This window comes from Micrasema longulum, unplaced genomic scaffold (genome assembly GCF_059751315.1).
Source record: "Micrasema longulum isolate JH-2025_06_02 unplaced genomic scaffold, ASM5975131v1 h1tg000260l, whole genome shotgun sequence".
In the NCBI taxonomy this organism is placed as follows: Eukaryota; Metazoa; Arthropoda; class Insecta; order Trichoptera; family Brachycentridae; genus Micrasema; species Micrasema longulum.
The window spans coordinates 2036187-2324544 of record NW_028277464.1 but is presented as its reverse complement, the minus strand read 5'-3'; the positions used below and the strand labels follow the sequence as shown (position 1 = coordinate 2324544).

General features: G+C 34.7%; 6 protein-coding genes and 4 long non-coding RNA genes across 13 annotated transcripts; 6 read left to right on the top strand and 4 right to left on the bottom strand.

Moving 5' to 3' along the window:
• Positions 1 to 157535: 157535 nt before the first annotated feature.
• LOC148283161 (uncharacterized) lies at positions 157536 to 168376 on the top strand. The gene is made up of 3 exons (XR_015821934.1): positions 157536 to 157635; positions 159533 to 159841; positions 166142 to 168376. It is a non-coding gene; the product is annotated as an uncharacterized LOC148283161 (long non-coding RNA).
• Positions 168377 to 171250: 2874 nt separating this feature from the next.
• On the top strand, positions 171251 to 174777 carry LOC148283160 (uncharacterized). 2 transcript variants are annotated; one of them, XR_015821933.1, is made up of 2 exons: positions 171251 to 171508; positions 171983 to 174777. It is a non-coding gene; the product is annotated as an uncharacterized LOC148283160 (long non-coding RNA). The 2 variants fall into 2 exon arrangements; XR_015821932.1 differs by having other exon boundaries at positions 171251 to 171576.
• Positions 174778 to 174823: 46 nt separating this feature from the next.
• On the bottom strand, positions 174824 to 178149 carry LOC148283159 (uncharacterized). 2 transcript variants are annotated; one of them, XR_015821930.1, is made up of 3 exons: positions 177591 to 178149; positions 176111 to 176231; positions 174824 to 175085 (listed from the first exon to the last, which is right to left on the bottom strand). It is a non-coding gene; the product is annotated as an uncharacterized LOC148283159 (long non-coding RNA). The 2 variants fall into 2 exon arrangements; XR_015821931.1 differs by having other exon boundaries at positions 176090 to 176231; positions 177591 to 177960.
• Positions 178150 to 180536: 2387 nt separating this feature from the next.
• Positions 180537 to 181995, top strand: LOC148283158 (uncharacterized). The gene is made up of 2 exons (XR_015821929.1): positions 180537 to 180702; positions 180999 to 181995. It is a non-coding gene; the product is annotated as an uncharacterized LOC148283158 (long non-coding RNA).
• A 681-nt stretch (positions 181996 to 182676) lies between these two features.
• Mys45A (SDA1 domain containing protein Mys45A) lies at positions 182677 to 185015 on the bottom strand. The gene has a single exon (XM_088223984.1). The coding sequence runs from the start codon at positions 184871 to 184873 to the stop codon at positions 182741 to 182743; it is 2133 nt and encodes a 710-aa protein (XP_088080110.1). The 5' UTR covers positions 184874 to 185015; the 3' UTR covers positions 182677 to 182740.
• Positions 185016 to 198317: 13302 nt separating this feature from the next.
• On the top strand, positions 198318 to 219112 carry ClC-b (chloride channel protein 7). Its single transcript, XM_088223982.1, has 15 exons — positions 198318 to 198756; positions 200439 to 200540; positions 203412 to 203610; positions 204073 to 204182; positions 205276 to 205419; positions 205907 to 206084; positions 209364 to 209513; positions 210020 to 210161; positions 210589 to 210727; positions 211857 to 212120; positions 213480 to 213659; positions 214532 to 214741; positions 216097 to 216267; positions 216624 to 216785; positions 218733 to 219112. The coding sequence occupies exons 1-15, from the start codon at positions 198643 to 198645 to the stop codon at positions 218832 to 218834; spliced, it is 2367 nt and encodes a 788-aa protein (XP_088080108.1). The 5' UTR covers positions 198318 to 198642; the 3' UTR covers positions 218835 to 219112.
• A 7534-nt stretch (positions 219113 to 226646) lies between these two features.
• Positions 226647 to 255473, top strand: GATAd (GATA zinc finger-domain containing protein GATAd). 2 transcript variants are annotated; one of them, XM_088223980.1, is made up of 10 exons: positions 226647 to 226966; positions 235197 to 235349; positions 246182 to 246943; positions 247023 to 247125; positions 248237 to 248364; positions 249545 to 249682; positions 250308 to 250455; positions 251875 to 252003; positions 254353 to 254507; positions 255232 to 255473. In XM_088223980.1, exons 1-10 carry the CDS (start codon positions 226814 to 226816, stop codon positions 255325 to 255327), a joined length of 1965 nt encoding a protein of 654 aa, XP_088080106.1. In that variant the 5' UTR covers positions 226647 to 226813; the 3' UTR covers positions 255328 to 255473. The 2 variants fall into 2 exon arrangements, with proteins under 2 accessions (XP_088080106.1, XP_088080105.1); XM_088223979.1 differs by having other exon boundaries at positions 226658 to 226966; positions 250305 to 250455.
• On the bottom strand, positions 239201 to 243701 carry LOC148283155 (podocan-like). The gene is made up of 8 exons (XM_088223981.1): positions 243599 to 243701; positions 243265 to 243469; positions 242573 to 242755; positions 242087 to 242310; positions 241807 to 242005; positions 241399 to 241577; positions 241157 to 241326; positions 239201 to 239627 (listed from the first exon to the last, which is right to left on the bottom strand). Exons 1-8 carry the CDS (start codon positions 243617 to 243619, stop codon positions 239348 to 239350), a joined length of 1461 nt encoding a protein of 486 aa, XP_088080107.1. The 5' UTR covers positions 243620 to 243701; the 3' UTR covers positions 239201 to 239347.
• A 4643-nt stretch (positions 255474 to 260116) lies between the features above and the next one.
• On the bottom strand, positions 260117 to 276725 carry LOC148283153 (WD repeat-containing protein 3). Its single transcript, XM_088223978.1, has 15 exons — positions 276386 to 276725; positions 274864 to 275067; positions 273701 to 273898; positions 272601 to 272774; positions 272326 to 272522; positions 269324 to 269562; positions 268709 to 268829; positions 268438 to 268633; positions 265912 to 266139; positions 265503 to 265772; positions 263765 to 263929; positions 263379 to 263444; positions 262772 to 262929; positions 262073 to 262295; positions 260117 to 260305 (listed from the first exon to the last, which is right to left on the bottom strand). The coding sequence occupies exons 1-15, from the start codon at positions 276554 to 276556 to the stop codon at positions 260141 to 260143; spliced, it is 2775 nt and encodes a 924-aa protein (XP_088080104.1). The 5' UTR covers positions 276557 to 276725; the 3' UTR covers positions 260117 to 260140.
• Positions 276726 to 276844: 119 nt separating this feature from the next.
• LOC148283152 (phosphoribosyl pyrophosphate synthase-associated protein 2) lies at positions 276845 to 287827 on the top strand. Its single transcript, XM_088223977.1, has 7 exons — positions 276845 to 276984; positions 277352 to 277465; positions 277568 to 277687; positions 278042 to 278330; positions 283036 to 283205; positions 283698 to 283803; positions 287248 to 287827. The coding sequence occupies exons 2-7, from the start codon at positions 277389 to 277391 to the stop codon at positions 287551 to 287553; spliced, it is 1068 nt and encodes a 355-aa protein (XP_088080103.1). The 5' UTR covers positions 276845 to 276984; positions 277352 to 277388; the 3' UTR covers positions 287554 to 287827.
• Positions 287828 to 288358: the final 531 nt, after the last annotated feature.

Sequence of the window (288358 nt, the reverse complement as noted above, 5' to 3'; positions counted from 1 at the left end):
AGGCAAGTTGTCGTCTCTATAACAAAAAAAATATCTTCACGGTGGTTAGTTGTCAGTTCACATATTATATCTGTACGAGATGATATGAGAGACATTTGGCCTGTTATAGTTTTATCGTATATTTCTCAATCTTGAAAAGTAGCATGGATGATTGGCCTCGAGAGGGGAGACTACACTTACGGAGAAATGGAGTCAATGTTTAAAGCGTAGAAATGAAATTGACTCCATATTTATGTTTAATTTACTAAATGGCTTAATTGATGTACCATCGTTACTGGAACAAGGGGCATTCGATGTTCCAATCCGCCGGTTGCGAAATAATAATTTGCTGTTCCTCGATCAACACAGCACAAACCATAGCTCGCATGCACCAATATCCCGATTGTGTCGTGTTGTAAACTCGAGACAAGATCTGGACTATTTTGGTGTAAGTCTTTATACTCGATTTATAGTAGATTTAAAAAATCACTAAGATAAACCGGATCTTGTCTTGATGTAGTATTTTTTTTTTGTCCCAGCTTCAATTTTATGTGGTTGTATTTATTTAATAGGTGCCTGTATTTATTATAAGAAATTGTATTAACCATGGTTAGAATGGACTGCATAAGTCCGTCAAATAAATAAATAAATCTTAGGTTTATGATTTTTTTCTATGTTTGCATTAAATTTTTTTGTGTCGTGTGGTATATAAATGTGTTTAGTATTTTACTTTCATAATTTTATTTTTTATACTTTGTTAAACCTGTTGAAATAAAAGACAAGTAAATTTCAATGAACTCTTACCAAGAAATATTAACAATAAGTTTAAAAATCTTATTAGAATATGCTTATATTGTGTACATTTTTTAATTATCGTGTAGCTCACATTGGCTAGTTTACGCGTTTACATTTGATGTTATTGGATGTTGTTTGAGTTTTTCGTATCTATCTATAAGCAGAGTTCTTGGGCCAAGAGTTTTTAATGAAGGCCGGGGTGGCCGAGTATTCGGAGGCTGAAAAGTAACGGGTGGCAATTCTGGCTCAATTGGTTTCAACGCTTCTTCTATTGGCAGAGGACGTATGGTTTTGAATGTAGGCCTGGGTGGAAACGTTCTAGGAGGTTGTAGTGTAAAAGGTGGAAATTCTGGTTGAATTGGTTTCAACACTTCTTCTATTGGCAGAGGACGTATGGTTTTGAATGTAGGCCTGGGTGGAAATGTTCTAGGAGGTTGTAGTGTAAAAGGTGGCAATTCTGGCTGAATTGGTTTCAACGCTTCTTCTATTGGCAGAGGACGTAAAGTTTTGAATGTAGGCCTAGGAGGAAACGTTCTAGAAGGTTGTAGTGTAAAAGGTGGCAATTCTGGCTGAATTGGTTTCAACGCTTCTTCTATTGGCAGAGGACGTAAAGTTTTGAATGTAGGCCTAGGAGGAAACGTCCTAGGAGGTTGTAGTGTAAAAGGTGGCAATTCTGGTTGAATTGGTTTCAACGCTTCTTCTATTGGCAGAGGACGTATGGTTCTGAATGTAGGCCTGGGAGGAAATGTTCTAGGAGGTTGTAGTGTAAAAGGTGGCAATTCTGGTTGAATTGGTTTCAACGCTTCTTCTATTGGCAGAGGACGTAAAGTTTTGAATGTAGGCCTAGGAGGAAACGTTCTAGAAGGTTGTAGTGTAAAAGGTGGCAATTCTGGTTGAATTGGTTTCAACGCTTTTTCTATTGGCAGAGGACGTAAAGTTTTGAATGTAGGCCTGGGAGGAAACGTTCTAGGAGGTTGTAGTGTAAAATGTGGCAATTCTGGCTGAATTGGTTTCAACGCTTCTTCTATTGGCAGAGGACGTAAAGTTTTGAATGTAGGCCTAGGAGGAAACGTCCTAGGAGGTTGTAGTGTAAAACGTGGCAATTCTGGTTGAATTGGTTTCAACGCTTCTTCTATTGGCAGAGGACGTATGGTTCTGAATGTAGGCCTAGGAGGAAACGTTCTAGAAGGTTGTAGTGTAAAAGGTGGCAATTCTGGTAGAATTGATTTCAACGCTTCTTCTATTGGCAGAGGACGTATGGTTCTGAATGTAGGCCTGGGAGGAAATGTTCTAGGAGGTTGTAGTGTAAAAGGTGGCAATTCTGGTTGAATTGGTTTCAACGCTTCTTCTATTGGCAGAGGACGTAAAGTTTTGAATGTAGGCCTGGGAGGAAACGTTCTAGGAGGTTGTAGTGTAAAATGTGGCAATTCGGGTTGAATTGGTTTCAACGCTTCTTCTATTGGCAGAGGACGTAAAGTTTTGAATGTAGGCCTAGGAGGAAACGATCTAGAAGGTTGTAGTGTAAAAGGTGGCAATTCTGGTTGAATTGGTTTCAACGCTTCTTCTATTGGCAGAGGACGTAAAGTTTTGAATGTAGGCCTGGGTGGAAATGTTCTAGGAGGTTGTAGTGTAAAAGGTGGTAATTCTGGCTGAATTGGTTTCAACGCTTCTTCTATTGGCAGAGGACGTAAAGTTTTGAATGTAGGCCTGGGAGGAAACGTTCTAGGAGGTTGTAGTGTAAAATGTGGCAATTCGGGTTGAATTGGTTTCAACGCTTCTTCTATTGGCAGAGGACGTAAAGTTTTGAATGTAGGCCTGGGAGGAAACGTTCTAGGAGGTTGTAGTGTAAAATGTGGCAATTCGGGTTCAATTGGTTTCAAAGCTTCTTCTATTGGCAGAGGACGTAAAGTTTTGAATGTAGGCCTGGGTGGAAATGTTCTAGGAGGTTGTAGTGTAAAAGGTGGTAATTCTGGCTGAATTGGTTTCAACGCTTCTTCTATTGGCAGAGGACGTAAAGTTTTGAATGTAGGCCTGGGAGGAAACGTTCTAGGAGGTTGTAGTGTAAAATGTGGCAATTCGGGTTGAATTGGTTTCAACGCTTCTTCTATTGGCAGAGGACGTAAAGTTTTGAATGTAGGCCTAGGAGGAAACGTTCTTGAAGGTTGTAGTGTAAAAGGTGGCAATTCTGGTTGAATTGGTTTCAAAGCTTCTTCTATTGGCAGAGGACGTAAAGTTTTGAATGTAGGCCTGGGTGGAAATGTTCTAGGAGGTTGTAGTGTAAAAGGTGGTAATTCTGGTTGAATTGGTTTCAACGCTTCTTCTATTAGCAGAGGACGTAAAGTTTTGAATGTAGGCCTAGGAGGAAACGTTTTAGGAGGTTGTAGTGTAAAAGGTGGCAATTCTGGTTGAATTGGTTTCAACGCTTCTTCTATTGGCAGAGGACGTATGGTTCTGAATGTTGGCCTGGGAGGAAACGTTCTAGGAGGTTGTAGTGTAAAAGGTGGCAATTCTGGTTCAATTGATTTCAACGCTTCTTCTGCTGGCAGAGGTAGGCGAGTTTTTGTAGGTTGAAAAGTAATAGGAAGAAAATTAGGTTTTATTACGTTGACTACTTCTTCGCAGGGAAGAGGTTCCGGGTAAAGGGTTTTTATCGTAGGCAAAGGAGGTACAGTTTTTGTTGGTACAAAAGTTAATAAAGGCAATGTGCGAATAGTTTTAATTGTAGTAGTAGATGAACTTGGAGGCATTGTTACTATTTCCTCAAACGGCAGTAACTTCGGACGAAGGGTACTGAACGTTGAACGGGTTGGATCTGTCTGAGGTGGTTGAATCGTGGCAGGTGGCAAATTGGGTGGAATTTTTTTACTTTCTTCAAACGGTGGAAGTGGGTGCGAGTGTACAGTCACAGCTTCTTCAGTCGTAAGAGTAAGATCAGTTTGAATATTAGTATGCAAACATATAGGGCCATGCAAAATAGTTGGCGTAGAGGAATATGTTAAAGTATCTAGCACGGTTGTCGAGTCTGGGCGAGCTGGTCTAATTGTATGAGATGGTCTAGTTGTTCTAGTTGATCTGGACTTTCGAGTTGGTCTCGATCGTCTGGTTGATCGAGGTCGGGAAGTTCGTTTTGAAAGTCGGGTACGCCAATGTAGATAAGTCGGACGACGAGTTCTTTTTGATGGCCGTTTGAAACTACCATCGGATTCACGTGGAATTTCCGACCCATCGACCTCCAAGGATTTTGCAAATACTTCTGGTGATGCATTTTCGTCTTCTCTTGAATCAGACGAAGATATTTTTGAAATCGGTTGCTCAGATCTGGTCCGCCAGTTTGAATCAATTGCATGCTTAGCTAAAACAAGACGTCGCTTATTAAAAAATCACAAATAATTTTATGATAATTTTATAACCTCGATGCGAAGTAGACTCGAGAGTGGCTCGATGATTTGGGAGCTACATGAACTGAAGAAAGTCTTTTATGATAGAGAAAATCCGAAAGGAGATATCTCTACATGAGAGAGTGCGGGTATTATCATCGGCTCTGCCCGGCCGAGTTTCTCCAAGGTATGCTCGGCTACAACAGTTTAGAGACTAGAAGGAATGTGTATTCGACTACACATTTTTATCGATTGCTGCGCGGTATGATAATTCTGAGATTATGATGAACAGTGGTTTGCATGTTCCTGATAATTACCTAAGACAGCGCAGCATAGATTGCTTCATATTACGATATACAGGAGCACCCTGCCGTTGGAAGGGCTATCGCTATGCTGAACAACATCGCTCTGAATGTTGATCTGTTTCATGTATCCGAAGGGGTTTTCTGGAGCAGGACTCTTTTACTATTTTGACAAGAGTCTTTTTATGTATTTTTGTCTTTTTATAATATGTACAAATTAAATTTGATTTTGCAATATATGCATAATTTAAAATTAATTAAATTAATTGAATTAGCCCCGTAAACTAGCTAATGACAGGTCTCTAATCAAATCTAATCTATATACAATTCTCTAAAATTTCTCCACCTCTGCTGTAATATGTTAACTTCAACGATTCATTTTATTCACGTCTTCGTCTCAGTTAAAACGTTAAATTAATTGAGTGGGTACTTACAAAATGAACCGTAGAATTGTGAATTGACAATAAAAAATAAAAACACAATTTTAAATAAGTTTTTCATTGTTTAACATTGAAAAATAATGTATGCCTATCGTGAGAAAGCCGTTTCGCTATAGTGGATAAGTTTTATAGCTTTGATGGGTTTTTATCGACATAAAAGTCGATAAAACCACACTGGGCGATAAGAAAAATATACCAAAGAATTTGTTTTTCTGTAATATTTCTACGCCAAAATTCTGCGAAAACTGACAAGACCTCTAAGCGGGATTCTTAAAAGGTTAACACAGTAGAAATATGGGATTTTCTGTTGAGTTTATTTAATTAAATAATATTTCCATTTATCATTGTATTTGGTGATTGCAATATACTATAACGTTGAGAGGAAGGAATTAATGAAGACAATAAATACTTTAAAAATTTGCATGTATAATATAATTTTTAAAAAAACATACGAATTGTACAAAAAGTATTTAACATACTTATTAGCTTTAATCTTGATATTATAACTTAATAATTAACTTAAATTTACCCGGAGACGAAGACGTAGTGAATGATATTTCGGGTTCTCGAGCAGCCAGGGCACCAGCGGCGAGCGGGTGTTGCACAATCTGGAGGCTGCTGAGATCCGGACGGAGATCTGGGGTGGATGGCTTCTCGGGGAAATTTTGCGTCTTCTGACTTGAGGGTTAGCACGGCGTGGGTGCTGGCTGCGAAGGTGGCAGTGTTGAGTCCTACGCGGCTGGTAGGCGAGATGACTTAGACGTGGCGGCGGACGGCCACGTATTTCGACCTGGCAGACTGGCCAGGGAAGTCCGGAGACTGAGAGCAAGCCGAACGGCTGAGTGCTTGATGCTAAGTGTCTTCTTTGGCGGCGTGTACAGATTATATATGTTTTTTATGGCCACGCCTTTCAGCGTGGCGCTCGTCTGGATCTTCCGATAAGGGATGTAAGATCCAGGGTAGGTACCACCCTATTGATAAAGGTGACGCCCATATTTCAGCAGTGTTGTCGGTTCCAGAACGAGATTTCATAATTCTACTATGTTTAATTTCAATTATATAATATTAAAACTCAATATCATCTTCTTAATCTATAATCTTAACTTTATAATTTTACTACTTACAACATTAAAATAATCAAGACATGGTATTGTAATTTACAATATCCTAAGTACTTAATTACAATTTTATTTTAATATTTTTATGATTTGAACAAATTAATTATATTACAAACAAGCTTGAAAAATATTTACAAAAATTATCGTCGATGGTAACTAAATGATAATGTAAAGTTCTAAGACAATAATACTGGGCGCTCTTTCTTAACTAGATATTCAGAACACAAGATCCTTTAAAAATAAAATCCAAGATTCTCAATTCGCCAATCACTTAATTGAAAATAATCATAAAATTCATATCTCAAATAAACCAATTCCATTACACGTTGAAAGCAAAGGGCGTATACTTAATATACTTGAACAATTGGAAATTAATAAATATCTAAATAATCCTAATTTTAAAATAATAAATGAACAAACCAACCAAATATCTTCACCACTATTAAACATATTTAAATATACTGTTATTCTTCACTTTGTTCCTTTTTGTACACGCTTATATGACGCGTAATTGATAGATGAATCATGTTACAATTGCATTTATATATTTTGATAAGAAATTCTTAAAAATAGAATATTGTATAATAATACATTTATGTTTATATAAATTTCCTCATAATATTTCAATCATGTTTTAAAATTAAAATGAACAGCAACCTATTATAATATTATTGATATTTTTTCGACAACAATTATCTAAATTTACAAAACTATAAAGCTTCATTAATTATCTCACAATACATACTTGTATGTCAATAAATACTTACTTTGTTATATTTTCCCCGAAATTCAAATATAAATACCTAAATTCCCCATTACCTATTAAACACTTAGCCTCGCCCTTAACCATTGGTTTTTCCCTCAATTATGATTAATGTACATGCTATAGTTCATAATATTATTTTTATTTTCTACTTAAGTACCTTGAATTATGTAACTATATAAGGACATTCAATCCAAATAATCTTCACATTCGTTTGAAAATGCCCCAATAAGGCGAAACAATTGTCACGAAGTTTATATTTATATTTGTAAAAATAAAATAAAGTGTTCAGTAGACTCAAATCAGTGTTTGATTTCTAATTATAATACAATAATATTAACAACATTATTTTATTTGTGTATACAAATTTTAAACAAAATCGATAAAATAAAATTAATTGAAGTCAGCAAAAATGGAATCATAATACCAGATAAAACAGAGCAATGTCACTGAGCTGAATGTTATGTAAGGCAGAAAAGTATTTTACTAATTGATAATTATAAATAAATTTATCAATTATGTATTTACGATATTATATCAAATAATAATTACTAGTGGTCGGCCCGCTGTCACTTACGAGATGAGATACGGGTTCGATTCCCGATACCGGAAGAGCAGTAATTAATTTATGAATGCGGTACATGCATTTTATTCTTGCTAGTCCCTAGACTTTCGGAAAACCGAAGCGCTGGAAGGATCATCTTGCCATCATATAATTTTTATTTTTTTATTTTATTTTATTAGGTAATTCAACAAAGATACATACTAGAAAACATACAATTTAAAGCATTTGTCATGTTAAAACATGCATATATATCTTCAATTATAGAACTACACAAAATAGATTTATACGTTAAGTTGTAATACATACTTTTAAGTATTTTTGTTTATACAGGATACAATGCAATAAAAAATAAGTTGTACGTGTGTACTTATTGAATAAGATTTATAAGAGATTATTCGCAAAAGCTGAGAGTGTATCATGAAAAATGTCAATTTTATTGTTTCGGAGGTATATATTATATTCCCGACACATGCGGGCCATAGGTGTGTGGTATGTAGCATTTTTTGAAAACAAAGGCAGTTTAAATATTTCCCGATGTCTGAGTGTTCTCAATCCTCCATTTATTTGTATTTTATTTAGAAGGTTAGTATCTACTTTGTAGTTTAATATTTTATACAGAAATTTTATATCGAAAACAACGCGGCGTTTTATCAGAGAATTAAAATGAAAAAGAGTTAGAAGTTGCTCGTAATTTGAATTTGAACGTGGGTTAGAAATTCGGAACTTATACAAAAGGTTCTTTAAGAACTTTTTTTGAACAGATTCTATTGAATTTACATGGTTTTGATATTGCGGACTCCACACGCACGAGGCATACTCAAGATTACTGCGAATTATACTCATATATAGACATATGACAGTTTCCGGTTTTTTAAAGGGTTTGGTTACTCTCTTTAGGAACCCCAGTAGCTTAAGTGACATACGAGTTATGTAATCTATATGATGTTTAAAATTTAATTTTTGTTAAAATAAACCCCGAGATCCTTAAAAATGTTAACTCTACTTAATATTTTATCACCAAGAGAGTAGTAAAAAAATATTGGGTTAATTTTACGAGTAAAACTGATAGAGTAGCACTTTTTAATGTTCAATTGCATATCGTTTTTATGGCACCAACTCAATAAAGTTTGCAAATCAGTCTGCAATTTAACACATTCCCCCACTCTATCAGTTTTATTAAATATTTTCAGGTCATCAGCATACAAGAGAGACATATATTTTAATTTATTTGACAGGTCGTTAATAAAAATTAGAAATAACAATGGACCTAGGTGAGGCCCTTGGGGAACTCCGGAAGTCGGAGAATAGGGCAGTGACTCATAACCTCCAACCATTACAACTTGACACCTATTTGATATATATGACTGAATACAACGCAGCAGGTCACCATGGATACCAATATTTTCAAGTTTTGTTCTGAGAATGCGATGATTAACTTTATCAAACGCCTTGCTAAAGTCCATATAAATTGCGTCGACTTGTCCCCTGGAACCTACAGTGCTATGCAAAAAGTCCACATATTCCAGTAAGTTTGTGGTGCTTGATTTTTTACTCACAAATACATGTTGTTGGGAGCTAAGTACTTGTTTTAATTGACAGTAGATATATGGATACGTAATAGACTCAAATTTTTTACTAAAACAAGATAAAATGCATATTGGACGATAGTTACAAATGTCGGATTTATCACCGTCTTTATAGATAGGGGGTAACATTTGCTATTTTCCAGAGTTCTGGAAAGACTCCACTTTTTAAAGATTTGTCAAAAATTATATTTAATGGTTTTATTAAGCTCGAACCACACATTTTAACGAATAATGGTGGAATGCCATCATGTCCAAGTCCTTTTTTAACGTCTAAATTTTTCATTTCTCCCATTATATCTGACTCTGTGAAGTAAATACCAGTTAATGAAAACACATTCAATGTACTTGAATCTGATGGGTCATTACTATTATGCGGACTGTTTGACCGAGAAAATACGGAGCTAAAGAAGTCGGAAAATAGTTTAAAAATTTCATGACTATCAGTAGCTTGTTTGTTATTAAAGTGCATAGAAGCGAACGGAATATATGTCGACCGCATTAAGTACCCTATGCATCTTTCTGTTCGCAGATAATCCGGGCAAAGTTTCTCACGTTCCGGAGAGAGGAAGTTTTACATTTTACGATGGGGTAGGATTAAGTCCGGTCCCTTGGAAGAATTTTGGGGTTTACTTCGTTGTACAGAGTCGTGTTTTATTAACGGTTATGTGCAAAAATCCAAGTATTTTACCGTGGCGGGTTGCAAGGAATTTGCTTAAGCTTTCAAAATTTACCAAAACGCACGTGTATGATTATTATCATTGTCGGCATTCTTAGTTTAAGACCCAATTTCATTAGTTACTTATTTTTGCCAAAGGTTTTATTTGTAAACACCGCTGTAGTGTTTTTACATACATCAAAGTAAAGGAACAAGGGAACCTTAAACAAACAATAGACAAGAGTAAAGAGTTACAGGGGTTATGATGGGAAGATAAAGACGTCATACCTTTACCTTGACGGTATAGTTAAAGATAAAATCTCTTTAGTGATTAAGAAGATACACCACCGACCCCACCCTTTCAAGTTTTGGGTAGATACATCGATATGAAACAGTGACCTAGCTTCAGTATGACATCATAGTTGAAGATAAAATCCTTACGACCGATTAAGAAGATACACTACCGATACCCCCTTCATCAAGTTTTGATGTAAGTACATCGGTTTGTACCGAAGGATCTAGAACCCGCCGATACGTTTATCTACGCATTTGAAGTGACAAAATGTTGTTCCACCGAGCAATTTTTCTTTTCATAACGATTAATTTAAAAAATTTATCGTTCTGAGGTTGGTACTTTTTTACTTAAAAGCCTATTAAAAATATGAGAGAGAAATAAGTCGATTTTGAAGATGAATTAAATTCTGCCAAATTATCAGTTTTGAAAACGAGCGGCTAGATGCAAAAAATAATGTCACTAGATTCTGCCCTGTTAACATATTTTAAGAGTATCTAGGCGTAAGAAAGTTGCCACTATAAAAAAAATAATTGGTTATTATATTTTTTCCATATGTTTTGCTATCTTTCTGAGCATGCTAATCGAGAGTCGGCTTTGAAATCGCTCAGTAAATAAATACAGACAATCTTTTAGCATAATGTATTGGTAATTCTCAAAAGTCGTAAAAAAATCGTGTTCAAGTGCGTATTTTTAGATTAAATTTGGATTTATTGGAGTTATAATCGCTTTGAAGTGGGCACTTTTCCATAACAGAAGCATATTTAAAATGAAAACTATTTTAAATGTTAATGACGTAAGGAATGCGGACTAAAATTTCAAGGTCATTCATTGGTTCGATTCGATCATATGATGTCGAGATGACAAGTGGGTAGAACATACCGAGGTAGATAGAGATAGTACAGAAGTTAAGTTTGCACAAAGGTGCATCAAAGGCGCACCTTTGTGCAAACAAAGGTGTCTTTTTAGATATTGGATGCGGTTATGATAATAAAGCTGACACTTAAGCGGTAACTTTCTATAGCAAGATAGCGGTACGAATATGATTTGTTGTTGTTAGTTTATAGTGCGGATCACAGAAGAAAACATTTGTTTGAAGAAAAAAATACAGCTGTCAGTTTTATTTAAATATGGAATTTGTGAATTGTTGCAATGCGGTAAGTACTTTCGAGGTTGCTCAAGTTCCTACTTCTCAAGGAAAAGCCGACAACCAAAACATATAAATGGCAGTAAACATTCGCGCGTAACCAGTAACATTGATTGTTACTATATCTTAATCTCATAAAGTACAATCCTCAACATCACAATTCGACTCCGATAATAAAGGCTGCAATGCAATTCAAAGCGTCAGAAAAAAATGTGAACTCTCTTGTCGAATAGGTGCGAAGGTTTTCACGGTCACTGTTATCAATATTATGTATCTTTTTTTGGGTGATACCGTGTATGTTGGATTTGATCCGACGTTCCGACTGAAGAAACAAAATATTGCAACAACGTTTGGGACTGTGAGAAAAATAAAAGACCATTTAGTAAACCCAAAAGATAAAAATCCTCTGGAAACTGAAGCCGTGTGCAAACTAAGTTGCCAAGGATGTGGTAAAGTGTATATTGGACAAACAGGGCGCACAGCAAAGAAGAGAATTGACGAACACAAAAGAGCGTGTAAACTTGGGCACCCAGACAAATCCGCAATAGCGGAAAACTTTATAGACACAGGACATTTTTTCGCCTTTGAACCAAAAATTCTACATAAACCTAGTAATTATAGTGCACGAATAATAAAAGAGGCAATTGAAATACACAGACATCCAAATAATATAAACAAAGACGACGGGCTTAAATTAAATTCAGCATGGTTTCCAGCACTACATATGACAAAAACGAATAAAAATGTGCCTACTGCCGACTGCGACACTGTACAAATTACTAATACATAAACATAATTATTCTTTCCTACAAAACTAGAAATGTGCCTATTGCTGACTGTGACACGGTACAAATTACTAGTACATAAACATATACATTTCTCTATAAAACACACAGTTTTCCCCGAAGATGGCTCCTACAATGGTAGCCGAAACGTCGGATCAAATCCAACATACACGGTATCACCCAAAAAAGATACATAATATTGATCTCTTGTCGAACGTCATAATAACCCAGAAAAACTCATTAGACATTTTGATGGCCGTGAAAATATGAAAGAATTAACCAGGAGTAATATTTTTTTTGTTCATGCTGTTTTGTTACTAAAATAATTTATCTGGGTATCGTGGTTTCAATCACGATTTTATTGTAAAAAAATCATGATTTATATAATATAGGTATAAACAGTCATACTTTTAATGATTGGATAACTCTAAAGAATTTGTTGCAAAAATTACAGGGCTTATAACCTGTCATTGGCTAGGTGGTTGGTCAATGAAAGCACCCACCCTTTTCCCGAAACTGCTCATAAATACTTGTATTTTTCTTTTTTGGCGTAGCTACTGGTAAAGCTATTGGTGGAGCTATTGATGGAGAAGTCGGTGAGTGGTTAAGTGTATCTGGAAGTGGAGCTTTTGGTGGAGCACTTGGTAGAGATGCCGGTGCGTTTGTTGGTGGAACAGTTGATAAAGCTATTGGTGAAAGAGTTGACGGAGCTGTTGGTGGAGCAGTTGGTGAATAAGAAGGAGAAACAGATGGTGGAAGAGTTGGAGCGGACAGTTTTAGATATGGCGGCACAGTTGGTAGTAGAACAAGTGAAGGCGTTGGTGGAACAATTGGAGGCAAGGTTGAAAAACAGGGGGTAACGTCGCTGGCATGGTGCGTGTAGTTTTTCGATTCGGTTTTAAAATTTGTAGATTTAGGGGACAGATAATTTTTTCTATTGGATACAGGATACCAGGTAAAATTTTCGACAGTAAGACAGACTGGGGAGCACCAACCAACCAGCCAATGACATATCATAAGCCCTGTAAATGCCAACAACAAAAGCATCTACCGCTTTCCCAAAATTGTCCATAAAGACTTGTGTCTTTCTTCAATTTCACATATTCACTATCAATTTAAAAAAAAACTAATTAAGCGAAAAATTTCTTGACAATCAAAGCGCGCAAATAACAAAACAAAGAATCTTTAAAAGCTTTCATTGTACCCCTCACTGCAGTATTGTCAATTCGTGATCAATCAAATACACATGGTCAGTACAATCATCCTTTCCTAATTTCGCAGTTTGACAGTGAAGGTAGTTTAAGTTTCAAATTGAGACTGGGGCCGCATGCTCCGGATCCCGCTTTGGAAAAGAAGAAGAACGTGGTAATACAAACAGATCAAACGACGACACAAAACCCAAATACATATAGGAAACATCAGAAGAATTTGCCCTTTACTATATGAACTCAAGCAACAGAAGTAAAATAATATGTTTACCAAGGCACATTTGTACATCAAACTATCAAGACACTACTGGCAAAGTCCTAACACAGATCCTAACATGATTCCTATCGAACTAAGGTGCTTGTCTTGTCCTAATACCAACAGTAGGAACAATCCTGTGCAAAAATTCTAATCGTCCTAACAATCTCTCAGACCTTGGAGCAGACGAAACGGGTCCTAGAGCATGGTCAGCGCGCTGTTCTTTTGGGTTAGTCCACTATTTAGATTTGTAATTGTAAATGCTTAGACTTCCATTTTCCCTTCTCAAAAATGTTTTCCCTATCTGTTGCAACAAATTTAGCTCTTTGCTCCGCTCTGCCAGCTCTTCCCAGATTTCTTGGACCACTGCTACTGACTTCATCGGCGCAGTCGCGCTCCCCTTTCCGACTTTGCATTTTGATTCTGTTTAGGAGGGTGGCTTTCCGTTTACGTCGGGAAGTCTGACTGTGGCAGACGCGGGTGTCGAACCAGTGCAAATCGTACGTGATGTTTCCATGACTGATTTAAGCTGTGAGCATCTCGATAAAGACTTCATAATACATGCAAAAGGTACATTTTTAGACTTGAGAAATATGACCACATTTCGTAGGAAACTAAAATGGCTCAAAATTAGACAGCGGAGAGACTATCACTCCCTCTCACTTCTGCACACTGTACTTCATAGTCCTAACGCTATTTTATACCTTAGTCAACGCTTATCAGTCCATGGTTTACCTCTTCGTACTAATACTGAAAGCACCCTCTTAATACCCATCCAAAATTTCTCTTTCTTCTCAAACTCGTACAGTGGCCATGCGGCTCCACTGTGGAATCATCTCCCATCCACTAAGATGTGACCACAGTACCTCTGTTTAAAATCATGTCTAAAGAAACATCTCCTTCTACCACTACTACTACCATCTCACCATTTCCCCGTAGGGGTAGGCAGAGAGAATAAACCGCCACATACGTCTATCCTGACATACATTTCTAGCTTCTTGCACATCCATACATCTTGTCATACATGCCTTTCGGTTTTGCCTGCTTTTGACATGACCAGACTTAACATTTTGGTTTATCTGATCATGCCACGTCTTCCTCGGTCGTCCTCGTTTCACGTTACCGTTCATTTTCACCATATATACTTGTTTTATCATTCTTTCGTCGTCAATTTGTTCTACATGACCAAACCATCTCAGTAACCCTTTCTTAGTCTTATCATTATACTTGACTCAGATTTAGACTCTCGTTTGATTTCATCATTCATAACCTTGTCATACATTTATTTCCCACACATTCGTCAAAGAGATCGCATTTCGACCGCGTTAACTCGGCTTTTATCCTTCCTCTGCCAGTTCCATTCATAAATCCTGGGACTAAAACTCCGTTTAGCGTCGATGGACATATTTTTATTAGCAATTACTGTGCTTAGTGCGCCGTTCATTTTGCTGCCCGCATTTGCATCTCCTTTCTCTTCCTTAATCTCTTCTCCTTTCCTCTTTCCTCTTTTTTCTATTTTGCCATAGTGTAATAGTATTGATTTAAGGTCATTAATTATTTTAACTCATTCAGAAGAAGCCGGACTGTTGACAGACATCAACATGCCTTCCGTTCCACTTTGAGAGTGTTGAAAATTTTGTGTCCTATTTTTATTTATTTCAACAATTACCGTTACTATTTTTACCATGCATGACATTACCTCACGTGATCAATACTGTTACGATATCTTTTAGGTACTCAAACGGACTTCTCCATCACGCCCTTGGCTGCATTCGCTCTATGCTGAAAATGGGACATATTTCATAGCTTTAGAACTGGCACCTGACGCGTAACACTGATCATCTTATTTTCTGTTCGTGGTGGACCAATGCAGTGCTCTATTTACCATAAAATGTGGAAAAGAAGCAACAAAAAATGAAATAAATAGTAGTATTAATCATAATATGTAATTGATGTAATAAAAATAACAAAAATAATCATAGCTTGTACAATAAACAATGAAAAATTTCCAAATTCAAAATTACGTATTGTAAATAAATATAATTGGATAATTCAAATAGCGCTGTTTTTGTGAAAATCACCTGAAGGATGCTGTACAATTAATAAATATCCCAGCAGATCTTGTACAGAGCGCAGACTCGTTTGATATTCTGGTGCTTCGTTTCCAATTAGGATCAATTCAAATAATAATAGATAAGAGCTTGATTATAGCACGTCTTGCAGCTACAGAGCGCATGGACAGTAAGAAATCAAATTTTTAAGATTGACAAAGAAAATTTGTGTATTTATGAAATTTAAAAAAAAAAAAATATATATATTATAAATAAAAAGGAGCAAGATACCAACACGTCTTGCAGCTACTAAGCGCGTGGAAAGTTGGAATTCTAGACCGCATTTACAAAATTGAGTTGTTTTATAGTTGATAACATTTACATATGGAAGCTAGATTACTTATTGTTGCGCAAAAGTGCATGGACGAGTGGAACTGAAATAATATCAATAAATTTTCAAAAAATAAACAAAAAATTGAGCATAGTAGGAAATTTGTCAAGTTTTCATGCCAAGAAGTAAGCTATAAAAGACTTAATAAATAAAACACTTTTTCAACATTATGGTTAGTAAAATAAAAAAAGATGTCTGAATAGTAGCTTTTGTAGAAAGTAGGTAGATACTGCCGCCATGTGGCCTATGATTGCTTGATAATTCCTGGAAGATGGTTGATGCACCTGTGTAGTTAAAGAGGGATGATGCCAATTGTTCCAACGAACGACTTTGTAACCATTTTGGTCCGCATTATTTCGTTTTGGTTATAAATACTTTATGTATATTATAAATTTGTTTTAATTTACATAAATAACTAATTCGATATTGCCGATGTTTGAAAAGACAAGTAAATGAAATGTGCATATTGCCGGTGACAACGTACGGACTATAAACCATGTCTGTAACACCAAAAAGTAGTCAGAAATTAAAATGCACGCAACGATCCATGGAAAGACAGATGCTCGGTGTATGTCTAAGAGACAGAGTAAGAATTGAAGAAAAAAGGCGCTAAATCAAAGTCGTGGATATCATGGATCGTGCGGTGAAATTGAAATGGCAGTGGGCAGGACACTTGGCGAGACAAAATGATGGCAGGCGGACACCCAGAATAATAAAGTGGAGACCATGGGCAAACAAAAGAAGTGTTAGAAGGCCACAGAAAAGATGGGTCGACGACATTGCCTCTATTGCTGGTAAAACGTGGATGATGAAAGCGGGTGATAGGAAGGAATGGAGACGTTTGGAAGAGGCCGCCATCCAGCAGTGGATTGAATAAGGCTGCAGAAGAAGAATTAATTCGATAAAATTTAGCGTTTCGGCTGCGTCAGAGTTCGACAAGTTACAAGAGATAGGCAACATTTGATAATGCGGTGTACTATGCAAAACGAGGTGAGCGTGAGAATATGGTGATGATAATGATGTTTGGCTTGATGTGTTTAGTTTTATTAGCGAAGATTAGTAAGTAGATCCACCAAGCTTTTAATTAATCCATAACGGGACGTTAGTTGGTCAGTTTGTGAGTTGTTAAGGTTGCCTGGTAGTGGGGCTACTGACGAAGCTATTGGTGGAGCTATTGGTTGAGCTATTGGTGGAGCGATTCGCGGAGCTATTGGCGGAGGTATTGGTGGAGCTGTTGGTGGAGCTACTGGCGGAGCTATTGACGGAGAATTTGGTGAGTAGTTAGGTGTATCTGATGGTGAAACAGTTGGTGGCGCTGTTGGTGGAGCAGTTGGTGAATTAGTAGGAGGAACAGTTGGCGGAAGAGTTGGAGGGAGTGGTTTTATATATGGCGGAGCAGTTGGTAGAAGAGCAGGCGACGGCGTTGGTGGAGCAATTGGAGGCAAGGTTGGAGAAACAGGAGGTGACGTCACTGGCATGGTGCGTGTAGTTGTCCTGGGCGTGGTGGATGTGGTCTTTAGATTTGACTTTAAAATTGGAAGATTTAGGGGCCAGAGAATTCTTTCTACTGGAGACAGGATACCAGGTAAAATTTCTGACAGTAAGACAGACTGGGGAGGACCTGATTGAAAAAAATATTAATAATACTTAAATTAGACAATGTGATATTTTGACAAATTACAACAGAGTTCGAGAACATTTTTGAGAAAAGAATATGGAAGTCTAGGCATTAACAGGGCTTATGACCTGTCATTGGCTGGTTTAAGTAGCCACTTTACACAATGTGTAACATTCGCCAATTTGCCTATTTCTGAGCATCCGTATTTCTTCAATTCTTCCATCTGTAGATTTTAGTGGCGTTAAAGAGCTGAAACCTTGATTGTTGTGAAGAGATTGATCTATCAAATTTCACGTTGAAATCCAGACTTCTGTCTACAAACATTGGACAAACTCAAAATATTGTATTAAAACCAAGTGGTCCAAGAAGATGTTTGAAAAAAAGATAATTGTTTTCAGGCGTTGCTTTGCCTAGTATGTGAAATAATTCAGTCAAATGAATCTCTTTACAACAATAAAAGTTTCAGCTCTTTAACTTACTAAAATCAACAGGTGGAAGAATCGAAGAAACATGGATGTACAAATAAAGGCAAATTGGTGAATGCTACGCAGTGTGTAAAGTGGCCACTTAAACCAGCCAATGACAGGTCGGAAGCCCTGTAAATGCCGAAACTTCCATATTCTCTTCTAAAAAATATTGTCCCTCTGTCGCAACAAATTTAGAATATTTGTAAAAGTGAACATATTCAGCCCTTCCAATCGGCCAATAAATCCCTCTTTAGGGGGTGGTATTGATTCAAAATACCACACCCGGTTTTAAATTTAAAAAATAAAACACCCCCATCGTAATGTGGGGCGAATATACTAACTAACTAACTAACTAACCATCACGCCATTTCCCCGGAGGGGTAGGCAGAGAGGATAGAACGCCACACCACTCTGTCCTGGCACACTTCCTTTGCTTCCTTCACATTCATACATCTTCTCATGCACGCACGTCGATTATTCCGACTTTTCACATGACCACTTTCAAGAATTTGTTGTACTTGATCATGCCATGTCTTTCTCGGCCTTCCTCGACTTCTACAACCAGACACATTCGCATCATAAATCTTTTTAGCCGTTCTTTCATCATTCATTCGCTCCACATGACCGAACCATCGCAAAAGACCTTTCTTAATTTTGTCGATAATGCTTAACTCAGCCTTGCATTCTGCTCTAATTTCGACATTAGGGCACCTATCATACATTGTTTTTCCGCACATTCGCCCGAGGGATCGCATTTCAACAGCATTCAGTCTACTTTCGTCCCTTTTTTTCCAGCTCCATGCTTCGCTTCCATACATTAGGGTTGGTGCCAGAACTCCATTATGAACTGCTAATTTAGCCTCTTGCGATAGACACCTATTTGCTACGACAGACTTTAAGGCACCATTAACTCTGTTACCGGCACTAACCCTCCTTTCAATATCCTTGTCCATATTTCCATCTCTAGTAACACACTACCCAGATATACAAATATAATGATTTGGGGCGAATATAATGATTTTAAAAACGATTTTCAATTTTAAATAAATAAAATTGTTGAAAAAACATACCATTTTGTGACGCGACAGTACTGTAGGCAAAAAAACAGAAAATTACAATTTTTAATATTTGCTTCATATTTTTAATTGTACAATTTCTATAATTCTTTATAATATGATGTTACATGTAAGTCCAAGTTTTTATTTTGTGTAACAAATTTTTGATCTTCCGCAATATTTATATCGACATTTTATTCATTTTTCTTAACATCATATCAGTTTTTAGAATACAATATATTTTTTTGTCACGATTTCGACAGAATCGTGAAAGATCAAAAATATGCATAAATGAAAGACGCAGTACTGATATATCTAATCTTTAGGAATAAATTCTGTATATTTGAACATCTATATTCCTCAACATTATTTTTGGTACGTGTACTTGTACAAATCTGGATTTTCTCCCAAGGGGGAGTAGGTATATATTTTTATTTATATCCCTACAGAGATGAGGTAGAATTTTTTTCAAATTCAGGATTATGGATATTCGAGCGTTTACAGGGCTTATAACCTGTCATTGGCTGGGTTTAAGTGGCCACTTTAAGTACCACAACATTACATTATTTTTTGGTATGTGTATTTTTGTACATACACAAATCTGGATTTCTCCCGAGGGGGAGTAGGTATATATTTTTTTATCAATATTCCTACAGAGATGAGGTATCAATACATAATAATACTTCAATATCAATACATAGATGGTGCTCCAACACGCTAGTGAATGCTTTCTCATTTAATAAGATATATACAAGAATCAAAATGGTACCAGTGTCGATATTCGCTAATAAGCGGAATGGGCAATGTTGTAAAAAACGTAAAGTGGCCACTCAACCCAGCTAACGACAGGTCATAAGCCATGTAAACGCTCGAATATCGATAATCCTGAATTTGAAAAAATTCTACCTCATCTCTGTAGGAATATTGATAAAAAAATACTACAACATTCCCCATTCTGCTTATTAGGGAATATCCACACCAGGTAACATTTTTGATTTTTGTATTTATGTTACGGATTGAGAAACCACCCACAAGCGAGTTGGAGCGCCATCTATGTATTGATATTGAAATACTTAACTTCTAAGCGAGTTGCGTCGCTTATGGATGGATTCTCAATTCGTAACATAAATCAAAAATGTTACCTGGTGTGGATATTCGCTAATAAGCGGAATGGGGAATGTTGTAGTACTTAAAGTGGCCACTTAACCCAGCCAATGACAGGTCATAAGCCCTGTAAACGCTCGAATATCCAAAATCCTGAATTTGAAAAAAATTCTAACTCATATCTGTAGGGATATAAATAAAAATATCTATATTCCTTCAATTCTTTCATCTGTTGATATTTGTGAAGATAAAGAGCTTAAACCTTTATGCGTCAAATCAAAGTCAACAATGCTTTGAGTTTTTTACAACGTAGGCGTACGGCGTTCTATCATCTCTGCCTACTTTGTGTAATTAGCACATCGTGATGGTAAGACATAAATAAAACACGTTTTAAGAAATCTATCTTAATAAGCTTATGCTAAAAATAAATAAGTTATATAGCGTTATATCCACTTTTCCTACCATTCGAAGAAAGCTGGGATACTAAAAAAAACGTGTTTTAGGTATAAAACCATGGCATTCTATCCTTCCTACTTACTTCTCCAGGTAAAATGTGTTCTATTTATTAAGTCAAGAAACACATATTTTTGAAATATTTGTAATGTTAGTATGAAAATGTATTGATTTTTTTTTAACTTTCATCGTAAAAATATTTTTTTAGTTTTAAAAAATATGTATGGAGTCTTTATTCAATAAAACACAAATGTTATTACAATATGAATATATCACAAAAATAAAACATAAAGTATTTTAACATATTTGTCCCGATAAACTAAAATACTCGTATATAAACGAGGAAATAAAATTGGGAAAAAAAATGTTTCCCTAAAATGAAGAAGTTTGACGTTCTATCCATTTTGTCTACCTTTTCAAGAAACATTAAATTGGGTATCAAATATTTTCGAAAAAAAAATATCTCTAAAGAAACCGGAAATAAATAGGTTTGAATGTGTTTATAAATAAAATAAAAAAAGATTGTAAAATCTCGATAAATGGCGTTCATTACATTACATTTTTTTTATTTTTTTTTATTTCATTTTATTTATTTTTTTTGCACCACAACAGGCCGGAGGCCTAATTACAGTGGTGAATTACATCACAGAGCACCCAGGCTTGAGAAAAATCACATTTTAATTTTTGTGTTCTCACCGGGAATCGAACCCGGAACCTTCCGTGCGTGAGTCAAGCGTCTTGACCACTATACCACGGAGGCCGCAGGCCGGAGGTCAATCCTCTCTGCCTACCCCTTAGAGTAGTCTGCGTAGTGGTGTACCGATAAGTCATTTTATCTTTTCAGCCAAAGTATTCGACATCCACCCTTTCACGATTTGTACCTTTTTACTTGAATGCGTTTTGAACGAAATATTTAAGCAAAAGAATCCTCCGTTTTTGGTTAAAAGTAATCCATTGATTAAATGTTCGGCGAAGAAGTGCTGTGGCGAACAAGTCGCTGACGGTGAATTGTTTCTGCGAACAAAAGCCCGCGAACAAATGTCTTGCGAACAACTGTTGGCGAACAAATTTCCGGACACGCTCGACATTGACAATCAAATGCGACATCGTAACTTGAGCTGTCAAACTTCCTTCTTGTAAAACGCTCGGCATTCATGTTTGAATGACGAGCAGATATTTTTGTCGTATTTTAACTTAAAATTTATAACACTGATCAATAAAAGGCGTACCAATTTAATAAATGTGCAACAAATATAACTGTATTTATTTTTAATCCTTTATCAAATGAAGTTTCATTAGAAACATGATTTAAAAATGATTTCATCACTCGTCAATGTCAAAATACGTATTTTTTTATTATTTTTTTATTTAAATCTTAAAATAGGGCACACATATCATACATATTGTTATGTGTGTTCTAATAATAACATTGCAAATATATTTAATTTATAAATTGTTTATCACATATGTCTTGACCATTATTTTAAATTTTGATATGTTTTTTTCTTCATAAATATTTTTTTCCATTTCGTAATACTTTTTAATTGCTTTAAATAAAATTGAATTTTGTGACTTTGCCTTTTTCCTAAATGGAAGTCTAATTTTGTTCTTTTCTCTAGTATTGTGATTGTGTTCATGCTGGTTCCGATCAATTTTTTTCCAAAATTCTGTTTTTTTATTAGAGTTTATAATTTTATGAACAAATATCATTGTATTGTAAAATATTCTTTGTTTATATGTTAATAATTTCATTTCATTTACCATCGACTTTACCCTCGTATATCTGTTTTTTTTCAAAATGATTCTAAAGGCTTTATTTTGTAATACAGTTAGTTTATCTATGTTTTCTTTGTTTGATAAAAATAAAATGCTACTACAGTAGTTAACGTGTGGTTCAATAATTGCTTTGTAAATAGTTTTGCAGGAGTCCTTATCAATAAATCTTCTGATCCTTCCCAAAATTGATATTTTTTTTGCAATCTTATTTATTACCATCTTAGCGTTTTGGTGAAATGTAAGTTTTGAATCCAACATTACACCTAAATATTTAATTTCAGTGACTTCATTAAGTTTTTCATTTTCTATTACAATTGATGGTGTAATTTCTATTCTTTTGTTTCCTATATTCATATATTTAGTTTTGTTAACATTTAATTTTAATTTATTAATTTTTAGCCACAGTGATACACTATTAAGATCATGATTTAGTCTGTCCATAATTGTTTTATAATTTTCTCCCGATATATATATTAAGGCATCGTCTGCAAAGAGTCTTTGAGATATATATTATACAATACGTGCTTAAAATCCATTAAATTTGTTTGTTTATTTATTATATATACGGCCTAAGCCAATTACAACAGTTACACGAAGAAACATAAATGCAAGAAACTGAATTAAAAGAACATAAAACTATGTGGCAAAGACAAACAAGGACAACACAATAATGCTATACAATATATTCATAGAAACGAAAGACATAAGACTTCGAACTAAACCATACCAATCCAACTTCATTCAACACTGTTTTAGTCGCGAAGAGATCTACGAAAAGCCGGAAGATCTATCCCAAAGAATTCCAAGTCGTGTGACGAATTGACTAATCTACACATTCTGGACATTGGGGCATAAAAAGAAAAGTTGCTCTTAGAAGATTTAATAAATAGCAGATTTTGACATCTGGTGACACGGTTGGGAACATGAAAAAAAACTGATTGCAACAGAGATGAATTTATTGTCTTATATTTCACTTAAAGATTCTTCTTATCGTTTCTTTGAATCCCTTAAATTAAATATGTGTATATTTATGTTTTTCCTTTTTTTTAAAAAAATGTTATTACTATTTTATTTTATTTTTACATCTAAGCATGTTTTTTATTCTTTATTTCAATTCTTAATTTTTAATTACTCTTGCAAATTTTCTTCGTTTTTAATATTATTTCCATTTGTAAATACTCACTACAAACTACAAACTTTGAAATATCTTTTTTTCACTTAAATTTTAATTTTTAAACAACTTTCATTTATGTTTTTCTTTTTCCTTCTCCTTTTTATACTGTCATAATTAACCTTACTTATATTTGCTTTATAATATGGAAACTACACTGGTCCATTAGAATTAAGTCTAATTGTGTAAAATATTAAACTTTGTAACTGTACTATATGTTTCCTGAATAAAAGAAAATAAAATAAAAAATTAAAAAAAAAAAAACACTTATAGCATTGAGTATTTTGAAAATGCATAAAAGGTCCATCTCAGTTCTACGTCTCTCCAATGAAGACAGATTAGGCAAATAATAATTATAAATGTTGCAGTGTCTCAGTAAAACATTTTTTTTTCCAAAATGTTTAATTTACAAAATATTCAACGGAAGAAATTTGACAAGAAACAATAAAAGTTTACGTGTGACAGGAGATCCATAGCGTCCATCATAATCCATCTAATTTGTTGGGGTTGTGACCGATTGGTCACTTGCGAGCGGCACGAACACGAGGGAAAGCACCAATCTGGAGCTTAACACTGGTGGTTGGTGGAAACAAAGTTTATCAACAAAATAAACGCGTGATGTACGACACGAGGTCTTAATGTGGCGGATAGTCAAAGGATTCTGAGGTGGGAAGTGAACAGTGGTTGTAGGTACAAAGGATGTAGAAGTTGTGACAGTGCTTGAACAATGCATACCCACATGATTCACAACCAGAGAGGAAAAGCATTTTTGAGAAGGAAAGACTGGCCGCTTTAAGTGACCACTTTACGATTAAAAATAGTTTTCAGGCGTTGCCTACTAGCTAAATTGGTTCAGCCGGATGAATCTCACCCACATGAAAAAGGTTTCAGCTCTTTAACTTCACAAAAGTCAACAGATGGAAGAGTTGAGGAAATGATGATGTTTAAACAGAGGCAGAATGGTGAATGTTACACATTGTGTTAAGTGGCCACTTAAACCATCCAATGACAGGTCATAAGCCCTGTAAATGCCTAGACTTTCATATTACCTTGTCTTCAATGTTCTTCATCTCTGTTGTAATATGTTAAGTTATTATTTTGTTTAAATGCTCTTATTAATGCTCGGCAATCGCGATGGGAATCTTCCCCTTCAGGGAAGGTCACCTGTCTTTTTTTTCCTTCAATCTATCAGCGTTTAGAATCTTCTTGGGTTATCCCCGATCACTGGACTACGCAGTTTTTATCAGGTCATGGTAAATTTAATGAAAAATTATTTGTTTTTAATATTATTGACTCCCCTTCGTGCTGCTGCGGATATCCTAACCAATCTTCTGAACACATCCTGTGGTCTTGTCTCTTTCCCCTTCTTTATGATTACCGAATGGAGCTTCTCGCTACTATCCGTGGCCGTGTTATGGGTCCTGTCAGATATACAGATCTGGTGGCGTCTAAAAAGAATTTCAAGGCTTTTAAAATATTTTGTAATCATTTCGGCGAATTGATCATGTCCAATCAATTTAATCCCAGTCAGTGAAGAATTCACTTCCCTCTCTTCTCAATCCAATGAAGTACATATTATGTACTTCTGGATTACTTTCTTTCAGCACAAAGATGCTAAGGCTACCAGATTTCAGAGAGCTCCTTCGGGCAGCTTTTCTCGTTTGACCACGAGCAAATTTTTCGTGTATGTGGGCACCGCCAAGGAGACTTATGTCCTCAGATGCGGTGGGCAAGCTGTTATTATTTTGATAATTTTGTTAAAAAGCTAATCTTAGGCATGTTTCACATTTTGTAAAATGTTTCCCTCGGCACGGGACACCCCAGTGAGGAAACATTATTCTGTATAAAAAAAGAATACAAACAATGTAAAAGTAAAAATAAATAAATAAATAAATATTGATACCTTTGAGTTGGATATTTACATTTAGATGACTCTTTTGGCTAAAAACCATAAGTTTAGTTTTGTTTCCATTGATATTTAAACCAAAACGTTAGATGCCTACACTTATATTATCTTCTCTAAAATGTTCTTCATCTCTGTTGTAATATTACATAGTAATGCCAATAAAAATATATTGTTAAAACGTATTTATTTATAAGCTAATTTTAATAATAATAATCATGGTTTATAAACAAAATGACAATTTCATTATTTACTACATGTTTTAGTTAATAAATTTCTCTGGATTATGTCTAGTTTGCCTAACTAGGTATCACCTGGAAATAAAAATTAAAACATTATTTCAAATAAGTAATATGTGTATTCAACAATGTTTTGAGTATGTCCAAATGTTTGCAGACCGGCTGGATTTCCTCCCTACGGGGTATTCTGTGTAAAGTGGCCACTTAAACCAGCCAACAATAGGTCATAATCCCTGTAAATGCCTAGACCTCCATATTCCCTTCTCTTAAATGTTCTTCATCTCTGTTGTAGTATGTTAATATAAACAGCTCCCCAGGGAGTCGAACCCAGTCCTTGTCTACAAAAATTTGGACAAACTCAAAATATTGTTAATTAAAAAAAACTATAACTCGTATCTTTCTTCTTTGGCGTAGCTACTGGTGAAGCTATTGGTGGAGCTATTGAAGGAGAAGTCGGTGAGTTGTTAAGTGTATCTGAAAGTGGAGCTTTTGGTGGAGCACTTGGTAGAGATGCCGGTGCGTTTGTTGGTGGAACAGTTGATGAAGCTATCGGTGAAAGAGTTGGTGGAGCTGTTGGTGGAGCGGTTGGTGAATAAGAAGAAGAAACATATGGTGGAAGAGTTGGAGCGGACGGTTTTAGATATGGCGGCACAGTTGGTAGTAGAACAAGTGAAGGCGTTGGTGGAGCAATTGGAGGCAAGGTTGGAAAAACAGGGGGTAACGTCGCTGGCATGGTGCGCGTAGTTTTTCGATTCGATTTTAAAATTTGTAGAATTACCCCTATTTCTTTCTATTGGAGACAGGATACCAGGTAAAAATTTCGACAGTAAGACAGACTGGGGAGCACCAACCAACCAGCCAATGACATATCATAAGCCCTGTAAATGCCAACAACAAAAGCATCTACCGCTTTCCCAAAATTGTCCATAAAGACTTGTGTCTTTCTTCAATTTCGCATATTCACTATCAATTTAAAGAAATACTAATTAAGCGAAAAATTAACATTTCTTGACAATCAAACCGAGCAAATAACAAAACAAAGAATCTTTAAAAGCTTTCATTGTACCCCTCACTGCAGTATTGTCAATTCGTGATCAATCAAATACACATGGTCAGTACAATCATCCTTTCCTAATTTCGCAGTTTGACAGTGAAGGTATACAGTTTTAGTTCCAAATTGAGACCACGGCCGCATGCTCCAGATCCCGCCTCGAAAAGGAAAAATAATGTAGTAATACAAACAAATCAAACGACGACACAATGTTTTCCTCATTTTTCAACAAATTTATAAATAACTCCCCAGGGAGGAAATCCAGCCTGTCTCCAAACATTTGTACTACCTGGTAAAAGAAAAAGTAAAAAAAAAGTCAAATTGTTTTCAGGCGTTGCCTAGTAGGTGAATTGGTTCAGCCAGATGAATCTCACCCACACCAAAAGGTTTCAGCTCTTTTACTTCACAAAAGTCAGCAGATGGAAGAGTTGAGGAAGTGTGGACGTTTAAACATAGGCAGAATGGTGAATATTACACATTGTGTAAAGTGAACACTTAAACCAGCCAATGACAGGTCATAAGCCCTGTAAATGCCTAGACTTCCATATTCCTGTCCCAAAAATGTTTACCCTCTCAGTTAGTAGTGGGTAAGAAGGCGGGACATGCGCGGACGAAGGTCGTACTAATGTTGGATCTAGAATAGTTTGTTGTTCATCATAGCTATGAGAAATGAGTTCGATGTTCATTTGTTAATAGCTTTTTAAAAATTGCGACAAGCCCACACACAACCTTCCACCTGCGCAGTTGTGCGCAAACTGGAGTAATATTCACTGCGCTCCGTCTAATTCTGAAATAAGTTCCTGCTTAAGTCTGTCGGTTTCTATGAGGCGGTCGCCCAGTGCTGAATTGACTCGTCCGCGCATGCGCAAATTAAGGAAGCAGTTCTAACAAACCAATCAAAGTTAATTTTTTATGGTGACTGTTTTATAACAAATTAAACAATAAAATCGGTCGACTGTTATTACTATCACGCCTATGATATGACCACATTTCTGATTACCGTAGGCAATTGAAATGGCTCAAAATTAGACAGCAGAAAGAATATCATAATTTATAGTCCTAATGCTCCTATATAACTCAGTCAACGCTAATCAGTTCATGGTTTACCTCTTCGTACCAATTCTCAAAGCACCCATCAAAAATTTATCTTTCTTCTCTAACTCCATGGCCATGCGGCTCGACTGTGGAATCATCTCCCATCCACTAAGATGTGACTACAGTATCTCTGTTTGAAATCACGTCTGAAGAAATATCTCTTTCTACTATTACAACTACTACCATCACACCATTTCCCGGAGGGGTAGGCGAAGAGGATAGACCGCCAAACACGTCTATTCTGGCATTCATTTCTAGCTTTTTCACAATCATACCTCTCTTCATACATGCCCTTCTGTTCTGCCTGCTTTTGATTACGACCAGACTGAAGATTTTGGTTTATCTGATCATGCCATGTCTTTCTTGGTCATCCTCGTCCCGCGTTTCCGTTCGTTCTCGCCATTTATATGTGGAGAGCATCGAACTCAAGTCAACGACACACCATAGCACGCGTAAGTGAAATCGATACACGCAACGCCCGCCTCGATCCAAGCGAGTGGCACTGACCTGAGTGCCGACAACGCGAATTCGATTGTTCGTCAGTCCAACGCCCTGAAAGACATTACCTTCCTTCCGTCGTAGTGGGAAATCAGGAACAAAGGAATCCAGCGTAAAAAAGGAGGACCCGTTCTATGGACCACTACACATCTCTTCAGTACTCTCTTACGGACGTTACTATGTCCGTCGTCATATTTTATCAAATATTTAATTTGTAATGTAATGTTAAAATAAATATTTATATCAACGTCTGGCGCTGTTTTTTCTATCTACGCTCTGACTGGTGTAGAGGTTCCTCAAAACGCCACCCGCAAACCTCTACATATACATGTTTAACCATCTTGCCGTCATCTATTCGTTCTACATAACCAAACCATCTCAGATACCTTTTCTCAATCTTATTTTATTTATACTATATTATTTTATTTATTTGGATAACCAACAGCTATAATTATCTGATAAATATATAACAAAACAAATAAGCCAATAACAGGTTTTCACAAGTAGCATCACAGTAAGTTAAAAAAGATTCTCGAACATAAAATGAATAGTAATTTAATGTAAATTTAAAAGAAAAGAAAAATACTACGAATTATTTCAAAAGCAAACGCCGTACGTCATTAAGATTATTTGCAAATAAATCTATGTTAAATGATTTATTTATTCTTATCAACTATATCTGACTCAGATTTACACTTGCGCCTGATTTCATCATTTGTAACCCTGTCACACATTTTTCTAAGATATTGCATTTCGACCGCGTTTACTCGGCTTTTAACCTTCCTCTACCAGTTCCAAGTTTCACTTCCATATATAAGTGTTAGGACTAAAACTCCATTGTGTTCTGCCAGTTTAGCTGCGGTTGACACGATGGTATTATTATGTCATATTAAATGTAACTTTCTCAATCACAAAATTGATTTTTAGTTTATTTCAAAGCACTTAATTCAAATGAATGTGTTCTTCGTAGGCACATTTTTTACCCATGTGCCTAGTACCGAGTGACTGCTACCTAATAGAAAATCTCACCGCACGCCACTGATAAAGACTATATTATTGCACAATAATTTAGCATAATAATTCAATTGCAACAAAAGATAATTACCAACATATTACAACAGAGATAAATAACATTTTAAAGAAGGGGATGTAGAAGTCTAGGCATCCACAGGGCTTATGACCTGTCATTGCCTGGTTTAAATGGCCGCTTTACACACTGTGTAACATTCACCATTCTGACAATATTTCAAAATCTATATTCCTTCGATTCTTCCATCTGTTGACGTTTGTGAAGTTAAATAGCTAAAACCTTTATTGTTGCGGGTGAGATTCAAATGATTGAATTATTTCACCCACAGACTAGGCAACGCCCGAAAATTTTTATACTTCTTCTTGGACCCGGTAGATTTATCAACAATGTTTTGAGTTTGTCCAAATTTTTGTAGACACACAGTTGTAGTACACAGTGTGCAAAGTGGCCACTTAAACCAGCCAATGACAGGTCACAAGCCCTGTGGATGCCTAGACTTCTACATTCCCTTCTCTAAAGTATACTTCATCTCTGTTGTAATATGTCTTCGTAGTATAGTGTTATTTTTTTAGTTTATTTTTATTTTGTTAATCTTTGTTTTTAATTTTTGTATAAAATTGTAAGATTCAATATGTCCATGTATTTGTAATTTTCTCAAACTGAACGGTTTGGGTAGGTAGGAAAAAATTGCCTTAAGGCAATATACCCGCCCTTCTATGTATATATATTGTATATGTATATAAAGTGTTGAATAAATAAATATAAAATATGTTGGTATTAAAAGCTCCCTAGGGGGTTGAATCCAGTCTTTGTCTAACTCAAAACATTGTTAAAAGATAATTAAATTAACCACTTCGACTAAATCACCTTTCCTAACCTAACCTAACCTAACCGGTGTAGAGCGCAGTCATGATGGCAGTCTGTATGTATATCTTTTGGCGATGTTCTTATATTTTCTGAAGCAAAATATTTTACAAAACAGATATTATCTTCATTAACAGAGCAACGTGCGATCGGTTGCATCTGTTCGGTGTCAGAATACAGTTTGGTAATTTGGAAGGATTTGCTGGATGAGAATTAATTATCATTATTATCTGCAGACCCTGGTTGGTTTTGAGCATTAGCAAGCGGAAGAAATGAAGGCAAATTTAAGTTTTGAGCTATGTTAGAAAGATTTGGCAAATCCGACAGTTTGGGCAGAGCAGGCACCGTGAGATTTGGCAAGTTTGGCAATCGGGGCAGAGGTAACTTGAGAAATGGAGGCATGTTAATATTCTGTGGCAAGTCGGGCAACTGTACCAGCGAAGGCAATTCTAGACCTCGAGGCAGAGGCGGCAAGATCTGGTTTTGAGGCAAATTTGGCCATTGTGACATTGGAGGAATGTTTAAATTTTGAGGGTTTAGTTGAGATAACATTTTAAGAACATTTTCAGGAGGTTCTAATTTGAGAGGCGGTCCAATGAGAGAAGGGATAATGATTGAGTTTTGGTGATTTGAAGACGGATTTTTCTCATTTGATGATGGATATTGGTTTATCATTTGTGGATTATTCGATGGTGGGTTCTGGTTATTTGACTGTGGATTTTGATTATTTGCTGGTCGATGTTGAATATTAGATGGTGGATTCTGGTTGTTTGAAGATGGATTCTGGTTGTTATGTGGTAGATTTTGGTCATTTGAAGGGGAATTTTGATTGTGTGTAGGTAGACTCTGGTTATTTAAAGGTGTGTTCTGGTTGTTTGAAGGTAGATTTTGGTTATTTGAGGACAAATTCTGGTTGTTTGACGGTGGAATTTGGTGTGAATTTTGGTTATTTGATGGTAGATTTAAAGGCTGGTTCTGGTTACTTGAAGGTGGGCTTAGATTGTTTGAAGGTGGATCATGGTTTTGTGAATGAAAAGATTTTGAATTTGGTGAATCGTATTTTAAGGAAGTAACTGCAGATTTATTCACGGCTTTTATACCCTTAGATTTATCGTTTTCTGTTAGGTTTTGAGTAATTTCAAGCACTACATTACGATTCATCAACAGATCCAAGAATACGTCTTCTTCGTCTCGGTCTGATGAAGAATCCTTCACTTTGTGATCACTCGTATCATTTGCCGACAAGAGGTCCGATCTTTTTTGGTGAGCATGCAGGTCTTCGTTTAAATCGTTGGAGACCAAAAAAAAATCATCATCATCGTTCGCAGAAACTGTAAAAAAATATTGCTAATGTTAAATTTGATCTGAGTATGGACGAAGAATTCAGTTTTGTATGTTAAATGTAATTAGATCCATGGACGACAATATTAGAATTTGGTGATTGGCGTGCCCGCCTACCATGTTTGAGATCCTAAAACCTAAGTTTGAATGTGAAATTTTATTTTTACACTACAATATTTCATTGCTCTTAAGCATAAGATTGATCACTTTACCTTCCTAATTCAAAATGAGTAACAATAGAGAACTTATGCACAACTAGATAGATGATGAAGATGTCACACATTTGAAGCTTAAACTTGCAAAATTAGTCACGAGACCAAATCAATTCAGATTTCTGATCAAATGAAAGAAGATTTCTGACAAAATTAATTAAGATTTTTAACTAAATTGTTTTAGATTTCTGACTAAGTTGATTTAGATTTCTAACCAAATCAATCCAGATTTCTGAACAAAGTGATATAGAATTTCGACCAAATTAATTTAGATTTCAATGCCAATTGATTTTTAACATTTTTTTTTTGCACCACAACAGGCCAGGAGGCCTAATTACAGTGGTGAATTACATCACAGAGCACCCAGGCTTGAGAAAAATCACATTTTAATTTTTGTGTTCTCACCGGGAATCGAACCCGGAACCTTCCGTGCGTGAGTCAAGCGTCTTGACCACTACACCACGGAGGCCGCCGATTTATATGTGGGGTTCATAGTCCATGATCGATGACAAACTTGCTAAATAATTTCACCTGAAATTATAAGGCAACGACCAAAGACGCAAGTCAGCGTTTTCTATTCGATGCCCTAGTTCTTGTATGTTCAAAATACAATTTTTAACAACATTGACTTATAAATGCCAATATGTTCATTTTCTTAGTACGCTTCCATGTAGCTAAAGAATGGTTATTTTTTCCGTTATTAAATATTATTTTCAGCATTTTTTTAGTGTCAATCTTTACTTACTGATTTTACTTATTTGAATTTAAAAACAAATAAAATGTCTCTAGTAAAATTTGCAAAATGATCCATTGAGCATACAAAAATTAGGGCAGCGCATTGAATTCAATTCATCACATTCTGTGCAACACAAGATGGACGTTCTGCAGTACGTTTACATCGTTCCTAGCATGGAGATATGAATAACAAAGGAACGTGGCCCACAAAAAGAGAACACAACGCCCAGTCAGGCCATCAAGTCCGCAACGTAGAAACTTAGTTCCAGCATGTGTTGTATTTTGCTGTATCTCATTTGACATGTAATTAAACAGCAACTCTGTGGGTTCCTTTAATCTCTTACTGGGGTAAGAGTTCTAACTCTCGACTACCCGAATCCTGCATATATTTCTGATCAAATGGATTCAGAATCAAATTGATTAGAATTTCTGACCAAATTGATTTAACTTTCATTTCATTTATTCGAATTGGGTAAATGAGTTGATTTATCATATCTAATAATTAAAATACTCACGCCCTGTGGTAGAAAATATCATAAACAATACTGTCACAATAACGGCTAGTAATAATCTTCGTGAAATTTTCATTGTTTTCTGAATTGACACATACAAACGAATAGCTGAAGCTAAGAAACTTCTACAATAATTTTAGGTTTAAGGTTATTCCGTGAATACAAAGCAATATAATGTTGACATGAGTCCATATATTGACTTAAGTGTCAATATTTGGGTATGAAATTTATCTCTTTCTTGTGGTATTCAGAAAATTATGTTAAATTTAATGCGTTCAAGTTTTTATAACCCACGATGTTCCATTGTACGACAAAAGAGCAGAATTGATTTATTTAAACACTTTACATACTTACACAATTTCTTCCTACGTACCCAGACCATTTAATTTGTGAAAATAAGTAATGTACATTCAGATATACCATAAGATCAAAAATAAACGGGAATTTCTAATTTGAAATGCCAGCGTTGCACCAATCGCTATTATTTTTTGTAGCTACGTTAACATCATTGTTTTTTGACAATCTTGGTTTAAAATCTTCTCCTTATATTGCTTTTCAAATTTTAAAGATTACTGGCTATACTTGTTATACCTTATTTATTTTTTCGGGCTATGTATAGCGTGTGAGCTCGCCAATATATGACAGTAAAAATTTTATTGTCTTTGAATTTCCTAGAGTTCTAACCATCGAAAAAAAAAGAAGATTGCAAATCAAATCAACAGACAATAGTAATTTGATGTGTATTATTTTAATATATTGTTTATAACAGAAAAATACATAGAGAAATATGCATTTTTATTTTTTGTAATAAAAACAGTCCAGTAAATTCGAATAAATAAAAATACGCTTTATATTAACAATATTAATTAAAATGCAAAAATAACATTGAATACTTGAAAAATAAATATTATTGAGTGTTACAAACATAATTTAAAAAACGGATAGCGATTAAAAGTAAATACTATCTTTAGTTTAATTCTTATAGCGATAAATACATAAACATTATAAAACAGGAATTATACAAATACAAAAATAATATTGTAACTAGGCGGCTACCTACACGGTTAAATTTCGAAACACCACGCAATTTTTTATCTCGGCTACGCTATGTAAAATGAACAAAAATATTTAAATTAATAATTTCATCACGTCATGAAGTCGCCCCTGGGTAGCGCCTGCTAACGTCAATCAACAAAAACATCCTCATTTTAATTACAATATTTCGGCTACGCCATGAATCTCTTTTTTAAAATAATTTCTCACGTCACAAAGTCGCCCCTGGGTAGCGCCTGCTAACGTTAATCAACAAAAACATCCTCGTTTTTATAACAGTATTTCGGCTACGCCATGAATTTCTTATAAAAAATGTCAAAACGTCACAAAGCCACTCTCTGAGTGTCGCTACTGACATCATTTACAAAAACATAATTATTTGTGCTTTTTACAGGTACGCAACATTTTTTTTAAATACACCTACCTAACCGATAAAATACTATTAGTAATCAAACCAAGGTGTGCTTTAAAGTTCCGTATGGCCAAATAATATTATTTATTATTAGAATATTATTGACATGTAGTTCAAGCATTGCTGCATTCACGTTGCTTTACTTCTGAGAGCTCAACTGCTATGTTTTTCTATGGTTATGTTTACTGTCATCTGTCATGTATTGGCGAGCTCACAGGCTATACTTACGCCATTTTTTCTTTTTTCTCTGCTGCATTGGCATGTTTTTATACTTTTAAACTACTTTTAATTACTTATATTATATATGTAAATTAAATCAATTTATTGCTGCCTTTACTATAATGTGTCATTAATTTTGAAGATGTTTTTTAAATTGACCTAAATTTATTGTCTTATATTTCACTTAAAGATTCTTCTCATCGTTTCTTTGAATCCCTTAAAATAAATATGTGTATATTTATGTTTTTCCTTTTTTTTAAAAAATGTTATTACTATTTTATTTTATTTTTACATCTGAGCATGTTTTTCATTCTTTCTTTCAATTCTTAATTTTTAATTACTCTTAGAAATTTTCTTCATTTTTAATATTATTTCCATTTGTAAATACTCACTACAAACTACAAACTTTAAAATATCTTTTTGCACTTAAATTTTAATTTTTAAATAACTTTCATTTTTATACTTTCATAATTAACCTTACATATAATTGCTTTATAATATGGAAACTTCACTGGTCCATTAGAATTAAGTCTAATTGTGTAAAATATTAAACTTTGTAACTGTACTGTATGTTTCCTGAATAAAAGAAAAAAAGAAAAAAATCTATCAAAGTTTGACGGCGATCGGATGTTCAATATTTTGTCAGCGTCTGTTTGAGTGAGCCGAAAAATTTTGTGGCGATTTTTACAATGGATTAAAAATTGAAACAACGAGCCAGCCTCAAATTTTGTGTTGCTGATGAGTTTTCTTTATTCAAAATTTTCGTGTGCCGAACATGTTGAATAAAGACTTTGGCGAATCGTCTTTGTCGAAAACACGGGCATACGAATTGTATCGGACAACGCGGCCTGTGACGCGGCGAACAAGCGCCGAGCATTAAACATCGACCCAAAGCCGAGCGGCCCTTTTGCGGGCTCCCAGTTGGAGATGACAGCTGCACGGGGAAAATCGTCGGAATGAGCGCGGAGAGGCGGTCGAACGACCGAAGCTTCCCGAGTGGTCGCCAAGGCGACGAATGGCGCTCGGACGAGAGTGTGCGATACAAGTATTTATTATATGTCGGGTTTTCATGCTTATTTTAGGATAGGAGTCTTGATTCGTAATCTAACTACCTGCCCCTTAAATTAAGACGGTGAATTATGTCACTCACAGGGGCAGAAGTTAGAATATCGAGACCCTAGCCACATATTATATGTATCGGATTGCGTGGAATCAGACCCTGTCCAATCACATTGAAACTTGTGTCACCATTTTTATCAGTATGTAGGATATTTTCCCGTATCATCTGTACATTAATTAAGATATGGAAAAGAGGCCTATAACTTAACTTAACCTAGACTTCATTATTTACATTTAAGTCAAGATTGAAATGTCACTATCGAAATATTTAAATTGTTCCTTTATCCTTCTTCTTTCTTTCCCACCCCCTCTCCTCTCTTCATAGTACAGTGTTATTTTAATATATATTTTTATTTTTGTTAATCTTTGCTTTTAATTTTTGTATAAAACTGTAAGATTCAATATGTCCATGTATTTATAATTTTCTCAAACCGAACGGTTTGGGTAGGTAGGAAGAAATTGCCTTAAGGCAATATGACCGCCCTTATATGTGTATATTTATTGTATATGTATATGAAGTGTCAAATAAGAATAAATAAATACTTCATAAGTATGAAGGTAAAAATAAAATATAAAATTGTCTAGCCAATGAGAGAGCGCGCTACGATATGAGCCGGGAAAGTCCGACCCCTTCTCGCTCTCCCTTGCGGCCTATAAAATAAAACGCCCATGTTTTTTGTAAATAAAAGTGTGTATTAATCAAGACTGCGCGTTTTATTGAATCTACGCCCTCTCCGCCTTTGACGTCGCCGCCTGCTCCTTTGGAGAATATTGCCGCAGACCCATCCTGAAGAAAGCTATCTCTGTTCTAGATGTGCGACAGCTATTTGTCAAGGAAGCACTTATTACTTCCATACTCTTTTACTTTTATTTGCTCTTTATATATATTGATAATTTTTATGTTTTTCTTATTACGTATTTTTGTATAAATTAATTTAGTACGTACTATTATTTGGCATATGATTTATTGCTCCCATTCCTTATATTTCTTACTATAATTGAGTGAGTTTATAGAAAACATAACTCAATTATCATTTCAATTATGCTTTTATATATGTATATTCTTTTTCTGTTGATTTAAATCATGCTCTTATTTTGTGTTATTTTTTTTAATACTACTATATTTTACTATTATTTTGTTGATTTTAATGATACCACTATTTTGTATATTTGATTATGTGTTAAAAATTATTTCTGATTATCTTTTTTGCATTGTATTCTTTGGAATTTGATTATTTATTACATTTACCTTTTTTTCTCGATTGTGATTCTATGTCATTATAATTTGATCTAATTAATTTTACTATGTATTTTTATTGTTATTTATTGTGGCTTGACACGGGCATAGCCTAAAAAGCCTTAATAAGTTCATAAATATTTAATTTTGTAATTTTGAATAAATAAATAAATCTCACCCGAGATGGCCGGTTAAATAGCAGCTGCAGAATCACCCCTATCCACAGTTCAACTGTATGCACGGCGAGGTGTTGTGTATACAAATGGTGTAAGAGGTTCGAAGACGGTCGTGAATGCTTAGATGATGATAAATATCCTGGACGTCCAAAAACATCAGGTACCGAAGACAACATCGATTCGGCAAAGCAAATCGTGTTGAAAAATCGATATGTATCAATCCGAGCTTTCTGTGTTATTAAGCATCTCATCATTGAGATGGTTTGGCATGAAACGCATCACTGTCCCCCTCGTCTCAAAAACACTGAAGGAATGTGGAAGGGCAATTCGTGGATTTTACATCACGATAATACGCCGTCTCATACACGGTTGATTGTTTCGGAGTTTTTGGCTAAAAATTCTACTGATGTCATCAGCCAAGCACCGTATTCTCTAGACCAGGCACCGTCTGACTTTTTCTTTTCCCGAGACTAAAATTGCTATTACGAGGAACGCGCATTGAGACGATTCACGCCATAAAAGATTTGCTGCGAAAGCTGAAGGCCATTCCTTTGCAGGCCTATGAAAAGTACAATGATAATTGGATTAAGCGGATCAATGTATCGTTGCAAATGGCAAGTATTTTAAAGCTGGTAATAAAGAAATTTATTGAAAATAAAACTTTTGCGTTTTGTTTTGTCAAATTCCCGTTTATTTTTTATCACAATGGTATTTCCTGGAGCAAACTTTGAGCCTCTCTAGTCTGTCATGCTTAAGCGTTGTAGCCTAGCCGGTGGCGATTGGTTTTATGAATGGAGGATCGCGGGTTCGAGAATGCATATTCGGTTTAACAAATGTTTAGCTGCACTTAATTATACCTTGATAAAGAAGTTTGTGTATCCTTTAAACCGGTCAAGAGAAAAATAAAAATAAGCGTTTAAAAAAAAGTTGTTTATTATTTATTTTGCTGTACATTTTCTTTTGAAACTGCACACAACAATGTAACACGTCAATAAAAGACTTATAAAAACATCTTAAACCAAGAAAATCGTGAGCAATAAATGTGCATTGTAAAATAATAAAATATGCTGTTGAAGTTTAAGTTCTATTTTTTTTAATGAACGTTTTGATTCAATATTTCTACACGAATTAAAAAAAAAAAATACTTAACGACAAACGATCATAACCAGCTGCTATTCCTTGAGGTGATTTTCACAAAAAAGGTGCTACATAAATTGTAATAAATATCTAATAAATATGGCAAAAAGACACTGTAATATAGAATACCATTTTCCATGCCTATGATTTCAGGAGAATGCAGAATGCTGGCTACGAGCTCACTCAGATACTTGCGGGTCATGGTGGATGCATGAGCTACCTGCATCGCTTCAAGCTCTCCGAGATCGACAGCTGCCCATGCGACGATAAAACTCCTCAATATATCCCTCGCCTATTGATGCATTGTCCTCTTTTCAGCTTTCAAAGACAACAGCTGGAGGCGCGATGCAGAAGCCTGGGTGAAGATCTATGCGACATCCCATCGGTGATAGGTAATAAAGAACTCACGCGAGAGGTAGTATCATACAAGGTCAATATAGTGCAGGCAATTTGTAAAATAAACCAAAGTAGGGAACAAAATGCCGAACACTCCTCTAGTGAAACGGCAGGCCTGTTGACTGCTGCCAATAGGCCGGCATCTCCTGAAGAGTTTTAAGTGGTTTCCTCTCCACGTGAGCAAATGCTGAGAAGTTCCTGATTGGCCCACATTACTGTATCTCTCCTGATCCCAACAGTTTAGATAAATTTAAAGAAATTTAATTGTAGAAAAATCCACTTTTGAAATATAAACCTTGTATATTATTAGCAAGGTAAATAATAAAGCAACTCCCATATAAAAAAAGAATACCTAACATATTAAACTTGTTACCAATAAATATTAAATTAGTGAGTTATAATTAGGAGGAGAACTCTCGCCTTCCACACAGTAGCCAGGCTCTTCGTAGACCTGGGGGGCGAGAACTATTCACGGGGACCCGTCACAATAGATATTCACAGGTTGCAGCGACCCTGGATCTTGCATAGCACTGACCCCTACATCTAAGAATAAGAACAAGGGGGTTCGTGGGAATCGAACAGGGATGTGTTATGTCACCATGGCTATTCAACGTGTATATCGATAACTGTACTGAAGAACTGAAAGGCTTAAGAATCGGTGCAAAAATGGGTGATTTAACTGTCAATCGTCGTTTGTATTTTATTTATTTATTTATTTTAAAGAAACAAACAGTCGACAATGATATAATAACATTAAAAAAAACTACAGTTTAAAGACAGACCAGCGAAGTTTCTAAATAAAAATCATACATATTATTAAATAGTGTTACAACAAAAGGATGTGTTTATGTGTATTTGTATGAGAGTAAGTGTAGATGTGTGTTTATGTGTATTAGAGTGGGAGTAAGTGTTCAGGAGTGTGCATCATTAAATAGTAAGTGGGATCGTATCGCAGCTAGGAATAATAAGTCTTAATTTATTTTTAAATAAATTAAGGGGTATGTAAAATATATCAGTAGATGAAAAAAAAACATTAAAGTTAGAGCAAGAACGATAGAAGAAAGAGTGTTGTGCATAACTAGTGCTACAGACTGGCAGATGGAATAAATACCTATTTCATGTCACGCGAAAGGGGACATTAAGATTAATTTTGGAGAATAGGTTAAAAGAGTGTACTTCATTATTTAATAATTTATGTAAATAGCGTAATTCAGATATAGTGCGTCTATTTTCAAGGGTAAAAAATCCATTTTGTTTGGCAGATTGGCTGTAAGTACAAAGAGTTTTATTGTTTTTATAATGTAGGTATTTTAAAAAATTTCGTTGAAAATTTTTAATCCTTTCTATGTTTGTTATGTGTTGTGGGCTCCACACGGCGGATGCAAACTCCAAATTACTGCGTACAAAAGTGTTGTATAAAGTTTAAAATGTATTTGGTTTTTTAAAAGGTTTGGAAATTCTAAAAATGAAGCCCAGCATTTGGTAAGCTTTTTCAACAATGGAATTTATATGCGACCCGAACAGCAATCTATTATCAAGAATAACTCCCAAGTCTCTAACCTCGCTACACCGTGATATGGAATTATCTTTGATCGTATAATTGTGCGTAAAAAAAAATGTACTTTTAGTAAATGTCATTGAATAACATTTATTTGAGGTATTAATGTACATTTGATTTTTATTACAGTGATCAAATAGACAATCAAGATCTTCTTGAATATTTACACAGTGAGATATATCATTGACAGTGGCAAAGATCTTGGCATCGTCGGCAAAAAGTAGAAATTGAGAAAATTTAAAGCACTGATTTATATCTTTGATATAGAGAGAAAATAAAATGGGACCTAAATGAGAACCCTGCGGAACACCAGAGCTGCAGTATTATGCTGATGATGCCGTGTTTCTTGCTAACAAAGGGGAACTGCAATTCTTGGCAACAAAGGTCTACGGTGTATGCGAGGGAAGACATTTGCTGATGAATGTCGATAAATCGAATGTGATGGTTTTTGAACGAAATGAAAGCACGACTAAACGTGAAATAACTGTAAATGAGGTTATACTAAAACAAGTAGAGAAATTTGTGTATCTGGGAAGTATGTTTACTAGGGATGGAATGGATGAGAAAGATATTGGAAAAGGGTGAGTGCCGGGAAAGGAGTGAACGGTGCACTTAAATCAACCTTGGCAAATAAATGTTAGTCGTAAGTGGCAAAATTAGCAGTTCGCAATGAAGTCCTGGTCCCGACCCTGATGTATGGGAGCGAAGGATGGACTCGGAAAAACAGGGATGAAAGAAGGCTGAATGCTGTCGGAATGCGAGCTCTCAGGCGAATGTGTGGTAAAACTATGTACGATAGATGGCTAAATGTCGAGATCCGTACATTATGTTAAGGCTGAGGTAAGCATTATCGACGAAATCAAAAACTGGTTTGGACGTGTAGAGCGAATGGACAGCAAAAAATATTAACGACGCGAATTTTGATGGATGCAGAAATACAGGAAGACCGAGAAAAACATGACATGACCAAATCCAACAAATACTCGAAGATGGACATGTTAAATTAGGAATAATCTGTAAAAACATGAGATTTATAAATGTAGAGGTAGCGAGATCTGGATGTAAAGATAGAGCGATGTGGCGTTTTATCCCCTCTGCCTACCCTTAAGGAAAAACGGCGTGATGGTTTGTTTGTTTGTTTGTTTTGTTTGTTTGTTTGTTTGTTTGTTTGTTTGTTTGTTTGTTTGTTTGTTTGTTGGTTTTTGGGTTCATGATAGAAGCCGTGCAACCTCACCAGCCCCCTATACCAGTGGTTGGCAAACTCATTAGTCAAAAGAGCCAAAGATCAGCGGATTCTCAGATTCGCAGATGATATAGTGGTCATAAGTAAAGACATGGATAAACTAGGCGAAATGATTATGGAACTACACGAGGCTTCAAAATCAACCGTAGGTAGCATAGTGACGGTAATGTTTCGTGTTATTTATTAATTCATTCTTCTTCTTCTTCTTCTGGTGCCTTGCCGGGTCCCCCCGACGTTGGCGATCACTATAGCGAAAGCATATGTATCTGTCCTGCGCTAATTTTACCTTTCGCAGCCAGGACGATTGCTTATTGATGTACTCGCCGTGGTGATTCCTGGGAAAGGATGACCAGAGTGGTTTCCCGTTGCTTTCTCTGGTGGATTTTCTGTCGGGGTTACCTTCCCTTAGCTGGTTGGTTTTGGCTTTGAGGCGCCAAACACTCGCCTTTCACCCTCTCGTTATCTGCTGCGATCACACCGTTATGAGTGTAATCCCATTGCCCAGGGTTTGCGAAGTGGACGCTAACGAGTTCGAATAGTCAGTAGCGTTGCCGGTGGAATGCAACTGGGCGTTTGCAGCATTTTATAGAATCACATCCTCCAGCAAGATGTGACTCACTGTGACCCTACTGACAGTTCGAACCCCATTATTTAATTTATAAATTATCCGCACACACTTTTACAGTTTTATTATTCATTTGATTGCCCAAACCAACACGTTTAAGAAATTAAAATTAAAATAATCTAAGGCAATCAAGACATTATATTGTCACGAAAATCAATATACAGACTTATTTTTAAAATTGTCTACCGATACAAATTCAATAGAGTTGCATCAGCTATGAAAATTAGAAGTCTAGGAAAAAAAGATACGGAGAGATGGAGCATAACGCTTATATTGGCCATCTTTCTAATATTTGGGGCTTCGGGAAAATATATACGTAAGTAAATATTTCAATTTCTGATACACAAAGGCGCTGTTTTGGAGTCGATCGCACATTGCTCTGTAAATTATTCCCGGAATCAACTAGTATTATCGACATAAAAGTACCTGTTCGAAATACTCGGCGGTAATGGTGGGAACGATCGAATTAAAATAATCGAAATATTCGGTTATTAAAAAGATCGAGACATTTCGAAATGCTTACAACTAATCGAGTTCACTCGTACTAATCGGAAAAATAATCGAGATATCTCGAGTGAATTCATTCGAAATGGTTTTCCGAGACAATCGAGATATGAATTCGGACTTGACATTTCGAGACAATCGAAATGTGATTTCGGACTCGACATTCCGAGACAATCGAAATGTGATTTCGGACTTGACATTCCGAGACAATCAAAATATGATTTCGGACTTGAAATTTCGAGACAATCGAAATATGATTTTGGACTTGAGATTTCGAGACAATCGAAATGTGGATTCGGACTTGACATTTCGAGACAATCGAAATGTGATTTCGGACTTGACATTCCGAGACAATCGAAATATGATTTCGGACTTGACATTCCGAGACAATCAAAATATGATTTCGGACTTGAAATTTCGAGACAATCGAAATATGATTTTGGACTTGAGATTTCGAGACAATCGAAATGTGATTTTGGACTTGAGATTTCGAGACAATCGAAATATGGATTCGGACGTGACATTCCGAGACAATCGAAATATAATTTCTGACATGACATTTCAAAAGCAATGGTAATTAATTTTAATGATTTTTTGGAAGTGCAAAATATCATTCGTGTTCAATAAAATTCAAGTATGTAATGTTAAATAAATTGTTGTCGTGTTTATAATATAAAAGGACTAACCTGAGCTGATGAAGATGTAGGTAAACATTCACAAATTTTAACATTTTTGTCTGTCGTATCATCAGCATTATGATTTTAATTTTGATTATATTTTGAAATGACTCTGCGTGTGACGTATTAAGTTCACGTCTGTTAGTTTATTTCCCGGAAATAGGATAACTATCATCATCATTCCCTTTCCACACCTAATGGTGCATAGGGCACTGTATTGGTAAACCAGCGTATTTTGATCATTTTGTGTTACATGAAGGTCAGATGATCAGTCTTACGCTTCGGATACCAGTCCAGGGACTATGAAATATTTTAGTGTGAAAACACCCTCATTATTATTATTTTATTTGGGAAATCAACAGTTCTACATACATATTTTTAGTAAACAAACAGATATAGTGTATAAACTCAAAACTAATAACAGATTTCCACATAGTATACAAAGTTAGTAAAGAAAATATATTACATATCAAGTAAATACATACAATTTATACATTTTAAAATGTTATTTTCATGTACTCAATAATCAAAGATTTTTTAAATATTTATTTTACGAACATTAAGGTACTGTAAATTGGGCGGTATTAGGACAAGAATGCTTGAAGAGAGGATAAGGAGGGGAAGGCAGATGTACATATTTGTTATTATAATGTCTACTAAGTTACATAATGCATTTTTAGTGTAAATTTTAAATCTGACAGAGTAAAAAAGTCACACGCAAAAAAGCATTTTTAACATACGACGTTTTACTTATTGGTACATGAAACGGGTGGTACCGTCCACAATTCCTGGCTGGCACATGAATTGTTATTAAACCAAGCAACCACCATAAATAAATATTTCAAATCAACCATATCGGGAATCGAACCCGAGACCTCTTGCATGGTAGGCAAACGCGCTGACCATTGCACCACGAGGCCGACTTATAACTATCACAATGTATATTATTGGTTGATTTTGGCGAACTTTCTTTCAACAATTTAAAGAAGTTTACAATTCATTGTTCTAATTTTCACCGTGCGTAATAAAACATGTTTTATATCAAATTTCCCGTAGGGCTGAACTTCATCATTATTATTTTGAAGTACTTTGTTATTACACATGTATTTTTTTACCATCCCATTTTTTTTGCCGTTTTCTTACATTTCAAGGTAAAAAAAATCGATTGATTCGATGTTTGAATTCGATTATTTGCATGTCTCGAATGATTGTATTTCAATTATTCCCATCATTACTCGGCAGCTAACGTTGTATTGTTTAATCTCCTGGCAGTCATAATTATTATTACAATTCTCCAATACCAGACTACACCGGCTAGGTAACGAGTATGGTGAAGTTGATATATTTCGTATGTCTTTATATAATTACTAGCGGACCCGGCAGACGTTGTCCTGCCCGAACGTTGGCTTGCGTGCTATTATCTTGGAAAAATACTTTTCATCTATTTATTTATTTATTTATTTGACACTTTATATACATATACAATAAATATACATATAAGGGTGGGCATATTGCCTTAAGGCAATTTCTTCCTACCTACCCAAACCGTTCAGTTTGAGAAAATTATAAATACATGGACATATTGAATCTTACAATTTTATACAAAAATTAAAAGCAAAGATTAACAAAAATAAATATGAAAAAAATATAACACTATACTATGAAGAGAGGAGAGGGGATGGGAAGGAAAGAAGAAGGATAAAGGAATAATTTAAATATTTAGATAGTGACATTTCAATCTTGACTTAAATGTAAATAAAGAAGGAGGGTCTCTAACATTAGTGGGTAGATTATTCCACAATCGAGCGGCTACTACTGTGAAAGAGGAGGCAAAAAAATTAGAGCGATGACAGGGTATTAAATGGGTTCTCTCGTTACTAGAACGAAGAGATAGTCCGTGTTGTGAAAGAGGTTGGATAAGCTCTCTCAGATAAACAGGCGAAGTGGAATTATTAAAAATTTTGTGAAGAAGTGATAGAATGTAAATGTTTCTTCTATGCCTGATACTGAGCCAGTGTAGTTGCGTGCGATACTCGGTTATGTGGTCAAATTTTCGAATAGGTACTTGTTTGTGATCAAATTCCAAAACTAAAAATTGTTGATATTAAAAAAATGTTGAATTTAAGTAGGTACTTGTTTATGGTTGAATAGGGAAATATCACATACTACGAATACCGATAAAAATATGTGAAATGGTTTTATAAAAAATAATTATATTTTTATAATCAATATGGATATTGTAGAAATATGTTTTCATTCTTAATTTTTAAAATAAAAATGTTGAAAAATACGCCTTTACAAAAACGCCAAAAACGGTCGTGACGTCACAAACCGCGTTCGTTTTCAATGCCTGTCATTTTTGCATACTGTTTGTACGGGTTGTCATTGTCGCGTGCGTTTTATAAAGGATTTTGACGCTGTGAATTATGTATTAAGTTATAACTGTAAATTATAATTACCCCACAGTGATAAAGAAATCATTAAAAATAATGGAAGACGGAATTTCAAAAGCCCAATTGGATAATTTGCCGAAAGATGATGGGATTATTTTAGCGTCTTTTTTTGCTACAAATATGCAGTGTAATAGTGCGAAAATTCAAGGAATCAAGGCGGCAAGGTAAGTAATTGTTATAAATATTTGTAGATTTAATGTTTGGGCTATGTATAGCGTGTGAGCTTGCTAATATATGACAGTAAAAATTTTATTGTCTTTGAATTTCTTAGAGTTTTAACCATCGAAAAAAAAGAAGATTGCAAATCAAATCAACAGACAATGGAAATGTGATGTGTATTATTTTAATAGATTGTTTATAACAGAAAAATACATAGAGAAATATGCATTTTTATTTTTTGTAATAAAAACAGTCTAGTAAATTCGAATAAATAAAAATACGCTTTATATTAACAATATTAATTAAAATGCAAAAATAACATTGAATACTAGAAAAATAAATATTTTTTAGTGTTAAAAACATAATTTAAAAAACGGATAGCGATTAAAAGTAAAAACTATCTTTAGTTTAATTCTTATAGCGATAAATACATAAACATTATAAAACAGGAGTTATACAAATACAAAAATAATATTGTAACGAGGCGGTTAAATTTCGAAACACCACGCAATTTCTTATCTCGGCTACGCTATGTAAAATGAAAAAAAATATTTAAATGAATAATTTCATCACATCATGAAGTCGCCCCTGGGTAGCGCCTGCTTACGTCAATCAACAAAAACATCCTCGTTTTAATTACAATATTTCGGCTACGCCATGAATCTCTTTTTTAAAATGATTTCTCACGTCACAAAGTCGCCCCTGGGTAGCACCTGCTAACGTCAATCAACAAAAACATCCTCGTTTTTATAACAGTATTTCGGCTACGCCATGAATTTCTTATAAAAAAATGTCAAAACGTCACAAAGCCACTCTCTGAGTGTCGCTACTGACATCATTTACAAAAACATAATTATTTGTGCTTTTTTCAGGTAGGCAACATTTTTTTTTAATACACCTACCTAACCGATAAAATACTATTAGTAATTAAACCAAGGTGTGTTTTGAAGTTCCGTATGGCCAAATAATATTATTTATTATAATATTATATATTATTGACATGTAGTTCAAGCATTGCTGCATTCACGTTGCTTTACTTCTGAGAGCTCAACTGCTATGTTTTTCTATGGTTATGTTTACTGTCATCTGTCATGTATTGGCGAGCTCACAGGCTATATAAGTATAGCCTGTGAGCTCGCCTATTTATCAATTATATGTGTTGATGTTTGACATGAATCATTTAAATAGTATCTTAAACATTCCCCGAATACAAGTGTCATTCTAACCTCGTTTTGTGTTAGAAAACCAGTTGGCATTATAAATTGGTGATATATTAAACACCCTTACTCTTAAAAGACTGTGGTAAATAATCCCTTTGCGCGCGGTGATGTAACATCGTGTTACCACTGGTAAAAGACGGAATATTCTAAAGTTCAGACATTTGAAAAAAATGGAAAACATAGAGACTACTGATTAATAACTCCTTTTCCATAATTTATGGGAATAATTTAATCCTGTTATAGCAAAATAAATTGAAAGTCACAAATACGCCGCTCAGGTTACGCGCGTGCGTCCCCCATCATTGTCATTAACCGACTGAAGACTAAATCTGTTTTAGATGACACCTACCGCAGAACAGCGTCTCAGTTTTCCTAGTTATGACTTCTATCTTCGTGCTCTGTCTTGTATAAGGTATCTGTATATATGTGTTGCTGAATTAGCGGACATTCATGCTTCGCGTAGCAAGGTTAAATATTTTTTGTATTTACATATAGCATAGTGATACAAATTTTACTTTCCAAATCGGGTGTGAAAACGTCCATTTAAAGATTGCAAAAAATACGAGTTCATCATTTAAAAAAATAAGAGAGAAATATCAAATCTTGTGTCCTATGTCGACTAGTGTGACATCACAGCCACACAAGAGTCAGTTAAATTTATTTCAACAGAGAGGGAAAAAATTTTGAGAAGGGAATATGGAAGTCTAGGCATTTACAGGGCTTATGACCTGTCATTGGCTGGTTTAAGTGGCCACTCTACACACTGTGTAACATTCACCATTCTGCCCAAGTTTGAACATCCACATTTAATCAACTCTTCCATCTGTTGACTTTTGTGAAGTAAAAGAGCTGAAACCTTTATCACGCGGGTGAGATTCATCCGGCTGAACCAAATCACCTACTAGGCAACGCCTGGAAACAATTTTTCAATTTTTATACTTCTTCTTTTACCAGGTAGTAATTCAACAATGTTTGATTATGTCCAAATGCTTGCAGACTGGCTGGATTTCCTCCCTAGGGAGTTGTTCGTATTTAAATTCATTTCAAAAGAGATTTTCATTTCAAATTTGTTTCCAGGCGTTGCCTAGTAGGTGATTTGGTTCAGCCGGATGAATCTCACCCACGTGATAAAGGTTTCAGCTCTTTTACTTCACAAAAGTCAACAGATGGAAGAGTTGAGGAAATGTGGATGTTCAAACAGGGGCAGAATGGTGAATGTTACACAGTGTGTAAAGTGGCCACTTAAACCAGCCAATGACAGATCATAAGCCCTGTAAATGCCTAGACTTCCATATTACCTTCTCGAAAGCTTCTTCCCTCTCTTTTGAAATGAATTTAAAGTCAGTAAAAATACTCATTTATTTTCAGGAGGTGGCAAGCACGCCGTTGTTCTTTTGTCATGGCTTCATCGTCGAAGTAAGGAACCAGGAACCAGGAACCAGGAACCAGGAACACGAGGGTGAGTGCCGGGAACAGAGTGAACTGTGAGCTTAAATTAACCTCGGCAAATAAATGTTTGCCACAAGAGGCAAACTTATCAGTTCACAACGGAGTCCCGGTCCCGACTCTGATGTATGGGAGCGTAGAGTAGGCTGAAATGCGATCTCTCAGGCGAATGTGCACTGAAACGATGCACGATAGACGCACGAATGTCGATATCCGTACATTATGTAATGCTGTGGTAGGCGTTATCGACAAAATTAAGAAAGGAGATGTGCGTTGGTTTGGACATGTGGAGCGAATGGACAGCGAAAGAACGGCTAAAAATATTTACAATGTGAATGTTAACAATATTTTGAGTTTGTCCAAATTTTTGTAGACAAGGACTGGATTCAACTCCCTGGGGAGCTGTTTATATTAACATATTACAACAGAGATGAAGAACATTTAAGAGAAGGCAATATAGAAGTCTAGGCATCTACAGGGCTTTTGACCTGTCAATGGCTGGTTTAAGTGGCCACTTTACACACTGTGTAACATTCACCATTCTGCCCATATTTGAACATCTATATTCCTTAAATTCTTTCATCTGTTGACATTTGTGAAGTTAAAGAGCTGAAACCTTTATTTATGCGGGTGAGATTCATCTAATTGAATTATTTCACCTACATACTAGACTAGGCAACGCCTGAAAATATTATTTTTTCAATTTCTAAATGCCTTCTCTTAAATGTTCTTCATCTCTGTTGTAATATGTTAATATAAACAGCTCCCCAGGGAGTTGAATCCAGTCCTTGTCTACAAAAATTTGGACAAACTCAAAATATTGTTGATAAATTACCTGGTCCATGAAGAAGTATAGAAATTGAAAAAATAATATTTTCAAGCGTTGCCTAGTCCAGTATGTAGGTGAAATAATTCAATTAGATGAATCTCACCCGCATAAATAAAGGTTTCAGCTCTTTAACTTCACAAACGTCAACAGACGAAAGAGTTGAAGGAATATAGATGTTCAAATATGGGCAGAACGGCGAATGTTACACAGTGTGTAAAGTGGCCACTTAAACCAGCCATTGACAGGTCATAAGCCCTGTAGATGCCTGGACTTATATATTACCTTCTCTTAAATGTTCTTCATCTCTGTTGTAATATGTTAATGTGAATGCTGATGGATGCAGAAATAAAGGAAGCCGAGAAAGACACGGCATGACTAAATTTAACAAATACTTGAAGATAGACATGCCAAAAGTCATCCATGCAATAAATAATATGATGTTATGAACTATAAATACTTATTTTATTTATTTATTTCTTTATTTATTTATTCACACTCTTTATCAAAATACAATTCCATATTCACTTTGCCCAGCTAACAAGGGTACATACCCCGTAGAACTTACGTAGAACTGTTCTGTTTCCCAAATAAATTTAATTTAAAAAATATTGTCAACGTACCCTATGTTTCTTCTTTTTTATGTATTCTGATTGTTTGTAATATTGTCCCTTTTTTACATAACAAATAAAAGCTGGTTTTGTCAGCATTGAATTCGAATTGATTTTGTAACTACTTATTTCATTTCTCTTTTACTTGCAATCAATCACAATCGGCTGCGATGGCGGTTGTTACCTCTTGAAATATCTGAGCGTGGTCCATTTGGTCGAACTCCATGGCAACAAATGCTAAGTCAAGTTTGCTGTAATGGTCGACGTGGAGTAAAAGATTCAGTTTGGATATCAATTTTTTATTTCAAGAATATGATATGGTCATAACTCAAATTGTACTTGTTGGTAGTAAACAAATGTATTCAAAAGTGATGGTACAGAAATTCCATTCATGACTTCAGTCAAAAACTTAGGTATCATCATTCATAAGCATTTAGAGTGGCACGATCAGGTAAACGAAGTTAGTCGTAAACTTTATAGCAGTTTGCACTCACTTAAAAGATTACAGAATTTCTTGCCAATTAATGTTAAGCAAACATTAGTCCAGAGCTTACTTCTTCTACTCCTTGACTACGCGGATGTATGTTATTCAGATGCTAACTCTGAATTGCTTGATAAGTTAGAACGATTGCAGAATATTTGTATTCGTTATATTTTTAATCTTCGCAAATTTGACCACATAACCGAGTATCGCACGCAACTACACTGGCTCAGCATCAGGCATAGAAGAAACATTCACATTCTATCACTTCTTCACAATATCCCACTTCGCCTGTTTATCTGAGAGAGCTCATCTAACCTCTTTCACAACACGGACTATCTCTTCGTTCTAGTAACGAGAGAACCCTTTTAATACCCTGTCATCGCTCTAATTTTTTTGCCTCCTCTTTCACAGTAGTAGCCGCTCGATTGTGGAATAATCTACCCACTCATGTTAGTTTCTTTATTTACATTTAAGTCAAGATTGAAATGTCACTATCTAAATATTTAAATTTGTTCCTTTATCCCTCTTCTTTCCTTCCCATCCCCTCTCTTCTCTTAATAGTATAGGGTTATTTTAATTTATATATTTATTTTTGTTAATCTTTGCTTTTAAGTTTTGTATAAAATTGTAAGATTCAATATGTCCATGTATTTATAATTTTCTCAAACTGAACGGTTTGGGTAGGTAGGAAGAAATTGCCTTAAGGCAATATGCCCGCCCTTATATGTATATTTATTGTATATGTATATAAAGTGTCAAATAAATAAATAATAAATAACATGTATTATGTACTGTTTTTTTTTTACGCCCAAGGGGCATTTACAAAAAAACATACGAGGAAGAAGTCCAGCAGTGCTAGATCTGGACTGTAGGGGGGGTGAGGCGACCCTGTGCTTGGTCAGAAACTCCCTCACCAACAGCGTGGTGTGGCATGGCGCGCTCGTGGTGAATCTTTCGAGAATCGGCGATGTCTGGCCTCATGGGGAAGACGTGTCTGCGCAACCTGTCAAGCACGTCCACGTAAAAAATGGCATTCACAGTCTATCCAGGGGATACGAACTCCCTGTGAGCCATACCGCGACGGTCAAAAAAGAAGATTAGCATGGATTTGACCCTTGACTTGCTCATTCTGGCTTTCTTTGGACGCGGGGAGTTGTTGGTGTGCCACTCGGTGCTCTGGTGTTTGGTCTCCGGGTCGTCACTGGTTATCACATTGTCAAGGAAATTTGGGTTTTCTTGGACACAGTTTCGAATTTCCTGGGAAATTTGCTCACGATTCACTTTTTCTTCATCATCTAGGACTTTTGGCACACTCACGTTATTCTCCAAATACTTTTCCAACTGTAATAAATAGAAACCCTTAAATGAATAGCAATATATTATTTATACACTTGAATAAATATCATTACAATACCGATATGATCCGAGACTCATTGGATAAATAAAAATACTCGCTATGAACGAGGAAAAGCGATAGCGTAGCAAGAAAATAAATTTTAGGTTATACGAAATGTCAGAATTTCCGTGATCAATGACAAACTAAATACGTATAAAAACAAACGAATACTTTAAATAATACTTACATTAAAGTGATTTTCACAGCAATAGATAACGGATTTGGAAGTAAACATCCTATTTTTCTTTATATCTCTCTTCATAGCAAAGCACTATTTTCTTCTGTGATGCATTATTTGATGCATCTTTGGGCACATTTAAAAACATTTTTTCTGGCGTTGTCTTCAAAGTAATCCTGCATTTGGGTACTATACAGTATTAAAAGCCCTTTATTCCAGATATAATACAGAAAAAATAGTTGTAAAATCACTAATATATGTAAATAAACTCAGATGAAATAATACACAACAGTTTCTGCATACAAAAATGACAGAACGTCAAACTTAAATGCGGCTTGTGACGTATGACGGGCGTGGCCTATGAAATAAAGTGTTTTCGCGGGAATTCAAAATGATGAATTTAAAAATATTTTTTATGCTACTAATAAGTGCAAAAAAAATATTTTTTGACTTTAAAGTATTTCATTTACCCTTATTAATTCATAATTATAAAAAAAAAGTGATATTTCCCTATTCGTAATTCGAATATGGCATTCTTTTTGCAAACGTCAAACTCCGGTCGTCTCACCAACAAAGGGGTGTACTTTTGTAGGAATACGATTTTTAAAAATGTATTGAATTTAATATTTTTTTGTGTTACCAAAAATCCACTAAATATTAAAAAATGGGTAGAAATTATAAGGAATTTAAGGAAAGAATCTGATTGAAATCCACAAAAAACAAATGCTGTTGGTAAACATTCAAATACAAACTTTTTTAAACACAAAAATACAACATCTTTCCATTTTTTGCAAATGCATTCTCCTCAAATGCAACCCACCCTGGTAGATCGATGAATAAAACATTTATGCTCCTAACTTTTTTTTTACACATTCTATTGAAGATTTTAATATCTACGAACTCGCACGGCGCAAAGATCTATATTTCTCTGAAAACCACACGTAAATCGGTTAAGCCATTTATGAGGAGTGCGGTGACATCACACCCACAGAGGAATTATATATATAAAGATAGGTTAAGTATTCAAAAGGTTTTAAATTAATTCATAAAAAAATCTTAATATTGTTCTTTATTTACAATTTTTTTCTCTCATGTATCTCTATAACAATATATAAACTTATGTGTATGTATATAATGTATACATGCATGTATGTATGTATATGTGTGTGTGTGTGTATATGCATATGCATGTGTATGTATGTGTGTATGTTTTAATCTTAATGTCCCTTTTCGCGTGACAAGAAATAAGTATTTATTCCAGCTGCCAGTCTGTAGCACTAACTACGCACAACACTCTTTCCTCTATCGTTCTTGCTCTAACTATAATGTTTTATTTTATCTATTGATATATTTAACACGCCCCTTAATTTATTTAATAATAAATTAAGACTGATTCTTTCTGGCTGTGATGCGATCCCACTTGCTATTTAATGATGCTCACACTTACACACACCTGAATACTTACTTCCACATACACACAAACACACCAATACACTTACTCTCATGCAAATACACATAAACACATCCTTTTGTTGTAACACAATTTATTAAACAACTTAACATCAACATTATTATGTATAAAAAAAAGAATACAAACAATGTAAAAGTATAAATAAATAAATTTAATAATATGTCTGATTTTTATTTAGAAACTTCGCTGGTCTATCTTTAAACTGAATTAAAAAAAAAAAGATAATATATCATTGTCGACTATTTGTTTCTTTAAAATAAATAAATTAATATATAAATTTATTAAATAATTTTCCATGTACCCATATACCGATGTTGGTCTTTTTAAGTTTTTCGTACGTTATCTTTAATTTTAGCTGCACTTGAATGTATTTCTAATAAATGTATAAGCCCGTAGGGCGTTAAAATTAATAAATAAATAAAGAGTAACCCACCGTTGGTGATAGTACATTCCTCCATAGAAAATGAAATGCGTAAATTGCAAAGCGTGGCTCTCAACGCCTTCTTCCCTTAGTGCCATGTCAGGTATTCTCAACGTTGGCAATCACTCTGGCAAAAGTTTCCCTGTCCTATGCTGCCCGGAAAATTTGCTCCACGATCCTGAAGCCAGTCCAGACTCGTATATTTTGCAGCCAGGACATCTGTCTTCTTCCAGCCCCTCTGTGATTCTCAATCTTGCCTTTCAGAATTAAATGAAGCAAGGGGTACTTTTCTCCACGCATTATATGCCCCAGATATTAAATTTTACGAGCTTTCATGGTGGTAAAGAGTTCTCTCTTCGTTCTAGCCCGACTTAAGACTTCTGAGTTTGTTATTAGGTCTGTCCAAGATATCTTAAGCATTCTGCGATGCAACCACATCTCAAAAGCCTCCAGCCTATTCATAGTGTGCACTTTCAGAGTCCAAGTCTCACAGCCATACAACAATACAGACCACACATAACATTTTACCAATCTTTGCCTTATTTTCAAGTTGAGATTAGCATTGCAGAAGAGGGATATCATTTTATTAAAAGCAGTTCTTGCTGTCTCAATCCTGCATTTATTTTCTATACCTGGGTTGAGGGCCTTCCACCTAAACCTTTTCTTAGAAGATCGGAGTAAAAATTATTTCTGAAAGCTTATTCTTCTTCTTCTCGGCTATGATCAATTAATTTGGTATCAGCTAAAAACTAACTCCTGAGACTTTAGTTTCAGCTGTTCTTCCCTCACCTTGGTGGTCTTCCGGGCAGACGGCAAACGGCCGGGATTTTGTGAGCAATGGTATGGGGGATTTTGGAGCTGTCCATTAATGGAATTATTGACGTAATTTTCATGATCTATTTACTATTCCCTGGGTATCGCAATTCCGTCTAACCTCTTGACTCTGGATTCTGCCTCTTTTGGGTTTCCCTGCGATTGTCTTTAGTGCTTTCATCTCTGACGTTCTGAGCAATTATTTTGTTTTTCTATTTAGTTTTTCTATTTAGTTTTTCTACTTGGTTTTTCGTATTTTTTATTTTTTTTCTATCTGTCCTTGCCTCAATTGTATACAACATGATCGGTCTGACACACGTTTTGTATTTGCGAATTATGTTTCCAATAATCATGTGTTCATTGTACTTTACGACATTTCTTAGACATCCAGATGTTTACTGACTGAGATGGATATGTTCTCATCATCACTATGGAAGCATCATCTGCATAGCATGTTATATATATAATATCCCTTTTTATTCTTAAATCGTTTTTTATACATATTTATTCTGCTTTAGTAAGAAAAGGTTTTTGGCGTGTATATTATTGTGCTATATTTAGTTATAAAAGTGCTAAATTTGCTTTGTTTCTTTGTTGTTCTCAAAATGTGTTATCTTTAAATGTTGATATTATTTATGTTGTTGTAACTCCTGAGGATGTAATTCAACGTATTATACTTGTAAAATACTTTGTGTTATATGATTTATAAACAAATGAAAAAATACAAAACATTCACCCCAAACTGTTGTAAAGACCACAAGTGATAATTCAAGGGCATTGTGCCTTGTCCAAGAACGACATCGCCACAGCTTGTTAAAACCTCTATGGTGGTTTTGTATATCTAATTATTTAAAATACAACTATTGGTATTGTGTTATTTGTTCTTCTGGTGCGGTGTTGAGTCACCCAACGTTAGCGATTGATGCAACGAGAGCATCTGTCTTGCACTACTTGGAACAGGTAGGTTCTCACAGAAGAGCACGTAACACACCGAGCAGCAGATCATAATTATATCACTATCCTTATTTGATGGGACATTGTCCAAGCTCTGCATCTGAATGCAGAACACCTCAATCATCTGTCAGTCTTACGCTTTCAGTGTTTCTGTGTAATAAAATACAGAACCTCAAGCTTGGCAGATAAATGCATTAACCACTACACTGAACCTGTGAACGTTTTCTATTTTTTTTTATCTTTAACCAACAGCCCGTCCTCCGCTACCTAACTGTCCTTCACTAACGCAAACTACTCCTTCTCCGCCAACAAAACCACCTACTGCTCCGCCAACACCACCACCCACAAGAACACCGGAGTTTGATCTACCCACAGCCTCCCAAACTCCGCCGACGAGACGAACGATAACACCATCTCCTTCTCCGCCAACAAAATCAACTACTGCTCAGCCAACACCACCACCCACAAGAACACCGGAGATTGATCTACCTACAGCCTCCCAAACTCCGCCGACGAGACGAACGATAACACCATCTCCTTCTCCGCCAACAAAACCAACTACTGCTCAGCCAACACCACCACCCACAAGAACACCGGAAATTGATCTACCTACAGACTCCCAAACTCCGCCGACGAGACCTCCTACTGCTCCGTCAACACCACCACCTACAAGAACACCGGAGATTGATCTACCTACAGACTCCCAAACTCCACCGACGAGACCAACGATAACACCATCTCCTTCTCCGCCAACAAAACCAACTACTGCTCCGTCAACACCACCACCCACAAGAACACCGGAGATTGATCTACCTACAGACTCCCAAACTCCGCCGACGAGACGAACGATAACACCATCTCCTTCTCCGCCAACAAAACCAACTACTGCTCAGCCAACACCACCACCCACAAGAACACCGGAGATTGATCTACCTACAGCCTCCCAAACTCCGCCGACGAGACGAACGATAACACCATCTCCTTCTCCGCCAACAAAACCAACTACTGCTCAGCCAACACCACCACCCACAAGAACACCGGAGATTGATCTACCTACAGCCTCCCAAACTCCGCCGACGAGACCAACGATAACACCACCTACTGCTCCGCCAGCACCACCACCCACAAGAACACCGGAGATTGATCTACCTACAGCCTCCAAAACTTCGCCGACGAGACCAACGATAACACCATCTCCTTCTCCGCCAACAAAAACAACAACTGCTCAGCCAACACCACCACCCACAAGAACACCGGAGATTGATCTACCTACAGCCTCCCAAACTCCGCCGACGAGACCAACGATAACACCACCTACTGCTCCGCCAGCACCACCACCCACAAGAACACCGGAGATTGATCTACCTACAGCCTCCAAAACTTCGCCGACGAGACCAACGATAACACCATCTCCTTCTCCGCCAACAAAAACAACAACTGCTCAGCCAACACCACCACCCACAAGAACACCGGAGATTGATCTACCTACAGCCTCCCAAACTCCGCCGACGAGACCAACGATAATACCATCTCCTTCTCCGCCAACAAAACCAACTACTGCTCAGCCAACACCACCACCCACAAGAACACCGGAGATTGATCTACCTACAGCCTCCCAAACTCCGCCGACGAGACGAACGATAACACCATCTCCTTCTCCGCCAACAAAACCAACTACTGCTCAGCCAACACCAACTCCCACAAGAACACCGGAGATTGATCTACCTACAGCCTCCCAAACTCCGCCGACGAGACGAACGATAACACCATCTCCTTCTCCGCCAACAAAACCAACTACTGCTCAGCCAACACCACCACCCACAAGAACACCGGAGATTGATCTACCTACAGCCTCCCAAACTCCGCCGACGAGACGAGCGATAACACCATCTCCTTCTCCGCCAACAAAACCAACTACTGCTCAGCCAACACCACCACCCACAAGAACACCGGAGATTGATCTACCTACAGCCTCCCAAACTCCGCCGACGAGACGAACGATAACACCATCTCCTTCTCCGCCAACAAAACCAACTACTGCTCAGCCAACACCACCACCCACAAGAACACCGGAGATTGATCTTCCTACAGCTTCCCAAACTCCGCCAACGAGACGAACGATAACACCATCTCCTTCTCCGCCAACAAAACCAACTACTGCTCAGCCAACACCACCACCTACAAGAACACCGGAGATTGATCTACCTACAGACTCTCAAACTCCGCCGACGAGACCACCTACTGCTCCGTCAACACCACCACCCACAAGAACACCGGAGATTGATCTACCTACAGACTCCCAAACTCCGCCGACGAGACCTCCTACTGCTCCGTCAACACCACCACCCACAAGAACACCGGAGATTGATCTACCTACAGACTCCCAAACTCCGCCGACGAGACGAACGATAACACCATCTCCTTCTCCGCCAACAAAACCAACTACTGCTCAGCCAACACCACCACCCACAAGAACACCGGAGATTGATCTACCTACAGCCTCCCAAACTCCGCCGACGAGACGAGCGATAACACCATCTCCTTCTCCGCCAACAAAACCAACTACTGCTCAGCCAACACCACCACCCACAAGAACACCGGAGATCGATCTACCTACAGACTCCCAAACTCCGCCGACGAGACGAACGATAACACCATCTCCTTCTCCGCCAACAAAACCAACTACTGCTCAGCCAACACCACCACCCACAAGAACACCGGAGATTGATCTTCCTACAGCTTCCCAAACTCCGCCAACGAGACGAACGATAACACCATCTCCTTCTCCGCCAACAAAACCAACTACTGCTCAGCCAACACCACCACCTACAAGAACACCGGAGATTGATCTACCTACAGACTCTCAAACTCCGCCGACGAGACCACCTACTGCTCCGTCAACACCACCACCCACAAGAACACCGGAGATTGATCTACCTACAGACTCCCAAACTCCGCCGACGAGACGAACGATAACACCATCTCCTTCTCCGCCAACAAAACCAACTACTGCTCAGCCAACACCACCACCTACAAGAACACCGGAGATTGATCTACCTACAGCCTCCCAAACTCCGCCGACGAGACCAACGATAACACCACCTACTGCTCCGCCAGCACCACCACCCACAAGAACACCGGAGATTGATCTACCTACAGACTCCCAAACTCCGCCGACGAGACGAACGATAACACCATCTCCTTCTCCGCCAACAAAATCAACTACTGCTCAGCCAACACCACCACCCACAAGAACACCGGAGATTGATCTACCTACAGCCTCCCAAACTCCGCCGACGAGACGAACGATAACACCATCTCCTTCTCCGCCAACAAAACCAACTACTGCTCAGCCAACACCACCACCCACAAGAACACCGGAAATTGATCTACCTACAGACTCCCAAACTCCGCCGACGAGACCTCCTACTGCTCCGTCAACACCACCACCTACAAGAACACCGGAGATTGATCTACCTACAGACTCCCAAACTCCACCGACGAGACCAACGATAACACCATCTCCTTCTCCGCCAACAAAACCAACTACTGCTCCGTCAACACCACCACCCACAAGAACACCGGAGATTGATCTACCTACAGACTCCCAAACTCCGCCGACGAGACGAACGATAACACCATCTCCTTCTCCGCCAACAAAACCAACTACTGCTCAGCCAACACCACCACCCACAAGAACACCGGAGATTGATCTACCTACAGCCTCCCAAACTCCGCCGACGAGACGAACGATAACACCATCTCCTTCTCCGCCAACAAAACCAACTACTGCTCAGCCAACACCACCACCCACAAGAACACCGGAGATTGATCTACCTACAGCCTCCCAAACTCCGCCGACGAGACCAACGATAACACCACCTACTGCTCCGCCAGCACCACCACCCACAAGAACACCGGAGATTGATCTACCTACAGCCTCCAAAACTTCGCCGACGAGACCAACGATAACACCATCTCCTTCTCCGCCAACAAAAACAACAACTGCTCAGCCAACACCACCACCCACAAGAACACCGGAGATTGATCTACCTACAGCCTCCCAAACTCCGCCGACGAGACCAACGATAACACCACCTACTGCTCCGCCAGCACCACCACCCACAAGAACACCGGAGATTGATCTACCTACAGCCTCCAAAACTTCGCCGACGAGACCAACGATAACACCATCTCCTTCTCCGCCAACAAAAACAACAACTGCTCAGCCAACACCACCACCCACAAGAACACCGGAGATTGATCTACCTACAGCCTCCCAAACTCCGCCGACGAGACCAACGATAATACCATCTCCTTCTCCGCCAACAAAACCAACTACTGCTCAGCCAACACCACCACCCACAAGAACACCGGAGATTGATCTACCTACAGCCTCCCAAACTCCGCCGACGAGACGAACGATAACACCATCTCCTTCTCCGCCAACAAAACCAACTACTGCTCAGCCAACACCAACTCCCACAAGAACACCGGAGATTGATCTACCTACAGCCTCCCAAACTCCGCCGACGAGACGAACGATAACACCATCTCCTTCTCCGCCAACAAAACCAACTACTGCTCAGCCAACACCACCACCCACAAGAACACCGGAGATTGATCTACCTACAGCCTCCCAAACTCCGCCGACGAGACGAGCGATAACACCATCTCCTTCTCCGCCAACAAAACCAACTACTGCTCAGCCAACACCACCACCCACAAGAACACCGGAGATTGATCTACCTACAGCCTCCCAAACTCCGCCGACGAGACGAACGATAACACCATCTCCTTCTCCGCCAACAAAACCAACTACTGCTCAGCCAACACCACCACCCACAAGAACACCGGAGATTGATCTTCCTACAGCTTCCCAAACTCCGCCAACGAGACGAACGATAACACCATCTCCTTCTCCGCCAACAAAACCAACTACTGCTCAGCCAACACCACCACCTACAAGAACACCGGAGATTGATCTACCTACAGACTCTCAAACTCCGCCGACGAGACCACCTACTGCTCCGTCAACACCACCACCCACAAGAACACCGGAGATTGATCTACCTACAGACTCCCAAACTCCGCCGACGAGACCTCCTACTGCTCCGTCAACACCACCACCCACAAGAACACCGGAGATTGATCTACCTACAGACTCCCAAACTCCGCCGACGAGACGAACGATAACACCATCTCCTTCTCCGCCAACAAAACCAACTACTGCTCAGCCAACACCACCACCCACAAGAACACCGGAGATTGATCTACCTACAGCCTCCCAAACTCCGCCGACGAGACGAGCGATAACACCATCTCCTTCTCCGCCAACAAAACCAACTACTGCTCAGCCAACACCACCACCCACAAGAACACCGGAGATCGATCTACCTACAGACTCCCAAACTCCGCCGACGAGACGAACGATAACACCATCTCCTTCTCCGCCAACAAAACCAACTACTGCTCAGCCAACACCACCACCCACAAGAACACCGGAGATTGATCTTCCTACAGCTTCCCAAACTCCGCCAACGAGACGAACGATAACACCATCTCCTTCTCCGCCAACAAAACCAACTACTGCTCAGCCAACACCACCACCTACAAGAACACCGGAGATTGATCTACCTACAGACTCTCAAACTCCGCCGACGAGACCACCTACTGCTCCGTCAACACCACCACCCACAAGAACACCGGAGATTGATCTACCTACAGACTCCCAAACTCCGCCGACGAGACGAACGATAACACCATCTCCTTCTCCGCCAACAAAACCAACTACTGCTCAGCCAACACCACCACCTACAAGAACACCGGAGATTGATCTACCTACAGCCTCCCAAACTCCGCCGACGAGACCAACGATAACACCACCTACTGCTCCGCCAGCACCACCACCCACAAGAACACCGGAGATTGATCTACCTACAGACTCCCAAACTCCGCCGACGAGACTAACGATAACACCATCTCCTTCTCCGCCAACAAAACCAACTACTGCTCAGCCAACACCACCACCTACAAGAACACCGGAGATTGATCTACCTACAGACTCCCAAACTCCGCCGACGAGACCACCTACTGCTCCGTCAACACCACCACCCACAAGAACACCGGAGATTGATCTACCTACAGACTCCCAAACTCCGCCGACGAGACTAACGATAACACCATCTCCTTCTCCGCCAACAAAACCAACTACTGCTCAGCCAACACCACCACCTACAAGAACACCGGAGATTGATCTACCTACAGACTCCCAAACTCCGCCGACGAGACCACCTACTGCTCCGTCAACACCACCACCCACAAGAACACCGGAGATTGATCTACCTACAGACTCCCAAACTCCGCCGACGAGACCAACGATAACACCATCTCCTTCTCCGCCAACAAAACCAACTACTGCTCAGCCAACACCACCACCTACAAGAACACCGGAGATTGATCTACCTACAGACTCCCAAACTCCGCCGACGAGACCACCGATAACACCATCTACTACTCCGCCAACAATACCACTTACAACACCACCTTCTGTACCGACATCAACTCCACTTACTACTCTACCAACAAAATCACCTACTAAACGAAGCATTTGTTGGAAAAGAGTTTGAAGATGTATGATTTCTTACCCATTTTATAAATAAAAGAGTAAATCAATTCAAAAATAAGTATAAAAAAGTACAAGTATTGATTTAAGCTAATTTATGTATCTAATCTTTCTAATCTTATTTATTGTCTCTTGAGAACGCTTTGAACGACATAAATATCAAAAATTGTTGCGACAGAGGTGGAACTTGGTGAAAAGACGGCTTCGTGGTGTAATTAATGGTCAGCGCGTTTGCCTACCATGCAAGAGGTTTCGGGTTCGATTCCCGACATGGTTGATATGAAATATTTATTAAGAGTGTTTTCACACCAGAATATTACATAGTCCCTGGACTGGTGCCTACAGAGTAAGACTGATCATCTTACCTTCATGCAACAAAAATGATCAAGATGCTCCGCGATTGGTGTAACATTGCAGTGCCCTTTGCCCCATTAGGTGTGGAAAGAGAATGCTGATGAAGACGATAAGAGACGAAAAATATTTTTGAGATGGGAATATCGAAGTCTAGGCATTTACAGTGCTTATGACATGTCATTGGCTGGTTTAAGTGGCCACTTTACACACTGCGTAACAGTCACCATTGTGCATTTCCACAAATCTTCCATCTGTTGACTTCGTGAAGCGAAAGAGCTGAAACCTTTATCACGCGGGTGAGGTTCATCCGGCTGAACCAAATCACCTACTAGGCAACGCCTGAAAACAATTGTCCAATTTTTATACTTCTTCTTTTACCAGGTGGTAATTTCAACAATGTTTGAGTTTGTCCAAATGATTGCAAGCTGGCTGGGTGTAGTACGGATTGGTTTAGCTGGATGAATCTCACAAGAGTTGAGGAAATTTATTTGTTTATTTATTTATTTGATAACGGACACTGTCCATGTATACAATTTAAAAAAAAAAGAAAAGACGCATTCACAAACATAAGGGACATCGAGACAAGATCTGGACTATTTATTTAGTGCTCGTTTAAACCGCTGTAAACTTAAACCAAACAAGTCCAGATGATCTTGTCTCGAGTTGACAATACGACAAAGACGGGTCATTGGAGAATTAAGGCCATAGTTTGTTCTAGCTGATCGATGAACAGTACTTCATTGTTTCTCAATCTACGAGTCGGAATATTAAATGTTACTTGTCCCAGTAATGATGGAACATGGATTATACCATTTAGTATGCCGAACATATATATGGAGTCAATATTAGTTCTACGTTTTTGTAGACTAGAAATATTTAAAATTGACTCTATTTCAACATTCACCATTCTGCCTATATTTGAACATCTATATTCCTTCTTTTTTTTTTTTTTTTGCGATGGTTCGGTCATGTGGAGCGAATGAATGATGAAAGAACGGCTAAAAAGATTTATGATGCGAATGTGTCTGGTTGTAGAAGTCGAGGAAGGCCGAGAAAGACATGGCATGATCAAGTACAACATTCTTGAAAGTGGTCATGTGAAAAGTCGGAATAATCGACGTGCGTGCATGAGAAGATATATGAATGTGAAGGAAGCAAAGGAAGTGTGCCAGGACAGAGTGGTGTGGCGTTCAATCCTCTCTGCCTACCCCTCTGGGGAAATGGCGTGATGGTTAGTTAGTTAGTTAGTTAGTTATATTCCTTCAATTCTTTCATCTGTTGATGTTTGTGAAGTTAAAGAGCTGAAACCTTTATTTATGCGGGTGAGATTCATCTAATTGAATTATTTTACTATTTTATGAATTTATGTTACACAGTGTGCAAAGTGGCCACTTAAACCAGCCATTGACAGGTCATAAGCCCTGTAGATGCCTGGACTTCTATATTACCTTCTCTTAAATGTTCTTCATCTCTGTTGTAATATGTTAATATAAACAGCCCCCCAGTCCTTGTCTACAAAAATTTGGACAAACTCAAAATATTGTCAATCACTTATATGATATTTGAGGAAAATAATTATATTCTGTGTTTTCTCGCTATTATACCCGATCCAGTGATTACGAAGATATTGATGTACTTCCGTAATGAATAACTAATTGAATACTTTAGCTTTAATAAAATAACTCTTATCTTGTGTGGTCCCTATATCACTGGAAAACCCCGTAATTAAGAATATAAACAAATAAGTAAAGAGCCATAAAACATAAAATAAAAATAATTTACCATGGTACCTAATGATCGCAATTAGGACGTTTAAATGTTAAAAATATCATTTGTTAATTTATTATTATGGGTACCTACAGTAATAGGAATATTAAAATATTTTAGCCGTTCATTAGGTAGTAATTATTACTCAATTATTATTATACAAACTCTATTCTACAAACTATTCTACAAACAAAACGTAATTGTGGTAAACGAGGCATATCAGCTCGATATTGATCCAAAAATACTTCAGAAAAAGCTTCTTCGATTTTGAGCTCTTCATAAGTCATATCACTTAGAAGTTGATCGTTGTTGTCTTAATCACTTTCGGAATAGGTTGAGCTGCTAAAGCTCCGAGTTTTTTGGCGAGGTACTATTATTTCTATATTTATTTATTCATTTATTCACACTCTTTATCAAAATACAATTCCATGTTCACTTTGCCCAGCTAACAAGGGTACATACCCCGTTCCAAGCTAGGCAATTACATTTTAATATATTATAAAAGTTAACAAATTAATATAGAGCACAGACAAACAAAATATAAACTTATTCGGATACACATTTTGATTCATATACATACACACACACATATATACACACATATATATAAATATACACATATATACACATGTATATACACACACACGTACATACACCCATGCGCATACATACACATACATACATTCATAAAAACATAGACAATTTATTTATGTGAAACTTCATGGTTGTCATCTATAAATATATATTTTTAAAATTATTCCTTATTTTTTATTTTTGACATCCAGTAAAAATCTCCAATCCGTGGCATGCATCAACTTTTCTGACTCCCTACGACCAATGTCACGAAAGAGCGAGGTCAACACCTTCCGTAACTTGACAACACTCCCGTCTTTCCACGATTCTGGCAAAAGGTTATGGACCTTTTTGCCTACGCAATAGTGTTGTCTCGATGCCAGAACAGTGTTGACCCCTTCACTTAGTATTTATTTTTTATTTTATTTATTTTATTTTATTTAGAAAACATACAGTCATACAAAATCAGTATTGAAAACAACAATTTTTTAACATAAAAAGACCAATTAAGTTTTCATAAATTAAAAAGATACAAACATTAAATGTGACAAAAAATAAAAAATAAATAAGAATTTTAAGTGAAAAAAAGATAATTGTTGACATTTGCGTTTTCCATGGAGGTAATAAATTAAAATAAATAAAAATACCGAATGTACACTCCGAGCCATCCACGCACACACATGAACGCATATATAAAACATACACAAACATATACATTACATGCGGCACATATGCATAGCATAAACCACTCAAGATGTACATTCAGCAACTATCCCAAATAATCGACCCCATGAAGAAATTTTCTGTACAAATGCAACGTGCAGTTAAAAATGTCTACATCAATACTGAGTCCGTTATAATTTCTACAGGTGCGTCTAATGAATGAATTCGAGGTATAATTGTTTTTACAAGTTGGTACATAAAAAAGGGAATTTAATCTAGTATAGCGAAGAGGACAACGGAAACCAATATTTTGTAAAAGATACGGCGAATCAACTATGTTATTGAGAATTTTGAAAAGAAAAATTAAATTCAGATCCCTATTAGAGTATCTTGTATTATGGTTGTGGTTGACGCTCGGGTAAATGTCTCTATTTATGTGTGTAACCACTGCCGTTCTCAATATACACTGTTGAATAATATTCAGTGCTCTGAATTCTTTGAAGAGCAAGTCACTTGGATAACGAAATGTTTTTTTTTAAATGACTCGGATTAAAGATTTCTGTGCAATTGCTACAGGTTCGAGGGCGGTTTTTGTGCAAGCTCCCCAACCAATATCATTTTCACTATCCGTAATCATTTTGAATGATATATTTTGTAAATTTATTCACAATAAAAAGGACGCTTTGTAGAGTTAACTTGTCAGTTAGAGTAACAAATAAGATTAAAAATATATATAAATGTAAAAAATATGTAATTTACCACAGCTGTTTGTAATTTCGGCAACTGTTGTCTATCTTGCTCAACCCATTATGCGTGAACTAACTATTAGTGAAACAGATTATTTTTTTTGGAAGTGATATCAATTTGTGAGACAGTTTTACAAAAACATTATTTTTTTCAATAAAAATTATATTATAACATCTACAAAGAAATAATATCACTTCTTAGTACATTTACCAGTTACCTTTAAGTTTCAATCTAAATAACTCAAAATACTGTTGATTAAAATAACTTGCATAAAAAGTGTATTTAGGAATTACCTAGGAGGTGAAATAATTTATCCAGATGAAACTCTCCGATATCAATAAAGGTTTCAACTCTTTTAGTTTGCAAAAGTCAACAGATAGAAGAGTTGAGGTAATGTAAAAATAATCATGAATGTGGATGTGTAAACTTTCGCAGAGTGGTAAATATTGCGCATTATGTAAAGTGGTCATTTTAACCGGCCAATGACAGATCATAAGTCCTGTAAATGCCTAAACTTCCATACTCCCTTAGCAAAAATGTTTCCCTCTCTGTTGCAACAAATTTCAAGAAATATTTTACTCAATTTTTGTTTAGCATGAATTGATGGAAGAGGTAGGTTTGATAATATATAACGGAGCACTTTGCCCCGCAATCAACAAAAAAACTATCATAATTATGAAGTTTCAATAATAACTATTAAAACAATGCGCCTTGAGATTGCTGTACGAGATTAGTTTTGTTTGTTTTTATTTTCAATTAAGAAAGGGTTTGCAACCGCTGTACGAAAATGTGATGCGAGCGGCACGAGTTGTCTATCTTGCTCACTCCATTGGGCTTGAATTAGATATTTATAAAATGGAAGAATTTTCTTGAAATGGCTATTAATTTTTAAAACAGTATTGTGTTTGGAAAACAACGTTTTCGATAAAATATTTTTTTTAAATGTATAAATAATAGGATTTCTGATTAGATTCTTGAAAAACTGCGTAACAGCCTAAGGGTTAAACATCGGCGTGATTTTGAATGTTATAGAGGGTAAAGTGGCCACATAAACCAGCCAATGACAGGTCGCAAGTACTGTGAATGCCGAGCTTTCATACATTGGCAGTGCATTTCTTTACATTTGTCAACTTGTAACTTGTATATTAAGTTCAATAATATCATAACAATATGACAGGTCCGACGTGATAAACGGGCAATAGTATGACAGATGTCAGCCCACGCATCGGAACCAGGAACGCTAAATTCACCTAACATTATACGCACGTTATAGGATACTAAATCAACTAAATTCCTACTAATACCATGTCATTACGCATGTTCAAAGTGACATTGCAAACGCACTTTAAACTTCAAATATGCGCATGCGTTGGCAATGCCCGGAGTATGTATATTATCTTCTCCTTCTAACGCACGATTCGCCGGTATAAAGCGTTGTCTATCTCGCTCAAATGACGATCTTAGGAGAAATTACATATTTCATACAAATTCAGTGTAAAGAATTGTGCAAAACAGAACATGCACTGGGACGATTGCGCATGCGTAGACAAGATGTGAAAATCGTCCGCTAGAGTCAATCTCGCTAGATCTTTTGGCGCTAGTATAGAATATTGTGATGTTTACGTGTATAACATTGCAACGAATGCCTGTTTTTTTGTAGCCATCTATAACATATTTTTACTATCAATAAAATCACTCATTTATTTGCATATATTTTTACTTGGCAGTGCACTGCACTTATGTACATACTAAGGAACCGCCTCTGCTTTCATATTACCTTCTTAAAAATGTTTTCCCTCTCTGTTGCAACAAATTTAGATCTGAGTAACTCCCTAAGGAAGAAATCCAGCCAGTCTGCAAACATTTTTGACTCTCAATGAGAAAAAAACGAAAATCACAAACTTCAAAATCCGAAATAATTTAAACCAGCAGCCACAGAATTAAGAATAGTCCAGAAACCGCATACGCACATCAAACAGAAGGCGACTCAACTACTCATTACTGAGTAGGTTTACGTTTCGACCCGTTAGATTCTTTGTAGACGTCGCTCAGTACGCAACTCCTGATTTGAATTCAACTATCTCGTGTTGTGTCCTTTTAAAGTGAAGAAATACTGCTAGGATCTTAAAGAAACAGGATGCAATCACATTTCATGTGCAATTAGCCAATGAATGTGTAAATAACAAATGCATTACTTAAAAATTTAATTATTTTTCCATCTGTCAGATTGTCGAAAAAACAAAATGGGAATTTCGTTAGTGTTGCCAGGGTAGTAAATTTTTTTACCCTACTCTTCTCATCTAATGAGCGAATTAATGAAAATTGAATCTCGAATCAAACAACTCTGTGGTGGACGTTTGACCGACATTATCTTCAAAACATCAAATATTATTTAACATGATATAAAAATATCCGTTTCATGTCTTCATGTCAACTACCACAGCCAAAAATCATTGTGCTTACATAGGACGGAAGCTTTTCAATAATTTACCACAAAATCTACGTCATGAAGTAAATTACGGAAAATTTAAGGATAAATTAAAGAAAAGCTTCATGACAAAATTAACATTAACTGTATTTTGAAAATGGAGATGTATGTTTAATATGTGCCTGTGTTAATAAATTTATAAATTTTGTGTTTTTATTTAATATTTTTAGTGTTATATTTTCTCAATTTTTTAAAATTGTTATAATTTTTTATTTATTTTATTATTATTTTGTTTTGCATTTTTTGTTTCTTTTTTATGTTATTTTGTAAACTTGCCAAACACAATAGCCAGACTTTTTTTTGGCAAGTTCAACCTTACGTGTCCCACTTTTTTACTGAATGAATTGTTAATTCAGATAGTGTTTTTCTGGGTTATTATGCCGTGTTTGTGGGCTTTGTATTGCCGACGTTTCGGAGCACATTGCAGTGTCCATCTTCAGGGCTGAATGTATGAGTGTAGTTTTTAGTGTGTTTAATTGTGAGGAATTTGTACCGTGTCGCAGTCGGGCAATGTATGTGGTTAAGTGTGTGGAGTTTGTACCGTGGGCTTTGGAAGCACCGGGTACCATGAGGTTCGTAGTCGTAACCCATCATCCCTGTTTATGTTATTAGGATGCTTGTATATTTCTATGGCTTCCTTTATTAAACGGGCTTGATGATTTTTGGGCTTTCCAAGGACATTTGGCTCAAATGAGAAATTATGCCCTGTTTCTATGTAGTGCTCTGCAAGAGCTGATTTATCCGGGTAGCCCAACTTGCATGCACTCTTGCGCTCTTTTATTCTTGTCATTATGTTTCTGGCAGTCTGCCCTATGTAGACTGTTTCACAGCTTTTGCAATTTAATTTATATACTCCATCTGTTTCAAGTGGGTCCCGATCTTTTACTGATTTTAGTAAGTTTCTTACTTTTGAGGTCGTACCGAACACTGTCCTTATGTCCCGTTTCTTAAGCGTTTTTGCAATTCTATCCGTGACATTTTTGACATAGGGAAGGAACGCTATACAAACTCCACACACTTAACCACATACATTGCCCGACTGCGACACGGTACAAATTCCTCACAATTAAACACACTAAAAACTACACTCATACATTCAGCCCTGAAGATGGACACTGCAATGTGCTCCGAAATGTCGGCAATACAAAGCCCACAAACACGGCATAATAACCCAGAAAAACACTATCTGTATTCTGAAGGCCGTGAAAACCTACGAACCTTGAATTGTTAATTGTTTATTTATGCTAATAAAGGTTTTTATTTGAAAAATAAAAAAAATGTCTAATATATTTTTTTAATATTTTAGGTTCAAAGTTCATTAATTCAATGACTCTTATTAAATGACCCTTTACTTATCTACGCTGTTGTGTCAATCAATGTTTCCGCGTGCACAATAAAATTTTAGAGAAATTAACAGATTGCTTTTTGTTACCTTACATTTGTGTTACGGTTATACTCTTCGCGATCTGGTAATATTACCCGGTGACTTCAAGTATGCGCGCGGCGAAAGTGTGTTTAGACACACTTTCACCGGGGCGTTTTGACACACAAATTCAAATTTAAATATGAACAACTCCCTCGGGAGGAAATCCAGCCAGTCTGCAAGCATTTGGACATAATCAAACATATTTTAATGTACTTATATTTTACAACATTATTTTTGGTACGTGTACTTGTACAAATCTGGATTTTCTCCCAAGGGGGAGTAGGTATATATTTTTATTTATATCCCTACAGAGATGAGGTAGAATTTTTTTTTCAAATTCAGGATTATGGATATTCGAGCGTTTACAGGGCTTATGACCTGTCATTGGCTGGGTTAAGTGGCCACTCTATGGATATTCGCTAATTAGCGGAATGGGGAATGTTGTAGTACTTAAAGTGGCCACTTAACCCAGCCAATGACAGGTCATAAGCCCTGTAAACGCTCGAATATCCATAATCCTGAATTTAAAAAAAATTCTACCTCATCTCTGTAGGGATATAAATAAAAATACTTATATTATTAAAATCTTTTCCGGTTCTAAGTACAAATCATAATAATTTTAAAACTTTGTTAGATCTTTTAATAATGTGCTCTTTAAATAATAATTTCAATACAATTAAACAGGAATAATCAATCGGTCAGTGAAGTGTACATTGACGGCTCTTGGAGAAAATGGATTTAACAAATGACTCTACACGAAGCGTAATAACTATGGAAATGAACGTGGATCTTATCTGTCACGATGGCGTTGCGGCGTGGTGGAACATACAGCTACACACAGCCTGGGCGGAGGTAGCGGCCCGCGTCACCGGAGCTGGTGAGGGGTCCGTACACGAGCTGCCAAGGGCTGGACGCACTCGGGGTCCAGCGGCGAGCCGCGGTGCCAGGTCAAGCGAGCTGCTCGAGGGGATCGGGGAGCGTGCGCGGTCAACCGCGCGCAACCGGTCCTCTTAAACGTAGCGTGCTCTGGCCAAACGTGGCGTGGTACGGCCTAACCATGCCGTGATGCGGCCTGGCCAAGACCATGCAGGGTCATCCAACCGTGTGCAGGGTCATCATTCTGCAATCGTTCCAACTTATCGAGTAATTCAGAGTTAGCATCTGGATAACATACATCCGCATAGTCAAGGAGTGGAAGAAGTAAGCTCTGGACTAATATTATACACTATTTATACAAAGATATAACGTATACAAATATTCTGCAATCGTTCTAACTTATCAAGCAATTCAGAGTTAGCATCTGGATAACATACATCCGCATAGTCAAGGAGTGGAAGAAGTAAGCTCTGGACTAATATTATACACTATTTATACAAAGATATAACGTATACAAATATTCTGCAATCGTTCTAACTTATCAAGCAATTCAGAGTTAGCATCTGGATAACATACATCCGCATAGTCAAGGAGTGGAAGAAGTAAGCTCTGGACTAATATTATACACTATCTAAATAAAGATATAACGTACACAAATATTCTGCAATCGTTCTAACTTATCAAGTAATTCAGAGTTAGCATCTGTATAACATACATCCGCATAGTCAAGGAGTGGAAGAAGTAAGCTCTAGACTAATATTATACACTATTTATACAAAGATATAACGTATACAAACATTCTGCAATCGTTCCAACTTATCAAGTAATTCAGAGTTAGCATCTGGATAACATACATCCGCATAGTCAAGGAGTGGAAGAAGTAAGCTCTGGACTAATATTATACACTATCTAAATAAAGATATAACGTATACAAACATTCTGCAATCGTTCCAACTTATCAAGTAATTCAGAGTTAGCATCTGTATAACATACATCCGCATAGTCAAGGAGTGGAAGAAGTAAGCTCTAGACTAATATTATACACTATTTATACAAAGATATAACGTATACAAACATTCTGCAATCGTTCCAACTTATCAAGTAATTCAGAGTTAGCATCTGGATAACATACATCCGCATAGTCAAGGAGTGGAAGAAGTAAGCTCTGGACTAATATTATACACTATCTAAATAAAGATATAACGTACACAAATATTCTGCAATCGTTCTAACTTATCAAGTAATTCAGAGTTAGCATCTGGATAACATACATCCGCATAGTCAAGGAGTGGAAGAAGTAAGATCTGGACTAATATTATACACTATCCATATAAAGATATAACGTATGCAAACATTCTACAATCGTTCCAACTTATCAAGTAATTCAGAGTTAGCATCTGTATAACATACATCCGCATAGTCAAGGAGTGGAAGAAGTAAGCTCTGGACTAATATTATACACTATTTATACAAAGATATAACGTATACAAACATTCTGCAATCGTTCCAACTTATCAAGTAATTCAGAGTTAGCATCTGGATAACATACATCCGCATAGTCAAGGAGTGGAAGAAGTAAGCTCTGGACTAATATTATACACTATTTATACAAAGATATAACGTATACAAATATTCTGCAATCGTTCTAACTTATCAAGCAATTCAGAGTTAGCATCTGGATAACATACATCCGCATAGTCAAGGAGTGGAAGAAGTAAGCTCTGGACTAATATTATACACTATCTAAATAAAGATATAACGTACACAAATATTCTGCAATCGTTCTAACTTATCAAGTAATTCAGAGTTAGCATCTGGATAACATACATCCGCATAGTCAAGGAGTGGAAGAAGTAAGATCTGGACTAATATTATACACTATTTATACAAAGATATAACGTATACAAACATTCTGCAATCGTTCCAACTTATCAAGTAATTCAGAGTTAGCATCTGGATAACATACATCCGCATAGTCAAGGAGTGGAAGAAGTAAGCTCTGGACTAATATTATACACTATTTATACAAAGATATAACGTATACAAACATTCTGCAATCGTTCCAACTTATCAAGTAATTCAGAGTTAGCATCTGGATAACATACATCCGCATAGTCAAGGAGTGGAAGAAGTAAGCTCTGGACTAATATTATACACTATTTATACAAAGATATAACGTATACAAACATTCTGCAATCGTTCCAACTTATCGAGTAATTCAGAGTTAGCATCTGGATAACATACATCCGCATAGTCAAGGAGTGGAAGAAGTAAGCTCTGGACTAATATTATACACTATCTAAATAAAGATATAACGTACACAAATATTCTGCAATCGTTCTAACTTATCAAGCAATTCAGAGTTAGCATCTGGATAACATACATCCGCATAGTCAAGGAGTGGAAGAAGTAAGCTCTGGACTAATGTTATACACTATCTAAATAAAGATATAACGTATACAAACATTCTGCAATCGTTCCAACTTATCAAGTAATTCAGAGTTAGCATCTGGATAACATACATCCGCATAGTCAAGGAGTGGAAGAAGTAAGCTCTGGACTAATATTATACACTATCTAAATAAAGATATAACGTACACAAATATTCTGCAATCGTTCTAACTTATCAAGCAATTCAGAGTTAGCATCTGGATAACATACATCCGCATAGTCAAGGAGTGGAAGAAGTAAGCTCTGGACTAATGTTATACACTATCTAAATAAAGATATAACGTATACAAACATTCTGCAATCGTTCCAACTTATCAAGTAATTCAGAGTTAGCATCTGGATAACATACATCCGCATAGTCAAGGAGTGGAAGAAGTAAGCTCTGGACTAATATTATACACTATCTAAATAAAGATATAACGTACACAAATATTCTGCAATCGTTCTAACTTATCAAGCAATTCAGAGTTAGCATCTGGATAACATACATCCGCATAGTCAAGGAGTGGAAGAAGTAAGATCTGGACTAATATTATACACTATCTATATAAAGATATAACGTATGCAAACATTCTACAATCGTTCCAACTTATCAAGTAATTCAGAGTTAGCATCTGTATAACATACATCCGCATAGTCAAGGAGTGGAAGAAGTAAGCTCTAGACTAATATTATACACTATTTATACAAAGATATAACGTATACAAACATTCTGCAATCGTTCCAACTTATCAAGTAATTCAGAGTTAGCATCTGGATAACATACATCCGCATAGTCAAGGAGTGGAAGAAGTAAGCTCTGGACTAATATTATACACTATTTATACAAAGATATAACGTATACAAACATTCTGCAATCGTTCCAACTTATCAAGTAATTCAGAGTTAGCATCTGGATAACATACATCCGCATAGTCGAGGAGTGGAAGAAGTAAGCTTTGGACTAATATTATACACTATCTAAATAAAGATATAACGTATACAAATATTCTGCAATCGTTCTAACTTATCAAGCAATTCAGAGTTAGCATCTGGATAACATACATCCGCATAGTCAAGGAGTGGAAGAAGTAAGCTCTGGACTAATATTATACACTATTTATACAAAGATATAACGTATACGAACATTCTGCAATCGTTCCAACTTATCAAGTAATTCAGAGTTAGTATCTGGATAACATACATCCGCATAGTCAAGGAGTGGAAGAATTAAGCTCTGGACTAATGTTTGCTTAACATTAATTGGCATGAAATTCTGTAATATTTTAAGTGAGTGCAAACTGCTATAATGTTTACGACTAACTTCGTTAACCTGATCGTGTCACCCTAAATGCTTAAGAATGATAATACCTAATTTTTTGACTGAAGTCATCAATGAAATTTCTGTACCATCTATTTTGAAAATAGGAAGTATAGACAAATTCACTTGAGAATACATTTTTTTTACTTTAAAAATAAATAGTTTGCCAGTCGATATCAAGGATTCTACTATTTACTGAATCAAAGTCTGCTCTATAAATAAATATTTAGTTAGCGGCGCAGGCTTTAGGTAAGTTAGTTCAATAATCTAATAATATGCGACCAATATAAAAATAGATTTACCGAGGCTGATATTTTTTGTGACACTGTATGTATATTTAGGTCAACAACCATGGAAATTTTGAGAGAAGCTGATATTTAACTTTATTATTTTACACATAGTTTTTCATTTTGTTTCTTTAATATTTGCTATATTTTACATAATTTAAATTATTGTATTAAGTGCCAACCATTTTTTTGGTGTGTGCATGAGCGTCCTGCACTAATTTACAAAGAAATTGTCAATATTTGTGTACATACTGTTTATTTGCCCAATAAAATAAATTAATAAGCTGAGCATTAATAAAAAGGGTCTTTAGCAATGTCTTCTAAGTTTTTGATTGGATTTTTCACCTCCCAACTGGGGTTCTAGCCAGTGTGGACATTAGAAATGATTAAATATAAGATTCACCCACGTTTTTAAAAAAAAACATAAAATTGCACTTTACATACTCCGTAAAATTCATATAAGCGATTATGCGCAGCTTACCTTTATATTTGACTAACCATAATGATGTTTTACTGTAACTTTATTTACAGAAAAACAAATAAATAATCACTATTTATTTTAAATCATTTCCACCGTATGTATTTTTATCCTAATATAAATATTAATATTAATAAAGCGCGCCCAGCGCCCGCGGTGAGTCAAGAAACTAGCCGATTATTCCAGCTTATTTTTTCATACAAATAAGTACACTATAATTTGAATGTCTTTCTCTTAGATTAAACTTGCAGATTACACAAATTATTTGAAGATTTTTGATTTGGTAAACAGTGTTTCAAAAATTATTTCGGAAGTGCTGTTTTTCTTTGAGATGGTACTTTTGACATAAGACCATAATTACTTTCATGCGTCATATTGCAGGACATATGGCGCTCGATGCGGTCGTTTTTACCACTTATAATTTCTAGAACAATTTGGCCAGTTGACATTTCAATTAAGTACCTAATATCGACTGAATTCAGTGGTATTATTTCTTTGTTTTTTATGAGTTATGTATTGTAAGTTACGTCGTTTGAGTTGATTTCGTGAATGAGAGATGTTGTATCATACAGAACCACAGAAAAATATTAATTTATTGTAGTGTGTGCAATTTATCTTATTTTCATATTAATTTAAAACATATACCCAGAGAGCAGTGAAACTTGGTACAAACCTGATTTAAGATTGATGGAAGGTTGAAAAGGAAAATTTGACGCGACAAGTTTTTATCAAAAGTTGCTGGAATATTGTTATGACAAATTTGAAGAGACAAGTTTTGACAAAACTTGCTGGAATCTTGTTATGTTAAGAATGGTATTTCAAAATCCGAAAGTCATATAGTGATGATCAACACATTGCCATATGCATAAAAATATAGAGAGAATTCCTTTTTTATTTTTTTATATATAAACTGTTATATTTAATCCCAGGACTTTTCAACAATACCGATTTTTTTTGGCACCACAACAAACCGTGAGGCCCAATTACAGTGGTGAACTACAGCACGGTACGCCCAGCCTCAAGAAAATCACTTTTAATTTTTGTGTTCTCAACAGGAATCGAACCCAGAACCTTCCATGTGTGAGCCAAATGTCTTTACCACTACACCACGGAGGCCCCCGAATCAAATTGGTGCATGACAAATATCCAAAAAAATGGTTAATTCGAACAACATTCAGATTGGCAATGATACAGTGCTTTATTTATTTAGTTTTTTATTGCTTAGTTCTTGGCATGAACACTTGACAAACTTACTATGCTCTATTTTTTATAAATTTATTGATATCATTCTAACTTTGCTGGAATTCCACTCGTCCATGCGCTTTGTAGCTGCACGATGATTGGTTATCTAGCTTTCATATACCAACTTAAAAATACCTAAATTTTATAAATGGGGTCAAGAATTCCAATCGTCTATGCGCTTAGTAGCTGCAAGACGTGTTGTAATCTTACTCCTTTTTATCATTCATATTATTTATATTTTTTTTTAGTATCATTAATACACTAAATTTATTTGTCAATTTTTAAAATGTGTAAATGGGGGCTAAATTTCTAACTGTCTATGCGCTCTGTAGCTGCAAGACGTCCTGTAATCTAGCTCCTATCTGTTATATTTTTTTATTGATCTTAATTGAAACATACATAACATACAACCTACCCTACCTGACCTCTACGACTGAACTGTACAAAAAAACACACCAGTTTGACATAAACTACTTGACTAAAATTGAGACCTTAAAAATTGTGCACAAAATAACACTGGGAAACATACAAGACGACGACATAATATTAGTCAAAAATGCTGACACACACAAATATAACACCAGACAACAAAAACACTATCATGTTGAAAAAGCAAAGACAAACACAGGACAGTCAAAAATACTACATAATGGACTTAAACACTACAACGACCTACCTTACTACTTGAAAACTTTTAATGGAGACAAATTTAAAATCAATCTGAAAAAGCACATGATGACTGAACTAACTAGACTAGACGAGACATAAAATGACTCGACAATATTAAATTTCTAATGTAACCCTAACGGGTTTTTTAAAATTGTAAATAAATATAAAAAAAAAAAAAAAAAAAAAACGTGGAACTAGAATCCCAACCGTCCATGCGCTCTGTAGCTGCAAGACGTACTGGGATATTTATTAATTGTACAGCGCCCTTGAGGTGATTTTCACAAAAATGGCGCTATATAAATTATCCAGCTTTATATATATTTCAAAGTCATAGAAAAATGATATATTTCACCGTTTTTGTCCGTGGGCTTCATGTTTCATGTTGTTTTTGATGCGCGGTTCTTTCATTACGCATTTGTCATTGGACGCTTTTCCGGCGATTTTAAAACTTTTAATACTGTCGAAGTGTTAATTAACAGTTCAAAGGATGAACTATTGATATGCCACTGAGGAAAAAACATTAAAAATGAGTTTTTGTTGCACTGTCACTCGACAAAACCGTCTTGTCAAGAGCTCTTTACAAGTAAGTATGATATTAATTTATCATCCACTGCATAAAGCCTACAATAGTTTAAACTGATTAATTATTAAATTTCACAAACATTATACTATTATTGAATTCAATTGATTGAATTATGTTTTATTTACAGAACGAAAAGGCTGTTGATAATATATTGATATAATAAACCAATACTTTAACCCCAGAGGCTCTTATACTCCACAAAAGTTAACAAATGGAAGAGTTGAGGAAATGAAGATGTTTGACCCTTACGCTGCTACGCAGTTTTTCAAGAATCTAATCAGAAATCTTATTATTAATACATTTAAAAAATATTTTATCGAATACGTTGTTTTCCAAACACACTACTGTTTTAAAAATTAATAGCCATTTCAAGAAAAATCTTCCATTTCATAAATATCTAATTCAAGCCCAGTGGAGTGAGCAAGATAGAAAACTCGTGCCGCCCACAACACATTCTCGTACAGCGGTTGTGAACCCTTTCTTAATCGAAAATAAAAACAAACAAAAATGATCTCGCACAGCAATCTCAAGGCGCATTGTTTTAATACTAAGTATTGAAACGACAGTATTATGATGGTTTTTTTGTTGATTGCGGGGCAAAGTGCCCTTATTATCAAACCTACCACTTCCATCAATGCATGCTAAACAAAATTTGAGTAAAATATATCTTGGATGATTCATATGAACAAGTGACGTCGTTCAAAGTAGTTCGTTTTTATTAAAATATTTTATATTATTTTTTATTAATTTTCAAGAAACTTTGCTGTACAATTTTATGTTCGAACTTTTAGCGCGCAGAAGAAAACATTTTTTGTATTAAATTTTCCGTAGGGCTGAAATAGGTACGAAACTGAATAATAACCCGTCGAAAAAGTAATTTTTATGTTTTGAAAATGTTTTATACCACTGACGGTTAAGTGCAACAAGCAGTTCCCGAATTCATGTACCCTTTTGGGGATTATGACGTCAGCATCAGTCTAGTTAGAACTTTATGATAGGGATTAACAACAACGATATATCGTTGTTTAGCAGTCTAAGGGTTAAACATAGGCAGAACGCTTAATGTTACACAGTTTGTAAAGTGGCCACTTCAACCAGCCAATGACAGTACATAAGCCCAGTAAATACCTAGACTTCCATATTTCCCTCCCAAAATGTTATATTTGTTGCAACAAATTTTGATTTGAATATCGGATACTTTTTGCCATGAGAAATCCCGCTAGTCGAAAAGCTACTAAGTCATAAAACGGTTTTATTTATTTGTTTCCGAGTTGAGAGACAAAAGAATGCACCGGACTCTGATCTCCAGTCAATTGACATGAATTATTTGTCATCACATCATCTGACTTTCTTGGCAAAAATAGCCCGTAATTTTTATTATTTATTCAAAATAAATATACTGAGTAATAATAACGAGATATTTTATTTTAAGAAGCTTCGTATTTTTTTCCTTTTTTTTTTGTTTTTTTTTTCTCTATTATTTTTTTTTTTTGGATTGTTTGTTTTTTTTTGCTAAATAAATCCAAACTTGCATGATGTTTGTTTTTTTTTGTAAAAAACAAACTGGATGATAACTAGGAAGTTTGCTTTAAACTTGCCTCAAGTTTACAGAGTTGCAATCTCAATCTTGGGTCAAGCTTAAACTCTTGATACTTCAAACTTGATACAAGCTTGAGGCAATTTTAAATTGCTATCTGGGTAAGTACTGAAAATAGATGTAACTATTATTGTGAAATTAAAAACTACTTTAATGAAAAAGTTTGAAATAAACAATGCGGAAGAAAGTATAAATATATTATGTAGCAACAATAAATACAAAATTAATAGTAAACAAATGGTACTTTTTTATAGCTTACCTGTAAATAAAATCACCATTTGCCGCTGCCATTTTGCTTGGAACATCCAAATTCCTTCAGTTCTACCATCTGTTGATTTCAGTCAAGTCAAAGAGCCGAAACCTTTATTGTTGTGAAGAGATTCATCTGGTCGGATTATTTCACATACTCGGCAACGCCTGAAAAAAAAATCCAAGTTTTAAACATCTTGGACCAGTTGGTTTTATTACAATATTTTGAGCTTTTTTTAAAAAGAAATATTAGCGTTCATATTTGCTCAAATGTTTTGATTTTTGGGGCCCTTTTCAAAGAGTTTTAAATAACATGCGGTTCGCGAGCCGCGGTTTGCCGACCACTGCACTAGACTTATCACTGTATAATTTTAAAGGAAAAATTATTATGTATGCTGACGACATTGGACTATTCTATAAAAATCAAACAGACGTATTGACAAACAATGACATAAACGAAGACATTATTATGTTGACTAAATGGACAAACACAAACATACGTACACTTATGAAAAAAAATGTAATATTATCCATTTTGAATCTAGAAAAAAATGTCATTAAGTAGATGCTTACATAAATAATGAACGACTAACTGAAATTGAACATATTAAATACTTAGAAAAAAAACATTTAAGTTTGTAAGTGAAAATTCTTGATGGAAGTTCATTGTAATTTATTATATAAATAAAAGACGAGTGATACTTTAATCCACAAATTTGGTATATCCAGTGACCGGTTTCATCGCTTTCGCGACATCTTCGAGACTGGTATCTTTATTAAAAAGTTAAATGTATTTATACAGAACAGAGGTAAGGATACACAATTCAAAGTTATATGTAAGTAAATTAAATAAAGTTATTTTTATCTTAAGGATCATTATCAACAAATTTTCTATGGGTTAACTAATGAATGGATATAATGCTATTTTAATGAGTTTAAGTATTTTATTTTATTTTTGGTGTCTCATCCTTCGTGAGTGTGGTTTTGTAAATAATGATTTCTGAAAAACAAAGGGTAAAAAGTCATTAGTAAAATTATATTACAATGGGTAAAGTAATGGAGAATGCACATGTGTTATCTGTTCATTAGATAATTCTATGTCATATAAATACATTTACCTTTTTAATAAAGATACCAGTCTCGAAGATGTCGCGAAAGCGATGAAACCGGTCACTGGATATTCCAAATTTGTGGATTAAAGTATCACTCGTGTTTTATTTATATAATAAATTAAATACTTAGGACTTACAATAGACAGACAATTGACTTGGACAATTCATATCAACAATTTAATTAGCAAAATGGCGACTTTATCGAGTCTTTTTTTTTAAATCATAAACTTTGTTCCAATAAAGGAAAAAAAATGTATGAAGCCTATGTAAAAACTAAAATATGTTATATGCAACTACTATGGGGAACAGGATATCAAAATGACATAAACAGACTACAAAGACAGCAAAATAAAATATTAAAGTTAGTATATGACCTTCCCTATCTAATAGCAACTAAAGAACTTTTTAAACAAACTAAACAATTAAATGTAATTGAACTCTTTAAACTAGAATCTTTAAAATGTATTAAATTAGCCACTGATGTAATTGTAGACGAAGAATTAAAACTTGAAAAAAACTGTAGTAAACATGAACACAATACGAGAATATCAGAAAAATATCATATCCAAACTTTTAAAACGAGAAACGGACAATCGAGACTAATAAACCATGGACTGAAATTATACAATAAACTACCAGACAAAACTAAACAAAAGACTCAGACAACCTTTACAAAAGATGTTAAAAATATTAATATTAACAGTAGAATGTGAATTTTAAAAGTAAAAATATTTTAACAAATTACAACAGGGATGGAGAATACCTTAAATAAGGGAATATGGAAGTCAAGGCATTTACAGGGCTTATGACCCGTCATTGGCTGGCTTAAGTGGCCACTTTACACATGAACATTTGGACAAACTCTAATATTGTAATGAAACCAACTGGTCCAAGAAGAAGTTTAAAAATTGAAAAATTGTTTTCAGGCGTTGCCTAGTATGGGAAATAATTCAGTCAGATGAATCTCTTCACAACAATAAAGGTTTCAGCTCATTGACTTCACTAAAATCAACAGATTTAAGAATTGAAGAAATATGGATGTTCAAACATGGGCAAAATGGTGAATGTTACACAGTGTGTAAAGTGGCCCCTTAAACCAGCCAATGACAGGTCATAAGCCCTGTAAATGCCTTGACTTCCATATTCCCTTATTTAAGGTATTCTCCATCCCTGTTGCAATTTGTTAATCTTTATGACCCCCGAGGGGATGAAATCCAGTCTTTTGTCTATGAACATTTGGACAAACTCAAATATTGTAATAAAAATATTTTGTTAAATGTACGTAACCTGTAAGGGTTTATCAATGAAATTTAAATTAAAAAAATTAAAAATTAAATAAAAAATACCATAGGTAGCCACTGACTGAAAAACAGCATAGTGACGGTAATGTTTTGCGTTATTTATTAATTCATTATTTAATTTATAAATGGTCCGCAAACACCTTTACAATTTTATTGTTAATTTAATTGCCCAGACACGTTTAAGAAATATACATTAAAATAATGCAACGCAATCAAGACACGACAGTTAATATCCAGCCTTATTTTTAAAATTGTCTACCGATACAATTTCAATAGGGTTGCATCAGCCATGAAGATTGGAAGTATAGGAAAAGAGGATATGGAGAGATGGGGCATAACGCTTATATTGGCCATCTTTCTGATATTTGGGGCTTCGGGAAAATATATACGTAAGTTTTGCAAACGATCGCACATTGCTCTGTAAATTATTTCCGGAATTAACTAGTGTTAGCGACATTGAAGCACCTGTTCGATATATTTATTTAACTTTTTTTATTTATTTAACTTTTTGTACATAATGTAATTTGTACATTGGCGGGCTGATTGCCAAATGGCATTTTTTTCCAACCAACCAATAAAGTAAAAGTTTTATATTTATAATTCAAGTTGCAGAACATATTCAATAGAAAAAAAAATAAAAAGGTCAAGATATATAAAAATAGAAATAAATGTATTTGTTTATAAATTAACTTAAATCAAAACTATTACTCAATGGGAAAAAGAAAATAAGAGGAAAAAGGAAAGGAGGAGAGATTAAGGAAGAGAAAGGAGATGTTTCTTCAGACGTGATTTAAACAGAGATAGTGTACTTACATCTCTGATGGTGGATGGGAGATGATTCCACAGTCGAACCGCATGGACACTATATGAGTTAGAGAAGAAAGAGGAATTGTGGATGGGTATTAAAAGAGTGCTTTGAGAATTAGAACGAAGAGGTAAACCGTGAACTGATAAGCGTTGAAATTTTTCACGCAGGTATATAGGAGCGTTAGGACTATGAAGTACATTGAACAGAAGTGAGAGGGAGTGGTAGTATCTCCGCTGTCTAATTTTGAGCCATATACTCGGCAGCTAACGTTATTTTTATAATTGATTTGATTTGATTTATTTTTGCACCACAACAGGCCAGGATGCCCAATTACAGTGGTGAATTACATCACAGAACAACCAGGCTTGAGAAAAATCACATTTTAATTTTTGTGTTCTCACCGGGAATCGAACCCGGAACCTTCCGTGCGTGAGTCAAGCGTCTTGACTACTACACCACGGAGGCCGCCAGATTTATTCCATCTGCCAGTCCGTAGCGCTAACTATGCACAACACCCTTTCCTCTATCGTTCTTGCTCTAAATATAATACTTTCTTTACATCTATTGATATATTTTACATGCCCCTTAATTTATTTAAAAATAAATGAAGACTTATTATTTCTGGCTGCGATACGATCCCACTTACTATTTGATGATGCACACACCTGAATACATACTCCCACACTAATACACATAAACACACATCTACACTTACTCTCATACAAATACACATAAACACATTCTTTTGTTGTGACACAATTTAATAATATGTAGGATTTTCATTTAGAAACTTCGCTGGTCTGTCTTTAAACTGTATTTTTTTTAAAGTTATTATATCATTGTCGACTTTTTTTTCTTTAAAATAAATAAATAAATATGTTAATTTATTGAACATTTTTCTATGTACCAATATTCCGATGTTGATATCTTTTAGTTTTTCTTATGTTATCTTTAATTTTAACCTAAATGTACATACTTATGTTTCACTGCTGCGCTTGAATGTATTTCTAATAAATGTTAAAGCCCGTAGGGCGTTTAAATAAATAAATAAATAAATAAATAAAGAGTACCCTACATACTCGGACGGCGGACTTCAAAAATATTAATACCATCAAAACTCTTTATTGCTCACTAGTTCGACCCCATCTAGAATACGCTTCTCCTATTTGGTCTCCATTCTACAGGACTCATATTGACCATATCGAGTCTGTCCAACACCGTTTTCTAAGAAAAGTGGCATAGTTTCTGATTTTGAAATAGAGCAATCTCTTAATATGTCTTCATAGGAGAGACGTAGAACTGAGATGGACCTTATATGCATTTTCAAAATACTTAATGCTTTAAGTGATGTCCCATCTCTGTTGCAATCAAATTCTTTTCATGTTCCCAACCGCGTCACCAGAAGTCAAAATCTGCTATTTATAAAATCTTCTAAGAGCAACTTTGATTTTTATGCCCCAATGTCCAGAATGTGTAGATTAGTCAATTCATCACACGACTTGGAATTTTTTGGGATAGATCTTCCGGCTTTTCGTAGATCTCTTCGCGACTAAACAGTGTGGGATGAAGTTGGATTGGCATGGTTTAGCTCAAAGTTTTAGGTGTTTCGTTTTTTTGAATATATTGTATACAATTATTGTTTTGCCCTTGTTTGTCTTTGCTAAATAGTTTTATGTTCTTTTTGTTCAGTTTCTTGCATTTATGTTTCTTTATGGTAACTGTTGTTATTGGTTTAGGCCGTATATATAATAAATAAATACTGTTGGTGGTACATTCATCCATAGAAAATGAAATGCGTTAATTGCAAAGCGTGGCTCTCAAAGCCTTCTACCTAAACCTTTTCTTGGAAGATCGCAGTGAAAATTATTTCTGAAAGCTTATTCTTCTTCTTCTCGGTTATGATCGATTAATTTGGTATCAGCTAAAAACTAACTCCTGAGACTTTGAGTTTCAGCTGTTCTTCCCTCTCCTTGGTGGTCTTCCGGGCAGATGGCAAACGGCCGGGATTTCGTGGGCAATGGAGTATAGGGGATTTTGGAGCTGTCGATTAATGGAATTATTGACGAAATCTCTCCATAATCTATTTACTATGCACTGGGTATCGCAATTCCGTCTAACTTCTTGACTCTGGATTCTGCCTCTTTGGGGTTTCCCAGCGATACCAATAATCATGTGTTCATTGTACCATACGACATTTCTTAGGCATCCAGATGTTTACCAACTGAGATGGATATGTTCTCATCATCACTATGGCTGCATCATCTGCATGGCATGTGATGTAATGACCTTATCTCCCTTAGTAGATTCACTAACTTTTTTTATTCTTAAAAACGTTTTTATACATATTTATTCGGCTTGTGTAAGAAAAGGTTTTTGTGCCTTATTTATATATATTGTCGTGCTATATTTAGTTATAAAGGTGCTAAACTTGCTTTGTTTCTTTGTTGTTCTCAATATGTGTTATTTTTAAAATGTTAATATTATTTATGTCCCGAATTGAATTGTTGTAACTCCTAAGAATGTAATTCAACGTATTATACTTGCAAAATACTTTGAGTTAAATGATTTATAAATAAAATAAAACAAAAGAAAAAAAAATACTCCCCAAAATATTTTTTAAAACCTCATCGCCACAGATTTTTAAAACCTCTATAGTGGTTTTATATATCTAATTAATGAAAATACAACTATTGGTATTGTGTTATTTGTTCTCCTGGTGCGGTGTCGAGTCACCCGGCGTTGGCGATTGTTGCGACGAGAGCATTTGTCTTGCACTACTTGGAACAGGTAGGTTCTCACAGAAGAGCACGTAACACACCGTGCAGCAGATCATAATTATATCACTATACGTATTCGATTGGGCATTGTCCAAGCTCTGCATCTGAATGCAGAACACCTCAATCGTCTGTCAGTCTTACGTTTTAAGTGCTTCTGTGTAAAAAATACAGAACCTCAAGCTTAGCAGATGAATGCATTAACCACAACACTGAACCTGTGAACGTTTTCTAATTTTTCTTATCCTTAACCAACAGCTCGTCCTCCGCCACCGGACTGTCCTTCACTAACGCAAACTACTCTTCGTGTGATCGGAAAACAACAGGCTCCTGCTTCTGTTCCACTAAAAACAACATCAACCGCAACTCCCATCTCACTATACACAAGAACAACGACAACATCCCCAGTGGTATCGAGACCAGGACCACCGCTTGGCGCACAAGTAGAGCTGCCTATTCAACTTACAGGAGCGACGAATACGCTAGTCACTCCACCTACTATTGCGCCAGCAAAACCACCCACTGCTCCGCCAACAACACCACCTACTGCTTCGCCAACAATACCACCAACAAAACCACCTACTGCTCCGCCAACAATACCACCAGCAACACCATCTACTATTTTACCAACAAAACCACCTACTATTTTACCAACAAAACCACCTAGTGCTTCGCCAACAATACCACCAACAATTCCACCTACTTCTCCGCCAACAAAACCACCTACTGCTCCGCCAACAATACCACCAGCAACACTACCTACTATTTCACCAACAAAACCACCTACTGCTTTGCCAACAATACCACCAACAATTCCACCTACTTTTCCGCCAACAAAACCACCTACTACTCCGCCAACAATACAACCAACAACACCACCTACTATTTCACCAACAAAACCACCTACTGCTTCACCAACAATACCACCAACAATTCCACCCACTTCTCCGCCAACAAAACCACCTACTGCTCCGCCAACAATACCACCAACAACACCACCTACTATTTCACCAACGAAACCACCTACTGCTTCGCCAACAATACCACCAACAATTCCAGCCACTTCTCCACCAACAACACCACCTACTACTTCACCAATAACATCACCTGCTACTCCGCCAACAAAACTACCAACAACACCACCTACTGCTCCACCAACAACACCACCAACCACTTCACCAACAACACCACTAACAACACCACCTACTATTCCGCCAACAAAAGCACCTACGATTCCACCATCAGCACCACCTACTACTCCACCAACAATAAAACCTCCTTCTCCGCCAACAAAACCACCAACAACACTACCTACTGTTCCTCCAACAACACCACATACTACCCCACTAACAAAAGCACCTACTGTTCCACCATCAGCACCACCCACTACTCCACCAACAACACCACCAACTCCACCAACAACTCTACCTACTGTTCCACCAACATCACCACTTACACCACCTACTACTCTACCAACAAAACCACCTACTGTTCCACCATCAGCACCACCCACTACTCCACCAACAACACCACCTATTACTCCACCAACAACACTACCTTCTACTTCGCCAACAAAACCACCAACAACTCTGCCTACTGTTCCGCCAACATCACCACTTACACCACCTACTACTCTACCAACAAAACCACCTACTGCTCCGCCAACAGCACCACCTACTACGCAACCAACAACACCACCTTCTTCTCCGCCAACAAAACCACCAACAACACTACCTACTGTTCCACCAACATCACCACTTACACCACCTACTACTCTACCAACAAAACCGCCTACTGCTCCGCCAACAGCACCACCTACTACGCAACCAACAACAGCACCTTCTTCTCCACCAACAAAACCACCAACAACACCACCTACTACTCCACCAACAACACCACCTTCTTCTCCACCAAAAACACCACCAACTACTCAAACAACAACACCACCTTCTACTTCTCCAACAAAAGCCCCAACTACTCCACCAACAACACCACCTATTACTCCACCAACAACACTACCTTCTACTTTGCCAACAAAACCACCAACAACTCTACCTACTGTTCTACCAACATCACCACTTACACCACCTACTACTTCACCAACAAAACCACCTACTGCTCCGCCAACAGCACCACCTACTACGCAACCAACAACACCACCTTTTACTTCGCCAACAAAACCACCTTCAGTTTCACCAAGTGGACAACCAACCAAATCGAGTCCACCAGGAGAAGATCCTTCGAAACCAGACCCATCGAAACCCGACTCATCGAAACCCGACCCCTCAAAACCCGACCCATCGAAACCCGACCCATCAGAACCCGACCCATCGAAACCAGACCCGTCAAATCCAGACCCCTCTAAACCTGACCCATCGAATCCAGACCCATCTAAACCAGACCCATCGAAACCCGATAATTCAGGCGGATCGAGTGTAACCGTTGTTGTAATTGAGAAAGACACCTCGCCAAAAGAGCCTCAACCGCCAAAGCCACCAAAACCACCTGTACCACCGGTGCCACCGAAACCCCCTGTGCCACCGAAACCCCCAGTGCCTCCCAAACCCCCGGTGCCGCCCAAACCCCCAGTGCCTCCCAAACCCCCGGTGCCGCCCAAACCCCCGGTGCCGCCCAAACTCCCGGTGCCAATACCAAAACCGAAAGTAAGCATTTGTTGGAAAAGAGTTGGAAGATTTATGATTCCTTACCCATGTTACAAATAAAAGAGTAAATCAATTTTAAAATAAGTATTAAAAAGTACAAGTATTGATTAAAGGTAATTTATGTACAAATATTGGTATTTCTGGTTTTGTGAATCTAATCTTTCGTAATTTTTTTTCTCTTACGAACGCTTTGAACGACATAAATATCAGAAATTGGAATTGGAAGAGATGGAACTCGGCGAAAAGACGGCCTCGTGGTTTAATTAATGGTCAGCGCGTTTGCCTACCATGCAAGAGGTCTCGGGTTCGATTCCTGACATGGTTAATATGGAATATTAATTAAAAAGAGTGTTTACCCACCAGAATATTACATAGTCCCTGGACTGGTACCTGAAGCGTACGTAGCGAAGGAAATATGGAAGTCTAGGCATCTACAGGGCTGGGCTTACGACCTGTCATTGGCTGACACTGTGTAACATTCACCATTGTGCCTATGTTTAAACATCCACATTTCCGCAAATCTTCCATCTGTTGACTTTGTGTAGTAAAATAGCTGAAACCTTTATCACGCGGGTGAGATTCATCCGGCTGAACCAATTCACCCACCAGGCAACGCCTGAAAACAATTTTCGATTTTTTATACTTCTTCTTTTACCAGGTAGTTAATTCAACAATGTCGGAGTATGTCAAAATGATTGCAAGCTGGCTGGATGTCGTATGAATTGGTTTAGCTGGATGAATCTCACAAGAGTTGAGGAAATGTGGATGTTTAAACATCGGCGTAATTTTAAATGTTATAGAGGGTAAAGTGGCCACATAAACCAGCCAATGACAGGTCACAAGTCCTGAGCTTCCATATTACCTTCATTAACATGTTTTCAACAATTAAGATCTGAACTCTGACTTCTGACTGACTAGTTCTCCCTATGGAAGAAGTCCAGCCAGTCTGCAAACATTTTTGAATCTTAACGAGAAAAAACCAAAATCACAAACTTCTAAATCCGAAATAATTTAAACCAGCAGCCATTAGGGACAATAAAGATCCATCAGTGTCTTATCATGGACAGTGATTTCGCTCCTGATTCCTCAACATGCGACTGTACTATTTTGGAGACAGTTAGAACCATTAATTGCCTCGGTTTAACATTAGATGATTCTTTGAGATGGAATAATCATAGTTTATTAACAAAAATAACAATTACTTTATCTACTACATACACACTTAGGTGATAGATTTCTCTGGATCATGTCTAGTCTGCCTAACTACAGCCTAGGTACAACCTGTTTTAAGGCAGACATTTTTATGCAAAATAAACAATAACAACTACTAGTTTAATTTATTATTTAGGAATGTATTTTGAGTAAATTTGCCGATTTTTCTCGACCTAAACCCAGTAACAATTTTTTTAGAAGATTGTTAAATTGAATCCGGGTCATGGTTTTGCAATCGTTGGGTAACATATTGAATATTTTGGGGCCCAGAAACCCGAAATTTCTTTTCCCGAATTCAAAGTTTGTGGTAGACCCCAGGACCCATCCTCTCGTTTGACTTCTGGTAGTGTGGGAATGTTCCTTTTGGGATTTGATAGAATAATTTACTTTCACAAATATAATGATTCTAAAAATATATAATTGCAACAGAGATGAACAACATTTCATAAAAGGTAATACAGGCATCTACAGGGCTTATGACCTGTCATTGGCTGGTTTAAGTGGCCACTTTACACACTGTGTAACATTCACCATTCTGCCCATATTTGAACATCTACATTATTTTAATTCTTTCATCTGTAGTTGTTAATATGTTAATGTATTTTTTATTTATTTTATTTATTTTTTTTATTTTATTTTATTTTATTTTATTTTATTTTATTTTATTTTATTTTATTTTATTTTATTTTATTTTATTTTATTTTATTTTGTTTTATTTTGTTTTATTTTGTTTTATTTTATTTTACTATTTTTTTATTTTTTTTATTTAATTTTATTTTATTTTGTTTTGTTTTGTTTTATTTTATTTTATTATTTTTTTTATTTATTATTTTTTTTTTTTATATTATTTTATTTTATTTTATTTGGGAAATCAACAGTTCTACATACATATTTTTAGTAAACAAACAGATGTAGTGTATAAACTCAGAACTAATAACAGATTTCCACATAGTATACAAATTTAGTAAAGAAAATATATTACATATCAAATAAATACATGTAATTTATACATTTAAAAATGTTATTTTCACGTACTCGGTAATCAAAGAATTTTTAAATATTTATTTTAAGAACATTAAGTTACTGTAAATTGGGCGGGATAAGGACAAGAATGCTTGAAGAGAGGATACGGAGGGGAGGGGAGATGTACATATTAATTATTATAATGTCTACTAAGTTATATAATGCATTTTTAGTGTAAATTTAATATATTTTTTATATTAAGCTCCCGGGGAGTTGAATCCAGTCCTTGTCTACAAAAATTTGGACAAACTCAAAATATTGTTGATATATAATTGCCTTATATCTAAGATCTCAAATTCCTCAAAAAGCTTGGGATGCTGGAGTACCTAATGGGCTTTTTAAAAATTATTTTAATAATTGATTTTTGAGCAGATTCGAGAGGTTTTTATATCGATTTATTAGTGCCTCCCCATCCTATTATGCCATAAGTAATAATTGAGTTACATAAAATAAAATATAGTTGTTTGAGTTTAATTAGGGATAAGATGTTACGTATCGACTTGAAGATATGGAAAAATTTTATAATTTTTTGTGTTATATATTCTATGTGTTCTGGTGGTTCTGTCCATTTAAAATATTTATCAATAATATTTTTTTCGCTTTTATTTATTCTCTATGTCAATGACATATTTTGTCAAGATTTAAACTCAAAAATAATATCATGTATCTCCCTCAATAATACGGTTGTTTTAGTTGAGGGAGTTAACTGTAACTCGGTAAATGTAGTAGCTAATGACGTTATAAATTAATTGAAATTATGGTTTAACAAAAATATATTATCTTTAAATACGGAAAATACAAAAATCATCCCATTTATAATTAACAAAACAAATTTAGATTCAGTAGTAAAAATAATTATTCAACAAAGCAATTGCAACAAAACTAACTGCGATCTTAAATGTTCAGTACTTGATGCAACAGATAAAATTAAATATCTCGGTGTATACATAGACCAAAACTTAAAATGGAAAGACCATATCAGTGAACTAGTTAAACGAATTAGAAAATGTTAATACATATTTATTAGATTAAGGAATATTTAAAAAATCAATCATTTAAAAATAGCTTATTACTCAATTGTACAATCTTTGTTACAATATGGTATTGTAGGATGGGGTGGTGCATATGCCAATATTTTAAACCCTCTTAAAATAGTACAAAGATTAATAATTAAGGTAATTTTAAAGAAACTATTTAAAATATTTAAGGTTCATACAGTAGACACTCTTTATAAAATAAATTCTATTATACAAATATATCGAAAAGAAAAAAGAAAAGTATTTGAAATGAATAAGTCACTCAGATACCAACATAATATCAAAATTCCTAAATTCCAAACAAGTCATGTTCAAAATAGCTTTGTCTTCAAAGGTGTAAAAAATTATAATAATCTTCCTAATGATCTAAAAACTATTAAAAATAATATATCAATAAATAAAAAGATTTGAACTCGTGTAAAAACAACATTAAATTTTAATTAGTATGAATTTATTGTTGTTTTATGTTTATTCTTTATATATTCTATGTTTTTATTTTGCTTTTCATGTACTCGTATCAAAATTATATAAACTCTTATAAATAAACAACTAAAACAGTGTAAGTCACTCTCTAAGCACAAGAGTTAGTCTCTATTTTTGGAGAGTTACAGTGATAAAATTTACTAGATGTGTAAAAGTAGTTATGTTTAGAATTTTACAAAAACTTGTACTTTTTATGAAATTTATGAATAAAAAAATAAAAAAATGATTCCCAAATATTTTATATGGTGTACTGATTCAAATATTTCAGAGCGTATTTTTAATGGAAGGTTTTGTTTAGGCTGTCCCACTGGTTTTACTAAATATTATTTATTTTGTTTTGTCAATATTTAAAGTCAAAAGATTTTCATCCAGCCACATTTTTATTATATTGACACCGTTTTGAGCCGCAGAATAAGTTTAATTCTATTTGTCACAAATAAAGATTACAGCAGTGTTAACTGCAAATGCAATTATGTCACATGTTTTTATGTGTGTCAGACATAAATCATTAATATACAAAATAAACGAAATCAGTCCCAAAATACGACCCTGTGGTACACCAAAATCAATGTGTTTTTCTTCGCTAGTAATATTATCTATTTTTACACGCTGTGTTCTACCACATAAATAGCTTTTAACCCAATTTAGTAAATTTCCTTGCAAACCTATTATTAAAAGACGTTTCAACATAATTTTATGTGATATCACGTCGAAAGCTTTTGCTAAATCTAAAAAGTTGAAAGAAATTTTTTGCCGGAGTCTACATATTTAGAAATAAGATCTGTTATACCAGAGGTTGCCGTATATGTACCTATTCCTTTTTGAAATCCGTACTGATTTGCTAATATAATATTATTGATGTCTATGTATCCTCAAATTATTTTTTAAACTATTTTTTCTATAATTTTAGAGATTGTGTTAAGTAATGATATTGGTCGATAGTTGGCAATATCTACTCTGTCTCCTTTTTTATGAATGGGAATTACAATAGCTTTTTTTAAGGAAGAAGGGAATGTGCCAGAACTAATGCTAAGGTTAAAAATATAAAAGAAAGGCTGTGTAATAGTTAATTTTAAATGCTTAAGCAGAACAGAACCAATACTATCAGGATCTGATAATGTATGTTTTTTGTCAACAATGATTCAGATTCTTTTCTGTTTTGGAGAATATCTGTAGCCAATTTAGCGCCAATCGTTGAAAAATAATCACTAGCGTGGTTTGCAATTTCTTGACAATCCGAAAACGTTATTAAAGAGTCCCGATCTTTCGATTGCCGTATTGATGAGTCTTTTTTGAGATAAGTATTGGATACTTTTTTTATAACTTCAAATACCCCTTTAGAAGTGCAATCTGGTGAGTCGATGATGTTTTTAAAGTAGTTTACTTTTACACAGTTTATGACTGTTGTACAAACATTGCCATATTTTTTGTAGAATGTTATTAGAACGATATTTATTTATTCATATTTTTTGCTTACAAACTATAATTAATAATTAAAATAATGTGACCTCACTGGGGTTTCCCGTGCCGAGGACACTTAACAATTTAGTTTTTTGAAATTACATTTGAGAATAAACAAAGAAGACTAACTTAAAAAACAAACATAATTAACAAATATTCAGACAGTTTTGAAAACAAGGTATTTATGTACATCTATATTATTTATATTACAAAACACACAATGAAAATAACAAAAACCTAACATAAGCTATACACTTGTGGAGCAGTTGATTCAGTATTGGTATGGGCGAATGAGACAATCCATTTTCCTTCTACCTAGCTCCACTATCCATTTTTTAATAGCCTTTTTAAACATCTTCTCATTACTAATTGCTTTAATAGATAGTGGAAGTAGGTTATAGATTTAAATTGAATAATACTCAAAATCCCTTTGTCCGAAAGCGGTATTAATTTGTATTTGTTTAAGTTGTCTATGTGTTGAGGATCTAGTGATTATATTATTTATATGTAATGTTTTGTGGGGGTTATGTCTTTCATTTGAGTAAGAGCTGTTTTTGAATGTATAGGTGAGTATTGTTTTAGCGTATAATTGTTTTGGTGTCACAAGTTGTGATTTATGGAATATTTCTTCAGTTACTAATTGCTTTAATAGATAGTGGAAGTAGGTTATAGATTTAAATTGAATAATACTCAAAATCCCTTTGTCCGAAAGCGGTATTAATTTGTATTTGTTTAAGTTGTCTATGTGTTGAGGATCTAGTGATTATATTATTTATATGTAATGTTTTGTGGGGGTTATGTCTTTCATTTGAGTAAGAGCTGTTTTTGAATGTATAGGTGAGTATTGTTTTAGCGTATAATTGTTTTGGTGTCACAAGTTGTGATTTATGGAATATTTCTTCAGTAGTATTTCTTCTGTATCGGGACTCTGACTCGGAGTATTATTTAGGTCTTTATGTAATTTCAAGTGTATTCGGTTTTTTTGTGAATAGAATTCAAGACTCCTCTTGTTATCCAAGGGGTAAATGTTTGTTTTTTTTACTTATAAGTTTTTTTTAGCTATTTTTACATATGTGTGTTTTTAAAATATCCAGAAAGGAGTCGAACGCATCATTTTTAATATAAACGCTTTGCTCCCAACATTCGTTGCAAAAGTCATCGTGTAACTGTTTATAATTTATTGCGGTAATGTGCTTCTGTATCGATCTGATTTTGTAAAAAGTATTATCGTTGTTTTGAAATAATATAGCTGTTGTATCAGTGATGATGGTTTTGATTATAAATGAATTAAAAACGTTAATACCTTTAACGTTAATATGATCTACACAAGATGTACTAGAACTATGAGATATTGTGATTGTGTTATCTATAGTAGCTTCAAAACCATTGTAACAGATGCGGCGGATCACTGGCTTCTGTAGCAATGGCACAATTCTTTCTTAAAATTATGTAACACCATTTTCATACCAGATATATATGAGTTGATGTTGATCTCGCTTCCGACTTCTTCAATGAAAGACTGTGTGGACGAAAATGAATCAAAGTTGTTTTGATTTATAGAAGATGACCACAATTCAATTTTTTTATAAAGCCATGGAGTTTGTCTTTTGCTGTAATGACATTTTCATCACGCCCTTGAAGACTTTTATTCAAGTTATTTAAATGTTCAAATAAGTCAGAAAGAAAAGCCAATTTTTAAAGGAATTCCGGGTCAAAAATAAATTCAGAGTAATGTGACTTGGCTTGCTGTAAACATACTAATAGTTCAGCGCGAAGTTCCATAACTCTGGTCAGGACTTTGCCTTTTGATAACCACCTAACTTCTGTATGGTAAAACAAATTACAGTGTAGTGTCCCCATATCTTAACAAATGATTCGAAACAATCGAGTCTGCAACGCTTTTCCTTTAATAGAATTTACAATGTTAATAATAATACTAAGAACTTGACTGTATTCTTGCGGTAAGGATTTGGCTGCAAGAGCTTGGCGATGGAGAAAACAATGCATCCAACAAGCGTTTGGCATCTGTTCTTTCAGTCTAGCAATAAATCCACTCTTCGCACCAGTCATGGCTTTTGCTCCATCACTACAAATAGCAATGCATTTTTGTGCCCAATCGATATTCATACCTTGCGTAGCTTCAAGGAACATGTCATGCAAGCATTGACCTGTAGTATTTTTAGGAAGTGCCTTGCAAAATAGTATTTCTTCCATTATTATTTCATTGGATTTAAAACGCACAAAAGCTACAAATTGCGCACAACTCGCAATATCCGTTGATTCGTCGAATTGCAAGGATACAAAATAACTTACAATAACTCAAATAAATGCGTACCGTAAAACAAGTGGTTCGCGCTCTTCAAACAATTAAACAACAGGCGTGACTTACGCTCGCAAATCGGTCAATAATTACTCCATTTCCAAGGCACCTGACAGTCCACATAACACCGAATTTACACTTCTGAATCGTTCCCACTTATCGGGATTGCTTCTGATTCCACTTGCTTCGCTGTCTTGCATCAAACTGCCATGGCCGCTGTCGACCGCCGTATATATAGGCCAGCGCATTCTAGCGAGAATTATCTCAAAGCGTAAAGAAACGTCTCGAAACTTGTGGATCTTTCGGACTACCAGCGCCATCTGTTGCTAACATCCGGAACCTGCACTAGTTCCTAGTGTTACCGACAGATGGCGCTGGGAGTCTAACCCTAACGAATTTTTGATACTAGGGGGGTCGTGTCATGAAAAAGGTTGAAAAACGCTGCTTATATCATTAAAATTTTTATATTATATCCAAATTATCCACAAGCATACTTAAATTTTTATTGTTGATTTGATTACTAAGCAAACGACACGATTAAGAAATAAATTAATATTGACGCAATTAAATTATTTTACTTGTACATGAATAGTGTCACGAAAATTAATCGCAGGCTATTTAAATTTGTCCATCCATCGGTGTAAATCAATAGAGTTGAATTAGTCATGAAGATCAGACGTCTAGGAATAAGAGACAGGAAAAGATGGAGCATAACTCTCATATTTGCCGGCTTCCTCATATGTGGAGCTTCAGGAAACTGCATGCGTAAGTAATATCTTCTTCGTGCGGTGCCTCATCAGGTCCACCGACGTTGGCGATCACTACAGCGAAAGCGTCTCGGTCCTGCGCTACTCCGAGGCCAGGACAATAGCTTCTTGGATGTACTCGCCATAGTGATTCCTGGGAAAAGACGACCTGGAGCCTTATGCTGGAAAGATGTGACATTTTGTCATTCACTCGACAATAGTCGATTGGGCATCTCGATTGCTTTCTCATAATGCTATTCTTGAAAACCCTCCGACGAATGAGAAAGTGGCAACGCTGACAAATCTGTATTTGTCTATGGCTCTCCGGCCACACGTGAACTTTTATTGTTTCTTGTCAGACTTCTTCCGTTGAATATTTTTTTTATGGAAAATATTATTATTATTTGTCTTTGACATGTTATGAGAGATAATTCATATTTATTTAATGGATTTTAAAAACATATTGTATATTTCTCTAATACGTATTTTAACATTGCGATAAAATCATGTAGTGAAAATTCATTCAATAATGCATTGAAAACAAGTACAGTTATATTTGTTGCACATTTATTGTTACGCCATCATTGATGAATGTTGTAAATTTGAAGTTAAAATGCAACAAAAATAGCTACTTGTCATTCAAACATGAATGCCGAGCTTTTTACAAGAAGGAAGTTTGACAGCTGAAGTTACGATGTCGCATTCGATTTTCAATGTCGAGTGGTTTGTGGCACTCGAGATAAAGTCGATTGGTTTTCAATCGACTGCATTCGTATGGGTGATTCAAGAATGCTGTCACTCGTCAAATTACGGAAGTCGCATACGATTTTAAAGACGAACGAGTCCAGCATAAGGCACCAGAGTGGTTTCCCGTTGCCTTCTCTAGTTAATTTTATTGTCGGGGTTACCTTCCCTTAGCTGGTTGGTTCTGGTTTGGGGGCGTCAGAAACTCGCCTTTCATCCTCTCGTTATCTGCTGTGATCACACCGTTATGAGTGTGATCCCATTGCCCGGGGCTCGCGACGTGAACGCTAACGAGTTGGACTTGTCAGTAGTGCTGCCGGTGGAATGCAACTAGGCGTTCGCAGCATTTTATAGAATCACACCCTCCAGCAAGATGTGAAACACTTCTACCCTACTGACGGTTCGAACCCGGATCGGTTGTAACTAATATCTACAATGATGAAATAGGTGCGAAGGTTTTCACGGTCACTGTTACGTCACGAAAATGACCGGTGTCTTAAAAGTGTTCCGCAATTGCAGATTTGTCAGGATGCCCAAGTTTACACGCTCTTCTGTGTTCGTCAATCCTTTTTTTTGCTGTGCGCCCGTTTGTCCTATGTTTTATATTTTTTCGCTTTTACACCGAAAAGTGCAATAACAGTGCACGAATAATAAAAAAAGCAATTGAAATACACAGACACCCAAATAACATAAACAAAGACGACGGGCTTAAATCAAACTCAACATGGTTCCCAGCACTGCATACTACAAAAACTAGTAGAAATGTGCCTACTGCCGACTGCGAGACGATACAAATTACTAGTACTTAAACACACACTTTTTTCTAAAAAACCACTCAGTTCACTCAAAAACCCTGAAGATGGCTCTGGTATGGTAGCCGGAACGTCGGAACAAATTCAACACACACGAAAAATAAACATATTATTTACAATAATGAAATTCAGTCCTGAAATTGGATTTTAAAAATTTCTTATGCGCGATAAAAACTAAAGCATTTAATTTTAATATTTCAAGTAGACCCAGCCAGGGGTGGTATTCTTGATCTTCTGTACCCCCAGAGGGTGATTAACCCTCCCTCCCCGGTGATGTGAAGCTAGTAATAGAAATATGATCATCTTTGAATCAAATTATGGTTAATTAAAGCCATTTGATATAGATATTCTATTTTCCCCCTTTTAAATCTCTTATTTTTTTAATGTGTAGTGACTACACAGCGCCGTATTGCGCGGGTGTTTTTAAGACAGTAAGGCAAAGGCTAATTTTCAGAATTTTGTTTTTTCAAAGTGACGAAATTTTGCCTCACATTATGGCCACACTGAAGATAAAACGACAAAAATATGTAACACGTGAAATCATGATGATTTTAATTGAGACCATTATTGCGACCAAAAGCATAACCCTTAATGAGGTTTAATTCACCAAACCGTATTAGTTTTTTGTTGTATTATTACACCATTTGACGTTTAAACATAAGTGTGGCCATTATGTGAAGCAAAGTCTCGTCACTTGAAAATAATAATATTCTTTAAATTAATCACTCTTTAGCTCTAGGGGGTAGAGAAGATTTTGAATATCTCCTAAGAAATCCAACTTCTCTCATCTCAAACATAGTAGGCGAATGTACCAACTACCACACTCAATCTGTGAATAATCTCGAATTTTTTCTATCTTAAACCAACAGCCCGGCCTTCGCCAAAGGCCGCTAGTCCTTCATTAACCCAGACTACTCTACCTGTGACCGGAGTACAAGCAAAACTCCCGGCTTCTGCTTCTGTTCCAGTGAAAACAACATCAATTGCTACTCCCATCTCGCTTCACACAAGAACGACGACAATCTCCCCGGTGGTCTCGAAACCAGAACCACCGCTTGTCGCACAAGTAGAGCCGCTTATTCAATTTGTGACGAATACACCAGTCGAAATACTACCCCCAATAACAGCTACGCCTGCTGCTCCACAAACAGCGCCCCCTACTGTTCCGCCGACGAAACCACCAACAGCAGCTCCTACTACTCTACCATCTAAACCACCAACAATACCACCTACTGCTCCACCAACAACACCACCTACTACTCCGCCAACTAAACCACCAACAATACCACCAACAACACCACCAACTGCTCCGCCAACTAAACCACCAACAATACCACCTACTGCTCCACCAACTAAACCACCGACAAATCCACCTACTTCCCCGCCAACAACACCACCTACTACTCCACCAACTAAACCACCAACAATTCCACCTACTACTCCGCCAACAACATCACCTACTACTCCATCAACAAAACCACCAACAACACCAACTAAACCACCAACAACTCCACCTACTACTCCGCCAACAACACCACCTACTTTTCCGCCAACAACACCACCTACTACTCCATCAACAAAACCACCAACAACACTAACTACTCCGCCAACTAAAACACCAACAACTTCACCTTCTATTCCGCCAACAACACCACCTACTACTCCGCCAACAACACCACCTACTACTCCGCCAACAACACCACCTACTACTCCATCAACAAAACCTTCAACAACACTAACTACTCCGCCAACTAAAACACCAACAACTTCACCTTCTACTCCGCCAACAACACCACCTACTACTCCGCCAACAACACCACATACTACTCCCCTAACTACACCACCAACAACTCCACCTACTACTCCGCCAACAACACCACCTACTACTCCGCCAACAACACCACCTACTACTCCATCAACAAAACCACCAACAACACTAACTACTCCGCCAACTAAAACACCAACAACTTCACCTTCTACTCCGCCAACAACACCACCTACTACTCCGCCAACAACACCACATACTACTCCGCTAACTACACCACCAACAACACCACCCTTTGTTCCGTCAACATCAGTGTATGTAAAAGTAGTTGTGATTGTGGAAGACACTCCGCGAAAAGTTCCTAAACCTCCAAAGGTACGAAAAACACCTGCGCCACCGATACCCAGGGTACCACGGATACCCTCGGTGCCACGCAATCAACCGGTGCCACGGAAACCGTTGGTTCCACCGAAACCCCCAGTGCCACCCAAACCCCCTGTGCAACGGAAGCCCCCGGTGCTACCACCAAAACAAAAATAGTCATTTGTTGGAAAAGAGCTGGAAGATTTATGGTTCCTTACCCATGTTATAAATGATAGAGTTAATAACTTTTTTAAGTATTGAAGATTATCAGTACAATTTTTTTTTTTTTTTTTATCTACTAAAAACGCTTTAAAACTTTTATGTTGGTTACTCGGAAGAAATTGCCATTTGTCAATAAACCCGCTCGTACAACTTAAATTTTGCACAAAAAGTAACATAAATCAAATAAAATTAACAGTATACCTTCTATAGCATTTTATCATTCACCGTTCGGGGCCGAAATTATGAACACAGTTTTTATCTGTTCATATCGAGACGGCACACCTAACTTCTGTACTCTTTGTATCTTCCTCGGTGTGTTCTACTGATTTGTCATCTCGACATCATAAGATCGAGTTCAACGTGTGTGTGTTACGAATAACAAAACCTAACATTTGCATAGCCTTATTGGAGATAATTGCATAGTGATGTAAGAAATTTAACTTAGTATCAAAAGTAATACTAAGGTCTTTTAATTAACAATAGCGTTTTACGCATTTTGTACATTGGCGCCCAACGTGGGGCCAATGTACAAAGTGCGTAAAGCGCCATTGTCAATTAGCGCCCAATTGGTTGGGTTCAGATCATATCTTAATGAAAGAGAATATGCAGTGGTGTTCCAGGGTGTCAGGGTACCAACTTTCGGGTGTCTACAGGGAGATGAATCTCACCCGCATAAATAAAGGTTTCAGCTCTTTAACTTCACACACATCAACAGATGAACTAATTGAAGGAATAAAGATGTTCAAATATGGGCAGAATGGTGAATGTTACACAGTGTGTAAAGTGGCCACTTAAACCAGCCATTGACAGGTCATAAGGTCTGTAGATGCCTAGACTTCTATATTACCTTCTCTTAAATGTTCTTCATCTCTGTTGTAATATGTAAATATAAATAGCTCCTCAGGGAGTTGAATCCAGTCCTTGTCTACAAAAATAGTAAAGTAAAGTAATGATTTTAATTTGTATGAGGATAAATGAAATAAATCTAAGTTTCCATTTTTGTTGGCCAACATGTGGAGCCAAGGAAGAGGTGAGTATTTAGCATAGTTTGAACTGTGCAAATCATCAGGAAAAATATTAGTATTTTGTCTCGTCCTACACTTTCTCACATAAAAATTCACACAATTTAAAAGTTCGTTTATTTTGGCATCAATAACTAATTTTCCGTTTTCGGTGGAGATTTCAATTCAATTAATTTATTTAAAAATAACATATTGTCGGGAAATAATCCCGAATAAAACTATTTAAATAAAGTACATACTTCTTGCACCGACTTTCAATACTAAACAAATACGTATTAGATTTTTAACCTGAATAATCTATGACTGTAGACAAGTCAACCAATCAGAACATAGCTCGTTAACCAATCACAGCCCGAAATGCCAGGTAACCCCCGCTCATCAGCTGTCACCATCACAGAACGAAGGTATTCCTCTGTTCCTACCCGACCCCTGGGAAGGGGAAAAGTAGCGGCTGATGCGGGAAAACATGGACACAAGATCCCCGCGCGAAATCGCCGCGGCAGTGAGCGACGTGAGGGAACCAGTTTCGAAGCGCTAACACGCCGTTCCCTCCACACAAAAAAGATGAACGAACAAATGCCTCGCTACAGCTTTGTTCCGCTTAGTTACCTGACCCGTAAACAAAAGTGTCGTCAGTTTTTAGATTCAGATATCCTACAATAAAGTTTAGAAGTTTACCGGTTTATTAATGTACTAATACGCTACGTTTGGCCAGAGCACGCTGCGTTTGGTTAGACCACACTCCTTTTAGTCAGGCCGCTCCAGATCAGGATGCCCGCACACGTGTTTTTAGGTCCTACGGTTTAAAAAGACCGGTACCGCTCCATGCCCGCGCCTCGGTACGGACCAACGCTTATGTACACTCTTTCTTAAAACACCAGGGGTGGTATCCTGAACCACTCTTGTGGCACGAGAAGACAGTTTTTCTCGTGTGTTTTGTATGCAAACTACCCCAGATACACTTAAACTTCTTTACTATACTTATGTAAGTAGTCAACTCGAACTCGCTTCATTAGTTTCTTTAGTAGAATCAATAATAAGATATGGTATAAAGTCGTGGGGACATTCGACTAAAACTAATATTAAAATGATCCAGGGTCTACAGTATTCTATAGTTAAGCGAATTGTACCTGCAGAGATTTACGAACAAAGAAGTAATAATGATCTCCTGTACAAAACAATCAAAACTCTGCCAGTTCGAGGACTACTGTGGCTTTGCATCATTTTGGAACAATTTAATAGTAATACATTCAAGTTTCCTCTCAAACATAACCATAATACACGCTTCACGTCCAATGATGGCTTGGTAGTACCAAAAGTATGTAATAAATATGGAAATAGAACTCTCGAAAATTTGGTACCTAGAATTTTTAATTTATTACCAAAAGAACTAAAATTAAACTCACATTGTAACAAGAGCAAAATAAGAGAGTGGCTACTCGATCAAGAGTTTATATATGAATAGTAGCTTAGGTGTAAATATTTTAATTTTTTATATATTTTCTTGTATTTAAAAAATAAATTTATATATATTATTATTTGTATAAACATGTTTATTCTGATCTTTCCGGCTGTTAATTTTTATCTGTTATTCATTGTTTTTATAAATGTAAATAATATTATTAATTCAGTATAAATATAATCTTCACCAACGAAATAAACGACGAAACTCTTAAAGAACAAGAACACGTGACTTACCTAGGACTCACAATGGACAGACAATTAAAATGGACAAAACACATAGACGGACTCACTAAAGTAATGGCATCACTACATAGCCTCTTCTACAAAATTAAAGATTTTATATCAAGAAAGGAAAAAATTATGATGTACGAAGCCTATGTCAAAAGTAAATTGAGTTACATGATCGCCTTCTGGGGAACTGGTAACAAGACAGACATAACAAGAATACAAAGACAACAAAATAAAATTCTTAAACTAACATACAACCTACCCTACCTGACCTCTACGACTGAACTGTACAAAAAAACACACCAGTTTGACATAAACTACTTGACTAAAATTGAGACCTTAAAAATTGTGCACAAAATAACACTGGGAAACATACAAGACGACGACATAATATTAGTCAAAAATGCTGACATACATAAATATAACACCAGACAACAAAAACACTATCATATTGAAAAAGCAAAGACAAACACAGGACAGTCAAAAATACTACATAATGGACTAAAACACTACAACGACCTACCTTACTACTTGAAAACTTTTAATGGAGACAAATTTAAAATCAATCTGAAAAAGCACATGATGACTGAACTAACTAGACTAGACGAGACATAAAACGACTAGACAATATTAAATTTCTAATATAACCCTAACGGGTTTTTTAAAATTGTAAATAAATAAAAAATAAAAAAAACAAGCTACAAAAAATGGCTTGGTGGGATTTTAATATAACAAGTGAATTTTAATATAACAAGTGAATTTTTTTTTAAATTGTAAAAATGTATACTTATGCTATTAAATAATAAATTTAAAAAAATTGTATGGTCCCCTCAGTTTAATGTATATATAAGTCAAATCGAGAACATTCAAAATAAATTTAAAAGGAGCCTAGAATCTCGTTTTGGTAACATTGAAAATGATTACGGCGCATCTTTGATTAATTTTAATATAGAATCAGTCCAAAAAAGGCGTCTTATGTGTGATTTAATTTTTCATTTCAAAATTCTAAATAATATGGATGATTCGCCGTACCTTTTAAGAAATATTGGTTTCTGTTGTCCTCATCGCTATACCAGATTAGATTCCATTTTTTATAAACCAACTACAATTATATTGTTATCAAAAACATTTTTCACTTTGTGGTATGACATTTTACACTTATTTGTTTATAAATTTGTATAAACCACTTTAATTTTTTTTTTATTACACTTCGACCGGTTTCGAGGTTACTACCTCATCGTCAGGAATTTAACTTACTTATAATTACACGCGTTGCTATTTATATAATAAAATATTGTATGAAAGCTGCTTTCATAAATATTGCTTTACGCGTTGCTATTTATTTAATAAAATATTGTATGAATGCAATATTTATGAAAGCAACTTTCATATAATATTTTATTATATAAATAGCAACGCGTGTAATTATAAGTAAGTTAAATTCCTGACGATGAGGTTGTAACCTCGAAACCGGTCGAAGTGTAATAAAAAAATAAAATTAAAGTGGTTTATACAAATTTATAAACAAATAAGTGCAACTGGAATTGCACCACGATTTCTTTCATTAGACGTGCCTGCAGAAATTATAAGAATGTGGGCATTTTTAACTGCACGTTATATTTGTACAGAAAATTTCTTCATGAAGTTGATTATTTGGGGCAGTTGCTGAATGCGCATCTTGAGTGGTTCGTGCCATGTATATGTGCCGCATGTAGTGTATATGTTTGTGTATGTTTTATGTGTGCGTTCATGTGTGTGTGCGTGGATGACTCGGGGTGTGCATTCGGTATTTTGATTTATTACCAATAATAACCTCCATGGAAAATGCAAGAAAACTTAATTGGTCTTTTTATGTTAGAAAATCATTGTTTTTAATACTTCTTATGTATGACGGTGTGTTTTCTGAATAAAATAATAATAAAAACCCTTTCAATATACATAATTTACTAAAATTCAAAACGTACATATTATAAAAAGAAAAAAAAATAGACGAAAGAGACCCTTGTCAAAGTAGGAGAATCTTGCTTCGGAAAACCCCTTCGGATACATGGAACAGATCAACATCCAGAGCGACGTTGTTCTGCATAGCGGTAGCCCTTCCAGGGTGGTCCAGTATTTTGGAATGTGAAACAATCTATCTGACGCTGTTTTACAAACATACGTACATACCAATGTTCCGCGCGGATTAATAAGACGAACTCAAAACTATTTTTAAAATAATAAAAAGTGAAATTTAGTGACAAAACTGTGCAAATAACAAAAAATTGACCATTTTTGGTGAACGCTCTCCTTGTGGTGAAAGATAAAATTATGCAATAAATACCATTAGACGCGGCTTGACTAGAGGAGCATTTAAGCCCGTAACAGCACATTCTTATCTTTTACGGTTCGGAAGTTATCGCGTATTTTCGGTTTTATACCTACGTCGGTTGAGTGAGAAACTACCTGTGGGGTCCCACAGGATAGGAGGTTTGGGCGCGTTGTTTCCTGGGGCGTTTTTCCGGCTGTGAAATCAATTCTTCGTGTGCTTGAGGAGGGTCCTTCACTTTTGTGCCCTTCCCTTCCCCTTAATCATGGCTTTCGAGCACTCTTCAGTCACGTAGGTGGTACTCCGCGAACCTAAATACCAGCTAGCTTTTTCCGGCTGTGCATCGACGCCAACTAGAGGACTTACCCCCTCTTAGCGGGTATTCGGTGTATCAGTTGCGGGCGGAGGGAGCATGAGCGAGGGAATGAGGAACTTCAGCCCTACGGGAAATTGGATACAAAAAATGTTTTCTTACGCGGGGTAAAAATTAGAGCATTAAATTGTAGGGCAAAGTTTCTTGAAAATGTACAGAAAAAATAATTAAAAATATTTTGATAAAAACGCACTACTTTAAATGACGTCACTGGTTCATGTGAATCAACCTATAATTTGAGAGCTATGGAAGATTTCCGGTCTGCTTGTCGCTTCTGGACCAATAGGAAGAACTGAATGGGAATAAGCGGAAATGAACCTCTGACGTCACACGCGGAGTTATTTTTGAAATATAAAACTTTAAAAAATCGTAGCGCCGATAATACGATATGTAAAAATTAAAAAAAAAAATTTTTGACTTAGTTTAACAGTCTATTAACGAATAAAAAATTTGAAAAAAAACCGCTGAACTTCCTCATTACCCCCCAACCTCTCAAGCCACTTCGCTCCCGGGGTAGTGACAGGTTTGCCCGGCTGCAGGCGGGGTTGCAGGTCGTCGGACCAGATCCGGTTATATTTCGTTCGCGGTTGTGAGGCTATATGCTCCTCGGGCTAGAGTTTAGTTTTTGCGGCTGCCCTTGGTTGGCGGGAAGGAATTTATTTTTCTTTCGGCCAATTTCGAGGTTTGGTAATGGGTTGGCGCGCAGGTGTCGAGTACTCACTCTAGTCCTGCAGTGACCAACTCTCGCTTAGATTAGATTCACCGGTCCTCGTTAAGGTTGCATTCCTGGTCGACCACCTCAGCTGCTTGACCTGTTTTTACTAACAGGATAAAATCAGCGCAGGTGATTGGACGGTTTCCGTCGAGCGTTGTTTTACCTCACCCGGAATTTCTGAGTGAGGGTGTAGACACTCCGCCTCCAGCTTCCAGCTGAAGAAGGACGCCGACGTCCTTCCAGGTCCAACTCCGACCGCAAATCAGCAGTTGAGAATGTCGACGCAGGAGAAAAAGGCCACGGTGACGCCTTCGCCTGCAAAGAACCCCTTCGAAACGTCAATTTTAATGCTTCGTCCTCCTCCATTATTAGATCGAAAAGCAGCCCGAAACTGAAGGCCAAAAAGGACCAGCCGAAAAAAGTAAATCCCGTCATGGAAAAGAAGCCCGAACAACCCAAAAAGCTGCAGCCATTGAAGAAATCGACTCGCCAGACCCAAGCCATGGCAAAAGAGGCAATTCCAAAGACAGCCGATACAAAGGAGCCGACTCCCCCCTGTTCTGGGACAACGTCCCAAACAGCACCAAGGTCAAAGGTATCAACCCCTTCAACTTCGGTAATCGCTTCCCAGAGGTCCCCTCCGCCCCCGTCGAGCCAGAAAGTAAGCCAAAAAAGTATCTCAGAAGACATGCCCCTCAACGCCATGTCTTTGAACATGATAACCCTTTCGACCAAAGGCCTGCGCATGGTGGACCCTTTGAAAGGGAATATTACAAAAGAGACCCGCGAAGGCCTGATGAATCTGTTTACATACATCATCGATTTGCCCTCCACGATGTCCAGGAAATACCAGCAGCAAGATACGACTTACTTGAAAGAAAAAATATCTCTGATGCAGAAAAGCGTCATCGCCAATGTTCCATCTTCAGCCAGTCCGAAAAGCTATGCTTCCATGGCAGCATCAGGATCCTCCCATGCTGTCATAATCAGTTCTCTGCACAAATCCAAGACGAGCTCTGACATTATGGCTTCATTGAGGCAGAATTTCAGACTATCCGTCTTGAAGGTCGGAGTAAGTGCCATGATTTCAGCTAAGGATAACAAGGTGATCATTAAGCTCCCAACGTCCAATAATGCCGAAACTATAAGGGCTGCTCTCCCAAGGTTGACCAAGGGGAACCTGGTCGCTAAGGAGGGCAAAGGGTTTATGCCGACAGTCCTACTGAAAGGAATCGAAAAAGAAACCCACGATAAAGAAATGATCGAATACATTCTCCAGCAGAATGACTCGATCTTCGAGGCCGCGGGGGAAATCAAAGACGCTATAAAGTTGCAAAGGTCATTCCGCAACAAGAACAGCGAGCGTTTGAGAAATGCCGTCCTTCTTGTGAGCAAGGAGGCGAGAGAAGCTATAATCAGCCAAGGCCGAATCAGCATCGGTTATCAGAGGGTGCAGGTTGAAGACAGCTGCCTCTTAATGCAATGCTACGAATGCATGGACTTTGGTCATTCTGTGGCAAAATGTCTGGAAAATAAAGATCGTTGCTTGCATTGTGGAGGAGACCACAAATCTATGACTTGCACCAAGAAGGACAAAGAAACCGATCATCGATGCTGGAACTGCATCAAGGATAAAACCAAGGCATCTAAGCACAGGGCCAGCGATCCTACATTCTACTTAAAACGTTGTGTGGAACTGATAAAAAAACCACTTTGTTTTTTGTATAATCTTTCTATTAATACTGGGGTCTTCACGGAAACATGGAAGACGTCAAAAGTAACTCCTATACATAAGATAGGATCCAAGTCACCCGTAGAAAATTACAGACCTGTCGCTGTTCTTTCTGCACCAGCGAAGGCATTTGAAATTATAATTTGTAGAATCATCATGAGTAGAGCCATTTATTATTGATGAACAACATGAATTCAGAAAAGGCCACTCGGTTGAGACCAATCTAATGATTTTCGCAAACTACATCACGGAGGCTCTAGACGCAGGACTTCGCCAAGGCCTTTGATATTGTCGACCATGATGTCTTATTTAAAAAGCTGTATGAGATCGGTTTCTCGGTTAAAATTAATGGCGAGCTACCTCAAAAATAGAAACCAATACGTCTCATGTGGTCTTTTTGCGTCAGAGAGTTTCTATACTTTCTCGGGCATCTGATGAAATGGTTATGAACGATCGCCGAATCACAACCAGTGCCTCGATTATGAACGCTATCTTCATCTGTATATATCGAGACGATATACTTAACTTCTGTACTATCTGTATCTTACCTCGGTATGTTCTTACCTTCTTATCATATCGACATCATATGATCGAAACAAGCCAATGGAATGCCCGCAAACAATTAGTCCACGTTCCTTACGTCATTAACATTTAAAATAGTTCTAATTTTTATTTTAAATAGGCTTCTGTAATAAAAAGTGCTCACTTCAAAGCGATTATAAACTCCAATAAATCCCAATTCAAGCAAAAAATGCTCGCTTGAACATGAATTTTGCATGACTTTTGGAAATCACATGGACGGTACGCTTAGCGATCGTCTGTATGTATCTACCGATCTGTACCGATCGACTACAAAGCCGGCTCCTATAACGTCTCGATACATACACTCGGAAAGATAGTAAAACAGATGGAAAAAATAATGACGAGAGAGGAGGAATTTCGATGCTTGCCGTTAGATGACCGTCCACCTAGCTTGAAGAACAAAAGGCTGAACGAGGTTTTTGACGAACTTTCTTCATATCTGCTGTGAACGGTTTTCCTGTCTAAATACTCGTTAGTGCGTCGCTCACTATGCAACTCCCGATTTGAATTCAACTTTGCCGTGTTGTGTCGTTTTTTAGTGAAGAAATACTGCTGGTATTTCAAACAAACAGGATGGGATCATATTTCATGTGCAAGTAGCAAATGCATTACTTAAAAATGTAATTATTTCTTCATCTGTCAGATTGTCAAAGAAAACAAAATGAACATTTTGTTAGTGTTGTCAGGCCAGTCAATTTTTTTACGCTACTTTACTCATTGAATGAGAGAACCATAAAATTAAGAATAGTCCAGAAACCGCATACGCACATCAAACAGAAGGAGACTCAACTACTCATAAATGAGCAGGTTTACGCTTTGCCCCATTAGTTTATTTGTAGACGTCGCTCAGTACGCAACTCCTGAATTGAATTTAACAATGCCGTGTTGTGTCCTTTTAAAGTGTAGAAATACTGCTACGATCTTAAAGAAACAGGATCACATTTCATGTGTAATTAGCAAATTAATGTGTATATAACAAATCCATTACTTAAAAATTGAATTATTTTTCCATCTGTCAGATTGTCAAAGAAAACAAAATGAACATTTTGTTAGTGTTGTCAGGCCAGTCGATTTGTTTATGCTACTTTACTAATTTAATGAGAGAACTAACGAAAATTGGCCCTCTCGGAACAAACAACGCCGTGGAGGACATTTGACCGACATTATCTTTATAACATAAAATATTATTTAACAAGACATAAAAACATTCGTTTTATGTCAATTAAATTTATTTCGTCTTTTATGTTCAAAATTCATTACTTAAATTACTCTTGTTAAATGACTATTTACTTGTCTACTCTGTTGTGTCAATCAATGTTTCCGCGCGTACAATTAAATTTTAGAGAAATTAACAAATTGCTTGTTTTCAATATTTATTTATATATACGCCCAATGGGCATTTTTAAGGACATATTTATGCATAGAAAATTATTTTTAATCAAAGTAGAAAGACACAATGGTATAAAGTAGACTTGGTGGGAGTCGAAGCGGGAGTGCGGTGTTTAAAATTTAATTTGATTCAGTGATCGTTTGAAGGAAGACAACTTGTTATCAAAGAAATCAAGACTGGTATGTTTGTTGGCAGACCTAAGAATTCTGGGCATAGGGAATGAAAACCATAGTTAGTTCTATGGTTATCGGTATGAAAGAGTAAGTTTTGTCTGAGGTTTCTAGTGGGGATATTTCATTTAATTGAGCTCAGTAGTTCAGGCGCATCAAAGAGTGAGTTGAGAATTTTAAATAGGACTAGAAGGTCGGATTTATTTCGACGGTCTTGAAGATAATATATATTCAAGCTAGTTTCAAACTCATTTTACGTATATTGGTTTCTGGATAAGCCCAACCTCCAGCCTCTCTTTCTCAAAAATTCTCTCAATATTCTTGATGTGAACATCATAATATGGAGACCAGACAACAGAGGAATACTCTAGGTGCGGGCGAACGAGGGAACAGAAGAGAGCTTTAAGGGTATTGATATTTTTGAAGTCAGTTGTGCTTCTGTTAATTAATCCAAGGAGTTATATCTTACATTTGTGGGGGGCTTTGTGGACACAGTTCGATGTATTAAACTTTGATTTTACGCTCCTTTTGGACTATTTTTAATTCCATGGTTTTGGGTATGAAACGCGGGGCAGCAAAATTTGTTTCAAAATTGGTTTTGAATTTTGAATAAAAACAGCGGCGAATGGAAGTTGCTCAGGGCCTCGATTATGATGGGAAGATAAAAGTTGAACATAAATTCTCTCTAGCGATTACAAAGATACACTACCGATCCCCTACCTTCCACCGATATGAAACAAGGGGAAGCGTACGTCACGGTACACATGTCTACTAACTGAAATGACATAGCTTCAGAATGACGTCATAGTTGAAGATAAAAGTCTCCCGACCGACTGTTATTTATTGGGGATATTAACATTATTACATATTAAGATACACTACCGATCTCCCCACCATCAAGTTTTGATGTAAGTACATCGGTTTATACCGACGGGTCTAGAACCCCTCGATACGTTTATCTACGCATCAAAAGTGATAAAAATTTTGTTCCGCCTAGCAATTTCCCCTTTGACTACGATTTAGTAAAATTTTTAATCGTTTTGAGGTTGGCACATTTTATTAAAAAGCCTTATCAAAAAATAAGAGAGAAAAACGTAAATTTTATAGTCGAATTCAATTCCGACATAACTGTCAGTTTTAAAAATGAACGCCTAGATGCAAAAAATAATGTGGCTAGATTCTGCCCCTAGGCAAAAAGTTTCCATTATAAAAATAAAATAAAAAAGTTATTTTTTCATTTTATTTCAATCTGTTTTATTATTTTTCTGAGTGTAGTTATAAGAGACGTCAAAGAAGCCGACTTTGAAATCAGTCGGTAGATAAATACAGACGATCGTTAAGCAAACCGTCTTGGTAATTGTCAAAAGGCATATAAAAATCATGCTCAAGCGAGCATTTTTTGCTTGAATTGGGATTCATTGGATTTTATAATCGCTTTGAAGTGGGAACTTTTTATCACAAAAGCCTGATTAATAGACAAATGAGAACTATTTAAGATGTTTACGAAGTAAAGATGCCTTCTTTACTTCATTTCAAACAAAAATTTTGAGGCCATCCGTTGGTTGGACTCGATCAAATGATGTTGAGATGACAAGCAGGTAGAACATACCGAGGTAGATAGAGAGAGTACAGAAGTTAAGTGTACCGTTTCGATATGTACAAAAAACTGCGTTCATAATTGCGGCCCCGAACGGTGAATAATAAAATGCTACGAAAGGTTTAATGTTAATTAAATTTGGTCGGTCTTGTGGCGTAATGGTCAGCGCGTTTGCCTACCATGCAAGAAGTCTCAGGTTCCATTCCCGACATGGTTGATATGAAATATTTATTTAAAGGGATGTTTTTACAATATAATATTTCATAGTCCCTGGACTGGTATTTGAAGCGTAAGACTGATCATGTTACCTTCATGTTACATAAATGATCAAAATACGCTGCGATTGGTGTACCGATGCAGTGCCCTATGCACCATTAGTTGCGGAAAGGGAATAATGAATTGATGATGTTAATTATGCAAAATTTAAGTTTTACATTGCGGGCTTATTGCCAAATGGCAATTTCTTTCAACCAACCAATACAATAAATACAAGAGTCATTTGCATAATTCAAGTTTTAAAAAGTGTTCATTAGATAAAAAAATTGTGAAATAAAAGGCAGTACTTGTAATCTTCAATACTTAAATAAATTATTAACTCTATCATTTATAACATGGGTAAGGAACCATAATTCTTCCAACTTTTTTCCAACAAATGCTTAATTTTGGTTTTGGTAGTGGCACCGGGGGTTTCCGTGGCACCGGTGGTTGCTTCGGAGGTTTAGGCGCTTCTTTCTCAATAACAACAACGGTTACACTCGATCCGCCTGAATTATCGGGTATCGATGGGTCTGGTTTAGATGGGTCTGGATTCGAAGGATCGGGTTTCGATGGGTCGGGTTTTGATGGGTCGGGTTTCGATGGGTCGGGTTTCGATGGGTCGGGTTTAGAAGGGTCGGGTTTAGAAGGGTCGGGTTTTGTTGGATCGGGTTTCGATGGGTCGGGTTTAGAAGGGTCGGGTTTTGATGGATCGGGTTTCGATGGGTCGGGTTTCGATGGGTCGGGTTTAGTTGGGTCGGGTTTCGAAGGGTCTGGTTTCGAAGGATCTTTTCCTGGTGGACTTGATTCCGTTGGTGAAACATTAGATGAAGTGTGAGATGTGGTCGGTTCTCCACTTAGTGAAACGGAAGATGGTTTAGTTGGCGCAGCGGTAGGCGGCGAAGTTAATGACGATGCAGTCGGTGATGTTGTTGTTTTTTTTGTTGGTGAAGTAGTAGGTGGAGTTGTTGGTGATGTAGTTAGCGAAGTAGTAGGTGGTGTTGTTGGTGGTTTAGTGAGCGGAGTAGTAGGTGGTGTTGTTGGTGGTTTAGTTGGTGGAGCAGTAGGTGGTGTTGTTGGTGGTGTTGTTGGTGGAGCAGTAGGTGGTGTTGTTGGTGTTGTTGTTGGTGGAGCAGTAGGTGGTATTGTTGGTGGTTTAGTTGGCGGAGCAGTAGGTGGTGTTGTTGGCGGAGTAGTAGGTGGAGTTGTTGGTGGTTTAGTTGGTGTTGTTGGTGGTTTTGTTGACGGAGTAGTAGGTGATGTTGTTGGCGGAGTAGTAGGTGGAGTTGTTGGTGGTTTAGTTGGCGGAGTAGTAGGTGGTGTTGTTGGCGGAGAAGTAGGTGGATTTGTCGGTGGTTTAGTTGGTGGAGCAGTAGGTGGTATTGTTGGTGGTTTAGTTGGCGGAGCAGTAGGTGGTGTTGTTACTGGTATTGTTGGTGGTTTAGTTGGTGGAGTAGTAGGTGGTTTAGTTGGTGGAGTAGTAGGTGGTGTTGTTGGTGGAGCAGTAGGTGGTACTGTTGGTGGTTTAGTTGGCGTAGCAGTAGGTGGTGTTGTTGGTGGAACAGTAGGTAGTATTGTTGGTGGTTTAGTTGGCGGAGTAGTAGGTGGTGTTGTTGGCGGAAGAGTAGGTGGTGTTGTTGGCGGAGTAGTAGGTGGAGTTGTTGGTGGTTTAGTTGGCGGAGTAGTAGGTGGTGTTGTTGGCGGAGAAAAAGGTGGATTTGTCGGTGGTTTAGTTGGTGGAGCAGTAGGTGGTATTGTTGGTGGTTTAGTTGGCGGAGCAGTAGGTGGTGTTGTTGGTGGTATTGTTGGTGGTTTAGTTGGCGGAGTAGTAGGTGGTGTTGTTGGTGGAGCAGTAGGTGGTATTGTTGGTGGTTTAAATGGTGGAGTAGTAGGAGCTGCTGTTGGTGGTTTCGTCGGCGGAACAGTAGGGGGCGCTGTTTGTGGAGCCGCAGGCGTAGCTGTTATTGGGGGTAGTATTGCGACTGGTATATTCGTCACAAATTGAATAAGCGGCTCTACTTGTGCGACAAGCGGTGGTACTGGTTTCGAGACCACCGGGGAGATTGTCGTCGTTCTTGTGTGAAGCGAGATGGGAGTAGCAATTGATGTTGTTTTCACTGGAACAGAAGCAGAAGCCGGGAGTTTTGCTTGTACTCCGGTCACAGGCAGAGTAGTCTGGGTTAATGAAGGACTAGCGGCCTTTGGCGGAGGCCGGGCTGTTGGTTTAAGATTCGAGATTATTCACAGATTGAGTGTGGTAGTTGGTTCATTCGCCTACTATGTTTGAGATGAGAGAAGTTGGATTTCTTAGGAGATATTCAAAATCTTCTCTACCCCCTAGAGCTAAAGAGTGATTAATTTAAAGAATATTATTATTTTCAAGTGACGAGACTTTGCTTCACATAATGGCCACACTTATGTTTAAACGTCAAATGGTGTAATAATACAACAAAAAACTAATACGGTTTGGTGAATTAAACCTCATTAAGGGTTATGCTTTTGGTCGCAATAATGGTCTAAATTAAAATCATCATGATTTCACGTGTTACATATTTTTTGTCGTTTTATCTTCAGTGTGGCCATAATGTGAGGCAAAATTTCGTCACTTTGAAAAAACTGAAAATTAGCCTTTGCCTTACTGTCTTAACTCATGTGTGGCTATGCGGTAACGGATGTCTACCTCGGGTAAAAAACATTTAATAACTCTCTTATTTTTTTAAATAACCAACTCATATTTTTTGTAATCCTTATATGGACTTTTTTACACCAAAATAAGGAAACATTTTTATAAAAAATGCACGGGCTTTTTCTATAAAAAATAATTTCTTCATTTTGTAAAATAAATTAAAACAAACGAAAGAGATGCCAGTATTATAAGTGGTTTATTAAATTTTATAAGAAAGAGCACGAGAATATAGCATATCAGAAGACCGACAAGGACACTATTCGTTAGGGGCGGAGCTTGAGTGACCGAGAAAACAATACCGAAAGAGCACGATACAGAATTATACCACTTGTGGGACAGAGAACACATCAGTCGCGTGAAGTTTTTTGTAGCATACCGAGCTGACGCTGTATTTAACACACCGTGTTCCCGAAATGTTTATACAATTTATTCACAATTTATCTGATTTAAATTATTTTTTGACAATTCTTGATGGAATTTCATTGTAATGATGTAATATTTACATACATTTACATATAAGTTATTAATCAAAAATACTTGGTACACTTCCACTCATTTCCACACTTAAGATAATATTTTGATTTCTATAAATCATCCTTACATTGTATAATATTCGCCAGTCTGAAGATGTCCATTAGAGGATGAAAGCGCTAATTGGTCAAACAAATAAGTGGAAGTGTACCCAAGGAAGTGTGCAAAGTTATTTCATTTAAAGTGTTCAAAAAATTTCTTCGTAACTAGTTTTAAAAAACGTGTTTACGTTGTCATTTTTGTGTATGTTTAATTATGATTTGATTATATCACGTATTACGTACTATTATTTTATTTCTTACAAGTTTTTTTTGCTATTTTTTTAGGTTTTATTTCAATATTATTCTAAGAATATGTTTTAACAGCGTTTTTATTTATTCTAATAAAATCTAGTATTTATTTGCAATAAAAATTTGATATTCTTTTTTGCATTCAAATAAGAGTTGTATTAGCATAGCATACTTTCTAGTCTCCCGGTTGATCTATTTCCGCTAAATTCAGTCGTAAGTGTAATTCGGAATTCAGTCGACAACCAGACGCGGGCGGCAGCGCTTGCTGGCAGGATTTTAAAAGGAATGAACACAATTTCTAACTTTATTTTGCATAAATATGCTTTAATTTTATATTTTTTATGTAACATATTTGAACAAAGATCATTTTTAACACATACCATTGTAAATAATTTGGTATTTTAGCTTACATTTCAAAATATCTCGACTTATGCTTGTGGTCACATTGTGTTACACCACCGGCTGCAAAGGGATTATTCAGCACAGTCTTTTAAGAGTTAATAACACCCGCGCAATACGGCGCTGTGTAGTCACTACACATTAAAAAAATAAGAGATTTAAAAGGGGGAAAATAGAATATCTATATCAAATGGCTTTAATGAACCATAATTTAATTCAAAGATGATCATATTTCAAATTTAACTGCTGAAAACACGAAAAAACCATTGGGTATCGCTAACGACTCGGGCGAAACGTGGACCCACGCCAAATTCGCGAGAACTACTAAGTAGCTAGTACTGGACTACGTGACTGACTGCGACGGGCGTAAATTCTTTATTTTTCTTCATACGCAACAATGCAAAACATTGATATACTGTGAGTATACTTTTGATGATATTTGTAATTTATTCTCGATTTCCGATAAAATGTTTTTTTGTGCCTAATCAGTACTTATTATTTAATAACGAATTATTTCAGTCGATACGTTAATGTGTAATAGAGGAATACTGAAAATCTCAACCCAATATTTATTATATTTATAAAGATATTATAGTTATTAGACGCAATGTGTACTAGCTTCACATCACCGGGGATCACCCTCTGGGGGTACAGAAGATCAAGAATACCACCCCTGGCTGGGTCTACTTGAAATATTAAAATTAAATGCTTTAGTTTTTATCGCGCATAAGAAATTTTTAAAATCCAATTTCAGGACTGAATTTCTTTATTGTAAATAATATGTTTATTTTTCGTGTGTGTTGAATTTGTTCCGACGTTCCGGCTACCATACCAGAGCCATCTTCAGGGTTTTTGAGTGAACTGAGTGGTTTTTTAGAAAAAAGTGTGTGTTTAAGTACTAGTAATTTGTATCGTCTCGCAGTCGGCAGTAGGCACATTTCTACTAGTTTTTGTAGTATGCAGTGCTGGGAACCATGTTGAGTTTGATTTAAGCCCGTCGTCTTTGTTTATGTTATTTGGGTGTCTGTGTATTTCAATTGCTTTTTTTATTATTCGTGCACTGTTATTACTAGGTTCATGCAAACTTTTCGGTTCAAATGCGAAAAAATATAAAACATAGGACAAACGGGCGCACAGCAAAAAAAAGGATTGACGAACACAGAAGAGCGTGAAAACTTGGGCATCCTGACAAATCTGCAATTGCGGAACACTTTTTAGACACCGGTCATTTTTTCGTGACGTAACAGTGACCGTGAAAACCTTCGCACCTATTTCATCATTGTAGATATTAGTTACAACCGATCCGGGTTCGAACCGTCAGTAGGGTGGAAGTGTTTCACATCTTGCTGGAGGGTGTGATTCTATAAAATGCTGCGAACGCCTAGTTGCATTCCACCGGCAGCACTACTGACTAGTCCAACTCGTTAGCGTTCACGTCGCGAGCCCCGGGCAATGGGATCACACTCATAACGGTGTGATCACAGCAGATAACGAGAGGATGAAAGGCGAGTTTCTGACGCCCCCAAACCAGAACCAACCAGCTAAGGGAAGGTAACCCCGACAATAAAATTAACTAGAGAAGGCAACGGGAAACCACTCTGGTGCCTTATGCTGGACTCGTTCGTCTTTAAAATCGTATGCGACTTCCGTAATTTGACGAGTGACAGCATTCTTGAATCACCCATACGAATGCAGTCGATTGAAAACCAATCGACTTTATCTCGAGTGCCCCAAACCACTCGACATTGAAAATCGAATGCGACATCGAAACTTCAGCTGTCAAACTTCCTTCTTGTAAAAAGCTCGGCATTCATGTTTGAATGACAAGTAGCTATTTTTGTTGTATTTTAACTTCAAATTTACAACATTCATCAATGATGGCGTAACAATAAATGTGCAACAAATATAACTGTACTTGTTTTCAATGCATTATTGAATGAATTTTCACTACATGATTTTATCGCAATGTTAAAATACGTATTAGAGAAATATACAATATGTTTTTAAAATCCATTAAATAAATATGAATTATCTCTCATAACATGTAGATGTGTGTTATGTCAAAGACAAATAATAATGATATTTTCCATTAAAAAAATATTCAACGGAAGAAGTCTGACAAGAAACAATAAAAGTTTACGTGTGGCCGGAGAGCCATAGACAAATACAGATTTGTCAGCGTTGCCACTTTCTCATTCGTCGGAGGGTTTTCAAGAATAGCATTTTGAGAAAGCAATCGAGATGCCCAATCGACTATTGTCGAGTGAATGACAAAATGTCACATCTTTCCAGCATAAGGCTCCAGGTCGTCTTTTCCCAGGAATCACTATGGCGAGTACATCCAAGAAGCTATTGTCCTGGCCTCGGAGTAGCGCAGGACCGAGACGCTTTCGCTGTAGTGATCGCCAACGTCGGTGGACCTGATGAGGCACCGCATGAAGAAGGTATTACTTACGCATGCAGTTTCCTGAAGCTCCACATATGAGGAAGCCGGCAAATATGAGAGTTATGCTCCATCTTTTCCTGTCTCTTATTCCTAGACGTCTGATCTTCATGACTAATTCAACTCTATTGATTTACACCGATGGATGGACAAATTTAAATAGCCTGCGATTAATTTTCGTGACACTATTCATGTACAAGTAAAATAATTTAATTGCGTCAATATTAATTTATTTCTTAATCGTGTCGTTTGCTTAGTAATCAAATCAACAATAAAAATTTAAGTATGCTTGTGGATAATTTGGATATAATATAAAAAATTTAATGATATAAGCAGCGTTTTTCAACCTTTTTCATGACACGACCCCCCTAGTATCAAAAATTCGTTAGGGTTAGACTCCCAGCGCCATCTGTCGGTAACACTAGGAACTAGTGCAGGTTCCGGATGTTAGCAACAGATGGCGCTGGTAGTCCGAAAGATCCACAAGTTTCGAGACGTTTCTTTACGCTTTGAGATAATTCTCGCTAGAATGCGCTGGCCTATATATACGGCGGTCGACAGCGGCCATGGCAGTTTGATGCAAGACAGCGAAGCAAGTGGAATCAGAAGCAATCCCGATAAGTGGGAACGATTCAGAAGTGTAAATTCGGTGTTATGTGGACTGTCAGGTGCCTTGGAAATGGAGTAATTATTGACCGATTTGCGAGCGTAAGTCACGCCTGTTGTTTAATTGTTTGAAGAGCGCGAACCACTTGTTTTACGGTACGCATTTATTTGAGTTATTATAATTGAAAATGGATAAATTCGTGAAAAGATCATCAGAACCATCAACGTCTAGCGGGAGTAGTGGAATAAAGAAAAAACGTCTTTATGACGACATTTATTTAAAATTTGGGTTTACTGTGATTGACAGTAAACCGCAGTGCGTAATTTGCTTTGAAATTTTGTCAATAGAGAGCATGAAGCCATCGAAGTTGGTACGCCACCTAAACACAAAACATCCTAAGGAAAAAAATAAGCCCGTGGAATTTTTTCAGCGAAAATTAAAAGCTCTTGAACGTCAAAAAACAGCTATAGGACAAATGTCCAACCTGAATGAGAAAGCGTTGCTCGCTAGTTATCGAGTAGCTTTTCGTGTGGCTAAAGTAGGGAAATCTCACACTATTGCCGAAAATTTGATTTTACCAGCTTTAGATATCGCAGAGATTATGTTTGGCAAGCAAGAGGTCAAAAAGCTCAAAAGTATACCTCTCTCTGATAATACCATTCAACGCAGGATAAGCAATATGGCGACTGATGTTCGTGATCAAGTCATAGAAAAAATAATGAAAAGTTATTTTGTATCCTTGCAATTCGACGAATCAACGGATATTGCGAGTTGTGTGCAATTTGTAGCTTTTGTGCGTTTTAAATCCAATGAAATAATAATGGAAGAAATACTATTTTGCAAGGCACTTCCCAAAAATACTACAGGTCAATGCTTGCATGACATGTTTCTTGAAGCTACGCAAGATATGAATATCGATTGGGCACAAAAATGCATTGCTTTTTGTAGTGATGGAGCAAAAGCCATGACTGGTGCGAAGAGTGGATTTATTGCTAGAATGAAAGAACAGATGCCAAACGCTTGTTGGATGCATTGTTTTCTCCATCGCCAAGCTCTTGCAGCCAAATCCTTACCGCAAGAATACAGTCAAGTTCTTAGTATTATTATTAACATTGTAAATTCTATTAAAGGAAAAGCGTTGCAGACTCGATTGTTTCGAATCATTTGTTAAGATATGGGGACACTACACTGTAATTTGTTTTACCATACAGAAGTTAGGTGGTTATCAAAAGGCAAAGTCCTGACCAGAGTTATTGAACTTCGCGCTGAACTATTAGTATGTTTACAGCAAGCCAAGTCACATTACTCTGAATTTATTTTTGACCCGGAATTCCTTTAAAAATTGGCTTTTCTTTCTGACTTATTTGAACATTTAAATAACTTGAATAAAAGTCTTCAAGGGCGTGATGAAAATGTCATTACAGCAAAAGACAAACTCCATGGCTTTATAAAAAAAAATTGAATTGTGGTCATCATCTATAAATCAAAACAACTTTGATTCATTTTCGTCCACACAGTCTTTCATTGAAGAAGTCGGAAGCGAGATCAACATCAACTCATATATATCTGGTATGAAAATGGTGTTACATAATTTTAAGAAAGAATTGTGTCATTACTTCTCACTGCAAGAGATATCGGATAACACTGGGCAAAGATGGATCTTAAATCCGTTTTTAAATGCAGCTATAAACGAGGCTAATTTAGCAACTAAGCTCAAAAAGAATCTGCTAGAACTATCTGCCGATAGAATGTTACACTTGAAATTCAAGTCTGAAAATTTGGATTCGTTTTGGTTAAAAAGAAAAACAAAATACCCGAAATTAACAACCGAGGCTTTGAAGTGTTTGATTCCATTTTCTACCTCGTACTTGTGCGAGTTGGCATTTTCATCAATGGCGCGAATAAAACGTAAACTAAGAAATCGCTTAAATCTGGAAAACGATTTAATACTTAATGTGGCAAAAACGGATCCACGATGGGAGAAATTAATTGAACAAACTCAAGCGCAACCTTCACATTAAAATGAACGAAGATAAACAAGCACACATGTAATCATTTTCTATTTAAACACATTTTTTATATTTATTTTCTTTGTAATAACATGTTTTGAACTAGCATTTTTCTGACTTGTATGATTGATTATATGGAATTTTTGTTAAATATAATACTTTTAACTCTTATCGACTTTTTGTTTAAGTCTCACAAATTATATGTTGTATAAAAAAAATGATGTTTTCTCGACCTCTCTCGACCCCCCTACAGAGGCTTCGCGACCCCCCATGGGGTCGCGACTCACAGGTTGAAAAACAATGATATAAGGAATAATAATGTGCATTTGTCGATCTGCAAAGGGCGTTTGATAGAGTTGGCAGAGAATTATGGAAGGTGTTGTCGGAGTATGGAGTGAGCGGAAATCTGACACGAGCAATCACTTCTCTGTTTAGGTTAGGTAGGTAGTGGGTTCTTTGACTATCAGAGCATGAGACCTTCTCACCTAGCGGATTCTCTTACTTTGTGGTTGGACGGCTTCTTGCCTGGGTTCCTCGATGCGCAGCGGGAGACTATCTACTTGAATAATAAGAGTTTACTTTACGTTTACATAATATGATTGGTTTCAATAAGGGGCATTTGATAGACATACAAGGCAGAACAATAATAGGGATAAACAGTTGATTAGAATTTTACGTTGATGGCTCTTGGCCCAAACATTACAGATTATGGTTACAGTAAATAGATTTAACCACCCGGGGCTGTGATTACCGGTGAATGACTCTACACGAAGCGTAATGCATATGGAAAGGAATATGGAGCTTATCTGATACGACGGACGGTGGTGTGGTGGAACATAGTGAGGGCCGCGTGTAGCAGGCGGATCACCGGAGCCGGTAAGGGGGCCGTGTAGGAGCCGATACCCTGAGATCCGATAGGAAGCGATCTAACCACGACGTGTGCGGGGTCATCCAACCGCTACGGGGTTATCCTGCCGTAGGACGTGGTCGTCCTAACGTGGAGCGGATATGGGGGCCGTCCTACCGTAGAGCGGATATGGGGGCCGTCCTACCGTAGGAGCGGGTATGGGGCCGTCTTACCGTAGAGCAGGTATGGGGCCGTCCTAGCGTAGAGTGGGTATGGGGCCGTCCTAGCGTCCCAAGTTAAATTATGAATTTATTAGTGTTAAGATAAGCTTCTTTCACTCTTTCCTCTATGGTTCTTGCTCTAACTATAATGCTTTTTTTCATCTATTGATATATTTTACATGCCCTTGACTTATTATTTCTGGCTGCGATACGATCCCACTTACTATTACATAAACATATACTATTTACCTAAATATTAGTTTTCAATAATTTCAATTTTCAATAATAATACACATATATATATATTTTTAATGTTATTCAAAATTGTCTTCTTTGTTATTTTTTTAACTGGTTCAAAGTATTTCTAATTCCAAATTATCTTTTTTTATCGATAATTCTACAACTGTCAATATTTTATTCTTTTATATAGTTTATATTTCTTAGACTTTCTAAATTAATAATATTGTTTTAAATGCTCTGTATTACTTAAATTAAGCTTACATGTATGTATATTTAATTGTATTTGTAACTAATATGTAAAAGGCACTAAGTGCCGTTTATTTCAATAAAATAAAAATAAAATAAAAATGATGCTCACACTTACACAAACCTGAACACTTACTCCCACACTAATACACATAAACACATATCTACACTTACTCTTATACAAATACAAATAAACACACCCTTTTGTTGTAACAGAATTTTAATACGTATGATTATTATTTAGAAACTTCGCTGGTCTGTCTTTGAACCATATATTTTTTTTAATGTTATTATATCACTGTCGACTTTTTGTTTCTTTAAAATAAATAAATAAGCCGAAGAGCTTCTAAATTGAATGACGCGGAGTAACGTACTACATACCTGATTCTAATGTTGGCGAAGAACTATTTATAACTGGCCGGGTAGTTGTACGGAACAAAACTGTAAAGCTAGGGTTTCCTAGGACAGCTGTGACCGTATCTTAACGGCCGTAGTGAACGGTGATGCGGTGGACAGCCGTCGTAACGGTGACTAGAGAGTGGTTTCCCAGGAAAACGGTGTTGATAACATTTAACGAGGTGCGGACGCCGCGGGTCGTTGGTTCTCGTTTCTCCCCGTGCAGACCGCTTCTCTTTCCCAGGAGTGGAAAGGGTCTGACGTAATCTCTTTGTTCCATTCTGGGATTATAGAAGGACGGGGGTTACCCGGAATGCCAAGCTGTGGTTGGTTAATGAACCACGCTCTGATTGGTTCACGTGTCTATAGTCAGTCATTGATATTTCAGGTTTAAAACATTCGTAGTACTTGTTTGTCATAGAAATACGGGGTAAGAAGTAGATATATTTTTAAAAACCTGTTTGCTCAGAATTATTTCCTGACACGATAACTGCATGAAAGAACTAAAAGGCTTAAGAATGGGAACGAAAATGGGCGATTTAAATGTCAATTGTCGTTTGTATGCTGATGATGCCGAGCTTCTTGCTAACAACAAAGAGGAACTGCAATTCTTGGTAACAAAGGTCTACTATGTGCGAGGGAAGCGATTTGCTGATGAATGTCGATTAACCGGATGTGATAATTTTGAAAGAAATTTAAGTATGACGAAATGTGAAATCACTGTGAATGGGGCTATACTAAAACAGGTAGAGGAATTTGTGTATTTGGGAAGTTTGTTAACTAGGGATGGAATGACTGATAAAGATATTGAAAGGAGGGTGTGTGTGAAAACACGTGAGCGGTGCACTTAAATCAACCTTGGCAAATAAATGTTTGTCGCAAGAGGCAAAATTAGCCGTTCACAATTGAGTCCCGGTCCCGACCCTGATGTATGGAAGCGAAGTATGGGCTTGGAAAAACAGGGATAAAAGTCGGTTGAATGCTGTTGAAATGTGATCTCTCAGGTGAATGTGTGGTAAAACTACGTACAATAAACGCAAATGACGAGATTTTTACATGATGTAAGACTGAAATAAGCATTGTCGACAAAATCACAGACGCCCCTTCTTTATTTACATTTAATTCAAGATTGAAATATCATTATCTGAATATTTAAATTATTCCTTTATCGTTCTTCTTTCCTTCCCATTCCCTTTCCTCTCTTCATAGTATAAAGTTAATTTTTTTAAATATTTTTATTTTGTTAATGAAAGCTACAAGATTTTACTGTAATCGCAAGTGTAATTTTTTAAACAAGTTTCTAAAATTTTAGGTTTAAGACGTATATAAATTCGTGTTTTTTCTTTAGCAGAGTAATCTCGTGTAATCCAGTAGTAATAATTTTAGCCAATAGAGGCGCAACTGGTCGCTGTATGGAATAAAGGAATTTGATCTAAATTTTCTTTACCCAAGAAGAGCAATATCTTTTTTTGTGATGTATTTTTTCCTAATAATACTGTAGGTAACATAAAACATTTTCTTCGATGTCAGAAAAATATAATTAGCTGCAAATTATCGATTATAAGGAGCATTCGCTCCTGACACATACATACACACATAAAAATGCATTTATACATAGATATATGTAAACATACATATACATCGTCAACATCATCATTCCATGTCCGCTCCCTAGATAGAGCATATGGTGTCCACGAAGATCCTCCAGGCATCTCTGTCGGCTGCTAGCTCCTGTGCGTCCTTCCAAGTCAGATTCGCGTCCCGTAGTTTTGACATGAACTGCCGACGAACAGTCAGCAGTGGACGTCCAGGACGTCGAGAACCTGATGCCTTGTAAAGTAGGCAAGCGTAGTTGAGGCTCTCGGGAGGCATCAGCAGTATATGGCCAAGCCAACCGTATCGCCTTCGCTTGATGACAAATGTCACCGGAGTTTGCTGCGTCCGTTCTCTTATTACTTCATTCCGCACAAAGTCAAACCACCGCACACCCAAGATTCTTCTGAGACACCTATTTTCAAAACTCAATATTTTGCTGTTTTGGGCCATAGTGAGGTGATTCGCATCCATAGAAGAGAATAGGTGTTATGCTGGCGTTTTATAGGCGGCATTTGGTTTTCACTGAGTAAATATCCGATCATACATATACACATACCCACATAAATTTTCATACATATATACACACATATATACATAAACACCCTGACATACACATACATACATATATATACTCAGCCACCGTACGGGCTGGGCGTGAAATATAGTTCCTCTCCAACCGTAGCTTATAATTATATAATAAATGTGAAAATAAGTTGTAATATGTTAGAAAACAATGAGTTAATGTTTATAAGTCGTTAGTGGGTAGTAGTGTAGTCATGTTTTAGACAAACAGTGGAAAAAAGAAGACTGTTTATTTAATAGCATTGTTTTATACTTTATTCTTAACAAAATATGTGACAAATAGTGAACAATGGAAACTTTCAAAAAATAGTGCGCCTGTAACCTTAAAATCATAAAATTTTACATGAATTTATTAAAACCGTTTAAGAATGCATCAGTTTTTGACGCAAAAGTAGCTAAATTTTGCTATTTGCTACACCCATAATTAATAAATTACAACAGTGCTACTAAAAGTGAACTGACATTTATTGATAAATACATAATATTTCAAATATCTGCCTTCTAATAATATACAAAATGATAAATCAAACCGCTCATACACGCGTTTGTGCATGAGGTTTGTCGTTCACCCAAAATATTGACAACTTTCTAACACAATTTTAAATTATGTGAAATCGATGAAAACTCAAATAATAATTGGAGATTTAAATATCAATATTAACCAAAAGATGACCCGACAAGCATCAGACTATCTATGTTTTCTTGATGAATATGGTTGTTGCTGACGTAACGCGGCATATGTTAACTTGGCGGCCCTTTCTGGGGTCTTTCAATATATTTTTATCTACCTCCCCAATAAAGATTAGCATTTGTCGCTTTCGGGGGTGGTCATCGCCATACTGAAGCATATATAGAATAGAATTTAATAAAATATTTTTTACTGCTTATAAAATTATTTACTGTGTCATAGAGAAAAAATATTCATTATTCTGTTTGAATGTTGACTGCCGCGCGGTCGGCGGGGAACTGCGGCCGGGTAGCGGGAGGGAGGCGTCGTTATACGTGGCGCGAGAGAGACCGATAGAACGGGCGAATGTGCTCGCTATCTCTCTCGCCGCGAGATCGGTCAACCTAATACCGCCCGCTATTGGCCTAGCATCGCCGCCGCACGGCAAAATGTATTGTATATATAGCTCCACCGGGCAAATAATAAATCAGTCAATCGTTGACACCACTACGGGCTTTCACTCTCTACTTCGTCTCCCTGCCTCGCTTCAACCGGACCTCGCCGCCACCTGGAATATTCGACCGCCGCTACCCCTGGACTTGGGACTCGGATACTCTTTGGATTGGATTTTGGACCCCGGACAAATTGGACCCTTGGCTACTTCCCCGTAACACACTCCGCCGTTCCCGCTGACGGAGAGATACCGGCCTTACAACCCAGTTGCCTGCTTCGGGATTGCGGCCGCCAGTGCTACTCACTAGCGACCCCGCAAGGGATCTCTAGGCAGCGATACCTCCCCCAGAGCTGATCGTTCGTCGGCAGAGGCCTGCCTACGCCCGGCCACTTTGCGTTGACATCAGCGCCTACAGTATACAGTTCTTTTGACTGGCGCAATTGCTACAGAAGCCGGCGATCCGCCGCGTCTGTTACAATGGTTTTGAAGCTACTATAGATAACACAATCACAATATCTCATAGTTCTAGTACATCTTGTGTAGATCATATTAACGTTAAATGTATTAACGTTTTTAATTCATTTATAATCAAAACCATCATCACTGATACAACAGCTATATTATTTCAAAACAACGATAATACTTTTTACAAAATCAGATCGATACAGAAGCACATTACCCCAATAAATTATAAACAGTTACACGATGACTTTTGCAACGAATGTTGGGAGCAAAGCGTTTACATTAAAAATGATGCGTTCGACTCCTTTCTGGATATTTTAAAAACCCACATATGTAAAAATAGCTAAAAAAAACTTATAAGTAAAAAAAAACAAACATTTACCCCTTGGATAACAAGAGGAGTCTTGAATTCTATTCACAAAAAAACCGAATTCACTTGAAATTACATAAAGACCTAAATAATACTCCGAGTCAGAGTCCCGATACAGACATCTACTGAAGAAATATTCCATAAATCACAACTTGTGACACCAAAACAATTATACGCTAAAACAATACTCACCTATAGATTCAAAAACAGCTCTTACTCAAATAAAAGACATAACCCCCACAAAACATTACATATAAATAATATAATCACTAGATCCTCAACACATAGACAACTTAAACAAATACAAATTAATACCGCTTTCGGACAAAGGGATTTTGAGTATTATTCAATTTAAATCTATAACCTACTTCCACTATCTATTAAAGCAATTAGTAATGAGAAGATGTTTAAAAAGGCTATTAAAAAATGGATAGTGGAGCAAGGTAGAAGGAAAATGGATTGTCTCATTCGCCCATACCAATACTGAATCAACTGCTCCACAAGTGTATAGCTTATGTTAGGTTTTTGTTATTTTCATTGTGTGTTTTGTAATATAAATAATATAGATGTACATAAATACCTTGTTTTCAAAACTGTCTGAATATTTGTTAATTATGTTTGTTTTTTAAGTTAGTCTTCTTTGTTTATTCTCAAATGTAATTTCAAAAAACTAAATTGTTAAGTGTCCTCGGCACGGGAAACCCCAGTGAGGTCACATTATTTTTATTATTAATTATAGTTTGTAAGCAAAAAATATGAATAAATAAATATCGTTCTAATAACATTCTACAAAAAATATGGCAATGTTTGTACAACAGTCATAAACTGTGTAAAAGTAAACTACTTTAAAAACATCATCGACTCACCAGATTGCACTTCTAAAGGGGTATTTGAAGTTATAAAAAAAGTATCCAATACTTATCTCAAAAAAGACTCATCAATACGGCAATCGAAAGATCGGGACTCTTTAATAACGTTTACGGATTGTCAAGAAATTGCAAACCACGCTAGTGATTATTTTTCAACGATTGGCGCTAAATTGGCTACACATATTCTCCAAAACAGAAAAGAATCTGAATCATTGTTGACAAAAAACATACATTATCAGATCCTGATGGTATTGGTTCTGTTCTGCTTAAGCATTTAAAATTAACTATTGCACAGCCTTTCTTTTATATTTTTAACCTTAGCATTAGTTTTGGCACATTCCCTTCTTCCTTAAAAAAAGCTATTGTAATTCCCATTCATAAAAAAGGAGACAGAGTAGATATTGCCAACTATCGACCAATATCATTACTTAACACAATCTCTAAAATTATAGAAAAAATAGTTTAAAAAATAATTTGAGGATACATAGACATCAATAATATTATATTAGCAAATCAGTACGGATTTCAAAAAGGAATTGGTACATATACGGCAACCTCTGGTATAACAGATCTTATTTCTAAATATGTAGACTCCGGCAAAAAATTTCTTTCAACTTTTTAGATTTAGCAAAAGCTTTCGACATGATATCACATAAAATTATGTTGAAACGTCTTTTAATAATAGGTTTGCAAGGAAATTTAGTAAATTGGGTTAAAAGCTATTTATGTGGTAGAACACAGCGTGTAAAAATAGATAATATTACTAGCGAAGAAAAACACATTGATTTTGGTGTACCACAGGGTCGTATTTTGGGACTGATTTCGTTTATTTTGTATATTAATGATTTATGTCTGACACACATAAAAACATGTGACATAATTGCATTTGCAGTTAACACTGCTGTAATCTTTATTTGTGACAAATAGAATTAAACTTATTCTGCGGCTCAAAACGGTGTCAATATAATAAAAATGTGGCTGGATGAAAATCTTTTAACTTTAAATATTGACAAAACAAAATAAATAATATTTAGTAAAACCAGTGGGACAGCCTAAACAAAACCTTCCATTAAAAATACGCTCAGAAATATTTGAATCAGTACACCATATAAAATATTTGGGAATCATTTTTTTATTTTTTTATTCATAAATTTCATAAAAAGTACAAGTTTTTGTAAAATTCTGAACATAACTACTTTTACACACCTAGTAAATTTTATCACTGTAACTCTCCAAAAATAGAGGCTAACTCTTGTGCTTGGAGAGTGACTTACACTGTTTTAGTTGTTTATTTATAAGAGTTTATATAATTTTGATACGAGTACATGAAAAGCAAAATAAAAACATAGAATATATAAAGAATAAACATAAAACAACAATTAATTCATAATAATTAAAATTTAATGTTGTTTTTACACGAGTTCAAATTTTTTTATTTATTGATATATTATTTTTAATAGTTTTTAGATCATTAGGAAGATTATTATAATTTTTTACACCTTTGAAGACAAAGCTATTTTGAACATGACTTGTTTGGAATTTAGGAATTTTGATATTATGTTGGTATCTGAGTGACTTATTCATTTCAAATTCTTTTCTTTTTTCTTTTTGATATATTTGTATAGTAGAATTTATTTTATAAAGAGTGTCTACTGTATGAACCTTAAATATTTTAAATAGTTTCTTTAAAATTACCTTAATAATTAATCTTTGTACTATTTTAAGAGGGTTTAAAATATTGGCATATGCACCACCCCATCCTACAATACCATATTGTAGCAAAGATTGTACAATTGAGTAATAAGCTATTTTTAAATGATTGATTTTTTTAAATATTCCTTAATCTAATAAATATGTATTTACATTTTCTAATTCGTTTAACTAGTTCACTGATATGGTCTTTCCATTTTAAGTTTTGGTCTATGTATACACCGAGATATTTTATTTTATCTGTTGCATCAAGTACTGAACATTTAAGATCGCAGTTAGTTTTGTTGCAATTGCTTTGTTGAATAATTATTTGTGCTACTGAATCTAAATTTGTTTTGTTAATTAAAAATGGGATGATTTTTGTATTTTCCGTATTTAAAGATAATATATTTTTGTTAAACCATAATTTCAATTAATTTATAACGTCGTTAGCTACTACATTTACTGAGTTCCATTTAACTCCCTCAACTAAAATAACCGTATCATCGGCACATGATATTATTTTTGAGTTTAAATCTTGACAAAATATGTCATTGACATAGAGAATAAATAAAAGCGAAAAAAATATTATCGATAAATATTTTAAATGGACAGAACCACTAGAACACATAGAATATATAACACAAAAAAATTATAAAATTTTTCCATATCTTCAAGTCGATACGTAACATCTTATCCGTAATTAAACTCAAACAACTATATTTTATTTTATGTAACTCAATTATTATTTATGGCATAATAGGATGGGGAGGCACTAATAAATCGGTATAAAAACCTCTCTAATCTGCTCAAAAATCAATTATTAAAATAATTTTTAAAAAGCCCTTTAGGTTCTCCAGCATCCCAAGTTTTTTGAGGAATTTGAGATCTTAGATATAAGGCAATTATATATCAACAATATTTTGAGTTTGTCCAAGTTTTTGTAGACAAGGACTGGATTCAACTCCCCGGGAGCTTAATATATAAAATATATTGAATTTACACTAAAAATGCATTATATAACTTAGTAGACATTATAATAATTAATATGTACATCTCCCCTCCCCTCCTTATCCTCTCTTCAAGCATTCTTGTCCTTATCCCGCCCAATTTACAGTAACTTAATGTTCTTAAAATAAATATTAAAAAAATATTTGATTACCGAGTACATGAAAATAACATTTTTAAATGTATAAATTGTATGTATTTATTTGATATGTAATATATTTTCTTTACTAACTTTGTATACTATGTGGAAATCTGTTATTAGTTCTGAGTTTATACACTACATCTGTTTGTTTACTAAAAATATGTATGTAGAACTGTTGATTTCCCAAATAAAATAATAATAATGAGGGTGTTTTCACACTAAATAAAATTAAAAAAAATAAAAAATAAAAAAATAAAAAAAAATAAAATAAAATAAAATAAAACAAAATAAAAAAAATAAATAAAATAAATAAAAAATACATTAACATATAAACAACTACAGATGAAAGAATTAAAATAATGTAGATGTTCAAATATTGGCAGAATGGTGAATGTTACACAGTGTGTAAAGTGGCCACTTAAACCAGCCAATGACAGGTCATAAGCCCTGTAGATGCCTAGACTTCTATATTACCTTTTATGAAATGTTGTTCATCTCTGTTGCAATTATATATTTTTAGAATAATTATATTTGTGAAAGTAAATTATTCTATCAAATCCCAAAAGGAACATTCCCACACTACCAGAAGTCAAACGAGAGGATGGGTCCTGGGGTCTACCACAAACTTTGAATTCGGGAAAAGAAATTTCGGGTTTCTGGGCCCCAAAATATTCAATATGTTACCCAACGATTGCAAAACCATGACCCGGATTCAATTTAACAATCTTCTAAAAAAATTGTTACTGGGTTTAGGTCGAGAAAAATCGGCAAATTTACTCAAAATACATTCCTAAATAATAAATTAAACTAGTAGGTGTTATTGTTTATTTTGCATAAAAATGTCTGCCTTAAAACAGGTTGTACCTAGGCTGTAGTTAGGCAGACTAGACATGATCCAGAGAAATCTATTACCTAAGTGTGTATGTAGTAGATAAAGTAATTGTTATTTTTGTTAATAAACTATGATTATTCCATCTCAAAGAATCATCTAATGTTAAACCGAGGCAATTAATGGTTCTAACTGTCTCCAAAATAGTACAGTCGCATGTTGAGGAATCAGGAGCGAAATCACTGTCCATGATAAGACACTGATGGATCTTTATTGTCCCTAATGGCTGCTGGTTTAAATTATTTCGGATTTAGAAGTTTGTGATTTTGGTTTTTTCTCGTTAAGATTCAAAAATGTTTGCAGACTGGCTGGACTTCTTCCATAGGGAGAACTAGTCAGTCAGAAGTCAGAGTTTAGATCTTAATTGTTGAAAACATGTTAATGAAGGTAATATGGAAGCTCAGGACTTGTGACCTGTCATTGGCTGGTTTATGTGGCCACTTTACCCTCTATAACATTTAAAATTACGCCGATGTTTAAACATCCACATTTCCTCAACTCTCGTGAGATTCATCCAGCTAAACCAATTCATACGACATCCAGCCAGCTTGCAATCATTTTGACATACTCCGACATTGTTGAATTAACTACCTGGTAAAAGAAGAAGTATAAAAAATCGAAAATTGTTTTCAGGCGATGATAAAGGTTTCAGCTATTTTACTTCACAAAGTCAACAGATGGAAGATTTGCGGAAATGTGGATGTTTAAACATAGGCACAATGGTGAATGTTACACAGTGTCAGCCAATGACAGGTCGTAAGCCCAGCCCTGTAGATGCCTAGACTTCCATATTTCCTTCTCTAAAGTATTTTCCGACTCTCATCATCATCCTTCTCTTTCCACACCTAATGTTACACCAATCGCAGCGCATCTTGATAATTTTTGTTGCATGAAGGTAAGATGATCAGTCTTACGCTTCAGGTACCAGTCCAGGGACTATGTAATATTCTGGTGGGTAAACACTCTTTTTAATTAATATTCCATATTAACCATGTCAGGAATCGAACCCGAGACCTCTTGCATGGTAGGCAAACGCGCTGACCATTAATTAAACCACGAGGCCGTTTTTTCGCCGAGTTCCATCTCTTCCAATTCCAATTTCTGATATTTATGTCGTTCAAAGCGTTCGTAAGAGAAAAAAAATTACGAAAGATTAGATTCACAAAACCAGAAATACCAATATTTGTACATAAATTACCTTTAATCAATACTTGTACTTTTTAGTACTTATTTTAAAATTGATTTACTCTTTTATTTGTAACATGGGTAAGGAATCATAAATCTTCCAACTCTTTTCCAACAAATGCTTACTTTCGGTTTTGGTATTGGCACCGGGGGTTTGGGCGGCACCGGAGGTTTGGGCGGCACCGGGGGTTTGGGAGTCACTGGGGGTTTAGGCGGCACCGGGGGTTCGGGAGGCACTGGGGGTTTCGGTGGCACAGGGGGTTTCGGTGGCACCGGTGGTACAGGTGGTTTTGGTGGCTTTGGCGGTTGAGGCTCTTTTGGCGAGGTGTCTTTCTCAATTACAACAACGGTTACACTCGATCCGCCTGAATTATCGGGTTTCGATGGGTCTGGTTTGGATGGGTCTGAATTCGATGGGTCAGGTTTAAAGGGGTCTGGATTTGGCGGGTCTGGTTTAGAAGGGTCGGGTTTTGATGGGTCGGGTTTCGATGGGTCGGGTTCTGATGGGTCGGGTTTCGATAGGTCGGGTTTTGAGGGGTCGGGTTTCGATGGGTCGGGTTTCGATGGGTCTGGTTTCGAAGGATCTTCTCCTGGTGGACTCGATTTGGTTGGTTGTCCACTTGGTGAAACTGAAGGTGGTTTTGTTGGCGGAGTAAAAGGTGGTGTTGTTGGTTGCGTAGTAGGTGGTGCTGTTGGCGGAGCAGTAGGTGGTTTTGTTGGTGAAGTAGTAGGTGGTGTAAGTGCTGATGTTGGTGGAACAGTAGGTAGTGTTGTTGGTGGTTTTGTTGGCGGAGAAGAAGGTGGTGTTGTTGGTTGCGTAGTAGGTGGTGCTGTTGGCGGAGCAGTAGGTGGTTTTGTTGGTAGAGTAGTAGGTGGTGTAAGTGGTGATGTTGGCGGAACAGTAGGCAGAATTGTTGGTGGTTTTGTTGGCGAAGTAGAAGGTAGTGTTGTTGGTGGAGTAATAGGTGGTGTTGTTGGTGGAGTAGTGGGTGGTGCTGATGGTGAAACAGTAGGTGCTTTTGTTAGTGGAGTAGTATGTGGTGTTGTTGGAGAAACAGTAGGTAGTGTTGTTGGTGGTTTTGTTGGCGGAGAAGAAGGTGGTGTTGTTGGTGGAGTAGTAGGTGGTGCTGATGGTAGAATAGTAGGTGCTTTTGTTGGCGGAATAGTAGGTGGTGTTTTTGGAGGAACAGTAGGTAGTGTTGTTAGTGGTGTTGTTGGTGAAGTGGTTGGTGGGGTTGTTGGTGGAGCAGTAGGTGGTGTTGTTGGTAGTTTTGTTGGCGGAGTAGTAGGTGATGTTATTGGTGGAGTAGTAGGTGGTGTTGTTGGTGGAGAAGTGGCTGGAATTGTTGGTGGTATTGTTGGCGAAGCAGTAGGTGGTTTTGTTGGTGAAATAGTAGGTGGTGTTGTTGGTGGTATTGTTGGCGGAGCAGTAGGTGGTTTTGTTGGCGGAGAAGTAGGTGGAATTGTTGGTGGTATTGTTGGCGAAGCAGTAGGTGGTTTTGTTGGTGTAGAAGTAGGTGGAATTGTTGGTGGTATTGTTGGTGAAGCAGTAGGTGGTGTTGTTGGCGGAGCAGTGGGTGGTTTTGCTGGCGCAATAGTAGGTGGAGTGACTAGCGTATTCGTCGCTCCTGTAAGTTGAATAAGCAGCTCTACTTGTGCGCCAAGCGGTGGTCCTGGTCTCGATACCACTGGGGATCTTGTCGTTGTTCTTGTGTATAGTGAGATGGGAGTTGCGGTTGATGTTGTTTTTAGTGAGACAGAAGCAGGAGCCTGTTGTTTTCCGATCACACGAAGAGTAGTTTGCGTTAGTGAAGGACAGTCCGGTGGCGGAGGACGGGCTGTTGGTTAAAGATAAGAAAAATTAGAAAACGTTGACAGGTTCAGTGTTGTGGTTGATGCATTCATCTGCCAAGCTTGAGGTTCTGTATTTTTTACACAGAAGCACTTAAAGCGTAAGACTGACAGACGATTGAGGTGTTCTGCATTCAGATGCAGAGCTTGGACAATGCCCAATCGAATACGGATAGTGATATAATTATGATCTGCTGCACGGTGTGTTACGTGCTCTTCTGTGAGAACCTACCTGTTCCAAGTAGTGCAAGACAGATGCTCTCGTCGCAACAATCGCCAACGCCGGGTGACTCGACACCGCACCAGGAGAACAAATAACACAATACCAATAGTTGTATTTTCATTAATTAGATATATAAAACTGAATAAAATTTTTAAAATCTGTGGCGATGAGGTTTTAAAAAATAGTTTGGGGAGTATTTTTTTTTCTTTTGTTTTATTTTATTTATAAATCATTTAACTCAAAGTATTTTACAAGTATAATACGTTGAATTACATTCTTAGGAGTTACAACAATTCAATTCGGGACATAAATAATATTAACATTTTAAAAATAACACATATTGAGAACAACAAAGAAACAAAGCAAATTAAGCACCTTAATAACTAAATATAGCACGACAATATATATAAATAAGGCCCAAAAACCTTTTCTTACACAAGCCGAATAAATATGTATAAAAACGTTTTTAAGAATAAAAAAAGTTAGTGAATCTACTAAGGGAGATAAGGTCATTACATCACATGCCATGCAGATGATGCAGCCATAGTGATGATGATAACATATCCATCTCAGTTGGTAAACATCTGGATGCCTTAAAAAGGCGTATGGTACACTGAACACATGATTATTGGTATCGCTGGGAAACCCCAAAGAGGCAGAATCCAGAGTCAAGAAGTTAGACGGAATTGCGATACCCAGTGCATAGTAAATAGATTATGGAGAGATTTCGTCAATAATTCCATTAATCGACAGCTCCAAAATCCCCTATACTCCATTGCCCACGAAATCCCGGCCGTTTGCCATCTGCCCGGAAGACCACCAAGGAGAGAGAAGAACAGCTGAAACTCAAAGTCTCAGGAGTTAGTTTTTAGCTGATACCAAATTAATCGATCATAACCGAGAAGAAGAAGAATAAGCTTTCAGAAATAATTTTCACTGCGATCTTCCAAGAAAAGGTTTAGGTAGAAGGCTTTGAGAGCCACGCTTTGCAATTAACGCATTTCATTTTCTATGGATGAATGTACCACCAACAGTATTTATTTATTATAAATACGGCCTAAACCAATAACAACAGTTACCATAAAGAAACATAAATGCAAGAAACTGAACAAAAAGAACATAAAACTATTTAGCAAAGACAAACAAGGGCAAAACAATAATTGTATACAATATATTCAAAAAAACGAAACACCTAAAGCTTTGAGCTAAACCATGCCAATCCAACTTCATCCCACACTGTTTAGTCGCGAAGAGATCTACGAAAAGCCGGAAGATCTATCCCAAAAAATTCCAAGTCGTGTGATGAATTGACTAATCTACACATTCTGGACATTGGGGCATAAAAATCAAAGTTGCTCTTAGAAAATTTTATAAATAGCAGATTTTGACTTCTGGTGACGCGGTTGGGAACATGAAAAGAATTTGATTGCAACAGAGATGGGACATCACTTAAAGCATTAAGTATTTTGAAAATGCATATAAGGTCCATTTCAGTTCTACGTCTCTCCTATGAAGACATATTAAGAGATTGCTCTATTTCAAAATCAGAAACTATGCCACTTTTCTTAGAAAACGGTGTTGGACAGACTCGATATGGTCAATATGAGTCCTGTAGAATGGAGACCAAATAGGAGAAGCGTATTCTAGATGGGGTCGAACTAGTGAGCAATAAACAGTTTTGATGGTATTAATATTTTTGAAGTCCGCCGTCCGAGTTTGTAGGGTACTCTTTATTTATTTATTTATTTATTGATTTAAACGCCCTACGGGCTTTAACATTTATTAGAAATACATTCAAGCGCAGCAGTGAAACATAAGTATGTACATTTAGGTTAAAATTAAAGATAACATAAGAAAAACTAAAAGATATCGACATCGGAATATTGGTACATAGAAAAATGTTCAATAAATTAACATATTTATTTATTTATTTTAAAGAAAAAAAAGTCGACAATGATATAATAATAAAAAAAAATACAGTTTAAAGACAGACCAGCGAAGTTTCTAAATGAAAATCCTACATATTATTGAATTGTGTCACAACAAAAGAATGTGTTTATGTGTATTTGTATGAGAGTAAGTGTAGATGTGTGTTTATGTGTATTAGTGTGGGAGTATGTGTTCAGGTGTGTGCATCATCAAATAGTAAGTGGGATCGTATCGCAGCCAGAAATAATAAGTCTTCATTTATTTTTAAATAAATTAAGGGGCAATCAGGTTTTTTCCAATCCCAATCAGGAACGACCCATGTCTGTGAACTTGCTCCGACTCGCTAGAAAATCCGTGTTGAGTCGGGGCACTTGTAATGCATTCATAACCATACATTCACATACATACATACATACATATATATTCGCACATACATATTTATATTTTATTTTATACATACATATACATATATATTAAGTTTATACGCATCATTGATACATTATACATTATTACATTTTACATTTATAAATAGATATTAATCATTTACCAGTTAGTCCACATTTGATCGCAGAAATCCATTCGCGTTTGAGCGAACCAGTTACTCAAACCAGATTTGAATTTCAAAAATGACTCAGATTCCTTTGTCACCTGATCTAGTAAATTAAAAATTCTTGGACCTACCACAGAGAAATGTCTCTTGGCCAAAGTTATTTTACTTTTTGGTACGTAGTAATTTACTTTTGAGGAATATCTTGTAATTATTTCCTCTTGTGTTTTTAGTTTACTACTTGTGGTCGAAAAGTTGATCAGTGTGTTATTGTTTTATTAGTATAGGACTACTTACGCTCTAAAGATAAAAAATCTCCATCTTAGAGCAGGCTGTGCCATGTTAGATGGAGATTATCATAAACAGAGAACTCTCCGTTTTCATTTGACAATTGACATTTAAATCACCCAATTTTGTTCCCATTCTTAAGCCTTTCAGTTCTTTCATGCAGTTATCGATATACACGTTCAACAGCCATGGTGACATCACACATCCCTGCTTCACTCCTTTATGAATATCAAACCACGATGTATATGTTCCGTTTACCCTAACACATTGTTTTTTAACCTGTGGGACGCGACCCCCTGGGGGGTCGCGGAGCCTCTGTAGGGGGGTCGCGAGAGGTCGAGAAAACTTCAGTTTTTTTAGCCAACATATAATTTGTGAGACTTAAATGTGTTTAAATAGAAAATGATAACATCTGTGCTTGCTTATCTTCGTTCATTTTAATGTGAAGGTTGCGCTTGAGTTTGTTCAATTAATTTCTCCCATCGTGGATCCGTTTTTGCCACATTAAGTATTAAATCGTTTTCCAGATTAAAGCGATTTCTTAGTTTACATTTTATTCGCGCCATTGATGAAAATGCCAACTCGCACAAGTACGAGGTAGAAAATGGAATCAAACACTTCAAAGCCTCGGTTGTTAATTCCGGGTATTTTGTTTTTCTTTGTAACCAAAACGAATCCAAATTTTCAGACTTGAATTGCAAGTGTAACATTCCATCGGCAGATAGTTCTAGCAGATTCTTTTTGAGCTTAGTTGCTAAATTAGCCTCGTTTATAGCTGCATTTAAAAACGGATTTAAGATCCATCTTTGCCCAGTGTTATCCGATATCTCTTGCAGTGAAAAGTAATGACACAATTCTTTCTTCAAATTATATAACACCATTTTCATACCAGATATATATGAGTTGATGTTGATCTCGCTTCCGACTTCTTCAATGAAAGACTGTGTGGACGAAAATGAATCAAAGTTGTTTTGATTTATAAATGATGACCACAATTGATTTTTTTTATAAAGCCATGGAGTTTGTCTTTTGCTGTAATGACATTTTCATCACGCCCTTGAAGACTTTTATTCAAGTTATTTAAATGTTCAAATAAGTCAGAAAGAAAAGCCAATTTTTAAAGGAATCCCGGGTCAGAAATGAATTCAGAGTAATGTGACTTGGATTGCTGTAAATATACTAATAGTTCAGCGCGAAGTTCAATAACTCTGGTCAGTACTTTGCCTTTTGATAACCACCTAACTTCTGTATGGTAAAGCAAATTACGGTGTAGTGTCCCCATATCTTAACAAGTGATTCGAAACAATCGAGTCTGCAACGCTTTTCCTTTAATAGAATTTACAATGTTAATAATAATACTAAGAACTTGACTGTATTCTTGCGGTAAGGATTTGGCTGCAAGAGCTTGGCGATGGAGAAAACAATGCATCTTACAAGCGTTTGGCATCTGTTCTTTCAGTCTAGCAATAAATCCACTCTTCGCACCAGTCATGGCTTTTGTTCCATCACTACAAATAGCAATGCATTTTTGTGCCCAATCGATATTCATATCTTGCGTAGCTTCAAGGAACATGTCATGCAAGCATTGACCTGTAGTATTTTTGGGAAGTGCCTTGCAAAATAGTATTTCTTCCATTATTATTTCATTGGATTTAAAACGCACAAAAGCTACAAATTGCGCACAACTCGCAATATCCGTTGATTCGTCGAATTGCAAGGATACAAAATAACTTTTCATTATTTTTTCTATGACTTGATCACGAACATCAGTCGCCATATTGCTTATCCTGCGTTGAATGGTATTATCAGAGAGAGGTATACTTTTGAGCTTTTTGACCTCTTGCTTGCCAAACAAAATCTCTGCGATATCTAAAGCTGGTAAAATCAAATTTTCGGCAATAGTGTGAGATTTCCCTACTTTAGCCACACGAAAAGCTACTCGATAACTAGCGAGCAACGCTTTCTCATTCAGGTTGGACATTTGTCCTATAGCTGTTTTTTGACGTTCAAGAGCTTTTAATTTTCGGTCAAAAAATTCCACGGGCTTATTTTTTTCCTTAGGATGTTTTATGTTTAGCTGGCGTACCAACTTCGATGGCTTCATGCTCTCTATTGACAAAATTTCAAAGCAAATTACGCACTGCGGTTTACTGTCAATCACAGTAAACCCAAATTTTAAATAAATGTCGTCATAAAGACGTTTTTTCTTTATTCCACTACTCCCGCTAGACGTTGATGGTTCTGATGATCTTTTCACGAATTTATCCATTTTCAATTATAATAACTCAAATAAATGCGTACCGTAAAACAAGTGGTTCGCGCTCTTCAAACAATTAAACAACAGGCGTGACTTACGCTCGCAAATCGGTCAATAATTACTCCATTTCCAAGGCACCTGACAGTCCACATAACACCGAATTTACACTTCTGAATCGTTCCCACTTATCGGGATTGCTTCTGATTCCACTTGCTTCGCTGTCTTGCATCAAACTGCCATGGCCACGGTCGACCGCCATATTTATAGGCCAGCGCATTCTAGCGAGAATTATCTCGAAGCGTAAAGAAACGTCTCGAAACTTGTGGTTCTTTCGGACTACCAGCGCCATCTGTTGCTAACATCCGGAACCTGCACTATTTCCTAGTGTTACCAACAGATGGCGCTGGGAGTCTAACCCTAACGATATATTTTATTTATTCATATACATCTAATATGTTTGTATTTGTTTGTTAGTTATCAATGGGCCACGTATTGTAACGTTGTAAAAAACAAGTCCAACGTACCCCGTTTTGAAAGCTTTTTAGTACTGGATTATAATTCTATGTTGCCTGATTTAGCGCCATCTGACGGCCGCGGTAGTAAGTCATCCATACGATATCCGTGCACTAGAAATAAATTCCTTTTCCATTTGAATACTCGGGACGAACAGTCCAATTGTCGCGCAAGGACTCAAAGAGAGGCGACCGCACATTTCAAAAATGTAGTCCTTCAAGAAAGGAAACGTTGTAACGTAAGCCTATTTGTTTTAAATTTATTAGCGAAATTCTTGTGGAGAGAGATATCATATTCTAATGAGATTGTATTTTATACAGGTTCCTTTTTTCTACAATTTTTTATCTTTTTCTTTTGCTGTCTTTGTAGTCTGTTTATGTCATTTTGATTTCCTGTTCCCCATAGTAGTTGCATATAACATATTTTAGTTTTTACATAGGCTTCATACAATATATTTTTTTCCTTTATTGGAACAAGGTTTTTGGTTTTAAAAAAAAAGACTCGATAAAGTCGTTACTTTGCTAATTAAATTGTTGATTTGAATTTTCCATGTCATAGTCCATTTAAAATCCCCAGTTTATGAAAATACCCTATTTTGTGTGGATTATTTGACTGAATTCGTTGATCTGTGTTAAAATTTACAGGGAAATAAAAGGTGCGTTGCGCGGAGATGGAAAATGTGGAATGGAACAGTATGCGGCTAAACAAACGTCAGTAGACAAAAATCCTACCTTTAGGAAGACAGGAAAGGGAGTCAGGGACAGGAATCCGGATGATATCTCCAAGTCCTGGCTTCTGGGTTTTCCTTTTTGGTGAACATCGCACTTTCACTATAGTTATTTGGGAAATACAAAGTTGAATGTGGCAGCGCTGCGGTCAATTGATGTAAAAGTGTTCAAATGCGGACAGATGATTATCGGACGAACAGATGCGGGCAGATAAAATTCTAACATGCGAAAGTTAGCGGAAGTTATCAAGAAGAAGATAAAAATGTGTAATTATTGATGTTGGTTGCTATGGATATGGAAAATTGTTCCCATAGCGACCGTAGCTACCCATAGCCAAAGAGACGGGGAAAATAACAAGCATTGAAGGTTGGGAGATCACAGGATGGGTAGGATAGGTGGACCTTCGTCCACCGGTAATCTATCCAGCCACAAACCACTCAATCTCATCAACCACTCGCGCAGCCAGATACAATAGGGAATGCACATGTGATACCTTAACGGGGCAATTTATTTAATTCGGTTTATTTCTCAAATTTCAAGTATATGTAATTTTTCAAATGTCGAAAATATGAACAAGTGAAATCAAACATGATGGTCTTCAACAATATTTGAGTATGTCCAAATGCTTGCAGACTGGCTGGATTTCCTCCCTAGGGAGTTATTCATATTTTAAATTATTGCAACAGAAAGTCTGCAAGCATTTGGACATACTCAAACATTGTTGAATTAACTACCTGGTAAAAGGAGAAGTATAAAAATTGGGAAATTGTTTTTTAGGCGTTGCCTAGTACCGTCATACACTTCTTGTTCCAGCCGTTGGAGTGTTCAGTTGTTTCTAGTACCCGCGCTCCTCGTTAATTTGAATATTTTAGTTTGTCTAATTCAGTCAAAAATAAACGTAGTGCCAATCGGACGTGTTAGCTCGTCGTCGGAGACATTCATATTTTACGAATCGAGAACCATTTAAAAGTTGATTTCGTGGCGTGCAGACGTGCCGGTCTGACTTAAAAATAAATAAGTAATAAAAAAAAATAAATTAAACAATAATCGATTTGAGTGAAACTAACAAAATAAATGTGTTTTTCCATTTTCCGGAAAATCCTGAAAGATATTTCTCAAAGGTCGGAAAAGCTAGGAAAAACAGTATAATTTCCCGGAAAATCCGGAAAATATTATTATCTTCCATATTTTCCAAAAGCAACCCGAGCTTCCCGAGCTTCAAAGCATTGGAGACTTTAACGACAGGGATTGCAACTCGAAGTCTGTAAACAATATAAAATCGTAAGTAATAATTTATTTATATTTTACTTTACGAAATGACAGACTCTGCCAAAAAATTTTTGCGAAGACCGAACTCAGAACCTGCCTCTAGGTCGGCTTCTCCAGGAGGAGATCCGGAAATAATTGATAACCCCGGAAAAAAAGCCAGAAGTTTAGCAAACATTATAAATATCGCAATGAATTCTGGAGCAACTATAAAGCGTGATATCAAAGAGACTGTCTTAACGGCCACAAAAGAACTTCTTCAAATTGTCTTAAACATGTGTGATACCATGAACATAACTGGAAAAATGGACCAAACCTTGGCTATGGTCCAGTCTCAAATTCAAAAGTCGGAAAAAAAAAAAAAAAAATATTGAAAAAATTCTTGAAAAGTTAGAAGAGAAGCAAACTCCGACATTACCGTTGGAGCCAAAACCCACTAGCTACGCACTTATCGTGAAATCTGGAGACCCTATGAAAAAAAGCGAGGAGGTAGAGGGTCTGGTAAAACGTCATATAAATGTTCGGTCAACAGGAATAGGCATAGTTGGGTTGCGAAAAATTAGTAACCAACAAATTTTAATAAATTGCTCCTCAAAAAAAGACCGTGAAAGAATGAAGGAAGAAATAAAAAACAAAACCCAAAATCTCTTAGTAGAAGAAGGAAAAAAGAAAAATCCTCAAGTTATATTTAAAGGTCTTATCAAGGGAATCACTGATGAAGATCTTAGCGAATCATTGACAAACCAAAATAAGAGTTTGGAAATTAATGACGATCTAAAGATCAAATACAAAAAGCGAAACAGAAATGCACTTCTTCATAACGTAATATGTGAAGTAACCCCAAGACTATGGAAAACTCTAACCAATGCAGGAAAGGTGAACATCGGATACCAGAGGGTTATAGTTGAAGATGAAAGTCCTGTGGTGCAATGTTACAAGTGTCTGTCCTTTGGACACATACAAAAGTATTGCAATGCCGAAGCTAAATGTGCGGTGTGCTTAAAGGACCATGAAACAAGAGACTGCAAGAGCAAAGAAAATCCCAAATGCGTCAACTGTTTTGAAAGGAAAATGGAAAATAATAATCACTATGCAACGAGCATAGCTTGCCCTGTGAGAACTCTTATGGATAAAAGAGCCAGAGAAAGGGTCGAATACGAGTGCTAATGGCAGCCATGCGAACAATCGAGGCAATTTTATTAAATTTGTACAATGCAATCTCCAAAGATGTAAAGGTGCTACAGAAGAAATAATAAAAGCGTGTTTTGACAAATCGATTGATATTGCGTTAGTACAAGAACCTTACACCGGAAATACTGGCACGATCAAATCAGTTCAAAATGTGCAAATTTTTCAGAGTGATAATTCAAACATCGACCGTAGAAATAAATCTGCTATTTTTGTAATGAACCAAAACCTACAAATTTATAAAGCAAAGAATATCGATAACAACAATATAGTATGTGCCATTTTACCCAAAGAAAATATTGCTTTAATATCAGTGTACTCAGAGTCTGGTGGACATATAAACAAAACACTCGACGATTTAGAGTACATTAAGGTTAAACTTAACATGAGTAAGATTATTCTTGTGGGAGATTTTAATTGCAAACATATGATGTGGGGTTCGCCAAAAAACTGTTCCAGAGGAAACGACCTTGTAGATTTTATAGCTTCCAACAATTTGTGCGTTTTAAATCAGGGTAAATCGCCTACATTCAGAGCAATTAGATGGGGGAAAGTATCCGAAAGCATTATAGATATTACCTTATGTACATACAACATCGTTCAAAAGATAGACAATTGGGAGGTATGTGAACAAACCGTCCTATTATCCGATCACAACGCAATAAAGTTTAACCTTAAATCGTGTACCTTAGGAATAGAAAATAATCGCACAAATACTAGAATATACTGTACAAAAACTGTAAATTGGAAAAAATTATGTGATAAAGTCAAAGAAATCATAAATGTTAATAAAGAACTTAAACCTGAGAAATTCATCCAAATGAACAAACATGAAATTGACACAGCTGTGCTTTTTTTGACTGAATCTATTCAAAAGGGGTGTGATGAAATTTGTCCAAAAATAAAACCCTTTGTCAAGAAGAAACCTCCGTGGTGGAATAAAGATATAAACACTGCATCCATAAAACTCAAACGACTGAAAACGAAAATGTGTAATTCACGAGGGCGAAGAAAGACTGCACTTTTGCTTGAATATCTTGCTGATAAAAATACATATTTAAAAATTATCGAGGACGCTAAAATACGTAGTTGGAAAGAATTTTGTCAAGGTCAAACAAAAGATAGCGTTTGGGATCGAGTGAATCACATTATGGGTACGTCAAACACAAAAATTGTTCCTGCTGTTCTTAAAAGTGGAACAAATTGGTGTGCAAACGTAGAAGATAGTGCTTCGCTTCTTGTTAATACATTTTATCCTGACGATGATATTATCAATGAAAATCAAGCTCACAAAAACTTAAGAAGTGAATTAAGAAATAATTATTATTCTTTTGAAGACCCTCCTATTACCAATGACGAAATGGTTTATGCGGCAAACGGATTAAATAACACAAAAGCTCCGGGAAATGACAATCTCAGTGGAGACATCTGTTGCAAAGTTTTATTGGAAAACGCTGAAATTTTTCTATCGCTTTATAATCGTTGCCTAAGCATAGGTTACTTCCCAAAGTCTTGGAAAATAGCGAAAACTATTATAATACCAAAAACAGGAAAAGACGATTATCATGAAATAAAATCTTATCGTCCAATTGGTCTATTACCGGTTTATGGCAAAATTTTTGAAAAAATACTTTGTGCTAGAATTACTTGGTATTTGTTAAAGTTTGAAAAAATATCCAAAAACCAATATGGTTTTCTTCCACAAAGAAGTGCCGAAGATGCCCTCAATGCAGCAACTTCTTTTATTCAGAAGGAAAGAGACAACAAAAAATTTGTCCTGGTTATTTCTCTTGATATTAGAGGGGCGTTCGACCATGCGTGGTGGCCTGGCATAATGGCGAATCTAAGAAAAAAGGAAATACCTCAAAACATATATATGGTTTTAGTTAATTACTTAGAAAACCGCATTACTGAAGTAGAACACTATAACGAAAAGAAACGTAAAATAAATACCAAAGGATGCATCCAAGGCTCTGTTCTGGGCCCTACTTTATGGAACATAATAATTGATGAAGCTTTGGAACTTTTAGAAGGACATATAATTTACAAGCATGCCTTTGCGGATGACATACTCATAGCCATAGCGGACAACGACCTAAGAAATGCAGAGTCTCAAGCCAACAGTGTTCTTGAAATTCTAAGCCAATGGGGAACCAAAGTCAAGCTTTCGTTTGCTCCAGAAAAAACTAATTGTATGATCATCACGCGAAGAAAAAACTTTCAGACACCAATTCTTTATATGAACAATATTGCTATTGCAAATGTCACCAATTTTAAGGTCTTAGGTGTGATTCTCGATGACCATTTAGCCTGGAATGCACATCTGGATCACATTTGTAATAAGCTTAACAATATTTATAAACAACTATCACGAGCCGCCAGGGCTACTTGGGGACTAAAGAGTGAGATTTTACAGATATTATACAAATATATAATAACGCCAATTGCTACTTACGGCGCAAGTGTATGGGGTGATTCAGTCACGAAAAAAAAGAACATTAAAAAGCTGAGCAGTGTACAAAGAATGATAGCCATCCAAATTATAAAAGGATACCGAACTATTTCTACCGAGGCATCGCTAGTAATCGCTGGTACTAAGCCCTTAGATATTGCGATAACTGAAAGATCTAAAATATATCATGCAAAACGATACGGATATGTAGATGACATTCCCGAGGATAGAAATATTCAGCGATGCATAGATTATAAAGATCTACGACACCCAGCCACTCCTATTAAAATAAATATAACTATTGATGTTGAAATCACGAGCAATTTATATGAAATAAACATTTTTACCGATGGCAGTAAAATGGAAGGACGAGTCGGAGCAGCATTTGTCATTTTTAAAAATAAAGTTGAAACTGCTAAAAGACAAATAAAGTTGGCAAATGAGTGTACTGTCTTCCAAAGTGAACTAGTAGCTATAAGAGAAGCTTTGAAGTGGACACTAAAAAATGCCAAAAATTCGACAATTATGCTACATAGTGACAGCATGTCAAGTTTACAAGGATTGAATGATCCAAAGTCCACAGATCCAATCATTTACGAAATTAAAGAGCTTGCTGAAAAAAATACCGAACATGTAAAAAACGAAATTGCAATGACATGGATTAAAGCACACGACGGCAACATGGAAAATGAGCGAGCGGATGAATTAGCGAAAAAAGCTTCCAAAATGAGAACTCTCCCTACCTATGACCACATTCCAATATCATATATTAAAAAAATAGTGCAAGAAACATCATACGATACTTGGAACAAAAGATATTTATCAAGTGATACAGGCAAAATAACGAAATTGTTTTTCAAAAATATAAAAGATGCCGAGATATTGGATACTTTTGGGCGGACTTACGAGCTGACTCAAATGCTTTCAGGTCATGGTGCTTTTCGAAAGTATCTTCATAGATTAAAAAAAAGAGATAACGATTGCTGCCCTTGCGATGGACTCAGCTCTCAGGACGTCCTCCATATATTACTTGATTGTCCTATGTTTGATGCCGAGAGGTTAAACTGCAAACAAATGTGCGCACAATTCAGCCAAATTTTTGAAAACCCAGAGGAAGTTATAAAAAATGAAGCTACTTCCGAAAAATACATTGACTTTCTAAAGGCCATGGTTACAAAAATGAAAAAAAAATTAATGAGGGAATCGACTCAGGCCCGTGAAATATAACTATTGTGCAAAATATACACAGCAGGAAAAAAGCTTTGTATGCATAAGCAAAGCAATGAATAACGGGAACAAGAGGGAAAAAAAAAAAAAAAAAAAAAAAAAAAAAAAAAAAAAAAAAAGTACCGTCATACATGACAATTTTGCCCACTGCCGAAATCCTTAACAAAATCAAGTTTTAAAGTAAGAAAAGTTACTGGTATCATAAAAATTACATTTGGTAAGTATATTTTGATAGTTCCGTGGCAAAACTAAATATTTAATTTACCGCCAGCTTCAGTTGATTACTTGAAATTTGAAGTTAAACTTGAAGGTCTGTTTGTGTATATCTCCAAATATTGTCAAAACTTTTGTTGTTGCGGAGTTTGTGTTGAAAGGAGGCAAGTAAGTTTTATATATTTCATTGCATACATAATAAAGACTCTATAGAACGTATTTCTGTATATCTATTTGAACAAACACAATAGATATTTAAGTGGGCAAAATTGTCTTAGATTTCTTAGCTAGTATTTTGACAATTTTGCCCACGTCTAGGGTGGTCGATACATACTACATTGAAAAAATATTATCCAAGAGAGTAGAAAAAAACAAAGCTGAATATATAAAAGAAAATGAAGTAAATGGTAAAAACATGATTTTAAACGAGGTAACGGGATGTTTTGTTCAAACTGGCCCATTAAAATCTGACGGGGGTTTCAACTCAAATACACGCTGAAAATGACAAGCCAGTTATTCTGCTCATTTAAACTTTTTATACCACACAGCAATTGGTAAACAATCCATCCGATTTTTCTCTGCCATCAGGATCAAAAGATACCTACACCTTATAGAGGAGAACATGTCATAGCGACACGGAAACAACAGACTTTGATGCCTACTCAGTTGATGAATCAACAGATTTCGAGGCATTCATCATAAGTCATTACGACGAATATGAACAACGTGCCTCCGAATCTTTGGCCGAGGAAAACGAAAAAACAGTGTCTGATCCGCTTGAAATTAATAACGGTGAAGAAGTCGCTTTCGTTTCAATAAAGTTTAACACTGTTGCTACGCAAAATGACAAATATTATGTCGGTTAAGTTATCAGCGCATCAACAACCACAATTTTAATATTGTTATGTCATTTGTAAGACGCAAACGTAATGGAGCTTTGTGTGGTCTCAAGTTGAGGATATTGCTGATGTATTTAATTGGAATATAGTGAAATCTTTACCTGAACCTGTAATCTCGCGTCAAGGTTTTCATAAATTCAATGTAAATCTTAAAAATTGCAAGATTGAGTCATTTTCTGTGAGTAAATTAAAAATTGTTGTACAAAAACCAATTTTAATTTTTACTATTCAAAAATAATTTAAACCATTTTAGAAAATGTAAGAATATCCATATAATAAATATTTTTCACAGTCAAAAGAAGAAAATAAAACATCCAAAATATTACGAATTCTGTACAAAAAATACGATTTTAAAGCATAGGTAATCTAGCAAATAATTGCACTGCTGTACAAAAAAAATAAAGATCGTTTTTTTTTCTACATACACATTTAAATAAAAATCGTTTTGGGGGCAAGCTCCCTTCATTACGAAAATTGCATCAGAACTGAAATGGCTTGTAAAAAAAAAATGGCTTAAGCATAGTCAAACACAAACAAATTAAAAGGATAAGAGATAAACTCCTTTGGTTTTGTTAAAAATCTAATTATGTACCAATCCTGGCCCACAAATCCACATTGTATAGAAAAGTTGAGGAAATAGTTGACAATTTTGCCCACCGGATTTATTTATTGATTTTATAATGGTGATGCCTCAATGCTGCTATTGTTTAAACATAAACAGTTTTTTTCGCCCAAAAAGTAGTAATAAACCGTGGGATAAGAATAATAAAACCAAAAATAACAGTTAATTACCGAGTGGGCAAAATTGTCAACAAGTGGAGATAATTTTGCCCAGCATGTTTTGTCTTCTAAAATTGTATAAACAAAAGAAAATCAAACGTTTTGTACTTTAAAAATGCTCAGAATAATTAGTATCACTATTCAACAAAATGGATAGGAGTAGTCCTATACAAAAAAATGATGATATTGTAAAAGCTTGTTAAAACTGGGCAAAATTGTCACGTTTTTACGGTAGGTGATTTGGCCGGATGAATCTCACCCACTAATAAAGGTTTCAGCTCCTTTGCTTCACTAAAGTCAACAGATGGAAGAGTTGAGGAAATGTGAATGTTTAAACATAGGCAAAATGGTGAATGTTACGCAGTGTTTAAAGTGGCCACTTAAACCAGCTAATGACAGGTCATAAGCCCCGTAAATTCCTAGATTTCTTTTACAATAATATTTTCCATTTCTGTTGCAATACATTTAAACAAACGATGATTTTTATTTAGAACATTATTGCGACCTTTGGCATTACCCAAAACACTTACTGACGTAGAATAAACGAAACTGTATTAGTTGTATTTCCGTTTTGGCAGCAGTTTTATACACCATTTGACTTTATATCATCAGTTTGGCGAAGCAAAGCCTCGTCAATTAAAAATAATAAAATTCTTCAAATTAATCACTCTCTAGAGCTTAAGGGTAGAGATCTTGAATATCACCTGACGAATCGAACCTCTCTCGCCTCAAACGTAGTAGGCCAATGCATTAATTACCACACTCAATCTGCAAATAATGTCCAATTTTTATTATCTTAAACCAACAGCCCGTCCTCCGCCAAAGGTCACAAGTCCTTCATCAACCTAAAATACTCTGCCTGTGACCGGAGTACAAGCAAAACTCCCGGCTTCTGCTTCTGTTCCAGTGAAAACAACATCAACTGCAACTCCCATCTCGCTTCAGACAAGAACGACAACAACATCCCCGGTGGTCTCAAGACCAGGACTACCGCTTGTCGCATAAGTAGAGCCGCTTATTCAACTTGAACTAGTGACGAATATACCAGTCACAATATTACCCACAATAACAGCTACGCCTGCTGCACAACAAACAGCGCCCTCTACTGTTCCAACGAAACCACCAACAGCAGCTCCTACTACTCCACCATCTAAACCACCAACAATACCACCTACTACTCCACCAACAACATCACCTACTACTCCACCTACTAAACAACCAACAATATCACCTACTGCTCCATCAAAAACACCACCAACAACACCACTTACTGCTTCGCCAACTAAACCACCAACAATACTACCTACTGCTCTACCAACAACACCACCAACAATACCACCTACTGCTCCACCAACAACACCACCTACTGCTCCACCAACAACGCCACCTACTGCTCCGCCAACTAATCCACCAACAATACCAACTACTGCTCCACCAACAACACCACCTACTACTTCGCCAACTAAACCACTAACAACACCACTTACTGCTCCACCAACAACACCACTAACAACACCATCTACTGCTTCAACAACTAAACCACCAACAGCACCACCTATTGATTCACCAACAACACTATCTACTGCTCCGCCAACTAAACCACCAACAACACCACTTACTGCTCCACCAATACACCACCAACAACACCACCTACTACTCCACCAACTAAACCACTAACAACACCACTTACTGCTCCACCAACAACACCACCAACAACACCATCTACTGCTTCGACAACTTAACCAACAACAGCACCATCTACTGCTCCGCCAACAACACTATCTACTGCTCCGCCAACTAAACCACCAACAACACCACTTACTGCTACACCAATAACACCACCAACAACACCATCTACCGCTTCGACAAGTAAACCACCAACAGCACCACCAACTGCTCCGCCAACAACACTATCTACTGCCCCGCCAACTAAACCACCAACAATACCACCTACTGCTCCACCAAAAACACCACCTACTGAAAGTCCACCAACTGCTTCTGTTACAGTTACAGCAGCAGAATCCAGTTCACCAGGAGAAAACCCTTCGAAGCCCGACCCATCAAAACCAGACCCATTGAAACCTGACCCGTCGAATCCTGACCCTTCTAAACCTGACCCGTCAAAACCAGACCCATCGAAACCAAACCCATCGAATCCTAACCCTTTGAAACCCGACCCATCAAAACCTGACCCTTCGAAACCTGACCCAAAGAAACCAGATGATTCAGGAGGTTTCGATCTTCCTAGGTTTGAAATTGGGCCAAAAAACCCACCAAAAGTTCCACGGAAACTCCCGGTGCTACCAAAACAAAAAATGAGCATTTGTTGGAAAAAAATTGTAAGGTTTTGGATTCCTTACCCATGTTATAAATAATATACTTTTTAACGAATTTTATGATATACTGTTCAGGAGAGCAAAAATAATCATTCCAACCAAAATGAGTACGGAAATTATAGCTGCAACTTGCTTAAGCCGATAAATTTTATTTTTTCGATACCTATCTGTAGCTCAATCACAAATAACTATCGACGTGCTAATAAGCGATAACAATTTCTCACCATGGTTGTTTATCGTATTCGCGATCACAATGGAACATTCGTGAGCACCTTACAGTAAATGTCAAAATATTTACGTTTCGCGACGTGTAATCCTGCTGCTGGAATGTAAAAGTCTAGGCACCCACAGGGCTTATGACTTGTCATTGGGTGGTTTAAGTGGCCACTTTACACACTGTGTAACATTTACTATTCTGCCTTTATTTGAACATCCACAATCCTTCTCTCTTCCATCCGTTGACGCTTGTAATGTCAACGAGCTGAAACCCCCATTGTTGCGGGTAAGATTTATCTGATTGAATTATTTTACCTACATACTAGGCAACGCCTGAAAATATTCTTCCATTTTAAAAGGTACTTCTTCTTGGACCAGGTGGATTTATCAACTTTGGGGAAATGGTCCGAAAATTAAAATATTTGGGTAAATAATAAAATTTCATGTATTTATTAGCGATTAAATACAAATAATCAAACGAACACATTCACACTACCAGAGTATTTCTCACATTTAGAGGCCACGTCTACGTCACAGTATTCAGGTAGGCATCTGCGAGAAAGTGAAAGAAAAACAATGATTAACTTCTTAATTATGAAGCCGCTCTAGGACGACATGCTCTCTAATGATAATTTTGAAAAACATCGTCAAAATTTGGTTTGCTTTAATTTCACCCGAATTTCTTTTCGTCTTTATGCTTTATTGAATGAATTACTAACTGCTTTTTTTTGGTGGATTTAAAATTACATTCTGCACACGAAAACAGTTTATCTCCAGAATGAATTAGCCTAATGTGTTTCTTCAAATGTTCATTTTGAGAGAATCTATACTGACAGTCAGAACAAGAGAATGGTTTCTCTCCAGTATGTATTAACATGTGCCGTCTCAAATTATTTTTCAGAGCACATTTGAATTGACATTGAGAACAAGAAAATGGCTTTTTGGCAGTGTGAGTCAACTTGTGTCTTTTTAAGCTGCTTCTACACGATGACTTATATTGACACTCCGAACATGCAAAGGGTTTTTCGCCAGAATGTACAAACATGTGCTGCTTTAAATCTCCCGCAAAAGAACATTTATATTGACACTGTTGGCATGAATATGGTTTTTCGCCGGTGTGAATTAATTTGTGCCGTATCAAATTGTTTTTTTTAGTACATTTATATTGACACTCTGAGCATGAAAACGGTTTTTCGCCGGTGTGAGTTAACATATGTGATTTTAAATTTCCCTTTTGGGCGAATTTGAATTGACACATTGAACACACAAATGGTTTTTCTCCTAAATCAGTAGGAAGAGGTTTTTTCATTTCCCTTTTTTTGGAGCAGTTGCGATTAATTCCCGATTTTAAAGAAGATTTTACTTTCAAACTGCCACGAGGTGATTTGATGTGTTTTAGAGTTTCGTGATTTGTTTTAGTAATCTTCGTATCTAAAAAAGAAAGGAAACAGAGTTAACAAAATATATTTTAATTCAATAATGTTTTAATAAATAGAATTATTCTAGCAATTAGGTCAATTTCAAATGAATTCTTTCAGTATCTTCCCGTATTAACTTTTATCTGCTGATACGAGGCTTTGCTTACTTCATATTCTGTCGCCGTTAAGAATAGATTTCAATGCAATACAACGAGATTAGTTTATATTGCGAAAATAAGGAACTAGCAGGCAACTGTTGCCTGCTTGTGTTACTTAATCGTTTCAGTATGCTTGTGGGATGACACAATTAAATGAAAGAGAAAACCCATTTTTAAATTTTCAACACCCACAAGATTATTAAACAAACATTATGAGTATCGGAGAGTTCGGTCGCATTGTCGTCATGAAGATTAAGAAGCAGTGAAAGAACTCTCCATATACCCGAAAAAAACGTTTTAAAGACCGTGGGTCTTCTTATCGGTTTCACTAATATAAAAGCAATATTTTTAGTCAATAAACGAGTTACCCTTTAAAATTGTTTAATTATTCAATTTCATAAATCGCGATTTCAATATATTCAGTAGAATAGAACAATAACTATCACTGCCGCTTTCACAAGAAGTTTTAAGTTTTTTTTTTTTTTCACTCATGGTTTTAAGCATGCCATTTAATAATAAATGGTACATTTAAATATTGTAGGTATAACTAAATAGTAATTCAAAAATGTTTGATTATGTCCAAATGCTTGCAGACTGGCTGGATTTCCTCCCTAGGGAGTTGTTCATATTTAAATTTATTTCAACAGAGAGGGAAAAATTTTGAGAAGGGGAGCTCTTTTACTTCACAAAAGTCAACAGATGGAAGATTTGAGGAAATGTAGATGTTCAAACATGGGCAGAATGGTGTTTGTTACACAGTGTGTAAAGTGGCCACTTAAACCAGCCAATGACAGGTCATAAGCCCTGTAAATGCCTAGACTTCCATATCCCCTTCTCAAAAAATTTCCCTCTCTGTTGAAATAAATTTAAAACTAAATAGTAAATTAACTAGTAGGTAGTCATGTTATTGTTTGTTTTTGCATAAAAATGTCTGCCTTAAAACAAGTTGTACCTAGTTAGGCAGACTAGACACAATCCAGAGAAATCTTTTATCTAAGTATGTATGTAATACATAAAGAAATAGTATTTTTTTTGTTAATAAACCATGATTATTATTATTATTTGTGAGCCTCATTATAAAAAAACTTCTTCAAGGCGGTGGATATTTTTTTTTTCCTAAAAAATATATTTCCCAGAGTAAAGAAAGCTCAAATAAACCAAGGAATAAATTTTCGACCTATAAACAGAGATAAGATAAAACTTAAGCGCTCAGAAAATTTGGAAATTTCGGTTGATAGAATATCAGTAATTTCTTAAGTGTTTTACTAACCAGATGCTGCGTTACCACTGCTAGACGATTCCAAACATTCTCGTTTGGTATCAGGATAATTGATTTCTATTTCTTCGAAGCAACAAACATTACCAGGCGTATTATTTTGAAACGTAGAAGTGTTTTCCAGTTCAGTTTTCACGGTAGCAACACCTGGCTTTTCGCTTCTGTGGGGGCTTGATGCCTCTTGCCCAGTTTGGTAAATATCTCCTCCTACATCGCCAGTCCCCGGTTCAGATTTCACAGTAGCAGCACCTGGCTCTTCGCTTCTATAGGACCGTGGCGCCTCTTCCCCAGTGTGAATAATATCTTCATCGCTAGTCCCCGGTTCAGCCTTCACGGTAGCAAAACTCGGTTTCTCGCTTCTATAGGGACACGGTGCCCCTCCCACAGAATTAAGAATATCTTCAATAGCGCCAGTCCCCGGTTCAGCTTTCACGGTAGCAGCACCCGGCTCTTCGCTTCTATAGAGCCGTGGCGCCTTTTCCCCAGTGTGAATAATATCTTCATCGCTAGTCCCCGGTTCAGCCTTCACGGTAGCAAGATCTGGTTTCTCGCCTCTGTGGGGACATGGGACCCTTTCTCCAATATCCTGTGGTTCAACTTTGATGATAGGCACTTCTGGATACCACATCTCCTATACAACACGAGTCACCTATATTTCGTTTTATTTATAAAATATTGTTTTCAATGAGTAAAAAACATCCCCCGGTATAGATTCACTGTTAGGTCCACCTCCTTCTTCGCGTCTCCCTATGTTCCAGAAATACTTTGTTCCTATTACATTCCCTGTTAGAACATTTAATTGCTTCTTTGTTTATCTATTTATTAAAAACACAGCAAACAACTGAAAGGACAGATCAATATATCTTGCATTGGCGGCCATTTCATAAAATAATACCATAGACAATAGCAAAATTGTAACTAACGTAGGTAAGTACTTATTTGAATTTAAATTATTTTAGAAATTTACTCGGGGCAAATTTGATACATTTATTTATAATATCACGTAAAAGAAAAAATCCATTCTTGCGTACATTAATGGGAGTATCGTGTAATACTGATGTCTTCTCTATTTTAGGTTGAGTAAGCGAGGGTAGTAAAAACAAACCTAGAAATCTTTAATGAAGGAATTACTAAGATATTTGAAAAAAACTTTTAACATTAAAAAAAATTGCAAATATCATTTTGGAAACAGGGATTTATAAAAGAACGAACGATTTTAAAAAAATGGAAAAGAACGGTTTTAAAGAAATAAGTGCAATAGAAAAAAGATAATAAATGGATTCTTTTTTAAATAAACAGTTTAATGGCGGATATTGCTAGTTATCCGTCAAAAACATAAAGATAAAAATCTAATTTCACGTAATCAAGAGAAAGAACATTTTTAATCTTGTTTATTACTAAATGGAAATATCTTAATTGGCTTTATACATCAAACAAATGCCGCAACTTTTGTATCATATCATGGGTTTCAAAGACATAACCGTAACTAATAAAGCTGCCTGTCCATAGTAGGCACACAAAAAATTACTCCAAGTGTAGTAAAAAAGGTTTTGTTTGATAATTTCCATAAAATACTTTAGGATTTGTTGATAATATGGATTGGAGGAACACATATTCAATAATACAATATCTAATTAAAAAAAAAATAAAAGTACATTTTTTAAAAGAACAGAGTAGAATACAAAATAGTACAATAATGTCGTATTTAAAATAAGTGGACTGTGTTAAATATTGTTGTTTTGTGTATGAGCCAAGATAAAAAATGTTCGCTATTTCTTACCACAGCCTTTAAGCAATTTTTTTTATATTATTATCATTTATTTTTTACCATAGCCTTTAAAGAGTTAATATCATCATCATTCTATGCCCGCTCCCTAGATAGAGCATATGGTGTCCACGAAGATCCTCCAGGCATCTCTGTCGGCTGCTAGCTCCCAAGTCAGGTTTGCGTCCCGTAGTTCTGACATGACCTGCCGACAAACAGTAAGCAGTGGACGTCCAGGACGACGAGAACCCGATGCCTTGTAAAGTAGGCAAGCGTGGTTAAGGCTCTTAGAAGGCGTCCGCAGTACATAGCCAAGCCAACCATATCGCCTCCGCTTGATGACAGTTGTCACCGGAGTTTGCTGCGTCCAGTTTCTTATTACTTCATTCCGCATGTTATTATAAAAACCTCGATTTTTTTCTGAACTAACATCAACGTTTTATCCGATCTTTTTTAGCGATGTATCCTTGCAAGCCTATGTGCCTATATTGTCTATGTGCCTCCTCAAAATGGCCGCGCGTGTCATGCGTGGAAGGGCGTGCATGTACAGGAACACTAATATGACGACAATACAGTGTGCCCAAGATCGTTAATCCAAGTAAGTAACCTGACTTTTGTATTTTAAAAATATTATTTAGTGTTTTAAGATACATTTCATTCGTGAGCACCTCGCGATGAAAAATGACAGTAGCAAGCTTTGGCTGTAGACAATCACGTGTCTTTTATATATAGACTGTCTTCTTTTTCTTTCCTGTTTTATAGCTTCCTAATGTAAGTATATAAAGCATCGGCGATCGTTGACAGATATAAAATTTGTTTCCAGTGGAGGTATTCTGAATCTTCTCTAGCCCTAGAGTGATTAATTTGGGGATTTCGCGACACTTTGATAAATGAACGGAGCACTAAGCACAGTAACTGCCAATAAAAATATGTCAATCGAAGCTAAACTGGCAGTGCACAACGGAGTTTTAGTCGCAATACATATGTATGGAAGTGAAACGTGGAACTGGCAGAGGAAGGATGAAAGCCGAGTGAACGCAGTTGAAATGCGATCTCTTAGACGAATGTGTGGGTAATCAATGTAGGACAGGGTTATGAATGATGAAATCAGGTGAGAGTGTAAATCTAAGTCAAGTATAATTGATAAGATTAAGAAAGGATCTCTGAGATGGTTTGGTCATGTAGAACGAATGGTTAAACAAGTATTTATGGCGAAAATGAACGGTAACGTGAAACGAGGACGACCAAGGAAGACGTGGCATGATCAGATAAACCAAAATCTTATTCTGGCCATGTCAAAAACAGATAGAAGCGAAAGGCATGCATGATGTATGAATGTGGAAGAAGCTAGGAGTATATGCCAGGATAGACGTGTGCGGCGGTCCATTCTCTCTGCCTACCCCTACGGGGAAATGGCGTGATAGTAGTAGATGCTTCATATAATGGCCATACTGATGATTAAACGTCATCATCATTCCATGTCCGCTCCCTAGTTGGAGCATGTGGTATCCACAAAGAGCCTCCATGCATCTCTATCGGCTACTCCTTTGCGTCCTCCCAAGTCAGGATCTCGTCCCGAAGCTCTGACATAACGTTTATATTAAACGCTAAGCTAATACTTGCAACAATGTGTTTGTATTTGGATTAAATTTTCTGTATATCTTTATATATATGTACAGTTCTTCTGTACGTGTGATGTCACTGAACTCCTCCTAAATGGCTGAACCGATTTTAGTGCGGTTTTCAGCGATATATAGATCTTTGCGCTGCGCGTGTTCGTAGATATTAAAATTTTCAATCGAATCTGTAAAAAAAATAAAGAAGCATAATTTTTTTTCATTGATCTACAAATTAAAGAATGTTGTTTATTTGTTTAAAAAATATTGTTTTTGAATGTTTACAAATCACATTCGCTTTTATGTACCCCAATCAGATTCTTACATTCTTTATTATTTCTGCCCATTTATTTATTATTATTGGATTTTTGGTCATCTAAAATAATATTCAATAAATTTTTGAAAAATCGCATTCATAAATTAATTGCACCCCTGTTGGTAAGAAGAGCCGAGTTTGACATTTTCAAAAAAATTATATATTTAAAAATGAATTATTTTATGTTTTGGAATTCATAGATAAACAAGTACCTTGGTACCTACTTAAATTCAATATTTGAAAATAAAAAAAAAAGATTTTGGAATTCAATCATAAACAAGTACCTAGGTACCTGCTTATCAATAAAAATTATTTCTCCAAGGTAATAGGTTTCTTATTTCGCTGGCAAGCCAACGTTCGGGCAGGACAACGTCTGTCAGGTCCGCTAGTCTATTATAAAAATCCAAAACAATTCACTTTGTAAAAATATATATATCACACTAAAATTGTAAAATGTCTTCCTCTGCACGGGTTTTCCCAGTGAGGAATACACTGTAAATTCAATTATGTAATATATTTTCGTGAAGCATTAAATAATAATAAATAAATATTAATATTTTCAGGTGTTTGATCTTCAGATAAAGCGTGGTGTTGGTATTTTACTATGGAACAAATCGCGACAGTGAGTGTGAAGACTGAACCAGAGACTGAAGATATGGGTGGAGATATTCTCCATACTGGGGAAGGGTCTTCAGATCCCTACAGAAGTGAGGAGCCAGGTTTTGCTACCGTGAAGGCTGAACCGGGGACCAGTACTGAAGAACAGTTTACTATAGACAGTGATATACCGATTATTAAGAAAATTGACATTGATTATCCTGATATAAAACAAGAATGTTTGGAATCCTCTGGCAACACTGAAGGTGGCTCTAGTGAGTAATACTGTATTCCACTTTACCATTCAAGAAGTGATATTTGTTGCAATCCCAAAATAAATACATAGAATAGTATTTTTGTCAAACGTATTTATAAATTAAACAAGCTATCAACAATATTTTGTTGATAAATCCACCTGGTCCATGAAGAAGTATAAAAAATATAAAAAATACCATTTTTAGGCGTCGCCTAGTATGCAGGTGAAATGGTTCAATTACACGAATCTCACTTGCATAAATTAAGGTTTCAGCTCTTTAACTTTACAAACATCAACAGATCAAAGAATTTAAGGGATATAGATGTTCAAATATAGGCAAAACAGTGAATGTTACACGGTGTGTAAAGTGGCCATTTAAACCAGCTAATAACTATGACTGGTCATAAGCCCTGTAGATACCTAGACTTCAACAATGTTTGAGTATGTCCAAATGCTTGCAGACTGGCTGGATTTCCTCCCTAGGGAGTTATTCATATTTAAATTTATTTCAACAGAGAGGAAAAAAATATTTGAGGAGGTAATATGGGCATTTATAGGGCTTATGACCTGTATTTGGCTGGTTTAAGTGGCCACTTTACACACTGTGTAACATTCACCATTCTGCCCATGTTTAATCATCCACATTTCCTCAACTCTTCCATCCATTGACTTTTGTGAAGTAAAGAAGCTGAAACCTTTATTATGTGGGTGAGATTCATACGGCTGAACCAAATCACCTACTAGGCAACGCCTGAAAACAATTTTTCAATTTTTATACTCTTTCTTTTACCAGGTAGTTAATTCAACCATGTTTGAGTATGTCCAAATGCTTGCAGACTGGCTGGATTTCCTCCTTAGGAAGTTATTCATATTTAAATTTATTTCAACAGAGAGGGAAAACATCCTTGAGAAGGTAATGCCTAGACGTCCATATTACTTTCTCAAAAATGTTTTCCCTCTCTGTTGAAATAAATTTAAATACCTAGACTTCTATATTGCCTTTTCTAAGGTGTTCTTCATCTCTGTTGTAATATGTGGAAACAATTTATAGTTATGTACAGGCAATTATCCAATTATTTCTTTTTTTTTTTGTTATTCAAATTCAAATTAATCTATTTACCAAAATAACATCACAAATAACAAAATATTTAAGTTATTACATAGGGACAAAATATCGAACTAGGAACTCTTGAGCAATGTTTCGACATTATTACGTCATAATACTCTCCAATCGCACAAGTATTTGCCTCTTAAACATAATTTCACTGCCGTGAAAAGTGTCGATCTCCAAAGTGATAATGTTTAGCTGCCTGACTGCTCTCCCAATCGGCATGAACAGGGGCAGGTTGGTTCTGGAAGCCGGGAGGTAAAACAGTCTGTGCTGACGCTGTCGGAGATAAACATCGGTTATATAAAAATGGATACCTTAACGCGGCGGAGTTCTCGATAAAATTTGAAATCAATCTGAAAACATGGATCAGTGTTAACCAATCCCTTCTAAATTGCCAACTGTTGGTTCAAAGCATGTCCATCAGGAATGCAGTGGTATAGAGCCATGGATAACTACGATACTCCCTCATGTAGAGATATCTCGGACATTGTTTATATCGGACAGTAGGCGCAAGCCGTCGACTGGATTTTCTATCTCAAGGAATAATTTCAAGTCATAGGCAAATAAAAGAAATCGCGAGAAGTTAATGACCGTCGTAATGCCATTTTAGTTGGTAAAGAGGAGTGGACCAAAGTTTGGATCTTGTGGTACTCCGGAATAAACTGAGAATGGTTCCGATTAAAATATTTCGCATGAAGTAAACTGTTTTCTATTATCTAGGTAGCTAACAAAAAACATCATTTAGCTGAGAAGAGAAACCAAATTCCGTTAATTTAACTAGGAGTGTATCATGATTCATAGTGTCAAAAGACTTTTAAAAATCAATATTATTATTTAGTTTTTCAACTTGGTTTTTCGTATTTTTTATTTTCTCTCTTTCTATCCTCGCCTCTATTGTATACACCATGATCGGTCTGACACACGTTTTGTATTTCCGAATTATATTTCCAATAATCATGTGTTCATTGTACCATACGACATTTCTTAAGCATCCAGATGTTTACTAACTGAGATGGATATGTTCTCATCATCACTATGGCTGAATCATCTGCATGGCATGTTATGTTAATGACCTTATCTCCCTTAGTAGATTCACTACTTTTTTTTTATCATAAAAGCGTTTTTTAAATATATTTATTCTGCTTGTGTAAGAAAGGGTTTTTTGCGTATATATTGTTGGGCTATATTTAGTTATAAAGGCGCTAAACTTGCTTTATTTCTTTGTTGTTCTCGATATGTGTTATTTTTTTAATGTTTATATTATTTATGTCCCGATTTGAGTTTTCGTAACTCCTGGGAATATAATTCAACGTATTATACTTGTAAAATACTTTGTTTTATATGATTTATAAAAAATAAAAATAAAATAATTATTGGAACAATCAACTTAGTGACCGTTGTCCAATGCTCTTGCCACGTACTCGGAGAATATCATGAAGTTATTTTCAGTGGAGCGCCTTTTTCTGAACCCATGTTGTTTCGATATAATATAAGACTCAATTCTGGCAGCAACATACTATGCAGAATTGATTCGAAGAGTTTGGCCGGGGCAGAAAGAATTGCTACCGGTCTGTAGTTGTAGTTTTCGACCGACTCTTTGTTATCATTCTTAAAAATGGTGTTAACCTAGGGTTGCCATCCGTCCCGATATATCGGGGCTGTCACCGTTATTGAGTCCTCTGTTCCGACGTCCCGACGAAACCTATAATGTCCCAATTTAGAATTACACAGTACAATGCTGTTAATCAACATAAATCTTCTACGGCCGTACTGACTTTAAATGTTTAAATATGGTTGCAAATGCTTCCAGCAATTTATGTATTTAAAGAAATTCATTGAAGCTCATCTTGCCTCGATAGAGTGGAAGTTGAAGGGCTCTGTGAAATATTTTTTTTTTCAATTTTTGAAATTTAGCGAGTATTTAATTTCCATTCCTACTCAGAACCACACTTAAAAAAGTTATATAATTGATGTTGGCCTAGTAAAAAGCAACGATATAAAATGTCGCCTGCTGCCAGGGACTGTAGAATCAATATTGCAGTATTACGTCAATATTAAGTCAGAAAAAATATATATAAATATAAATATAAATTGAAGCACCGCATAAAATGTAAGAAAAACATATCTGTTATCTATTATACGCAAAAAAATTCCGGTTGATGCCGCCCGTCAATTAATAAATGCGTTTGTAGTGTCTAGAGTCGATTATTGTAATGGTATCTATGCAGGTCTACCAACGAACAAAATGACTCGCCTACAATCTGTATTGAATGCCGCAGCGAGACTTATTTTCGGAATCTCTAAGTTCAGCCATATCACTCCACTACTTCGGGAACTACACTGGCTACGTTTTCCACTGAGGGTCGAATACAAACTCCGTTGGCTTATGTATAAGTCACTGCACAGCTCTGCTCCGGAATATCTAAGGGAGCTATGCATTCCAGATGAACTAGCTGACAGGCGTCTAACGCTTAGATCGGCTACGTCTACGGCGAGAGGAAAAGTTATTAAACCTCTACGCAACAACGCACTAAATTTAGTGAACGCGCATTTGCGGTCGCAGGCCCTATGGCATGGAATGCTCTCCCAGCAGAGGTGCGAGGCTGTGAAAGTGAAGTAATGTTTCGGAAAAAGCTTAAAACCCACTTGTTCTTTAAATCATTTGAATAAATCCGTAGCATGTGACAACAAAATAAATTGTTTTAATTAAATTACAAATTTAAAAGAATCACTATGTAAAGCGCTCTTGAGGTATTTTGTTACGAAAATGGCCCTATATAAGTTATCCATAATAATAATAATTATTATATTTCGAAAAACCATTATAAAATTTACTTTTTTTGTTGCTGCATATCCCCATTCCAGAACGTCCTGACGAGACCCAAGCGAAATATGGCAACCCTATGTTAATCTTGGAAATCGTCCATAAATTTGGAAATCTTTTAATATAATGCTATCGAAAGGGTACAAAATAAATTCTTGCGTTTTAAAAATTATAAATTGAAAATACCCGTAGAATCCTTAAATTATGATTTCCTTAGAAATGAAATGAGATTACTTGAAGTGTCTGATCGTAGGGTTATAGCTGATTTGTTATTCTTATTTAAAATAATGAAATCTATAACTGACAGCCCTGCTCTGCTTGAACTAATTCAAATTCGAATACCTGGTAGGTTCACAAGAAGTAAAAAAATATTTTTTTGCAACAATTCGCGGACAAACTTCGAAATGCACTCACCTATACCCAGTACCCAGGATACAAAGGTATGGAAATGAATTAAAACAAAAATTCGATATTTTCAATACAAATTCTGTTCAAGAATCAAAACGAACTCTCACTCGTTATTTAATAGAAAACTAATGGATTTATTTTAAAATATATTATTAAATTTAACTTTGTTTCCTGGAACACGTGATTTTTTTATTTCTTTATTTAACATGTTAGACATAATTTTAAATTGTACATTGGTGGATTTATTGCAAAATGGCAACTTCTTCAACCAACTGATGATGATGATTTCACTAAATAAAGGTATTATTTAGTCATTTAAGTTTTTTTATTTTTGTTTTATTGCTCAAAAAACTTATTATCTAACTTATTGTTATCTAGTTATTCTCAACTTTACCGTGTTATATTTATATTTAGAACATAAGCTTTTCTCATGGCTATTGTTATCTTTTATTTAAAAATGTTATGTTTCTTTTTTACTTTTTGTTTTGTATGTTCACTAATTTTTTTAGTTTTAAATATTCTATTATTTCATACAATTATGGTGGTTATTTGTTACCTACTAAACGTCGGGTTATGTCAACTGCCTAGTAGGTTCCACATAAATTGCTAAATATTTATCCGCGTTGATATCGTTCCATAAAAATCTTCTCGTGAGAATGTTTTTTACTTCACGCTCGTTTTGGATAAATCTTCAGACTAACATGGTATGTCCGTTGGTCCCTTTTTCTCTTATATTACTCAAATTACATACATTAATATTGTTTTTATAAATCAAATTTCTCTTTTGAAGTTTGTATTACTACTAAAATCGCTTTAATGAAATTTTATCGACTTCTCTTGGTTTAAAATCTTCTCCTTATATTGCTTTTTCAAATTTTAAAGATTACTTGCTATACTTGTTATTCCTTCTTTATTTTTTCTTTTTTCTCTTTTCTCTGCTGCATTGGCATGTTTTTATACTTTTAAACTACTTTTAATTACTTATATTATATATGTAAATAAAATCAATATATTGCTGCTCTTGCTATAATGTGTCATTAATTTTGAAGATGTTTTTTAAATTGACCTAAATTTACTGTCTTATATTTCACTTAAAGATTCTTCTCATCGTTTCTTTGAATCCCTTAAAATAAATATGTGTATATTTATGTTTTTCCTTTTTTTTAAAAAATGTTATTACTATTTTATTTTACATTTACTGAGCATGTTTTTCATTCTTTATTTCAATTCTTAATTACACTTACAAATTTTCTTCATTTTTAATATTATTTCCATTTGTAAATACTCACTACAAACTACAAACTTTAAAATATCTTTTTTCACTTAAATTTTAATTTTTAAACAACTTTCATTTATGTTTTTCTTTTTCCTTCTCTTTTTTATACTTTCATAATTAACCTTACATATAATTGCTTTATAATATGGAAACTTCACTGGTCCATTAGAATTAAGTCTAATTGTGTAAAATATTAAACTTTGTAACTGTACTGTATGTTTCCTAAATAAAAGAAAATAAAAATATAATTTTTAAAAAAGTAATGCACAGATAGAGTAAAAGATTGTACTTACAGTTTTATTATCTTTTAATAATACAAAAGACACAATATATAAACTTAACTAAACTTAATATAATAGAGAATGGAAATTCTTAAAAATAACTCAAGGAATCTAATTTGCAAAACGTAAAATAAAGCAGTTAAGAAAAGGTATGAAATCGTAACAATTAAAATTAAATCAAGTTTTTGTCTTAAGAACGTGTATCACCGAACACAGCTAAAACGTTTCTCGTCCTGTCCGTCGCTCGGACCTGGCGCGCGACGTCGCGTGTGACGTCTATAGTGTTGCCACACTATGTACTACATAATTATTGTGCACTGCTGTGATTATTTCTGTAAATTATTTTTTTTTGTAAAAGGTTCTTTGAACCGTTGATGTATTAATAAATAAATAAATAATATGATTTTTTTTCTTTTCAGACACAAAGTCGACAGCATTAAGTGTGGATTATATGAATCAGCCGTCTTATAGTGCAGAAGTACAACTAGAGTGTGAATACGAAGCGCGAAACAATAAACTTTGTAATACCGACAAAAAAACGTTTGCATGCTCAGAATGTAGTTACACAACTCCGGCCAAGCATCATTTAAAAGAGCACATGTTGACACATACTGGCGATAAACCGTTCGCATGCTCACAATGTAATTATGCGACTTATAAAAAATGTCATTTAAAAAGGCACATGTTCACACATACTGGCGAGAAACCGTTTAAGTGTACGGAATGTAACTATACAACATCACAAAAGAGTGTTATTAAAAATCACATGTTTAAACACACTCACCAGAAGCTATTCGTATGCTCAGAATGTAACTATTCAACGCCATTAAAAAGCGAAATTAAGGTTCACGTATTTGTGCATACTGATGAAAAATCGTTCGCATGCTCTAAATGTAATTTTACAGCATCACGAGAAAAAGCTCTCACAAGTCACATGTTTAAACATACTGGCCAGAAACCGTTTGCATGCTCAGTATGTAATTATACATTTTCGCGAAAGTGTGATTTAAACCGGCACATGTTAGTACATACTGGCGAGAAACCGTTCGCATGCCCAGAATGTAATTATACAGCATCAACTAAAACTCATATTAAAAATCACATGTTTAAACATACCGGCGAGAAACCGTTCGCATGCACAGTATGTAATTATACGTTTTCAAAAAAATGTGAATTATATCGGCACATGTTACAACATACTGGTGAGAAACCGTTCGCTTGTTCGGAATGTAATTTTGCAACCTCGTGGAAAGCTGCTCTTCAAAGGCACACATTAATACATACTGAGGAAAAACGGTTCGCATGCTCTGAATGTAATTATACAGCATCACAGAAAAGTGCTCTTATAATTCACATATTTAAACATACTGGAGAGAAACCTTTTGCATGTTCAGTATGTAATTATACGTTTGCACGAAAGGCGGATTTAAATCGGCACATGCTTAAACATACTGGGGAGAGACCGTTCGCATGCTCAGAATGTAGTTATACGGCATCTAAGAAAAATCATATTACAAATCACATGTTTAAACACACTGGCGAGAAACCGTTTGCATGCTCAGTATGTAGTTATACGTTTTCAAGAAAGTGTGACTTAAATCGGCACATGTTTCAACACACTGGTGAGAAACCGTTTGCTTGCTCGGAATGTAATTTTGCAACCTCATGGAAAGGTGCTCTTAAAAGGCACACGTTGATACACACTGACGAGAAACGATCTACTTGTTCTGAATGAAGGTATGCAGCATCAAGAAAAAAACACATTTAAATAATTTTTTAACGGAATAACCCGCGAAGCATATATTTTAGGGGCTTGTCAGCTGGTGGAAAAGGGTGATATAGATGGAAGTTCTAAAAATACACACTTACGGTTTTTTTTTACAAAAGGGCACCATATGAACAATTTTTCATATATAATAATAATAACAACACCCTTGTCGTTGATACAAACTGGCGAGAAAATTTGCAGTTTACAATGGAGTCCTGGTACCGACCATTATGCATGCAAGCAATGTATAGAATGGAAAAACAAGAATGAAAGTACGGTGAATATTAGCGAAATACGATATCTTAGACGAATGTGCTGTAAAACCTTGTACGAGACTGTGTACAAATGTCGAGATCCGTACGTCATGTTAGGGTGAGATGAGCTTTATCGACAATATCAAGAAAGGAGTTCTGCTTTGGTTTGGAAATATATAGCGAATGGACAGCGAAAGAGGGATTAAAAACATTTACGATGCGAATGTTGATGAATGCAGAAATCAAGAGAAAGACCCAACAAATACTATAGGATGCACAAGTCAAAAGTCGGAATAATCGGCGGGCGTACATGAGAATATGTATTTTATTTTATTTCTATTATGAAAAACAAAAGATGTTATACAAAAAATGAAATGAAAAAAGTAGTATATATATCTAGTTAGAGTTTTTCGCAAATATAATGATATAACATATAGCACAATGATGAGAAAAGCATATAATATTAAAAAAGAAAAAAAAGCACTGTAAGTAGGTTGGGGGTGAGGAAAAAAAGTGGAGGAGGGGAGGAAAAGATTTTTTTAAACATACTTGACCAACTCGAAATTTACTTACGATAATAACACAAAAAATATATTAAAAGTTAAAAGGTAAATAAATTGACTACGCACTGACAGCTGTTTCATTTTATAGTATTTTAAAAAGTTTTTTGAAGTAACAAAGCTAAGTGTTAAAAATATCTGAATGGGGACAAAGCAAGTTGAATTTAGAGCAGCTGCGATAGATAGATAATTTTTGAATATTTTTTTTTTAAGGAAGTCGATTTTTATTTGAAAAAAAGTGTGTTGACTTAATGGGACAATTATTTATCGAAATACGCTGTTAGAGATAAGAACTAGGTCTCTATAAAATTGTTTAAAATTTTGAAAAGGAAAGACACCAGTGCCTCGATTATGAACGCTGTCTTCATCTGTATATATCGAGACAGTATACTTAACTTCTGTATCTTACTTCGGTATGCGCTGCCTACTTGTAATATCGACATCATATGATCGAAACAAGCCAATGGAATGACCGCAAACAATTAGTACATGTTCCTCCCTAATGTGCCAAATGTACCGAAATCAAATCGAAATAATTTTTTTAAAGGTTGCTCATAGATTAGACTTTTTGGGCAAAATATCCATCCAGGGCAAAATTGGACGGTTTCGCGGTACAAAGTACTAACATGCCGTAAAGCGATGCTCCCACGATATAACAAACTACATCTTAGCTTTTATTAAGATTCACGTTTATTCACGAATTTCGCTCGTCACGGGCGGTGTTTGCTTTTCAAAAATGCACGGTCTGACGTGGTATTACCATACTTGAATTTTGACGTACCAAAAAATATTAATTGAACCCGTGCTTAGTTACGCGCTGCTTAAATGAGATGGAGAAAATTTATCTTCAACTATTTTTTTATTTTTTTTATCTTTTTATTTTCTTTTATTTAGGAAACATACAGTACAGTTACAAATGGTGGAAATATTAATGGAATAGCATTCTTTTTTAATTTAGGTTTCTTTAGTAGGTATATTCTTGATAAAGATATTCCATATTCTTTAAAATATTTCCTCTTCGTACACAAAATCATGTTTTTGAAAATGGTCTTTACCGACCTGAAATATAGGACAATAAATCATTGATAATTCATATAACTTTAGGTAAACATCTGAAACAACCGATTTAAAAGCTGATACTAAGTGAAGTGGTTTTACAAAGTTTGTGTGGCTCCAAGCGATAGCTTACGCCAACGCCAGGGGTGCTATTTCAGTGTTAAATCGATTGACGCAAGTTTTTGGTTATCCAGTGAGAGCGATTAGCGACAGAGGAACTGAGTTTACTGGTCGAGAGTTTAGCGAGTATCGTGATGGATTGAACATTAAGCATGTGAAAAATGCGGTGGCTTCTCCTAGGGCCAATGGCCAAGTGCGACCAAACCGCACTATTCTAACATCAACAGCTCACATGCGTAAAGAACAAAAAGGGAGAAACAAATACTTTCCTGAAGTTCAGTTGTTGTGTACTCAGCTGTTAAGTCAAGGGACTCGAAAGACTTCATTAAAGCTTTTATGTGGCTCGCGACCGCGATTGGCGAGAGATTTATAAAGTCCAGTTTGCACTGCTTTTGATGTTACTGCAAATAGAGAGAGCGCAGCTAGAAAAATTCACGAGAAATCGTCGCGCACGAAATCACGGCATGATCAACGTCGCCGATTTACTAAGCCATTTGCAGTGGGAACGTTACTTTTAATCGAAAGAAAGATTTTAAGGCCTGGATTGACTAGCGGCAAGCTAGATCTTGGATATGCAGGGCCATACAAAATTACTGCTGTCTTGCATTTTGATAGATATGAGGTAACCTTAACTAACTAGGGAAAGAGGCAGTATAAAAATGTAATTGCCAGAGATAAAATGAAAAAAATGGTGTTCGAGAGATATAGCTTTGTCAGCTGAAGAATGGTCATAACCATTCTAGAAAATACCTAGAAAAATATATTTGCCTTCGGGGCTAAAATTATAAAATATTTGCCTTCGGGGCACAATTTCAGTCTTCGGGCACAATATCCCTATATTTGTCTCCGGGGCTACAAACATTTGCCTTTGGGGCCGAAATTATAAAATATTTTCCTTCGGGGCACAATTTCACTCTTTCGGGATGAAATTATAAAATATTTGCCAAATTCAGTCTTCGGGCACAATATCAAAGTATTTGCCTCCAGGGCTACAAATATTTGCCTTCGGGACTGAAATTATAAAACACTGGCCTTCGGGGCACAATTTCACTCTTTCTGGATGAATTTAGAAAATATTTGCCTTAGGGGCGCAATTTCAGTCTTCAGGCACATCATCAATATATTTGCCTTCGGGGCACAATAATATTTGCCTTCGGGGCACAATTTCAGTCTTCGGGCACAATTTTATAATGTTTGCCTTCTGGGCTATTGAGATTTTTTTATTAGGTTTCAAGACCTATAAATTAAGGCTTAAGGAACCAGCACTGGTGACTTACGAGGGAAAAAATATTTTTAACAAAAAGAGCAAATCATCTTCAGAAGATTGGGTTGGAATAGTTATAATTTGATTGATTAATGTATTTTGTTATTGTATAATTTCTTTAAAATATATATGAATTTCAAGTAATTAATAATGTGTACAGTACGAGTATGTTAATATTTCATACTCGATTTATTTTTATTTATTTTTTTTCTAAGCACTCTTTATACCACATATATGTAAATGGCAGAAATGCCGTATATAAATAAATAAATTAGTAAGTAATTAATATTTCAAATAAAAATATTACTTTATTGAAGAACACTGTATTTCTCCTACTTCGTCCATACACAGAAGTATTTTTTTCGGTTTGGCTTTTTTTTAAATCGATTTTATCGGAATGTGCTCCGAGTCACTGTCCCATATTTGATGTACAACGACGATATATTATAATTATTCCAGGGGTGGTATTCTGAACCACTCTCGTGGGCCTCTCTACCTCGTTAAAATCATTTTGGTATCCTGAACGAATCTCGTAATAGGTATCGTTAAAACCACGCATGCGCACAGCATACGAATAAACTAACCTTGTAAATCTGGCAAACGTCAAACATGCGACCCGCGAGATGTTTTGTTTTTAAAAATGTATGTTTATTTTTTATTGTGAGCTACTAAATTGACAATTAAATATATTGCGTCATCTGTAAAAACTCAAAAGACGCCATTATACAAATTACGACAAATCCATTTGTGGTCATAAATTGGAGGTTCGTAAGTTTTTTTAAATTTGTCTGGACATTTTTAGTCTTTGTCAAAAATAACGGAGTTAATACAGGTAAGTACTCGTAATTAATACATTGAATCAATTAAAACACGTCATATACTGTCAAAATATTAGTCAGATCGATTTGAGGTCTTTTTTCCTCGATCCAGATCTGGCACAGTTTGAGTATGTCAGTCGGTGTTGATTATATTTCAACACTAAATTCGTTTCTAATTTATATTAATTATTAATTTATATATATACATACATTATCGTACGAAACTCGGGATACACATTTAATGCATCTTAATCATGCTATAAAGGTTCCTAAAGATTGCCATATTGAAGCTAATTGAATGACAAGACGATGCATTGATTGATTATTTAGTATTCCCAAAGACATACGGTCGGCTTTTGTACTTTCTACTTTTGCGTAATTCACTATTTCACACATTTAAATAAATTATGTTTTTTACAGATTTTTATCAATAATGCTAAAATTATTCGCTTGCATGCAGGTGCTCCCTCGGCTAACTAGTGATAACTATGTTAAGATAATATGTTATGAGGAAAATAATGAATCAGGTCATTAAGGAAACTGACAAGGAAGGTGTGCCTACATTAAGACAATTTCAGTAGAATTATAATATATGGAACGCAATAAGCAATATTGGATACTTGTGGGCTGAAATAAAAAATGAAAGGTTCCTGTAAACAATTATGCCCGCAAACGATGGATTTTATGAATTTTGAAGAAACTCTGGAAACTATCACAGATGATATAGTATAGGACTTCAACAATGAAGATGTTAATGAGTTAATTGAATATCACTCACAACCTCTGTCAAATGAATGCTTAATTGCAACAACTGGTAAATGAAATACGCAGTTAATGTAAGGAAGAACAATTACATGCAAGAACAATTTTTGCTCAAATTACAATTGTAGCTGTAAGGTTTAAATATCAAATCAAAATGCATATAAATTTTAAATCCTTATTTTCAGATTTGATGTCACAATCTCTGAATGTGTGAGTACAAAATGAACCTGTGCAAGATCTGTTTGTTTGATCCCATATTGTTGAAATATACTTATTCTTCTGACATTCTCAATTACTAAAAGGTGTCAAACCAAAATATAAAGTAACTAATTATTTTCATTAAGGTTGTGTAAGGTATCTCATCATTTCCCTATCCTCACCGTGTGGCGCATCAAATGCAGCATATTTCATCATCAGTTACATGAAGGTAAGGTGATCAATCTTACACTTCAGGTGCTATTCCAGGGACTGAAACATTGCAGTGAACCTCAAGAATAAATATTTTCTGTTGATCCTGCCAGGAATCGAACTTGAGACCTCAAGCACGGTCGGCGAACGCTCCGACTACTACCTTACAAGGCAGACATATCTCTACCCAATTTCCTTTTCCAGAATTTACATAAGAGTTGCAGTAAAGCCGAAAACGCTCGTCCAGGGCTCTGCTTTCATTTTTCAAACAGGTCTGTTTCCTTTGTCAGCTTGGACACGGACAAAGGGTATGCAATATTATGTTACCCAGAGTTTGAGTTCATTGTTGGTTGCCATAAAGGAATAATAGAGCATAATATATTTAATCAATTTATTCTAAATTTGTTGCAACAGAGAGGGAAAACATTTTTGAGAAGGGAATATGGAAGTATGGGCATTTACAGGGCTTATGACCTGTCATTGGCTGGTTTAAGCTGCCACTTTACTTATTGTGTTTAAACATCCAAATTTCCTCAACTCTTCCATCTGTTGACTTTTGTGAAGTAAAAGAGCTGAAACCTTTATCATGTGGGTGAGATTCATCCATCCAGCAACAAATTTAGATTGGAATAACTCCCTAGGTAGGAAATCCAGTCAGTCCGCAAAATTTAGACATACTCAAAACATTGTTGAATTAACTAACTGGTAAAAGAAGAAGTATAAGAATTGGAAAATTGTTTTTTTAGGTGTTGCCTAGTAGGTGATTTCAGCCGGATGATATGAATGACAGGTCATAAGCTCTGTAAATGCCTAGACTTCCATATTCCCTTCTCAAAAATGTTTTCCCTCTCTGTTGCAACAAATTGAATTTTATTAAATTATTTCTCCCTAGGGAGGAAATCCAGCCAGTCCGCAAGTATTTGGACGTACTCATAACATTGTTTTATTTATTTTCACTATGGTACCATATCCATAAAGTCTGTATTATTTTTTTTTTAAATGTTATGTTGAATATGCATATTAACATTTAAGATTGTTTTTATTTTATTTTTTATGGCTTACAAATAATGAACAATACAATAAATTGGTATAATATCACAATTTGTTATGTTTAGAAATTTTTCATGAATTAAATGTGAATACAACATGCACAAATAATTAATAAAGTTAAAAAAAAAAACTTTTTTTTAATCGACTAAATTTAATTTTTGTAACTTTTTATAATTTTTATGTGTATATAACATTTTATTTGGACTTTAATATTGTTATTTTAATTTCACTAGATTTTTTCCCCTATGCTTATTATTATGGCATAACACGGCAACAGCCTAAAAAAAATCAGTACATTAATATGTAAACTGTGAATCAATTGAGTTAAATCGGGTTGTGATCCTATGACTATCGTCATGGACTCACGGCTCAAAGGTCCGTGGTTAGAATCCCATTCCATCCCAACTTGATTCCTATTTTCTAATAGAGAGTTATTTACAACTCGTCGAAAATGGCCCTCAAAATTAAATGTTTAAGTAAATCATAAGAACACAAATCTCTTTTAAAAAAATATATAGTGAATTTTTATACCGTAGAATAAATAAATGCAGGTAATCATCATCATCATTTCAATTCCGCACCTAATTGCATAGGGCACTGCATTGGTACACCAATCGCAGCGTATCTTGATCTTTTTGTTACTTAAAGAAAAAATGATCAATCGTACGCTTGGGGTGCCAGTCAAGGGACTATGAAATATTGTACTGTAAAATCACCTTTTAAAATAAATATTTCATGTCTACCATGTCAGGAACTGAACCTGAGACCTCTTGCATGATAAGCAAACGCTTTGAGAGGATGTGAGAATACATTTTCTTGTAACAAAAGGTAATATAAATAAAAATAATTTCAAATGTACTGTTTTCGTAAAACTAACTAACTAAAACTAAAGTAAATACAATTCTTGGCCAGAGCCCTTATTTCTCCCGGTGAAAGTGATCACATTAAGGTTCCTTATATTTAGAATATGTGTTTAAATATTTATGTGTGAGATATGACTATATTTTAATTACGTGTGAAAAGGAAACTAAAACACCAAAATATTTTTTCAATAACAGTACTTGCACTGTAGTTTATAAGTTTTTAGGTATAAAATAATAAAAAAAAACTACAAAAAACTAACTAGAATTTAGCTAATGCTCTACATTTGTGAGAAAAGGTTTGAGTGTTTGATGAAGTTGTTGTAGACTCATTTCTGTAGTCCGCTTTTCTGCTCTGCCACATATTTACTCCCATTTTCTCAGATGATCATAAAGGTGTTAAAAATTGACACCAAATTGCAACATTCGATATTTCCTCTTTGCTAAAAATAAAAAAACAAAAAATTATATAATTTACAATACATTTTTAATTACATTTATTACAAAATGACATACTAAAATAAGCACTTAAAATGGTAAAATATATCTTATTTAGGTTAGTTGGAAGTTATTCATCAGGTATTGCAATAAACCTGCCAATATACATATTTTTGTATATTGTACTAAAGTTCATCGGTACACGCAAAAATCAAACACCTTAATTATTCCGCATATTGTTAAACCTTTTAAAAAGAAAACTTTGAAGGCTATATTTTGTGATTTATATGTTTTATTTCTCAGAGCAAATTATTATGCAGTAAAGGTAATATTTTTAAAGTTGTCTGTAGGTATTGTGATTATGATATTGCAATTCAAATATGTGTAAGCTGATTAATTCTAAATATTCAAAATGATATAAGCGATGTCATATGTAATGGTATAACTTTGTATTTTCCAAATTTCCTTTTGTTAGGACATGCCAACGTGAGCTGTAGAGAAAATATTTAATATAATATGAATTTTAAACTAATACAAGATATTTTAATAGTACTTACTTCATTTTTTAAAAATTCTTATGTACTTTGGCTCTTAATCTGTTTGGTAATAAAAAAACATTTGAAAAAATAACAAATTGGGTATTATTTAAAGCAAATCTAATAAATAGTTTAATATGGAAATAAATGATGATTGATATTTAAATATACAAATGTATAATAACTGTGTAGGTAGTGATATTTCATTGTTTTTACAACATCTTTAATACCCAGACTGGTATCTTAACTATAAAAATACATATATTACAATTTATATAATAATAACTGAAGTATTGTATCCTTTTTTATTTAGATTTATCTTTATAATAAAGATATCAGTCAAAAGGTGTAGCGACGAATCTTGCTACTGATTATTTCAGATTTGTGAATTTAAGTACCACTTATCTTTCATTTTTTAGTAAATTACAATTTAAAATGAGAATTTTCAAGAGTGCAAAAAAAACTTGAATTACTTAATAAACAACGTGTCCCACCTCCAAGCAGATGACGAATATATCCTATAGTTTGATATCCATATATTCCATTACAGCATAAATTTAAATAGCCAATCGATATCGTCCCTTCGAAGGATCCGCTTTCCTGGTTTAATATAATCTGAAAAAATACACTTATAAAGGTTAAATTATTTACAGATGTTCTAAAAGAGAATGAGATTTTTTTTAGAAGATAATATCATTAAAAGTCTAGACATTTATAGAGCTTACTATTTACTACTATTATTATTAATATTGATATAATATTTGTTTTAGTACAAAGGTATATTTAAACACCACTATTCATAACATAAATTATATTATATTACAATAACCTTAATAATATTGTATCCTTTTTATAACACATGCTGTGAGCTATTATAAAGGGTGATGGGTTTAGCGAAATTAAATATCTTATGTGTATGCATGTCCTATTGTCTTTCATTGTTTCTTAATAAACATTTGTAATTTTTCACGTCTCCGAGGGAGTTTGTCGTTACAAGATTCTCTTACTTTTTTAAAATATTATTTTCTGGATATTATGTATACCTGTGTTATTTTTATAAATAACCTAATTTTACCTTTTTATTTTCATTATTTCTATATGTGTGAATTAAGATGTTCTATATGAATAAATCAAATTGAAATACCACCACTAAACCACTAATAATAGCCAAGAATTCCTGGCTGCGGCAGCCATTAGAACGCGTTTGACGTGCACTGCAGCCAGAACGAGACAAAGCAAATGTATGTGACTGCCTCAGTCTCCACGCACTTGTCGTAGCAGCCAGAAGTATTTTATGAAACGAATTTGCAATGACTTTCGATACAGAAGATCCATAAAATAATTTTGAAATGAACCCTTTCAAGTAAAGGATGAATTCAATATCTTCTTTTTGGTTTGCGTTTCTTACGAGATAAAATGTAAACAAAAACATCTTCCACATCCATTTTATTTGGACTGGCCGTCAGGCTGGCTGCTTTAACTGGCTGCGCAAAATTTTGACTGCGGCAGCCAGGCTGCCTAGTGGGCGGGAAGCCTAATTATCAAAAAAAAAAAAAATGGGAACATAAAAGCTGTTAATGCGATTTTAACCAAACGAAAATACCGCTGAAACGATATGTATTTACATACATAATAATTATTTACATTACGAATATCAACAATTAAAACTAAAAGTTCGCAGTAGCGGTATTGCAGTACCACTGCGGATATGGTAATACTTCAAAAGTTGAAAAAATCAGCACACATGCATGAGATTTTGTATGACTGCAAACGCATGTGTGTTGTATATCCTCTGGCCGTCCCGGGAAAACGGCTTGGTGGTTTGTTTATTTTTTACTAACACTAGCTTATTCTTAACCTTTTACAATTTATAAATATTATAATGATTACCAACTTGAGAAAAAACTCGTAAGGTAGGTTTAAACCGTACACAATATATAAGTTTGATTAAAATACCGAATTAGATAAACATACCTTCAAATGATGATTCCTGTTGTCGCGCAAGATGTACATTTAGGGACGCTGTGGTTCGTATGCAAGTTTCTATAGAGTACAGTAGGTATTTCACAGAGGTTCTATAAAAATAAACAAAATCCCTAAGGACATGTAGATCCGGGGCATACTTATCATTTACAAAAGTAGTTGAACTGTCACTGTATGTTTGTTTATGTTTTGCATTGTTGCAATATAAAAAGTACAGTTTGGCGTGTAGAAAAAATAAATACCCCACATGGCAAACGTTATAAATTTTCATCAGGATAGCAAAAGCGTTATATTTTGTAATAGGTATATTCATCTCGTCAGTGACGCATGCGCACGAGTATTTTTTCTCATTTTCGCCACTCACGCTGTTGCGGGTAGATATCGAACTATGAAACGTCAATTATAAAACCGTCTAAATAACGAGAAATAACGATTGAGGTTTGGTAAATTTAACATAATTAAGTATTTTGGGTCATTCTTAAGGTCACAATAATGTTTCTATTGAGAATCATTATTTTTGGTTTTATGTGTTCGAATTCATTTACGTAATTTGACATGTAATCATCAGAATTGCCATATAGAATACCAAGTTTAACCGCGTTCAAAAAATAAAAATCCCTAAATTACACCACGTTATATTCTCGTCCGAAAGTCGAGATCATCTCGTGGGTGTCGAGAGTGATCAGAATACCACTGCAGGAGTTGGTTTATGGAACATGGCTTGGATCTAACTACTGGTAAAAGTAACGCCATAACCTTCTGTAGACAGCAAAAAATCCCAACCATAAAAATTCAACACGGAGATGAGATGAGAGTACCTTTTACGTCCCAAATTAAGTTCTTGGGAGTAATTCTGGACACTCACCTTACATGGAACTCATACATAAATCATATAGTAAACAAGTGTCAAGCCGGATTGAATACGTTAAGAGCAGTCTCGCGAGTATGGTGGGGGAGCCACCCTTTTATAGAGACTTTTTTATACTGCGTATATCCGGAGCCATCTCGATTATGCCTCGTTCCTTTTAGAACCATTTTCAAAAAAGAATCTCCAAAGACTTATCCGGATCCAATCCCAAAGTCTGAGACTAGTCGCCGGAGCCATTAAGTCATCTCCAATTAACGCTTTACAAGTAGAAGCTTGTGATCCCCTACTCGGTATGAGAAGACAATACTTGGCGGATAGATTTCTTCTAAAATGCTCTGTCCAAAAAAACAACCAGCTCCTCAAAAAGGTACAGTTTCTCTCTAACTGCGTGACATCCTCATCTTTTTAGTTTCATAAACCGCTCCCTTTACTAGTCAACAGTTTTCATTTTTACAAATCTTTCTAATCTAACATTTACCTTAAAGACCTTCTTCCCCTTTATCGTTTTCAATTTAAAGCTTCTATTTATGCCCCAAGTATTGAACTCACATTCGGAGTCGAAAGCCACCTACAGCTTCGGTGTACATTCAACCGTATTCGGTCGTCAAGGTGGATAAGTTGGAAAATTATCTACACTGATGGATCTCGGTCAGATTCGCCAACCCATACGGGTGCGGCTATATATTATGAAGACAACAACTTTCAAAGATTGTACAAATTGCACAAGAATGCATAAATATATAAAAATGTGATTTTTCTCAAGCCTGGTTATTCTGTAATGTAATTCACTACTGTAATTGGGCCTCCTGGCCTGTTGTGGTGCAAAAAAAAATGAAATGAAATGAAAATGAAAATCTGTATTTACCGTATCAAGTACGCCTTAAGCTCGGATTCCTTGAGTCGGATTCCTTGAGTGCCTTACAAAAAATCAAATTCCCTCCATCCTCTTATCCCGAGGACGAGCTCTGCGTGGAAACTCGATTTCTTCTTTCTTTATCAGAGGCATCCAATCGTGTTTTTATGACCTGGATCCCTAGCCATTGTGGGATTCCCGGGAATGAAAAAGTGGACGCGTTAGCAAAGGAGGCGGTCCACTCCGGGGATCCCGCCTACATTTATTTACTACCACTAGGTGATCTCTTTGTTATGACGAAGGAAGAGCAACTTTGCACATGGCAAGAATATTGGGTAGCCTCCTCCCAAGCCAAGGGTAGACATCTTTTCCAACTAGAGCCAAATGTAACAGAAAAACCTTGGTTTTTCAAAGTGATTCTGAACAAGTTTGAGACATCCTCCATATGCAGAATGCGCATTGGACACTGCTGCAATGGTTCTCACCTGTTTAGAATCCATGTCCGGAGTGCTGCCATTTGCGAATGTCAGCTAGATGAGGAAGATTTTAACCATATTTTTTTGGATGCCCCATAAATGATTGTTATCCTGATTTCCTATCCGACCTCTCTTATATTAATGCCCCATTCCCTATTCATATTCTTACTTTCTTGTCCCCACCCAATAAACGTGTATTTAAAATCTTATGTAAATATCTAGTTATAAATGGTGTAAAGCTGTAAATATGTTATATTATATTATTATATGTATATATTATATTAAATACTAACATACTAACTTGTACATGTTATATTATTAACACATGTGTAAATATGCAAAAAAAAAACAAAAACACTCGACACTGGCCATAACACCCGAGTTGAGATGTGAAAAGACCATGAAAAAACGAAGAAGAAGAAGTATTTAGTAAAAGTTCAGGTAAATATTGTTTAAATGGATTTATTTTTAACGGCGGTAAGTAAAATGGGGTTCTTTTCAGAATTGGGTAACGTGAACTAAAATGTTATTATTATCAAAGCGCATTATTGTTTGAGAAATCCTAGAACACAGAATAATATATTGGAAGGTTATATAAAATATCACCTCGTTATTTCCGAATACAAATAAAGGTTGATTTTATGATGAATTGTGAAAATGCCTGCTTATTTTAGGGGGGAAAACGTATTTTTAGACATGTATGTATGGCAACTTCCATATTTCTTCCTCAAAATTCTCTCTCTTGGAAGAAACCGTGCCCGCTAAAAAAATAATATGTTAAGTACTTATTTTTATGATTAATATTTTTAATTCGGGCAATAATAAAATCACTGTCATTTTTGAGGTTATATCAAAATTAAAGCAGCAAACAAATTTTAATAAATTGTTTCATTAAATATTTGAAAGGTAATGAATAGTATATAACGTTTCAAAAAACTGTTTGTTACATATTTTAATGTCCTAATTAATTACATAATTAATTCTGAAGGAATAAAAATGTATCGATAGTACAATATCCATGAAACTACTTCATATTATTAAATTTATGTAATTTCATTATATAAACTGCTAATTACATGATTTTATCCTTTCAAATTTAATTTATTAATGATGTAAACACTTTAAGGATGAAATTGTCGCAAATTTTAATGCTTGTTTTGTAATGTTGGTGCATTTTAATGTTGCATTATGATTTTTTACAGATGATTAAAAAAGCAGCGCAAAATGTTTTGTTTGACAAACTCCACAGAGGAAGTGTATGGGTGTTAATAACTGCAACTGTTATATCTAGTGCTGTATTGGGAAAGCGAGGATATGATTACTTTACTAAAGATAAACCTGAACTCTTGATGAGGAAAGAATTACTCCAAAAAGAACTTCTAAGTGAAGGATCTGTAGATAAAGCCTTACTAAAAGATAATGCTCCACAATTAAAGATATAAGAACCGTAATTAAAGAAAAAAAATTGCTTTCATTTATTAAAAAAAACATACATTGTGTAAATCTTGTGAAAAATATGTAGTTTTTGTAAATCTCTATTTGAAGTATATTGCCTGTAGTAATTTTTTTTTTAACTGACCCGTTTGATAAAAAAATCAGTAAAGAAAAATGGCATATCGATAATTGGAACAAAAATGTTAAACATGATATTTAAAAAACTCAACAACATTTTTTGCCTACTATTTTACAATTTCAGGGATACTTAATTTTTTAAATGTTCAATTATCGACTTTGTATTAGATTTTTTTTAGTTATGCCTCAGAACGTCTGTAGAAATATGACTAGTCTTATTGCGGTGTAGACTCAGATCAATGTAGAATAGAAAGTAAATAATATGGTATTAAAATCTTTTTTAAATAAGAATGTCATTTACAGCATTTTAAATTACAAAATCACGCTGGTTTTGTTTATTTTTTTAAAGGGGTATTAGTTTATTTATCAAAGCTGATAATGAGTTTTCAGTATTGAAATATTCATTGGTCAAATGATATACCTACGTGTTCACAATCTAACACAAAGCATTTATTTAATTAAAAAAATATTGTTTTGTAGTCCTTAGTATAAACAATCAATAATGCTTAATATTACAGCATCTAAAACTATTTAAAATATTCTTATAATTTTTAGAATAGAAATATAAGTTAAGTTTCATTCATAGAAATAAAAAGTTATGTCTGTACTGTTATAAATAAATAAAAATATACATGCAGTTTTTTTCAGACCTCAATAATATCCATATTTTTACCAATATTTACCGAATCCATCCAATCTGTGATGGACATTCATGATTGCGATAGCAATAACAATCTCTTTATAGGTTTATTATAATTATTAAACATTATAATTATAAAAAATCTTACACCATTGTAAAATTCTTGAGTATCGTTTTTTCGAAACACGATATCCGCTCTACATGGCGATTAGGAACTTTATATTTTAATTTACAGCCAGTATCAAGGATGTGTAAATTATCTGAAAAAATATTCACCAAAACACGCTAAAAAACAGCTTGAAAAGATCAGTCTTATCATTTTTTTATAACACAATATTGTTAAGTGTATATTGATCTCTAATTTATATCAGGTGCTAATGAAATATAAAAGAAAATTACTAAGTATATAAATTAGATTACCTCCAGGCTTAGTTATAAAGGTGTAATTTTTTAAAACAAAGATTGTTCATCTGATTTGAAGCGAATCATAAAAATGCCTCTTCTGAAAAATTTGAGTGAAAGTTGAGTTTTGACAAAACAGTCCTAAATTATCGCCAACTAAAATTTAAATCACCATTCCATTGTTAGTCGCTTCAATGATTACAGAGAAAGATTAGTAATTTTGAAAAATATTTCAATTGTTATTATAGTACGCAAGTAAAAAAATATTTTGATATATATTTTTTAATAAAAGCTGAAAACATTTTATAAATTACAAGAAACAAATACATTTTATCGCATCTTCTTCTGTTTTATCAGATAATTCTTAAATGCAGATTGTTTATCCTTAAATGACCGCTTGACTTTCCCTTTGGCTTTGTGTATTATCATCTGATAATTCTTTGTCTTCTTTTTTTCCCTATTTGTTTTCGAACAATGTATATTTTGTCTGCCATCTTTGTAACCAAATTTATCTCGATCTTTCCTTCCAGCTTTGACACTTTCCATCCTAGCTTTTTTGTCATGTTTTTTCTTTTTGAAAATATTCTCAATGTCTCCTAGTTTTACTAATTCTGATGTTTTTGGAGCCTCTATCTCAGCAAACTTGCGTTTTAATCCTTTTGCTGCCCTCACTTGTTTTTTAATGAACTCTTTATCAATCTTTTTGAAATCTTCGTCCGTAAATATGCGTTCCAATGCAATTTGTTGAGCACCTTCAATTGCAGCAACTTTTTCTTCCTCGGTCGGTAATGTCCTTTTTGCTTTAAGGATTTTTCGTTTACTTTCTGGGGTCTTTTGATTATTTTTCCCCTTTTTAGTAGTCACAGATTTGTTAGGAGTTTCGTCTTCCTCAGAATCTGACGAATCTGTTGTAACGTCTACATCAGAGTCTACGTCAATCCAACTTCCACTCCCACTTGATTCATTATCGGAATCATCTTGAACAACAGCAGCGGAAGATTCATTCTTCGATTGGTTTAAAAGAACCTCCGAACCAGGAATGTAATCTTTGACATCCATTTCTCCGTACTTTTTATTTTTGAGCTCTATTGTCGCTTCTGTGGGACGACCTCTATCTTTTTTATGTAAAAGTTCAGGGAAGGAATTCCTAAAAAGAACTATTAATGATTTAGATGCCATCATGACTGAACGATCTTTATAATTTTTATATTGGGTTAAATCTCTTAGCAGGTCTTCACTCATGGCGAGTGGACACCGAGAACATATCTCTCGAACTGCGTTCAATCCAATGGCCATTACATCAGAAGAATTTCTCTCAGTAACAAAGTTATTCACGAGCCCCTTGATGACGGGTTCTATAATATCGGGAGGGACGAGTTCATGCGAGGCTTGGGCCGCAAATTGTAGTATCCTGGTAACTTCCTTTTGGTGCGGTTGAATGAGCCTCGTAATGAACGGATAGAAATTGAACAAAAATAAGTCGTGTAAACCGATGAGACGAGAAATTACATCCAGAGTCATCAATTTCACTTCAAACCTTTCATTTGAAGATTCAAGTTGTTTAAATAGTTTTTCTGCAAATCCTTGCGGATTATTGACTAAATGAAGAGCGGAAAAACTAAACGAGGGTGCATCGGACTTCTTTTTCTTAGATTTTTTGACAAGTTTCTTAACCTTTTCCAAATGTTTCTCCCTCTTTCTGGTTTTCTTATTAAATTTGTTGGACATAATGGAATCCTTGGCCGATGGTTCTTCTTCACTCTCCTCTTCGGAATCTTTTTCTTCTGGATCCTTCCCGAGAAAGAACTTTAACGAAGCCACCATTACTTTTGTTATTTTGGAAAAGCAGCCGGTGGTAGCGATTACGTTGACAGTTTTTGAATCATTCCAAATATTTTTAGTGTAGAGATCGATCATAATATCTACAGACATTTTGGCAGCCTTAGGATTAGAATCTTTCAGCATTGAATACATAAAGTTTTGCAAGGTAGAGTTTAACTTTGCATCCTTATGCTTCGAGTTAATATTCTTAATGTCAGTGATTATGTGGGTCTCTAAGAAATCTCTCAAGGACTTGTCTTGACATTTCAAGAGTTGGAAAAAAACCTCAAGAAGATCATAAGGTGGTAGTAAATTTTTGTTTCTCAGCAATATGAGCGCCTTGCAAAATGTCATCCTCATACTATTATCCAGAATAGTATTATGTGTTTTGAGTATATCAACGAGTTGTTGTGGAAATAATTTTAACTCCTCGGGGTAGCATTGTGCTACTTGACCCAAAAACATAACTTGCTCATCCAGTGCCTTAGAGTTTTGTGAAGGGGATAATCTAAAAATATCTAATGTACTCTCATAGTGCCGGAGTTGCTGTGTGAACTCTTCTCTGTATGATTCTGGGTCCCTTTTTATCAAATTTTGTAGTTGTGGTAAGTTGTCAGGAAGTTGATTATTATGCCTAACCATGATGCCGCCACTCCTTTAAGGAAGCTTCAGGTAATGGTATGCACTCTTCTCAATAGCTATAAGTTTCAACAATATTAAAAGCACGTATATTAAAACACTACCTCTGACACGCTTTTATTGACAATTTGCCCACATTTCACATGACACGGAAAGTTTTAGGTTAACCCATAGAAATTAGTAGATTGTTTTTTTTGTAGTTGCTGGTTTAACCAAAAACTAAAATATAAAATAGACAATTCATAGTGATGGGCACGAGTGATCGACAACCATCACAGGATATGGAAATTGCTTAGAGAAACCCGGGGTGGAACGGGGTACCAGAGCGGAACGGGAAAGGGGCAGAAAATTCGCTACGTACGACAGAGATGGATTAACTTCGCGCACAATAGTCGGTTCACTACGCTGCGCTGCATGAAACGGTTGCTGTTAGTGTTGGAGTGCGCTTAGTTTGAAATTCATTGAATGTTGTAGAAAAAGCTCGAAAGTTCTAATATTTGCTCTGTTACACCAAGGCAAATATCTATACAACAATGTTTACTCAAAAATTTACATTACATGTTAATTTCAACCTACTTTTGACTGGCTAAAAGTCTAGTGATAACTCAAGGCCAACACTTATATCAGCCATAACTCCCGTGTTTTAAATAACGCTACTGTCGGGGCACAATGGGTGGGGCAGAATGGGGTGGTACCCCGTTCTGCCCCTGATAATATTTGAAAAGTATCAATTTTCCAACTAATATTATAAATGCGAAAGTGAGTTTCTTTGTTTGTTGGTTACACTTTTATACTTCTTACGTAACTTTTTCAACTGCAGATGGTGCGAACAGACATAAGAAAAACCAGCTGGTACTCCTAGTCTGCGGATTCTATGTATCAAGCTGTTGATGCAGTCATAGGTTGAGAAATAGGATACCTGGTGGCGTCTAATCGGTACGAAGTGCCATAATCAACACTTGAGAGGTATGTTTGGAAAAGACGGGAAAATCCAGAAGCTCTTGTTAATAAAAAGTCAAGAAAGTTCCGCAACCGTTTACAGCCAAGGAAGAGTTGGAGCTTGTAAACTACCTGAATATACAAAAACAACTCTTCGGAATGACTGTAAACGAATTTCCTCAACTGGTTTATCAGCTAGCAGAAAATAATAATTCCAGCCATAATTTCAACGTAACTTTGAGAATGGCGGGAGAAGACTGGATTAAAGGCTTTTTGAAGCGTCACCTTGATTTAAGTCTGACAAAACCAGAAGCAACATCTGGAGCATGAGCTATGCCCAGATAGAAATTTAAACTTGCCTCAAGCTTGTATTAAGTTTGAAGTATCAAGAGTTCAAGCTTGACCCAATTTTGAGATAACAACTTTTTAAACTTGAGGCAAGTTTAAATCAAACTTCCTAGTTACCATCCAACAAACTTGCATGGTGTTTGTTTTTACAAACATCCTATAAGGTTGTCCCACCAACATTCATGCAATTTTGGATTTATTTCTACAGAGCAAAAAAAAACAAGAAAAAAATATTTTTTTAAAATTTAAAAAACAAAGAAAAAAAAACACAAAAAACAAAAAGATGCAAAAGAACAAAAAAACACAAAACACACTAAAATAATTAACACTAAATAATAACACAGAAAATATTAAAATTAAATCAAATATTTTGTTATTATTACTCAATATATTTATTTTGAATAAACAATAAAAATTACAGGCTATTTTTGCTAAGAAAGTCAGGTGTTGTGATGTCAAATAATTCATGTCAATTGACTGGAGATCAGAGCCCGATGCATTCCTTTGTCTCTTAGCTCTGAAACAAATAAATAAAACTATTTTATGACTTCTCATAGTAAAAAGTATTCGATATTCAAATCAAAATTTGTTGCAACAGAGGGAAAACATTTTGAGAGAGGAATATGGAAGTCTAGGTATTTACTGGGCTTATGTGCTGTCATTGGCTGGTTTAAGCGGCCACTTTATAAACTGTGTAACATTCAGCAATCTGCCTATGTTTAAACATCTTCATTTCCTCAACTCTTCCTTCTGTTAACTTTTGTGAAGTATAAGAGCTGATGGTTCAGCCGGATGAATCTCACCCACATAATAAAGGTTTTAGCTCTTATACTCCACAAAAGATAGCTGATGGAAGAGTTGAGGAAATGTGGATGTTTAAACATAGGAAGTATGGTGAACGTTACACGATGTGTAAAGTGACCTCTTAAACCAGTCGATGACAGGTCATAAGCTCTGTAAATGCCTAGACTTATAAATATTCCTTTCTTTATCAAAAAGGTTTTCCCTCTCTGTTGCAACAAATTTGGTTCTCAATAAACTCCCGAGGGAGGAAATCCAGCCTGTTTACCGCCAGCCATTTGGACATACCGTAAAACGGGGTTAAATTGCACCATCAAGGGTAACATTGCATAAAAAAAAAAAGTTTTTAGAGACACCTGTTGTCATTGCTACTAACAATAACTCATTGTTTCTCCAAATATTCAATGGATGTCACTTTTCACTCTTACCTAAGGTTATTTTCCATTCAATATGGTACTTTAGTACTGAGCGATTAGCGGTTTGGGTTGGTTGTGCAGTTTTTATGAATAATTTCTATAGGTAATTCTTATCACATCTTCAACAGTGTGTATCATTCTAAGGTGAGTAAAGTGGTTTCGTATGTTGAATTTTGTCATGTATTTGATAATACCAGTATTTCTTAATAAATTTACCAAAAAATATTAATATTAATATTTCCATGTCCATGTGGAATCTATTAAGATACTGAAGGAAAAAAAAAGTGATGCAATGTCACCCCGCCCTAGGGCTTACTTTGCATCATTTTTCAAAAAATTATAGCTTGTATATGAAACTACAAAATATACTTATAACCACAAAAAAGTAAAGGAAATATATTATATAACCATGACATTTATTGTCAAAAACACTACTCATCTCCTCGATGAAAAAAATCATTATAGCTGAAAAGTTATTAAAAAGTGATGCAATTTAACCCCGTTTTACGGTACCCAAAACGTTGTTGATTAAACTAAATGGTATAAGAAGTATAAAAATAGAAAAAATGTGTTCCGGCGTTGCCTCGTAAAAACAAATACTCTATTTAAAACTGTGTCACTCGCACCACCCCAACCGATTATACCGTACTCCAAAATTAATTGGCATAATGCAAAATAAATCTTTAAAAATTTCTGTACATTAATTATATTTCGAATTGTTTTGAATATATACGTTAGTCTTTTAAGTTTTTTAGTCAATCTGCTGTTTCCACTTTAAATTCATATCAATAATAGCTCCTAAGTATTCGACATTGTCTGTCTTATCCAATATTGGGCAATTACAATGAGCACTTTGAAGACAATTATTATTAGGTAGTTTGATGTTTAGATGAGCATTTTGTGAATAGTTTCTAGAACTGATTTAAAATGGAATGAAGTTAGTTTTAGATTTATTAAGAGTTAAGTAATTAGTATTGAGCCATGCTTTTACTACATTCAGATATTTTTCAGATTTTTCATATGTTCCCTTCCATGTCTTATCTATGGATAATAGAACGGTGTGATCAGCAAAACTTATAACAGAACCATCAATGTTTAAATGGCATAGATCATTTATGTAGATTAAGAATAAGATTGGTCATAGAATACTACCTTGAGGTACTCCGTGAGCGGATTTGTCTATGACTAACAGTGGTGGCGGTCGTTTTTGTTTGTCTTAGATAATAATTATTGTGTTTTTTCCTTAAAAAGTCGAAATAATTCACTAATTGGGTTAAAAAAAGAGTGGTGTACATACAATTTTATCTATTATTAAGTGTTTTCAGTAGTTTGTGTTTGTTTTCGTTCTCTGTCCCGAAACCTAATAACCAGGTAACAATTATTTTTTCCATACACGTGTAGCCAAATTTTTTTTTGGTTTTTACAACTTGTTTTGTACTTTTCTTTTTTTTTATTTGTTATAAATGAATGATAAAGAGAAACCTCCGGATCCACCGGATGGATCTCAATTAGATTCGTCGTGCGGTACAATGGACACTGTTCCAGATCCCGCCGAATTTGTTACAATAAGGCCTAAATCAAAAAAACTCAAACTTATAAATTCGGAGAGGAAATCGAGTTCTGAGTCAGACCGCCCCCTCCCACACAAAACACCTAGCCCCCGACCCTCAGCTTCTACAAACCCAGGTACTCCAGAGGTCACAAACACTTTATCGCCTATTACCACACCTACCAAAGTCCAATCCCGCATGTACAATGGAATGGATCGTGCTCCATTTATCGTACATGTAACAAAAGTACAAGTAGACGGCGTCACCCAAACCAACTTGTACGATATTGACTTCGGTCGATTTCTTCATAGAAACAATATTCGGACTGCCTGGAACGGAATCAAGTCCGTCGGCCGTAACCGTATTTCTGTGGAGTTTAAGACGGCAAACGAAGCCAATACGTTCGTAAAATCAGAAATAGCTAAAAAAGATAATTATAACGTTTTCATTCCGACTTTCCTAGTAACTAAACAAGGTGTTACCAAAGGCATCCCTTCGCACTGGTCTGAACAGGACATTGTGGAGAATGCCGAGGTACCTCATGGATTCGGAAAAGTAATCAAGGCTCGACGACTGAATTACAGATCGAGTAATGGTGACGTAGTCGAATGGAAACCCTCCCACACGGTGGTTTTGACCTTCGACTCAAAATCTCTACCTTCCCACATTTCCATCTTCAATGTGTCCCTCTCCGTAGAACTCTACGTATTTCCGACAATTCAGTGTTTTAAATGCTGTAAGTACGGACATACAAAGACTGTCTGTAGATCCCTTGTGCGCTGTTACAAGTGTGGCTCCTCACACAATGGGGAATCCTGCACGGTGGCGGCAGAAGATATAAAATGCCTCAATTGTTCTGGTAACCACTCTGCCACCAGCAAGCTGTGCCCTGAGCTTAAAAGGCAACAAAACATAAAACACACGATGGCTGATAGAAACATTTCATATATTGAAGCTTCTAAAATGTTCGGAAAAGCGACGATTTCCTATGCAGAAATCGTCTCTAAAACGACAAAACCGAATGTCAATGTTGTTATGCCCGCGCCCTCCGCGCCAATATCCTACAAAAAATCAGTAGAGAGGAAGTCGAGGTCAAAAAAACTACCTTCCAAACCTAATGTTCCTCATCATGACCCTTCACTTCTGTATTTCCCGAATGGACAACTTCCATCTGGTTCTAATGGGAATGCTTTTCCTAGCACAGTCCCAACATCGAACAATACAATTATATCTACCATATTGAGTATTCTAGTATCGATCCTTCAAAACAATCCACAAATACCGTCCAACGTCGCCCATCAACTTCTAAATATAACCTCCCTACTTAACCACCACCATGGCTCCTCAGATGAGGATTCTGCAGTGGAACAGCCATAGCATTTTTAATAAAAAAGAAGATCTCTTGCATACATTGCAAGAAGAATCTATTTCAATTGCGGCCATTTCGGAGACGTGGATGGTCCCGGGATCTACTATTAGATTCCGGGGATTCCACTGTCTGCGAGATGATCGTGAGGATGGGAAGGGTGGCTCTGCCCTCCTCATCAAAAACTCCCTTCCCTTTATCCCTATTAATGTCAAGACTGATGGCTGTCCTTTCCAAGTGACAGCTGCAAAGGTTAATGACTTGACCATCCTTTCCATGTATATCTCCCCAACCAACAAACCCTCAAAATCGATACTTTTATCTTTGTTCCAAAAATTGACCCCTCCGTTCCTTATCCTTGGTGACTTTAATGCTCACCATGCCCTGTGGGGTGCTCCGACATGCGACAGGTTGGGAAGAGATATTGTTGATCTCTTGGATGATCTGAATATGTGTGTCCTTAATGATGGCTCCGCAACGCGCCTTCAGCTTCCAAATCAGCGACCCAGTGCAGTGGATCTCACCATCTCCAGCGCTGCAATGGCACCATCTGTGCAATGGTCAATTAAGGATGACACTATTGGTAGTGATCATTACCCTATAGTAGTCAGCCTCATATCCAGCCATAGATATTGCCAAAGTGGCCTATCCCCTGGGGGAAGACGAAGACCGAGATACATTACAGAAAGAGTTAAATGGAGATACTTCTCTGACGACATTGAACTTAAAGTGAACGAGCTGCCCACCCCGACGAAAGAGAATGTAGTGAAGTGCTATGAAGCATTGTCATCATGCATCGTCGAAGCAGCAGACAAACATGTCCCTGTAAAGGAGAAAGGCAATAGAAGTAAACCCCCCCCTGCCCCATGGTGGGATAGCGAATGTGCGGAGGCAGTTTTGAAAAGGAAAAAGCAAGCTAAAGTTTACTCCTTAAACATGAGCCTAGAAAACCTGTTGAGTTTTAAACAGGTTGAAGCTAAAACAAAACGCCTCTTAAGAGACAAGAAACGACAAGGATGGAAAAACTTCTGTTGCTCTTTATCACGAGACGTGCCTATATCTACTGTTTGGAGCATGATACGTCGATTTAGAGGTTCTTTCACTCCACCAGTGAGACGTCCTGAGACCCTAGGGTGGGTTGAGGAGTTCGCCAACAAATTAGCCCCGCAGACCGCAAATAACTGGAATGAGTCTCCCTATTGGTACCAGTTTACAAATAGAAGCTGGTTAGATCATAGCTTCAGTTTAGATGAACTGAAGACTATTCTGACCCGGCTCACAGACTCAGCTCCAGGGATTGACGGTATACTGTATAGTTTTATCCAACATAACAGTGATCCTACCCTCTCCTACATCCTATCATTGATCAACATGATCTTTGAATCAGGAAACATCCCCCCTTCATGGAAAACCCAATCCATTATCCCTATCCTTAAACCCAACAAAGACCCAAACTTTGGGTCTTCCTACCGCCCCATAGCCCTCTCCTCCACACTGTTGAAAGTGGCGGAACATATGGTGAGACAACGCTTGGACTGGTTTGTGGAGAGCTCGAAAACTCTCCCCGAGTCTCAATTTGGATTCAGGAAAAGAAAGAGCACTATTGAAAGCGTGTCGGTTCTGACATCTGATATCAGAGCCGCTCTTACTAAGAAAGAATTTCTTATAGGTGTCTGTCTGGACATAAGTGGTGCATATGACAATGTTATTATCCATATTCTAGAAGCTAAAATGCTACGAATTGGAATCCCGCGAAAACTCACTTCCTTTATAGCAAATTTGATTCTCTCCAGAAAGGTAGAAATCAGTGTTCGCGGTCATGCTGTGGTGGAGAGAGAGTTAAGCAAGGGACTACCTCAGGGTTCTGTCCTGAGCCCGATTCTCTTCAATATCTATACGCATGACATAAGCGGAATTGTTCCCTCAGAGACAAGTTTGCTTCAATACGCGGACGACTTCTTCATGTATACATATGGGAAGGACCCAAATAATCTAGAAAATACTCTAAATTTAGGTATGAGAAACATCAGGAATTGGTTAGTGGAACATGGCTTGGATCTATCGACTGGTAAAAGTAATGCCATAACCTTTTGTAGACAGCGAAAAATCCCAACCATAAAAATTCAACACGGAGATGAGATAGTACCTTTTACGTCCCAGATTAAGTTCCTGGGAGTAATTCTGGACACTCATCTTACATGGAACTCATACATAAATCATATAGTAAACAAGTGTCAAGCCGGATTGAATACGTTAAGAGCAGTCTCGCGAGTATGGTGGGGGAGCCACCCTTTTATACAGAGACTTTTTTATACTGCGTATATCCGGAGCCATCTAGATTATGCCTCGTTCCTTTTAGAACCTTGTTCAAAAAAGAATCTCCAAAGACTTGACCGGATCCAATCCCAAAGTCTGAGACTAGTCGTCGGAGCCATGAAGTCATCTCCAATTAACGCTTTACAAGTAGAAGCTTGTGATCCCCCACTTGGTATGAGAAGACAATACTTGGCGGATAGATTTCTTCTAAAATGCTCTATCCAAAAAAACAACCTGCTCCTCAAAAAGGTACAATTTCTCTCTGACTGCGTGACATCCTCATCTTTTTGGTTTCATAAACCACCCCCTTTACTAGTCAACAGTTTTCATTTTTACAAATCTTTCGAATCTAACATTTATCCTAAAGACCTTCTTCCCCTTTATCGTTTCCCATTTAAAACTTCTATTTATGCCCCAAGTATTGAACTCACATTCGGAGTCGAAAGCCACCTACAGCCCCGGTGTACATTCAACCGTATTCGGTCGTCAAGATGGATAGGTTGGAAAATTATCTACACTGATGGATCTCGGTCAGATTCGGCAACCCATACGGGTGCGGCTATATATTGTGAAGACAACAACTTTCAAAGATTGTACAAATTGCACAAGAATGCATCTGTATTTACCGCAGAATGTATCGCAATCCGAGAAGCTGTCAAATACGCCTTAAGCTCACAATATAGCAAGTTCCTAATCCTGTCGGATTCCTTGAGTGCCTTACAAAAAATCAAATCCCCTCCATCCTTTTATCCCGAGGATGAGCTCTGCGTGGAAACTCGATTTCTTCTTTCTATATCAGAGGCATCCAATAAGAGTATTGTTATGTCCTGGATCCCTAGCCATTGTGGTATTCCCGGTAACGAAAAAGTGGACGCGTTAGCAAAGGAGGCGGTCCACTCCGGGGATCCTGCCTATAATAATTTACTACCACTAGGTGATCTCCTTGTTATGACGAAGGAGAAGCAACTTCGCACATGGCAAGAATATTGGGTAGCCTCTTCCCAAGCCAAGGGTAAACATCTTTTCCAACTGAAACCAAATGTTACAGAAAAGCCTTGGTTTTCCAAAGTGATTCTGAACAAGTTTGAGACATCCTCCATATGCAGAATGCGCATTGGGCACTGCTGCAATGGTTCTCACCTGTTCAGAATCCATGTCCGGGACTCTGCCATTTGCGAATGTCAGCTAGATGAGGAAGATTTAAACCATATTTTTTTTGGATGCCCCATAAATGATTGTTATCCTGATTTCCTATCCGACCTCTCTAATATTAATATCCCATTCCCTATTCATATTCTAACTCTCCTGTCCCCACCCAATAAACGTGTATTTAAAATCCTATGTAAATATCTAGTTGTAAATGATGTAAAGCTGTAAATATGTTTTATTATTATATGTATATATTATATTAAATACTAACATACTAACTTTTACATATTATATTACTAACACATGTGTATATATGTAAAAAAAAAAAAAACAAAACTACTCGACACTGGCCAGAACACCCAAGTTGAGATGTGAAAAGGCCATGAAAAAACGAAGAAGAAGAAGAAGAAGAGGTACTCCGTAGGTAATATTAGTTTGGTCACTTATTTTATTATTTATTTTGACCACTTGTTTTCTGTCATGCATATAATTTTGAAATAGTTTTAGTTCTTTATTGTCATAGCCTATTCCTCTAATTTTTTGGAAAAGTGTATCATGATTTATAGTATCAAATGCTTTAGATAGATCAAGAAAGATACCAATACATTTATCACCTCTATCCAAATGGGTAGTTGTAAACTGGATTATTTTTACTATTGCATCTGTTGTTCCTTTCTTTTCTCTAAAACAAAATTTTATTATTTTCTAGATATGCAGATAATTGAAGTTTGATAACTTTTTCAGTCTATAGTTAATTATATCTAATTTATTACGGATCCTAATTTTTAACTTTTTGGAAAGGTGCTTTCTTCTATAGTTTTATTAATAAGGAAACAAAGTGGCTTCAATATTTCATTGCAGATGATTTTAACAGTTTTCATTGTAATTTCATCAGTGCCTGAAGAGCCTTCATAGAATTAATAATGATTTTAATTTTGTCTTCCGTCGTAGGAGAGATTTTAAATACTGATTTAGTTTTGGTGGTACTAGTAAAGGATAAATGGGTACCAGATCTATCATTTTTTTCTGCCAAATCTGATCCAACTTTGGCAAAGTAATTATTTATAAAATTGAGTAGTTCTTTAGAATTTTCCTCAAAATTTATATTTTTATCTACCTTTCTAATTTCAGTTGGTTAAAATGTGCCTTTATTTGTAGTAAAGGACATCTCTTTTATAATTTGCCGAAATCTTTTTGGGTCATTATTTTCCTGGATGAGGGTTTTGTAGTAATTTTCTCTAGATGTTTTAACAAGTTTAAAACAAAGATTACGATATTGTTTGTACAATTTAAGTATGTTAATGTCATACGTGTTATTCTTTGTTTGTTGATGTAATTTATCTCTTTTCCTAATGCTTTTAAGCAGACCTTGTGTTATCCATGGTTTTTCGTTTTATTTTTATGTGCAATTTTAATGGTGGGAGATTCGAATTTACATATTGTTGACTGTAGGAATTCAATGAAATAATTCCAGCTATCTTCTAGGTTGCTGATTTAATATAGTTCATCTCAATTTTTGTTTATGTTAATGGGTTGGTTAGTTTATCATGGTCAATTTTATTTATAATTGAGGAGTAATTTTGAGAATTCTAGGTGAGCTCTGTTTGAGTTGTAAAAATGAGAGTATAATGGTCGGTTATAGTGGATTGGTGAATTACCGTGTTAAAGTTATTATTCTACTTAACCATTATGTGATCTATGCAAGTTCCAGTTGTATTTACACTGGCTGGGTTAATATCTACACGAGTAGGTTGATTTATAGCGCTCAGTAGGCCATGAGCAAGAATAAGAAATTCATGGTCATTTGCTCTAGCATGTCGATGTTCTGAATCCAGAGTGTTGAAGTTGATGTCTCTAATAAGATACATATTCCTGATACCTGAGTGTGGAGTCCAAGGTATGAAGAAATGGAGATATATCTCTTGATGGAGATCTTTATATCCCCAGTATGCATGTGTCGTTATTTATGATTATTTTCAGACAATTTGCATGTTTGATAGAAACAATCACTCCGTCATTTTGTTAGTGATGTTTGGTAGTATCAAAAACTTTATATTTCGGAGTTTATTTATTAAGATTTATTCTGCATTCCGAAAGGATTATAACGTCCAATTCATGTTTTATTACCCGAAGCCTATAAATTCTTTAAATTTTTTGTTTATATTCCTAATATTTTGGTGATTTTCATCACGATTTTTAATTGTGGCGTATTTTTGGTAGTAAGAACTGCATTTAAATCAGATATAGAGGTTGTCACTATTGTTTTTAGTGAAAATTTTAGGATCGAAATAATCTATATTATCAGGAAGCATAATGTAAAAGAGTATCCATAACATTCATTTGGCGCAAGCCATAAGTAGCTAGATGAATTATATCTTTATAATGTTTAATCTGGAAGATTTCAGAGTCATCCGATTTCCTGGCCAAAATCTTTCAATTTTTAAATCACACAAATTCGTAGTCCTTTTCCTTAGATATAATTTTTGTATTCCAAAATAGGTCCTTGTAAGTATTTGGATTTGGCTTATAATATAATCAAATATAATCCACAGAGTGAAACGGTAACTTCATTTTTCCATGATTGTCGCAGTGTTGCCAATCTGAATGTTGTTTGGAATTAGCCACTGTTTTAGTATTTGTCACTAATTTAATTAGGCGGCCTCTGTGGTGTAGTGGTTAAGACATCTGACTCACACACGGAAGGTTCTGGGTTCGATTCCCGGTGAGAACACAAAAATTAAATATGATTTTTCGTAAGACTGGGTGTTCCGTGCTGTATTCATCACTGTAATTGGGCCTCACGGCCTGTTGTGGTGTAAAAAAAATCGGTCTTCTAGAAAAGTCATGGGACTAAATATAACCGTTTAAATAAAAAGAAAAAAAAAATCATTCTCTCCATATTTTAATGTATATGGCAATGTATTTTAATGTATATGGCATCACTGTATGACTTTCGGATTGTGAAGTACTGTTCTTGACATAACAAGTTTCCAGCAAGTTTTGTCAAAAACTTGTCTCGTCAAATTTGGCGTAACAAGATTCCAGCAACTTTCGATAAAAACTTGTCTCGTCAAATTTTCCGTATCAACCTACCACCAATCTTAAATAAAGTTTATAAGTTTGCCTGTTATCTGGGCTATGCGCTATTAGGAGCGGAGAGGGAATGATGAAGATATAAGAAAGCACATTATCATATCAATCTGACAATTCTGTTTCAAGAAAGTACTACTGAGACATTACAGAAAAAAACTCGATTGCACTATATGTTTTTTGTATTGTGTCTACAAATTGCTTATATTATCCTTCTCGTCCCACCCCCATGTGAATCAGCAGCCTAGAAAGATATCGATGTGAAATAAAAATATATCTATAGTAAAGGAACGGCAGTTTCCTGCATTGCCAGCGGATCTTCATGGCAGATCTCCGCAAGGACATCGCCCAGCTTGTGCTCATCCAAGCACAGGATCCGAACCACTCTCTCCCCTTTAACTCTCCACATAAGTGAAACCACCGGTAACATTGTGTTAGAATTAAGATATAAGTGAAGAGTGACAATTACGAACTGTATTAGCTAAGGACCTAACTCTGTAAGTAATTTTCTTTTTTATCAGGTTGTAATTAGTTTTAAAACATTTTTCATGTTTTAGCTTAATAAACTTAGATACATTCAAGCTTTTTCAATTATCTACCAAATTACACGTTTTCAGAATAAATTAAAGTTTTTTTATTTTCTTTTGGGCATTCATTTAGTTGATTAGAATAGCATTATCATGACGGGGAATTAAAATAGGAAAAACACATGACGAATTAACTTGTATACCACATATCCGATAAGGCACCAGGAAGACGCGGTCTTTCATTAAATCTCAAGTTTCCGATCGGCGGATGTTCTCTCTTCCTCCTAGTTAGCGGAGAGACAGACAGCTTCTATCTATTCATACGCGCGAACGCGAAACTTTATTTCTACAGCCTCCGAAATAGTCAAATCTCATTTTTAATTTTTCTCAACCTCGCCATCTATCTTTTAAAGAACCAAACTACCCCATAAACATACAATCTTTTTCATTTTCCATTTATTCCCCCTGTGATAATATGTGTGTTTATTATACAATATTCTAACACAGTACATGTCGTGGGTACACTGGCAAAAAACTTTAACCCTCAAATCCCTGTTTTGAGAAATCAGGCATTTAAGTTTTGTTCCAATTTTACTTTTTTATATCTTATTTAAATGTAGTAAGATGTTAAGTGATCATTTAAAAACATGTTTTTTTAATTTTTCCGTTTCTTAATTTTATATTAAGTAAATATTAAGTTATTTTAGCCTGAATAAAATACCCGGTATACGACTTTACCTTAAATTTATTTTTAAAACTACAGATATTTGAAATTCAATATGACTTAGTGTATTTTTCCAGTTTGTAGAGCGTTAAAAACTTAACTGCATCATTAAATCAAATCCGCATATTTTAGAGTTAACGTTTTTTGCCAGTATACCCACTATATTTCCTCTGTCTATGGCTATAATTAATAATATTATATGTTGTAAGGTCTGTAATTTCGTAGTTTGTGTTTGTGGTCTCATGTCATGCAAACAAAATGTCAATGTGTAATCTGACAGATGATTGTTACGATTAATATAAATAAATAATTAAATAACCAAACTGCACTATATATTATAATATGGTGTATTCTCAAAATGTACAATTCTTTTTACTATAACGCCTCTTGCGCGTTTGTGTTGATATGTGACTTAAGGTTATTTAAAGTATTTTTTTAACTCTGCTTCGACAACTTCCTTTGTGAATATTGTCATCAACATTTTTTTGTATTGGTGCGATCTATTTGAAATCTCCGATTGATTGTGTTAAATTATAACTTTTAAAAATGAGTGAGCAATCTGTCGAAGAAACTGCTAGTATTGCTGGATCAGAACATAATTTAATATCAACTCATGAGTCACCCATTGATGACATTGTTAGAAGTGCTTCGAAGTTTAAAGTAAGTTGATCAATAAATAATAATTATTGACGAATATTTAGTTCTTCATAATAGCGTGTATTTAAATTATTGTCTCTAAATTAATATTTATACTTAAATTTGTTTTTTAAAATTCTGGTTTTGTAAGAAGCCCCACAATCCGAGAGATCTGTGAAGTTCAAAATGTGGTCAGATGGGGGCAACAGCATCTACGATGCCGGTACCAAATGTACAGAAAATGAATTCTACAATTTTAAAGTAATAATGGCCTATGAAATACTGTTGAGTAAAAAAAAACATTTTACTGCTTGTTATTATTAGTAGTATAAAAAATATTTTTTGAATTCCCGTGAAAACGGTCATTGCATTGGCCACGCCCCTAGTTCGTCACGATTCATGTTAAATTTGAACTTTGTAACTGTTTAAATTTTTATAGAACATCGTCACAAATCTTTACGTCACAAGCTGTCATGCCAACGTTACGCCAAGCATGTCGCGTTTTTCTTAAGACATATTTTTTTATAATTTCTTTTTTAAAGTTATGTATGAAAACATTTCTTTACAATATCCATATTGATTTTGAAAGTACAATTAATATTTCTATATCTATTTCATATATTTTTATCGGTATTCGTAGTATGTGATATTTCTCTATTTTGCACATAGCTCTGTATGGAGTACCGAATAGATAGCATCCGTAGATAGCTGGAGTACTGCGTCACAAGAGGATAATCCTGTAATAACAGGCTCTAGAATATACAGAAAGTTGAAGAAGAAACAGAGGGTTTTGATCTTGTGATAGTGTTGCGGACTATGGAACACAGTTTCAAAGCTCTCTCTCAGCTCCACCACAATTTCTAAAATGGTTATTTGCAACTTGTCAAAATGCTTGAAAATATAAATATTAGGGTAAAAAAAAAAAAAAAAATTATATTTTTACAAAAACCTTAGGTGTATCTTGCAATACCTTTTGGTAAAATTCTACTTATTATAATAAATAATTGCTTCTATACTACAAATCCATCTCGTGAGATTAAAGGTTCGATTTCTGATTCTATACTAAAAATCCATCTCATGAGATTAAAGATTCAATTTTTGACAAGATTGACGTAATTTTTTTTCAAAGGGGTGTATTTTCATTGCCCCATTTTCATAGTCTCCGATCTGTCATCTGAAGCATGATCATCTTGGCTTGTAAAAAAATATCAGTAAACACCGAAAGTAATGTGCCAATTCAGCTATTGTATTTCGTTTAAAGTTTTCACACAGATTTTCTAGTGAGTTAGAGCAAGTTCATAGACATGAGTCTTTCTTGAATGTCATTGTCACATAGTATTTAATCTAACATTTTTATGTATCATCCATTCCATATTATTTTTTACATGCATAAATTGAACAAAGGTAAAAAAATAATATAGCAAGAAAGATAAGTTTTTTTTTTAAGGATAAAAAGAAATAGTTGCGTTCTTATGATTATTTAATTTAGAGGGCCACTTTCAACGAGTTGTAAATAACTCATTGTTAGAAAATGGAAATCAAGTTGGGGTAGAGTGGGATTCAAACCACGGACCTTTGAGCCCTGAGTCCGAGACACTAGCCACGGGACCACATCCCGATTAAAAATCTTTTGAAAAAAACTAAGTATACGTAAGTTAATCAAACTATAAATTAAATTTTATTTACTATGTTTTTTCTTGTTGTAGAATTTTTCTTCATCTGCACGAGAGAATCATTCATCGATTAGAAGAAGAATTCTCAATTCTGAGGAACCTGGATCTCTAAATATAATTTCATCCAAATTTGAAGTAAGTTACAAAATATTCCATACCTGAAAAGAAGTAGAAAATGACTTGTCTGAGAGCAAATCGACAGCTTCATCCGCAATCAGGATAGCTCAATTTCGTTGTCAAATTGACTTTATTGCGCTTTTATTTAACAGATTTTATTACTTCTAGTAATCATTCGACAATGTTGATATTAATAATGATTTTGAACAAAAAATAACAATACATCAATAAAAAACCATGCAGGTGTTCTTATAGGTAAATAATAATGTTTAATGTTGCTCCTATATAGTTTGTTTTACTGGAGTTGTCGTGTTTGCAGATTAAGCCGTCGAAATAGTATTTTAGTTTATATATCTACGATTCATCAGATGGCAATAGAAACTCGCGCATTCTGAGAGTTTCTGTGTCAATACAAACATAAATTGTTCATGTAAATATATCATTAGTGAGAATGGGTAAATCTGTCAATGGCAATCGGGTATATCTGTCATTTTCTAAACTGTATAGGACAAGAAAATAATTTCTTTTGTCACATAGATTAAGTTTGAGAAGAACAGATAAACCTCATATTTGAAAATGGCACTTTAAAGAAAGCTGTAGAGAGATATATCCTTTGTCATACAAAATAGCATCAGATTTTTGCGTGATTTATACAAAAATGTCTGTTTTGGAAAAAAAAGTGACAGATATATCCTTTTGCCATCACACTACCGATATTTAGAAATCAAATCAAGGTGGTATAATTAAATATGTACTCAACTTTATTATTATTCATAGAATAATCACTTATATGAAAATGCAAAAAATTAAATTCCTTTAAAAATTATCAATACAAAAAATATAAAAATCCAATAATTATCATTGTTATTATGGATGATATGCGGATAGATAATATACATAAGATGATCTGCCAATATCGCTTGATTTGAATCTTTGTGTTTAATAATATATTATGTCCTTGTATCTTAAATGTTAGCAAAGCAAAAACTGATTATATGTAAATATATTAAAGTTGTTGATTATTGTCATATTTGTTAAATCGTAATATTTACTTCACACAAGATTAACATAGTTAAAAAACTAACTAAACTAAAATAGTATAGTATTATTTTTGTTATTTTATAACTATTTTACATTTATGCACATAACAAAAACATGTTTGAAAAAAAAGTTATAATACTTTCGGTCGCTTTGATCATATTTATTTGATATAAGGATACATAGTATTATGTATGAAATGAAGTAATTTTATATTAACTATATTTGATGTACCAACTTTTCTGTTTAAATTATAAAACTAAATGTGTGTTAACTCAATAAATAATACATAGCTATTTTTAAAACAGTCAATTGTGAATTAAGATTTTTATAACTAAAATAAACATATAACATTTTATGATAGTTACGGCTATAGTCAGCCTGGGATTGTCTATGACTAACAGTAGTGGCGGTCGTTTTTGTTTGTCTTAGATAATAATTATTGTGTTTTTTCGTGCGGTACAATGGACACTGTTCCAGATCCCGCAGAATTTGTTACAATAAAGCCTAAATCAAAAAAACTCAAACTGATAAATTCAGAGAGGAAGTCGAGTTCTGAGTCAGACCGCCCTCTCCCACACAAAACACCTAGCCCCCGACCCTCTGCTCCTGCAAACCCAGGTACTTCAGAGGTCGCAAACACTTTATCGCCTATCTGCAAATAACTGGATGTCTGTCTGGAGTATTATCCAATAAGAGTATTGTTATGTCCTGGATCCCTAGCCATTGTGGTATTTCCGGGAACGAAAAAGTGGACGCGTTAGCAAAGGAGGCGGTTCACTCCGGGGATCCTGCCTATAGTAATTTACTACCACTAGGTAATCTCCTTGTTATGACAAAGGAGAAGCAACTTCGCACATGGCAAGAATATTGGGTAGCCTCCTCCCAAGCCAAGGGTAGACATCTTTTCCAACTGAAGCCAAATGTAACAGAAAAGCCTTGGTTTTTCAAAGTGATTCTGAACAAGTTTGAGATATCCTCCATATGCAGAATACGCATTGGGCACTGCTGCAATGGTTCTCACCTGTTCAGAATCCATGTCCGGGACTCTGCCATTTGCGAATGTCAGCTTGATGAAGAAGATTTAAACCATATTTTTTTTGTATTTAAATTATTGTTATCCTGATTTCCTATCCGACCTCTTTGATATTAATATCCCATTCCCTATTTATATTCTAACTCTCCTGTCCCCACCCAATAAACGTGTATTTAAAATCCTATGCAAATATCTAGTTATAAATGATGTAAAGCTCTAAATATGTTATACCATTATATGTATATATTATATTAAATACTAACATACTAACTTGTACATATTATATTACTAGTAGGTTAAGTGTAAATAATCTATGTAATTTATAAGAACCTGCTGACGAGTTGTATGTATGCAACTCAGCAGGACTTTAATTTAAGACTATTTTGTAAATATTTTTGAAAAATAATTTTTAAAAAATAAATAAAAAAAACTAACACATGTGTAAATGTGTAAAAAAAAAACAAAAATACTAGAACACCCGAGTTGAGATGTGAAAAGGCCATGAAAAAACGAAGAAGAAGAAGAAGAATAGTCAGCCTGGTGTGTTTTTTGTATACACAACAGAATTTTTTTAAATGTAGGATAATTCACAAAATCAGTCATTAGATACACAATAAATGACTTCTTTTTGTTATCATAATGTGTTTGAATGACATAATTTGATTTATAAAGCTTTTCATAATAAGTAAAGTAGTTGTGTTATGACACAAGTCTATGAGGACATCAATACAATGTTCATATTTAAAATTGATACAAATAAATACTATACCGCATTTTCCAGTCACATTGTTATGTTTGTTTATCTGTATTTTTAGAGTTTGGATTATGACACTTGTGAAAATCATTTGCTGTTAGATGAAGAAAGATCTAGAGGTTACAAGTTCATTGTGAGAAAAAATTTAGCAAGATGGCTTATATTCCTACTAATCGGTGTCATCACAGCCATAATTGCTTGCATAATAGACATATCAATTGAGGAGTTATCAAGCATAAAGTATTATGGCTTGAAAAAATGTATCCTTTTTCTAATTATTTGCCAATTTGTTTAACAAAAGAAATATTTTTAGATGAATATTTTATTAGTTAGCCATTGAAAATATGTTCAAACGACAATTTTGCCCTTGAATTAATAATTTAATAAAGTAGTTCTTAGACCAGAACGCCATATGAGTTACAGTTTAACAAATAATGGTTGCGGGTAAACATGGATGAATATGGAGGTAATTTTGCCCTCCATCAAAATTTTTAATTGCTTGGAATCGCATTTAAATATGACTGAATGTAAATTCAGTCATACCAAAGTCATTCTTAGTAATTAAAAAGTAAAGCATAACATACATTTTTTTGGAGAAAATCAACATAATTGTAAAAAAGCGAGCAAAATTGGACGGTTTCGCGGTACTCTCAGTAGAAAGCTGCCAATTCTACTACATGTTATGTGTATTATTTATACTTTCTCCTTAACATGACAATCAGATGTAGATGAATACATAAAACAAGACAAATTGTACATTCCATACTTAATGTGGGTACTGTCAAATATAATTCCTGTGCTGATCGGAGCCTCGCTAGTAGCATATGTTGAGGTAAGCCCAAAGTAATTAATACATTTTGTCAAAAATGAGTAAAAAATAATTGAATGCTCCGCTGTTCTTGTGATTTTTTATTATTTCTTATTAATAAAACAAATACAGCTTAGCAAACTATAACAGTAATATATTATAAACAAAACAATGACAAATTATGGGTTTTGAAAGAATATCAATATTCACACTTTGAAAAATTAAAACTTCGTTTATTTGTGCGTAGGGTGAGGAAGAAAATTGAGAAGAAATTAAAACTCGTGATCTTATATAATAATAATAATAATATACACACGATATTTGTATTTACATAAAAATACTATAACAATAAATTGTAAGTTATATCGCTAACAATGAACAATTCTTCTGAGTAATGATTTAACATCCCCTTTAAAGGAACACCAAAAATGTTTGTGCCAGAGACACTGTCTTTTTCTTGTGGTAACCACCGACTCTGTGATTATGATCTTGTTATAGCTAATCACAAAACCAGCTGCTTATAATTTGGAGTTTCCAGCATATAAATGAATTATAAATACACTGGAACCTTATTTTACACGGCTTCGAAATAACATGGTCCAAAAATTTATTTTTAACATTAACTTAACAATGCTTAGTAGTAATATAATATACTTTTCGTTATTGGAAAGCCCTGCATTGCTCTTTTTTTTATTTTTTATTTTATTTTATTTTTTGCACCACAACAGGCCAGGAGGCCTAATTACAGTGGTGAATTACATCACAGAACACCCAGGCTTGAGAAGAATCACATTTATTTTTTGTGTTCTCATCGGGAATCGAACCCGGAACCTTCCGTCTGTGAGTCAAGCGTCTTGACCACTACACCACGGAGGCCGCTTTTGCTTTATTTACTTGGCATATAATATAATATGATAGTGATAGTAAATAATCTATTTTATGATTTGCATTTTGATGTGATTTTATATTTAAGAAAGTTACTGTAAAACAAATACCTAGTTAACAATTTTATTTTTTTGAAATATTGAATTCGTTTTTATACAAAGAAACCTGTCCATCATTGTTCTTTTTTTAGAATACTTTCATTCCACTTTTTTTTTACATGGTAAATTATCAGCCGATTGCAGCAGGAAGTGGGATTCCTCAAGTGAAATGTTATCTGAATGGTGTGAAAATCCCAAGAGTGGTTCGCATCAAAACATTACTCGTCAAATGCATCGGTGTTATTACATCTGTTGTTGGGGGGCTGGCAGGAGGAAAGGTAATGCTTTAATCATACTTTATTTTGATTTCAATGTAAAATACTAAAAGTAAACTAGGAAAAAAAAATTAATGGCTTATTAACTTATCTTCGACTACACCCTTGAAATAAAATTAGGAGATCATTTATTAGAAGTTTGTATTTGTAATGTAATGTAATTTAACATCCTCTTAAATAATGGATCATCATTCCCTCTCCGCACCCAGTGGTGCATAGGGCACTGCATTTGTGAGCAGTGAATTCACCCTGTAAGGAATCCAACCCAAGACCTTAAGAATGGTAGGCGAACACGCCAACCACTACACAATGAGGCGGGACTTATCTGCACTTAATTTCTTCATGCAGGATTTTTACATTAGAGCTGCTCCGAGTCAAAAACACCCTTCCGGGATTGTGGTTCTATTTCACTCACAGAAATGTATTCTTCATCTGCCTGGACACAGAAAAATAATAATGGATACTTATGAATTATCAATTTGTTTTTCAGGAAGGACCCATGATCCACAGTGGAGCAGTAGTAGCCGCTGGAATATCTCAGGGAAAGAGTACCACTCTACAGAAAGATCTAGAAGTGTTTGAGTACTTTAGAGAGGATCATGAAAAGAGAGACTTTGTTTCGGGTGGCGCTGCTTCGGGGGTCTCAGCTGCTTTTGGTGCTCCCGTTGGTAAGTTCTTTAATTTTATATTGTATTATTTTAATCAAGAAAATGAACTTTCCATGTCTGCCTTAAGAGCTTTTGAAAATGTTGTATGATGACAATTGTTACGAAATGATTTGCAAAATAAGTCCCTTCATCACCAAAAATTGTACAAAATTGTAATAAATGTTAATAATAAATTCAGAAGGATCAATAAATAGTATAGGAACATTCATAACTAAAAAAAACTAGAATCAGTTGCTTTTAAAAAATAAATATATATGTAAGTTTAAATTTATTTCAACAGAGAGGGAAAAATTTTTGAGAAGGGAATATGGAAGTCTAGGCATTTACAGGGCTTATGACCTGTCATTGGCTGGTTTAAGTGGCCACTTTACACACTGTGTAACATTCACCATTCTGCCCAAGTTTGAACATCCACATTTCCTCAACTCTTCCATCTGTTGACTTTTGTGAAGTAAAAGAGCTGAAACCTTTATCACGTGGGTGAGATTCATCCGGCTGAACCAAATCACCTACTAGGCAACGCCTGAAAACAATTTTTCAATTTTTATACTTCTTCTTTTACCAGGTAGTAATTCAACAATGTTTGATTATGTCCAAATGCTTGCAGACTGGCTGGATTTCCTCCCTAGGGAGTTGTTCATATTTAAATTTATTTCAACAGAGAGGGAAAAATTTTTGAGAAGGGAATATGGAAGTCTAGGCATTTACAGGGCTTATGACCTGTCATTGGCTGGTTTAAGTGGCCACTTTACACACTGTGTAACATTCACCATTCTGCCCAAGTTTGAACATCCACATTTCCTCAACTCTTCCATCTGTTGACTTTTGTGAAGTAAAAGAGCTGAAACCTTTATCACGTGGGTGAGATTCATCCGGCTGAACCAAATCACCTACTAGGCAACGCCTGAAAACAATTTTTCAATTTTTATACTTCTTCTTTTACCAGGTAGTAATTCAACAATGTTTGATTATGTCCAAATGCTTGCAGACTGGCTGGATTTCCTCCCTAGGGAGTTGTTCATATTTAAATTTATTTCAACAGAGAGGGAAAAATTTTTGAGAAGGGAATATGGAAGTCTAGGCATTTACAGGGCTTATGTTGCCTAGTAGGTGATTTGGTTCAGCCGGATGAATCTCACCCACGTGATAAAGGTTTCAGCTCTTTTACTTCACAAAAGTCAACAGATGGAAGAGTTGAGGAAATGTGGATGTTCAAACTTGGGCAGAATGGTGAATGTTACACAGTGTGTAAAGTGGCCACTTAAACCAGCCAATGACAGGTCATAAGCCCTGTAAATGCCTAGACTTCCATATTCCCTTCTCAAAAATTTTTCCCTCTCTGTTGAAATAAATTTAAATATGAACAACTCCCTAGGGAGGAAATCCAGCCAGTCTGCAAGCATTTGGACATAATCAAACATATATGTAAGTACCTAAAATCCCAACAGGCCACTTTTGTGGCTTGTCAGTGGAGTTTTATCTTGCTTAAGTCATGGTATATTTTTTTATCAACCGGAGGGCCTTGTACTAACCATCAAATTAAAAAATAATAATGACTACAGCTTGCCCATCACATACGGCATCTGCTGAGATAAGTCTCCTTGTCGATGCCCACATACATGGAAAAATTGCTCATTGCCGAACAAGAAACACTCCCCGAGGGAGCTCTCTTTAATCTGGTAGCCCTGGGATCTTTGTGCTGAAAGAAGGTAATCCAGACGTACATAATATGCACTTCATTGGATTGTAGAAAAGTGGGAAGTGAATTCATCACTGGGATTATATTGATATCACTGGGATTATATTCATATATATGATGACATGATTAATTCGCCGAAACGATTACAAAACTTTTTAAAAGCCTTGAGATTCTTTTTGAAAGCATCCATCAGACCTTTAACAGGGCCATGGATAATAGTGAGAAGCTCGATTCAGTATTCATAGAGAGAGGGAAAGGGACAATAATAACAATATAGTTTTATGATTTGTAAATTATTATTTTGTTATACCAGAGTGATTTATTTATTTATTTTTCTCATAAAAATAAAACACATTATAGAATTTATACAATGGTTTCAATATGTCGGTAGAAATATATATTTAAAATGTGTCCCAATTACATTATAAGGATAACTTTTTTTAATTTGTGCAATATTACAATGAATATAATGCACATTTGTGTATTATAAGTTTAAGATAACTCTCTGTGTCCAGGCGACTGAAGATACAGTTCTTTGTGTGAAATAGAACCAGAAATCCTGGACGAGTGTTTTTGAATCGATGGCTGCTTTAAGATAAAAATCCTGAATAAGGAAATCGATTGTAGATATGTCCACTTCCTCCTGTAGTGGTTGACGCGCTCGCCTACCATTATTGAGGTCCCGGATTCGATTCCTGGCAGGGTGGATGTGAAATATTGATTTTAAAGATTTTCGAATGGCAGTATTTCATTATTCCTGGACTGGCACCTGAAGCGTAAGATTGATTACCTTTTATGTAAAAAATGACGGAACTAAACTGCATTTGGTTTACCAATGTAGTGCCTTATGCACCACTGGCTGTGGAAAGGGGGGTGAAAATATCTAAATTTGTTGCAACAGAGAGGGAAAACATTTTTGAGCATATGGAAGTCTAGGCATTTACAGGTCTTATGACCAGTCATTGGCTGGTTTATATGGCCACTTTACACACTGTGTAACATTTACCGTTCTGCCTATGTTTAAACATTTCCACAACTCTTATTGACTGTAATATCGGTTGACTTTAAAACTAAATGACTCCCTAGGGAGGAAATCCAGCCTGTCTACAAACATTTGGATGTATACAAAACACTTGACTTTACTATTTTATTGCACTTCTGGTGTTTTTTTTAAATTTGGAAAAAAACGGACAAAACATATGTTAATCTTCTTCTTCTTCTTGCGGTGCCTTATCAGGTCCCCCGGATTTTGATGATCACTACAGCGACAGCATTTCGATCCTGCGCTACTCTTATATTCCGCAGCCAGGACAACTGTGTATTGGAGTACTCGCCATAGTGATTCCTGGGAAAAGATGACCAAAGTGGTTTCCCGTTGCCTTCTCAGGTGGATTTTTCTATCGGAGTTCCCTTCCCTTAGCTGGCCGGTTCTGGTTTGGAGGCGCCAGAAACTCACCTTTCATCCTCTCATTACCTGCTGTGATCACACCATTACGAGTGTGATCCCATTGCCCGGGGTTCGCGACATGGATGCTACATGTTAATAATAAAATTTTATTGCATTTAAATTATATTTTTAGGTGGTGTTTTGTTTTCATTGGAAGAGGGTGCGAGCTTTTGGAATCAGGGGCTCACTTGGAGAATATTCTTTGCTTCTGTTATATCCACATTCACTCTTAATCTTATATTGTCTGCTTACCACGGCCATCCAGGAGACCTCAATAATCCAGGTAAATTGGCAATATTTTCTAATCAAATCATGTGAATACTTCAATGCTCACTTTTTAAACACTTATGAAGAGGATATGCGATGCCAGACAATGATGAAAAGGTATTTGAACATTGTTTTTCTGTCACTTTCTCATAAATGCCTCCCCGATACTGTGCGAAAAAGCTGCACGTTGGACTAATTTTGTCCAACTAAAATCGACAATATCGACGTTTGCCTGTCCCGTTTTCCGCACCACAAAACTGAACCAATTTGATTTTTTTTTTTAAGAAAGTATCTGAATAAAATTTACCGTATCTGTAGGTTTTCCGTTTTTCAAAATTATTTGTCATATTTGTATACCGTACGTCCGAAGACAGCAGATAAAACTGGGCACTTTTTTGGGTTTTTGGATAATCCATAAGAAACAATTTATCTTTTATTTATATTTTTTATTACATTCCTTTATCTACTTAATTTTAGGATATTTTAGACTTGCGCCTTCAGTTTATATTTTTTTTGTTTTAGGGCTATTGAATTTGGGTAAAATGGAATCTTTCCCGTATGAGATGTATGAAATACCACTGTTTGCAGCCTTTGGCAGTTTCGGTGGATTAATGGGGGCTTTATGGAATCACATAAATTACAAGTTAACAGTTTTTAGAATGCGGTGAGAATATTTTATAAATTGATTTTACTCGTTATATGATTTTACAATAAAAATATATTCAAATTACGCACTAGTGAGCGATAGTTGTTTTGTCTACCGCAATTACGACCGTGCGTGGTACTGCTGATGCATGATTTCAATTCAAAACAGTGTTAAGTTACGAACAAAGCAAGGATACGAATTTGTCCGCCGGCTCAATAGTTGCATTATTGGCTGCCGGTGGCGTTGGTATCTGAAACCAACCCATCCTGTTGCGAGGAATGCAGGTTTGCCAACAGATAAACGTGAGAATAGAGCATCTGACATAGTATGAGGGGAAACTGTAACAGGGAAGCAATATCCTTGCCTTGTCTTCAAAACTTTGGACACACTCAAAATAATGTTGGTAAATTATTAATATAGAACAGTATTATAAATACTTTTTCAGTCATTTGCGTGCTCGTTGGATGAAAGTGATCGAAGCTTGTCTGGTAGCAGCTGCTAGTGCTACCACTGGTTTTCTAATGATGTTCCTACTTAACGATTGTCGCCCACTAGGCCAAGATCCCACAAAATATCCGTTGCAAGTAAGTACAACATCATATTTACATGTTATTACATAAGGTTATTTAATTTTTTAAACTGCAAATCTCAGGCCAGAATTCACATCCGAGTTTTAACAATTCACTACCATGTTATTAAAAGGAAATATATAAATAAACCTGCTCCCGGATTATAAGGAACGGCTTCATCTTCCTTTGAATAGAACCTGCTTTAATAAAAATTTACTTTAATTTCTTGAATAATTTGAGCCCATTGCAGGTAAAGTGAACCAACTGACAAAATGGTCAAACTTTTGTATTCAAAGTTTTGACTGTATGAGCTTTTTTCCTAAGTTTTTTTTCTATTTTAAATTGCACATAAAGAACCAGGAAAAAAAAGCTTATGGATTATACGGATTACAGAAAAGTAATATAAGCAATGAGTTTACTTCACCTTTAAAATATCGGTTTGTACACTTCACGTGCAATGGGCTCATTCAATTGTTTATAGTTAGGCATATTTCCCAGTGTGTTTGCCTATTATGCCTTAATTCCTAGTTGCTCAATCATAGATGTTTATCAACTTGTTCAAAAGTCCTTAAACAACTTGACCGATCACAATGGAACATGATTAATTTAATTTCGGTCCCGTTGCGTCTGGCCATTATAGCCCATGATGAATTGTGCACAATTACAACATTATAAAATAAATTTATTTGGCTTTACTTACAGTTTTGGAGTATTTTCCGCCTATAATTGATATAATAATTCAACGGTGTCAAATAACACTCTAATATGCAAAACCAGAATTAATACACGTATCAAAATGTAAATATTTTGAATGATGACATTTAATTGTTGCCACGCAACAGGTTAAAGTGTGGCAATATAAAAAATACAATAAAATAATAAATTTTAATCAATGTTCCATTGGAATCGCAAAAATGATAAATAACTGCGGTGAGAAATTTTATCGCGTCGGTTTTTAACAACGAGTCACAACGGCCACTGGGATTGAGCAACAGGTTTGATTCCTGGCAAGATTGACATAAAATATTTATCTAAAAATATGGTTTTACTCTGCAATATATTACAAATGATTGCTGATACACTGTGGTTAGAGTACTGACGCAGGGAAGGATGATGTATGATTCAAAGATGATATTATTTCTAGATGTATTGCGGTGATGGTGAGTACAACGCAGTGGCAGCTATCTGGTTCCAGACTCCCGAAGCTTCTGTCCGTTCTCTCTTCCACGACCCTCCCGGCTCGCACACCTTGACCTCGCTGCTGGTGTTTGTAGTCTGCTACTTCCTGCTATCCTGCTGGACATTCGGCCTTTCGGTGTCCAGTGGCCTGTTCATCCCGAGCCTGCTGACCGGGGCAGCGTGGGGTCGCCTGTTCGCGATAGGACTACAGGAGTTGCTGCCCTCACTGGTAAACTGCCAATTAATTTGACTAAATGTAAAATTGTAAATTGTATAAAAAAACTTCTGAATAGGAAATAAATAGAAGAGATGGCGAACTTAATGGTATAATTGGGCCGAACTCCATTTTACATTGCGGCTAAAAAACTAAAACATGTATTTTCACATAACTTTTAGCATTTTTTTAAAGATTATTATTACATTAACTGTTTGTAGAGTAGGTCTAGTGTTTTTTCAAAACATTTAGGTAAAAAGAACGAAAAATATTGGGAGTTCAAAATTTGAATTGTACTACATATTTTGATAGTTTGTCAAAGGAGGCAAAATTAGCAGCTCACTATGGAGTTCTGGTGCCGACCCTAATGTATGGGAGCAAAGTGTGGAATTGGAAAAACAAGGATGAAAGTAGGCTGAATGCTGTCAAAAGCGAATGTGTGGTTAAACTATGTATGACAGGTGCACAAATGTCGAGATCTGTACATTATTTGAGCATTATCAACAAAATAAAAAAAGGAGTTCTGCGTTGGTTTGGATATGTACAGCGAATGGACAGCCAAAGAACAGGTAAAAGTATTTACAATGTGATTGTTGATGGATGCTGAAATCGAGAAAGATATGGCACGACCAAATCCAACAAATACCTGAATATGGACATGTCAAAAGTAGGAATAATCAGCGTGCGTGAAGATGTGTCAATGTAGAGGAAGCGAGGTCTGTATGCAAAGTGAAGTGGCATTCTATTCTCTCTGCCTACCCTTATGGTAAAATGGCATAATGGTTTATTTGTATTTTGATAGCAAATGGTGAAATTATACCATTTTGATCGCCAACTCCGTAATATTTGTGTTATTGCAATTTTATTTTAATATTGGGTTACGAAATGATAGAAAATGGGAATCAAATTATTCAAAAATATTATAACTTCTAAAATTTCTTTGAAAAAATTATATTTTTTCCAGTGTATTTATATTTATTTAAATCTAAATTTGTTGCAACAGAGAGGGAAAACATTTTTGAGAAGGGAATATGGAAGTCTAGGCATTTACAGGGCTTATGACCTGTCATTGGCTGGTTTAAGTGGCCAGTTTACACACTGTAACATTTATTTTTCTAATATTTTCTGTCTTTTTTTTCATGTTTTTCTTTACATCTCAATTTATTATTTTTTTTTATTTTTCCACATCCTCTCCCGTGGAGCATATTATGAACATAACCAGACGCCTCTGGGAGACCCTATTACTAGCCAGTACTTTCAATTTATTATGTTTTTTAAAATAGCCTTTTAGGTATTACCTAATATAATAAATTATAACCAAAAATTTTTTTTTACCATAAACAAATAAATTTATAATTATAATTTTATTCCTAGGAAACCATGCACCCCGGGAAGTATGCTCTGATCGGTGCCGCAGCCCAACTTGGTGGTGTAGTCCGGATGACCATTTCTTTGACTGTCATTATTCTGGAAACTACCGGAAACATCTCCAATGCCTTCCCTATCATTGTTACTGTCATGGCCGCCAAGTGGACAGGAGATTTCTTCAATGAGGTTTGTATCTTGTATAACTGTATTTCTTTTTTTTATAAATATATCGCTAGATTGTAAACATTATTTATATTATGTAATATAACTTCGTTATTATGTGAGTTCTCATGTTATTGGTGGATATTATACTATGTTTTTTTGTTAGTGCATAAAAACATACATATTACATCACACATTAAGTTTTTTGGACGACATATAGTTGGCACCACTATTTGCAAATCCATATGATTTTTAGGAAGTACCAACCTTTAAATAATACATTCCGAAATTTCAGAACAATCTGACATTTAGTTAACAAGTATCATTGGTTTTAGTGACGCTACTTTTATAATTTTTAAAACAATGAAAAAATCTGAATTTTGGAAAATGTTCCTTGTGTGTTCCTTTTAAATTTTAGTTTTAATAAAATAAGTATGCTCGTTTGTGTCTTGTTTTTAATGTGCACAAATAGTACAAGATGGTCTCAGTAAAATAAGTACTCATTTCTATCCTTCATTGAGTGGTACAAATAGTATAAGTTAGTTTTAGCAGTATAAGTTGACTCATTTCTCCCATCTGTAATTGTTCGAGTAGTATATCTGCAATATTTATGTTTGTACAAATTACTCGAATGTGGTTACACATATGAAATAATCTGATAATAACCCATTTCACAAAATATGAGTTCTGTAGCTAAAGAATTGGGTTCATAATAACGTTTTTTTGCTCTCCTGAAAAGTTACACTTTTGCAGTTATACTCTTATGTCTGCCCATAAAAGATATTACTCAAAACCATTATATTGATTTGAGAAAAATATATATAACTTGATTCACAAGAAACCGCTCTGATAGGTGTTAATCGTCTTTTCGTAATGATACATATTGATATTTTTAGGGTATTTATGACATCCATATCCAACTGGCCGGAGTTCCGCTGTTGCCCTGGGAGCCGCCACCGCTGGCACACAATATCTATGCATCCGAAGTGATGAACCAGCCGATTGTTTCCTTTAAAACTGTAGAAAATGTCGGCCATATTGTTGAAGTTTTGAAATTGGTCTCTTACAATGGTTTTCCAGTTGTGGATCCCCCATTAACAGATGAGGTACATTATTATACAATTAATAATATTATGAATCATTGAAGGATTTTTACTAAAATAAATAGTTACATCAATTTATGGAGAAGTTCATTGAGAGGTGAATATATGTCTCGGCATTTCTGAGTAGGTGAAATTAGTTGGGAAGAATCTCACCCGTATTAATAAAAATTGAATTAATAACTGTAATATTATAATAATAACATATTTGACTTATATAATATTTAATAAATAATACTAATACTCAGATATCAGTATTCCCTTCTTACTCGTCTATTTACATCAGATGATGTAAATAGATATATAATAATTATAGCAAGTGTAAATATTAAGCTTATATATTAATTGTAATCCGTGTATAAACTAATATTTATATACACAAAACAGAGAAGGCAGGTGCATTGCTAGAATTGTGAAACGATAACCATGGCTTGCTCTGCGATTGAGAAATTGAAAAAAGTTTGCCAACAATGTAATATCATCAAGTATACAAAAATAATCATGGTCAAAACCAAAATTTTTCCTATATTCTTGTACGCCGCAGAAATGTGGACCCCGAGAAAAAGAGAATGAAGAAAGATAGACGCTTTTGAAATGTGGTGCTGGCGTAGAATGCTGCGGATACCATGGACAGCCCATATGACTAATGTCTCTATAATCCGAGAACTGGGTATTGAACAGCGTCTTTCTTCCACTGTACAAATCCGTGTTCTCAGGTACTTCGGCCACGTTACGAGACGAAGAGACAATATGGAAAAATTAGTGGTACAAGGACGAGAAGAGGGAACTCGAAATCGCGGAAGAATTCCAACCAGATGGACAGACTTGGTGACAGAAGCGACTGGCGTCCCTCTTCAGGAGGCCTCCAGAAGCTTTGAAGATAGAAGCGGCTGGAGGCGGATCGTAACGACGTGCTTCCCTCTAATGTGACCACGACTGCTCTGCCAAGAACAAACGACTAAGAAGAAGAATATAAGCTAACTTAAGAAATAAATAAACAAAAGAATTAAAATTTTAAAAACCCTTTGTCTTTTCAGGGCCCCGATCACAATGGGAATGGTAATACAGAGTTATCTTCGATTGTCTATAAAGAAAAACCGATATTTGCGTACAAAAATGAGTATATTTTAATGAAAATTTAAAATATCTTTGTCGGTAAAATATAATTGAACATGTTTATAAGAAAAAAATTTATGCATATTCTGCTTTTCATACAGAAAACTTAATTTTACTTTGTAGATAAAGTTGAAGATAAATGTTAACTTCCCATTGTAATCGGGGCCCCGATATTAAAATCCAAATGAGTGATGATAATTGGTGATTATTGTATTATTATTATTTCAAGATGATATTTTTTTCAGAGTGAAGTGAGAACTTACAAGAGATTCCGGGGATTAATTTTGAGATCACAACTAATTGTGTTATTGCAACAAAAAATATTTAATGAAGCAATAAATTCTTGGGGTGAATATTTCAATGTAAACATTGATATGTTCAGACATGAATACCCGAGGTTTCCAACTATTGATCAGGTAATGGATTCATACACATTTAATTCAAATGATAAACTGTTTTTTCATTAAAATACCAAATAGTGTCACTGAAAATTTATATCTATACCTGGAACATAATCCTAACGACTGTGACACACTTAAACTTCAACACAGAAACGCAAATGGCAATTGCATAAATTCCTAAAATAAAAAATATATATTACATATTCCAGATGATGGACGTTGCAATGATATCCAAAACTTTGGCACGAAGGACAAACAGCACACATAATAACCTAGAAAAAATATTATCAGTATCAGAAAAGCCAAGATTATTTAGATGTGACTAATGGGGTATTTTCTACATATGTATGATAAAGTGTTTGGTTTTGTAGGTGCACATTACTGAAGTGGAGAAAACATTCACAATAGATCTTCGTCCATTTATGAACCCTGCTCCGTACACGTTGCTCCATAGCGCTTCTTTACCTCGGATGTTTAGGCTGTTTAGAGCACTTGGACTGCGCCATTTACCGATAGTTAATGATGTAAATGAGGTCTGTACAAAAAACCTTTACAATTTATTGATTTCGGTAACAAATAAATAATTTAATATAGTATGGTACTTGAAGTTAAAAACCTCTAATTACAAAGTAAATAAGTATCTCCCCCTCACTCTTATCTGCACACGGTGCATAGAACTTTTAATTGGTACACTAATCAATATTGAAAGACGAGATTCAGATGTCATTATAAACAAACCGAAAACTCTCTAAATGACAAAATTTGAGAAAAGAAGTAGATAATGCAGTTGTATGTATTTTTTTTAGCTTCGTAGTGAATGTTTTTCTTGTGGGATTGATTAGATGTGATTGTGATGCAAATAAAGAATATTAAACTTATCAGGAGTTTTGTTGTACAAGGTGCGTGTACAAATGAAAAGATTTACTGACATATTCATTTGAGTTTATTACCAATTTAAGAATCTAAGCCATGACAGATGTTTGAATATATAGTTACGAAATATGGACAATACTGAATGAATTTACCTGCATGGTAAAATTAGTGATTTTATTAAACAATTTGGTATCTGTTACAAAATTGTGCGGGACGTCAACCACCAGCCCTGAACGGAGGTCTGACTTTACTGATTTCCATTTGGTAGCGGATTGTGGCGTGTTAAGTTGGTTGTTGTGGACTGCCTGGCGTTTGGTGTTGCCGGTGATGTCCATAGCTTAATAAGCTGATGAAATCTTGTAAAAATCCTCTGAGGTTTAGTTTCAAAGTTAACATGTATAAAACCCAATAGATATATATGTATACACTAGATGCAGCACTGAGCACCCGTCTTGTGTTCCATTCAACTTAAGTTCTGGAACTTAACTTGTAGTTAGAAAATGTGAAGCAGTGTAAAAAGGCGCGACATACCGCTTTGAATTTACAGTAAACTGACATAGACAGTTAGTCATTTTTACTCCACTATGCATTATTTTGCACGGCTATGTTGAGGCGACAATGCTTATTTTTCAAAACATAGTTTCAAACTATCGTTCTATGAAGCATCATATCTATTTAATTGGACATAGTTATGCAGAAAGCGTTCAACCCTCAAAATGCTAAAAATGAGTTTAATGCCGGTTTCAATAGCATACTACGATATCTTCATGTGCTGAAATTGTCTAAGTTCCAAATGCTATACTTTTTTGCCAATTAAAGATATTTCTAACCCACATCACGGCTATCACTGTTATATTCACTTTAAAAATGTCCAAGTGGTTTGACTGTTTTCTGCGGCTCTTTTTTTTAATTTCTTTGATTGGCAAAAAAGTATAGCACATGGAGCTTGGACATTTTCAGCACATAGAGATATCGTAGTATGCTATCGAAACCGGCATTAAACTATTTTTTATCATTTTGAGGGTTGGACACTTTCTGCATACTACGTTCAATTATAACCGGGGTGCTAAAAGTACTATTTTTTAAAATGTTTTCTGAATACCATTAATTCCATTTACCAGATATTTGTTTTTGAAATTGTATCTATTGAAACAATTTAAAATGGTTTCATGAGTATGTACCATGTCCACAAATGCAACCTAATATTCTTGTTCATTTTTATTTCTGCATTTGAGAATTTCTTACATTTAAAACAAAATCCACAATTTAAAAATTGTAATTTGCCAGAATTCAGAACTTGTCCGCTATTCAAAATGTTTTTTATTGAAAAGAAATATTAGCGTACTTATAATTTACCCAAATACTTCAATTTTGGTGACCATTTTCAACGAGTTGTAAATAACTCACTTTTAGAAATTGGAAATCAAGTTGTGGCAGAGTGGAGCTCGAACCTCGGACCTCTGATCCGTGAGCTCGCAACACTAGCCACGGGACCACAACCCGGTTCAAAAGTTCTAATTTTAAATATGTTTTTATCATATTAATCGTACATTGTTTTACGTGTATGAAGTACTAATAATTATTAAAACAAAACTGATTTTTTTAAGGTTGTTGGCATGGTAACCCGGAAGGACTTGGCACGATACAGAGTATGGAGGCATATAGGTAGAATGGGTTTAGAAGAGCTAATGATCTCCAATGATATATGAACCAAAAACAACTATATAGATAATGACTGAGCCATTCTTTTAAATATATTTATACAAATTTTGTCTATAATTTTGGGTATTATTCATTTGATGATAAATGAGAGTAGCACAATTTATCGATGTTATTTAGTCAATTTATCAAAAGCATATTATTAATAATTAACAAATATGATATGTATTATATATTGCTTAGTGTTTCACTAAATTTTGTTTTTTCGTAATCATAATAAATCAATATTATTGATATTAATAAATTTAGGGATGTTTCTTGATAAAAATCCGTGATTTATTAATTATTTTAATGGAAGGGATAGTTTTATGTGCTTTCTGAAGTACTCTATGGTCAATAAAGAAAAGTTTACCCATATATCATAAGTCTAAGAGTTTGGAAAAATAATTGTAAAAGGATCTTTCCTTGTATGTATGGGAAAATATATTTTATATACGTATAACATTTCTGTTAATTCTTAATTATAATAATTACGTATCACTAACATTAAAATATATATATATATATAATGAGGAACTTCAGCCCTATGGGAAATTGAATACAAAAAATGTTTTCTTGCTCGCAGTAAAAATTAGAGCATTAAATTGTACTGCAAAGATTCTTGAAAATGTATGAAAAAAAATCATTTAAAAAAATATTTTGATAAAAACGCACTACTTTGAACTATGTCACTGGTTCATATGAACCAACCAATGATATGAGAGCTGTGAAGGATATCCGGTTTGCTTACCGCAAACTAACCAATCAGAAGAACTGACAGACAAGAACCTCTGATGTCACAAGTGGAGTTATTTCAGAAATACAAAACTTTAAAAAATCATAGCGTTGGTAAAATTAAAAATAATTTATTTTTTTTGGCTTATTAACAAATAAAAAGCGCCGAACTTCCTCATTGTTTCTTTATTTCTGTCACAAAATTTTTTCAAGGTATCAAAGGGTAGAATTGGTTTTAAACATGTTAGATATAGGTAACAATTTGATTCAGATTCACAATACACTGAGTAACACAGATAAAGTTTTATTTTATTTTATTTAAATCAAATACATAATCTGCTAATATTGTTTGAACAAGTTTTACTGTGATTATTTGAATATTGAAAAAGCGAAGTATTTAAATTTTGAGAGTTTATTTTTTAAGTGTGTTATCTTTAGACATATTAATAATGTAAAGTACCTATTTCAATTTCTAGAGAGTTTATATGTTAATATTTTACACAATTGCTATTTGTAGACATTTTATGTTGTTAATTTTAACTAAATGATTTATATCAGGGTATTTATATTTTATTAATATGTCTGTCAATTGGTTGATGTGTAACAATAAAAGGGATTTATTAATTAATTTTAAAATTGTTTATATAATTGTAAACATGACACAGATTGGCATAAATAATATGTAAAAATCTTTTACGGTGTGATGTGATTAAAATGAACAATATCAATAAAAGTACCTAAGATGATTATTGCCATTTTCATTATTAATATTATAAGGTTTATTTACCAATTTTTTTTTTTTTTAATGTGTGTCAGTTTATGAATTAAATGGTTTTAGTTTTCCAACAAATTAAATTTATGCTATCCACAAATGGCATTACTGCTCATAACGGAAAAATAATTATATATCTCTTAATTTTCTAAAATACATTTTTTTTTAAATTCAGTAAAAAGAAATATTAGCGCTCTTATAATTTCAATTTGTTGCAACAGAGGGAAAACACTTTTGAGAAGGAATATGGAAGTCTAGGCATTTACAGGGCTTATGACCTGTCGTTGGCTGGTTTAAGTGGCCACTTTACACACTATGTAACATTCACCATTCTTCCTATGTTAAAACATTCACATTTCCTCAACTCTTCCATCTGTTGACTTTTGTGATATAAAAGAGCTGACCCAAATATTTCAATTTTGGTGGCCATTTTCAACGAGTTGTAAATAACTCATTATTAGAATATGGAAATGGGGCTCGAACCTCGGACCTCTGATTCTTGAGTCCGTAACACTAGCCATGGGGCCACAACCCGATTCAGACTATTAAAATGACTTATCGTGGCAAGATGTAAAATTGAGTCAAGGTTTTGTAAGAAATTTTGTGATTTAATAAATGGTTACTATGAACAGAGTGTATGTATTTATTGTATCAATTATTGTAGTTATAAAGAAAGATAAAATATTTTATTTTGAAAATAATTATTGCTGTGATAAAATTATTTAATGTATAAAATGGTAAAATAAAGTATATTAACAAAACAATGTTTTATAATTTATTTATAAAACATAATATAGGTAATATTAATTCTGCGTCCAGGCGGATGTTCTGCATGTGAAAGAGAACCAGAACCCTGGACAAGTGTTCTCTACCCGATAACTACGATCAGGTAAAAGTTCTAAAAAAGGAAATTAGGTGTACATAGATATTGTTTGCTAACAATTCTCGAGGTCCCGAGTTTGATTTGAAATATTGTTTATAAGGGGATTTTACACTGAAATATTTCCTTGCTCCTGGGCTGGTATTCTTAACGGAATTGCGCACGAAGAGATCGCTCTGTTAGTGTGTATTTAGTATGTAAATACGCAATGTGTTTTTTATGCGCGCCTTTGCATTCAGAATACCACCCCTGAAGTGTAAGACTGATCACCCTATCTTCATGTAACATATGATCAAGATATGCAGCATTTTTAGTGCACTAATTTAGTGCCCTGTGCACCAATGTGTGAGGGTAGGGAAATGATGAATTATAAAAGACTCTTCTAAATTTTTCTTAAGACATTTTTCATATTTATTTTTAACAACTCAATGAAATGCATTTTTTATTCCTGTCTAAATTCAAAAAATCTAATACAGTAAAATTTTAACTATCCGGATAACAAGTGCCAGATTTTATTACTTTTGAAATAATACAGCAAATTGGAATCACATTAAAAACTTATTTTAACATGTGCAGCAATGTTAATTGCACAATGAAATTAAAAACATCTACTTTATTTTTTATTTCCTGATAACGATTTTGATATTTGGCATTCCGTATGACTAGAGTTCGGATAAACAGAGTTTTGCTGTACCTTTTTTGCTTATTATCTGAATCTATTTTGGCTATCCCAAAACAAGAAGAGGAATTTGTGTATCTGGGAAGTATGTTTACTAGGAATAGAAATAATCAAACCTTGTCAAACAGATGTTTGTCGCAGGAGGCGAAATTAGTAGTTGACAGTGGATTACCTTATGTGGAATTGGAAAAACAAGGATGGAAGTACGCTGAATGCTGTCGAAATGCGATCTCTCGGGCAAATATGCACTTCAGGTGTGTACATGTTGAGATCCATGCATTGTGTGGCTGAGATAAGCATCGACCAAATCAGAAAAGGAGTGCCGTGTTGGTTTGGACACGCAGAGCGAATTGACAGTGAGAGAATGGCTAAAAAGATTCATGATGCGAAAGTTGATGGATGCAGATAATGAGGAAGACCGAGAAAGACATGGCACAACCAAATCTAAAAAATACTTGTAGACTGACTGACTGAGAAGATGTATAAATATAGAGAAAGCGAGGTCTGTATGTAAAAAACGTAGTGAAATGGCATTTTATCCTCTCCTGTTTGATTCTGAATTTTACTTCTTTTACGATCAATAATGTGATGGATTTGATTGTTCCACGTCTAATTTAGTCTTCATCGGTTTCTACGTCCATCTTCATCAAAATATTTATGGATGTTCTTTAGGTTAATAACCTGTCTTAATTTTATCTACAATGTTTGATATTTGCATTAGATTATGCATGGAGCTCGGCATTTCAAAACAACTTTACAAGTATAATATATTGAAACCATTGACATGTAATACATAGACATGCCCTAGAGAGTAAAATATTTTTAAAAGTAGTGACATGAAAACATACCAATAGTTACTTGGTACTGTTTATTTACACTAGGGCTGCATTCATTTGCCACGAAAAATGTAAGGATACTCGTTTTAGGTACGTAAAACAGTTTGTATTTTAAAATTAACATTCGTTTTTGGTGGATCCCAATCAGGTTCTTTCCTTATTTTTTTTTACTGGATTTTTAACAACCATAAGATATTTTTAAGTCACGTTTATTATATTTAAAAAAGTATTTCTTATCAGTGCATCACTGTAACTAAGAAGAGCTTCGCAATTGCGCAGCTGGGCGTAGTTTGACGATAACGAAAAATAATAGTTATATTAGAATATTAATTGTTTTAAGCTTTGTTAAGGCTGTAGTCGGGTAAAACGAACGCAAAATTAGGAAATCATACGATTTCGCCATTTTAAAACAATGTTTTTTAAAAATCGCGCAATAAAAAAATAAATAAAAATCATATATTAGATAAAAACAATATTTTTTATAGGTATTTCTATCAAAAAATGTACTTAAAAGTTTTATATAACTAAAATATAATTACTTTTAGACCGGTAGATTACGTCATTTCAAATTTAGACTAAGCTTATGAATCTGGGATCTCAATAAAGACTCAAGTATTGAACTAAAATTTATTATAATGATTTGAAGATAATAAATTTAACAAGGAAGTGGCCGCGGCAGAATCTTAATTTTTTGTTTTTGAAAAGAAATATAAGCATTTTAAATCACATAAATTTTTGTAAAATTTTCCTTTATTTCTACGTAAAATTATGCAATCGGTAATACCATTAAAAATTATCGAAATAGTTTATTTAAAACCTTTTTTTATAGAATTGTATTTTTTTTAATACGATAATTCTAGTTGTAATATTCAATTTTAAACAATATCTTGTTTGGGTTTTTATTACATTCAGACCGGCCCTTTGGCGGCCGCAGACGGACGTGTTTTCTGTGCTCTACATTATACAAATATTTACTACTGAAATGTTACACAATTCTTATTACAATGTTAATCTAAAAAGTTTTTACGTTTTCACGACACAAGTAGGCATTCTTGTTTCAATTCTAAACGTCACGCCTGGCGGTCGAAGAACGACTAAATACGCGTTGGGCATGAGTTAACTGTCATTATTTTAGAGGGCTCAGGGCATGTCTATGATTAATATGTCAATGATTGAAACATTTTATTTTTTTAATTGGAAATGAAATATAAAAATGCGCTTGTAAAACATGGTTTATTTTAATAAAAACTATTTTCATTTACTTGTCAATTATTTTTAAATAGACCCCACCCTAATCCAGTCCACAAATTAAAAAATAAAAACACAGGTAATACTATTAACAGCACAAGTACGTAATATAAAAGGTCTTCCATTTAAAATAGTTGAATATTATCCATAAACCTGTCTCCGAAAAACTCTTGACAGTTCTATTAAAATTGTAGACTTAAATAGTTTATTTTAAAAAAAAACACAAAACTCTTCATGGATAACACGATGAAAAAGACGAATAGAAACAACCACAGCTGATTTTTTCCATATTTGTAAACAACTTGGAACGACTAACAATAGATTTTTCTAATTTTTTCGTTAGTTTAAGATTTATAAATATGTGTAGTGACTACTAAACGTTTGAAATGTCATTACATTTTTTTATTTTAACCACATTTTTTATATTACTTCTATTTCTTACTTTATAATTCTACATTTTAGATTCTATGAACGACAACATGGACGACCGAAGGTAAAAAGATAGTGTTGTGCATAACCAGTTTGAAAAATCACTTATTTGCATGCCAGTATTTATTTATAACCGATTACGAATATAATATAATATTCGTAATCAAACAAACAAACAAACCATCATGCCGTTTCCCCGTAAAGGTAATCACTCTATTTTTGCATACAGATCTCGCTTCCTCTACATTCATACATCTTCTCATGCACGCGCACTGATTATTCCTACTTTTGACATGTCCATCTTCAAGAATTTGTTAGATTTGGTCATGCCATGTCTTTCTTTGTCTTCTTCTATTTCTGCATCCATCAACATTCAAATCGTAAACATTTTCAACCGTTCTTTTGCTGTCCATTCACTCTACATGTCCGAACCAACGCAGAGCTCCTTTCTTGATCTTGTCGATAATGCTTATCTCAGGCTTACATAATGAACGGATCTCAAAATTTGTGCATCTGTCGTATATGGTTTTACCACGGTTCGTAATCAGGTATAAATAATCAAAAACACGTTAAAATTATGTACCTACATCAAAATCAATTGTGTAATAGCAATGAACATCAGTCGACAATTAAGAACCTCACGAATAATCTTTAAAAGGAGGAGAAGATGCAGCAGTCCTAAAAATATTACCTACGTTACTTTCTGTTAAAATTATTAAAAAATATATATTTAAATGAGAATACAATGAATAAAGAACTTCCAGTAAAGCTCGAAAGAAAAATCTGATACGTGTATTCGTAAAATAGATTGTCAATCATTGACCTATTAATAGGTCGATAGGTCGATAACTCAAAATAATAATCACTTGATAGGTTCCTGAGATATCTTAAAGATCTTTCGAGTCATCCGTTTATTTTGTCATTAATCAGTTTTTTATATTTTTATTTTGTTATTGTCTTCGAATATATTTTGTATAACCGATTATTTTGACGATAACTGATAATCGGTACATAAATCTGGTTCTTTAAAATCCGGTTACAATAACATACTCGATTATTTTCATTATACGGTTACGTGCATTATTAGCTAAAATCCTTTGTCTATTTGGGTTGCCTGTATTTAATATTTTTATAAAAATATATTGCCAGTAGTTATTTGATTTCTTTGTTTTGGAATCGTATTTTTATTCCAAAGCTCGTAAATGCATTATTTATATAATATTATGCCAAAACATTTTATACAAAAAATATTATATCCTATGCGAAAGAGTGTTTGTTTGTTTGTATTTCCTTCACGTGGCAATGGAGTAACCGATCAATTTGTTTTTTCCACAGGAATAGCCAGAGAGCTTAGGAGTGTCGTTCAGACCATTTTTCATCCCAAAAAATTTCACTCCCTCGGGAAAATTCTAGGGGGAAAAAAACATTTATTTTAAAACAATAACGATGCTACGTCGCCATAGACTAACGGACCTCCGCTTTTTGCATATTGATAGTTGGAGGACTAAAAATTGATCCAGGCTACCCTTTATCTCGAAAAATATATTTTTCTATCGGGAAAATTCTTATTGTTAAACGACAAAACTAATTAAGTGATTTCTCCCTAATACCACGCAAGCTAAGCCACGGCTAAAAGCTAGTTTATAAATATTCATGCAAAATGTGGGTGCAATATTGAGAACCAAAAAAATCATTTTTATTAGAATTATTATTATTATATTACTTATGGTATTATTATTTAATGTTTATGTAAAAAAATGCAGTCAACGAGTAAACTATTGTGTTACTACTACCACCAAGCCATAGGAGTAGACAGAGAGGATAGACCGTCACACACGTCTATCCTAACATCCATACCTATCTTCTTCCACATGCATATATCTTGTCATGCATGCCCATCAGTTAAATATGCTTTTGACATGACCAGACTTAAGATTTTGGTTTATCTGATCATGTCACGCCTTTCTTGGTTTTCCTCATCCTACGTTACCATTAATTCTCGACATGTATGTCTGTTTTATCATTTTTTCGTCATCCAACAGTTTTAACACGACTTTTCGTTTTGCAGTATGAAAATCAAATTGCTTTAAGTTTGATAATTAAACAAATTTATGAATGAATCGTATCTATAATATTTTGACATTTAAATACAAAAATTGTACAATTTTATTGTATTCATAAGGATTTTGACGGAAGTGTATTTATGAGTGTTTGAACATGTTTTTGTGATGAAATACAGATGGCACTGATTACAAGCTGACAATCGCGATGTCGCGCTGCATGCTTGCATTACACATTTTCTCGGAAAAACTTTTTTGTTTCTGAGGCGGCGGGTCATATTTATTTTTTTTATAAATGAGTAGTTTTAGTTTATATATAAACGTCACACCTTTCGTAAAATATTCATAAATATGTGTAATGTGCCACCAAAGTTTTACTCCGTGTGTCGCCTTTGTTTATCATTTTGTGGCGATAAATGCAGTGATGTCAAGTTATCTATTTTTGACGGTGATAAGAACGAATCACATCTTTCCGAAAAGATAATGACGTGCCTCTCAATAGTGGTATGTTTGTTTTTAAAATTTTCTGATATGCATTAAATAAGATTAAACTAGATTAATCTCGCATGTGTGAAAGTTTTCGGCAGGGGGTCTATTCTTGTTGAGATTACGGATGCTGATAAGCGCCATTATAACTTTCTCGCGCCTGTTGGGTATTTTCGCTTTGTGATATCATATTACGGCCTACGCAATATCCCATCCATGTTCATTTCTCGATGACTAATAGTGTTTTTTTATTATGGAGATCACTCTGTCATTCATTCTTCCAAATATTCTTTACATCTATCGCTATCAACGCCAGTAGTTGTACGGAACACTATGAACTTTGAGACAAAGGATTGTCGGAAGGAAAAACTTTATTTTTCGTACATTTAATTTTAGCTACACTTGTAATATGACCGATCCTTATAAAACTTACTGCTGGACAATTATTACGAAAAGTACTTTTGGAACTCACTAAATGTAAACTAATAAATCATACACAGCGTATCATGTGTCAACAATAATAAAACACTTGAGAGAAATAGAGAATTGGAACTCTCCCACATAACTGTTTCATATAAATAAAACATTACTTATAAATTTCTACATTAATGAATGTCATTGCATATTATTGCCCAATATGCCTAAATAGTATAATAAAATTAACGCATGAAGTTTTGTTTGAGAAAAATTAGAATTTAAAAACATTCCCAAAAAACTTTATTTGCCTATTGTACTTAAACCTACATACATATATGTACTTAAATCTCCTTTCTCTTTTTTTTATTTATTCAAAAGACAAATGTTTGTCACAAGAGACAAAATTAGCAGTTCACAATAGAGTCCTGGTCCCGACCCTGATGTATGGGAGCGAAGTATGGGCTTGGAAAAACAGGGATGAAAGTAGGCTGAATGCTGTCAAAATGCGATCGCTCAGGCGAATGTGTGGTAGAATTATGTACGATAGTTGCACAAATGTTGAGATCCATACATTATGTAAGGCTGAGATAAGCATTATCGACAAAATCAAGAAAAGAGCTCTGCGTTGGTTTTACTTCTCGAAAATCTCTATCAAACAAGCCAAACCATCACACCGTTTTCCCTTAGGGATAGGCAGAGAGGATAGAACGCCTCATCACTGTTTTAGATGAGGCGTTTCATACATGCCTCACTTCTTCACATTCATACATCTTATTCAAGCACCCCAATTATTTACACTTTTGATAAACTATAATAGTATATACCTGACGTGCGAGATACATACTTATTCTTATTCTGAAAAATGAGGGTCAGTCCTACATAAGTTCCTGGCGTCACTATGACCCATGTGGATTTTTTGTGACGGGTCCCTGTAAATGAGTTCCCACCCTTCAAGCCTAGGTCTATAGAAAGCCGGGTTACTGAGTGGAGGGCGAGTACTCTCAGATTGCAATGGTTGTGGTCCCGTGCCTAGTGTCTCAGACTCGCGGCTCAAAGGTCCGTGGTTCGAATCCCACTCTACCCCGACGTGATTCCCATTTTCTCTTAGTGAGTTACATACAACTCGTTGAAAATGGCCCTCAAAATTAAAGATCTAAGTAAATCATAAGAACGCAAATATTTATTTTTACTACAAAACAAAATATTGTTAAATCTTCTCCTCCAATTCCATGTCCCAGAGATATGTACATTTTAAAACAAAGTAATACCTCTGACACTCCGGAACGTTCCTACGGGCCAGTGTAGTGGCTACACGTATCCATAAATTTTATCTGCAAAAATTAATTCAAATATTGTACCAATAATCTCATGTGTAAAGGCAAATGGCCGTAACTTAAGTTGCGGCTGTTAAGCGTAACAGGGCTCAAAGCATTCTTACAACCGGCCTCTATCATATACAAGCATAGATTTTGCTCTATCTCTTTCCTTTGCTGAGATATTCATTATCCCAATAGCCGCAAAACTTTATTCATTTGATATATGTTTTGGCAAAAAGCATCATTTTATGTTGCTGCTTTTTACCACGGCACAGCCAAAACTTGCGGCCGTTTGCTGCGACATTAGATGATACGATACCCGCGGCGTCCAGGCAAGGGCAAGCCTTATTCATGTTGTGGCACTAAGGCGAAGCGGGACGAAAAGCTTATAACATAGCTACAGCTTTTTTTTTTTTTTAAATAACTTTGGCAGAGATCTAGAGGACATCGGAACATTCTGTGATAACTGCAGCGCAAAAAAAAGAACCGAGTCCCTTTTTTGTGTCTAGGAGATATATAAATAATAAAGATATTTCTCCCAAGACATTGAAGATCGAATATCTCGAGCCAGGGCACGCTTTTATGCCTGCTAATAAAGTGCATGGCGCAATCACAAAAAAAGCTCAACAAAATCGGCAACGTGTATGATATCTAAGATTTTTCATCAAACATAAAAAAGCTAGAAACAACACAGAAGTTTATTACTTCGAACACGAAGATGTCCTAATTTTTTTTAATGAGACAAAAGCGGTGTTTCCCAAAGGATATAATATAAGTAACCTTAACATTATAGAATTTCGGGGGGTTTTACATCAATTTATGCAAATAAAGAATATGACGAAGCAGACTACAAAGAACTGAATGTGTTTTTAGTAAAATTAACAAAATTTCTCAAAGATTTAATCAAGAAAGGTTTTATAGATGACACAATGGTGTGTAAGCAGTTAGAGCATAGAGGAATACCCCAAGAGAAAAAAGATGATCTTATGAAAATGATATTGACTGTTCCACCAAATCGCAAAGATTTCTTTTTAAATCTGAAAGTGAATAATGATGCTCTTGATCTAGGTAGCCATATTGATTCTGATGTGTTATCTTTTTTGGATACGTATTTTATTTAAATAATAAATTGAATTTCTTGCATTTCATTTTTACTTTTACTTTCATTTTCATATAACAATTCAAAAATAACTTTCATTGCATATGCAAAGGGCATATAGCGGCAATTTCAGATTGACGACTTCATGGCGTCATTGATTGACATAATATCTTTTCAACAATACTTTATGCATATTACGGATTATACTGATTTCATGAATTAAAAAAGATTTATAGACATTTTAGGACAAGTTATAATGTAATAGTTTACATCATCACTTTACACGATGAGTAAGGTTCACATTTTTTATTTATGTTTGAACATCTAATATATATTATATTCTGTGATATAAAACTGCTCTAAATTTAATCAACACTAAGCATGGCAACGATGTCGGGGCTCGCAGTCTAAATACTGGATTATTTTTATTCAATATAAAAAATGTTTACTGTCACTGGAGAATTCTGGTTACCGGAATTACTCGCATTATAACTGAAAAACAAAGCCATCAGAGATAACGTAATGGCCGAGTGGCGGGGCCCAGAAGCAGAGCGGGCGCAGGGAGGAACGGTCGTGTAGTTTCTGTATCTGTAGGGAACAGTACGTATTTGCTTTGCTCCGATATTTTAAATTACTAGTGAAAAAAATGTGAGAAATCTCACAAAAAAAACTAACAACATGTCGATTTGTTTTGTGGATATTTCTTGATAAAACTCCATAGTTTATTATTGAAACCAAGAAGATTCATTGATAAGTTTATTTATAATTTTATCATAATTATTAATAACATGTCATCCCATTGCTTTACAGAACATTACAAGATTTTTAAAAATTAAAATATAACCACAAAAAGGGCTCAAAAGACGACTTTTAAAACTGGGTCTATGGAGACCCACATAAGAAGCCGAGTTGCGAAATTGCGGCTCATTATCAAATTATTTGTGCGACGCTCTAGCAAATATGTAGCGACAAAATACATTTTCTTTAATCATATGAAGCTTACTATACTTTTATGGCAAAAACATGTTTTAATCATTTCTAAGAACTGTATTTATACTTTTCAAACTTAGTTTGTATAAGAAAACTTATTTCAAAATTGAAAATAGAGCATAAAACAAAATAAAACTTTAAACCCGTTTATCTCAAAACTACTATTTTTGACTTGCGTCTATTTGCCTTTGCACATTAGTAATGTGTTATGTACTGAATAATGATGAGGAAATAAAGAAATCAATATAAAACAAGCATAGTAAAAAATTAAATGGACTGAACGTCCTTATATAGTTATATACAGTAGCGAGCACTGAAATCTTTCCAGACTGAAAATATTAGTTTTTTTAAATATTTTTTTTTTGTTGTGATTTCTTGATAGCTTTTCAGTCCAAATTATTAAGCAACACTGTTTAAATATGATATACAAAAAAAGTGCCTATTTAGAGAGCAATTTTTTTTTTATAATTTTATAGTTAATTTGTAGATTTTTGAATTTTTCACACAAAAATGAAAACTGCTCGTATAGTTTTAAAAACCACATATTTATTTGAAATAAAATTACATAGGTACATAAAACTAACAATTATCAAAAACCAACAAAATCAGTACTTTGTTCCTCCTTTTTTTTATTACGGCTTCAATACGTTTTGGCATGGATTTCACCAAATTTTGTATGTAATTTTGGGAAAAAAAAATTCTTTGACGAAGGCTTCAGTTTATTTATTTCGATTGCCATTTTATGCCACAAGTTCTCGATAGAGTTCGGGTCAGGACTATTTCCGGGCCAATCCAGTGTTGGAATTCCACGAATTTTCATATATTCTTTGACCTAAAAATGATTTTAATAGTGTTATATTTTTTTAACATTATAAATGGGTGTCAAAAAAAAAAAAATACTTACAGTTTTTGCTCGGTGACACGGTGCAGAGTCATCTTGGAAAATGCACTCAGAAATATAGGAATAGTGCATTTCAATTGACGAGAATAAACACTCTTCCAAATTTTTTTTGTGAACTTCTGCATTCACAGTTCCTTTTATGAATGCTAATTGCCCCACTCCATAAAAGGAGAAACATCCCCAGACCATTTGTCCAGCAGGATGCTTCACTGTTGGTCTAAAACACTCATCTCTTAAACGTTCTCCAGATCTTCGTCCCACGTACTGAATTTAATCAGAACCAAATAAATTCTATTTACTCTCATCAGAGAAAATAACTCGTCACCAATCGATTTCAGTCCAAGTTTTATATTTTTTAGCCCATTCTAAGTGGGCAATGCGCATTTTTTTGGTGAGTAGTGGCTTTTTTGCATGCCACCTTGCAAAAAACTCGCTCTCTTGGAGTCTTCGGCGTACGGAGTGAACACCCACTTCAGAACCACCAGCTTTTATGAACGTCGACCACTTCTCTAATTATTTTAATTCGGTCTATACTCAAAGCAATTTGATCGATGAAGCCTGCATAACCTCCCCACTCCATCAAAGCACACGCAATGTTGCTACATCTTCAATTAACTTTTCTTACGACGATGTCCGTAAAATTCTTACTAAATTAGATTCTAGCAAAGGTGCTGGAAGCGATGACATTCCTCCATTATTCGCAATCAAATGTGCAAATCAACTTGCCAAACCTCTAACAATTATATTCAATCGCTCATTAAAAGATGGAGTCTTTCCGAGTCACTGGAAAAGAGCACTTATCATTCCCATTCATAAAAGTGGCCTCAAAAATAAAGTTGAGAATTATCGACCGGTCTCAATCTTACCAGTGTTTGGCAAAATATTTGAAATGTTAGTTTATAATCACCTTTTATCTTTTTTTATTTTTTTTTATTTTATTTTTCTTTTTTAAATTCTAAACAATTTTTTTTTTAAATTCCCGCCAAACTGCAAAAGCAGTTTTTTTGCAGGGATTTCTCTCTTTAAACATTTTTGTAACACAATATAATAAATGTTTGCATAAAATATTTTTAAAAAAATCTTAAAAATATCAATAAAATAAAAGTTAAAAAAAAATTAAATACAAGTAAATCAAGTCTTTTTTGAAAACGAAATATATAAAAAATAATAAACAAACACTTTTTTTGACAGTTTTAAATTGTTTGGTTTCCCCATTTTTTTATAATTTTTTTTTTTTTTTTACAGACTAAACTTAGAATTTAGAAAAAGATTTTTAAAACCAATTTTACTTTGTTTTTATTCATATCACTATTTTTTATTTCGTCATCTGAAGTTGCTTTACACATTCCAAATGAACAGCACGGTTTTATGCGGAAACGATCAGTAGTTTCTAATTTAACGCTCTTCACAACCGATATTGCTGAGTATATGGCCAAGGGATTACAATCTGACGTTATTTACACTGATTATTCAAAGGCGTTTGATCGTGTTGATCATTCAATCCTCTAAAAAAAGTTAATAGCAATCGGAATTAATAGAGATCTCTTATGTTGGCTTGGTTCTTACATCAGTAAAAGGAGTCAGGCAGTCGTCGTTGGCGGGCACTCTTCTGACTTTTCCTTGCTTCCATCTGGTGTCCCTCAAGGTAGCCACTTAGGACCCCTTTTATTCAATGTATATGTTCATGATATAGGCGATTGTTTTAATAACTCTAAATACATTATGTATGCAGATGACATGAAGGTATACTTAAATATTGAAAATACTAATGACTGTCATAAAATGCAGGAGGACCTCACTAGACTGTCGGTTTATTGTATAAATAATAAACTATCGCTTAACCCTGAAAAATGCCTAAAAATAACATTCAAAAGAAAGACCCGTGCCATCGATTTTAATTACAAATTAAATAATACAAATATTAAATCTGTCGAAACAGTCCGTGATTTAGGTATCCTCTTAGATGAAAAATTAACTTTTAATCGTCACATCGATGGTATTACTGAAAAATCTTTTAGAACACTAGGATTTATACTACGCACAGGCAAACCGTTTCAAAATACCGATACTCTTAAAAAATTATATTTTTCTTATGTTCGTAGTTTACTAGAATTTTCTTCACCTGTCTGGTCTCCTTATTATAAAATTCATTCCTGCAAAATTGAAAGAATTCAAAAAATGTTTATAAATAACTTAAACCGTAGATTACATCTCAATTTTCCAGATTATCGCCAAGCGTGCGTTTTTCATAATATCCAAACTCTCGCTGATAGACGAACCACAGCTGATATAGTGTTACTCACCAACATAATATCTGATAAAATAGATTCCCCCGAATTGGTTAACCGCATTCATCTTAAGGTACCACAGAGACAAACGCGTTATACACAACTTTTCCACATACCTAAATGCAGAACAAATTCGTCAAAAAACGCTACGATTAACCGTATTATGGATACGTATAACAGGAAATTTAACGAAATAGATATATTTACCAAAAATATTAAATTTATCAAAACTGCCATAGGTAATAAATTGTCTTTGTCCGCATCCTCCTCTCCGTTGCTCTCTATCCCTGAACATATATAAGTTTTATAGTGAGAAGATCTTTTGATATAATTATGTATCCCCGTACTGCGGGCCAACTGTTTGTGACACTTGATTTTTTATAATCCGAACCATTTCTATTAAACTTATATGTTAATCTTATTTATATATTATGTAGGTGCATATAATATGCATTTGTGTGTTCGTTTTGAATCAACGTTCGCGTATTGTCAAACCTTATTTTATTGTTGTCATTATTTCGTATTTACTGCATTTTGTGGTTACCTACTGTATTGTATAGGACTCGTCGCACATTATTCATTCGATGTGTATCAGTTTAATTTAAAAAATAAAATGCTTTTTTTTTTCAGAATACGGTTTTGAAATTTAACATACTTAAAAAAATAAAAAAAAACAATTTATATCATTTCGTCATTTGAATTTTCACAAAAAGGTTTCTAACTTTTTACTAAGCTCTTTATTGTACCATTTTTAATACAATTTACAAGTTTTAAGCAAATATATTATTTTCATACTTACGCACCCATACACACGCACCCTCTCCCTCTTTCATTCCCATACGCACATGTATCCTCTCCCTCATTCATTCACGCATACACACATTCACATACACATGAATACAAACGTCACACAAATACAATTACTAAACTTCTTTTCTTATATATTATGTGTCATTATATTTACAGTGGATTTTTTTAATTGGCTTTAGTATTGTTAAGATTTTTCTAATTATTTTGTTTATGTAATAGCTGTAAAAATCCCAAATAAAATGAAATAAATAAATAAATAAATAATATGGAGTTGTACAAAATAAACACTGAATCAATAAATAAATGCTTATTTGCAGTTTGTCATTACGTGTATATACAGCATATTTTATGTATTTAAAATGTATTATTTTTAACTTGTCTAACATATTAACACAATTTATAAATAATATTTCAATTTGTTTTGTAGGTATCGCCGACAGATCCACTGCCTCACGTGGTGTGTGCTGGTTGTGTAGAGAAAATAGACGCTTTCTTTACCTTCAAGGATCTTTCTCACAAGTCAGAGAAGGTTCTGGAACAGTTTCTGGCATACACCAATTCACTAGCCGGCACCTCCGAGGTTAGGAAATTATCCCCATTATTTACCCTCTAGATTAATTTTATTTTCTCATTACATTAGTACAACTACAGAACCCTCGAAGTAATTTAACAAAAATGGTGCTTTATAATTAATCCTACATAGTAATAATTTAATAACAACACATCAAATTGATTTATTTATACATTTATACCAAAGGGGGATTTACAAAAATAAACATAAGTACATGTATATCAGTAGTGTACAAACTAAAAACAGTTTTGTATTATAAAAGGGATGTAAAAACCAATAAAAAGTAAAACTTATCATGTCGTAAAAAAACGCAAACATATTATTTATGTACAAACTAGATACAACATTATAAAGTTAAAACAGTGTATAGAGAAAAAAAGTAAAAATAAAAACTAGATGTACGTCTTAAATATCACCTACTTCATCAGTAAGACAAATGAGAAAAACAATAATTCAACCTTTTCTTATTTGAATTGTTAAAAAATAAAATACTTAACATTTGAGAGCCATAAGAGCTTAAGCGACATTTGACATAATTTTAATCCGAGTATGTAGTTAATGTTAAAAAATTCTATGTTTTAAGCCACTGAAAGCGAAATAAACAAAAAAAAAATTAGTATGGCTAAATTAAAGTTTAACAAAAAAATTATGCCAGAGAAACATAATCGCCAAATTTGTATGAGTTATCAGTTTGTATATGTAATTTATTTCCTTTCCATTTATGTTAAGAATAAATCATAACACTAACCCGTTGTCTTAGTCATTTTATATAAAAAGTGGAAGTCAAAAATGAATGCAAGTCATTTTGCCAAAAACTGTTTAAATGTCACTTGAGTCCCTTTGATTCAGTGCCTCATTTGATTATGCTTGCTATTATTTTTAATTTTCTGAATATTTATTTTTTATAAATAATTTAGGACTTTAACAATGTTTTACGTATGTCCAAATGTTTGCAGACAGGCTAGATTTCCTCCCTAAGGAGTTATTTCGAGATAAATTTGTCTCAAGCCCTGTAAAAGCCTAGACTTCCATATTCCCTTCTCAAAAATGTTTTCCCTCTGTTGCAACAAATTTAATTTAGGACTAATTTAGAGTTGTTTTAAAACAACTCGTCATGAGAGCGGTTTAATCTTTGATACTTGGGTTATACATAATATTTTATTCTACGCCATTTTATTTTGGTCACAAATCACTATATTAGAAAATGGGAAATAAATTGTGGTAGAGCGAGGTTCAAACATCGGATCTTCTCATTCGGAGTCTCGATACAAGATATTTAAAAAAAACTATGCTTAATGTTTCGATAACATATATTATTATTTAAAATAAAACTTAATGATTTTATATGGACTGCTATCACTGATAAAATCATTATATTGTTTTGAGAAATTATTTACTTAAGCCATGTATAGATTCCTTAAATAACCTTTATTGACATAAAAAATTTAAAAAAACAGTACTGTTTTCCGATTTCTATTGATTTTATTAATTTGTAGTTTTATTTCCACTTCACTGATATTCCCATATTAAAATTATGTATGTGTAACGGATTAAATTTGTGATTGTATTTTCTTTTATTTTATACTACTACTACCCTAGAATAGTTTTCTGCTAAATTACAATAATAAAACAACTAAAGAACTCTTTAAAAAAAATAAACAATTAAGTTTACGTAAACTTTTTGATCTTTATAATTTATTCATAAATTAGCCACTGATGTAATTTAAAAAAAATAGCTAAAACTTGAAAAATAATGTTATCAACACGGACCCAAAATGAGAATATCAGACCAATGTCACCTACAATAGTCACCTAAAACGAGACAAGAATAATCGAGACTAATAAACCAGGGACTAAATTATACAATAAACTGCCAGACAAAACTAAATAAAGAACTCAGACAACCCTTTCAAAAGACGTTAAAAATATTATCATTTACAACAGAGTATGAATGAAAAAAGAAAAATTATTTTGTTAAATTACTGTAATAATCCATAAGGGTTAATACAGTGGTGCCTCACACAACGAACTTAATTCGTTCCAGGAGCAAGTTCGTTATGCGAAAAGTTCGTTATGTGAAACGCGTTTTCCCATAACAATACATGTTAAAAAAAATAATTCGTTCTGTAGCATAAAATATGGTAAGATGACATAAAAAAAAGATAATTTTTTTGTTATTATTTTTATTTAGATACATTTAAAAACATAATGAAAAAAACACACATTTTTTAATTTTAAGAAATAATCGAATCTTGCACATCTTCATCCATTTTCCGCTTTTTGGCCGATGGTGCAGTGAAAAACCTGTCCAAAGTCGTTTGTTTCTCTCTTTTCTTCAACATCTGCCGGAAATAACGGACAAGAGTATCGGAGTACAGGTCGTTGATCCTGTTTGCTTCAGCGGAATCCGGATAGTGGGCATTGGTAAACTCCTGAACTGCTTTCCATTTGACCAGGATGTTCTTGATGTCAGCAGTTGGAATTGGTTGATTGTTTGATTGTTGCTCCTCATTATCAGATGACGCTTCCCTTTGAGCATTGTCCTGTTGTTGGGCCAGAAGTGTTTGGAGCTCTTCAGTTGTCAGCTCTTCTTTGTGTTCCTCAATAAGCTCCTCTACATCCTCTTCAACGATTGCTGCGACACGTGCGTAAGTTAAGCGTACTGCTCAGTGACTAACGACTGCCTGCGCGGAAGGATGCAATAAATCGGCAGTGATCGTGTGAAGTGGGCGACTTCGTTGTGTGAAGCGAAGTTCGTTGTGTGAAGCGAAGTTCGTTGTATGAATCGTAAAATGAACGAAAAGGAAGTTCGTTGTGTGCAGCGTTCGCTGTGCGAGGCGTTCGTTATGCGAGGCACCACTGTATATATATTTTTTTTTTTATATAAAAAACTATGTTTTCTACATTTTCATTATTTTTCACTTTTTCCTTTTTTTTTCTAAAAAACTTGCATAATACATACTGTTGTCAACATTGATTATAAAATTGTGGTAAAATAATAATGTTTATGCACAGTAATAATTTTATGTGAGTGTGATATCCAGTCAGTATTTTCTGTGGGAGAAACTTAATAAATGGTTTTATAGGCTATTTTATTTTTTATCTGTTGAATATCTGGAGAAAAGAAGTAATTAAGATGTATAATAAAATGTTATACACTATTACAATGGAGCAGATAAAGATCTGTTTTCTGTATGCCTACCTACAATTGAAATAATATTATGCTTTTTTATTTCATATCTTTATGTTGTTGTTTTCAACTTTATATATAATATTTATTCTAATGCATTAGGTTTTAAAAAAAGAACTGTTTTGACCTTTTGGATATATTTAAACACAACATGTTTTTAAAAAATAGTCAAATGAGTCTAAGAAAAATGTCTTAAAAACCACATTCGGTATTTTAATTTAGTAATCATTTTGTTATGGATATTTAAAAACTTTTTTTTAACCATCAGGTGTACTCTTTTTAGCAAATTTAGGAGTATTTTAGACATTTCACATGAATATTAATTTTACAGGTATAGAGGTAAAAATACCTGTAAAATAGTTTAAATTATAGGATTTTTTAAACTAGGTCCTAAATAAAGCTGAATCATGTAATTTTGTAAAAACAAATCGTTAAAGGGCTTTAAAATATACATCTACAAAATACATCAATATTATACTTCGCACCTCCAGAAGCACACTGGTGTCTAAATCGGCCATTTTGCAGGAGAGCAAAAACAAACTTTAAAAAAAATTGCATTATTATTCTCAGTATTTTTTGTGGTATTGTTCAATTAACTGTTGAAATATGAGAACACCAGCATCATAATGACTGCAGTGTTCTTCTCAATTGATTTCACAGAATACTGAAGTTTGTGGTATATCTTGCTCGAAAAAAAATGTAGAGATACATGAGTGATCTAAGAAAGAGTGATTAAACCGCATTCATAACTCAAAACAGCCAAATTTAGACTTGTGACAGTGTATTTCTGGGATGCGACTTAATTCTTATATTTATTTTAAGTGATAAGATTGGTATATCTGATTGGTTCCGCAAAAGTCAGTTTGCTAAGTTTTTTTCTGATGAAGCTAACACAACAACCTACTAATAGTCCCAGAACCACCACCGTACAGACAAAGACTAGCGCAAACATAGCACTGCCGGGTCTTGTGGCTAAATTCCTCATAGAATGATATTTAGATTGACCAGCTATTAAACTGTTCTCCTTTGCTGAGCATAAAGTGCTCGGGTTCAAGTCTGTCAGCTTCACTCCGTTCATTCCTTTGGGGCTGTCGCATCTGAAAATATTTAATGAGGATTGCTTACTTATTCATTCAAATATCAAATGTTACAGTTACATTTGTTTCATGTGATATTGTGTTGATAGAGAAGTTCCGTTTGACAGGTTAACTCATCTGGGACTTATGGTATCTAGGGTCCCCCAGGAACATATTCCTTTTAAATACTTTTTGTTAATATTGATTTAATTGTTTGAATAATCTTACCATATAATGTTAAGAATGTATCAAAATTATTAAAATATTTTTCTGCCGAATTCTTTTAATAACAACTGACATTTGTCTTTGCTCTTCCCCTGTGCAAATAGCAAACATTACAATTAATCGGTTTACAGTTTAATCATTTATTTACATTTACAGTTTAATCATATGTTTGTCAGTTCGTACGTGCGCTTCTTGCTTATTTGGTCATTTATTTTCAGTAATAACCACAAAAATCCATCTTTTGTGCGTTATATTTTACATGCTTTCCCCCTCCCCACTCCCCGCTGTACCTCACCACTAACGGATTGCATGACTTCAGATTGCGTGACTTGAGATCAATGTTTTTCAACGTGTAACAGCGAGAAGAGCGCAATGTCATATAGCATCCTCTCGCAACAGTATTTTATGAAGAAATGTATGAATTTTGCAGAAAACTAGAAATATTATGAAAAAGTTTTATAAACTATTACCATGACTATCATAATGACTTGATCATTATTTTTTTTAAGTCGTATTTAAAGCATTTTAGCTAGGGTATTCCTAGTACCTCCTTCAGGAAGCCACGGATTATTTTTAAGGTTAAAGGTTAAAGAAAATAAATGCGTATTCAGAAAATCTAAAATATTGTGAAAAAATCTTTAGTCCTTAAACTATTTTTCTACGTAACTTCCACCATTTTGTAGGCACATGTCATAGCGCGGCACAAGCTTTTGTATTCCCTCTTCATAAAAGGGGACGCCTACTTCTTTCGTCATCATACACATTATCACGACCTTCATTGTCACCCATCTTCTTACCATCGAATCACTTATCATATATTTTTTGTTCACCTCGCAGATCTGTTGATGAATGTGGACTGGTTTAATGTTCTTCGCATCAAGGAAATGAATTACAGACTTTATCTTACAAGCGGCGGGATTTTCAATTTTATTCGGCATTTCAAACAAGCACCGCGTGCGGCAAGCGGTGCTATTCTGAACTGCTCTCGCGCGTAGAAAACACTTTTATTTTGTGTATTCACATACAAAACACGCGAGATAAAAGTGTTTTCTACGGCTGCGAGAGCGTTTGAAATATCACCCCAGGAAACGTATACGATAAATAGCTAACTCATAATGCCCTCAATAGGTCAGGGTAAGTACCACGCATGCACAAAACTACAATTGCAGCTCTGCGGTGGCAAGAAATACAATTGGAACTTCTGGATATATCTCCTACAATAGATTTCACTAAATTATTTTTACATTTTCAACAGTAAACCTCTTTTCACTTTTTCTATCTTCCCATTTAATCTCAAAATATGTTAAAAATTAAGTGTGTTTTACCTAGGAACTGAGGACTGTGGTATTTTTTTACCAACTCCTTTTGTCACGATACTATTTGCCATTTTACAGTCACAAATCCATGCGTTGGATTCTAAATTAACACTGTACAGTTGATCCCAAGGAACCAAATCTTCGGAAAGTGTTTCCAGGCCGTTGTCATGAAGATAAAGCTAGAAAAAAATATTTATTAGAACAATCTTTATTATTGATGTTAGAGAAATAGAAAATATATTTTTCCATACTTCTTTGACTGGCCAGTTAGATTTTAATTCCCGGAATGCCTCGTGATCTATTTCTTTCAAGTTTTTGTTGTGGCACATGTGTAGTATTTTAAGACTTCTCAACTGAGCAAACGCACCAGATTTCACTCTTTTAAGTGTCTCCATGTTACCAATTTCCAAATGTTCTAATCTCCAAAGACCTGGAACACATAAAATCATTAATTTTTTTAAAAGTAAATAATTATTTTCATTCTTATGATTTCAATTTTGTGAATCCGCAATACTAGCCATGGGACCACAACCCGATTCAATCAATTCAGGTCAATTAACATTTTTTTTTAGCCATTAAACAAAATTATTTATGTTACTAATTTAATATGTATGAAAACAATTTAATGTGTAGGTTTACAAGAATATTATCATAATAACCCAGAAAACTGTTGTCGGTAAGTTCCTCTATAAGGTTTTTGTTGAACGTGAGGAATTTCAAAGATGAGCCGATTGATCCCAAGCTTTCAGGTACTGTTTTAAAATTGTTTCCGGATAACCTCAATTCGCGAAGTGATTTCGAATTTCGAATGAAATCATCTGGTAAATAACTTATTCCCGTGTAAGACAAGTCCAAAACCTGAAATGGATTGATAAGTTCAATACTTTTTAAATTTATAACGATCGTCAATTCTTTAATCAATCCACAAAACTATCATACTTCTAATGTCTTAAGGCTCACTAAAGCCAGAACAGTCACAGAATCCAAGACTCCTATTGGGTTGTTAAATAAATAAAGGCTTCTCAATTTTGGAGTATGTTCAAATGTCCTGCGCTCTAGAGAATGTATCAAGTTTGATTCCAAGTGTAACACTTCCAGATCTATAGGCTCATAATTATTACTATCATATGGTCCTTTGAATATATCTCCTCGTATTGCTTCTCCTAAAATAAAATGAATTGTAGTGTATATTTGCAGGATATTTTCTTTATTAATTAAAGTAATACAGTACGCAACTTAAATTTGAACTTGATAAAAGTTCATGTAAAAAGTCAAAACCCCTCGTTTGTCTAAATTTGATGTAACAGACATTTTCTTCATTGTTACAATTTTGTCAAGAATTTCTACTTCTAAAATAAGTGAAAAATAATATTTCATAAGCAACCTCAAAATGATTTAGTGTAGAAAAGATGAAAACAAATTTACCTGTCAATTTATTGAATGCGAGGTTTAAAAAGTATATATTTTTGATATTCTTAAATGCTGCATAGCTGATTTCTTCCAGGTTGCAATTTTTTATTGTCATTGCAACTCTCCTAGCTTTGATTTCCGGAAACTGCGCAAGTTTCTTCATTTGGTTGTAATGAATTGTCACCACCAAAGTTTTTTCTAAAATTGTATTTAAAAAATGAAAAATATTTGCACACATTAAATGCCCAAGACATAAAATTAAACCCTGTAAAATTTGCAAACACTTTAATGTCTATTAGGTATTATTTTCATATGTATAGTACTTTTTAAAGATTTTTAATTTTATAGAATAACGGATATGACTTTCTGCCTTTTAAAATATCTTCATGTAAAAAGTACATTACATCAAATAAATCAATCATTTCTTGTGCCTCTTTTAATGCACCCATAATTCAAGTCTCGGTGTTAGCTTAACACAGTCAGTCATAAACATCCCAAATAACTTAATAATATATATGGACAGAAAATGATGCTATTTGAACCCTAGATAGGCTAGCTAAAGGATTTGTTAACTTTTATTTAAATTTAAAGGTTCTGCAATTGATTTTTATCATTATTTTCACAAACCATATAAAAATGATGTGTTAAATATATTAATTTATGAACATGCCTATTAAACAGTTGTATTTTTCTTTTGTGTGTTTTACCTTGTGCATTTTTGTCTTCAACGAACTTTTGTGGCCAAGTGTGTGGAGCTTGGGAGAACCAGGAGTTCTTGCACCCTATATTCATTGCGCGGTCGTTAGAATCACACTTGCATATTAAATCACACCAATTTGTCCACTCATTTTGTGTGTTATTCAGCCCACTGCATTGAATCACTAGTATTGCTGTGATCAATAATTTCCCCGTCTGAAAGAATTAAAATGCAAATAACTATTATACGTTTAAACAATGCACTCCACGTGTATTTGAAAAGCATAACTCATCTGGATTGTATATTCACTTTAGGTATATGGTTGAAAAACGCATTTTGTTTACCTTTCCTGAACATTTTGCCATTGTAACCAAAAAAAATAGTGACTGGTGTAATATTGTTGTTAATACTGAATGCTTTTTATTATCAACTCGGAGATAATCTCTCACACGCACCTCAAAATCATTGAATTATCAATATGTGGTAACTCCATAATTTTATTCAAAATATAGTTAAATTCGTCACATATTATCTTCACCTTGAGTTTATATAATATATTTCTTTTTTCCTCATTAAAGTTACCAATTCATCGTTGACCCAGGAAAATTGTAATAAAACAATATTTTTTTTAATACTTTAAAAAAAAATGTTTTCTACGTAGGTGCATAATACTGCGGGGTAATTACTACAACTGAATAACTTCAAAATCAGCATTTTTGAATTACCCACATAAAACAAATATTTTCATCTTCCTCCATAAATGCTAGTCAAGACATAGGCAAGTCGTGATTCATTTATTACATACTATGATGATTTGAATATATGATTTGTCTATTTGTAGCATTCATAGAGGAGTGCGAAAAAAATGTGTTTTTGTGGGTAACTCACAAATGCTGATTTTAAAGTTACCTAGCTGTAGTAATTACCCTGCGATATATAAAATGTTAAATTTATTACTCCTGAGTTAAGTATAAAATTGGACTATAGTTGTAAAAATTTGCTAACATCAAAATGTTTCCGAAAAGCAAGTTCGGCTTATCAATAATAATTGAAAACATGGGCTCTTCATAAGCTCAGAGCAGTGGTGGCCAGCATTTTGTCTACCATACGCCAATTTTTTCACAAACAAGGTCAGATGCGCCATACAACTAGAACTTTTTTTTACCTTATTACGTTCACATTTGGGTTTGTAAAATAGAGATAGGAATAGGAACTGCTTCGCTCGTGAGAGGAAAATGAATACCTTAATCACAGAATTCAATTAATTCATTTACGTCATGGCGCTTGTTTTAAAATAATGGCCACAAGAATGCAATGCGCCACGTTTGGCGCATGCGCTACGGTTTGGCCACCACTGGCTCAGAGTAACAAAATAATTGTGTTTTATTAGATTTTGCAGTTACTGTGCTTTTGTAGATCTTTGTTATATTGATTTATTTTAAGAGGGTGTGATAAACCACTGATAAGTAATTCTTATCTTATGTAGTCTATCACTTATCATCTATTATCTTAGGCATGAACCATTTAGCCAATACCGAGCTCAAGAAATTATGTTGTTTTATGTCAAAGCCATTTTTTATTTACATTTAGACTCAGGAGAAAATAGACTGTAGTTTTTAAGAAAATAACAGAAATTATTGTGGGTATTTTGAAACATACAGTAATAACGTATTAGCATACGCTCATTACACAATATTATTATGGAAAGCTATTAAAAATGGCTCATTTTGCATGTTTTTTTAAAACTCATACCTAACTATACATTATTAACTAGATTAACTTTATATAATATTTATTAGATTAAGGAATATTCTAAAAATCAATAATTTAAAAATAGCTTATTACTCAATTGTTCAATCTTTGTTACAATGTGGTATTGTAGAGTGGGGTGGTTCATACGCCAATATATTAAACCCTCTTAAAACAGTACAAAGATTAATTATTAAAGTAATTCTAAAGAAACCCTCAACATTCAATACGGAAAGTCTATTTAAAATATTTAAGGTTCATACAGTAGACACTCTTTATAAAATAAATTCTATTTTACAAATATATAAAAAATAAAAGAATTTGAGATGAATAAGTCTCTCAGATACCAACATAATGTTAAAATTCCTAAATTCCACACAAGTCATGGTCAAAATAGCTTTGTCTTCAAAGGTGTAAAAAATTACAATAATCTTCCCAATGAACTAAAAACTTTAAAAAATAATATATCAATAAATAAATTTAAAGTAAATCTAAAGAAAATTTTTGAACACATGTAAAAACAACATTCAATTTTAATTAGTATAAATGTATTATTGTTTTATGTTTTTTCTTTATATATCCTGTGTTTTTTTTTTTCTCATGTACTCGTATTTAAAATTATATAAACTCTTATAATAAACAACTACAACAGTGTAAGTCACTCTCCAAGCACAAAAGTTAGTCTCTTTTTTTGGAGAGTTACAGTGATAGCATTTACTAGATGTGTAAAAGTAGATATGTATAGAATTTTTGAAAAACATGTACCTTTTATGAAATTTATTTAAAAATAAAAAAACACTAAAAATATCACAAATCAATTTATTTTATTGGAAAGCCAACAGACTTAATCATGTACAGAGAAAAAATGATGCAGAACTTTAGTCCAAATGGAGGTTGATACTCATTGATAATTTTACGAGATGTTTCTAAAAAATAAAAAAATAAATGCTCTATGTTTATTATGTATGTTTTTTGTCTGTCATATATATTTTTTAATTTACTATAATTGGAAACGCGTAATTAGAATTCCAACCTTCCCTCATTCTGTAACTGCAAGACGTGTTGGATATTTATTTACAGTGACTTTGAGCCCAAAATGGCGCTATAAGAATTATTCATAATGCTAATTTTTTTCTGTGCTGATATTATTTTGAAATAACGAAATGTTTTAATTTCAGGAAATTCTTCACCAATCCACCACAACACTGGAAGAATTAATACCATCAATATCGGAAAGTCCAAAAAGCATAATAAAGTATGAAACCTTAGACTTAGATGATTGTGATTTGCCCGACTCTACAGAAGAGATGAAGAATATGGAGAGCAGGCAGGCGGCAGCAACTCTGCTGCAGATAAAGAACCATGACCCCAGTAAATTCTCTGTGATAAAAACTGAAAATGAACCCCAAATAATATTCAACAGCGTTAGTGGCACCTTGATGGAACGGGCCGCGGAAAATTTGCACGGCAATCCATTACTAGATATTTTGTTTGACAAGGCGGTAGCACAACGTCTCAGTGAAGAATCTCGAATTAAATCATCGCCCAATCCTCAAAATGACGAATCTTACTTTTACAATAAATCTCTGTATAACGATACGTCCGACGCTCAGTTGGATCTATCCGCACGGAACGACCACAACATGATTAACACTTATAAATTTAATAGGCATTGCCAAGATGAAAAAGAAATGGATCTTTCTACGAGCAGAAAGATCAACATGGACATGACCTTCGAATCTAATTCCGCAGAGGAGGCGGACGAATCTGAAAGTGACAGGTACGATGGGAACAACAGACAAATTGATCTATCCATGAGATCTATAGAGAGGGAAGATGTGCAGAAGGTGGAGTGCGGAGACTCCTCATTGCTGTATGATGAAGTCAGTCAAAGTAGCAGTGGTTCCGATCCGGAGAGGCTCCAGATGGATATTTCTCAGGTAAGGGTTATTTTGTGAATGTCCTAGTTATTAAAAATATGCTTTTAGTTTTTTAACAACACATTTAACATTTTTCTAGCTCGATGATGATAATGATGAAAACACTATGTCTGCACCTGCATCACCTCACGAAGAAGATGCAGAGAGGGACTCCATCTGGCAAGCACTTCATCAACAGAATGGTACAAATATATGTTTATTTTGGTTTTCAACTCATGTATTGTGTTTGTTTTAAATAAAATTTTGTTCAGTAATACCATTAGTGCACCATATCATAGTCCTTGGACTAGCACTTGAACTGTTGCATTTATGGATAGTATAAATGGTTACTGATACTTTGAAACGGGAGTACCAATGCAGTGCACTTTGGATCATTAGGTGAAAAACATTAAACACAGATTTTGAGTCTGCACATTTTTTTTTATTGAATCATGAAAATTGTTTCGATATGTAGAAGTTGACTTGGTATAGATTAATTGCGGCATATTGTAATCGTTTACTACGTTAAGGCAAGGAGATCAGTGTTACTTTTTAGATACGAGTACAGGAAACTAAAATATTTTTGTTAAAAAAAAAAACACTCCTTTAAATAAATATTTAATGTCGTTAAAAACACTAATTTAAATGAGATGTCATTTTATGGCAAAGATAGTTTTTTAGTATGTGCCAAATATAATGCCAAATAAAAATATAAATAAATAATTGATGATAAGAATAAGTAATACAATGAAACAGGGATTAATTTCTACATTAAACATATATTTTATTCAATACTAGCGCCCAAAGATCTAGCACAATCGTATGCGCTAATTTTCACTGCGTATTTGGTTTTGCATGAGCTTTTATTCTAAATTTGTATGAAAAATAGGTGAAACCATTGCTTGAGTGAGGTACATTAATTTCAAGACAGTAAATCCTGTGTTAAGAGTGAGAAGACAATATTATCTGTGCAGTGCCGGTGCATGCGCAGATAGTTCTCTTGTAACCTCACTTTGAACATGCGTACTGACAGAATATTGGTAAGAATTTATATGATTTAGTAATGTACAATGTTAGTGCGTATAAAATAAAAATACACGCAAAGGCAATGGCGGGTTAGGAGTTCTGATACGCAAGCTGTCATTGTAAATCGCTCGTTTATAACACTATACTAGACTGCCTAATATAGTTAAACTTTTGAAAACGTTATGAAATGTACTGCCAGTATTTTTGGTCCGGAGCCGCCCGTGTTTGGTGGTACATATGATGTGTAACATCATGATTTCACTTGATAATTAGTATTGTGCTTCCCAGGTACGGCGGGAGAAGCAACACAACTGCTGAGAAGACTAATCAACTGCAAGAGACTCGGCATGACAGTATCACCCGTAGCCCAGGGAGCCTTACACAATCGGACCAATGTCAACGGCTGCTCTTCACCTGTAAGCGTTTTACCAACTCTTACCTGTGACAACAATGTCAGTAGACAACTACTGCACTTATCCATATTATTTTAACTAGAAGGTGTGCAGCTTTTAGCTGCTTTGTCCGTGGCCTGCTTATCCATTATATTCACACAATATGTAGGTTTGTTTTTGAATGTATCTATAGTAATATACTATCTTTCGAGATAACCATTCAATCTATCCACAGATCTGTTATTGATAACATGTTTTGTAAGTTTGAGGTTGAATTTATGTTTTTCTGATTTCTTGGAATATCCTAGTCATCTATTGGTTCTACAGTACTCTCTCTAACTGGTGGATATCTAAACGTCGTACAGACGATCAAGATATGCTGCATTTGGTTTATCAATGTAGTGCCCTACGCACCAATGATGGTGCACAGGGCACGATAAAAGTGAAAAATGTCCACTAAATTGAAATATTTTGATGATTATAAAAGAACCTTGTCGGCCTTGTGGTGTAATGGTCAGCACGTTTGCTTACTGTGTAAGAGGTCTCGGGTTCGATTCCCAACATGGTTGATATGAAATATTTATTTAATAGGGTGTTTTTACACTACAATATTTCATAGTCCCTGGACTGGTACCTGAAGCATAAGACTGATCATCTTATCTTCATGTTACAAAAATGATCAAGAGACGCTGCGATTGGTGTACCAATGTTATGCCCTATGCACCATTAGGTGTGGAAAGGGAATGGTGGGTGATGGATAAAGGAACTACTTCATCTGTAAAAATGAAAATAATATTTATTTAAACTTCAAGTACAAAAATATATACACTTTGGCGTGCTAATAGCAATATCTTCCAGCCAATAAAGGAAAATTGGGCAAATTTGTACTTTAAATTTAAAAAAATATAAATACACATAGGTATGCATTTAAACATTTTCAAATTACAGTTGTTTCTTAGTAGTCATATAGAATTGCACATACATGCTTATTAATAAAAATACTTATGTTATACACATTATACCATATGGAATGTGGTATCAGGTAATGAGATTGGAAGGAGGCAGGAATAGGATCCAGGAAAGAAATATAATAAAAAATATATACATATGTATTATTCCATCGGAGTAAAATCGATTTCCTTTTTATTGAAGTTTTTTTAACGCAAGAATATGTAAATGCTTATAATTGTGGTGGTTTTGTCAGGTGGGTTCAGTAGAGAGTGTGGGGCGTACGGGAGGTAAGGCGGGGCGAAGGAAGCAGAGTTTTCCCTCTCGTGCTGCCGCCCCCCAACCCGCCACTATGGAGCATTCCTGGAGGCAGCGCTATCCTGCAGCGGATCAGGTAACACAAAACATTTATTGCTACAGACAGGGAATTTTTTTTTAAGAAGGTTACATGGAAGTCTAGGCATTTACCAGGCTATCACCTGTCATTAGCTGCTTCAAGTGGTCACTTTACACAATGTGTAACATTCACCATTCTGCCTATGTTTAAGCATCCACATTTACTCAACCCTTTCATGAATGAAATATTTTCTCAACAATATTTTGATGTCCAAATGTTTGTAGACAAGGCGAGTTATTAAGATTAAAATTTATTGCAACAACAGACAGAAAAAACATTTTAGTATAAAAATTAAAAAATATTTCCAGTCTTGCCAGTAGGTGAAATACTTCGGCCAGATGCCACATCAATAAAGGTTTCAGCTTTTTTATTTCACAAAAATCAACGGACAAGAAATATGAATGTTTAAACATAGCCAGAATGGTGAATGTCACACAGTGTGCAAGGTGGCCACTTAAACCAGCCAATGACAGGTCATATGCCTTGTAAATGTCTAGACTTTTTTTTATTCCGTTGTCTAAAATGTTCTTCATCTCTGTTGTAAATCTTAAAAGTGATCAATTTTAATTGTTTTTTTTCATGTTATACTATCAAAATGTTAAAAAATGAGTATTTGAAGCAGTGTTTGGAGTCCAGTATGGGAACCGAGAGCCGGTCTCCTCCCTCCGCAGCCCCCGCAGGCCTCCCCCCGGGACACAAGCAGCGGGTGGACCTCGCCTGCAACAACTGCGGCACCCGCACTACCACAATATGGAGGAGGGACGCCAATGGTAACATTTATTATTCTTTAAAGGGTAGGCTGCTATTACCATGTATATTTTCAGCAGCGCCGACAAAATCGGCGTTTATTATAATTTTATGAAGGTATATTCTTACAACAATACAGTAAAATCTAATTAGATTTTTTAATTCAAATTTACTCCCTCCCATCCAGTCTTAAATCCCCCTGTGCTCTCTTCTTCCTTTATTCCTTTTTATGCTTGTTTGGAAATTAGTGATAAAATGGGTATCGAAACATATGGTGGTATGTATAAATTGCCTTACCATATAGCGGGGAAAATAAATTATGGAAAATGGTGAAATAACAATGAGGGAGTTCAATATTGTTTTTAAGTTTTATTATTTGACAATAGACCATCAAACTAAGCCAAAATTAAAAAAAAATATATTTTTATGTATTATTTATTATTACGTATAACTTATATAGAGCCATTTTTGTAATATAATATCTAAAGGGCGCTTTACAAAGTGATTATATAAAGAAATAAATTTAATTTTAACTTTTTTAATTTGTAATTTAAGAAAAACAATGTACTTAGTCATCACATGCTAAGAATTTATTCAAATGATTTAGAAAAAAAGTGGGTTTTAAGTTTTTTCCGAAACATCACTTCACTCTCACAGTTTCGCACCTCTGCTGGGAGGGCATTCCATGCCATAGGGCCTGCGACCGAAAATGCGTGTTCGCCAAATTTAGTGCACTGTTTGCGTAGAGGTATAATAACATTTCCTCTCGACGTAGATGTAGCTGATCTAAGCTTAAGACGTCTGTCAGCTAGTTCATCTGGAATGCAGAGTTCCCTTAGATATTCCGGAGCAGAGTTGTGCTGTGACTTATACATAAGCCAACAGAGTTTGTATTCCACCCTCTGTGGAAAACGTAGCCAGTGTAATTCCCGAAGTAGTAGAGTGATATGACTGAACTTATAAATTCCAAAAATAAGTCTCGCTGCAGCATTCAATACAGACTGTAGGCGAGTCATTTTATTCATTGCTAGACCTGCGTAGATCATGTTATCATCGCTATGATTTTTTTAAGTTTTGTAATTTTAAATTACTCCGCCCGTGACATCACTAGTTGTCATCGGAGAGTGGTCCTGACTGGTGAGTTGGTGTCCCGGAAACCGGGAATATATCACAACACTATCGTCGGTTGATTCGGAAAATCTTGTGACGTAGTTCATTTTTATGATTTTTTTCATACATTTTTGAGAAACTTCTTCATACAATTAAATGTTTTAACTTTTACCGCGAGTAAAGTGGCCAACAATTGTCCAGATGACATCTTCTAACAAGAGACCGATATATAATAAACACTAACGTTAAATTACAGTATCGTGTATCGTTTCTTGTCGGAACCAGCTCCTTTTTTATATTTGTTTACAGCTTGTTCTCTTGTAACGTTTCAGGGGATATGGTTTGCAATGCATGCGGGCTGTACTTCAAGTTACACGGTGTAGCGAGACCTACGGCCATGAGGAGGGACACAATACACACGCGCAGGAGGAGGCCCAGAGATTCTCTGAAACCGGGGAGAAGTAAGTAAAGCAATAATAAAGTTCTAAAAAAAAAAAATATTAATTTGACTACACGGGCTTTTCCTGAGAGGTGCGATAGAGGACTTTACAAACTATCAAAATAACTTATCTATGGTTTTTTGTTCATATTTTTTTAAAAGTTTTTGGCAACAGGCCCAATTACAGTGGTGAATTACAGCACAGAAAATCCAGGTTTTAGAAAAATTACATCATTTTTTTTTATATTTAAATATCACCGAGAATTAAATTGGAGCCCTTCGTGCGTGAGACAAGCGTCTTATTCATTTCTCCATGGTGGCTGCCTTTATTATTTATGAGTTATATTTTTTTTTTTACTTACCTTCTTTTTTCGCACTGGTTTTGTCATATCTCTCAAGTAATCGTGTATGGCTGGAGGTATTATTTAATTTAGAAAATCAATTTATGTTGTGTTGTATAATACTTTGTTGGATTCATTTCTATTTTATATGCGAACACAAAATTTTAGAATACATCTGAATTTGATCCAATTTATCACCCGGAGTGCACACAAATAGTACTCAAATTATAAAGTAAATTGGTACCCGAATTCATGTTTAGTAATTTTCTATTTTTGTTTATTAACATATACGGCAAATCTGCCTTTTACAAAAAATTATAATATTAGCATATTTGGTTTAATTAAAAAAAAAAAACATAAATTACGTTGTACCCAAGATTTATAAACAAAGATTGAACCAAAAAATTATACAACACATTCAGTAGAAGTTAAAAATTTTTAGAATAAATGTAAAAATCAAATTAAATAATAAAATATTTTAAAGTAATATAACAAGAAAATCATCAAGTACTGTTTCATACATCCGGGCAAAGTGAACAAAAATTTTATATATTATGAAATGTATAAATAAATATAATTACCATTCAGCGTAATAACAAAATACATTACTATCCTACAAGGGGAGGTAAATGTTTCGGACTCCCAAAAACAGGAATCAAGGCTACTCAGAACAATCTGTACCATAAAGAACTAAAGACGTTAAATGAGTTGCCAAAAGAGATCAGGTATGCTAGGTATGTTGCATTGTTTCGTGGGGTTGGTTTTTGTTAAAAACAAACATCCATATAGGTAGCTAGTATCATCAGAGAGTCTGAATGAGGAAGTTCAGTGCTTTGGGAAATTGGATTTGATTAAATTTTATCTGACATGCAGTAAAACTTACAACATTTAATTGTATGGCAAGTTTTTCAAAAATGTATGAAAAAATTCTTGTGAATTTTAAATCTATTACAGCGTTGTTACGTTTCGTGATAAATTTTCAGTTTCCGGGAAACCAATTTTTTCAAAATTTAGTGTATTTTGAAGCTACGGGGCTCTACTTTTAAATGTTAGCACAACTCACCAACAACAACTTGTGATGTCACAGGCGGAGTAATTTCAAAATCACAACATTTTGAAAAATCATAGTGATGATAAGATAAAAAAAAATTGGCTCAGTTTGATTCCAAAAATAAGTCTCGCTGCAGCATTCAATACAGACTGTAGGCGAGTCATTTTATTCATTGCTAGACCTGCGTAGATCATGTTATCATCGCTATGATTTTTTTAAGTTTTGTAATTTTAAATTACTCCGCCCGTGACATATAAAATAAAGTAAACCACTGAACTTCTTCATTAATAACAATTAAAAATGAAATATATTGAACCCCTCGGCTTTACTTCCTTCGAGAGCAATTCTCTGAACAGACCGTTTAGATACACCTACAAAAAAAACATTAGTTCTATAAAAAAATATGAATTAATAAATTCATAAAACACATTTACACAAATATATTTATTTTATTTTTTATTTACTACACAAAATCTATCAAAAAAATTAAAAAGTAGGGTAACTAATCTTAAGGTATGACAACACCTACCGATCATAGCAGCAACTCGAGCATTCACTTTTTCAAATGGAATTAATGGCCAATTATTTCTTAGTTACCTTTCAGAAAATGCTTCGACCTTTAGAATAATCTTTCTTATACCACTTTTTATGACTTTCGGCATGGCTTCAGGGGTTTGTTAGCGTCAAATAACTTTAAAAAAATAAAACACAACGACAGCAAAGAAGTCCTTAGATAAATCTAATTAAAAAATTTGTTCATGTTTATGCCACCGCCAACTTATACTTGTGAGTCTGTACCAGGAAGTTGGTATAATGATTTAGACTAATTTCAGACTCTTGAACTGTCAATTTTCAATGGAGATTGCAATTTTTTCCAACCAAAAAGGTTTCACTGTATATATTGCTTAAAATGTAGTGCATGGTCGGTTTAATGCTAGAAACCTATCGATGCCAGTTTTCAAAAATAATATTTTGATAGAATCCAAGAGTGGGCGGTGTCGAGAAGAGTCAGGTGGGGGGGGGGGTGGGGGAACTCCGGCCGGGGGTGACATGTTGGCCGCCTTACGTCGCACCATCCAACCGCATCTTCTAATGGCGCTGCAGGCTCATCATCAGCGCTCCAACACCCTCAATGTGAGTACCGAATCCAGCAGTTACGTGGGATTCCTCAATATACATAATCATCGTCATTCCCCTTTCCGCACCCTGCGCTGCATCAGGCACTGCATTTGTAAACCAAATGCAGCATATTTAGATCATCTGCTACGTAAAGGTAAGGTGATCAGTCTTATGCCTCAGGTGCCAGTCCTAACAACCTTTAAAATTACTATTTCACGTCCACCCTGCCAGGAATCGAACCTAGGACCTGCATAGTGGTAGAAGTGGAAGAGGAGGAAGGTTAATGTCAAGAACAAGCGTTGCTGTCAATTAAAATAATACAGCCAATAATAATTACAATTTTGTTCATAGGGTCTGTTTTACCAATGATTCAGTAGTACTCGATTTAACAAGGAATTTGTCCAATCGTGTCTGTTTTTGTCTGCTCTATAAACCTCCCTGAAGTAGTTCCAGTATTAATATAATTTTATATTAACATAAATGATCCTATATGAATAATTTAAAAGTTAAAGAAAACAACCATACATTAACATGAATAATAATTATAATTTTGGTAGCCCATTTATTTTCCTGGTACCTAATTTCATAATAAAAATAGTTTTGCAATTTTTAGCATATTTTGTATGTATATGTGTGCACTATAATTCGCCACTTTCACTAATTGGACGATTGTCTGGTTTTGGGGATGGCGGATTAGTAAGAGAGCACTGTACATATTTGGACCTACCTTTATTTCCAGATGTCTCCCGTGCTGCAGATGGATAATCCGGATTGCGAAGATGGCCCCTTAAACCTCGTCGCTTCCCACCTCACCGCTGCAGAGGAGACCCACTGAATCTTCTGACAATACTTCATTACGGCAATACTGCTCTTACCTGAGATCGTTATTACGCTATTGCAAGCGGTATTCGCTGAGCATTATCCCAGTGTCATATAGATTCTGTTAATACTCATCTCTCTACTCAATACTCAAATCAGATCAAATTTTACATTTTCTAGGCGATAGTTGTTATATCTGTATCAGTTTCCTGAGGCCAGTGTTATGTTTACGTAGAAATCACCATCAGTAATAATAGTTATTATATTTCACTTAGTTAAGGTGAAGCTACTTACTTAGTTAACATTAGTATTATTAATCCACTAATGAAAAACCTTGTGTACCTTTGACTTTTGTATATTTAAATAATAAGTATTTATGCTATTTTTTTGTTTTGTTGATATGAATCAATATTTATGTACGTGGTAAACACCATCTTATGTGACAAGTGACATTTTAATTAGTTGTTTAACTTTGAATGCATCAATTCAAATATTTGTTGTTTATTTGGAAGTTTGTTGAACTTTTGGCAATATTTTATTTGAATTATAGTATTTTCTTAAGAGTGGAATGCTATGCAAAGAAGCAAACTATTTTCATTACTTACGGGACCAATAAAATCTTGTTGCATTTTGTAAGGTTTACTTTTCATTTCAACAATTGCATATTTGAATTTTTGCAAACAAAGGTTATTTTCTAAACTTAATACATTAATTGCCTCTTTTAATTAATGTTTTTTTTTAATCTATTTTTGATAGATAATTTGTTTTATAAATTTTATCTGTATGATGTCCTAATTGTTTGCTAATTTGTTCAGACTAATTTTTAAAGTAAATTATTTGTATGTTTTTTGTTTATGAATTTATTTTATTCATACTATTGTATTTATTAACCTTCTGTTTTGTTTATCAGTGTTACTAATAATGTGTATAGGTGTACACACACCAGTGGGATATTATACCCTCCAGTGAAATAAGAAAGCGGTAATCTTTATTCATATTTCAGTATATAATATTATGTACCTTTTAGCTTGCTGGAATCTACAATTGATTTGATATATTATTTGGTAGATGAATTGTGATATATTTTGAAATTGTGAATGAGAAAGATTATTTTTGAAAACAAATTGTTAGATAAAAAAGGGAGGAAAAACCCCCGGCCTTTTTACAAGGAACAACTACTTTTGCATAATATGCTCTATAAAATTTTATTTACCAAAGTAAATCCCTTAAATAATGCCACTAAACTAAAACCTAACAAGTTATATTTGTATTAGAAATATCTACAATAATATTGCAGTGGACCGTAAAACCGGCTTCCATTGCATCACAGAGCATCATGTATGTAACATTTAGAATATGTACAGAAAATTCAGTATTCATTTTGCTTTCAAGCATATGTGTGATGTACCCATAATATTACGTAGAAATTGAATAACTCGATGATTTGTATGAGAATCTTGCCTTCACGCGATGATATTAAATATAGTATTATTAATTTACTTTGCTCCTTATTATTGTGATTTTGTAAGATTACTTTCCTTCGGTAAACAGTATCCAAATAATATTATACTGGAAAAAATATAGACTGGAAATGGCATTATTCAGACTTTAGATTCTTTAGGAACCTGTAATCATAATAATTATATTTATGTAAAATAGGTAGTGTGTTACCTTCATGGTTGTGTTGTTTCTTCAAATTTCTGACAAGATCTAAAAGCAATTTAGTATCCCCAGACATACCTAATATTTGAGAGCAATATACATACTGTACTAGTGTAAGTTAAGGTCATATATATGTCGAGCCCCGAGAACAAATTGTGTATGTCTCATATACATGTAGACGTATGCGCATTCGAAAATGGCTTTTTAATAGTTATTACAAACTAATTTAACTATTAAGTATTTTTATTTAACATTTTCTCATAAAGGCCACGTATTTGTTTTAACTTTTAGCGGTATTTATAGCTATTTAATATTATGAACCAAATATATTTTGATTACATCTTTAAACAATACGATTTCACAATTTTTTTATCTCAAAATAATTTTCATTTATGTATAAATATCTACAAACTGAAATTACAATATTAATTCACTGTTAGTATTTTATTTACAAGAATTTGTTATTGTTTATGTGCAACATGATAAAATGTTTTGCGTGATATGTTTCTGCCGCTTTTGACAAATAGTAAAAAAATAAAAATAAGATAAACCACATGTGGTTTCTATATTATTAATCAGTATTAATATAAATGAAACTTAATAATATCGGTATAATATATTTATTAATTATGGTCAGTATTATAGCGATCTAACCTTCACTGACTTTTCCATACTGACAGTTTAATATAAATAAAATAGAAGTTACTTCTTTCTTAATGTACTGTTTCGATTAAAATAAATTTGACTGTTTAGTGATTGGTATTTAATGATTAATGAAGTAGAATATTATAATATAAAAATAGCTCTCTTTTAAAAATATTTATGCCCCCTAAATAAACATTGTGAAATAAAGTAATGTGGTATCTTGTTGTGTACGCACATATACACATAGCGATAATCTTGTATTGCTCTCTTCTAAATAAAGTATTTTATTAATATAACTTTGACATGACATTTGATTTTAAATATTTTTCTATATGCTCTCTGTCTCCATAATTACTAAAATTATATTTATATCGCATTTTTTGCTTTTATCTTTTCCTTCTATGGAATTATTTAACAATGGTTGTTTATTTTAAAAATACATATTTTTATCTTCTTTAACAATTGGCATTTAAGTACAATGTACTGGTTTAAATTAAGTTAAGTCGTATGGTAGGTTACCCTCGGTATACGGTTTTTGTGTCGGTAAAGTCTAATTATAAAGTTCAGCATTCTCTAGGCTATCCTCTGTGTGTAGAGCTTCGCTAGGGAGTGAGGAAACTTATAAAGCGACATTTATCTGCACTTAATTGATTGGATGGATCGGAAGCAAGATTTTTACTAAAACGAACAATCAGTATTTTTTTATACATGTATGTATCGATTTAAAGTATTGTTAAGGCTTTTTATATTTGATTCATTTAAAATTGAACAGTATTTTTTCGATATTATATTTCATATAGATGTAAAATTATGTTTTAGTGTAGAATTACGCCATTAATCTTATTGGATTAGTAATTTGTGCAGCATTATAATTTATATCATTCGATACTAATTTATTTCTCATTTGTGTGATGACATTAACATTTACCATCGTAATATTTTGAAACAATGAACCTATTAAACAATTAATTATTATTTAATTTAAGTAAACACGCATTTTGTACAATTTCCAAACCTGCGAACCTATCTCTTGTGTTTGAAGTAGCATTAGAAAATTCTCCATTTGACATACTCACCGACCCGAACTCTGATCTAAATATTATGTTTTGTACCTTGGTTTTGTTAATTCGCTAATTGCTAATCTGCTGTTTCCTGTTTTGGATGTGAAGATATATGATGTACCGAGGTGTGTAGGAAGTAAAGGTTGCCTTGTAAGAAACTAAGAATGGACAAATGTGAAGGGAAATGGAATGGATAAGCAATAGAAAGTTTTGTATAATCCTCTATATGTAATACGATACTAAAGCTTTACTACTTTAAGCTTCATGACTGACTTCTCATCATTGTATTATTACAAGAATCTCGTAATGTACGCAGCCAGTAAGTTTTTCTTTCGTTTATTTTTGAGATTAAGTCGAGTAAATGAAAATACTCGTGAATTTGAGATGTTTGGTAAAATGATATTCCAGTGAAGACATCGTATGTATCGGTAACGGTGATCTCACAACTTACTTACGCAGGGATGGATACTTAAACTAACTTAAAAATTGGCTATGTAGTGATTAGAGTATTTTTTTACAATAAATCGTAGCAGCTACTATGATATGTGTATTTTTTGCTCCCTCCAGATCCCTATCACTGGAAAAAAACAACTTACACAATACATTCAATGTACATTAGAGTGGGCCGATGATGTATGAAGTTTTTTTTAGATATCAAAGTGAAAGGGGTCTAAATAGTTGTCTTTTGGATCGCATCGAACGTAAAAATTATAAAAAAAAATATTCCATACTACTTTTGGCCCTCAACAGATGTTTGAAGTTTATAACTGTCTGAACATTTTTTAATTATCTATATTGATAAAATTATTTTTTGTTCGTAAAGATATAACTTAATCACATTACAAATTCGAACACGTTTTAAAACTACCGAAATGCAAAAAATTTACACTCCGCGGAACTGATTCCGTTGAGCGCCTGACTAAAATTGACGAAAACAATGGCACATTAAAACAATGCTACCCATTTATTACAAAACAAAGTGCAACTCACGCCCTTGGATGCTTATATAATAAGATTTCATGCAGATTATACAATTTAATTAGACTGATTTTCTTACTTAAATACGAAATGACAGCCGGTTTAGGACAAAAAATTGACTTTTTCAAAAACTTCAAGCTCTGGTTGAGGGCCAAAAGTAGTATCAAATATTTTTTTAATATATTTTTTGCGTCCCGAGTAATCCAAAAGGCAACTTTTTAGACCCCTTTCATTTCGAAATTCGGAAAAAAAAATTATCGGCCCACCCTAATGTACATACTTTGTTTTCTGATCTTTCTTAACTTATTTTTGAGTTTATATGACCAATTATAATGATAAATTCACATGAAATAATTTTCAACTTACTGGGATAAAAATCAGTATTTTCTTGGCCATTGCACTTTTCCAATCTCTTTAAAGGAAATAAGCATATTTTTTAAAGCAATAAAATTAATTATGTTGGTCACATTATTTATTTATTTTTTAACTTAATACAATAATGGATCGCTTGAGGTTTTCTTTAGCCTTTCTCTTGGTGTTTTTCTTTTTCCTGTTCTTAGTGGCATCTTTGAATAGAGCTTCCTTTTCTAAAGTTTCAAATTCCCTTTGATGCCATTGCAGGGCGTGAAGATTGTATCCAACCATATCCTTAAGCAACAAAATTATGTTTTAATAAGTAGTCATTATTACAAACACATACATTCTTATATTTAATAATTAAATTAAATTAATGGTAAAACAATTAATCTAGTAAATATGCACAAAAAAAACCACGTAAATTTACATAATTTTTTTGAATAAATAACATCAATCCCTTTTCGCATGCGAAACATCAATCTGTCCTAATAAAATAAAACATTAAAAAAAAGCAAACGGTTGCTTACTTCTGCAGGGGAGAAGCGAGAAGGGCACGGCCGTGCCGTTGGCAGTTTCAGACTCCCCCCTCGTTTCTCCCCTGCAGAAGTAAGCAACCATTTGCTTTTTTAATGTTTTATTTTTTTACATTTTATATGTTCTAAAAGAATATTTTAATGTGCCAATGTCTTCTTACTCCTACTGATCATCGTGGTTTCGGATGTGACAGGGTTTAATGAACACCCTGTATATTGCTGGTTTCATATTTTTTGTAATACATATTAGACATTAACACATTGTCGTCGGGACACGGCATTTGCCGTTTTTCGCGGACTGTCGGTCAACCGCGGGACACGGCAAATGCCGTTTTTGTCGACTGTCGGTTGTTGGCGGGAAACGGCATTAAACGGGTTTGTTATCAGCGTGAAATAAAACGCCTTGAAGGGTGATTTGCTACCTGGGGTGCTAGGCGACAGTCTGTCGACGTTATTTGAGATGCCTTGTCCGGATTGGCTAGTGTGCCACTTGTAAAGGCGTCGCCAGAAATTTAGAGTTTTATGCGATCTCAATCTCCAGTTTAGTTTGAGTCATTTCACGTATTGGACTATTTTTCATACCGCTCGCACTGTTTTGTTTACTGTTTGGTATTTTCTTGTTTGAATATATTAGCATTGTATAGGACGTTACCCCTACAAAAATGTCTTTACAAGCCAATGATAGTGACGATGAAGTGTATGCCGACAATTTATCCAATTGTTCATGGAATGATGACATTGAAGAGTTGTCAGACAAAGAACCGAGTGATGATGAACAAATACCAAGACCTAGAACGTTTCACCGTCGCACTATTGAAAGTGATTCTGATTCGGAGACGAGCTCAGATGAGGATGTGGACGAGTGGTCATCGTTTGATAATCCTCCAGTTCTGGAATCGTTTTTAGGCCGCCGCGGTTTGAATTCAAATGTCCATTGTCCTCAAACTGTAAGTGATGCGATAGAGTTATTTATCGGTGATGATTTGTTTGAATATTTTATAAACGAATCTAATAGATATTACCACCAAAACTCACATAATTACAAATTATATAAAAAATCGGGAAAGTGGAAAAATATTACTTTGAAAGAAATGAAAAAGTTTTTGGGGCTGATTATTTTGATGGGACAAGTTCGAAAGGATATAAGGGACGAGTACTGGTCTACTGAACCAACAACCGAAACTCCTTATTTTGCTAAAACGATGTCCAGAGACCGGTTTCGGCAGATATGGAAAGCGTGGCATTTTTCTAACAATGAAGAAATCATAGATAGTTCCGACCGATTATGCAAAGTAAAACCAATTATTGACCACTTTTTACCTAAATTTATTTATTTTTGATGATCAAATGTCAAATATGATTTCTTTGAAAATTTCGATCGAAAATATTATTTGGTTTAGAAATTGTGTCAATTTTAAGAAAGCGATATATTTTTGCGCTAATCGCGAAAAACACCCGCTATAGGCTAGAGTCTATTGTTCGAAGCGCCCGACTACAATGTGTTAAAAGCACTATGTATACATACTCGGAATTCAGTCATCCTTGTCATAATAAGGTTTTGAATTGTGATAATGTCATTCAGGAGATTGTGGCTGGCGACTATTGCAGCGTGGTGGATCCTTATCAAGAATACAGTCAGTTTACACATTAGTTCACAGTTGTCTTTCCTTTGAAGCACCGAAGGTAGCATTTTTATTATCTCACAGACCGATTTGAACGGTAGTATAATGAGAGCCTCTTCCAGATCACTGAAATAAAAGGGAAATTGTAAAAACATGAGCAAAAGCGTAAATAAAATAAGTACCTACAGTAAATGACAGCTAAATTTATTATATATTTAAATAAAAATATGAATGTTCAACCATAAATAGAATAGTGACTCCATCCTTCTCGAGATATATATAGCTGTCTAAAGTAGACATTTGTGTTTTCAAAGTTGAAAACACAAATGTAAAATTTTATGAGATACTTTATCACTTAATTATTTGTTGAAATGATGTCAAAATAGACTTGCACAATTGAAATTTTATTTATTTTTATGTATTGTGGCTATTTTGCGTCACCAAATTCATAGCTTTAATAATAAAATCAGAATAAATCATTTTATTATGAGGTTTATTTTACAGACAGTAAAATTCCAAAGAAACTGATTTTATCAAAAGTTGTGACATAGCTTACCGGCAATAACATGTAACATTTAAAAATTATTTTCTAATGTTCAAACCTGGCTCTTATTCTCTGAATAGTTTTGCAGAAGAAATCATCCGGAGTAGAACAGTCAAACGCCTGCATCAGTACAGGCAACTGGATCTTCCCTGTAGTTTCTGCAGACTTACTTCTAAACTCCGAACATACATCCAGACACTCTAGGATGGAGTCAGCCTGAAATTAAGTGATAAATTATAAATAACTCCAAGAAAAATAGTAGACAGATGACGTAACTAGGTATCAGTATTATTTTAAGAATTTGCCAAAAAATATTAATTACATATCATATTCGTCATTTGCCTAATGTCACCCTATGGTTTCACCAAATGCAGCGTATCTTAATTACCCGTTTTGTGAAGGTAAAATGGTTAGTCTCAGTTAGAAATATTGCAGTGTAAAGCCACCTTTAAAACAAATATGCCAGGAATTAAACCTGGGACCACAAATACGGTAAGTGAATGCGCCAATCATTATTACACTTCGAGGCAGACTTATCGCCACTCGATTTCCTTTTTCAGTATTTTTAGCGAAGAGTTGACATCCTGTTGAAATTAATTGGATATGCTATAAAGAGTACCTGTGTAAAATAATTCCTCAATTAAATGTGAATATTTGAAACTTACAGCTCTTTCACTACCAATAGTCTTCTTTGATGGCATGTTAAGATTTGGAACACCTGGCAAAGTAGTCTGAAAGCATAATAAAAAAAATGGTATTTGAATTCTGGTCTGCTAAAGAAATACTGTTGTGAAATTTTTCTCGATTAGGAAATACAAAAAGAGCCCACTATGTTACAATCTATTTATTATTAAATTTGAACTGATTACGTCATTTTCAAATTAAATTGATTATGTTATTGGTTTTTGGGATTTGTTCTTTACATCACCACTAACGAATAGTTAAATTATTGTCAAAATGATGTATGGAAAAATTTGTTCTATGTAACTGTGAGGTTAATAAAATATTAAACACAACACTTAAATAAATAACAGTTCGTAGTTTTACAGACCTTGTCTTTTGTAATGAGTTCTTCTTCTACGCCCTCCTCGGGGTCTCCTAGTACGAGAGTCTCCTCCGACCGCTCCCACAGGCGCAAGACGCGATCTCCACCGCAAGATACTGCAAACAGCCCACTGGGAGCTACGCTGACACAGCGACCTTCACCCATGTGCCCCTAAAATATTTTGATATTGTTTAGAATTTCGAAAACATCAATATTTTATGAGAAATATTTCATATTTAAAAGATCTTTATGACAATTAAATCTCTGATAAATAGACACGTTATTCCCTTACTAGTTGCATCCCGTATTCAGAAAATATTGAATTGCCATTAAAAATTGGAAATAAAGAGATAGGAAATCACAATACACATCCAAACACTTATATTTCTGCGTAACTCGTTGCCATAGCTATGGCATCGCTGCCAGTGAGGTTACCTTATTATCTACTTATTTCATGAATTGGATTGTATTTACGCATGAAACAATAAATCTGTTGTTTCTCACAGTTGTAATGTGATTAAAGCATTTTCTTGTTTTTTTTTTAAATATTTATTTCACCGCAACAGGCCTGATGCCCTAATTACAGTGGTGAATTACAGCACAGAACACCAAGGCTTGAGAAGGCATTTAATTTTTGTGTTCTCACAGGGAATCAAACCCGGAGCCTTCCGCGTGAGTCAAGCGCCTTAGCCATTGCACCACAAAGGCCGCCAATTTTTGATATTTATATTTTTCACGTCTCTGAGGGAGTTTTCCAATGTAAGATTCTCTTACTTTTTTAATATCTTTTAGATATTATATGAGCCCATTGCAGGTGAAGTGAAGTGAACTGACATTTTAAAGGTGAAGTAAACTCATTGCTGATATATATTACATTTCTGTGAGCAGAATAATCCAAAAACCTTTTTGTTCCTGGTTCTTTATGTACAAAACATCCATGTTACATCCATTTACTGCGAGAAAATATAATCTTATCTTATCTACATTGAATTTACTTAAAGTACTGGTAGAAGAGTTATTTCTCATCTGTTTTTTTTATATAAAGTTATAAGTTATCTTTTTGATGTTCCTGATTTGGTCAACAGTATTTATTTCAATGAGCCTAATAGGCCAATGAGGCATTACCTTTATTTTAAATACATTAAAATCAGCAAGTCAATTTCACACATTAATTCTCTGTTTCTGAGAATTCACTCTCTCGGGAACAAACACACAGATGACAAAAAATTGATATATTTGTTTCAACATTAACAAATTTTAAGAAACAAAATATCATTCTTAAAAAAATTATATCAAGTACCTACTATTTTTATTTGTTTTTTTTTTCATTTTTATATTTGTTAATTGTTTATAACCTCTGTATATAGAAAAGCCCCTTGGGCGTCAATAAATAAATAAACAAGTTTTATATTTGAAGCACTAACTTTGTGGTTATTCATATTCATAATAAAATAAATAAAACAACTTATTATTTTAATAAATAAATAAGTTATTAAAAATATCAAAACAGTTTGGCAAAAATCTCATAGATATAAAACTTTGAATACAATTGGCTCACTTTACCTGCAATGGGCTCATGTTTATGTAATATTTTGTAATTACCCACTAATTAAAATACCATCGACTTCGAGCCTGTAACATGTCTATTTACTTTAAAGGCAATTGGATTAATTTGCCATTTTACAGGATTAGGTTGTATGTAATTCACATTTTGTACTAATTAAGTTAAAATTACGGTCCAAACCTGAAGAGTATTAATTTTATCGAATGTATCACCATCCCATTGCTTAACTTTCCCATCTTTTCCACACGTGAAGAAGTAATGTGTTTTAGGTATGAACTGGAGGCTTGTCACAGAATCGTCATGGGCAAATATAGATTTGTGGCAATCGCCAAAGTCCATGCCCCAAATTTTAACATTTCGGTCAGCTGATCCTGTAGCTATCAAAGTAGAGTCGTAGCTTATATCTAAACACAGAACAGGCAATTTGTGTCCATATAAAGAAAGGTAAAACTGAAAAAGAAAACAAATATGCAATAAATGTTTTTATTTGTAATTGTGTAAATAATATTTGAATGAAATATAACAGCCTAGGAAATTGCTTTTTAAAATTTTTAACTATTTTACTTTCTAAATTTTTGACCCGACATACCTTAAAAGAATCCATGAAGAATATTTTAACAGTTGAGTCCAAGAGGCCAATTGCGATAAATTTAGAATTAGGGCTTACACGAACACACAACACAGATTCCTCAAGCTGTAAGATACGTTTGTGAAGAAGAGACAAAACTCTAGCTTTTGTGTCCCCCGAAGTATCGGGAATAAGTTCAAAGTCCCAAACTTTAACAGTTTTATCACTGCTTCCAGTAACACATCCATGCTGAAAAACAGTTCAAACGATGTCAAAAATTATCATTTAAAAACACTTAAAATAATGCCAGTGACTTGTTTTCGAGCTCAAAATCTACACAATACCTATTTGTTTTTTTTTCTCTTGAAAAAAATTTGTTTGAATTTTTATTCACATTCTTATCAATTAAAGAAATATTTCTTTACATTTTTATTTTCACGTAAATGGCATAAATTGCCTTTAACATATACATTGAACATAAATATGAAGAACAGAAAAAAAACATAATGATATGTACATATAAAAATACACGATAAAAATGATAAAATTGCTTAACTATAACAATAGTAACAAGTAAAAACAGATAAGTAACCAAAAATATTAGCGAAATACATATATACGAGGTTTGTTCAGAAAATAGGGGGATTTTTTTAATTTCGCAGGTTTGGAGAGTCCGACTGTCAATCAAAAAAAAATTATGTTGGTATGCATGCCCCTGAAGAATGTCAAAATTTTCAGCTGTATTCATTGTTTACTTTGCCTGTGGCAGCCGCTAAGGTTAGACGTGTACAGCGATTTTCATCTTGGTGATTCAGAATACCTCCACGCTGGGACGATTGAGCCTTAGTTTCGACGTCATATCCGTAAACCCATGTTTCGCCATCCATTTTAAAATGTTTCAAAAATTCTGCATCGTCGTTGACTTGATTTAGTGACACTTGAGCAACTTCCATTCGCCGCTGTTTTTGTTCAAAATTCAAAAATTTGGAACAAATTTTTCTGCCACGCGCTTCAACATCTTCAGCGATCGTTCATAACCATTTCATTAAGTTTTTTCACGCTTTCATCAGTTGTTGATGTGCTAGAGCGTCCAGGCCGTTCGTCATCTTCAACATCTTCACGGCCATCTTGGAAACGCTTATACCACTTGTAAATTCATAGCAGACTCACTATAGGCCTTTGTTAACATTTCACACACTTTATTTAATTTTTATTGATTGACAATCGGACTCTTCAAACCCGCAAAATTAAAAAATTCCTGTTATTTTCTGAACACACCTCGTACATAAATATGAAAAAGCAAAACATTTTTAAACATAATAAATATGAATTATATTGCGAGAGAAAAAAAGAAATCAGACTAGTTTTATAACTATCAAGTCCAAAATCAAATATATCAGCCTTATCCTCATACTGATTACCATATCTGTGGAGCCTAGGGATAGGCGAGTTCATGTGATAATTGGTCTTAGAACTTAATAATATTATGGATAATATTATTTATTCATTCAAAATGACACTCGTTTAAATATAAATGAACTTATTAAGGCTTTTTAGGCTATGCCCGTGTCAAGCCATAATAATTAACAATAAAAAATACATACATAGTAAAATTTATTTACTAACTATGGTTTTCATTCACCTATGCCCAGAATTCATAGGTCTGCCAACAAACATACCAGTCTTGATTTCTTTGATAAAAAGTTGTCTTCTTTCAAACGATAGCTGAATCAAATTCAATTATAAACACCTCTCTCCCGCTTCCACTCCCACCAAGTCTACTATATACCATTGTGTCTTTCTACTTTCCTTTATAATAATTTTCTATGCATAAATATGTCCTTAAAAATGCCCATTGGGAGTATATATATAAATAAATAAAATAAAAATTAGATTAAATTATAATGACATGTGATTCAATAAAATAACAATCCAGAAAAACAAGGTATAAGTAATAAATAATAAAATTCCAAAGAATACAACGCAAAAAAAGATAATCAGATATAATCAAATATACAAAATAATAGTATCAATAAAATCAACAAAATAATAGTAAAAATACAGTGGTATTAAAAAAATAATAGTATCATTGAAATCAACAGAAAAATAATATATATATAAAACAAAATTTAAATGATAATTTAGATATGTTTTCTAGAAACTCACTCTATACTATAGTAAGAAATATAAGAAATAGGAGTAACAAATAATATGCCAAATAAGAGTAAGTAAAAAAAAAAAACACCTTAATTTAGAATGATAAATTATTATTGAAAAGCAACACTAAAATATTTTAGTTTGGGGATTGAAGTCTTGAAATTGAGTCATGTTTCCGCTCTCCTGAACATTTTTAAAAATTACAGATGGTCCCTTCTGCCATCTGACTACCGAACTGTTCCTATTTCAAAATATTACATTAACTAATACTGATATGTTACTGAAAAATATAAAAAATGCTAAAAATATTTATACCTATCCTTAAAAACTTTTGTTTTTTATTGCTTATCAATTACCATAGGATCTTTTAGTAGTTAACATTAAGCTTACTTGATCTGGCAACAGTGTGATACTCCAAATCTCAGCTTTATGCGCTGGAATTTCTTCTAGAATATCACCAGCAGCGATGTCTATAATCAATAGTTTTCCATTCTGTTGTCCCGCTAATAAATGACGGTCTCCGGGAACAAAACAAAGACTTACAACTGCGCCAGTTGGAACAGTACGAAGACACACCTGTGATGGCCTTTAAAAAATGCAATAATTAAAAAGACAAACATTTTTACCAACACAAAACGAAAGATATGCACTATAAACATACCTATTCCATAGTTTTACAGAATCTGTACTGCCAGAAGCAATAGCTAGATTATCAGAACTAAATGCTACACAGCGTATTTCTGTTTGATGCCCAAAACTAGAAATTTGACGTAAACAAGAATCTGAAAAGACAACAAAATTTATTAAAGGAAGTTCAAAAAGATTTTTTTGGGAAATTTCATTGTGATCTTCAATCAGATGTAGTTAGTTCAGGCTCCTTAAAAAAAATATTGCATTTAATTTGAATAACTACTCATTGGTAAACTAATCGCAGCCTTTATCGATCATTATTTTGTCACATGAAGGTAAGATAACCAGAGTCTGAAATATCGCAGTAGAAAAACACCCTTTGAAATAAATATTTTGTGTCGATAACTGTTACTAAATGTGTATACTTTATGTGCATTTAAACTGTTCATTGTAGGAGCCCTCTGGGTGTTTGATAAATAAATAAACCAAACTCAGGATCGAACCCGAGACCTCTCATATAGTGAGCAAGGTAAAGTATTACATAATTAACTGCAAGTCAGATATGAGTTAGATTATTCATATTAACCATTGTTTTAACGGTTATGAATAGTTTTTTTTTTCATATAAGTTAGAGAAAAATCTTTACATTCAGCGGTTTTCTTCAATAATCGTATACTATGTAGTTCTAGGGTGTTGTTAGCAAGAGACAGAGCGAGTCTCAACTCTCCACCAGCCCCTGCTATCAGGTGAATTCCTTTAAGTTTATTTCCCAATTCCATCCGTGGTAGGCGACGTACTTCATCACTAAGAGCGAGATTATCAAATTCACTTTGATCAAAACTTTGCTCATCCTCATCTTCTTTCTTTATTTCCTCCGACTGTTTTCTGTAAAAGAATTCATCACTAGAAACATTTCCCCCGAGAATATTTTTTTCCCTGTTGCAATAATTTAATACATTTATAGAACTTTGTTTTTATCATATAATTTTATAAAGTAAGAATAACACAACAAATTGTTTGCAAGATATAATTAGTGAAGGCTGCTTGTCAACAATCCAATAGTTTTTACAACAATCAGTTAAATTCATTTATTTATTTATTTATTCATATTTTTCGCTTACAAACTATAAATTAATAATAAAAATAATGTGACCTCACTGGGGTTTCCCGTGCCGAGGACACTTAACAATTTAGTTTTTTTTTAATTACATTTGAGAATAAACAAAGAAGACTCACTTAAAAAAACAAACATAATTAACAAATATTCAGACAGTTTTAAAAACAAGGTATTTATATACATCTGTATTATTTATATTACAAAACACACAATGAAAACAACAAAAACCTAACATAAGCCATACAGTTGTGGAGCAGTTGATTCAGCATTGGTATGGGCGAATGAGACAATCCATTTTACTTCTACCTAGCTCCACTATCCATTTTTTTATAGCCTTTTTAAACATTTTCTCATTACTAATTGCTTTAATAGATAGTGGAAGTAGGTTATAGATATTAATTGAATAATACTCAAAATCCCTTTGTCTGAAAGTGGTATTAGTTTGTATTTGTTTAAGTTGTTTATGTGTTGAGGATCTAGTGATTATATTATTTGTATGTGATGTATTGTGGGGGTTATGTCTTTCATTTGAGTAAGAGTAGTGTTTGAATCTATAAGTGAGTATTGTTTTAGCGTATAATTGTTTTGGTGTCATAAGTTGTGATTTATGGAATATTTCTTCAGTAGATGTCTGTATCGGGACTCTGAGTATTATTTTAATGATGGATTTTTGTGCAACCAATACACTATTTAAAGCTGTGTCACTCGCACCACCCCAACCGATTATACCGTACTCCAAAATTGATTGGCACAATGCAAAATAAATCTTTAAAAGTTCCTGTACATTAATTATATTTCGAATTGTTTTGAATAAATACGTTAATTTCTTAAGTTTATTAGTAACATTTTCAATCTGCTGTTTCCACTTTAAATTTATATCAATAATAACTCCTAAGTATTTGACATTGTCTGTCCTATCCAGTATTGGGCAATTACAATGAGCACTTTGAAGACAATTATTATTATGTAGTAATACATTGACCTATTAATACATAAAGATGCGCCCCATAGAATAAAATATTGAAAAAAAACTAATGACACTTACTTACTTGACAGTTTATTTATTATATATATTACCAAAAATGGGAGGATACAAATTTTCGGTTTATAAATAATGTGTATATTTAAATGTATACAAACAATATTCATCTTTGATGGATCCTAATCAGATTCTTTTCTTAAATCCTCATAATTTCTACCCATTTATTTTTACTGGATTTTAAGGAATGCTAAAATAATGTTAATTCATATTTATTATACTTTTAAACACATTTTCCTTCCAGTGCATCCCTGTTAGTTAGAGCTTCGGTATTGTGCCGCTAGGCGTAGTTTGACATTAACAAAAAATATTACTTATATCGGGTTGTGGTCCTGTGGCTAGTGTCTCGGACTCACGGACCAAAGGTCTGTGGTTCGAATCCCACTCTACCCCAACTTGATTCCATTTTCTTATAGTGAGTTATTTACAACTCGTTGAAAATGGCCCTCAAAATTAAATATTTGGGTAAATCATAAGGATGCAAATTTTTATTTAAAAAAATATATATATATATTTTAAGCTTTGTTAATCACTCATAAACATGTTCATGATTTTTATAATTAATTGTAGTACTTTCACAGTTATAGATTACACAGACAGGGAATAAGTCTAAGCTCATAACTGAGTTGCACAATTTAAACCTGCACTGTGCCAGAAAACATCGTGGGTATACTGGCAAAAAGCTTTAACTCTCAAATCCCTGTTTTGAGAAATCAAGCATTTAAATTTGTTCCAATTTCACTATTTTATATTTTATTTAAATATAGTAAGATGTTAAATGAAATTTTTAAATTTTATATTAAGTTATTTAAATCTTTTACCCTGAATAAAATACCGGGTATACGACTTAAATTTATTTATAAAACTACAAATATATGAAATTTAATATGACTTAGTAAATTTTGTCAATTTGTAGAGTGTTAAAAACTTTACAAAACTGCATCATTAAGTCAAATCCGCATATTTTGGAGTTGACGTTTTTTGCCAATATACCCACGATATATATACTGACCGATGAAAAGTTACACCATCCTTTTTACAATGTTTATCCAAATGGTTTTAACACACTTTTGTGACACAAGCAGGCATTTTGGTTTTGATTCTAAATGTCAAGCTCACATCACACCCAGCTAGCGGTTGAAGTACGACAAAATACGTGTTGGGCATGATTGAGCGTTTAGGCATGAGTTAAGTGTCATCACTTTTGAAGGGTTAGGTCGCGCGTCTACGTGTATTAATAGGTGGATGGTTAAATGTAATAAATTATTCTATATCCAAAGTTCATGCTTTGAAGTGTCGTGAAAATCAGGATGACTTATAGAGAAAAGATTTAATCTGCAAAAATGATACATTATTTTGACAAAGAAAATCAATAAAAAAAATGAAAAAGTAATATTTGAGAACGTTCCTTTTAAAAAAAAAATCACCTGAAGTACAGAGAACACAAGCAATAACCACAATATAGAGGCAGATGAAATTTAGTAGTACTTACAGGGCTCTTTTCGTAGCTTTATTTCTGCGTTTATTCAGCCTCTGCTGCGCCTCGTCATCATCACAAAAAACAAAGAATTCTAATACTGCATCAAGACCGTGACACGCTAGTACTGAAGCTTCCGTATCTGTCTCAAGAGAGAATACTCGACCCCTCCCACCGCGTAATAAGGTGCCCATCAAGTGACATTGCAGCATCTGTGGAAAAATTAATTATTAAAAAAATTGTAGCTTAAAAAGAAAACTGAATTTGTACTGATATTATTGAATACTTACAGAACTCTCTTCTAAATCTTCCGAATTTTCAAGTTCACTTATTGCCAGAGCTTTAGTTTTATCAAACAATTGATCAGATTCATCTTTCCATCGTAGTTTCCATACTTTGAGTTCTTGGTCAATGGAACCAGTGACTAAATATTTATCGGATTTGACTAACGCGCTTGCCCAAACCTGTTTCAAGAATAAAAAGATTTTCAAACATTTAAGTGTACCTACATTTTTCTTAATTATTAAAAAAATAAAAACTTAATATTTTGATCCATCAAAACAAAAAATTGCTTTCAGAATCCAAGGCGTCATAATATTTATAAATAGAACATTAAATAATGTTTGATTATGTCCAAATGCTTGCAGACTGGCTGGATTTCCTCCCTAGGGAGTTGTTCATATTTAAATTTATTTCAACAGCACAGTGTGTAAAGTGGCCACTTAAACCAGCCAATAACAGGTCATAAGCCCTGTAAATGCCTAGACTTCCATATTCCCTTCTCAAAAATGTTTTCCCTCTCTGTTGAAATAAATTTAAATAGGAACATTAAATATTCATAAATGAAGAATCTTAAATTTACAGTAATAATAAATCACAATAGTTGGTATAATAAAACCAACAAACTTTTGAGTTTTATTTTAGTGGCATAAAAACAAAGAGATTTTTTTTGACAGGATGTCAGTAATATGTGTTACCACATATTTTATAAGAATTATAATATAACTAGCAGATTAACAGGCAGCTATCTCCAACAGTTAAAGGCTATAAAATTTGGCTCTTCGAGTATCATTTTATTGGCACACTGGGCCTTAATTGATTTGTATACATAAAATAATAAATTAACTAATCAGTAAAAAAAAAAAAACAAATCTCAATAGATGACCTTTAAAACTTTTTGACTTTGTAGTTTTATACTATCCTTGATCTTATAGGCATCAAATTCAGGAGGAAGTTATGTCAGTAAATGAAAGCTAAAACTGGAAGAAATCACACGAAAAATTGACCATTCGAATATGCGTCACTTGTTGTGGACGGGGCTTGTATTGAAATGAAAAATAATTATACAGATATACATTATCATGATTCTTAAAAAAATATTCCCACATACCTCTGATCTGTGTCCAGCTAATGTTTTGAAACAGTGTTTAGTTTCTAGGTCCCAGAATTTGATAAAAGTATCTTTTGAAGTAGAAATTATGCATTGGTGGGATTCTACAAAACAAAGGCTAGTGATGGCGGCCTTGTGTCCACTGAAGCGAGCCAAACCTGTCTCTGCTACAATATCCCAACCAATCACTTCTGTGTCCTACAAATATTCACAGTATAAAAATTATTTCATGAAAAAGTTTAGTCTTCATTTCATAATTCAACTCATTCACTGCATACCTGATTCTAGCCACTAGAGTGAATCATTTGAATAGAAATAATTTATGATTTTGGATATTTATAGCACTAACTTTGTGGATCATTAATAATTTTAGAGATAAATAAAATAACTTTGTTTTATGAACCACTTTATTTATTTACAAAACCGACTAGTTTCGGCAACAACACGTTGCACTCTTGAGGGTTAAAAATATAAATTTATAAAAGATCATTTGATTGAATCATTAAATAACCCCGAAGAGGGCAACGTGTTGTTGCCGAAACTAGTCGGTTGTGTATATGAATAAAGTGGTTCATAAAGCAAAGTTATTTTATTTATCTCTCAAAAGTGTTTTAAAAATCATTTAATGCATTTAATGATTAAATCAATTTGACGAGAGACTGGGTTCAGAAATTAATTCGAGTAAATTAGTAGTTGTATTGAGTGAGCAAAAAAATCTAATTCCACCAACTTTACACCAAATGAGTTTATTCAAAAGAAAATAGTAGCTTCGAAACAAATCAATTAATCTGAATGCAAATAATCGATTAAAATGCAAATGCATGAATTGTTTTAAATTTACACAGAATCAAAATTAATGGAATTGATCCAACTTAAATGAACTTCAAACAGAATATGCATTTGAAGATTAATCAGCGGTGGACCAAATACTGCAACTTCACATCAATCAGCAATTAACAAAGTGCTCTAACTTCACTCTGAATAAATTCAGCGTAATGATAATTTGATTCAATAATAATAAATTTACTAAATATATATAAAGTTAATTTCATTTTTTAATTTTCACTTGCCACCTGCATCTACAGTTTATCAACATTGTCCAGTGTGGCGTGTACATATAAGTGCCATACAAGAATGAAGGTAAAACAAACAAAAAAACAAACCAAGGATCCAGAAAACAGTTTGTGTCCCTGCTTATCAAAATGCAGAGCGGTGATAGCACTTTTATGGCCAGCAAATACACAAGCAAGGTCCCCCACCGCCAAATTGTAGATATTAATGTTGCCATCAGTGTAACCAACAGCCAATAAGTCCCCTGAACTAGTCAAGCGCGTCACTTCAAACTTCTCTCCAGGTAGGACCTGAGCCTAAAAATAAAAAATGTATTATGTGTTAAATGAGGAAGTTCAGTGATTTTTTTATTTGTTAATAGACTATCAAACTAAGGCAGAATTTTTTTTTAATTCTATTTTTTTTTTAAGTTTTGTAACTTTGAAATTACACAGTCCACGACGTCATGAGTTCACATGAGTGAGTTTTTCTGACATTTAAAAAATTTCTGACATTGAACCCGGACCCGTAAAAAGGCGGTAAACATGGCTTCCCGGAAACCGGACATCTATCACAACACATAACAACGCTATAATAATTGATTGATTATTGTAAACATGTGTTCACCTGATTCAAAGTAGTTCATTTTAACAATATTTTTAGTTTATCCAAATTTTTGTAGACAATAATTAGATTCAATCCCTTTGGGAGTTATCAATATTAATATATTATAACAGAGATGAAGAACACTTTATATAATCCCTTCTAGAAGTGTGTAAAGTGTCCGCTTAAACTAGCCAGTGACAGGTCATATGTCCTGTAAATGCCTAGACTTCTACATTCCCTTCTAAAAAGTGTTCTTCATTTCTGTTGTAATGTTTTGATAGTTCATTTTTATTAATATTTTAATACATTTTTGAAAAACTTCGTCATTTAATTAAATGCTCTAACTTTATTAACACATGTAAGAAAAAAAAAATTATATCAAATTTCCCGTAGTTCTGAACTTCCACATTGTCATTGCAAAGAACACAGGAGCTCCGGTTGTAACTTGTAACTGTCATCAAGGAGTCAGACATTCAATTAGATCGGGTTGTGGTCCTGTGGCTAGTGTCTCGGACTCACGGACCAAAGGTCTGTGGTTCGAATCCCACTCTACCCCAACTTGATTCCATTTTCTAATAGTGAGTTATTTACAACTCGTTGAAAATGGCCCTCAAAATTAAATATTTGGGTAAATCATAAGAACGCAAACGAAAAAAGAACGCAATTAAAAAATATAAAAAAATTGGCTTGTCCAAATACTTACTGCATAAACACAAGCTTTGCTGAGCAGTACTTTAATTCCTTTATGAAATTACTTTAAAATATTTAGCGGACCTTTTTGTAAGGGAAAATACATGTTAAAAAAAATCCACCTTTATGTCAGTATTTGATTCAAACAGAAGAAAACTTGTCGAACTCCCAGGTCGAGCACTAGGATTGGAGATCGTTCTTTTGCCTTAGTTGGTCCCTGTGCCTGGAACTAATTGCCTTCACACTTGCGCATTATCAATAATCCCAGGAAAGAAAAAAGCACAAAAATCAAGAAATTTGAGTGCTACTAACATATATGAGATTTAATGATCATTTTACCTTTTCGCCAAGCCTCATATCCCAGACGATGACATGCTCACAAGCTGCAGCAGCTACATAACGCCCGCTTACACCATTCAGAATCACGTTGCAGACATTGCTTCGATTGCTACAAATAATGTTAAAACTTCCAGCAGCTACGTAACGAAGATATTGTTTTGTTAAACCCATTTTTATAACCAGAAATGGTCTCTAGATGCCGGCTGTTCAAAATTACTTATATTGTTGCTACAAGTATTTTGTAGAAAACACACATTATTTGTCTATTTTGGCGTTTTGGTAAAGCCGAACGAAAACAACTTTTTAACCTAACTTGCTAGTTGTCATTTCCACGCTCTCTGGCTAGTTGGTTTTATGGCTAATATCTATAAATCATAGACAATATTATAGACGTTATCTTGGCACATGTCCACAGACTAAAGAGAAAATAAATGTCAAGTTATTACGATTTTTGTTTATGGCAGTTTGCATTTCGCTGATCTGTCATTTTGCTCATATGCTTTTGTCTGCATTGACCGTTCGATCTGAGTTTTGAAGAGCCGCGGGTCAAATTAAGGCATCATTATTGCGTTTGTTAATTATAAATAAGACTCTAGGAGGTATAAATTATATATAAAATTATGTTTATCAGCAAAACAAGGTTCTTGAATTTAAAATTTATATGCTCGTGATTTGCCTTGTGACTCAACCACTTGTTTACCATCGATTTAATATGTTACAGTTTTCGGCCTTTCCATGCTGCAACGTATTTGATACCTTGTTTTTTTAATTCCCTCCGATGTTTGGAGATTGTTTTAACATTACATTTATAGATTAGATTTGACTGCTTGTCGTTCGTGACTAATACGTTGAAACAAATCTTTTAGATTGCCGAAGGCACCGGAATGAAGCATGTCTTTTGAATAAAGTAAATACATCTCTTGCCGGTAATCTATAATTTAATAATCGGATTATTACATGTTTAAGGTTTAGGGGATTTCGGATACCTCGTGGATCGCGCGCAATGGAGGGACCAATCACTTCTGATATTGTTCTAATCGGCGGAAATTCACATGTCGAGCTTGCCAATTTAATTGCTAGGTAATAATAAACAATAACTAATATTATATGTTGTACTATTTTTATGGTAGTTTATTATGGTTTTTAAATTGTAATTTCACATATTTGTATTTCATATTACAGTCGCTTGGGTGTGAAGAATGGAGGCTGTGCAGTCTTCCACAAGACTAATCGCGAGACTGTTGTGGAGATTGGAGACTCCGTGCGGGGGAAAGATATCTACATTGTTCAAACTGGAACCAAGTAAGATTTTAAATAAATTAAGTAATTTAACTGGTAAGTAATTGAATATAGTAATGTTTCATAGAAATGTTTTTGGGAAATACTAGGTTTTCCCTTTAATTTTTGTAAAACAAATATAGAATCAGTTTAATTACGGAATACATTCAGTGAAATTGTGCCTAAAGGTATTTTTATAAACAAAACCTTTGGACTTTGTTACATATATACAAATGTACATATTTTCTTGCTGATTCCCAGATCTATTCTCATTTTTGTCAAACGTGTAGTTATGGCCTTTCTCCATATGATGGCGGAATATAAATATATCTTTACCACTCATTGACGAAAAATTAATCAAAATAAGTAAAATTTTAGGGATGTAAACAACAACATAATGGAACTGCTGATCATGGCGTACGCTTGCAAGACTTCTTCAGCCAAGTCTGTGGTGGGAGTAATCCCATACCTGCCATACAGCAAACAGTGCAAGATGCGCAAGAGAGGCTGCATCGTCAGCAAACTGCTGGCCAAGATGATGTGCAAGTCTGGGTTAACACATGTCATCACCATGGACCTGCATCAGAAGGAGATTCAAGGCTTCTTCGACTGCCCGGTGGACAATCTTCGCGCTTCTCCCTTCCTCTTGCAATATATTCAGGAGTGTGTAAGTATTCATTGCAGATTTTTAACGTCGCAAAGCCCTTGTGAAAATATATTTACAGATATTGCATGCCCACCCCCATATTTGACGCCGAAAGGCTAATTGTAAACTAATTTTAGTAAGGTATATCTCTGTATAATCCAGAGGAAGTAATTAGAAAGGATGCCACTGCGAGTAGATACATTGACTGTTTAAATACCTTACTAATAAAAATGAAAATAATCAATGAAATAACACTAGGCTCAAAAAAAAAACATTTTTAATTTGATCAATAAGATGATTTTTTTTTTTACATATTTTTTTGCTAAATGGTTTCTGTTGAAGTAAATAAGTTTTATTTTTACAATAAACATTTTAAGTCATAAATTAATCTGTTCTTTATTTGTTTTTGACTTTCTTTGCCAAAAAACTTGTAAAATATGTTCCTCCGCACAATATTTTCCAGTTAAGAAAACGAATTATGTATATTTTTATATCAATGAAATGCTTGAATAAATAAAGTAAGATATATTTTTTTAAATACAGTCACAATACTAATAATACAAAATAATTCAATTTGGAGAAAAAAGTGGTAGTTTTGAAGTCCAAATAATTTTCTCCAAAATGCATAAAATATGTAAGCAATACGTAGTTGATTGCAGATTTTATCTTCTGAGACCTTATGAATCAGAAAAGTCCTTGTTTTGTTTATTTTTTACAGGCCTTATCAACATGCCAATCAAAAATATTTCAACAATAAAATATAGGAATGGAATGTTAGGTGTCTCCAATGCAGTGGTATAAATAAAATGTTATGAATATATTTTGTTATCAGTTTTATTATATCACCGGGGCAAGATTACTGTTTTGTATAAGTTAGTTCACTGTTTATTTTTACGCGCAATTTAAAATGAACAATTTTTTTTCATAAAGTGATCCCAGAGAGCCTTGGCCGATCTGTCTAAACTAACATCCGTAAAACCCATAAATCTTTTGTGTACTTCATTTTCAAAAGAATATCTAAAAATAATTGTTGATTATTCTTTTTTGCTCACATCCGGAGTCTCATCTATGATAACAGCTATAAAAAGGGCTTTTATAATTTCAAACTCTATGCGTGATTTGACGACATATGCTATTGAAGTAATCAAATCGTTTTGAATCTTACTAGATGTCCCTGTAAATAATTCTGCTGGTTCATTTAAATGTGTTTGAAGCACACTATCATATTCACTCAATAGGCTTAAACATTCTAAATAATTGCCTCGATTATCAAAATCTTTGGATTCATCGTGACCGCGAAACGCGAGTTATTGCCTTCCTAAAAAGATTGTTGCATCGGTCAATCGTCGTAAAATTGGTTATTTTGGTCCACCTTTTCATTATGCTGATTAATCGATATTGCGCAATGTGAATCTAACGACTTTTCTGTACGAGATTTACCTATGAAAGATAATTTTAAAACTCTCAATATGTTCTTCCGTTTTAATATGTTTCGTTGTAGAATTACTTAAATTACCCAAATCTGTAAACCCTTGTTTGTTCCATACACTAGTTTCGGTTGCAAATAAAATACTCGACCAGCAAAAAAGTTTATTCATTTTGGAAGAAGCGGTTATCCATTCAAAATTATCATATAAACGGGGATGGAAATGCTTTGCACATTTAAGGTCAACAGTTGTAATCTGAATCAATGGTTTAGAGCGACCAATCAAAACGATTTCATTCTTTTCATCAAATGGTAAACGACTAAACGGAGTTTTTTAATTTAAAACTAAATCTGTAACACAACACATGTTGCAATCGAGGCGGCCATAATAAAATAAAAACAATCGCCTATCACTATCTTTATTTATTTAACTTTTTGTACATAATGTTATTTGTACATTGGCGGGCTTATTGCCAAATGGCAATTTCTTCCAACCAACCAATAAAATAAAAGTTTTATTTTTATTATTCAAGTTACAGAATATATTCAATAGAAAAAAAAGATTAAAAATTTAAAGATATATAAAAATAGAAATAAACGTATTTGTTTATAAATTACCTTAAATCGAAACTATTACTCAATGGGAAAAAGGAAAAAAGAGGAAAGAGGAAAAAGGAAAAAGGAAAGGAGGAGAGATTAAGGAAGAGAAAGGAGATGTTTCTTCAGACGTGATTTAAACAGAGATAATGTAGTAACATCTTTGATGGTGGATGGGAGATGATTCCACAGTCGAGCCGCATGGACACTATATGAGTTAGAGAAGAAAGAGGAATTGTGTATGGGTATTAAGAGAGTGCCTTGAGAATGAGAACGAAGAGGTAAACCATGAACTGATAAGCGTTGAAATTTTTCACACAGGTATATAGGAGCGTTAGGACTATGAAGTACATTGAACAGAAGTGAGAGGGAGTGATAGTCTCTCCGCTGTCTAATTTTGAGCCATTTCAGTTGCCTACGATAATCAGAAATGTGGTCATATTTCCTAAGACCAAAAATGTACCTTATGCATGTATTCTGAAGTCGTTTAAGTTTATCGAGTTGCTCACAGCTTAAATCAGTCATGGAAACATCAGCGTAATCTAGAATGGGTAGTAGTAATGCTTGTACTATCCTATTTATTAATAATGTAACTCTGAACAATTATTATTAGCTCGCACAATACTACAGCTATATTTTTTAATATTTCGACATGCCCACAAGAGTTAGAAAATAAAGGTACCGCAATGATATCCAAATATTCCTATAAATATTGCATAAACACTAAACGCTCCGCGAATCGGAATGAACGAAATAAGCTAATAAGACATGAATAATTGCCGCGTTATGGCACAAAAATAATACACGGGTCGTATGTCAATCATATTGAATAATAAAAACAGTCCTTTGGAAGAAATGTTTAAAAGACTGTTTTCGAAAATGGATATCTTCAAATTGTAATCAGAGACTTAAAATTAAGACTACTGGATTTCGTAATGTAAACATACCATACTTTTTTTGTATGGAGCAGTAAGCTGTTGTAATCGGCTAGTTGTTTCGATCCCTGGGAACGCGTCACGCGTGCTTGGAGTTTTAAATTTGTATTTTTTTTTGGTGAAATGTAAATGATGTCGATGGTTTTCAATAAATTAATTATAATTTATTTGTTTTTTTTAATAAACAAAATAAAATAATAAATGCAAATAGTAGTTATTACTGATATTAAAACAGTCTAGTAAATGGTAGGTAAGCTGTGCTTATGCGATTATATAGACGGTTCGCCCCTGGTATGTGGTGGGCAAGCTGCTGGTGAAATATAAGACAATGGTATTTCTTATCTTATTTTATGTGGGCTGACAATGTTCTAGGTGGGTGACTCAAAAAATTGGATTGTATCTTATTGTTTACGTTTTTATATATTTCATTCAATAAATCAAATATCATTTATATCGAACATCTAATATCAATGTTATTTTCATAATACAAAATAATATATTTTTTCCTTCAAATATCCGGTACCCTTCTGTGAGAAATTTGTGATTTTATTGCATAAACATATTTTATGTCAGATAACCATTATTTGATTATTTTTTTTACACGTTTAGGTTTGTAGGATTGCTTAAAAAGGTTTTTAATATTTGATTCAGATAGATAGGAAAATACAAAAAGAGAATGGCAAAAACCAGAGTGAGATCATATGAGCGGTAACAAAAAAAAACCTTTTTTATTTGACAGCAAATTTAAGGCAAGGGGGTACTTATCTCCGATACATTAAAATTAAAATCTCCCAGTACTAAACTTACTAAAACCACATTGTAATTACTTTATCATCGCTATCCAATTTTGTTCTGATTTTGGACAACAGTTATGTATCTTCAGCCTTGTAAAGAAACGGTTACTTATTTTTATATGTTAGAAAATAATATTTTCCATACAAATTATCATTACAATCTGTTGAATATAATTTTTTTAATTGAACTGATCCGATTGAGTGCGCATCGGAATTTTTAGACAGGTAGTATTTTCCTGCAGGGATACAGGTATTAAGCCGCGCGAGGGGTGGAACGCCTCTCGGCTAGAATGCCATTTTTTAGGACTCTAAAAACTTTCAGGCCTTACAACTTAAGTTGAATTAAAAATTAAAATTTGATCTTTATAACGTGTCAATGACACATTCAATGTTTTTAAGAAGCAAAACAGCTTTATGTGATAATTTTGAGTTATTATATTAGCAGCGTATTTTATGTGAAGAATGTTGAATTAAACGATTATTAGGTATTTATATGCAACCAATGTTATTTTTCTTCTTGTTCACATTTTATAATTTTTTTGTGTTACCTGTGTTAAGTTTAAAAATTGTTCACCCTGAAGATTAACAATCAATAAGTATAACAAAAGAAATAATAGCAACTGTGAAATCACAGATTAAAATATAGAAATGAATTCATCACCGTGTGAGGAACAATATTACTCAATCCGGCTAGCTTCTTCAATACTTCTAGATTTAAAAAATAAATGAATTATAAACTTGTCAGCAAGTGGAAACTGGAGAATGTGGAAGGAAGTTATGTGAAAATACATCGCAACACTCAGACCTTCCTAGGAATTTCTTCTAGCAGCTGGCGGGAATCGAACCCGCTACACCAGTTTCACATTTGCCACAGCGCTTGACTTTTGACATAAAAAATATCATCCTCGGTAAATCTGTGATATTATTATAATATTGTTTTTATACATAAAACTTGAATGGTTTGTTTTATTCAGATCCCTGATTACCGGAACGCTGTGATAGTTGCGCGCAACCCAGGATCAGCTAAGAAAGCTACTTCCTACGCCGAGCGCCTCAGGCTGGGAATCGCTGTCATACATGGAGAACAAAAAGAGTCAGAAAGCGACGAAGTGGACGGAAGATACTCTCCGCCGTCTCTTCCCAGGTAAATAATCTTCTAAAGATATATCATTTATTGATTCAGCATTAAGTTGAACTTCATATTTTATTAATATAAATCCCCTAAAACATATTGCAGTCTCTATGGTTGTGATTTCATTTTTAGTAATAATTAAACCATATAAATTAAAGATAATAATTACACAATATTTTCGGTCCATATCGATCTACTGCAGAATACACATCTACCCCAACTTGATTTTGTATCCTGTTCAAATTTCAAACTAAATTTCTTATCCCAAAATGTGCAGCAGAAAGTTGAAACATTTTTAACACTGTACGTATTAACAAGTATAAAAACCTATGTGAAAATGTTCAACATATTTTCAGAAAATGGAATTACCTAATAGTATTTTATACTTAAAATTATAAAAATTGCAGGCATCATGCATAATGTGATCATAAAATTACCTAGTATAAAATTGATATAAGAGAGGATAGTGATATGTGTCCCTATTTCAAATTGTTTTTCTCGCAGGTCGAGGACAATGGATGTTGGTGTAGGTGTTCCAGTTCACCCAGCTAAAGAAAAGCCTCCAATAAACGTAGTCGGAGATGTCGGGGGCCGTATTGCCATCATGGTGGTAAGTTTTATCACACAACTTCCATTATTTAAAATATGATCTTTTACTGTTTTTTTTATAATTCACACTGGAGATCGAATATATAATAATGAAGTCATGTAATGATCAATGAATATTTATTGACAAAACATATTTGAAATGCTGTCAAGTACAAAATTTTATGATACTTCAATGTTATTCAGTTTTTCCATCTATGATTTGTGGTGTCAAAACTTTCATATAATGAAGAATCCTCCTTTTTTTTCCTTCGAACATAAATACCATTTAAATATACAAATTGTATAGTTTTCCCAAACCAATTTGCGTTTTTTTCCTTTCACCAAAAATATTAGGTGACATTATGTAGTTTTCATTGGACCTACAGAAGCGAGTGTTTATTGATTATTATTTGTACCATCTAGTACCATTCAGAGTTACGAATTTCCTTTGGCTAAAGAAACAAAACAACTTGAAAAGATCAATATATGTTAGATAGGTACATATTTCAATTTTCTATCGAATATGTTGCCAAGAGCAACATAAAAACAATAGAATATTTGAGTTTGTAAAAACAGCTGCAAGGGCGGCGGTGCTTGTATAATATCTATATGCTTGTTATATGCACCACATGTATTTGTAATATGTGTATCAAATAGGATATAAAATAATATAATATAAATACGTAATTAAGTCATTCATTTAACGCTTTAAATGTTAACTGAATACTCAACCAACTTGCCAAGCAAACCAAATGAATATTTGATTTTTTATTTAATATGTTTTATTTACTCATTTTTTTTTTCATAAATTTCAAAAAAGTACATGTTTTTGTAAAATTCTAAACATATCTACTTTTACACATCTAGAAAATGTTATTTATTTATTAACGGACACTGTCCATGTATACAATTTATAAGGTTTAAATATTACAATAAAAGAATAGTTTAAAACATTAAAAAAAAAAAAGAAGCATTGACAAACACAAGGGACATCGAGACAAGATCTGGACTATTTATTTAGTGCTCGTTTAAATCGTTGTAAACCTAACCCAAAAAAGTCCAGATCTTGTCTTGAGTTAACAATACGACAAAGACGGGTCATTGGAGAATTAAGGCCATAGTTTGTTCTATGCTGATCGATGAACAGTACTTCATTGTTTCTCAATTTACGAGTCGGAATATTGAATTTTACTTGTCCCAGTAATGATGGAACATCGATTATACCTTTTAGTATGCCGAACATATATATGGAGTCAATATTAGTTCTACGTTTTTGTACACTAGAAATATTTAACATTGACTCTATTTCAGTTATCACTGTAACTCTCCGAAAAAAGAGACTAACTCTTGTGCTTGTAGAGTGACTTACACTGTTTTAGTTCTCTATTTATAAGAGTTTATATAATTTTAAATACGAGTACATGAAAAAGAAAAATAAAAACAAGATATATAAAGAAAATAAACATAAAACAATAATACATTCATACTAATTAAAATTTAATGTTGTTTTTACACGAGTTCAAAAAATTTCTTTAGATTAACTTTAAATTTATTTATTGATATATTATTTTTAATAGTTTTTAGTTCATTAGGAAGATTATTATAATTTTTTATACCTTTGAAGACAAAGCTATTTTGACCATGACTTGTATGGAATTTAGAAATTTTTATATTATGTTGGTATCTGAGTGACTTATTCATTTCAAATTCTTTTATTTTTCATTTTTTATATATTTGTATAATAGAATTTATTTTATAAAGAGTGATATGGTCTTTCCATTTTAAGTTTTGGTCTATGTATACACCAAGATATTTAATTGTATCTGTTGTATTAACTACTGAACATGTGACATCGCAGTTAGTTTTGTTACAGTTGCTTTGGTGAATAATTATTTTTACTACTGAATCCAAATTGGTTTTGTTAATAAAAAATGGGATGATTTTTGTCTTTTCCGTATTTAAAGATAACATATTTTTGTCAAACCATAATTTCAATTTATGTATAACGTCATTAGCTACTAAATTTACTGAGTTCCAGTTAACTCCCTCAACTAAAACAACCGTATCATCGGCATTTAATTTTATGTTTTTAATTCTCAGCACTGCTTTGCTTCATGTGTATTGCCTGACTTTTAATTAAAATTATTATGATTAGGATGAAAGTTGTGTACTATCTATTTTATGAAACATGCAAAAAAATATATGCAGTACATATCAGGTTGGGGAAAAAGTAATTTCGTATTTTGCGCCCTTTTTTTTTTCAACTAAGTATATCTCGTTCATTATTGGTCACATCAGATCATACGATACGGCGTTGTAAAGGTGTGAGTGTATACTACAAACGCTTCTTTGACAGTATTGAGCTTGGTCGGTTCAGTCGTGAACTATCAAGGCCAAGCCAAGGCTGACTGTTAGGAAGGTGTTGCCGTGTGTTTGGTGGAATCGGCAGGGAATACTCTACTATGAGCTGCTCTTCTATGGCCAAACGCTCAATTTTGCCCTCTTTTGTGAACAACTCGACCGTTTGAAGCTGGCGATCGAACAGAAGCAGCCAGCATTGGTGAATAGGATAGGAATCGTGTTTCATCAGGACAACGCCACGAAAGTTCTGATGGGAAGTTCTTATGCATCCACCCTATAGTCCGAACCTGGCACCAAGTGACTACCACCTGTTCCTGTCTATGGCCAATGCACTTGGGGGTACAAATTTGGCCTCAATAGAGGCCTGTAAAAATTGGTTGTCCGAATTTTTTGCCAATAGGGACAGGGGCTTCTACGAGAGGGGCATTATAAAGTTGGATTCTCGTTGGCAACAAGTTTTCGAACAGAACAGCGCATATTTGACTGAAATTGGATGATTTTAACACTTTTTATAAAGCATTGAAATAAAGCAAAATCGAAATTACTTTTTCCCCAACCTAATATGTATTTCTAAAATATTTTTTTTTTACATTCGCGTATTATATTATGTATCACTATTTATTTATAAGCATATCAACAATATATGTACAAAAGAGTGAACACAACAAAATTACTAATTAAATATAGTAGATATCTACACATATGCATTTAGTATTGCGAGTATATGTGTTGATATGTATATATATATTATGAAGTATTCATATCGACACTGGAAAGGAAAAAGTTACCAAGCGACGTGAAGCAACTTTTCGGAAGAGCCAATTAAAGTTTTTTTTTAATTAATGAAAAAATCGCATACATAATATTATTTTGGCTTGATTCCAACATCATTTATATAAAAAATCAAAATACGAGATTCTTTATTAATTTTAAAAAAAAACTTTATTGACCGTTCCGTAAAATTGCTACATGTTTGGTAACTTTTTCCTTTCCGGCGTCGATATGACTATACATTTTGAAGTATCACCAGCAACTTCAGTGAATCAAATAAATTGGGTGTACTAAATTTATATGTAATATTGATTGTATGTGTTGTATAAAACAGGATGACCTTATTGATGATGTCCAATCTTTTGTGGCGGCAGCTGAAGTGTTGAAGGAAAGAGGCGCCTACAAGATCTACGTACTGGCAACACACGGATTATTGTCTTCCGATGCTCCCCGATTGATAGAGGATTCTGCTATTGATGAGGTTGTTGTAACTAACACCGTTCCTCACGACATACAGAAAATGCAATGCCATAAAATTAAAACTGTAGACATATCCATTCTCCTGAGTGAAGCCATTAGGCGCATTCACAATAAAGAATCCATGTCATATCTCTTTAAAAATGTGACACTTGAGGATTAAAAATAAATTTAATTGTTTTGTTACATATTCCCATTTACATAATTTACTAAGTTTAAGTTTGAAATTCCTGTGAGTTGTTTGGTCTGTGTTGCAGTGAGTATTGTACTTTTTTCTATTATACCCTTTGAGTATAATCTTCTTTACAATTATTTTTATATTCCTCGCAGCTTTACCTCATAATAATGATAGAGAAATACATATTATGTAACTCTTGAGAATTTCATATATTTTTAATACTTTTTACTTTTCAAAGATTAATATATTCCAATCCTGCCTCTCGACAAGCTACTGTATGTTAAGCATTATATAGAATTATAATAATAAATATATTATTACAATAAATATATTTATTCCACTTTTATTTATAAATTGAATATTAATAATGTTTTATTATAAATTTAATTGAAATAAAAGTAGAATAAAACTATATATGTATATTTATTATTATAATGAAGTTCCACCAAGAAATGTCAGTAGAAAAACTCAATACATTATATAGAAATATATAAAACATATTAAATTAATAAGTAGTAAGTACTATGCAAAAATCAATCATTTTAAGATACATTGAACTTTTTTTATTTGTTTTGATATTTTACCTTTGTTTGGCCAATTGCGCAAGTTCAGTTTAAGGTGTTATTTGTATGAACAAGTACAAATATTAGATTCCAATATAATATAAAATTATTTTCTTTGTGAAGTTTGTATTAAGATTTTAGCATTTCATTTTCACGTTTTTAGGAAAAGAAATATTAATTTGCGCTTTTATGATTTCCCCAAATATTTCATTTTATGGGCCATTTTC

Bases quoted from the DNA above. Each gene is read 5' to 3' on its own strand.
- Mys45A (XM_088223984.1), bottom strand. From the start codon at position 184,873: ATGGTTAGGCATAATAATCAACTTCCTGACAACTTACCACAACTACAA.
- ClC-b (XM_088223982.1), top strand. From the start codon at position 198,643: ATGAGTGAGCAATCTGTCGAAGAAACTGCTAGTATTGCTGGATCAGAA. The intron at 204,183-205,275 runs GTAAGCCCAAAG...GTAAATTATCAG, and splicing joins CGCTAGTAGCATATGTTGAG to CCGATTGCAGCAGGAAGTGG. The intron at 210,162-210,588 runs GTGAGAATATTT...ATACTTTTTCAG, and splicing joins TTAACAGTTTTTAGAATGCG to TCATTTGCGTGCTCGTTGGA.
- GATAd (XM_088223979.1), top strand. From the start codon at position 226,814: ATGTGTAATGTGCCACCAAAGTTTTACTCCGTGTGTCGCCTTTGTTTA. The intron at 247,126-248,236 runs GTACAAATATAT...TGTGCTTCCCAG, and splicing joins AGCACTTCATCAACAGAATG to GTACGGCGGGAGAAGCAACA. The intron at 248,365-249,544 runs GTAAGCGTTTTA...TGGTTTTGTCAG, and splicing joins TCAACGGCTGCTCTTCACCT to GTGGGTTCAGTAGAGAGTGT.
- LOC148283155 (XM_088223981.1), bottom strand. From the start codon at position 243,619: ATGGCAAAATGTTCAGGAAAG. The intron at 243,470-243,598 runs GTAAACAAAATG...TAATTCTTTCAG, and splicing joins TGGCAAAATGTTCAGGAAAG to ACGGGGAAATTATTGATCAC. The intron at 239,628-241,156 runs GTAAAACACACT...AAATATTTTCAG, and splicing joins CCACAGTCCTCAGTTCCTAG to ATGCGACAGCCCCAAAGGAA.
- LOC148283153 (XM_088223978.1), bottom strand. From the start codon at position 276,556: ATGGGTTTAACAAAACAATATCTTCGTTACGTAGCTGCTGGAAGTTTT. The intron at 273,899-274,863 runs GTTTGTTTTTTT...GAATATTTGTAG, and splicing joins AACTGTTTTCTGGATCCTTG to GACACAGAAGTGATTGGTTG. The intron at 266,140-268,437 runs GTAAGCTTAATG...ACTGTTTTTCAG, and splicing joins TCACACTGTTGCCAGATCAA to CATGGATGTGTTACTGGAAG.
- LOC148283152 (XM_088223977.1), top strand. From the start codon at position 277,389: ATGGAGGGACCAATCACTTCTGATATTGTTCTAATCGGCGGAAATTCA. The intron at 277,688-278,041 runs GTAAGATTTTAA...GTAAAATTTTAG, and splicing joins ATTGTTCAAACTGGAACCAA to GGATGTAAACAACAACATAA. The intron at 283,804-287,247 runs GTAAGTTTTATC...TGTATAAAACAG, and splicing joins GCCGTATTGCCATCATGGTG to GATGACCTTATTGATGATGT.